This window comes from Camponotus floridanus, unplaced genomic scaffold, assembly GCF_003227725.1.
Source record: "Camponotus floridanus strain SB8 unplaced genomic scaffold, Cflo_v7.5 scaffold18, whole genome shotgun sequence".
NCBI lineage: Eukaryota > Metazoa > Arthropoda > Insecta > Hymenoptera > Formicidae > Camponotus > Camponotus floridanus.
Window position 1 is genome coordinate 1,640,552 of NW_020229303.1, and position 282,780 is coordinate 1,923,331.

The 282,780-nt window shown below is 30.6% G+C and overlaps 10 protein-coding genes and 1 long non-coding RNA gene across 19 annotated transcripts; 7 read left to right on the top strand and 4 right to left on the bottom strand.

Moving 5' to 3' along the window:
• The first annotated feature begins 30,113 nt into the window (after positions 1-30,113).
• On the top strand, positions 30,114-64,520 carry LOC105249053. Its single transcript, XM_011254210.3, has 8 exons — positions 30,114-31,166; positions 52,511-53,010; positions 53,589-56,397; positions 57,177-57,297; positions 57,405-59,462; positions 60,785-60,971; positions 61,184-61,432; positions 62,053-64,520. Exons 1-8 carry the CDS (start codon positions 31,157-31,159, stop codon positions 62,611-62,613), a joined length of 6,495 nt encoding a protein of 2,164 aa, XP_011252512.1. The 5' UTR covers positions 30,114-31,156; the 3' UTR covers positions 62,614-64,520.
• Positions 64,521-68,575: 4,055 nt separating this feature from the next.
• On the bottom strand, positions 68,576-71,089 carry LOC109609836 (DNA-directed RNA polymerases I, II, and III subunit RPABC4). Its single transcript, XM_020026805.2, has 3 exons — positions 70,782-71,089; positions 68,902-68,994; positions 68,576-68,780 (listed from the first exon to the last, which is right to left on the bottom strand). Exons 1-3 carry the CDS (start codon positions 70,837-70,839, stop codon positions 68,758-68,760), a joined length of 174 nt encoding a protein of 57 aa, XP_019882364.1. The 5' UTR covers positions 70,840-71,089; the 3' UTR covers positions 68,576-68,757.
• A 1,557-nt stretch (positions 71,090-72,646) lies between these two features.
• Positions 72,647-122,852, top strand: LOC105249041 (F-box only protein 5). The gene is made up of 2 exons (XM_011254191.3): positions 72,647-74,570; positions 122,398-122,852. Exons 1-2 carry the CDS (start codon positions 73,407-73,409, stop codon positions 122,650-122,652), a joined length of 1,419 nt encoding a protein of 472 aa, XP_011252493.1. The 5' UTR covers positions 72,647-73,406; the 3' UTR covers positions 122,653-122,852.
• A 2,035-nt stretch (positions 122,853-124,887) lies between these two features.
• LOC105249025 (threonylcarbamoyladenosine tRNA methylthiotransferase) lies at positions 124,888-128,054 on the bottom strand. 2 transcript variants are annotated; one of them, XM_011254177.3, is made up of 3 exons: positions 128,012-128,054; positions 127,342-127,791; positions 124,888-126,302 (listed from the first exon to the last, which is right to left on the bottom strand). In XM_011254177.3, exons 2-3 carry the CDS (start codon positions 127,740-127,742, stop codon positions 125,075-125,077), a joined length of 1,629 nt encoding a protein of 542 aa, XP_011252479.1. In that variant the 5' UTR covers positions 127,743-127,791; positions 128,012-128,054; the 3' UTR covers positions 124,888-125,074. The 2 variants fall into 2 exon arrangements, with proteins under 2 accessions (XP_011252479.1, XP_011252470.1); XM_011254168.2 differs by having other exon boundaries at positions 127,932-128,012.
• Positions 128,055-135,542: 7,488 nt separating this feature from the next.
• Positions 135,543-147,133, top strand: LOC105256816 (fatty acid synthase-like). The gene is made up of 20 exons (XM_025407540.1): positions 135,543-135,576; positions 136,004-136,201; positions 136,425-136,675; positions 136,783-137,014; positions 137,088-137,506; positions 137,868-138,161; positions 138,648-138,852; positions 138,940-139,100; positions 139,252-139,569; positions 139,695-140,194; positions 140,490-140,791; positions 140,887-141,288; positions 141,749-142,764; positions 143,133-143,374; positions 143,472-144,165; positions 144,277-145,108; positions 145,194-145,660; positions 145,773-146,027; positions 146,408-146,659; positions 146,749-147,133. Exons 2-20 carry the CDS (start codon positions 136,036-136,038, stop codon positions 146,860-146,862), a joined length of 7,122 nt encoding a protein of 2,373 aa, XP_025263325.1. The 5' UTR covers positions 135,543-135,576; positions 136,004-136,035; the 3' UTR covers positions 146,863-147,133.
• Positions 147,134-151,582: 4,449 nt separating this feature from the next.
• LOC112637553 (fatty acid synthase-like) lies at positions 151,583-161,025 on the top strand. Its single transcript, XM_025407570.1, is given in 18 exon segments — positions 151,583-151,774; positions 151,998-152,248; positions 152,356-152,587; positions 152,662-153,080; positions 153,433-153,726; positions 154,211-154,415; positions 154,503-154,663; positions 154,815-155,132; positions 155,262-155,761; positions 156,010-156,311; positions 156,407-156,811; positions 157,321-158,333; positions 158,700-158,941; positions 159,039-159,732; positions 159,844-160,480; positions 160,483-160,674; positions 160,757-160,861; positions 160,864-161,025. Coding segments are annotated over 18 exon segments (6,207 nt in total). The 5' UTR covers positions 151,583-151,608; the 3' UTR covers positions 160,935-161,025.
• Positions 161,026-163,631: 2,606 nt separating this feature from the next.
• Positions 163,632-173,119, top strand: LOC105253911 (glucose dehydrogenase [FAD, quinone]). 7 transcript variants are annotated; one of them, XM_025407571.1, is made up of 11 exons: positions 163,632-163,646; positions 167,607-167,817; positions 167,885-167,996; positions 168,158-168,292; positions 168,364-168,482; positions 168,555-168,722; positions 169,320-169,473; positions 170,267-170,427; positions 170,547-170,724; positions 171,997-172,201; positions 172,643-173,119. In XM_025407571.1, the coding sequence occupies exons 2-11, from the start codon at positions 167,608-167,610 to the stop codon at positions 172,884-172,886; spliced, it is 1,686 nt and encodes a 561-aa protein (XP_025263356.1). In that variant the 5' UTR covers positions 163,632-163,646; position 167,607; the 3' UTR covers positions 172,887-173,119. The 7 variants fall into 7 exon arrangements, with proteins under 7 accessions (XP_025263356.1, XP_011260567.1, XP_011260570.1 ...); XM_011262265.3 differs by lacking the exon at positions 163,632-163,646 and adding an exon at positions 167,112-167,298 and having other exon boundaries at positions 167,618-167,817; XM_011262268.3 differs by lacking the exon at positions 163,632-163,646 and adding an exon at positions 167,112-167,198 and having other exon boundaries at positions 167,618-167,817.
• Positions 173,120-173,330: 211 nt separating this feature from the next.
• Positions 173,331-174,735, bottom strand: LOC105253912 (RNA-binding protein 7). Its single transcript, XM_011262271.3, has 2 exons — positions 174,482-174,735; positions 173,331-174,011 (listed from the first exon to the last, which is right to left on the bottom strand). The coding sequence occupies exons 1-2, from the start codon at positions 174,563-174,565 to the stop codon at positions 173,397-173,399; spliced, it is 699 nt and encodes a 232-aa protein (XP_011260573.1). The 5' UTR covers positions 174,566-174,735; the 3' UTR covers positions 173,331-173,396.
• A 7,141-nt stretch (positions 174,736-181,876) lies between these two features.
• On the bottom strand, positions 181,877-192,445 carry LOC112637554. Of its 2 annotated transcripts, none has more exons than XR_003122606.1 (3): positions 192,280-192,445; positions 187,723-187,852; positions 181,877-182,009 (listed from the first exon to the last, which is right to left on the bottom strand). It is a non-coding gene; the product is annotated as an uncharacterized LOC112637554 (long non-coding RNA). The 2 variants fall into 2 exon arrangements; XR_003122605.1 differs by lacking the exon at positions 192,280-192,445 and adding an exon at positions 188,441-188,569.
• A 28,320-nt stretch (positions 192,446-220,765) lies between these two features.
• On the top strand, positions 220,766-234,543 carry LOC112637552 (fatty acid synthase-like). Its single transcript, XM_025407568.1, has 20 exons — positions 220,766-220,782; positions 221,192-221,389; positions 221,613-221,863; positions 221,967-222,198; positions 222,272-222,690; positions 223,061-223,354; positions 226,242-226,446; positions 226,534-226,694; positions 226,846-227,163; positions 227,293-227,792; positions 228,144-228,445; positions 228,541-228,945; positions 229,139-230,148; positions 230,507-230,748; positions 230,846-231,539; positions 231,651-232,482; positions 232,590-233,056; positions 233,171-233,425; positions 233,811-234,062; positions 234,153-234,543. The coding sequence occupies exons 2-20, from the start codon at positions 221,224-221,226 to the stop codon at positions 234,264-234,266; spliced, it is 7,119 nt and encodes a 2,372-aa protein (XP_025263353.1). The 5' UTR covers positions 220,766-220,782; positions 221,192-221,223; the 3' UTR covers positions 234,267-234,543.
• An 18,652-nt stretch (positions 234,544-253,195) lies between these two features.
• On the top strand, positions 253,196-265,217 carry LOC105256901 (fatty acyl-CoA reductase 1-like). Its single transcript, XM_025407581.1, has 9 exons — positions 253,196-253,510; positions 253,743-253,991; positions 254,286-254,431; positions 254,672-254,781; positions 257,168-257,360; positions 257,867-258,112; positions 263,573-263,749; positions 264,927-265,007; positions 265,117-265,217. Exons 1-9 carry the CDS (start codon positions 253,298-253,300, stop codon positions 265,190-265,192), a joined length of 1,491 nt encoding a protein of 496 aa, XP_025263366.1. The 5' UTR covers positions 253,196-253,297; the 3' UTR covers positions 265,193-265,217.
• Positions 265,218-282,780: the final 17,563 nt, after the last annotated feature.

A 282,780-nucleotide genomic window follows, 5' to 3' on the forward strand; every position in this document is an offset into this window, starting at 1 on the left:
AATATAGTAAATGTAATAGCAATCAATTTTAAAATTTTAATTTCACTGCAGGACATTTATATATAATATATACTGTGTATATGTATATAATATTGTAATTAATTGATCTGGATCTCTATTTTCATTTTTCCAAGGATGATATTCGTAAAATAAATTCGAAAAAATAATTTCGAAATATATATAGTATATATTGTATATTAAAGGCTAACCAATAATGTATCTGCTACTCGATAATACCGAGTCAAGAAACAATGGACATCATTTTTTTTCTCCAAGACAGATGGTCTTCCGTTAAAAATTGGCGGAAGGATTTTCTACGATGTATATACAAAGATGAGCCTACGAAAGGGAGACTCTTTTTCCCCATTTCATGTTATTTCCTTTTTATCCCTTAACCGACCTTGCAGTGCCGCTTCCGCTCATTTTCACTCTTCGAGTTACGAAAAAATTTCCATGGGAAAAAGCAAGCTTCGCTGGAAAAACCTCGATAACTTCGACCGAATTGACATCTTACATTTTTCTCAACGATTTATGGTTTCTTTGTTTCGAAACGTTATGCCAATTTCAAGAATGATATTGTAGATAATTACAAGACACTTTTCGAAAATTTCCATTTTCTTTCCGATCAAGTTTTTAAATTTTATTTTTCTGTAATAAATCACAATCTCAAAATTGAAAATTCTTTCTCTTGAGAGATTATTTAAAAAACTTATATTTATAATTATATCAAATTTCTCAATTTTATTTTTTATTTTTATTTTAATTAAAATTTAATTTGTCAAATCAAATCAAAATAATCAAAATAAAAAATAAAATTGAGAAATTTGATATAATTATAAACATAAATTTTTTAAATAATCTCTCAATAGAATTTTCAATTTTGAGATTGTGATTTATTACAGAAAAATAAAATTTAAAAACTTGATCGGAAAGAAAATAGAAATTTTCGAAAAATATCTTAATTTTCATGTTAAATAATTCTGAATTAGATCGACTCTTAAATTGCATCAATAGTTACTTTATTTAAATTTGCACAAAGATATCGATTCTCTAGATAGACTATAAAATTCCATATTACCTAAATTCATCGATAAAAAGTGAAAAAATGACGATAACAATATTTAATAAGCTCGAAACGTATTCACAATATATAAGCAATATTTCCGTTGGATTTTTTTTTTATGGAATCGTCAGCGGCGCTATTTCTGGTCAAATCGATACTTCGATCCGGTCGGGCTACTCGTCCGGCGAGTTTCGCGAGCGACGCGAATGAAGGGACACCGTTTGAATAGGAGCCCCTCCCTCCCTTCTTCCCTCCTGTCCCCGGATATCATGCTGCGCTCGCCGAGGGCGATTACTCGGGAAAATAAAGGCAACTATAAAGAAGTACGGCCACAAACTTGGGGAACTGAAGACGACGCCTCCGACCTGGCTTTTTATAGCGAGGCCACGGATAACGACGGCTTAACCACCACCGGGTCGTCCGTAAAATATTCAGGTAACATCCTAGCTATCGCACCTATTTTCGACCCGTTCTAGAGAGCGCGAGCGGGCGCCCCACTTCTCTTCCGGAGAGAAGAACCCGTTGAACTCGGTCGAGCGGCAGCCGCACCTCTTCGCCTCCAGCTTTCGCGCCACCCGGCAGCAGGATAATTGGACGACCGAGTGACAACCTGACAGGTGACAACCGCGACACGGTTGTAACCGGTCGTCAAGACGGGAGCATCCCGACAAGAGACAACGCGAGAGTGATTCGAGCGATTCGCACGCGCGCCAAGATCAATCTCTTAGCTCGGCCAGATGATCCTAATTCTCGCTGCATATTTTAGCGTACGGACTATTTTGAAAACAAATTCAAGAATAATAATTGAGGAATAATTGCATATGTGTTGAATGGAAAAATAAATAATTTTAACAAAAAAATAAATTATTTATTTAATAAATAATAAATTAATTAATAAATTTAATAAATTATTAAATTTAATAAATAAATTATTTTGAATGCAAAAAATTAAATAAATAATTTTGAATGCAAAAAATTAAATAAATAATTTTGAATGCGAAAAATTAAATAAATAATTTTGAATGCGAAAAATTAAATAAATAATTTTGAATGCAAAAAATTAAATAGATAATTTTGAATGCGAAAAATTAAATAAATAATTTTGAATGCAAAAAATTAAATAAATAATTTTGAATGCAAAAGAATAATTTATTTAATAATCATGCAATTTATTCCCTAAATATATAGGACCAACTATCTGTTGCATTCCAGTTCTGCTCGTCCATAATCTCGCTATGGTATTCGACTTAAAGTAGGAAACTGGGCAGCGATCGATCATTATATTGTCCCGGATAATTAATACGAGACGTGCACCGCGATCCATAACGGATAAAATGATTAGGGGTAAGGCTGTTTATTTCGTCAGCAGAGCTCAAGTAGCCAACTATTTTATTAATTTTGCCTCGATATGGGTAATTTAAGAAATATTCAAAGCTTCTTTGTAGAAAAGATTGGCAGATATTTTTTAAATATTTGGAAAAAACAAGCGTCCAAGTTGAAAATGTTAAGTATAAAAAAGTGATATATTTAAAACGTTCTATCCATAAATTGAAAATATTTTATGCATTTTCCAAACTTCTTCGTCCATATTATTGACGAAAATTTACGCCACTATTTTAAAAAATTGCTTGAAAAATTTATTAAAGTCGACAAGCAAAGTTTAAAATACTGTTATTAAAAAAGTAGATACTATCTCTTGATAAAGAGCGTGTATGGCGCTAATTATAAGACAATGTGAAACGCTGCGTTCCCATTTCGTGATCTTATTGCTGTTAAAAGTAGACGTAAATAAACGGTTACATCTCTAGACACGTTGCACAACGTGCCACCATCGCGCACGCAAGATGCTTTTTATTCGAACGAGTCATTAATGGCAAAGACTGTAATTACGATGGCAAAAGACCGTTCATCTGCCGTAAAATTATCAGCTTGTTCGGAGCATTCTCGTCTATTCGGTTACGGTTTACGTTACCGCGATATATAATTGTATTAATTACCAAGGATATCGACAATCATCGATATCCTTTTGTTTTCGCGGATCAATTTTATTTTCAATTTTCTCTCTTTCCAGTATGCAAAAATTTCAAAATTTAACGTATTTTATTTATAAAGTTTGCCCGAGAAGAGAGAAATAAATAATACATATTGCAAGATGTAAAATTCAATGTATTATGTGGATGGATAAGCTCAAAAAAATCTACATACGTTTAAATATTACATTCATTTAATCCGATATTTTAGAGTCTGTAAATATAAAACGATATAATATAAATTTTATGATACTCGAAGAATATAAAATTAAGAAGGACTAGATACGTTTTGTTCTTCCATTATTTAAAATTAATTTTTTTTTTAAATTTGAACTTAAATTAACAATTTATCATTGCTATCTCTCTGCTGATCAATATGCTTTGATTTCTGACACGAATAGTATTTTTCAACTGGGGCAATATTGTGAGATTATTCTCGCTGTAATCGAATAAAATACTCTTCAAAATCCAACATTGCATATTCATGTATGAGTTTATTATTTTTTAAATCGAAGATCGATGTAAATTAATTCCGATATAATTTGATGTAATGCAGTGCGAGAAATAGCACTACCAATAATCTCGACGATCGAAGAAAGTGCAGCGAATAATCGAATGACGTCAATTCTCTGTCTTATCGTGCTTTTAATTTTCAAGCACGTTCGCTACAAATCTTTTACTGATAAACAATTGATTTTTCGCTCGAGTTTTTTCATACCTTATCGTATGTAGGAATACGATTTGTAATTCGCGACACATATCTAAATAAATGCACGCGAAATACTTACATTGCAGAAAGAAAAGACATTCTTGTTTTTTGAAAATATATTTAATTTTAACATGGAAATCTTGAAATGAGATTATATCGCGTTAATTAAAGAAAAATATAATTGCTTGAATAATTGCTTACTTGAATGAAGTTATTTTATATAGTTCAATAAAAAAAATATATTCTTATGATTTAAGATTTAATTTAATTTTCTTGAATGGAAAAGAAACAATGTTAGATAGAAAATAACATTTTTAAATCAAAGATTATAATTTTCTTAAAGTGGAATTAAATAATTATATATTCTTGAGGTGACAATGACAATATCAAAATAAGACTATAATATTGTTAAAATTTACAATTATTAAATTCTTCTAAGAAGAAATTATAAATTGTTGCGTATATACAATGAACGAGTTAATTTAAGTATACATGTTTTGATTTGATACTTGTTTTTTTCTGTGCAAGAGGATAAAATCAATATAACTGATAATTTATTTTATTTTACTTTATTTTATTTTGACATTATTTTGACATAACGCATGCATATAAAAGACTGTCAAAAATATCAGATGATTATCCGAGAAAAATATATATTTTTTTAATCGCAACAATTTATAATTTTAAAAGAATTTAATAATTGTAAATTTTAAAAATAATATAGTCTTATTTTAATATTATCAAGAATATATAATTATTTAATTCTACTTTAAGAATATATAATTATTAACTTCAAGAATATATAATTATTTAATTCTACTTTAAAAAAATTATAATCCTTGATTTAAAAATGTCATTTTCTATCTAACATTGTTTCTTTTCCATTCAAGAAAATTAAATCTTAAATTATAGGAATATATTTTTCTTGATTCAACTATATAAAATTGCTTCATTCAAGTAAGCAATTATTCAAGCAACATTTTTCTTTAACTAACGCAATATAATCTCATTTCAAGATTTCTATGTTAAAAATATATTTTCTAACTAAATATATTTTCAAAACAAGAATGTCCTTTTCTTCTGTGTCTTTATAATTTTATAGATATGACGAAGGTCTGATAATTCGATATTACACAGAAAAAAAATAAATGTCAAATCAAAACTTATATATTATATTTAAACTAACGCGTTCATTGTTTCGTATATACACAATTTATAATCTTTTTAGAAGAATTTAATAATTTTAAATTTCAACAATATTATAGTCTTATTTCAATATTGTAATTATCACTTCAAGAATATATAATTACTTAATTCTTTAAAAAAATTATATTCTTTGATTTAAAAATGTCATTTTCTATCTAACATTGTTTCCTTCCCATTCAAGAAAATTAAATCTTAAATCATAAGAATATATTTTTCTTGATTCAACTATACAATAAAATTGCTTCATTCAAGTAAGCAATTATTCAAGCAATTATATTTTTCCTTAATTAACACAATATAATCTCATTTCAAAATATCCATATTAAACTAAATATATTTTCAAAACAAGAATGTCTTTCTTTTCTGTGTATAGAAACGTCTTTTTCAATTACACGCGTTTTTCACATACGAGAGATCGCGAGCGACATTTTGACAGAATCGGGATGCACAATGATACAAAAAAAATTATCGCAAATGCTCGGAATCTGCAATGTCATGTTGGGACATTCGTCCGAGAATCAGCTGTTTGTAACCTCGGCACGACACTTTATGCCGCATATGCGCAAACTCGTCGTATGTAATGTGCGCGAAAACATCGCGAGATGAATGTGCATACGCGAAAGCCCAAGGATCAGCACGGCAGGATCTGCACATCATTTTCGCACGCGTGTGCGTGCATATGAGACTGTGCAACAACGTTTGTCCACGCGTCTCCCACGCGTAAATTCCGAATACCGTGCGTATTTGTGGATGTGTGTGTGGTTTATGACTATCGGCAATGCGTTGTGTAATCGCATATTGTCTGTACACGAGGTGCAGGATGCTGCACGATGGTTATTGCGAAGTTTCTAATGATCGAGCCGAGGAGGAAGACTATTAATAGTTTTCGAATTACAAGCGACCGATAAATATTCTCACAAATTGTACGAGCAAATTATTCAAGTATCATTGTGTTTTCGTCGCCGCAAGGAATGCCTTCAATGTTCTTCTTGTTATTTTGAGAATTAATAAATTACCGAGTATTAATAAATCATCGAATTGAGATACGAAATATCTTGCAAGAGACATGCGCCCAATAAAATGATAAAATCGAAGAACTTTTCCCCAAGATATTAAACGACTAAATTATTTATTTATATCGGTGCTTCATAATTGGCGCGATAATTGATTCGAAAAATTAACGCAATGCGAACTAACGGGTATAGATAAACAATAATTGGCTTATGTCAAAAGGCGGTAATACCATACATTTAATTAGCGTCTGCACTTGACGTTTTATTACACAACTTAAAGTTTATCTCTTTTATTCTCCATTTCTAAATATAATTCTAAAATTAATTAATTAATAAAATTAATTAATAAGCAATAGAGGTAAAATTTTTCTTTCTAGAGTTAAGAAAAATTTTATCTCTATTGATTTTTAATTAATTTTATTTATTAATTAATTTTAGAAGAAAATATATATATATAATTGAAATAATTAAATTATAATTCAATAATTAAAATTAAATAATTAAATATATATATATATATATATATATATATATAATTGAAATTATTATTTTAAATTTTTCTGCCTACATAAAAAGCGTGATACGTGTTTTATAATTAAAATCAAGTTTTAAAAAGGCAGAAAAAAATATTAAATATTTACGAAGTATTAGACACAACAATTATAAGTGATCCGTATCCTCAATCTTCATCATCTGATCTGATACATGACTTTTCAAATATTCCGATAAAATCAAGATAGATAATCGCGCGCGGCGAATATTTTAGTATTTATTCATATCTTCGTAGTCTCCCTTTTCGCGACGCTTAACGTGACGAAACGATCGCGATAAATCACGATCGCCATATCGGAGACGAAGTTTAATATTCTTCGTTCCCCCGTCCTCCTAATCACAAAATTATATCTGACAGCTCGAATGAGTTAATCCGACCATCGAAAGATATACTCGCGTTTCTCAGAAAAACGGATGACAAAAAATGCCGCGAACTGTCTCGTTTGCGTCACTCGCGAACGATCGGGGGAGAGAGACAGGGAGAAATAATCAAAAAGAGGGAGAGAGAGAGAGAGATCGCGCGACCCTGAGTCGCGATATGTGCTCTCGGTACACGTCGAGTGACGAAATTCGAGCAAATGACACACGGTTGACGTAAAGCGTAATTACTTTTCCGTACACAGCTTATTGATTCATTAACGCGATGTCTTGCGTCATTGAGACAATTTTTTAAAAAAATTACTCGTCCAAAGAGCTTGCGTGTCATAAACGTGTCATAAACGGGACGAGAGCAAAATTAAAAAACCATAAATATCTGCACAGATAGCGTCCAAAAATAGCGACAAGTGGAAGATATCGAGGCGACAACGCATTTGTTTATTCCTTTTCACAAGTCTTTTCAGTCAAAAAATACCAGAGAATCGATACCTTTAAATTCCATTTAGATAACTTCCTTAATAAAGGAAAGATAATTTTGTATTCCAGATAACATACGCATGCGATACAATCTAAGACGTTATCGCGAATAAGATAAGTGAATTACTTTTTCACAAATAAAAATATTAAAGCAAAAAATAAAAATTACTCACCCGGTTGTTCCGGTTTTTGTCCCCTCGGTGTCTCTCCTCGGATCTCGTTCCCTTTCTCTCTCGCTTCGTCTTTGTCGCTCCTTGATGACACTCACACGACACTTGTGAAAGCGTTAATGTTGATTACGATCGCGCACACGCCAAATCACAAGAATACGACGATCATACGGCACTTTACATCACACTTACGACGTTAATCGCGTACTTTATTTTATATTGCGACGAGGAAACGCGGAAATCACGTGCTTCGAAAGATAATACGACACACTGGAAGTCTTATACCGCTACCTTCCCGTTCGAATCTCGCCGTATGAATGACACAGATCGCTTGTAAACAATACCACGTCACAAGGAATCCGCCAAATATACTAGGTAATAGCTGACTCGTATATCATGTTATTGTTTACAAACGAAAATCACTCAGTACGTAGTCATATCTTCCGAAATACGCTCGAACGAGAGCGAGAGAGACGGCTATCGGACACCTCTAACTCGGTATCGCGTCTCATAGTGCTTTTCTCTCTCGCTATTGTGCCGTGCGCGAAGGACGGAACATTGAATGGCCCCCTCACTACTCTACCCCCAATTTCTTTCTCGCTGCCCGGCTTGCGTGCATGTGCGCGCTTCGCTTGTGTGAGTGTGACGTCAGTGAGCGTCACCAAGCATAGCGGGACAGCATTCCTGCCGGTGCGTGTACGTCGTCGTGTATCTCCCGAAATACGTATGTAACTGTCTTATTCTCTCGTCGAAATATAAAATAAAATTCGCGATTAATTATATTAATATAATATATCGTTTAATATCGTAAGTAAGATTACACAGAAAAAAGATAAGTGTCGAATCAAAACTTATGTACTTAAACTAACGCGTTCATTGTTTCGTATATACGCAACAATTTATAATCTTCTTGGAAGAATTTAATAATTTTAAATTTCAACAATGTTTTATTTCAATATTGTAATTGTCGTCTCAAGAATGTATAGTTATTTAATTCTACTTTGAGAAAATTATAATCTTTGATTTAAAAATGTTATTTTCTATCGAACATTGTTTCTTTTCCATTCAAGAAAATTAAAACTTAAATCATAAGAATGTATTTTTCTTGATTGAACTATATAAAATCGCTTTATTCAAGTAAGCAATTATTCAAGCAATTATATTTTTCTTTAATTAACGCAGTATATAATCTCATTTCAAGATTTCCATGCTAAAATATTCAACTAAATATACTTTCAAAACAAGAATATCCTCTTTTTCTGTGTGGTCTTTACAATTTTATAGATGTGACGAAGGTCTGATAATTCGATATTACACAGAACAAAAATAAATGTCAAATCAAAATTTATATACTTAAATTAACGCGTTCATTGTTTCGTATATACGCAACAATTTATAATCTTAGAAGAATTTAATATATAATTTTAAATTTCAACAATAGTCAACAATGTTTTAGTTATTTCAATATTGTAATTGTCGTCTCAAGAATGTATAGTTATTTAATTCTACTTTGAGAAAATTATAATCTTTGATTTAAAAATATTATTTTCTATCGAACGTTGTTTATTTTCCATTCAAGAAAATTAAATCTTAAATCTAAATATATTTTCAAAACAAGAATGTCCTCTTTTTCTGTGTGGTCTTTATAATTTTATAGATGTGACGAAGGTCTGATAATTCGATATTACACAGAACAAAAATAAATGTCAAATCAAAACTTATATACTTAAATTAACGCGTTCATTGTTTCGTATATACGCAACAATTTATAATCTTCTTGGAAGAATTTAATAATTTTAAATTTCAACAATGTTTTAGTCTTATTTCAATATTGTAATTGTCCTCTCAAGAATATATAATTATTTAATTCTACTTTGAGAAAATTATAATCTTTGATTTAAAAATGTTATTTTCTATTGAATATTGTTTCTTTTCCATTCAAGAAAATTAAATCTTAAATCATAAGAATATATCTTCTTGAACGATATAAAATGGCTTCATTGAAGTAAGTAATTATTCAAACAATTATATTTTTCTTTAATTAACGCAATATAATCTCATTTCAAGATTTCCATGTTAAAACTAAAGATATTTTCAAAACAAGACTGTCCTTTTTTTCTGTGTAAAATGCCATATAATCGTCATATTATTATAATTCGTACGTGCACGATTGTAATTAACTACGTTTTCGCGAGTAAATGTTGTGTAAGTGTTTTAAAGAAACAATAAAAAATAAGCAAGAAAGGAAGAAAAAAACCTCGAAGAAACATCGAATAATGGCAAAGCAATCATGTGGTAAGTAATTAGTAATTTTGTTAGTTTGTTATCTCTTTTCTGTAAAAGCTAATTAAAAATTAAAGAATTTTTAGTTAAAACTGATTTGTTTATCTTCGGTAATAATGACTTAGTTTACATCATCGTGTATAGCATGTCTATTTTTTAGATTTTATTTTAAAATATTTCTCAAATATTTATAATAAAATATTTATATTTCTTTAAAATTATATATGTATATGTAATTTTTTAGATTACTTTTATATGAACATTAAATTCTACTTTTCATCATTTTGTATAAACTTATGTTTAAAAAGTTATGAATATCTTGATGTCGCTAGTCAAATAAAGGGATCAAAAAAGTGTAGTCGACCAAACTAGCCAGAAATTTTGTTTATTAGTACGACGTTTCGACCATATGGTTGTGGTCCCTATATACTGGAAAGATTATAAATGATTACTAAATTAGTTAACGGTTTGAATATATATAGTACGCTCAACGAATTAAAATATAACAATTTTAGTATACCGATGTAATAAAAATCAGGAGACCGGCATGGATGATAATCTTGTAAATTGCACAAGTCACATTAAACAAAAACGTTATTTTAACTAAATTTGAATTCGAGAGAAACTGATGCGTCTGTGAGAGACTTCGTCAAGAGACTAAACAATAACACTTTTTTGATCCCCTTATGTGTAAAATTATTTTGTAAAAATATATTTTTTAAAATAGATTTTAAAATATATTATGTTTAAAATATATTTTTTTATAATATATATTTTAAATATAAGTTATATGTATATATCTTTAAATATATTTTTCAGAAATTTTGTGATTTCTTTTATCATGTTTTATTTATTTAAAGATACAAAAATAATTTTACCTGCGCACAATAATTATTTTCAAAAATGTTGTTTACTTCATCTCGCTTCATATATGTATAGATAATGTGGATATATATTTGTTTTTTATAGCTCGCGTGTTATGTTCTATGACTCTACCGTTGCGCTTCATTCTGGTAAGTTATTTTAAATTATTTTAAATTATTTAAAGAAAATTATTTTTACGTATGTTTTAACCTGGAAATTTTTAGAATTATAGGATTTGCGAATATTATATCAATTCGTGAATATTTAAGTGTGCAATGCTACAGTAGTTAAATATATTTTTCTGCATTATTTATTTTTATATAAGTTGCTTGAAAAACACATATGTAAGTTCAAATTTCGCGAAAAAATACGATAGCAAAAAAATTCTTGGCAATTAAGTGATAAAAATAATTGAGATCATTTTATTTCACGTAATAATTTTTGAGAATTTATAAGAGTTTGTAAGGCTAGCTAATTACAGGCTACATTTAAATATTCATGAATCGTACAGTATTATTAGTACAGTAATATTTGCGCATCCCTCTAGATCTTCGTGACCTTCTTTTCTCTTCACAAGAAGTAAAATTTTGACCTGGCATAATTAAATATTAATTTGTTATTGTCCGAAATTTCGAATGTATTGCTCTCAATTAATAGAAAAAATTATTACTAAAGATAAAAGTAGCTTTATGTTAATGTTTTTTCACTAAAAAAAACATTTATAGCATTTATACTTTTAAATAAAATATAAATACTCTAGAATTAATTAAAGATAATGCAAATAAATTGCAAAAATTAAATTTTTACCTTTTGCAATAGTATTAAAACAATAAAATAGTTCAAAAAAGGAGGAAAATTAACAATATTACTTTGACATTAAATTGTTTTCAAAATCAATTGCTATCGAAATATTCTAGTTTTGAAATTGTTTTCGCAAAATAATTTCGAAAATATAATCGAAAAAATTTCATCACGCTCATATCGCTACAAGAATAAATTATTAATGTAATTACTTTCGATTTTAGTATTAAAATGTTTCGCGAATTATTTACTTTTGCGATAAACCAATATTAAATTTATTGCTTATCATTGAAATTAGATAAGAGATTAAATAAATTAATTTTAATTGTGCCTTATATAATTGTGCTAAATTTAATTTCTCGTAATTCCGAAACGAAAGGACAATCAATTCCACGTCGACAGCGCGAAATTACGAGCCGGTTAACTTTAGATAAGATTACGGGCGCATTGTTTATCCATCATCATTGTAACTACTCGACAGAGGTATGCATAAAGGATCGTGACATTGATTCGCCTGTTCATGTGATTATGAAGCGTAATTCAATACACTCTTATAGCATTCTAAAGATGCGTTCAGACTTTTATCTAATTAATAGTCGCGTGCCGAGATAAATTATCTTTTTATTCAATAGAATTATATCGACGTGAATGAATAAATGAATGAATGAAACTTGTAACTTATATATCCTTCAATTTTTTGATACACGAATCGATGTTTATTATCTAGGAACGCCTGTGTGAGATTTTTGCACGCGTAATTTTTGATAATATTTTATAATCGATTTTTTCTCAATTAATCTATCGAGCACGAAGTCTATCGATGAAGGTGAATTTAAATAACACGTGCAAATTCTTTTTCGAGCACTCGCGAGCGGCTCTTCTGGCGTCAATTTCCCTTCTCTCTCTCTTCGCCCCCGACTAATTAAACAGGCGCTAATCGCGGAGGCTGAGGAAGAGACATAGAATTGCGTCGCGCGAAACAAACCGCCATCGCACCATCGCGACTCTCCCACTCCCTCAGCCTCCTTACGTCTAGGTCTGGCGTTTCGCAACGTGATAAGGCATCTGCATGACCAACGCCTTTGTGAATTTCGCTGGTCGCAAGATGTGCCGCGCGCCGGACATCGCGGAGCCAGTGTAATAATAATAATCAGGCCGCATACGCATCGGTCAGCGATAAGTGATAAGTTCGATAACGGTGCAGCAGTTCCCTCGTTAGCCTCTCTCTTAAGGCGTCGATATTTTTTCTCAATAAAACTGTCTCAAATTCAATGTTTCTTCATGTAATTAATAGGCGAAAAATTCTACAAGTGTCTTACAATAGTACGAAATATTTCAGGAATGCAAGATATACAGGGTGGACCGAAAATCTGGATACAGTCGAATATCTCGTATAGAATGCATTTTAGAAGAAAATGCTTTAGACAAAAGTTGTAAGGATTAAAAAAATGTATTTAACTGTAATATCCATTTGACATTAAGTGGCGTCGCTAAGGTCAGGGCAAAGTCAACTCGAATTTTTTAAATGGAACCCCCTATTTTTCATTGCATATTCTTGTAGCTTATCTCGAGAGCTTTCCAAAATACTATAATAAAGTATCTTTTCATCGAGTACTTTTCGAATTATGAGGCTTGAAATAATTTTTTAATTTTTATATAAATCATAAAATAAAACATTCATTTTTCGATGATCGTACCTTAATACTTTTATATATAAAATAATAAAATAAATCAATTGGTGTAAAGAAAACACATAATTGTTTCGAATTTGCAATTAACATATTTTTTCTTCGAAACAACTATGTGTTTTCTTTAGACCAATTGATTTCTTTCATTATTTTGTATATAAAAGTATTAAGGTAAAATAATCGAAAAATGAATATTTTATGGTTTTATAGATATTTTATGGTTTATGTATAATTAAGAAATTACTTCAAGCTTCGTAATTCGAAAAGTATTCAATGAAGAAATACTTTATTATAGTGTTTTGAAAAGCTCTCGAGATAAGCTACAAGAATATGCAATTAAAAATAGGGGATTCCATTTAAAAAATTCAAGTTGACATCTCCCTGATCTTGGCAACGCTCGATGTCAAATGGATTTTACAGTTAAATATATCTTTTTAATCCTTACAACTTAATCTTTACAACTTTAATCTTTACACCTTTAATCTTTACAACTTTTGTCTAAAGCATTTTGTTCTAAAATGCATTCTATACGAGATATTCGACTGTATCCAGACTTTTGGTCCACCCTGTATAAATTTGCACTCGTATAAGAATGAATTTTATCGCAGAAAAAAATGCGCCAATGGAAATCCTCGGCACTTCACACTTCCATAATCAAATGATTGGAAAATAATTGGAATACACTTGATACTAAATTTTTGCACGAGATAAAAAAAAATAAAGCGTAAAAGTATTCCATTGGAATTCTATTAAATGACGTACGTAAATAATTCTAAGATAATAAACGTCGCGTAAAAGTAACATGTGTAATTCTGTGAATACGTATCTTTAAATCGACGTACAAATGTGTACGCGGCTTTATATTTACGCCGTTCATTCCGTTTGACGTTCATTGAGAGCCCTTCGCGTGTTGCAAGAGGAGAATGGAAACGTAACTTTTTCTACTTACTTATCTCGCTGCTCAAGTCGTACGCATTTAAGAAACTGTTGTTCGAGCACTCCATAGTACTTGATAAACGATCATGTATCTAGAAAACAAAGAAGACACTTATTAAACGATCGCAAAAATTAATATTGGATTACAAATCTGATAAAGATACGTATTAACATGCAATTATTTATGTATAATTATTGTATTCATTAAACAATGTATTAATATTTATTATGGAAACGTGATCTTAATTATAAGATATTTAATTGGCACTTTTTCAAGGGAAAAATACAAAAAAATTTTTAAATATTTAGAATAAACCCCTGAAAAATTTCGAAAAATATAAATTTTATAGAAAATTATTTCGAATAAAAATTGCGTTTAAAACGATTTTTTTATTGCATATTCTTGTAGCTTACCTTAAGAGCTTTCTAAAACATTCGAATTAAATTATTTTTCATTAAGTACTTTTCGAATTATAAGACTTGAAATAATTTCTTAATTTTATACAAACTATAAAATATCTTATAAAATAGTCATTGTTTGATGATGTTATCTTAATATTTTTAGATACAAAATAATGAGAGGAATCCATTGATATAACAAATACATAGTAATTTAAGAAAAAAATATATAATTTGCAATTAACAGTTACAAACAAGTCCGAAACAATTTCCCGTAAAACTTGTAATTATCGAAATCTTTCAGAACTTCCATATTTTTCCCTCATTCTGTATAATTAATATGTAACATAACTTTAACATAATAACATAACTTTCATATAACAGTTATATAATTTTTAATATAACAGTTATATACTGCTTATATTTTTTCGAAATATTTGAAAGAACGTTTCGTACTCTCTGAAAATTAAAAGCTCTACGAAAGGCTTTGGAAACGATATTTCGAAATTTTTCAGAACTTCCATATTTTTCCCTCATTCTGTATAATTAATATGTAACATAACTTTAACATAATAACATAACTTTCATAAACAGTTATATAATTTTTAATATAACAGTTATATACTGCTTATATTTTTTCGAAATATTTGAAAGAACGTTTCGTACTCTCTGAAAATTAAAAGCTCTACGAAAGGCTTTGGAAACGATATTCCACCCACGCGACCGAATTACAACGAATATATGCGAGATGCAGAGAGAAAGAGAGAGAGAAAGAGAGAGAGAAAGAAAAGAAGAGAAGAGGAAAGGAGCACGAACAATCGGAATGAGTATGCGAGATTCAACAAGTGCACCCGCGGCAGCGAGTGAGTCACCGAGAAAGAAATACGAGGAATAAAATATTGAACGCGCGCGCGCGCGCGCGCGCATCGCGTGGGCATCATCGCTGCCTGGCCGGATCGGGATGAGGAAAAAAAAATGTGGGAGTGCGTGATTCAGCGCCTACATAACTGAAGAATCAGGATCTCGCGGCGTAAACAACCGTAAGATAAATAAAGATATAGAGCCTCTGTCGATACCGATTCGTCGCGTCAAACCGTGTGGTCCGATATGGACTCTTTCTTTATCGTTGCATTCCGTAAAAAGACGCTTCGCAGCACTCGAATTAATCGATAGAGACGCACAGGTAATGATTAAATAAAGAGACATCGAGATATTGCCTGCGTCGAATTCAATCAGCTGATAAAGAGATGCGTCATTAATTAAAAGAAAATAAAGACTCCTTTTCTTTGCTATTATTTTAGCGCTGAAGAATGAACGTGAGCTCTAAATACACGGTGTTAAAAAAGTCTGGACACGGTCGAATATCTCGATAAGGAAGAGTTTTACTAGAAAGTGTTTCGGACAAAAGTTGTATGGTTTTAAAAGAGACATAAGATGGTGTCATTAATTTGAATCTTAAATAGTTACTTGAAGCGTTCACATGAAAGTCACCCTCAATTTTTTAAATGGAACCGCCTATTTTTTATTACATATTCTTGTAGCTTACCTCGAGAGCTTTCCAAAACACTATAATAAAGTAAGTTTTCATCGAGTACTTTTCGAGTTATGAGGCTTGAAATGATTTCTTAATTTTTATATAAATCATAAAATAAAATATTCATTTTTCGATTATCTTACCTTAATACTTTTATGTACAAAATAATGAGAGGAATCAATTGGTGTAAAGAAAACACATAGTTATTTAAAAAAAATATGTAATTAATTGCAAATTACATATTTTTTTCCAAACAACTATGTGTTTTCTTTACATCAATTGATTCCTCTCATTATTTTGTACATAAAAGTATTAAGGTGAGATAATTGAAAAATGAATATCTTACATGATATTTTACGGTTTACGTAAAATTAAGAAACGATTTCAAGTCTCATAACTCGGAAAGTATTTAATGAAAACTAACTTAATTATAGTGTTTTGGAAAGCTCTCGAGATAAGCTACAAGAATATGTAATGAGAAAGAGTGGGTTCCATTTAAGAAATTGCAGGTGACCTTCATATTACTCTTCAAAGTCAATCCAATGGTACCATGTTAAGTCGCCCTCGAAGCCATACAACTTTTTTCCGAAGCACTTTCCAGTAAAACTCTTCCTTATCGAGATATTCGACCGTGTCCCGACTTGTTTAACACCGCGTATATCCGTAATCATGTAAAAAAGATTGAGATAATATTAATTAAGATACATAGATTTTCTCGCGCGCAAGAAAAATCGCATGTTTATTTTTCATCACGAATTTTACGGGGATCGAAGTCGAGCGATTCGACATCGAGGCGCCAATCAGGGTTGCAAAGTTGCGTATCGCAGAGATTTCAGCGAAGCGTTATCAGCAAACAGATAAAATTGGATTTTCAGCTAATTGTAAAAATGCAACGCGCGAACGTTTGGAACGATTGCATTCTGGCGCATTCGAGCGACAGTCGTCTTGAACGCAACGTGACGTTGCGTTTCTGATTGCGATAGCGTCGCACGCGACGACGACGAGTAATATACAGGGTGTCCCGAAATTACCGCACTTTCACTCCCACCTCTACCCCAGAGATCGAGAGAAACGATTGCAGCGACGAAAAATGAGATTCTACCCTATAAACCTAGAATACCAAGTATAAATTAAGCCAAGGGTTTTGAGATTTTTACTTAAAAAAAAACAGTCTACATAAAATTGCATATAATAGATATAATATATATAATAAATATATATTTATTATATATATTATATACATTTATTATATATATAATATATATAATAAATATATATACCATAAATTTGGTGACTTTTATAAATTTGTTTACACTCGAAATAAAATAAAAAAATTTGCCGAATAAATTAGAGCGCGAGTTTTATTCGGCCGTGTGTATAATTAATTTTCTTTTAATTTTATGGATTTAATCCACTTGTACATAACGCCGTCCAATTAAAGCAGATATATTGCCATCCTTCGAGCCGCTTCGCGAGGCAGCGACTTTCTGTCGTTTCGCAGGAATTCCCTGAGGACGACCGACAGGTGCGCGCGATGTCTCGCACAAGAGGGAGAAGGAAGGAGAGACGGAGAGAGAGAAAAAAAGAAAATTCGTTCCACCTGCATGTATTCTCGCTTCAAGGTTCCCGCCGACCCGAACGTGCCGCGCTTAAACTACACACGATTTCACCTTAACGTTATGCGCCGACGTAAACGGTAGCAATATAACGCCCGTCGACACCGCTTACGTAAGAACGAAACGCTCGAGGAAGCTCGACTTATCTTGGCGCGCGTCAGGAGTCCAGACACGACGTCGGCCACGAACTCTTAATACGAACATTCCAAGGGCAACGGGAATTCCATGGATATTCTCGTTTCGCCGCAAAAACCCATATTGTACCATTTCACAGTCATCTTGCCAGATCCTCGTGGTCTTTTACGAATCTTGAATCTCTCTGTCCAATTATTTGACATACGTACGAAACTATCCAAGCAACGGAATCGTTCAATCATATCGAAATTTTGGGTTTTATAGAGAGGGAATGTTATTATAAAATAAATTATAATATAAAATATGTAAGAATTATTATAGAAATATTATAATAATATATAATAATATATAATAATATTATATAATAATATTTAATAATTATATTATTATAATATTATTATTATAATATTATTATAATTCTTATTCTTATATTATTATAATATTAATAATTATTATAATAATATTATAATAATATAAGAATTATAAGCATAATTATGGAGAATGTTATTATAAAATAAATTAGAATATAAATAAATTATATTATAAAATAAATTATTCATAATTATTCAGTAATTGGCTTGCTATTCGTAACTCGAACGAAATCGATATTTAAAACAAGCACATTAAAAAGAGATAAATATTAGGGAGTCAATTTAAGATTTAAAAAAATGACAGTGCCAAGAAACTTCCGATTTTTCAATCATTTCTGCAAGAAAAATCGCACTGAATTTTGTGTAATTAAAGTGCGATTTTAGTTTATTATTAAAAAATTCGATAAGTATATTCAAAATTGCTTAAATTAATTATTTAATATTCATGGAGGTAAATTGAATAGATATAATAGATGTCAAAGCGAGACATTTCCTGCTCAGAAAACCAATATTAACTACTTAATATTAAGAGCAAATAGAAGCAAAGATATCGACAATTTCGTACGGATTCGCCTAAAGTCTATTAATGCCAGCAATAATTATACATAACATATACATTTATTGATATAATCGAATTTTAAATTTTCGTAAAAGAATTTAAGTAAAATTCAAAAGCAGAATTCTTAAAATTGGAAAATCCAAGGAACTTTCCGTGGCCGACTTATGTATTAATCACCGTTTGAAAAATGATTCAAAAACTTCCGTATTTGTTTGTTTGAGTCAATTGCCTCGGTTTTTTTTTTACAAGGTTTTTCCTTCCCGATATCACGATCGCGCGGCTGACTTTCGAGAGAGAATCTCTGGAGAGATATGGGTATGAAGCAATCATGCGTGACCGAGATATAATCATCGGTCGTGTATCGTGTATTACGACAAACCATATAATTTTCGAAGCGAAGGGTCACGTGATAACCATTGGACGATTACACACGTGACAAGAGATACGAAATAATCATTTTACATATTTTTCGAAGAAATTTAAAATCTCATTTTCCTCTCGGGACACATCGTAGCTCTTTCCTCCGCCTCCCCCGCCCCTTCGTTTCCATCCCATCCTTCCCGAGATACGCCTCGTCGTGAAATAGCGCGAGATATATGCGTGTCATGCGATAATTGCAATAAAATTCTAAATTTAATATTTTATTTTCGACCGCACGCGAGACGCCCTCGTCTCGATATCGGAAATGTCGCGACGACGTTTCGATGAATCGGCACGACCGATAAATCCAAGCCGACAACGACGACTTTTCCACCAGCTCTGACCTCTTACACGCGCGTGTGCACGATCCCGCTCTTGCGATCGGATTTCTGCTACGCCTCGCTCGATTATTTCACAATATTATGCCGCTCGAGCTACATCGAGCTACATCGAGCTACATTTGACGAAATTAATCTATTTCGCAAACGAGATATTTCGCATGCTTCTTTAACTAAAAAAAATGTCGATCGATGAAAAACAAAAATATAAAACGTCGAAACTTCAAATAAATATCCGATATTTAATGTAGGAATGTTTTAATCGAATAAAAAAATATCTCGGGAGATGCTAGTGCATACTTGCCACATAACAGTTATATAATTGTTATATAACGTGTTATGTAGTTTTTTATTCTATTAAAACATTTGTATATTAAATATCGAATATTTATTTTATACAGTACTTTTCAATGAAATCTCTTTCTTTCTCTCTTTAACTTGAAAAGGATACATTATCTCACCGCATCCTTCATAATACGTTGCATTGCTTATCGAGGCATTTATATCGAACGTGTCCTTTATCGAGGATCCCCGACGAGGCTATTCGACCTGTTCTATTAAACCCTTATTACACCTCGAGAATACCATTTTTCCCCATCAAGCTACATTTGACGAAATTAATCTATTTCGCAAACGAGATATCTCGCATGCTTCTTTAACTAAAAAAAATGTCGATCGATGAAAAACAAAAATATAAAATGTCGAAACTTCAAATAAATATCCGATATTTAATGTGGGAATGTTTTAATCGAACAAAAAAATATCTCGGGAGATCCTAGTGCATACTTGCCAAATAACATTTATATAACTGTTATATAACGTGTTATATATTTTTTTATTCTATTAAAACATTTATACATTAAATATCGAATATTTATTTCATACAGTACTTTTCAATGAAATCTCTTTCTTTCTCTCTTTAACTTGAAAAGGATACATCATCTCACCGCATCCTTCATAATACGTTGCATTGCTTATCGAGGCATTTATATCGAACGTGTCCCTTATCGAGGATCCCCGACGAGGCTATTCGCCTGTTCTATTAAACCCTTATTACACCTCGAGAATACCATTTTTCCCCATCAAGCTACATTTGACGAAATTAATCTATTTCGCAAACGAGATATTTCGCATGCTTCTTTAACTAAAAAAAATGTCGATCGATGAAAAACAAAAATATAAAACGTCGAAACTTCAAATAAATATCCGATATTTAATGTAGGAATGTTTTAATCGAATAAAAAAATATCTCGGGAGATGCTAGTGCATACTTGCCACATAACAGTTATATAATTGTTATATAACGTGTTATGTAGTTTTTTATTCTATTAAAACATTTGTATATTAAATATCGAATATTTATTTTATACAGTACTTTTCAATGAAATCTCTTTCTTTCTCTCTTTAACTTGAAAAGGATATATCATCTCACCGCATAATCCTCCATAGTACGTTGCATTGCTTATCGAGGCATTTATATCGAACGTGTCCCTTATCGAGGATCCCCGACGAGGCTATTCGACCTGTTCTATTAAACCCTTATTACACCTCGAGAATACCATTTTTCCCCATCAAGCTACATTTGACGAAATTAATCTATTTCGCAAACGAGATATCTCGCATGCTTCTTTAACTAAAAAAAATGTCGATCGATGAAAAACAAAAATATAAAATGTCGAAACTTCAAATAAATATCCGATATTTAATGTGGGAATGTTTTAATCGAACAAAAAAATATCTCGGGAGATCCTAGTGCATACTTGCCAAATAACATTTATATAACTGTTATATAACGTGTTATATATTTTTTTATTCTATTAAAACATTTATATATTAAATATCGAATATTTATTTCATACAGTACTTTTCAATGAAATCTCTTTCTTTCTCTCTTTAACTTGAAAAGGATATATCATCTCACCGCATAATCCTCCATAGTACGTTGCATTGCTTATCGAGGCATTTATATCGAACGTGTCCCTTATCGAGGCTATTCGCCTGTTCTATTAAACCCTTATTACACCTCGAGAATACCATTTTTCCCCATCCGTGTGCGCGGCCGACCGTTCGTGATCGAGATGTTAATGAAATCCTCGCGGCACGATTAACACGGTGACCTTAAGTAATGTGTCCTCGCTCGCCTTTGACCCCCACCGCAAACAACATCAAGTGCTCGTTCCGTCAAAGAGGGAAGAAAGAAAGAGCGGACATCGATAATACAAAGAGTCTGTTTCCGTGGTATATTTGAAAAACTGCTTTGTGTTGCAAATTTCATACATATATATATATATAATTTTAAATTAATGATATATATTATATATTATATTATATTATATGTTTATTTGTTTATATTTATTTATTTATATTTATTTATTATATATTTATTTTCTATAAATAATCCTAAACTTCTTTTAAAAAAATATATTAATATGTATTAATAATATATTAGTATAATTTTAAGAGAAATTTAGAATAATTTATAGGAAAAATATGAATGGCTTTTATTGAACAGAAAACGAGATTACCTGGTAAACAAAATCATTCCCCCGTTCACTTTATGGTTCACTTACTTTCGATATTTTCCTCTTATTATACGCCTGCATTTTGCTTCTTGTTCTCGTTATATCCGAACATTTTTAACGATAAAAGTGAAGTTTGTACGAAATATGACCTGACGGGTCTTTTCGTCGAGACATTCCTCAACGCTTTCGTGTGCTAAAATGCCATGACGCACCGGTGACGTGTTTACGCGATGTAGACGAGTTTTATTCAGTACTGCGCGTTTCTTGCACGCAATCCGCAAGCATTGCAGAAATTCATCGCGAGGAAAGACGAGAGCGAAAATTTGACAGATACGTCAGTTTGACAGAAATTGTAAAATCAAGATCCAAGAGACACGAATGATGGCCCTAGAAGAAAACGAGGATTAAACAAAATTTTTCAGATATATTTAAACATACACAGAAAAAAAGGACATTCTTGTTTTGAAAATATATTTAGTTTTAACATGGAAATCTTGAAATGAGATTATATATTGCGTTAATTAAAGAAAAATATAATTGCTCCAATAATTGCTTACTTGAATGAAACCATTTTATATAATTGAATCAAAAAAAATATATTCATATGATTTAAGATTTAATTTTCTTGAAAGGAAAAGAAACAATGTTAGATGGAAAATAACATTTTCAAATCAAAGATTATAATTTTCTTAAAGTAGAATTAAATAATTATATATTCTTGAGGTGACAATTGCAATACTAAAATAAGACTATAATATTGTTGACATTTAAAATTATTAAATTCTTCCAAGAAGATTTTAAATTGTTACGTACATACGAAACAATGAACGCGTTAGTTTAAGTATATAAGTTTCGATTTGATTGACATTTATTTTTTTTCTGTAATATCGAATTATTAGACCTTCGTCACATCTATAAAATTATAAAGACCACACAGAAAAAAAGGACATTCTTGTTTTGAAAATATATTTAGTTTTAACATGGAAATTTTGAAACGAGATTATATATTGCGTTAATTACAGAAAAATATAATTGAATGATTAATATAATTGCTTGAATGAAGCATTTTATATAGTTCAATAAAAAAATATATTCTTATAATTTAAAATTTAATTTTCTTGAATGGAAAAGAAACAATGTAAGATGGAAAATAACATTTTCAAATCAAAGATTATAATTTTTTTAAAGTAGAATTAAATAATTATATTGCTCGTTTCTTAATTATCATGTTAAATAATTATATATTCTTGAGGTGACAATTGCAATATTAAAATAAGACTATAATATTGTTGAAATTTAAAATTATTAAATTCTTCCAAGAAGATATAAATTATTACATATATACGAAACAATGAACGCGTTAATTTAAGTATACAAATTTTGATTTGACACTTATTTTCTGTGTCTTAAATATATGTTTTATACAAAAATAATGACAAATATGTGTCTCATGAAGGCACTTGTCTTCTTCTTTTAAATCTCTCTTGCAGTCTTTCTGTTCTTTCCTCTCTCTCTACTTTCTCCGTTATTTTCTCTTGCAATACTAGAAAAGGGACAACCCCGACCGACCATTCTGCTGCGTGTGCGTGATCACCAAATGACGAAGAGGATTGTCCTGAAGCGAAGTATTTTACATCGAGCAGCCTGGGAGAAGAAGGAGCAGGACGGAACCATCTTAAGAGGAACGAGGAAGAGAAACGTGCGTATGTGTGCGTGCGCGTGTGTGAGATACGCATGGCAAAGGAGAGCAGGAGGGCGCAGACGAGGCGGTGGGGCAGGTTCGTGGAATGATCCCGTCGTCTCGGGCGAACAACAGTCCGGTTCCTACGGAACTCCGACAGCCAGAGAACAGGCCTGGACTTTCTGCCAGACTGGTTGTTGCTCGCCCGTTCATTCGCCGAACCGTCTGCCCGTTCGCCTGCTGCCTGAGACGGCTCTTCTTTGCTCGCCATTGTCGACTTTATGACGGCTGTGTAGGACGTTGGCGACCGATCGGCGCCTTTTTTCTTTCCTTCTACAATGTACGGCTTGCACCGTACAATAATAGCTCCGATTCGATGCGAGCTCGAATCCCAAATTCTCTGTCTTGTCAAAAGTCGTCCACGTGATTCTTTGAACAATAAATACAGTTATTAGCAGAGAATAAAGACCGAGATAGTTTGTGTGTCACGAGTGCTCGAGGAATGACTTTTTCGCGGAATAAATAATAAAAGGTCCCTCTGAAAATAATTTCGAGTGAGAATTCAATTTAAGAATATTTCGAGATGCAAATCGATGAGACGGAATGCAGAATGATGCGTGATTAACGAGCGAGAAGACGAACGCGGTTGATCAATTGCACCAGAAAACTAGGGAAGGAACGAGAAAATTTCATTTGCAAAAAAACATTTAAACTGTTATAGTACTACGTGTGCTAGAAAAATATGTCACAAATAGAGACAAAAGAATAAAAAAACGCTCGTACATATGTTAAAGTGTGAAAATGTACCTGGCATAGGTCGTGGAGATTAATTTTTTGACGCGTTCCCTTTTTTTTTCAAGTTGAATAAATGAAATAATAAAATAAAAAAAATCTCCGGAAAGAGAGCAACTACTTCTGCAATTTCGCGCAAAAAAAAAAAGATTATAAAAGTGTCAAAGTGCACTCACATATCTCAAAATTGTACATTTTGCAAGAGAATGAATATATTAGTTCTCCCATGCGTACAATTTCTCGTTCTATATACACTGAGGGAAAAATTTGTTTAAATCAAATAAATTTGTTTTCTTGAAACTTTTGCTTTAGATGCAAGGAATTGTTTATTTCATTTAAGCAAAAGTATTTAATTTTAATTAAATATGCATGTTATATTAAGTACATTATTTTCATTTATATATTTTTTATATTTAAATAATATTTTCGTAAAATATATACTATAATTTATTAAATTAAATATATAATTTTTTAAAATTAAAAGATTCAAAATTTTTGGGAATAAAAAATGCATTTTAATAAATATTTTGTAAAATTAAAATAAAAATATTTAATTAAAAATTATATTTCTTTAAACAGATGTAAATAAATACTTAACTTAAGCAAACAGACGTTTTGAATACAAGTAAATACGTGATTAGTACCCATCGAATAAATAACTTTCTTGAGTTAACTAAAATTTCTTTATTTCAAGATAATTTTTTTCCTCAGTGTACTATTTAAAAATATCGCGCTTTTTTGAATTTTTTTCACTTCCGTGTTTATTCATTTCTCTCTCTCTCTCTCTATTTCTAATAATTAACATTAATTAATTACATCGACAAGCAGCGTATCAAGCTCGATAAATGCTTCGACTGTTGCTCACGGATCCTGGGATCGGGCGATACCATGAATGAAGCTCGTTAAATGCCTTTCGCGAAAACGAGAAAGCGGCACCGGAATGTTTCGTCGAAGAGCCAATCCTCGCGTTTAATAGCGCTCGCAACCGCCGCAATTTGTATTCTTTCGCCTTAATTACCGAGCTGGCGATAACAACCTCCTCCACCCCCGCTCCGCCCCCTCCTCCTCCCCGTGAACGAGCACGCGTTGCGCTCTCCCCGTGCCAATTAGAGCGCCTTTGTTGTCGCTCAATAATAATCACGTCGATCGGCCGCGCTCGAAAGGGACGTTTGCATCGGTGCAATTCGTTGCACCCTAAAGACCGGCCGAGCCGATTGACGCCTCATAACGGCTCGATAAATTCATAGAGATTGCATTTGTATCGCGTATCCGGCATTTCGCATTTTATTCCGTCACACCCATCCCGCGAGAGATCGATCGGGACGAGCTTTGCAAAATGCAATCGGGTCAAGCCCACTTTCGGCGAAATTTCATTCGATCCGCTTTTCACCCTGCCTCGATATTCCCAAAATCTCGTTCATCCCTCGTACTTTCGATCGCGAGCCATGTGTGATATTAATTGAAAAAAAGTTAAATTGTACCCCGTACAGTATGGACGTAGCAGTAATATAACAGTAATACAGGGTGATTCATTTTTATCTTGCAACAACAGGCAAATATTTTGAAAAATATGCGAGAGACGAAAAAATGTTTCGGACAAAAGTTGTATGATTTTAAAGGAGAAATAAGATGGTGTTATTAATTTGAGGTTACCCTCAATTTTTTAAATGAAACCGCCTATTTTTTATTACATATTCTTGTAGCTTATCTCGAAACACTATAATAAAGTATTTCTTCATTGAGTACTTTTCGAGTTATGAGGCTTGAAATAATTTCTTAATTTTAAATAAACCATAAAATATCTAGTAAAATATTCATTTTTCGATTACCTCACCTTAATACTTTTATGTACAAAATAACGAGAGGAATCAATTGGTGTAAAGAAAACATAGTTATTTAAAAAAAAATATGTAATTAATTGCAAATTATTTTTTTCGAAACAGCTATGTATTTTCTTTACACCAATTAATTCCTCTCATTATTTAGTACATAAAAGTATTAAGGTAAGATAATCGAAAAATGAATATTTTACAAGATATTTTTAGACGGTTTATGTAAAATTAAGAAACGATTTCAAGCCTCATAACTCGAAAAGTACTTAATGAAAACTAACTTAATTATAGTGTTTTGGAAAACTCTCGAAATAAGCTACAAGAATATGTAATGAGAAAGAGTAGGTTCCATTTAAAAAATTGAGGGTGACCTTCACGCGATCTTCAAGTAACTATTTACGATCAAATTAATGACATCATCTTACGTCTCCTTTAAAACCATATAACTTTCGTCTGAAACATTTTTTCGTATCTCGCATATTTTTCAAAATATTTGCCTGTTAAGATTAAAATGAATCACCCTGTATAACAGTAATATTCCGCGCTGTACGGGACTTTTCTCACGCGCGTGTTTTTTTTCACGTGACAATTTGTTCGTCATTAATTCGTTATTAGGGGCATATACGCGTTACGTGAATATCCGAGAGCGTGAAAGCAGGTGGGTTTACTTTACATCGATACTCGCTGTTTTCTTGCCACGTCCAATTAATGAAAGTAACTTGTTGCATACTGCGAGATTACGTAGTTGATCGCCCACGATCGCAATTGTGCGTGTTGCGTTTCAGATACGATCGGCCAACGTTCGCGATGTGTGACGGGGGCTCTTTCGTGCTCCGTGCAATGAAATCGTTAATTATCCGCCCGATTGTCCTCGAATGATAAATCGCCTACCATATTAACCGTTAATTGCAAGAAAGATCGAGCGAAAATTCATTCGGATAATATACGTTGCCGAATAATTTTACGACACGAATACCGTTAGATGCTGACGGAATAGAATCAAGATAATCGCGTAGATACGTATGTATTTTAATTAATGTATTTTAATTTTTAATTAATTCATTTTAATTTAATTCTAAATTTAACAGTGTATTTTTTTTTTTTGACAAGATTAGATGTTATTAAAAGATACAGATTTGTGAATAAGTAAAGGTTTCCCTTCAAAACAAACAATCGCGTAAATACGTAATGTATTTTAATTAATTTAATTCTAAATTTAACAGTTTTTATTTTTTTTTTTTAATTATAAATTTAACAGTTTTTTTTTGACAAGATTAGATGTTATTAAAAGATACAGATTTGTGAATAAGTAAAAGTTCCCCTTCAAAACAATAAGTAAAGGTTTCCCTTCAAAACAAACAATCGTAGATACGTAATGTATTTGAATTAATTTAATTCTAAATTTAACAGTTTTTATTTTTTTTTAATTCTAAATTTAAGTTTTTTTTTTTTTTGATAAGATTATATGTTATTAAAAGATACAGATTTGTAAATAAATAAAGATTTCCCTTCAAAACAAACAATCGCGTAGATACATAATGTATTTTAATTAATTTAATTCTAAATTTAAGTGTATCTTTTTTTTTTTGGACAAGATTAGATGTTATTAAAAGATACAGATTTGTGAAGAAGTAAAGGTTTCCCTTCAAAACAAGCAACTTTGAAGGATCTTTTATATTTCTAAAATCGGTAAAATCGTTACAAGTTGATTGTCCAAAGGATTATTGTAAAAATCGAAATTTCCGAGATATAGAGAATTCTTGGAAGAAATTATTTTCAAAAATTACGCTAATCCTTTTTCGGTATATTTTTCCTCGAAAAGATTTTCAAAAGATACCCGAGGTCAATTCCCTGAAGGCCAGCCGTCCTTCCGGAACTGGCACACGTGTGAGAAGATCGCAAATATCTGGCAGATAACAGTGGGATCCCTTCTCGGTAGAGGAGTTTCGGGGATAATGAAACATGACTGAGATGATGGCAAAAAAGATGAACGGAAAAGATATCCCCGTCTATTCTGACCTGCTTCTGGCGATATGGAATAGATAAGATAGATAATCACCAAGATATATATCCCCGACATTTTTGTTGTATTTTTCTCAGAATGTGAGAGGAAGAGCCTCTTGTATTTACAATTTTATTTATATCCTTTTGTTTGGGTGGCGAACGGTTGAAAACGTCTCTCTAAAAAGCCCCCTCCTCCCTCCTCTTTCTTTCTAATCATCCATCGCGTACGTCGATCTATCCAAGCAATCCATTTCGATCAGCGATTCGCGTTACACGGCCTGTTATTCCTCGCTCGGACTCGATAAGCGACCAGGGGAGGGAAGAAAGAAACGTCGCGTAAACCTGACGTAAGCCAGGGTCTCGCGGGTCTCGCATAATTTCGCGGCAGATTTTCCATTTCGCGACGTCGCAGTCGGCGATAGCAAGGCCACGGTTAAAACCCTCATTATCGTCTCTCAATATGACGTGGTAGCGAGCCGATTCTCCTCCTCCCCCTCCTCACGCAAACGTAAGAGAGCGTATCCGCGTCCCTGAGGAGAGCCTCGTGTCTGATCACCCCGTCTCTCTCGCTCCCGAGGGATCCCCCTCTCTCTCTCACTCGTCGCTCGAGCTTTCTCGTGTCGCTCGCCCCGTCCTCCCCCCTCCCTCGCGCTCCCCTCCAGGATCGCGCGCCGATCTCCCCCCTCCCCGCCACCCCCTACCCACTCATCTCCATTCGTCGACGTCCCTCGGTGCGCGTTCGATACACGGAATCGCCTCGTGGTTCTCGGAAGGCAGCAGACTGTCGCCTGCTACGCCAGACGGCGCACCGCTCGCACCCGATCTCTCCCTCCCTCCCTCCCTCCATCTCTCTCTTTCTCTCTCTCGTTGCGTATTCGCCCACTGGCTCACCCACGGGGCTGCCTTCGCTCGCTCGCTCGCTCGCCCCCCCACCCCGCGCGCTCCGCTCCACTCCCCACCCTTACCCGCGCCACTACTCCATACGCTCTGTCTCGTGGCGCGGCCGGAGAGCCAGCCAGCTACACGGGACCCGCCAGTTACGCAACAATAACAACGCCGTGAGGAGGTTGTGTAGCGTCGTGCGGCGTGCGACACCGCAACGCGACACCGTGGATCGTATGGTGCGTCGAAGCGTTGGCGTTCGCGGGGAAATCACTTGTTGATAACGAAGCGGGAGGGAGGGATCGTGAGCGATAGATCGCGGATTCACCCCCCCCTCGAGTGAGCCCCCCGAGGTCGAGGAAGCCCCGATGAGTTTATCGAGCGCGATCCAGAGGAAACGAGGGAAAGGTAGACGCGCCAAGTGAGGAATCCCGATCGACGCGGGAAGGCTGTCTCGCCAGGAGAAAAACTCGAGGAGAGATCGAGGAAATCCGGAAATTCGACTCGAAACAGGACTCCTGGTTAACCGGAGCTTGCTGGTTACCCTGGGCACAGGTCGATTTCATCGCAACTGCTGGAGGTGTCGATCAGCGAGGAAGGTCAGGTCTGGATGATTGCTGGACACAGATCGATTTAATCAGTCAATACGTTCTGCTGGAGGTGTCAATCGAGGCTCGATGAAAGGAAGATCGTGTCGACGCGGTCCTCGATGAATGAGACGAGTGGCCACGAGGTAGACGTCAAGACGTGAACCGTCTCTCCTGTTCGGAGGAGCCGATCGGCAGGAACGAGGTCGGATAGATCGAACCGGGGGGGGGGGGAGGGGGGAGAGACGGGTGCCTCGCTGGCGGCGACTTGGCGTTTAGGCGCCAATGACGTCACCGGCCGAGTGAGGCGGGGGAATTCGCGGTCGGAGTTTCTCGCCGCGGTGCGTTCACGCGTCTCACCGACGATGATAGTGGCGCGCGATGACGGTAGTGGTGGCGACCACGCGGTAGTCGCGGTGTAGCTCGACTACGGTGGGGGGCGAAGGAGAGATCCCGCTGGAATCGCGCTGGCCGATTACGCTCTCGCATGTCGCTCGGGCAATGACTAATCGCGCGCGATCGAGTGCGTTAGCGAGGGATACTCACCGTGCGTTCTCGGAGCTGTCACTCGCCCTGGCCGTCGCCGTCGTCGTCGGCACCGGTTCCGATCGGCCGCGATTCGCATAGCAAACTCAAGTCATCTCAAGGAAGTGGATAACGAGGAGAGGAGAGAAGTCGGGTGCTCTCTCTCTCTCTTTCTCTCCTCGTGCGTGTGAATTGTGCGATCGTCGCCAGGAAGGAGGGAGAGGATACGACGAGGCAAGCGTGGAGTTCTTAAAATAGAAGAGTGACTCGGGCTTAAGTGCGCGGCGGGGGGACCGGTTGAGGAGGGGGGAGGGGGTGAATGCGTCGCCCGCTTCTTCCCCGTCTTCTCGCGCGTTGTTTCTGTGATACGTTTCAATTCTACGCTTCCTCGCGGGTGAACGGGAGGACCGAGAGTGTTTGTACGTATATAAATATATATACATCTCTCGCGGTGGTGTCTGTGCGTGTCTGTGCGTGATAATCTCTCTATGGTGCACGTGTGGTGGTGAGACGCGAGCGAGGCGGTATCGCGCAACTTGATTCTCTCTCTCTTTTTTCATCTCCTCCGCCCCGCGTCGTCATCGTCGTCGGAAAAGGAGAGAATTCGCCGGCGAGAGAATCCTCGAGAGAGAGCGAGAGGAGGCGTCGTCGTCCCCGCTCTCTCTCTCCTTCTCTCTCTCTCTCTGTCCCACGCGATGGATCGTGACTCGCGTTCGTATTCCTGCGGAGGCTGCGAGAGGACCGAGCTATGCCGATGGAGTAACAAGTGAGCGGCGAAGCGGCGTTGCCATGACGACAGGTGAACCATGAGTCTCCCCCCCGCCCGCCCTCCTCCTCCTCTTCCTCCTCGCCTTTCCCGCGGCCTCCCCTCCCCGCTACCACTCTCCGCTCGCGGTATGTTTGTCCCTCTTTCCCTGCGTGACCCCGTATACTCGCGAGATATGATGCGACAACAGTGCTTCTGTCTCTCCTTCTCTTTTTTTTGCATCTCTCTTTCCCTCTCTCTCTCTCTCTTTCTCTCTCTCTCGTATTGTAGGAGCGCTCTCCGATCTCGTCTCTCGGCTTCAAGTTCGCCACTTCGTTCCTCTCTCTCTCTCTCTCTCTCTCTCTCTCTCTCTCTCTCTCTCTCTCTCTCTCTCTCTCTCTCTCTCTCTCTCTATCTCTCTATCTATCTATCTATCTCTCTCTCCCTCTCTCTCTCTCTCTATCTATCTCTCTCTCTCTCTCTCTCTCTCTCTCTCTCTCTCTCTCTCTCTCTCTGGGCGCTTCGTTCTCCTTTTTCGGTCGCTCCCTTCCCTCCCCGCGACCTCGTCGCCCCGACACCGACGTATTTTCACGATACTCGGAAAGTTGAGCGAGATCGTGAGACGGAGAAGAGGAAGGGAGGGAGGGAGGGAGGGAGAGAGAGAGAGGAAGATTGGATTCTTCTCTGACCAGTTTTGTACATTGTGAAACGGCGTTGTAAAAATTTACGAGGGATGCCCGCGGTCGTTTATGTCGATGCCTTCGCGTCAGCATCGCTGGCGCCCCTGCTGGTCCCCCTCCTCCCCTCCCCCGTCTTCTTCCTCCTTTTTACAAACCGGACCGCGTGCGAGCGGATCGCGTACGCGATAGTAATTTCGGCCTTCGCGTGTAAAATGTATAAAACGATGCTTTTTTTCGCTTGAAAAGGGGTTTTTTTTTCTTTTTATCGCGCCGAGCTTGCTTTCCAATAAAAGGAGAAAAGGAGAATGGAGCGACAGTGCCAATCGTTTGACATTATCGTCGCTGAGACTAACGGGTTCCCATCCTTGAGTGTCTAATACAATTTTATTTATAAGCCTGCGGCCGTGCTTTATTTTTAACTCGCCAAAATGAACGTACGGGATGTATTTTCGCCCGATCTATAAAAACGAGTTTTGCTTAAAAAAAAAAAATCCTCTAATAATAGCAGGATGAACTTTAAATGTCTGAAAGCTCCTGTCGCTTCTCTTTTTCATTTCCTTCCTTTTTTATTCCTATTTCATTATTTTTATTTATTCCTCTACACTCATTATTATTATTGTTATTATTATTATTTTTTTTTCTAATGTAATGTGTCGTTCATAATTGATGTTATATTTTATAATTAACTCCGCGCATTTATGCAGTATGAAACATTGTTGTAATATTGTTGTAATGTTACAACAATGTTCCGTGTTGCATATATTGTAATTGCTCGTTTAAGGAGTGAAAATCCGAGGCGCGGAATAAATCAATACAAATGAATTAGGAGAGGCAGCGGAAATCATTATGCAGTTTTGCATTTGTTGCATTCTTGCAACCACATATTTTCTATTTGAAGTTGCTGAAGTTTCACTCGATGAATGAAAGTTTAATTGAAAAAGAGCAATTCCAAAAGGTTGCTTTCATCGCGAAAAATTAACGCGAGATCGAATACGTTAAGGCCATAAATTCGCAGGATATATATATATATATATATATATATATATATATATATATATATATAATTAATCGCAGATTCTCGCAATATCGTTTTGGATTATCTCTGGTCAAACAAGTACATGTGAACCTCGAAAGGTAGATACCAAAGTTGCAGAACGAGTAGAGATTGTCCAAGTCGCTTTGGAAAACAAAACCAAGATCGATGTAAAGGGAAAAGATTTTTGACGGAAATGTAATTTCTAAGATGCAATGACAGATGAAATATCTTTTTCCTCTCTCTATTCTTAATCTTGTGGAGATTCCCTCCTGATACTTTATTATTTTTCATCACTGATGTTGACTACTTTTTTTATTTATACAAATATAATGTAAATAAAATATTTTTATTTACAAATATAACTTTAGATATAAATTAAAAATAAAAATTAAAAATAAAAAGTTAAAAATATAAATTAAAAATAAAAAGTCAAAGAGTTAATAAACAGTTGCTCAAATACAAATATAAAATAAATAAATCCAGGTCGTTAAACAATTTATTTTTAAAGAGATACGTAACTATAGAATTTATTTATTTATATCTCGCAATTTTATTTATTAGAATGGGAAACTTTTTTTATCCAAACTCGACGTAAAAAATATCAATATCATATTTAAATAGGCGAATATATACAGGGTGTTTCTTAATAAATACGAAAAATTTTAGGAGATGATTCATTGTTGAAAATTAAGGGGGGATTTTCATATAAACATATATTCTTACATCCTTGCCTGTGTTGCACTCCTCCAAAAATAGAGGTGAAAATTAGATTTTTATTTTTTTATCAAATTTGGAACAACAAGTTAAAGACATGCAATTAGGTGGATATTTTCTAGAAAGAAAAAGAGTTAAAGGACACTTTTGTTTTGAAAATATCTTTAGTTTTAACATAGAAATCTTGAAATGAAATTATATATTACGTTAATTAAAGAAAAATATAATTGCTTAGTTGAATGAAGCCATTTTATATAGTTGAATCAAGAAAAATATATTCTTATGATTTAAGATTTAATTTTCTTGAATGTAAAAGAAACAATGTTGGATAGAAAATAACATTTTTAAATCAAAGATTATAATTTTCTTAAAGTACAATTAAATAATTATATATTTTTGAGACGACAATTACAATATTAAAATAAGATTATAATATTATTGAAATTTAAAATTGTTAAATTCTTCTAAGAAGATTATAAATTATTGCGTATATATGAAACAATGAACGCGTTAGTTTAAGTATAAAGTTTTGATTTGACACTTATTTTTTTCTGTGTAATATCGAATTATCAGACTATAATATAGTCTTATTTTAATATTATAATTGTCATCTCAAGAATATATAATTATTTAATTCCACTTTGAGAAAATTATAATCTTTGATTTAAAAATGTTATTTTTCATTCAACATTGTTTCTTTTCCATTCAAGAAAATTAAATCTTCTATCTTTATAATATTATTGAAATTTAAAATTATTAAATTCTTCTAAAAAGATTATAATTCGTTGCTTATATAGGAAACAATAAAAGTTAATTAAACGCGTTAGTTTAAGTATATAATTTTTGATTTGACACTTATTTTTTTCTGTGTAATATCGAATTATCAGACTATAATATAGTATTTTAATATTGTAATTGTCATCTCAAGAATATATAATTATTTAATTCCACTTTGAGAAAATTATAATCTTTGATTTAAAAATGTTATTTTCCATCCAACATTGTTTCTTTTCCATTCAAGAAAATTAAATCTATCTTTATCATATTATTGAAATTTAAACTTATTAAATTCTTCTAAAAAGATTATAATTCGTTGCTTATATACGAAACAATAAAAGTTAATTAAACGCGTTAGTTTAAGTATATAATTTTTGATTTGACACCTATTCTCTTTTCTATACAGGGCGAGATGTAGCATAATGTTAAGAAAAACCCTCTTAATTTTCGACAAAGGATCATCTCTGAAAATTTTTCACGCTTATTAAGAAACGCCCTGTGTACACATAATAATATTCCCTGGTAGCGAGGCATCGTTAGCCGCATTCGTTTGTGTAATCGCTCGCATACACGCGTCTGTTGCTCCAACTACGACGCCGTTTTAGCATGCTTAGCGCGTAGGCCACGCGATATTCCAAGTACGCTGGGCTATTTTCATGCTACGCCGAGTTAAGAAGACACGGAGAGCGAGCGGGAGAGTATAACGTCTATAGCGATGGTGACACGACGGCGAGAGAAGCGGCGACCGAGCCGTATAAAGCCGGAATCGACCAGGCTGCGAGTGGGATCGTCGGAATTTCTCTCGATTTGTCGTCTATTCGTGGCGGGGATTCTCGTCCGGAATTGTATACAAGCTCGATTCGAACTAGCGCGAATATATTCCCATACAAGAAGCGATAAAAATGCGCACATTTTTTTTTTTAATCTAGCTTTTCGAACAAATATTTACGATCGAGCGATAAATATCGCGGATCTTGGAAATATTGATTTACGTAGAATTATTTCTTTTTTTTTTTATATCCACGTGAATGATAAACAACAACTCCACATTTTTGTATCTGTAATTTCTTGAGAAAACGGAAAATGATGAGATGCGATTCGAGAATAAGTGGCCGCTATAATGCTTAATATTTCCTTGAAACAAGTATAAACACGCGATGAACTTGGCAGTTGTTTTGTGTGTAAACAATAGCACGCGAAGATGAGAGAAGTCCGCGGAGCAAGTTAAAGAAACGAGACGAATGAAGAGGATTCATATTCCGTAAACATCTCTGTTACGCTTTCGAACGTTCGGCCACGAATGAAAACCTATGTTATTTTCTAAAGCGACGTTATTACGTATTCTTGGAAAAATATGTCGATTGAGAAATGTTCAACTATTCAAGAATATGACTCTTTAATATTATATTATAATAAAAAATAATAAAAGTGCAATAAAATTTGCAATCGTGCCTGTCAAATTTGAAATTTTCTCATTTTTTTTACATAATTTTAATTTCAGATAATTCGATTAAATATATAATTTTAATTTTAGATAATTCCATTAAATATGTAATTTTAATTTTAGATAATTCCATTAAATATGTAATTTTAAAATTTTAGATAATTTCATTAACATGAAACATAATATAATCCTAATATAATAATTATATAACTTCTAAGTTAATAACTCTTATTTTAAAAAAATCTACGATAATAAATCTCGCGCGTAAATATTTATCGTTATAAGAATATCGATCCTACGTCAGTACAGATAATACAAACATGATATTAACATTCTCTTTATAAACATTTTGTATAAAAATATATGGAGATATTAAAGGATGGGAATCTCTCTCTTCACACATTGATTACTTTCGTAGAAATTTTTTCTCGCTACGATCTGTTAAAGAAATTTCTGTCAGGACATTTAATGTGCATCACAAAAAGAACGATTGATATCTTTTCATGAAATTATTTCTTCGTAATCGATTTGATCTGTTTGCCTATTTTTTTTTGCAATATAAATTACGCGAATTGCAAAAAATTGTAACACGATTAATCTGCTCTCCGTGCAAAATAAAAAGATATTATATAATATGACATTATAAATATTACATGAAGTGATACGCATAATGTTTAATCTGTTCGCGATAAATGTTGTTTTGAAATTAAAAAAATGTATTCATTTTCTAAAAATAACTTTATGCTTTGTACTATTTATATTTTTTATTTCTGACATATTATATACGAATTATTTAAATGAAAAAATATATAAAAAGTGATATCGATCTTTTTAGAAATAAAATTGCGAGATCACGCGAAAAATTCGGATTTCGCGGCGCAAACATTTGCGGATTGAAATATCTTGCCCAAAGGCAACGGGTCGCGCGAGATACAATGGAATTTACTTTATTCGCTATCTAAATTTACTTTAACTGCCCGTGCACCCCCATCGTAAATCCACCGAACTTCATTACATTCGCTTGACAATGCAGGTCGATGACTATAAAAACCTGTTATGGTCTTGTAATAAGCTTAAGAGGATTGTAGAACACTCGCCGTTCTTGCCAGACGCATCTTCGGATTCTTAATCGCAATGTGATTTCTCGAATTCTTTTATTGAGCCACACAAATAGTCTATGATAATTTTTCTTATCTACACAGAACAAAAATAAGTGTCGAATCAAAACATATATATTTAAATTAACGCGTTCATTGTTTCGTTTACAGGCAACAATTTATAATTTTCTTAGAAGAATTTAATAATTTTAAATTCAATAATTATAGTCTTATTTCAATATTGTAATTGTCATGTCATAAATATACAATTATTTAATTCTGCTTTAAGAAAGTTATAATCTTTGATTTAAAAATTTTATTTTCTACCCAACATTGTTTCTTTTCCATTCAAGAAAATTAAATTTTAAATCATAAGAATATATTTTTCTCGATTCAATTATATAAAATGACTTCACTCAAGCAAATAATTATTCAAGCAATTATATTTTTCTTTAATTAAAAATAATCTCGTTTCAAAATTTCCATGTTAGAACTAAATATATTTTCAAGAATGTTCTTTTCTTCTGAGTGATCTTTATAATATCATAAATGTAACAAAAGTCTGATAATTCGACCTTATACACAAAAAAATAAATATCAAATCAAAATTTATATTCTTAAACTAACGCGTTCATTGTTTCATATGTATGCAACAATTTATAATTTTCTTAGAAGAATTTAATAATTTTAAATTTCAACAATATTATAGTCTTATTTCAATATTGTAATTGTCGTCTCAAGAATATATAATCATTTAATTCTACTTTAAGAAAATTATAATTTATTAATAAATTATAATTTTTAAATCAAAGATTATAATTAAATTATAATTTATTAATTATAATTTAATTATAATCTTTGATTTAAAAATGTTATTTTCCAACATTGTTTCTTTTCCATTCAAGAAAATTAAATCTTAAATCATAAGAATATATTTTTCTCGATTCGACTATATAAAATGGCTTCACTCAAGCAAATAATTATTCAAACAATTATATTTTTCTTTAATTAACGCAATATAATCTCGTTTCAAGATTTCCATGTTAAACTAAATATATTTTCAAAACAAGAATCTTTTTTTCTGTGTGGTCTTGATAATTTCATAGATGTGACGAAAATCTGATAATTCGATATTAAAGAATGGAGCAAAGTAAATACGTATTTCCTAGATTAGTCAATCGGCTTGATAATTGAGTCATTCAAGTATTGCTGCGTCAGGCATGTAAACAATATGTGATTCCGTGTTTACTCTCCGATTTGTTTAATTAGATTCTACTGTTAACGAACGTGCTGCTTATCGCCAAAGCTGTTTTCATATCTATGACGCACTAATCTAATAGCGAATTCTTCACATTTATTCATCTCATTACAAATATTACGACACATCTCTATGAGTTTGCAAATTTATCAGATGTTGTCGATCAAGAATACCAACACACACGACGTGTGTCACACAAATTGAACCGAGTGTTTATCGAATAAATAACGCAATTCTTTTCCGGTTTTGAGTAACAGTACTTGGTGTGTATCTTTTTCCCGCGAAAACGAAACGTAAGAAACAGACACGTATGAAGTTTAAAAGAAATGCCAATCTTCGCAACAATTAATCATAGTTGCTTTAATCGCGCCATGTTCGACGTAAAAGGCACACAATGCGTTATACATATTATAACAGGATCTCCCCGACTTCAATTCCGTCATCGATTTAGCGCACGTCAAAATACTTGGTATTCGAATGCAATCACAAATACCGTTTATTAATTAATATCAATACATATATATATGTATGTATAATCGAAGAGGAAAATATATAAAAATCAAAAAAGAAAATAATGAAAAATTTAATAATTTTTATAATTTATATATAATTATATATAATAATTAAAAATAATTATATATAAATACAAATTTATATATAATAATTTAATAAATAATAGTTTAATAAATTTTTATGTTTAATAATTTATATGTAATGAAAAAAAAATATTTTTTGTTAGATATTTAATCACTCGTATTTTAGGATTGACATACTGTTATCCCATTGGATTAATTCCATGATAAATATTTGACAGTTTGTATTAAATCCAACTTTGTAGAAGTGCTGTTTTTCCGATAGTCATATTTTGAATCGTTTACGAGATAGCATATCTATGTAAAATATCGAATTATCCGACCTTCGTCACATCTATGAAATTATAAAGATAAGGATCACACAGAAAAAAAGGATATTCTTGTTTTGAAAATATAATTTAACATGGAAATCTTGAAACGAGATTAGATTGCGTTAATTAAAGAAAAAAATATAATTGCTTGAATAATTGCTTACTCGAATGAAGCCATTTTATATAGTTGAATAAAGAAAATATATTTTTTAATCCTATTTTAAGAAAATATTAATAATATATAATTATAAAATAATTACAATCTTTGATCTCAAAATGTTATTTTCTATCTAACATTGTTTCCTTTTCATTCAAGAAAATTAAATCTTAAATCATAAGAATATATTCTTATGATTTAAGATTTAATTTATCATAAGAATATATTCTTATGATTTAAGATTTAATTTTCTTGAATGGAAAGGAAACAATGTTAGATAGAAAATAACATTTTGAGATCAAATATTATAATTACTTTATAATTATATATTATTAATATTTTCTTAAAATAGGCTTAAATAATTATATATTCCTGAGATGTTACAATATTATATTTATATATTCCTATTATATATTCCTTCCAATTACAATATTAAAATAAATAATTAACTATAATATTGTTGTAAATTTTGAAATTAATAATTCTTCCAAGAAGATTATAAATTGGTTGCGTATATACGAAACAATGAACGCGTTAGTTCGAGTATATAAGTTTCGATTCGACGCCTATTTTTTTTCTGTGCAAAGAACAGAAACGCTAAATGACGTAACGACGGAGATCGAAGCGCGACTACTAAAAATCTCGCTAATTCACTTTCATTCGAGAAATGCACAGTATATACGCGAATGAAAGTTCAAACCAAGTTTCACGATATTTACATGTTACGCGAGACTTTCAACGCTTCGTCGTGAGGGAGATGAATTTCAAATAAAATTAGAAACGGAGAATGTGGAAATGAGAAACGACCGAAAGAGAGGAAGTACATCTATAGGGGGGAAAAGAGCAAAACCCTCCCAAAAAAAAGAAACAAGAAAAAAACATTCGGTTCAATTTCAGAGAGAAAGTCTCTCTTCCTCGAAAAGCAGGGAAAGGAGGAAAGGGGGGAGGGGGGGATTCCGGGGATACGCGGCCGTGAACGTCCTAGGACACGTAGACGGGGTGCGTGACCCAATCACCCGTTCACCGGGAGCGGCGTGGATTCGTGTCGAGAGTCGGAGTCGGAGTCGGAGTCTCTTTCGATGCGCGCGCGAGGGGCGAGGGAGGGAGGGTGGGACGGATCGCGGGGAGAGGGGGGACGGGCCGCGTCGAACGGAATCCCCGACCGCGCGCGCGCGCGCGAGAACGCACCCGAGAGCGCGTCGTGTGTGCGTCTCTGTAGTGGCCGCGCGAAGGCCGTCCGAAGAGTAGAGGCGACGGCGGAAAGCGGGAGGAGGGGGAAGGACGGGCGGTCGGGCGGGGTGGGGGAAGGCGCTCCGTCAGACGCGGGCGGCGCGGCAGGAGGGACGAGGAAGGGAATGCCGCGCGTCGCCGCGCTTCTTCGTCAGACGTTGCGCGGCAGCAACGCCGCGCGCGCGTGACTCATTTGCGCGTCGCGGGAATCTCCCGCTTCCTCGCCAGTGGCAGCACCGTACGATCTACGCACGCAGGAGGCTACGGTCTCTCTCTCTCTGTCGTGTACGACTCGGCTTCGGGGGTAGCGGGGTGGAGGGAGGAGGTGCGCGGAAGAAGGAAAGCGACGGGGTGACGAGGAGAGCGGAGGAGGAGGGGAACAGCCAATGCACGCGCGCGCGCGATCGGAGAGTTCATCCGGTGCAAGCGACGCGCTCTCGGCCGACGTAGACCCGCTACGCGATACACCAGTGCTTCCCAACCTCGCTTCCACGGCGAGGCGGTCTCTTCCCGATATCCATAAAGGATGTAATAATAGGAATGATCGTTAATTTGGCGAGCGCCTTCTCGAAATACTTTGCGGAGAAACGATTAATTAGGGGGGAGAGATTAATAATTGCTTTATTATTCTTCTGTCCGATGATACTAATAATAATGCTAATAATTATTTTAACTAATGTACTCTAATGAATATTGATTTGAATCATTTTAATTATTGTTGTAATTTCTTAATTAAATGATTAATGATTAATCTCTCAATAATTAACGTTTCAATATGAATTATTAATCTATTCTACGTAAATGAATTATTTTTTTTTAACTAAAGTTTTATTTTATTTTAAATGCACTTTCCAGGACGTTTATCTCGTCGACGACTTTTCTCATGAAAATGACGCATGGGCAGTTTGTACATATTTAATTATTCATTCAATTTAAAAGCAAATTAAAAATTTTTATAAATTTGCTTTTAAATCCAATTTTCATATAAAATATTAAATTTATTTTTTCTAAATTCACAAAATTAATTGTAACCGAGTATCGATTGTAACTCATTTAAATCCTTAACTACTCTACATTTTGATTTGAATTCCAATTAAATTATTTTTTTTTAATTATTACCTACTACTAATATAATTTTAATTTTTTAATTATTACCTACTACTAATATAATGTTTCAATAGTAATACATAAGATTATAAAATATAGCAGTGCGAATTTTCGTAAATTATCGAAAACAAAACATTTGAATCGTCGTATTGCAAATGAATATTTGATTACGTCATCGGATAAATATTTAATAAATTATATCGTGAGATTCTTTATATAAAATATTTCAACAAGAGGACAAATTTAGATACTTTACGAGAGAAGTACTGCGCGCTACATTGATTTGATTCATTGCAAAATATCGCGCTGAACTGACTATTAACTGGTTAATTGGACGATGCATTCGGGTATCTGGCACGGGCAATCTGATGGTGTATCAACAATAAATGACAATGAATATATGCGATTAAAATAAACATTAAACGTTAAAATTATTAATAAACAATTAAAATTATTCCGATGGAGAAATTTGCATCGAATCATTCAAGCACAACATTTAATCAATTAGAATCATTTATATGATTTGGAATGGATAATGATCTATTCTAAAAGACCCATCGATTTTTTCCCCATTATCAATTTCTGCAATAATTAAATTAAAATTCTCGTAGCGTCAGCAAAAGAGGATTGTGACGCTTAAATGGAATTGAAGAACGAACGGGGAATTGACCCGCCTCTGACTCAGAATCAACAAGATACCACATGGTTTCGGCGTGTTTTCCTTCGGTATCGTGAATGATTCGTGTCTATCGTTAAATATTCAAAAGTCCGCGGCATCGCTAAAATTATCTTTGCTTCTTCGACGCGAGGGAAATATTCGAAAGATCGGCGATCCTGTCGGCGAAAGTCGCAAAACTGCCAAGCCGGTTCCCGTATAATCACGTTCGTTAGTGCTCGATGTTGTTAATTTATATGTACGACGGAATGCCGAACATTCGTCGACTTTGTATACAGATATCCGCGACGTTGTATAACAATAACACGCGATCCAAAGTGGCCATTCTGGTTTCCCGCTTAAATCGAATCAAATATGAACGAACTGTATGGACTATCTTTAAAGCTGAGTGAAAATGAATGAAAAGAATTTTCTGATTTTTTTGCCGTTAAAATTTTTTTGAAACATACCTATAATAAACGCGAATGGAATTTCAATTCGGTGATTCGCTGGAAAAAAACAGAATATTTATATTTTAGAAATGATGTCTAGATTTTTGAATTTCGTTTCGGAAACTCGAATAATAAAATATAATAATTGTAATAAATAATCGGATAATAAAATTTTAATAAAGTATAGTCGGATAAAATTGTAATAAAATATATAAAATGCATTTATTATTAAAAAACTATTTGTATATAATTTAGTTTAAAAGATCAAATTGATATTTTTATTGAAATAAAAATTGGGTGAAAATTTCGCTGGAAAAAACAGAATATTTATGTTTTAAAAGTAATGTCTAGTATGATTTATGAATTCCGTGTCGGAAACTCGGATAATAAAATTTTAAAATATAAAAAAATACATTCATTATTAGAAAATTTACTTTAAAAGATCAACTTGACATCTTTATTGAAATAAAAATTGGGTGAAAATTTCTAATAAAATATAAAAAATGCATTTATTATTAGAAAACCATTTGTACATAATTTACTCTAAAAGATCAACTCGATATCTTTACTGAAATAAAAATTGAATGAAAATTTCGCTGAAAAAAAGAGAATATTTATATTTTAGAAGCAATGTCTAATATAATTTATGAATTCTGTGTCGGAAATTCGGATAATAAAATTCTAAAAAAATATAAAAAATGCATTTATTATTAGAAAACTATTAAATTTGTATATAATTTACTCTAAAAGATCAACTTGATATCTTTATTGAAATAAAAATTGGGTGAAAATTTCGCTGGAGAAAACAAAATATTTATATTTTAGAAGTAATGCCTAGTATGACTTAAATTTCGTATCGAAAACTCGGATAATAAAATTCTAAAAAAATATAAAAAATGCATTATTAGAAAACTATTAAATTTATATATAATTTATTCTAAAAGATCAACTTGATATCTTTATTAAAATAAAAATGATGTGAAAACTTTTAAATTTAATAAAGGAACTGAGATTCTTAAGCATTGTAATTAGAAATATCTCGTAATTCGCATAATTTATCAAAATTATTGCGAGGTATTGAAAGATGAAACTAAGCTGAAATCTTCAAGATCTTAAACAGTAAAACTGATCGAGACTCAGACGTAAATAAGTGTGAAAATTGATGCATGATGGGATTAAGCCGCGGTCAGTTGAACGAGCGTTTAACGCGTCTGACGCGTCCGGCATAAAACGATTAACGAATTGTCAGGTCTATATAACGTGTAGTGGCATGATGTGCGTTGTACGATGGCAAACTCTGAACGAACTATTCATAGGTTGCAATTGGTCGTTTGTACGAGTTTACTCTTCGTTTCTCTTTGGACTCTCCTCCCTCTTAAGCCCAAATCATACGAGATATCTGTAACTTACTACATCCCCTTGTTTAATACACAAATAAATATGACGGAGGAAAATTGAATTTCTCATATTTTCTTCAATTCTTTAAATCCAGAAGATGGAAATAATTTTGTATACCGCCTGTGTATTTTTCTCTTATCGAATAATATAATTTTGATAGAGATATTTATCATCTATCGAGATTTTTATCATTTGATTGAAAACATTATTATAAGAATTTAGTCCAATAATATCGACATCAATAGCACTTGTAGTTTATATCGTGCTTTAAACTATGACTTTTCGATGAAAAGACGTCGCACAAAGAGACATGATATTTTTATCTTTTTACAAAATAATGAATGAACGAGTCCATCGTGAGTCATATAAATTCGTTTTATACGTGCATCTCTCTTTTGGCGAAACATGTGTGTGATGAGTACATACAGTATAAATTATCTTCACGCGTGGTGATGCATCGACAAGGGAGGGGATCGAGGTCAGGGAGCGAGCTCCATCGAGATAGAGAGCAAACAATAATAACACCAATACATCAATAAAATACCCCAGGGGCTCGATCAGCTCGACCGGACTGGCTCTCCTCATTGGGGTTTTATTCGGAAACGACGTGGTCGAGATCGCTAAACTCGGCGACCGAGAGAGAGAGAGAGAGACCGAAAATAAAACTTTATGCCAAAAGTCCACAACTAACTTTACGTGCCCAATAATCTATCGAAATCTCACGTTTTGCGCGCGCTCCTTTCTCTCTCTCTCTCTCTCTCTCTCTCTCTCTCTCCCTCTCTCCCTCCCTCCCTCCCTCTCTCTCTCTCTCATTTTTATTTTACGCGGCCATCAATCTAAAATGACAAGGCGACTTTATTTTAGGTTTGCGTCTCATATTTCGAAGGATTTTATTTTCAGAAGTTTATCGACAATTTCTCGCGACATGTGTAACGTGTAACAAGATTAAAGTACGGATGATTTGTTGGTGAACAATATAATACACTAGACAAAAGCGATTCTCGTGTAAAACCACGTTGCAATTTGTCGCGAGTTATTTCACAGTAGCTGTAAATGGAACAGTTTTGAATAAAAAATATCAAGTATCGATGTACAAGAATAAAAGGTCATGCGATTTTATATCGACGTAAATTCAAATCGGCTAGTTTCTACTTTAAAATGATATATGATGATTATATTAATGATATATAAATATTTTATATTTGATATATAAAATATTTAAATTTATAATATATTTATATTCAATTATATAAATATGATATAAAAATTTTATTAATGATATATAAATATTTTTTTATAATTAAACATGAATATTTTTCGTAATTATTGTGTGAGACATAGAGTTTTATTTATGTATATATTTTTTTTCTCATATTTTTTTTATAATCAGGAACTTTATCGACATTTCTCTCTTTATATCCGCATAAAATTCACTGTCAAATTTTAACACTTATCAAATGTCACTTTCTAATTCTTAATAAAATTAAAATCCTAATAAAATTAAATTCAATGCATACAATTGTTATTAGAGTGCTTTATTCGTAGAGAAATAGCTTCAGCGTATTTTATGCTGCCCATCGAAATCTACATTTATTTGCTTAAAGCGCAAACAAAACCTATCATGACCCATTTTCGTCACTTTGCGGACTTTACTAGTCTATACGGGTTTATTATATATATTTATTGCGCGGTTATACGAAGTTTATGAAGTATATTTCACTGCAGAGAACAGCTCTCGCGAATATGCGCTCATAATGCACGAATAACTTTGATAACAAGCTATAATTTCAGACAAATATTTGAGAGGTTGTTAATTGAATAATCCACAACTCGAACGTTATGCTACCGACGATAATCCCTCCGCTGTTTATACGTTTTTTAATCCATTGGTATTATTAGTCTTAATAAATAAAACATGAAATGATGTAATTAAAATATAAAATAAATATATACTAACTCTTTGACATTTGTTTAATAAATATTTTAATAAATTATAAATACTTAGTAGGTGTGGCAGAAATATTATATGATACACACTGATCAAAATGAAATATTCCGAGATTTATAAATTAACATTAATTATAAAGATTTAATTAATCAAGTTTTAATATTTTAATAAAATATAATATCTGCTCGAAATTTTAAAAAATTGAAAACTACAAAGTAAGATTGTATTATTATGTGTGCTTAATCTGAAAAAAAAATCCTTCAATCTCTCATAACTTGCAAATTAATAATACAATTATTTACAAAATATAAACAAAAAATCTCATGTATTTAAATATTAATATATACATGCATATCGTCGTTGTCAATATTATTATTTTTTTAATTGAAATATTTAAATATTTACACACAGAAAAAAATGACATTCTTGTTTTGAAAATATATTTAGTTTTAACATGTAAATCTTGAAATGAGATTATATTGCGTTAATTAAGGATAAATAATTGCTTGTATAAATGCTTACTTGAAGGAAGCCATTTTACATAGTTGAAGAAAAATATATTCTTATGATTTAAGATTTAATTTTCTTGAATGGAAAAGAAACAATGTTAAATGGAAAATAACATTTTTAAATCAAAGATTATAATTTTCTTAAAGTGGAATTAAATAATTATTTATAAATAAGATTATATTATAGTCTTATTTTAATATTATAATTGTCACCTCAAGAATATATAATTATTTAATTCCACTTTAAGAAAATTATAATCTTTGATTTAAAAATGTTATTTTCCATCTAACATTGTTTCTTTTCCATTCAAGAAAATTAAATCTTCTATCTTTATAATATTGTTGAAATTTAAAATTATTAAATTCTTCTAAGAAGATTATAAATTATTCCGTATATATACGAAACAATGAACGCGTTAGTTGAAGTATATAAGTTTCGATTCGACACTTATTTTTTTTCTGTGCATTAAATCAATATCATGCTAGATTTAATATGCATTATTTAATTTATTATTTAAATATTTAATTAAAAGGATAATAATTTAGTTGGACGGTTCATTCAAGTTAACAACGTTTTTCCTCAGTGTATACATATATATATGGAAACTCCCATCGTACTTACTCCTTTATATATACCAAATAAGCGCGCGTGTGTGCTTGAAAACACACAGGCACTTTATGTAAATTTATGATTGCGCGAAAGAGTCACGGTTGATTGTCGATGATTCAGTTTCCTTGCATATGAACTTTTAGGTCGGTCTGTAACGCATAAAACATCCTGCGATAGTAGACCCGCGTAGATACCGGCTGCGATAGTGCGTTCGTAGAACGCATAGAACCGAGTATAAGAATGGACACGACGCGAATAGCACGCCATTGTCGTTTCATTCATCTCTGCTGGATTCACCGCCGAGGAGAGAGAGCCTGATGAAGTTTACGTATCTCTCATATGTGTCGACCACGTCATGTATATCCTCTTCCACTAACGTGTCGCTTAAAAATAAATGATTCGCGAATCGACGTGCTCGCGTAAACTTTACGGCGAATTAACAATTCAGCTTGACTGCTCGCGATGTAATCGGAAGTGCGATTTAGACTGGATAAAAAAGACTGTAAGTGACCTTCCGATCAATAATATAAAAATGCACACGATGCTGTAATAAATTACATTAATAATTTTCACTTGGAATCATTGATATTATTAAAAATACGAAATTTTAATGTATAAATAACAAATTATATTTCGATGACATTTCTTATTGCGATTAATAATAATTGATAAATTTTAATATTATTTTCATTTTTTAGAAGGGAACGTAATTATATTTGAAGAGAGAAAGAGAGAGAGATAAAATTCTTTATTATATATCGGGTGTTTCTTAATAAGTACGAACAATTTTAGGAGATGATTCTTTGTCGAAAATTAAGGAGGATTTTTCATATAAACATACTCCTATAGCTCTCTCTATAAAGTTATTCTCCTCCAAAAATGGGGGTGAAAATTAGGTTTTTATTTTTTTCTCAAATTTGGAACAAGTTAAAGAAATAAAATTAGGTGGGTATTTTCTACTAGTAAAAGGGTTATTTATTAATATTTTTTTCAGCCTTACGTATTATTATAAGGGGCTGAAACTGGCAATCCCTATTCAATTTTTTATTAGAACTTCTTAATGAACCGAAATATGATCATCTAAAAATATGCATTAAAAAGTTTGATTTACTTAGAAACTTTTTTATTTCTTTTATTTTTTTCATAAAATCAGTAGTTTCAAGAAAAAAAAAATAAAATATCGTGCACAGTACGATGCTAAATAAGTTTCGAATTACGAGAAGTTAAATTTTAAAATTAGAGTACATATTGGGAAAATTGGAACAAAAACAAAATTATATTAAAATCCAAAAAATCCTAAAAAATAAAAGCCTAATTTTTATCCCCATTTTTAGAGGAATGTAACTTCACAGGGAGAGATGTTTATATGAAAAACCCCCTTTAATTTTCAAAGAATCATCTCTTAAAATTTTCCGCACTTATTAAGAGACATCCTGACCATGTGCAATATGGTTCGCAATGTCGCATAAATTATAATGCATCGCGCGATACATTAGACATATTTACAAGACATGAAACTTTCATAATAGTTTCTCCTGCGACGAAGGAAACTTGCCAAATGGACCGTCGACGTAGGTCTCGTCGTTCAGACGGTGATTCTGCGCGAGGAGGAATACCTCTTTCGGCGAACCAGGTTGGCACACCAGCTCCTCTCGTTTCTTTTCTCGTCTTTTTCTACCTCTCATTCTCTTTCTCTCCATTTGCGCATATAAATAGCGCGGTCCAAAATTATCGGGGCACTTCAGCGAACGGTGCCGCGAAAGTGGCGTCCGAGAACAGACCAGCGATTTCTTGCTAGCTATAAAAATATACGCGAGAACGACATGGATGCCCGATTGACGACGTGCATTCTTCGACGAAAAGCAATTATACGAAGGCTGGAGAATGTAGAATCATTTATATCTTTTTTAATCTTTACAGTCTAAATTAGTTTCATTGAAAAGTGTGCAAAAATCAGCAACAGATTGAACAAAATGATATAAATGTTTTTTTTTTAATAATTAAAAATGAGCAAAGTTAAGAATGGATTGATAATAAATTTTTCTAAAATATTATAATAGAATTAAGCAAAGTTAAACTTTTTTCACGTGAAACTATTCATTAGTTACAACATTTAACTCGCTTCGAGTTGTTTTCTTTTTGTGGATATTAAATATTTATGGATTAAATATTTTATTTTTATTTTAACAGCATCAGTCAATATGTGAATTGTATTGATTTATTTATTAAAATTTGCTGCATTAAAAATACCGCAGTGTATTTCGGAGACATGATAGTTAAGTTTTTAAGATCATAAATTGTGAATTTTAAACGAAATTTTAATGCTCACACCTCGATGCTGAACTCAATCAAAAATTTAAAACACGCGCGATCAGCCTTGAATAATTTAGACGTGTTGTATGGCACGATATATCGTAAGAAATTTTTAAAAATAAAGAAAAGTGTATATAGATATTTTTTAAATTAAAAGGAGGATTTACTTAGTAAAAAAAAATATTAATTTTTATGAGAAAAATATTTAATTGCATCTAAAACGGATGTTTAACTAAAAAATGATTTTCATAATTTTGTTTTTCATTTCTATAATTACATAATTTGAATCTTTTGTGTAAAAGATATGATTTTAATCTCAAAGTATCTTTATACAACTGCGGTGCATAAAGTGAGGAAAAAATTATCTTGAAATAAAAAAATTTTAGTTAACTCAAGAAAGCTATTTATTCAAAACGTCTATTTGCTTAAGTTAACTATTTATTTACATATGTTTAAAAAATATATATATGTTTAAAAAAAATATAATTTTTAATTAAATATTTTTATTTTAATTTTACAAAATATTTATTAAAATACATTTTTTATTCCAAAAAATTTTAAATCTTTCAATTAAAAAAAATAATATATTTAATTTAATAAATTATAGTATATATTTTACGAAAATAGTATTTAAATATAAAAAATATATAAATGAAAATAATGTACTTAATATAATATGCATATTTAATTAAATACTTTTGCTTAAATGAAATAAACAATTCCTTGCATTTAAAGCAAAAGTTACAAGAAAACAAATTTATTTGATTTAAAAAAATTTTTTCCCTCAGTGTACTCTGATAACATTAGTTTGATGATCGCGTTAAATTTGAATAATTGTAATTCGAGTTGAATTGGCATCAGTTGCATCCGATGACGCGGTCGATAATTACGCGATTAATCGATATATATAAATCGACGGTATTAGAAGAGAGAGACAATAATGTCGAGAAATTACAATTTTAACAAATTTCATAATAAGCATAGATAGACAACGGTAAGCACGAAAGATCTTGATCGCTTATAAATGGAAATAATCTTATTCATATGTAAACGGATCTGAACTGTTGAACTCGCTCCTTCATTTCCGCTTTCCATAATGTGGCATTATTGTATAATTCCACGAGGATGATCTGTCTTGAATATTGAATATGCGGATAATTGCGTTTAATGCAATCCCCATTTCGACCTTCACCGGATGATTAAAATAATGTTTTAATTAGATATTAATATATTAATGTAAATAAGTTAATTCGAAAGTAAAAAGAAATATATATATATATATATATATATATATATATATATATTTAATATAAAAATATTTAGTGTATAGATTAATTAAAAATAAATTATATACATATGTATAATTTATTTTTAATTAATCTAATCACTAAATATTTTTTAACAAAACTAAAAAAGTATTTATATATAATTCAATAATTTACTAGTTTAAAAAAACCTGTTGTATATAATATAAATTACATTTTTGCTTAATAGATGTTGAACTTTTAACCTATGCTTCTTATATTATTATTAATCTTATTATTATTAATATTATTAATATTAATTTAATTATTATTAATGTTATTAATATTAATATTATTTAATCATATTATTATTATTATTATTGTTATTATTATTACTCTTATATTAATCTTATATTATCATTAATCATTATTAATACATTAAATTAATATCGCAGAGAATGTGCTAAAATGATGCACATTTGAAAGCGTTATGTCATTAAAACGGAATTTAGTAGAATCGACCCACCGCAAGATGCGTAATAGAGTTTCCTATATGAATTACATATATTCAGAATTATTATATTATGCGTTTCCTATGTATTTCATCCACGTTTTAGACACGGCTCTATTATTTCTTCGCTGCGGAGAAATATCTATTGACAGATTATTATTAGCGATTATTCACACTTTATGAGTATTTTCCTGATTGTGAAAGTATAGTGCGGAAAATATTAGCCAATTGCTTTTCTCTTTTGCAGAATTTGTGATCAATGAATTAAATATACGTATTTTCGTTATATTTTAATTTTTTTACCGATTGATGTGCGATTCAACTGAAAATTTTATATTTCAACTTTATGCAATAAATATGATACGGAAATAAGTGGATTGTTATATGATGGATGGAAATAAAATGAATGAGATATCGATATAAATATGTGATAGATATATTTGTGCATTTTACTTTCGCTTCGATAGTGTCGGATTTACAAGAAATAATTAAAAATTAAAAATTAATAGCGCGATTAAATATAATTTATCATGATTTAAATATAATGAATCATTTATCTTTCATTATTTTGTATATGTTCGCGATTGTGTAAATATGATATTTTGAAATACATATCTTTTATATGAAGTCTAAGAATCGGAAGAGAATTTGTAATGCAGTTATAAGATAATAATATTTGATGACTCGGCTAAGATTTTTTCTCCCAACATAATTACTCATAACAAATCGACGTATTTATACGCATGTAATCGATGGAAAATAATGCGATACGTAGTAAGAGGGAATCCGTATTTTCTTGTCCCACGCATGACATCAAGAGTGCATTAACGTTCATGTATTTATGAAAGCGTCATAGCAAAACTGCATCCTAGAATTTACCAGTATTATGATATTTTACTGATGCGACCTTCGAGCACTTGGGATAATCGTCGTAAACGGCAGATATTATCCGAACCAATGATCATCATCGTAAATTCGATGCGTCACTAATGCCTTACGTAATAAAAAAAAAATCTTCTGGCATAATAAAAATAATCAATTCAACGCTCGTTATTTCGGGATTTTTTTCTGCACTTCCCCGCATCAACCGCGGCGTCGTATCGCAGCATCCCGATACGGTGCAGATTAATCAATAATTAATATCGATTAATCAATGATGCGCGCGTTCGCGGAATAGTTTCGCCGATTCGCGCTGAGAATTCCTTGTGAATCACTTCCCCTCCTCGACATCGACGACGTCTGTTCTCTGAGTCACCTGAGAGTCCACCCGATGAGATCTCTCGCCTCTTCTCTTCCTTTTTTTCCCCCCAACTCCGACAGTCGGAGATGATTAAATGTGCTGCGCTCTTTGCAGAGACCCACACTGTGGCGATGACAGACCCACAGCTGACTAACAACAATAACAACAACAACAACAATAATAACAATAACAACGATGGCGAGCCAAAGTACCTGCACAAGAAGTTCAAGAAGATGGCGACGACCGAAATCGCGCCGAAGGTCGTCGAGTCCAGAAAGGAGACCGCGGCGGACAACATCGAGACGCCCAAAACGCGGAAAGACGTCGACAAGGACGGCAAGGAGTCACCGAAGGAATCCGGCCACAAGCTCGAGGTTTCTCCGGAACCCGAGGGGACCGAACCCGCCGCCGAATCACGGAAGAGCGGCCATACGTGTCCTTACTGCAAGTTGACGTGCGCCAAGCCAAGTGTTCTTCAGAAGCACATCAGGGCACACACGAATGAGCGGCCCTATCCGTGCAAACCGTGCGGATTCGCTTTCAAGACCAAATCGAATCTGTACAAGCACTGCAGGTCACGCTCTCACGCGCACAAAATGGAAAAAGGCGACAAGGTAGCCAGTGATTCATTATTAAAGATGAAAATCAAAGTTTTGATAAAAATAGCTATTATATTAATTGAATAATTAATACAATATAATTTTTTTCTCTTGACGTGACTACTTGGTTTAACTTAAATAATTTCGTCTGACATTTTTTTAAAATAAAATATTTATTTTATTTTAATAAAATATTTTAATAAAATATTATAATAAAATATTTCAATAAAATATTTTAATAAAATATTATAATAACATATTTTAATAAAATATTTTAATAAAATATTATAATATTATAATAAAATATTGTAATAAAATATTTTAATAAAATATTTAATAAAATATTATAATATTATAATAAAATATTATAATAAAATATAATAAAATATTATAATAGAATATTATAATAAAATATTTTAATAAAAATACTAATATTTTATTTTAAGAAAATATGAGTTATCGATAGAAATACCAAATTCAATTTCATTTTCAATATAGCACTTTTGCAATTTATAACATAATTGAAGATTCATTAAATAATTTAATATTATTATTTAACACTAAACATGTTCTAATTTATGAATTTTTTGTAGATGTCTGAGGATTCCGATATAAGCCTGTCGGACAGCGCCAGTAATGGAACTGGTACACCACCCCCGCCTCCCGTTTCGACGCCCACGACGACAACGACAACAGTATCTACGGCCGCGGTGAAGATTGTGAAAACCGGCAAGATATACAAGCCGAAGTTTCAAGCTCGAACGGCTCTACAGTGCGTCAATAGCGATACGGAAACGTCTTCCTTATCACCCAGTTCTTCCAGTAGTTCCTCCTCCTTCTCTTCCATGACTACTTCCGCTTCCAATTCCGTCAAACCGAACGCGGAACAGTTGCAGGAACACATCGACAAGATCATTACGGACAATCAGGCGATTGTCGATGCGGTGGATCCACGATTGCACAAGTTAATGCAACGCCAGCAGAGTCTGGTGGAGACGAAACAATCGTACGAGCAACAACCGTTGAACTTGTCTTCCACCGAAGAAACTTTGAATAGCAGAAAGCGTTGCTACAGCGACAGCTGCGCTCAGGAAGCGAAAGAAAGCGCGCATAACTCCGAGAGTTCGATCATTAAAGACCTCCTCTTGAAAACGCGTGATTTTGCCAATGGATCAATGCCGGAGATTACCTTGGAAAATTTCGTCTGCCCAACTTGCCATATTCCCTACACCAGCATAGACAACCTAGAGGCTCATCGTAAATATTACTGCAAAGGTAGTCTCCGAAGAGGAACGGATTATCAAGCGGAGTTGGAAAAACGGGACTCCGACTTTGATTCCAAGTCTTCCGATTATTATGGCATTTTGCAGCCTTTACCATCGCCAGGTCCTCTACTGGGTAATACTAGACTAGTCGACGCGTATGGACCACCTATCAAGAAGCAGAGAACGGAGTCTGTGCCAACAAGCTTGAGATCGCTGGAAGAACTCAGTAAGTATCCACGTCCCAACTCGCTACAAATGTTCGGCGGCGAAGTGAGGATCCTCGATAACACGGGCGAAGTAACAAAGACAATGCGGATCGAGCCGCGACAGACCAACTCGCCCGCAAACGACCACATAATCAATGCCAATTGCGTGACCTCGGAGACGGCGTCGGTAGTGGTGAGATCGGGGCTTCATTCCGGTGGTACCATGTTACATAAGTCGTCGAGTATACCGGTTAGTACGCCCAATTCCTCCCTGTCTGACACGTCCAAGATGGCGTCGTCCATCATACCGAACATATCAACTCCCAACATAGCACCTACCATGTCTTGCTACAACTATTTGGAGCCGCACCTCAACCCGCTGACGAGTATCACTGCCTACAACCCGTTAACTTTGCCGCAAACGGGCATCACGAGCATTCTCCACGGTGACAAGGTGATACGTTATGTACCCGGCATTCCTGGACCCCATACCCTGACCGGTACGCCGGCCATAGACATATCTCCGAGTATAACGGCCGGCGAAGCCGGTTACAAGGTGATACCGGGCTTACCGGGCCTGCACATGGTACATCAACCGCTAGACTTGGCCAATCCCGTGAGGATACAACCCGGTACGGTACAGTCCGGCATGTCTGATCCATTACCTGGCCACGCTTCTTCCATATTGGACCAGCCTCTGGACCTGGCCAGTCCGGCGAAGGAATCGACAAAGGTCAGTTTTAAAACTCCCAGCGTTGACGGTCTGAAGAGCGACTTGATCAGTCCTAAAGTTCCTAGCGTCAAAGTCGAGACCTCAACGGACAAGCATCGCATGAGAATAATGACGATGCCTATTAATAAAACGGAGCTGGATCGTCATATCAAGAATAATGTGACCGTAAAGTACAAGAGTATGGAGAATCCGCGAGAGAGGAAGGAATTCACGTATGATAAGAGTCCGAAGCTGGACAAGGCTTTCAGTTATCCGAACGGTATGGATCCCGCGACTTCGGGTTCTTACAGTAAGCTAAAATACACGACTAAGGTCATTTCGGAAAACAAGAAGAAGCTTTCCAATTGGGGCGTCGATGAGGTAGACGCCGGCAGAGATGTAGAGATGCATATTGCTAAACCTCGTGTCGCTAAATACGATCTACCATCTCAAGAGAATGGTCGGTTAAAGAGTAGCGTCCCCTCGGATGTACGTGGATGGTCCAAGGTCGTGGATAGCTACATGTTCAACGGGGCCAAATTAAAGGCGGACAACGCTTCGTCGGTGATTCTTGTGAACTTAGATTCTTCCAAAACAGAAGTGCCAACGAAAACTTCGTCAGAGTTAGTTGTTAAGGACAAGCAACCCGAGGCCAAATCGCCAAAGAGCAACGGCGAGATAGCTAAGGAAGCGACTAGCGCCAACAAGTTCTTGAGACCTACATCCCTGCCGCTAAAACCCGGCACTTTCACGCCGAAGAAGCATCACGGGATTACGCCTACCGCGAACACGCTTCCTCTCATCAGCCCGGAGACACCCCGACCGAAAAAGTCTTACGGGCAATTGTACTTGAACGGACACGCCTACACATATCTAGGACTGAAGTGTTCCACCAGAGTGTTCTATTGCACTCTGAATCGACCGCAGCCGATGTACGTTACTCAGCAGCACGGTTTGTCGATGTACTCCAACTGGAAAAGTAAGGAGGCACCGCTGGACGTGGACATGTCGCACTACGACTCCCGGCACAGGCCTCTCAATTACACCACTGCGTGGAAGAAGCAAGAGGATATTCTGACGCACTCCTCGCACAGACCGACTACTCCTACCAGTCCAGACAGTGGATTGGAGAATGATATGCAGGAGAAAGCGAAGAGGGTGAAGATATTTGACGGTGGCTTTGAGAGTAATGAGGATTATACTTATGTACGCGGAAGAGGTGAGCAATGTTTAAGTTATTTTCATGGAAAATAGAGCAAAATTTTACCCCCTTCTCTTTATTATATTAATTGTCATTAATACAATTTTTTATAATAAAATTTAGTTTAATAAAATAAAATTTTTTATAATGAAATTTAATTTAATAAAATAAAATTTAATTTAATAAAATAAAATTTAATTTAATAAAATAAAATTTTTAATCAAAAAAAGAAGGGTTAACGGTCTGTATAATAATAATACAAAGTTGAATGAGAAAAGGCTTAGGACCGTGACGTAGAGTAGTACGAAATGATAATTGCGAATTAATAACGCTAAAACGGATCAACTGATGTTAAAAAGTAACTTAATAATGAAAAATCTGTCAGAGCAAAAAATTATTCAAATACATTTAAACGACAAACGCACGATCTTCGATCTTCTTCAAGATCCTTTTCAATGTCATACAAAATAATAAATTATAAAAATAAACCCAAAGATTAAAACAAAAGAAAGTCATGAGGATCTTCTTTTAATCTTTGGGTTTATTTTTATAATTTATTATTTTGCATGACATTGAAAAGGATCTGTAGAAGATCGAAACGTGCGTTTGTCGTTTAAATGTGTTTGAATAATTTTTTGAGTCACGGTCCTAAGTCTTTTCTTATTCAAATTTTGTTTTTATAATAATTTGAGACAAAAAAAATTTAATTATTATCTTTATAATTATTTTAATTATTATCTTTATTTTAATTATATTTATATATTTATATATTTTAATTATTATCTTTATTATGTAAGGTCGAGGACGCTACGTTTGTGAAGAATGTGGTATTCGTTGTAAGAAACCGTCTATGCTAAAGAAACATATCAGAACACATACAGATGTTAGACCATACACCTGCAAGCACTGTACATTTAGGTAAGTTCTTCAGATTTAATGACGACAAAATATAATTTTTATCAGCTTCTCTACTGTTTATCACGTAGTTCGAACTACATATATATATATAAATTTTTTTGCAATAGTTTCAAAACGAAAGGCAACCTCACGAAACATATGAAGTCCAAGGCCCATTACAAGAAGTGCGTAGAGTTTGGCATAGTACCAGTCCCTACGACCGTTTGTGACGAGAATATTGACAAGGAAGCCATTGCGCGATTGGCAGCCGGTGGTGGCAACACGGAAGAATCCTCAGAAGAGGAGGACGATAGCGATGGCGAGGAAAGCGAGGAATCTGGTAGCGAAGAGCAGGAAGCGGCGCAAAGTCTATTGAGTCTTTCGCAGCATAATGCGGCAAACAGATTGCCAGGTTTACTGCCATCGGGCAGACCTATGACATATCCATACGCGCTAACTCTACCGACGACCTCCACGGTGAATATCGTATCCACCGCGACCAGTACGTCGATCGTGAGCAGCCAAAGTATCGCCGCGCAAGAGACGGCCCTGATACAAAACGAATTGTCGCACCGTTACTATTTTCCATCGAGTCGCGATGCTACGGAAGAAACGAGAATCAGCGTTATTCAGTCATCGAAGAAACATGATTCCGACGTGGAGATCGAGGAAATTACCGATGTTACAGAATTACGTCATCAACCCTCGCAACCCATGGATCTCACGACGAAGCAGACGGCTCAGCTGTTGCTGTCGCCAATCTCGCAAAGAGCCAGACCAGTGGACATACTGACTCCCGTTTCGGAACCGGTCCTGCTGCAGACGATAGTCCAAACGATGGAGCGGTTGCCTATACAAGGTAGAGAATGGAAACCGAACGCGGAAGGTCACATGCTGCAGGCGTATCTTACGGAGAGACACATGATGGATAGTAAAATGAAGCAGCAGTATCGCGTGGGAAGCACCAAGTTGGACAACAAACAGGAGAGGGATATTTATCCGCAGCACCAGGATCTCGGCAGATCTAGACACATGGATTCCAACGGTATTCCATCAGTGACGTATGCTGATCCTAACAAAATGCAGCACTCTGTCATGGATTCTAGAATTAAGCACATGACGAAGCATACTAGTGACGATATTAAAATGGAAATTAGGGAAAAGATTTATCTAAACAATATGGCAATGGAAAGACGAATGTACGATTACGGAATAATTCCTAATCACAAGGATAAAAAACAATCCGATTACCTGGTTTCTGATCGTGAAAATTTTGAGCTTCTAAATCCCACTGGTACAGGGGGAAATTTCGAATATGGCTTACCTATGAGTAAGACTGGTAGCTCAATGGAGAGATCGATTTCTACCGCATCTATCCGCAGCACACCCAGTATCGATCGCCATTCACCAAAATCTTTAAATATGGACAACCGGCCGCCATTGATGCAACACACGAACAACGAGATTGACAGAAGTCCCATGTTCAATGCGATGAAAATGATGAGCGAAGTAGAGAGGTCTAGGGAATGTCCTACCATCAGTCAGGAAATGAGACCTGCGAATCACGAGATGAGACACACGACCAGCGATAGTCGAATGCAAAGTCCACGGAATCTCGATCTAAGGCCGCCCAGTAGAGAAATTAGAACCCCTGGTCAAGAGTATAGAGCGCAGAATCACGAACTGAGGCTACCGAGTCAGCAGGACTACAAAATGCGCGGTCAAGAGATGAGATCGCCTAATCGCGAATACAAGCCATCGTTCGTTCACGATATGCAAGTTATTCAGGAGCTTATGCCGTCGACAACCATGGAGATACGCCAAACGAATTCAGATAATAGGCCACCGAGCAGCGAGATGAGAACACTTTTGGAATATAGAGCACAGTCCCAAGATATCCGTGTTAATTATGAGATGATGCAGTCGCCCATGCACGAGCCACCCAAGTCGCAAAACGTCGACGCGAGAAATACATCGCCGCAAGAAGCACGAATCATCTACTACGATGCGAAACAGACTACGGATACCGTTAAACAAAATACACAGGATAACATGAAGCGAGCAGTAGCCAGGAAGATAGTTGTCGGTGGCCCAGATTTTCGATCGCCGTCACCGAATACCGGAAATTCGAAACCGCAAGCGGAATTTTTACAACCATCGAGCGGGCCAGCGCCTAACTATGTTAGGTAAATGAAATGTTTCATGATTATTTTGTTGATGTTAACTCGATGCATGATATACAGGGCGTTTCGTACCACCCATTTAAAAACTAGAGAAGTGGTTATTTTGAAAAAGTAAAAACATTTTCTTTATAAATCGGGTACGCTCTATCGAATGGTGATATTTTCAACTTCTGGTTACGGCCGGAAATAGGCGATTCAGACCGGAAGTGCATTTTTTTTTAATGGAACCCCCTATTTTTCATTGCACATTCTTGTAGCTTACCTCGAGAGCTTTCCAAAACACTATAATAAATTATTTTTCCATGAAGTACTTTTCGAGTTATGAGGCTTGAAATAATTTTTCAATTTTACGTAAATCATAAAATATCGTGCAAAATATTCATTTTTCGATTATCTTACCTTAATATTTTTATGTATAAAATAATGAGAGGAATCAATTGGTGTAAAGAAAACATATAGTTGTTTCTAAGAAAAAATATGTAATTTGCAATTAACAATTCCATATTTTTTCTTAAAAAGACTGTATGTTCTTTACACCAATTGATTCCTCTCATTATTTTGTACATAAAACTATTAAGGTAAGATAATCGAAAAATGAATATTTTACAAGATATTTTATGATTTACGTAAAATTGAAAAATTATTTCAAGCCTCATAACTCGAAAAGTACTTCATGGAAAAATAATTTATTATAGTGTTTTGGAAAGCTCTCGAGATAAGCTACAAGAATATGTAATGAAAAATAGGAGATTTCATTTAAAAAAATGCACTAATAAATAAAATAATATCACCATTCGATAGAGCGCACTCGATTTATAAAGAAAATGTTTTTACTTTTTTTAAATAACCACTTCTCTTGTTTTTAAATGGATGGTATGAAACACCCTGTATATTAAATACATATAAAATTTATTTCATATTAAATTCATTAAAAAATAGATATTTCATATTAAATTTATTAAAAAATAGATTAAAAGAAAAATACAAGAATAGAAATTAATAAAATAAAATGTGACTCTTTTTGCTTTTGTTAAAAAACAAATCTTTGACGTGTATATAATACATATATGTACGTAATAATTTCTTATATAAATATCAATCCATATACATAAGTACAAATTCGAGATCATGTCTTGTAAAATTAAATCTTTCAATCAAAATCTCAAAATTAAAAGTATTTATATGCTTAATTGAAAATTGGCATCTAATTAAATTTTATAGCTTTCATAATTTTTGGATTTGCATGTTTATCTGATCTACATTCATCAAAACAATTTTGATTTAAAAAATTAAGAGTATATAAAATAAAATGTACCTTTTTATAGTTTGACAGAAGATGGTAGGAGTATATGTGGAATTTGTAACAAGGTGTTCAACAGGCCTAGTCAGTTACGGTTGCATATCAATATTCATTATTTTGAACGGCCATTCAGATGCGAAAGTTGTGCAGTTTCCTTTCGGACTAAAGGCCATTTAACGAAACATGAGAGATCCGTTTCTCATCATAATAAGGTAAGCGATGAAATTTCTTTCCACGAGCAATATCATATAATTTTTAGCTTTAGATTATATAATAAATAATATATAATAAATAATATATAATATTGTATAATAAATAATATATAATATTGTATAATAAATAATATATAATATTGTATAATAAATAATATATAATATTGTATAATAAATAATATATAATAAATAATGTATATAATATTTTACAGGTCAGTATGACTTCCACATTTGGTGCAGCGACTAGCAGCAATCCCAGGCCCTTCAAATGTACAGATTGTAAGATAGCATTCAGGATACACGGACATTTGGCCAAGCATCTTCGTAGCAAGATGCATATTATGAAGTTAGAATGTTTGGGCAAATTACCATTTGGAACATTTGCGGAAATGGAAAGATCTGGTGTCAATTTGAATGACATCGACACGACAGACTGTGATAATAGTCTTAATAGTCTGCAGGTTCGTAACAAAACAAATCTCAACTACACGCATTTCTTAAATTAAAAAAAAAAATAAATAGGAGAAATTGTGTAATAAGCTCTCAATTAATAAATAATAAAGATACAATATAAAATAAGCGTAGAGAGCTGGTAACTAAATTAAGATAAAGAGGAAGAAATTAAACCATAAAGAAAATTTTTATTAATTAACTTAGTAGTTGAACGGTGCTAAATAATTAAATAAATCTTAATGCGCTGAAGAAGACTAGAAAAGTCTAGCCGAAACATCCGAATATCCATGTAAAACATACTTAATATTATCCTTTTAAATGGAGGCAAATTTAGTTAATTAATAAAAAATTTAGTTAATTAATAAAAAATTTTTTTGATTTAATTTCTTCCTCTTTATTTTAATTATATATATTTTATATTATATTTATATTATATTATTTTATTTTATATTTATATTATATTATTTTATATTTATATTATATTTATTATTTAAAATTATTTAAAAATTATTATATTATCTTTATAATATATATCATATTTATTATTTAAAATTATTAAAAATTATTATATTATCTTTATTATTTAAAAAAAAATGTTAACGATAAGAAAACGCTTTTTCCTCGACAGATATTGGCTCAGAGATTATGCGGGAAGGATCCTGCCAAAATCGCGCCATGGGATTCGGAAACAATGCCCGGCCCGGTTGTGAGCGGTGGCGAGACTTCGTCAGACGAGGGTGAACCTATCGGGCAGCACGCACTTCACGCACAATATGTAAAAGCGACGACGGACGCGGATGTTTCCCGATCATATCACGTGCCAATCATTACCGAAGAACCGAAAGTCATTAACGATGTTCGTCTACGCAGTCCTCAGTTTAATCAGCAACGACGCGATTACGCTGTCAAAGAGCAACGAACAATCCCGGCTGTCGTTTCGATAGAAAACACGAGGGCGGAAGACAATTTACAATCATACAAGTGCCAAGTTTGCTCCGTATCTTTGCGTACCGTAAACGAGTTACAGGTACACCATTTTGTTGAACATAATATTGAACCAGATTCTAGTACAAATATCCATGGAGATAGGAGTGCGGGTAAAAGTAGGGAAAAAGAGAATACTCAGAAAAGAATTGCAGAAGAATCCGCGAAGGAAGATCACGGTAGGCAAAGACTAGAAGATACATAGTGCCAAAACGATATAGCGTACTAAGGAATTTGTTTGGATGGTGTCCGCAATGTTACACACTTTGAGAACTCGGTTTTGAGATAAGGTATCCTATAGAAAAACGCATCACAGATATTTTACAGGGAGAGAAAAAAAATATCTCGATAAGTGTAACAATACAATGTTTTATGTCTGGAGAGAAACGTTTCTCAAAAGTTAACGTATTAACGCATGTTGAACACTTGCAAAGATTTAAACGAGTCGCGAGTTGTTTGTAATTTTAAGAAAAATTACAGATTAATGTAAATTTGCAGTTTTACGTTGCCGGATTATTTTGCAAATTTCTGAAGATTTTACACAATTTTTCAGAGAAGTATAAAAGACGTGGATATCATGAAAATGATAATGCAATATAAATTTGCAGTTTTACGTTGCCGGAATATTTTGCAAATTTCTGAAGATTTTACACAATTTTTCAGAGAAGTATAAAAGACGTGGATATCATAAAAACAATATAAATGAAAAATTGTCTCGATCATATTTCTTCCACTACAGATGTTGGTTCACTATAATTGCTTCTATTGCAAACCTAACGCGACACGATCGCTTGTACAGTCCTCCTGTAAGACTTTACACTCTTCCTCACAAAACCGGTATAATATAACGCGTTAAGTAAAAAGAAAAAAAAAACATAGCTCGATTATCTGATAATAAGTATAATATTTATACACAATAGTATCTCTTGTAGCGAGCATGACGTGCAATGAACTAGCATGTGATTCTGTATTTAAAGTGCAAATGTTGCTTTCAACATGTTGAAGAGTATTCTAATATTACACTTTAAATTGATATGAAGCTTATATACATATATATATTATATATTATATATTTGTATGATATTAGTATGAACAATTATGAGAGTTATTGTTGATATAAGAGGAAATGTGTTTGTATATATTTATGTATAATATAACATGAGGAATCATGTTAGTCTCTATTATAGTTTTAAGAAAAATCAGAAGTCAGAGATTGTATCGGTTGCTCAGATTACTTATAAATTTACAAGCTTTTATTAAACGCTGCAAATTTAGTTTCCACGTTTCTTGGAAGATTTTCTTACAAGTAAATAGGCTGCGATAAGTGTCTATTTTAATTTTATCGGAAATATTGTTAGATGTATTTAATTATCTTTATATTTTACATCCAATATTAGTGTAAATCCTAATTGATCTTACTTGTTTTTTTATATGCTCTGAGGGACCGATTTGCTGATTCTGCTTAAGACATTTAAGAAGCCAGATACCTTCCATGAGCGACAGCTATCTTATAATTAACTGTCTCCATCTCTCTGTAATGCTATATGCAGTTTTGATATCTCACTCAAGCACGAAAATGTCTTTCCTACACTGCATAATCAGACACCGTTTATCACAATTTGTACCTAGATGTGCTTGAGCTAAGATAATAGGGGTACGGAATGACTGCACAATTGTATACAATGAGGTCCAGTCTGAGTGATTGTCACTAAACGATATCAATGTAGCATAGTCTAACATAGCATTTTGGATGTATATCTATTATCTATATAATTCTGTCGACTCCAACTGCAAAAACTACATACGAGCTTCCAAGATGTGTACATACATGTGTTCTATATGTACCCAAAAAATGCCAAGCCAACAATTTGCGTTTGAGGAGATCAGCCAAAAGGATGATACATCAAAGTTGACTCTGAGTGTAAAAATGACGACGCGATTTTTTCATGTGAAATGCGAAATATTTTGCAGACACCCCAGGTAGAGCATGAAACTCATAATGACATCATTATGACGTCACCTAAAAGTCATTTTAGAAAAATCATAATCATCTCATTTGATATACTTTTGGCAACATTTTGTGACTTATTAATATCATTTTTTATTTATATTATGCAATTACTTGTTTATTTAATTAGTCATGTATATTTAATATATTATTATATATTTTTATATTTAATTATTCATGTATATTTTAATATATTATTATATATATATATATATATATATTATATATATATTTTAATATATTATTTTATATATATATATATATTATATATATTATTATATTTTAATATATATTAATATATTTTAATATATATTGCAGAATATAATATTCATGTAATTTTTATTACATTTAAGCAACATAATCTTTTTAAAATTATATAATGCGATTATTGAACTTAAAAATTTATGATTTTTTTTGTCATCTTTAACTCATTTTTTAGTCATGTTTGTTTAGGTAACTTTTAAGTGATAAATAAAATCATGATGACGTCATAATGATGTCATTATGAGTTTCATGTTCTACCTGGGGTACGTGTAACACACGTGTATCTCTTGGCTATCTGCGTGTATACTTGTATGTGATTTCGAAGGGATGTACTTTTTGCCAAATTATAGATTGATATTCTCAACAATATATTTTCGAAACGTAGTCGTCCATAGAAATATCAGGTATTTTCAAACGTATACATATCATATCCACTGATATCTCGATATTAACCGAGACGATGGATGGCTATGCGTTTTATCATTTGATCAAATCGCACGGCACAAGTTAAATTTACTTAGTAACGGACTTACGGTTTCGAGTGTGTCCTTGTACGAGGCGAGATCCTCTCTTCAAAATCCTCCTTAAACACACGTGCACGAGCTTGATTTTTGCCAAAAAGTCACACTCGCGAATTTTAGTCGTAAAAAACGCGAAAAATGACGGAAAATTCGCTTCGATTCAAAAAACTTTGCCACCACTTTACACTCGCGAAAAAACACGGCCGCGATGCATATATTCGATCTGAACACTGGCAACTCAGAATTCAAATTCTACAACGTTAAACTGGACGTTTGGACAAATATAACAATATGAAGTGAAATAATATAACACTAATTTTTTAAAATTGTAAAGAGATTTTTATAAATTTCGAAATTTCTTACAATCATTTTTCTTTAAATTTATACATGTGCTACGTGATTTTAAGGTCAAAGGAAAATGCTCGACTTACGTTGTCCAGCCGCGAAATACGATATGCTATGATAAGGCACGTTCCACTTGACAAGTTTGCAACGGATGTTGTGATCGTTAAATGAAACGTACGTATTTCATTACAATATGGTAATTTTAAAATATATAAAAGAGATTAATAATTTTTATATTTCAATTAATCTGTCTTTATATATAAAAATCTTTTTATATTTCGAAAATTGTTCAAGCGAGAGAGCAGAAATATATTTCTATATAATTTCTTTTTTCTGATAGCCAGAATATCTCGCAAATAATTTGAGATTTTTTTTATTCAGCCATCCAATTAAAAAAGCTAGTGGAAGAATAATTTTATTTACGAATTTAGAAAGAGGTATAAAATTGTTTGTATTAGAAAGATATCGCAGAAATGATTACAAATCGTGATTAAATATCACAGATATGATTTTAAATTTTTTATTTTTAAATCTGTCTTTATATATAAAAATCTTTTTATATTTCGAAAATTGTTCAAGTGTGAAAGAGCAGAAATATATTTCTATATAATTTCTTTCTTTTGATAGCCAGAATATCTCGCAAATAATTTGAGATTTTTTTTATTCAGCCATCCAATTAAAAAAGCTAGTGGAAGAATAATTTTATTTACGAATTTAGAAAGAGGTATAAAATTGTTTGTATTAGAAAGATATCGCAGAAATGATTACAAATCGTGATTAAATATCACAGATATGATTTTAAATTTTTTATTTTTAAATCTGTCTTTATATATAAAAATTTTTTTATATTTCGAAAATTGTTCAAGTGAGAGAGCAGAAATATATTTTTATATAATTTCTTTCTTCTGATAGCCAGAATATCTCGCAAATAATTTGAGATTTTTTTTATTCAGCCATCCAATTAAAAAAGCTAGTGGAAGAATAATTTTATTTACGAATTTAGAAAGAGGTATAAAATTGTTTATATTAGAAAGATATCGCAGAAATGATTACAAATCGTGATTAAATATCACAGATATGATTTAAAATTTTTTATTTTTAAATCTGTCTTTATATATAAAATTTTTTTTATATTTCGAAAATTGTTCAAGTGAGAGAGCAGAAATATATTTTTATATAATTTCTTTCTTCTGATAGCCAGAATATCTCGCAAATAATTTGAGATTTTTTTTATTCAGCCATCCAATTAAAAAAGCTAGTGGAAGAATAATTTTATTTACGAATTTAGAAAGAGGTATAAAATTGTTTATATTAGAAAGATATCGCAGAAATGATTACAAATCGTGATTAAATATTACAGATATGATTTAAAATTTTTTATTTTTAAATCTGTCTTTATATATAAAAATCTTTTTATATTTCGAAAATTGTTCAAGTGAGAGAGCAGAAATATATTTCTATATAATTTCTTTGTTCTGATAGCCAGAATATCTCGCAAATAATTTGAGATTTTTTTTATTCAGCCATCCAATTATAAAAAAGCTAGTGGAAGAATAATTTTATTTACGAATTTAGAAAGAGGTGTAAAATTGTTTGTATTAGAAAGATATCGCAGAAATGATTACAAATCATGATTAAATATCACAGATATGATTTTAAATCTTTTATGTTGAAAAAAATATTTGCTAGTTTTTTGCATCGAACAATCAATACATTATTCTCATTGTTATTCTCTTTTTATTATTAAAAAAAAAAAAGATTCAGTCGTGTAATTCGAACATATGTTTTAATCGTATTCTGATGTCCTCTTTTGCAAACGTATACATTTCACATATATATTTATACCATTTGATATTATTAATTTCTTCAATAAGATGATTCAACATACGACTTTCACGATATTCGATTTCGACTAGAGTCTGTATGTGCGTAGTACTAAAAGAACCATGTTTATAAACTAAATATCTCCTATAAAGTATAAGTACAAGTATCTGATAAATATCTGATAAGAGGAACGAGGACATATTTATTATTGAGAGTGTTTACATACGCATCTATACGATTTATACGAAAAAAAAAAGTTGGCTTGGCTTCCTTCAGACTCAGTATTAGACTTGAAAATAACGAAGAAAAAAAGATGACGAAAAAAGCTTGTACGGCTTCTAGATGGTTTTATATATTTCTGTTTTTTATGCAGATGAATCGACGCTCGATTTCACGAGTTTCCGAAGAAACTCTTGCTCGCCTCCAGCCCCCCCCCCTCCTATTTCCATATTTTTTTGCGGCGATTTGAACGATTTAAATTTTATATAAATATATATATATATATATATATATATATATACGCGCATTGTGTAAACGATGACACAAATACCTGGCAATATAGTATTTTATATGTATTATAGATCTTTAAGATTTTATAAATGTTCTTCCGCGTGCGCAAGGGAGCGAAGGAGAAAGATAGAGAGATGTAAACAGAGTGTAATTTCATCCTTAGGCTCGCATAAATTACGTCGTGGGCTTCTGCGAGCTGCGGCTGCTTCAACGAATCCACCTCTGGCTTGAGCAACTTTATCACGAGAACCTTGAAATTGGATCCAATGGGCTCTTTTTGCCCATCGATATCAGACCATGGGACCGGAATGATAATTTTATAAGCGTATACTTGAGTAAGGTAGCAAACGGATTTTACGAATGCCAACGAGTTTTGTCAGTGTCATCGTTACTTTTCTTCCTAATTCTGTGAATTCTGTTAAACTATTGATGAGAATATATAATTTTTATTTATTGTAAATAAAAGAAAGAACATTGCTGAAAGAGCGTTTTATATATTATGCATTCTGAATCGATACATAACACACTTAGACTTTATCAAATAGTGATAAGACTATCTATTGGTCCAGAGATTGTAAGGCAAATTGTACAGAGAAAGGGTTCATAATATGAATACGACTTTGTACAGTGATTTTGCAAGGACGAAAGTACAACTTTAGGAACAGAGACAATGTGGGACAGGAATAAAAAGTTAATTTGCGATAATAACGTATTGTTTATTGAAAATTAAGTAACCCTTACGTACAATAGAAAACGTTTGAAATTAATACTCATAATACAAAAAGAAATATTAACATCCATTTAATACAAAAAGAAATATTAACATCCATTTAATACAAAAAGAAATATTAACATCCATTATATGTTTCTTGTCTGCTTAACGTGCATCGAAAACAACAACTAAAAATCACATTAAGGAAAATTTCTAGATATTTTGGTTTGAGATTATTATAATTAATTTGAGATTATTATAATTATTATAATTAACTTACAGTTAAATTAGAAAGTATGAAAAGGATACGTCTTTTAGTGCGCTTTTTATACATAATACGATATCCACATTCTCTGCATCGAATTGGATCCTTGGAACGTATCTCATTGTCATGGTGACATTCTAAAACAAATTTTAAATTTGATTATATAATATAAATAAATAGAAACTATTTTTTTTTAATATAATGTAACATCTATTCAATATAATTGTAGAGAGATACATATTGTTCTAGAAATTTCAAACATTTCTTGAAAGAAATGCGTAAATACATATCTTGTCAATTTCAACAAGAAATAATTGATATAATTTATAAAATTTTTAATAAACATAAGTATAAAAAAAATATATACAAATATATAGTAGTTGCTTTCCACCCAAGTGATTGCTTATCGCTCAAGTACTGGTGGTACTGAGTCACAGTTATAAGTATACTTAGATCAGTGACATCATTATTTAGTTTAGATTGTACATCAGTTTAGTATCAGTAAGAGTATATACAAAACTTTGGTCTACTGATATTCGCCAGTAATTTTATTACATATAATAGTTGCTTTTCAAATTCAGATTCTCACTTGTGATGTCATAACTCAGTTGGACACACATTCTCTTTGTTGCGAGTAAGATTCAACTGAGTTTTTATAATTTGAATATATTCGAGACTGCGTTTTAATTAATCTAAAGCTAATATTACATTTGTCGTACAACAAATTTTTTAAGTACATTGATTGACTGCGGGATAGTAATTTTTTGATTCTTCAGAAATTTTCTATTCCACAGCCAATTAATGTGCTTAAAAAATTTATTGTACAACAAATGTAATATTGGCCTAAGATTCAACTGAGTTTTTACTGTTAATTTAAATACATTTGAGACTGCGTTTTAATCAATCTAAGACTAATATTACATTTGTCGACAAATTTTACGACAAATTTTTTAAATAAATTGATTGACTACAGGATAATAATTTTTTAAATCTTTAGAAACTTTCTATCCTGCAGCCAATTAATGTGCTTAAAAAATTTATTGTACAACAAATGTAATATTGGCCTAAGATTTAACTGAGTTTTTACTGTTAATTTAAATACATTTGAGACTGCGTTTTAATCAATCTAAGACTAATATTACATTTGTCGACAAATTTTACGACAAATTTTTTAAATAAATTGATTGACTACAGGATAATAATTTTTTTAAATCTTTAGAAACTTTCTATCCCGCAGCCAATCAATGTGCTTAAAAAATTTATTGTACAACAAATGTAATATTGGCCTAAGGTTCAACTGAATTTTTACTGTTAATTTGAATACATTCGAGACTGCGTTTTAATCAATCTAAAGCTAATATTACATTTGTCGTTCAAATTTTTTAAGCACATTGATTGACTGCAGGATAGCAATTTTTTAAATCTTTAGAAACTTTCTATTTCGCAGCCAATTAATGTGCTTAAAAAATTTATTGTACAACAAATGTAATATTGGCCTAAGGTTCAACTGAGTTTTTACTGTTAATTTGAATACATTCGAGACTGCGTTTTAATCAATCTAAGACTAATATTACATTTGTTGTACGACAAATTTTTTAAGTAAATTGATTGGCTACAGGATAATAATTTTTAAATCTTGAGAAACTTTCTATCCTGCAGCCAATCAATGTGCTTAAACAATTTATTGTACAACAAACGTAATATTAGCCTAATGTATTTACTAATTTTTTTTTTAATAAAGTGATGTTTACTAACATGAAAAGTAAGGTTATGAATCTCACTCGCCGGTATTTGTTTCTTTCTACTCGGTGAAAAAAAAAAAAAAAACAAATACGAGAGAATGTGTGTTCAATTGAATTATGACGTCACAATGTTTTGCCTGCGAAGGAAAGATTAAGAAATAACTGAAGAAATGTGCCTTTACCTCCACAAATATATACCATAGTTGGTTTTTGCGCAGATTCAGACTTGCTGGATTCCATCTTACTCCGTAAGTTGCTTTATTCTTTTTTTCTTCCTTAAGCCTTGAAAAATCACGCTTAGCGCGTTGAAAAGATAAATGAATACGATCGCGTACAAGAATCCTCTTCCCCTCCTTCTTTTCTTCTTTAGATTGTCAGGAGTGACTGGTTTCTCGAGTGGTTTTTCGACTATCTCGATTTTCTCGGCTTCGTCGACTTCTTCGCCCATGATTACTTCAACATAGATTACAACAATCCTCTGCCCTGCGACTCGCCGGTGAGCTATATATACTGAAATAACTGGCGCATGCGCGAGCGCAGACAAAGGCTGAGTTGCGGGCCTATCTAATCAAAGAGGGGAAAAAAAATACAAATAGAAAGGAAGATAAGTAGCAACTAAAGCCATCTGCCCAGTAGAATTCAGACGTCTCCGACGTTATATTTGAAGATCCATCGTCGGGTAAAATAGAAAGGATGTCTTTATTCTAATTGGTTATTTTTTTTTCTTTTTTTTTATTGAGCAAAAGCAAGGCATTGGCTCTAGGCCAGTGTTACGAAATTCGTTATCTACAGTAGGTATCCTAAGTTTGTACTATATAGTTTTAAATTATATACATAAAGTAAATTAAATTTATTACTAAATGAAATATTAAATATTGCACTTATTGATAGAAACATTGAAAGAAAAATAAAAATGCTCAGAGAATAGCTTAATTCACTAGTATAACACTAAGTTAGAAATTAGAAATAACGACCTAAATAGGGTAGGTTTAAATTTAAAAATGCTTAAAAATTAAAATTTAATATTAAATAATAATAATTAATTAATTAATTAATTAAGCAGTTAAATTAAACATCAAATTCTGATTGGTTAATTAAACGCTGTTTGAAGAACGCCCTCTCATGTCGAACAAGCAGAAAATTTTGTTATCTTAATGCACGAGCTGTCAGTAGATGACGTTAGTGCGAATGTTATGCAATGGCAGGTGATGGTGAGATGATTGGACACTATTCATATGTTGTCCTCTCTCTCTCTCTCTCTCTCTCTCTTTTTATGTATATTTTGAAAAACAATCAATTTCAAACTAAAAATGTAAATATTGTCATATTATTGTGTTTCTTATATATTTTAAACACATGATTAAATAACGTTTCTCTAAAATATATTTTATAAGTCGTTCCAATACAGTCAATATTAATTAAAATTTCACTAATATCCCATTCTTTCCAATACTCGCGATATTAATATGAAATATATATTATAATGAACATTATTTTCATCATTCAAGTGACATCGCATGCGCGTAAAAATTCAAACAAATCGTTCAATTATCCAATTTGGCGATCATAATTATTTTCGTGAGGAGCAAAAATTTTTGCCGTAGAAATACTCGCGAAAATTTTTCACGTCTTCTAAAAAAAAAACCCAACAGCCACTTCGATTGCTGACCGAGAGACATCTGTAGCGCCGGATGTGGTGCACCCCAATGTACCGCGCTCACGCATGAGTAGCACGGAAATTGGAGAAGACGAACGGGAAAATCTCCCGACGACAGAAGCCTGCTCGCGCGCGCCTTTCCAGCATCCGGAACGGCCGGCCAATAGGGCCGCTTGGCAACGAACGGCGGGACGAGGTGACGCGCGCGATTTGCCGACTGGCGCGCGTGGGAGACGCGCGATTGGCCGGCTGGCGCGCGCGGGCAGGCGCGCGATTGGCCGGCTGGCGCGCGCGGGGAGGCGCGCGATTGGCTGGCTGGCGCGCGTGGGGGGCGCGCGTGTGCAGCGAGGGAATACACGAGACGTTTTGCTCTCAATGTGTCGGTGGAACGCCGCGGCGCCCGGACGCTTCTCCAAGGGAGAGCTGCGTGTTTTCCCGGGTTACGCACCCCTGGCCGTTCGCGGTGAAAGTCGGCCCAACAACTAAACCCAGGGTAAATTATCCTTGAGAATAATTATCGTCGAAAATCGGCGAAATATTCGCGAATATTACGCTCGTGAAAGTCGATCGCGGTGAAAGTCGGCCAGGCTTTTATTTACGAAACGCGCGAAGGGTGATCTCTCTCCATGAGCCTCCTGGTGGTGCTGTTGACGAGCGGCAGAAGGGGCGAGAAAAAGGAGAGGAGGGGGAAAGGCACGGCAGATGCGAAGTGCGTATTTCCCGCGCGACGCACACGTGAGTGAAGTGCGAAGCGATATGAGCGTCCGTGTCAACATTATCGAAACGTCAAGCGCCGCTCGCGCCCAACTTCGCGGTGTAGCTAACTTCACCGGGAAGCGATTAGTGCCGCGGTATGACACTTGTAATATGATTGACGCCGAGAAAAATCGTCTCGTTTGACAGTGCTTCGAGGACGAAATAATATTTACGTTTTCGGGACTTCCAGTGGAGATATATTGATATCCCGACGCGTTAGAAACTCAATTGTAATTGTATACGTATACAAGCACGAAGTGTGTTATCAGTGTTTTTCTCAGATGCCATAAAAAGGTCAACAGGGTAGGTAAGTCGCTTAAAAGATAGTTGAAGCTGATGAGCAGGTGTGAGACTTCGAAAAACCATTCGTTTCGAGGCAGATAAAAACGGCAGGATGGAGGAAGTCGAGAGCATGCCCATCTCCGTCGACGCCAGTTCCCACGACAGCGTCGACAGCGGCTACCTGTCAATTCTGACACCTCACACCAGCGGCTGCAGCTCGATGACCGGCTACAGGACACGATCGTCCTCCGGCGCGTTATTGTCGGCCAAGAAGTGCTGCAGATTCCGTACGGACCCGTTTCAATGCGAGAAGGCGCAGAGACGCCGCTCCAAGCTCAACCACACGTTGAACGCCTCGGAGTCCGACTACCTCGTCTCCGAGAGTTCCTCCGTCGAGCAGGAATCGTCGTGTACGAATGTCAACCAAAGCCTCAGCCTGGTGCACTCTACGCCGAGCTGCGCCGACAATAAGTACACGGAGATTCTCAGGATCAAGAACAGGAGGAACTGGAGGACCACGGTACTCATCACTCCCGCGTCCAACGATTTCCAGCTCCTGTCGCCGCCTCTGTCGCCGGCGGTGCCCTCCTCGTCCTTCGTGGCCTCGGAGCCCGTTGAGGAGGATGTGGAGATGAAGCTAGTCCATTCGGAGGGTAAATCGCAGGTTCAGGCAACACCCCCGAGACTCAGAGTCTCGATACCGCGGATTGTCATCTCACCGGCTCGCAGAAGGATCAGCCCCGCGATCACATCGGAGAATCAGAAACTGAGTAAACTGTGTATCGCGGACTTGTCCGAGATTAAACCGAAGAGGCTGGACTTCAGCCATCGTGGTCTAGCGCTGCGAAATAATATTCGTAGAGCTACCTTGGATTATACGGGGCGGGAGAAGGTGGATTTCCTGTCTCTCCTGGGAGAGGAGAGCAACCATTTGAACCTGGTGTCGAAGATTCTATCTTATCTTGGACCTCCGGATCTCTGCTCGGTCAGTATGGTGTCCGCGGCTTGGAGGAGGATCTGCGAGAACGATTCTGGTGCCAACGGAAGAAGGATGAGTTACATTCTGCGCAAGCAAAACATCAAGGAGAACCTGAAGGTGACGTTCAAGAAGGCGAAACGCGAGGAGGATATACAGACGAGTCCCAAGAGCAGGCACTACGTCAGGAAGGGCTTCTTGGTGGACGTACAGAACTTCTTATACGTTCCAGCGCAACCGAGACCCCCGAATAGTCCACCTGTCTCGCCGAGCAAAGTCAAGTTTCACTCCTATGTCAAGGTAAGTCGGTCAATTTATGTAAATCAATTTTTATAAATTGAATCATTTAATCAATTTATAGAAATTGATTTAATCAATTTATATCATCAATTCTTATCAATTTTATATGTTATTTGTACTAAAATATTTGATTAATTTTATTGATATAATATTTGAATTAATTCTATTGAAAGCTAGTAATTCATAATAATATTTAAATACTAAATTATCACTAATTATGATTAAAAATTGAAAATTCAATAAACATGCTTGGGAGAAATTCTATAATAATATGAAATAAATAAATAATTTCCAAAAGATTTATTACAATTTCTCGCTATTATTTATTAAATAAATATGTCGAATTTTTTAATCAAATATGTGATTAAAAATTATTTATTTATTTCATAAATAATAGCGAGAAATTGCATTAATAAATCTTATAGAAATTATTTATAGAATTTGTTCCAAGGATATTTATTGAATTTCTAATTTTTAATCACATGATTTTTACACGTGAAATATTGTAAAAATTCGCTACATATTTAAATATTACTAGCTTTTATCCACTTTATATCAATAGAAATTTTATTTCATTTTGGTTTCATATTTACGTGTCAGAATTTATCGAATATTTGCATAAATTTATAATGAATTACAATCGAAAAAATAATTTTTCTGAATGAATATTGTGAGAATAAAATTGAGAAAAATCACAGTAAAATCAATGACTTCTATTGAAAGCTAGTAACATTCAAATACTAAATTATCACTAATAATATGATTAAAAATTGAAAATTTAATAAACATGCTTGGAAGAAACTCTATAAATAATTTCCAAAAGATTTATTACAATTTCTCGCTATTATTTATTAAATAAATATGTCGAATTTTTAAATCAAATATGTGATGAAAAATTATTTATTTATTTCATAAATAATAGCGAGAAATTGCATTAATAAATCTTATAGAAATTATTTATAGAATTTGTTCCAAGGATATTTATTGAATTTTTAATTTTTAATCACATGATTTTTACACGTGAAATATTGTAAAAATTCGCTACATATTTAAATATTACTAGCTTTTATCTACTTTATATCAATAGAAATTTTATTTCATTTTGATTTCATATTTTCGTGTCAAAATTTATCGAATATTTGCATAAATTTACAACGAATTACAATCGAAAAAATAATTTTTCTGAATGAATATTGTGAGAATAAAATTGAGAAAAATCGCAGCAAAGTCAATGACTGAAATGCAAAATCTGTTCAAAGCTTCAAAGAACCACGTGCGCTAAATTTCCCAGGGTTCTCGGGTGTTCGACACTCGCGGGAATTATTAACGCATGTTTCACTTGTTTGAGAATCGTATTCGTTGAGTTTATCTCATAACAGCTAGATAATTCGCGCTGGTATCCGAGACGTATCTATTCTCTTTAATGTGATATATATCTCTTTAATTGAATAATGATAATATACAATGACTCGGGATATGCGATTAACAACTATTTCATCGAGAAAGTCACGATTATATTCTCGGCAGCATTAACACCTTAGAATTTATAATAATACTTAAGCAGTTATGTAATGATTCTAATTTGAATATGATTGTCTGGTCTTGATTTATTGAGAGTGATTGCATTCTCCTTTTGATGCTCTCGATAGTAAAAGGTTTTTTAATTTCTTTTTATCTTTTAAATAAAATACATTTTATCAATTTGCTATTAGAATATTTTTTATTTTTTATTTTTTATTGTTTTTACTAATATCTTGTGTATTACATATAATATTATGGAAATTAATATGCTAATTTTTCTCTTAAAATAATACATGCACAACGTACGTAAATTATTAGGCATATTGAAATACGAAAAAAATGTTGTATTTTTTATTAACTCAAATAATTAAAAAATTCATCTCAATTATTAATTTAATTTTTACAAAAAAAAATTATTAATTACTGCTTTTGCAAAAAATTATTTGTCTGCCGGATGATAAAATTCAAAATCAGATAATCATGCATAATGCGTATTTTAATTATGATGGCGAATACATCTTCAGTGTGCGTCGTTATGCATGTAATTAATTAATAGTCGAGCTGTGCTCATGATCGATTGCTCTAGACTGTAAATGAAATATAGCAGTGATATCGACTAGAATTGTTACAATTCGAAGCTTCAAAAAATATATTTTTACAAATTCATGGAAAGAATGTTGAAAATATTGTAAATAAAAGTGAATTAATTAATATATGATATTATATAAAAATTATTTAAAAATTAAATTATTAAAAATAATTAAAAAATTATTAAAAATTATTGAAAATCAAAATTTTTGGGCATATTTTTCAATTTATTTTTCAGCATTTTATTCAGATTTTGTCCTATAATTTTATAAATATGTATGTATCGAAGTCTTGGAGCTAAATCAGCAGCCCTAGTATCGACGATTCGAATGTTGCGTTACGCATTGCGTCAGACAGCTAAATCCGTAATTAAGAATGCCGGTTGGACTTTGTGTCTGTAGTTTTGGCACTCGTAATTCTCGCGAGAACAGAAACAGGACAGATAATTACCAGAGCCAGCTATAATCGATACCCTGGTCGGTAGTCTCGGGATTTCCTTTTCACTTTAAGTTAGCATCCGCTCATAGTTCGCGCGCGCGAAATCGAATCGCGGTCGGGTAATTGTTTTGATTGCGAGATCATTACTTTGACGTTGATTTATCGCCATATTGGCTTTGAGCCGCCGCGAGGGATAATTGCTTCGTGGGTCGTTAAGGCCGGGGATAAGCGAGGTCCGTCAACGGTGTGCAGAATTTGACGGATGTTCGTTTCTCGATGATGAGACTCCGTCTGTTTTGTATAATTTCATCGTGCACGATGATTGAAATTCATACCGCGATATTGCACCTCGGTGCGATAAGGAACGCTGCAAATTAACGCAAAATTTATTTTGTGAAAAAAAGAAATATTTTATGCAATCTTATAGTGATTGCAAAATCTGGGAGCAATGCAATAATAATAATAATAATATTAAATTCTCAGCCCATACAGCAATATTGCTGCAATGTAGCAACAATGGTCTGTGCTGTAGAAAGATTTAATATAATAAACAGATAATAAATTATAATAATATATAATAAATAAAAATAATAAATAAAATAAACAGATAATAAGATTTAAAATATTAAACAGAAATAAATCTTTTTTTTTTTTTTTTTAAAATCATGAATAAAAATATAAAATTGTATAAATTTGTATTGCGATGTTATACGTTATTAAAGAACGTTTAATTAGAGAGATCTTAAAAGTTGAAGGCGATTTTAATATTTTTTTATATCCTAGATCCAAGAATTGTCGAAGTACGAAAGAGCCTCGTATAATATCGCGAGGGAATCTGTTCTGTATAATTTCATCGTGCACGGTGATTGAAATTCATCCCGCGATATTGCACCTCGGTGCGATAAAGAACGCTGCAAATTAACGCAAAATTTATTTTGCGAAAAAAAGAAATATTTTATGCAATCTTATAGTGATTGCAAAATTTGGGAGCAATGCAATAATAATAAGAATATTAAATTCTCAGCCCATACAGCAATATTGTTGCAATGTTGCTGCAATGTAACAACAATGGTCTGTGCTGTAGGAAGATTTAATATAATAAACAGATAAATAACATTTATTATTATTATTTTTTTTTCAAAAAAATTATGAAGAAAAATATAAAATTGTATAAATTTATATTGCGATGTTATACGTTATTAAAGAACGTTTAATTAGAGAGATCTTAAAATTCGAAGGCGATTTTAATATTTTTTTATATCCTAGATCCAAGAATTGTCGAAGTACGAAAGAGCCTCGTATAATATCGCGAGGGAATCTGTTCTGTATAATTTCATCGTGCACGGTGATTGAAATTCATCCCGCGATATTGCACCTCGGTGCGATAAAGAACGCTGCAAATTAACGCAAAATTTATTTTGCGAAAAAAAGAAATATTTTATGCAATCTTATAGTGATTGCAAAATTTGGGAGCAATGCAATAATAATAAGAATATTAAATTCTCAGCCCATACAGCAATATTGTTGCAATGTTGCTGCAATGTAACAACAATGGTCTGTACTGTAGGAAGATTTAATATAATAAACAGATAAATAACATTTATTATTATTATTTTTTTTTTTCAAAAAAATCATGGAGAAAAATATAAAATTGTATAAATTTATATTGCGATGTTATACGTTATTAAAGAACGTTTAATTAGAGAGATCTTAAAATTCGAAGGCGATTTTAATATTTTTTTATATTCTAGATCCAAGAATTGTCGAAGTACAAAAGAGCCTCGTATAATATCGCGAGGGAATCTGTTCTGTATAATTTCATCGTGCACGGTGATTTAAATTCATTCCGCGATATTGCACCTCGGTGCGATAAGGAACGCTGCATTTAAATTTTAAAATTTATTTTGCGAAAAAAAGAAATGTTTTATGCAATCTTATAGTGATTGCAAAATTTGGGACCAATGCAATAATAATAATAATATTAAATTCTCAGCCCATACAGCAATATTGCGACAATGTAACAACAATGATCTGTGTGCTGTAGGAAGATTTAATATAATAAACAGATAAATAACATTTATTATTATTATTTTTTTTTTCAAAAAAATTATGAAGAAAAATATAAAATTGTATAAATTTATATTGCGATGTTATATTATTAAAGAACGTTTAATTAGAGAGATCTTAAAATTCGAAGGCGATTTTAATATCCTAGATCCAAGAATTGTCGAAGGACGAAAGAGCCTCGTATAATATCGCGAGGGTGATTACGACAGGCGTCAAACTTTACGTAATGTTTATGGACAGTCCATGGCATGTTGTGTCATTTCCGCGCAAATGTTCCCATTACATTCCCACGTACGGTTCCGCTGAATCTTCATAAAGTTGCGCGCGCACGCCAAAGCTCGCGTTAGAGGCAAAGCGGCGGGACAAACGCGATGATTTACTCGCGGAAATCAGTCAGACGAGCAGCGTGAAGAATCGGTGACAGTGATGTACGTGCCTTCTTGTTCCCGTCGTCGCCGAGGCTACCTACCTGCCGTTTCTCTCTCTCTCTCCCTCTCTCTCTCCCTCTCTCCCGCCACTTTCTCTCTTCCCCCCTCTTACCCCTTCCTCTCGTTAAACGAGGGATGCATTCCGCTATCGCATTAGATTGCGATAGCGGATGCAAGTGGCGTACCTAGGATTCTTTGTTACTCGCGTGGAACGAGAGAGTCTGACGTTTGCGCTAATGTCAAAGTCGGGACATCGATATTTTTTATCACCGACGATAATAGAATGCTCATTGTCGGCCATGCACGCGTATTGCATCCCAGTCAGATGGCTCGTCAAAGCTTGTTGTTATCGAACATTAAAATTTCGAAGGACAATATCTTTGGAGATACAACATAAACGATTAACGTATTACGGTCAATTTTCGTCGCGAAATTAATTCAACATATTTTACATTATTATTCTTCGACGTCTTGATTTACGTTTGAAACAAAATTACGAATTAAATTCATTATAATTCTCCAGATTTTTTAAATATTTAAAAACATTTTTGATATTAAAAAAATTTTCGTTTACGTTTGAAGAACTTTTTTTATATTAAAAAAAATTGTTTTTAAATATTGAGTTATAATTAATACTCAATATTGAGCTATATTATTGAGTATATAATTTTTTTAAAATATTGAGTTGGGTTCTTTTTTTAAATATCGAAGTGGCTAGAATTATAAGTTATTTTTTTTGCAAATTAAAAATTTCTTTCGGGGGTAAGTAATATTTTGTTGAAAGTGAGAAGAGGCGGTAATCGAGTTTTTAAAAAATGGCGAGACAGAAGTGCTCTCAGGGAAGGTATGATGTAAAAAATTGCGATACAAGAAGGCGGTCGGATCGTAAATAAATTCGAGTCGCGGCACGTTGCAAAGAAAAGTCGACGTTAACGTTCGCGAACGGATATGCAATGTGGTTTTAGTTGCTCTCCCTCACGAAAATTGAGTCTGGCGGGCGATATATCAGAGCGAGAGAGAGTCCGTCTCTCCTCCTGCACGTCCAGAGAGAGGAGAGCCAACGCTCGTTTCTTCTCCGGATCGCGAAGTCGCCCGAGGCGAAAACCGGCCACGAGAAACAATGCGAATATATTATAGTATCTGGTACTAAAACAAAGGGCGGGCAGAGAGCCCTTTAGTCTTTTACGACAGTGCGAGACAATTCAAACCACGAGCGTGTAATGCGTGTGCAAAACGAGAATTATTTTAAGCCGCAAAACATTGAAAATGAAAGTATTAATATTAAAAAGAACTATTGTAAGCTTGGATATATATAAATGTAATATGATTTTTTTTTATTTATATTCAATTTTATATTCTGCAAAATATCTCCTTCACTTTGTTTAAATATTATTTTTAAATCGCGAAAATAATTTTGATAACAATTGTATGTTATTGATGATTGATATTAAATTGTCGGGATTGAAGATAAGAAAATCTGACATTTTGTTTCATCATATATCTGTGTATATATCTAATTATCAGGCGCGTTTAGGTGAGCCGAATTAATTTTAATTAATTCAAATTTTAATTATTATTATGTATCCAAATTTTATTTATTATTATATTTATTATTATGTATCAATTTTATTTCTTACCTTTAAAAGGGAATAGATATTTTGTTTCTTATCTTAAGAAATATATACGTACACACATTTTGATATCCCTTGAAAATATCAAAATTTTAAACATTTTTTGGCAAAATAAAATCGCATTTCTGACTAGTAACATCTGTCTTTTTATCGTGATTCGGGAGAATTAATTTCACAACGAACCGGACGAAGATAGTTCCGCAAAGAGGAAGGACGATTTTCAACGAAAGGAAGGAAGGAATTGTTCCTTAATTAGCAACGGCCACGAAGGGTTCGTTGAATAGCTGTCTAACGTTGTTGATCGCGTCAGGTGCGGGTGTTTCCTGTGAAAAAAAAGACTCCTTGCAGTCCCTTTTTCCGGTGGGTATCTTGACAATTTTACCGAGAATCCCGTCAAGCGAGTCCTCTGCTTCGGGCTCGAAAGAGGAAAATTGACCAAGACAATCGACTGGTTCTCGTCGTGTAATTTCAATCGCAATATTGGCGCAATAAAAATGTTTCTAAAGAGATGGGATATCTTTTGGAATTCTTTAAAAATCCATTAAACCGACAAAGTCGAAAAATAATTTTGTATATTTAATAATAATTTTTTTCACACTTTTCAGAAGCAAGGAAAGTTTGAAGATATTTGAAAATGCACATAATTTACATGACATTGAAATACGGAGCATTATAAATTATATTAATGATAGTTTGATATTAAATTTTTTTACACATTTTGATAGAAAAAATTTTGATGTTTGATAATAAATTCAGAAACTTCTAATTAATTTCTTCGTTCACGTTGTTTGTCAAATGATTAATTCATTTAATTTTGGATCACTTGACAAACTCGTTCTTATGCGTGATACGTATTTAACGTACATGCGATTATTTTAACGCGAATGAGGAAGAATTTTCTGTCTATTTTTTAATTATTATTTTACGTTTTATTTTATTTTGCCGCTCAACGGTCCCGCGATGGTATCGTCATATGTTCATATTGACCCACTGTTATGTAGCACCTGGCCAGGTGCACCCGGCTCCGATCATTTCTCTCTCTTTTTCACTGTCAGTCTCTCTCTCTCTCTCTCTCTCTCTCTCTCTCTCTCTCTTTCTCTCTCTCTCTTTCTCGCTGCGTGCTTCGCGGAGCATAAAGCAGTCCGACAACGGACAGCAGAAAGACCGTTTTATACATGGAGTAAAATAGTGCGAGTAAGCCACGCGTACCGTCATCGTGTGAAATATGCGCGGCACGCGACGATTTCCTCCAAGTTATTTGCATTGTTAATTTTGGATTAATTTCGCTCCGTTACAATCGGAGAAAATTAATTTTTGGAGTCGACCGATTTGCACATGCTGCCAGATTTGCACATGCAAAGATTACTTACTGAATTTCTTCAATATAAAAAAAAGTTATTTTTATTTTCTTATTTTTATTTTTATTTTTATTTTCTATTATTTATTTATTTAGAAAATTAAAAAAAATTAGAATGAGGGGTTGAATATATTCTCTTGATATAATTCTATTTATAAAACTTCTATTCATAAAACATATATTGCTATAATTTATATTTCCTAGATTTTATTTTTAAAAGTATGTATAACGAGATTGAGCCTAAATAAAAAAAAATATTAAGTTAGAGAAATTTTAAATTAAAAAAATGATTAAGTAAATATACGTGACATTTTTTGAAATATTTTCCGTTCGCGTCAGATAAAATATAAATTAAAAATATAAAAAATATGAAAATACAAATTTTGTGGAATATTAAGTATTCTTCACAAAATGTATATTCTTTTAGCTTATTCTTAGAATCCGAAAAGTACTCTCCCGCAAATACGTTAAGCTTCGCCATTCATCTTTATGCTCGATATGAACTAAAAAAAAATATTAAGTTGAGCAATTTTAAATTAAAAAATGATGAAGTAAATATATGTGACATTTTTTGAAATATTTTCCGTTCGTGTCAGATGAAATATAAATTAAAAATATAAAAAATATGAAAATATAAATTTTGTGGAATATTGAGTATTCTTCGTAAAATGTATATTCTTTTATCTTATTCTTAGAATTCGAAAAGTCCCCCCCCCGCCCCGAGAATACATTAGGCTTCGCCATTCATCTTTATGCTTGATATGAATTCGAGGTCGTGCGATTGATAGTTATCAGTATTGCAGATTTCTCCTCTTTTCACCCTCTTAATCTTTTTTCTTTTTCTTTCTTTCTCTCTCTCTCTCTCTCTCTTTCTCATGCGCACCGTGTATAAGGTTTCCAAGATCGGCATGTAACAAGTCGCAGGTAGTGGAGAACAAACCTCCCGGTTCCATGGTCCGCTCGTCCTCTCGGTAAAAAGACCAGGAATGTCTCGATAGAGCCCGATAAATGCATTAAATCGAATGCCCGATACCTCGAGTCTTTACCTCTCCACAATGGCTCCTTTTAAAGATGCCGCTAGCTTCTGCGAATCGTGCCATGCATGTGCATTTCAACGTGCATTATAACAAGGGGATCATTATTTATCACCGCAAAAGGCCTGAAGAAATTTACTCGAATTAAATAGATTAATATAATTTTCCAAGAAAACACAGAAATAAAATTAACAAAATATCTAATATTTATAAATCTTTTATTCAGAAATATTTGCATCAAATATTTATGCAATGGTGCGCACAAAATATTCTTTGTAAGATATTTTAAAAAAAGAGAGAAAAAACTTTAAATAAAATCATATTTTAATTTCGCTTAATATTTATTTATATTAATTGAAATCATGATCTTGTATTTTGAGATTGAAAACTTGATGCGATGATTGAGTTTATCTTTTAATTTTTATTGAATTATTAATAATAAATTATAAATATAAATTCATTATTAATAATGAATTATTAATAATAAAATTTAGTCGATAGGAAAAAGTTACAATGAAAATGCAGTATAAACTATATTATTCTAGATTATCAAAGTTAAAATTGTAAAATTTATATACAGTCGGTTTTTACAACACAATTTACACAATTTGCAATTTAAAAATATTTTTACATATTTCGTCTGGTGATGGTTGATTAAGGTTGCATGTAAACTGCTTGGTGCAGATAGCTATTTTACGCGATTTAACAAGAAGAAAAAAAGAGGCGAAGGGTTATTATGTATCCGCCCAAAGATGAGAGCAAACTTATGATTACACGAATCCCTAGCCCCAATCTTCTCAAAGCCGTACATGTCTGGGCAAAAGTACCAGCTCGCGACTCGATGCATCGATAAATGCATTAAATTGCACGATGAATTGCACCGTCGTATATTCGCGCTATCCAATCAGATCTCTGCAACGAGTAATTTGCCACATCGGTAGTGTGCGCTCATCGATAATGTGTGCTAATTATGGGATATTAATTGCAGTAATACTATGCATATGATAGATGATAATGATTATTTTATAAAAAATTTCTCATAAAATAATTACTTATATATATTTATTCTAATGTGTGTGTGCATCTAATATTATTCGAATATACAACGTTTAATATATATTTTTTTAAGTCTGTATTATATTAATAATTGCATCTCGAAGTAAAAATACTAAAAATATATAATCACAACAATCTCATATTTTAATTTTTGATATTAAATATATACTGATTATCATTTTCAAACTCGGTGTAATTATGTAAAATAATTATTGTATTTTTTTAAATACAATAATAAAAATAAAATAATTATATTAAAAAAATAATTATAAGATAAAAAAATATATAAGGTATATAAGAAAGAAAGAAAGAGAGAGAAAGTAAAATTTATCAATCAATATTGATTAAACATACACGTATTATTATTATACGAAATTTATGCAATCGATCATATTTATTTCGAACGTAGAAAAGATATTGAATAGAGATTGCGTATTTTTTATCAATATGCCACGCGTTATACATGACCGATAACAGTTTCTGTAACGCTTTGTTAGCGAAAGCCACGCTTATTGATAATTCGGGTATTTTTTGACAAATAGAATCACTAAAAGTGCGAATGATGACACTTCTTTGTAATATAATCGATACAGAATTGACACGAAGGTGACAGATAGTGTGACCCTAGGTCTATAGACTCTTAAAGAGGACAAATATATCACCGATTGCACCTGCTACGTGATTAGATAAGATTTTCTCACATTTGTGAAGTCAGTAAACTAATTTTAAAACAGTCACTTTTTGGGCTTATCGATAATAAATTAAGCGTTAAAGGACGACCGTTCTGTAGATAACATTTAAGGCTAATCCGGAATGCAGGTTATGAAGTGAAAACAAATAGGGTCTTCCTTATAAGTTGCACACTTAATTTTCTCAAAGTAAAAAATGTGCAAAAATATGCAAAAATGTGCAAAAAAAAATTTTATTCCGAAGAATAATTAATGAAAATTCGTTTGACACAAAATCTGCTGCAGATATCAATAATATATATTATTGATTATGATATATTATTAATTAATATATATTCTTAATATATTAACATGAAAAATATAGCTCTAGATTATACAAATTTTTATTAATAGCTTTATTAATAGTATACATTTTTATAAATAGTTATATTGTTTCAACAATTATCCTTTCAATTAATATATTAATAAATAAATTAATAATTAATACTAACAATAAATTAAATATTCGCACATTGGCCCGGCATATGTTAACAATTGGTTACTTTCTTCCAAGGAAAGGGAACCACGGAACGATGAGCACCTATACCTTCTTATAAAAAATCGCATGTTTGAGACATTAATGTCACTACCTGCATATCCGTGTAGATTAACGGAGGAAGGAAAAGACGGCTGCGTTAACGACAGCTGCGTACGCATTATTCTAATATACAAACATTATCCGTCTTCATTTTAAATTAAAAGAATCTAGAATGTCTAGATATACTAACAATAAGTCTTCAGTATACATGCAATATTTTTAATAGCAATTATATTTCATCGCATTTTATTTTATCAATTTATTTTCTATCTAATTCAAAGATTGTTGGTCCATTTAATTTCTACATTAAATTTTTATACATTTGATAAATAAATTTGATAAATAAATTTGATAAATAAATTTGTACATTTGATAAATAAATGAAAGTTTAATAATTATATAAATATTTTGGAGAAGAAAATAAGCAATAATATTCTATGACTTAAAATGTAAAAATGAGACTTTATAATATATAAATATATTAATGAAAATTGTGCAATATTACATGAGACTTCCTTTATTATATAATGATAATTCGTGATTATTTTTTGAAAAAAATTACATATAAATAGACATTTAAAAAATTATACATAAAAAATGTTGAATACTGAATTAAATATGAAATAGTTTTAAATACATTTATAAATCTCTATAAAACTAATTCCACAATTTCTTTATTTTCTGTGGAAAAGAAAACCTATTTATGCAAAGAGTGCAAATTAAAAAGAAAATAAAATTACTAAATATCTGCAAAACGATGACAAAAAATATTCTACATATTTTATCATTTTTATTATTACTTTCTATGATATTGATACAAAAAAAAAAACGAGAAAATCGAAATACAATATTATGCATTTTGGGATATCAGTTGACAAAGGTACGGCCTATAACTTCGAAAAACTTGGATACGTATCCAGTTCGTAGCTAGCAAGGACGTGGCACGAGATGGATGTAACCCCTCGAAGGAGGAGCCATGTATCTCATCACTCGCACTGAGAGAAAAATTCGAACCCTCAAGAGTCGTCTGAGAGAAGACAACTATAAGAAACGAGCCCTTTTCATTTCTCTCTCTCTTTCTCTCTCTCTCTCTCTCTCTCTCTCTCTCTCTCTCTCTCTCTCTCTCTCTCTCTCTCTCTCTCTCTCTGTCGTTTCCTTCTTTGTTATATGCGTCTCGATCGTGCTCGGTCACGTTTCCGCGATGTAATTTACCGAACTCTTTGCACGATACATGCTAAGAGCATAAACTGCCACAAAAGAAACTTTATTTTTTTATAAAATGAAAAAAGGAAAAAGTACGATGGTTAAAAATCATTATCAATGTATAAAGGAAGTATGAAAGAATTATTTTGAAAGGGGAAAAAATGTATATAAAAGATATACGTAAATATCTTAAATAATATATTAAATTAATATATAATAAATATATATTAAATTAATTAATTTATTAATTATATTTAAAAAACAATAGATATATAATTGATATACATATCCATTGATATAAAAATGTAAGGTGATCAGAAATATTAATATGAATCCCGAGTAATAAAAATAATATTGTTGATATTTTAGCATATATTTAATAAATTTTTTCACATTTTTTTATACAAACTATTAATTTAATTAGTTGTTATAATCTTAAAATAATAATAAAATGCTTATAAATATTCAAACAGCGCATTATTTATATACTTTAATATGTTTAATTTTTATTTTTCAATATAGAAATTTAATTATTATATTTTTATCTGTTTATGACATCGGAAAAAATAAATACAGACTTTGTGGTTGGTCGGATAACTTTGCATTCGCACATAATTGGTCATGTTACCAGTGTAAGAAATGCATCGATACACGCGTGTTGGAATATATAGTAAGGCGAGTATTCGCATGAGTGAATACAAAGTGGACTGCGTGAATGCATCTCATTCTCTACGTGTCGAATTTGATTGTCACTCGCTCATTGTCTGTTATTCGACTGTCTCATACACTGCTCATTGCATGTCATGACTTTGTCAATTGCGCAGAATAATCGTCTTCTCGAGCTGCGGTATTTGTCGTCTGAAAATAATACTGAACTCGCGTGCTATTAAAATTGGTTATCAAATATGACAGATATGATCGTCGAAATCGAAAATCTTGTTATAAAAATATTTATTATAAATTTTTATATTTAAAATAATTGTAACAAAAGATATAATAATGATATGTAATATAATATAATAATATATAATAATATATAAAATAATATATAATAATAAATACACAATAATTGTGACAAAATTATTTCTCTCTTCCGATAAAGAAATAATCATGAAACTTCTATTTATCTTTATTTTACTTTCATACATTATTATTTCTTTCAATATTTATCATGTTCGTCAAATATAATTATAAAATTTTTTGAAAAAAAAATCTTCTAAAAAGATCTTAATAAAAAACTGTATAATATAAATTACATCTTTTGATATAATTTTTAATTTTTTAATGTAACATCAAGTAATGATCGACAGACAATTTTTAATGTCATATGTAGTGTCTTTTTTAATGAAATCAGAAATGAAATATTAAACACCGAATTGAATTAATTTTTTTAAATTAAATTAAATCTTTTCGATTTCTCCAAAGAAGAGTTCTTTAAAAATTCCTTAATGAAAAGTTCTTAACGAAACAATATGTTCTTCCTTCCGGTTTTATGTCTTCCACCATATTTTTTCGGAACAAATACACAGACGTTTTCTTGGAATGCGATATTGTTCGATGAATAGGTAATTATTTAAGGGGCTTCTTCTCGTACAATATTCCTTCTCGGTACCAAATTTATCTCGGGATCTCCGTATATATAAGCAACCGTTACATTTTTGTGTACTTTCACAAGTATATTCTTATGCATATATCTTATTTGCATCAAATGCAAGATGACGGAGAACTGTTCAGAGCATACAAAAAAAACCGCGAAGGTCGACGTGAATAAAGATCGGTTCCTAATAGGCGGATTTACATAATTGTCCCATAATTTATAATGCAGCTCTCTTGATAAATTGACATCGTAATCAGTCTAAGATGGAAATTTTCTATCGAAATTTCGTGCATTTTGCGCTTTTTTAATTTACATTTTCATACTTTGCAAATATATAAATTTTAGAATTACATTTAAAAATATATCTAATCTTAATATATAATTATGTTTTATTATAAATTATTATTATACTTACTATGTTTTGATATTTTTTAAATAAAATGTTAATAAATATATATGTGCAAAACAATGCACTTTACAAAATAATATACAACAAGCACAAAATAAAAATAATTCGTAGTGCTTTAAATCTTTCTTTTATTTGCATTTCTCATTTCGCAAGCTTTAGAGGCAAAAATTTAATGACTATAATTTTTATCAAAAAATCCAGTAGAAAAATATTAATAAGAAATTAATAATCCAGTAGAAAAATATTAATAATAAAAATTTAATGATTATAATTTTTATTAAAAAATCCAGGAGAAAAATATTAATAAAGATTCACGGAATTTCTCGAAATAGAAAAAAATCTTTTTACGTTATATACATTAATATAATTAATTAATTATATTAATTAATTATATTAATCTAAGTAATATACATCATAACTATTCTCTTTCTTACTTGGTGCTGTTTATAATGCACTTGTACAAGGAAACTTGTTTTGCAAGTTTACTGAAATCGCAGAGCACGTATCTCGCAGATTCTCTTTCTTCGTAACTGATCGAACAAAAAGAATTTAATTAAAGGTATGGATTCTTTTGCAGAACGTGCAGATCGAAGATCAGCACGTTTCGGATAGAATAGCAAAGAATACAAACATGTATCGACGGGAGATGCATTAGTAACTTTCAATTAAATTTTTTAAATTTTATATCGACATGTATTTAAAGTTCTTCCTTTAAAAATTTGTCAAAAAATATTTTATCCAACTTGACACATATATTTATTATTCTCATTCATAGATAAAATCCTCTCGTTAAAATAAAAATTTAATGACTATAATTTTTATTAAAAAATCCAGTAGAAAAATATTAATAAAAAATTAATAATCCAGAAAAATATTAGTAATAAAAATTTAATGACTATAATTTATTAAAAAATCCAATAGAAAAATATTAATAAAAAATTAATAATCCAATAGAAAAATATTAATAATAAAAATTTAATGACTATAATTTTTATTAAAAAATCCAATAGAAAAATATTAATAAAAAATTAATAATCCAATAGAAAAATATTAGTAATAAAAATTTAATGACTATAATTTTTATTAAAAAATCCAGTAGAAAAATATTAATAAAGATATTCACGGAATTTCTCCTTCATTTAATTTCTTCTTCATTTAATTTTCGGAAGCGCAGTTACGAAAGTAGTGATTTCTTAAATGTGTTAATTGATCTAAAAAAACACAGATATGTCGAAGATACGTTCGAAGATTAAGCAACCGGAAAACAGTTCGTGAACGAGAAAGTATGTTGCAGCGGTAGGGTTTTGGTGGTGCCGCTACTTCCGGCGGAGATATGAGAGAATTAAGAGAAATGAGAGCTCTCTCTAATCTCTCCAGAATTTTATCTTGCATAGTAACGACTGCATGCGCTTGTGTTGGTGCCGAAACTTTTTAACCCTTTCGTAAACAGATAGCGCGTCAGGATAACTAATGCTGTACAGGTTTATTGCACTCTCGTATAAATAACAATGCTTACCTGTTCGCACACCTGATTTTTGAAATTTATAATCTGACATTACAGCTAATTTGTTAGTACATTTCCAGAAAAATTTTATCTTTTTAATATTTATATAATAAACATGAAGATTTAATTATTAAATTAAATAACAAAGTATAAAATTAAATTAAATATAATAACAAACATAAATTAAATATAATAATTAAATATAATAAGATTAAATTAAATAACAAGGCATAAAAATATAGAATAAAAATGAGGAGAAATGTCGAATTATGTTTTTTCTTTTTTATCGAAAAGACAGAATAATTATTATAAATGCATTTATTATTTAATAATTTAAAAAAAAATATCCATATACTTTAAAATTTTCTTCGTGTATCTATCTGGTTAATACGTATATAAATGATAAAATAGTAACAAATTTGAAAAATTCATTTTTTCGATATTATAGAAACTTAAGAAAATTTGCAGCGATCTCTTAACATAAATAAAATAAATTTCATAATTTTCCTAAAACTTTCTTTCGTTCCAATTATTTTTAATGCGAAAAAGTCTCAAGTACAAGTGAGACAAAATCACCGAGTAAAGTATGTCTGTAGCAAATAAAAAGAAGAAAAAATATGTGGGTGAGAGGGAAAAAGAATTGTATATAAAAGTAGAGAAGAAGGAGCGGTAGCTCCTTGAATGAAGATGGAAACGAAGGAATGTATAGCAGCTGCCCCTATCCTATGGGCTTTTGCTTTCGAAAACCTGGCAAGAGATAGTAATCCAATACGTTACGAGAGGAAGCGAGACGAAAAGGGAAGAGAAAGAGAGCCTTCTAAAGGGAAAAGAAAGAGAACACACGATCAGAAACCTCCCCTAGAACGATGAACCTTGAGAACGACAGCTGTGCAGCACGAAGGATTTTTGTCAAGGCAAATCTCGCTCTTTCTTTCCTTCTTTTATTCCTTGCAATATCTCCGTCCCCTTCTCCCCTTTTTTCCATTCAACCAACGTTTATTATACTATAAATCTCGCATCTGTGACCTAGGGTAATTTCTCATGCGATTATCAGGATGAATTTTATGAATATAAGTAAGAAAGGACTTAATCTTTGATTGTCGAGAATTAATGGAGAGACTTTGGTCCAGGCAATCTATGATAACGTATATATGAAAGTAGAAACATTTAAAAGTCAACCACTTTTTATTTTTAAATAAATTAAAATTAAATAAATTATTAAAATTATTAATTATTCATTAAAAAATTATCAGGATGAATTTTACGAATACAAGTGAAAAAGGGTCTAATCCTTGATTGTCAAGAATTAATAGAGAGACTTTGGTCCAGGCAATCTATGATAACGTATATATGAAAGTATATATGAAAGAAACATTTAAAAGTCAACGATTTTTTTATTTTTAAATAAATTAAAATTAAATAAATTATTAAAATTATGAATTATTCATTAAAAAATTATCAGGATGAATTTTATGAATACAAGTGAAAAAGGGTCTAATCCTTGATTGTCAAGAATTAATAGAGAGACTTTGGTCCAGGCAATCTATGATAACGCATATATGAAAGTAGAAACATTTAAAAGTCAACGATTTTTTTATTTTTAAATAAATTAAAATTAAATAAATTATTAAAATTATGAATTATTCTTTAAAAAATTAATTATTTAAATTATTAATTATTATTTAAATGAAAATTATTAATTAAATGAATTATTATTAAATAATTTATTAACATTTTTAGACAGTATGATGGAATGTCGTTTAATCAATATCACGATCCATGTAATAGATTTGTCGTTACAAGGTTAACGCATGCCTCGAGAGATAAATGCGACATTGTTCGCTACATCGTAAAGCTACGCATGCTGATCAATAAACGTAACGTAGGTTTATTTAATGGGATGCATCTCTTCGCATCCCATGCGCATCATAGCGCTGTCATAATAGGGGATGCATGCAGTTTCTTCGCGCACATCCGCGCTTGTAAACATCATTGCGTACTAACCAGCGGAAATAGCCAGCGAATGACAAGTCACGGTTTCAAACGATGTAACCATCGTTACCATAGTAGCATTAACCGCACCGCATTCTAACGGCTGGACCACGATACACAGTATTCATTGTCAGCGTTATATCGCGTAGCTTATCTCTACGCGTATGATTATTTATTATACCATTTGAAGCGCGCGTTTGGCTTATACGGCTGCGAAAGTTAATTTTAAGCCGATCATTTGGACTTAACCTTTGTGATTTTTCGCCTTAATTTTTTTCAAAGTGAGATTAATGCCTTAATTTTTGACAATGATTTCCTCCTTTACACTATAAATACAGGAAAAAGTGAGAAAAAAGTATGGAAATCTTTAAATTTTTCGAAAATTATGCATTTTAGGAACAAATGTTTCAGACAAAAGTTGTAGGGTTTCAAGTAAACGCAAATAACGCATTATGTAGCAATATCAGTATGATCTTGAACAGCACTGTATGATCTTGAACAGCACTCAAGATCACATAAAAATCAATTCGAATTTTTTAAATGGAACCCCCCTATTTTTTATTACACATTCTTATAGCTTGTTTCAAGAGCTTTCCAAAATACTGTATTAAAGTGTTTTTTCATTGAGTACTTTTCGAGTTATGAGGCTTGAAATTATTTCTTAATTTTTCCTAAACCATGAAATATTTAATAAAATATTCATTTTTTTATTATCTCACTTTCACACTTTTATGCATAAGATAATGTGAAGAATCAATTGGTGTAAAGAAAAAACATAGTTTTGAAGAAAAAATATTTTATCGTTTATGGTTTATGTAAAATTAAGAAATTATTTCGAGCCTTATAACTTGAAAAGTACTCACTGAAAAAATACTTTACTATAGTGTTTTGGAAAGCTCTTGAAACAAGCTACAAGAATACATAATAAAAAGTAGGGGGTTCCATTTAAAAAATTCAAAGTGATTTTTATGTGACTTTGATGGTGCTATTCAAAGTTATACTGATATTGCTACGTAATGCATTACTTGAAACCTTACAACTTTTGTCTGAAACATTTGTTTCTAAAATGCATAGTTTTCGAAAAATTTAGGGGTTTCCATACTTTTTCCTCATCCTCTGAGATGATTCTTTGTCGAAAATTAAGGGAAGTTTTTCATATAAAAATATACTCCTACATTCCTTCCTGTGGAGTTACACCGCCAAAATTCTCCAAAATCCTCCAAAAATGGGAGTAAAAATTAAGTTTTTATTTTTCAGGTTTTTGGGTTTTTATTATAATTTTGTTTTTGTTCTAATTTTCCCAAGATTTACTCTAATTTTATTTTAATTTGAAAATTTAATTTCTTGTAATTCGAAACCTATGTTATTTAGCATCGTGCTGTGCACGATAACGTATTTTTTTTTTTTTTCTTGAAAACTACTGATTTTATGAAAAAAATAAAAGAAATAAAAAAGTTTCTAAATAAATCAAACTTTTTAATGCATATTTTTAGATGATCATATTTCGGCTCATTAAGAAGTTTTAATAGAAAATTGAATAGGAATTGCTAGTTTCATCCCCTTATAATAATACGGAAGGCTGAACAAAATATTAATAAATAATCTTTTTATTAGTAGAAAATATCCACCTAATTTTATTTCTTTAGCTTGTTCCAAATTTGAGAAAAAAAATAAAAACCTAATTTTACCCTTTTCGACTCGATTTTTAATCAGGAATAACGCTATTTGCTTAGTGGGAGCTTTTTAAGATACACCCTGCACATAACATATATTATAGAGAAAAAACGGTTTAAAAATTAAGATAAAATAGTTTAAAAATTAAGATAAAAAGGAAAAAAAGTTTTACATTAATTTTTTTCTCTAATTTTAAGATTTTGCACAACGAGATAGCGAAAAATGGGATTGGGATGAAAGGTATTTTGACGTGTAATGTACCGCAGTAGCAATTCAAGTCACGCAATTCATTTATAAAGTTATCTCGTAATTCGCCGTGAAAAAATATTAAAAGAAATTTTTCGTGTTTCTTAAAGACTCATTTCCATAAACTCTTGCCAAACCTAACGTTAATTTCGCTTTGGCTGTCAAGTTTCTTCAACCTCGACTTAGGCACGCATAGATATTCGCGGGTGGGTCGCGATAATTATTCATGGACGAAGTCAGAAGGTCTCCCTTTGGCGCCTTTTGTCAGCCGCACCGACTTGTAGATCTTACGTCTCCTTTTCTCGGAAACGGAGACGGAGATTGTCGATGAAACATGAAAATTTCTATCCGGTCAAGAGAAAGAGAAAGAGAGAGAGAGAGAGAGAGAAAGAGAGAGAAAGAGAGAGAGAGAAAAGCAGGTAAAGGAACTCACGCGCGAGTCGTTCCGCTGTTGCTAGTTGGCCAAATTTGCTATGTCATCATATGATTGGCCCAGCCACGTGACTCGCGACACCCTCCTGGAGCCTCCTCCGAATCAGTCACTTTTTGATATTGATATTATGACGTGAAGAATCAGTAAATGAATCGCGAGTCAACTTTCGCGCCATTTAATTGACAGTTTCATTTTTCTTTGAACTCAATATACTTTCCATGTTTCTCAATATATTTCTATTATGATTTTTGATATTATACAGGCCCCGAACGTTCCAGCCAGACTTTGAGATCTTATAGGAAATTTAATTCTGAACAAAAAATTTCCTATAAACATGGATCGAAAAATGCTTCCTTAAGAAATTATCGCTCGAAAACTTCTGATGAAGGAAGAGCAAAAGGTGAAAAGAAAATGAAATAAAAAGGAAATGAAACTAAATAAATTTCTTGAAAAAAACGATAAAAACAAAAAATAAAAATCTTTTTCTTTTATGAAAATAAAATAAAAGTTAGTTAAAAAAAAATTATTTTATTTTTATAAAAGAAAAAGATTTTTATTTTTATCGTTTTTTTTTCAAGAAATTTATTTAGTTTCATTTTCTTTTTATTTCATTTTCTCTTCACCTTTTGTTCTTCCTTCATCAGAGGTTTTTGAGCGATGACTTCTTAAGGAAGCATTTTTCGATCCATGTTTATAGGAAATTTTTTGTTCAGAATTAAGTTTTCTATAAGATCTCAAAATCTGGCTGGAACGTTCGGGGCCACTCTGTATATTGGATCAATTTATTTCGATAATTTTCGAATTTTTAAATCCTTAGTTTTCTTAAAATATATGATTTTCTTTATTTTTCATAAATTATATTTTATAATTTCTATTGCGACGAATCAATTTATGCTCTAATTTCTGAAATTAAATATCGATCGCTTTCTTATTTATCTCTTGTGAGATACATAAGAATACAATGATAAATGTAATCGAAAAATTTATACGTCACCTTAGAATTGAATTTTCATAATTATCGGCATCATCAAATGAATGCATAAATCAGTTAAATTGAGCACATTTAATTATGAAAGATATACAACACGGATTATTGCGATGAATATAGTTGATCGCAGAAACATTTATGTAAATTCTTATACCTGAGATTTTTTTTCGTTTAACGCTTTAATACGGTCGCCGGAAATTGGGACGCTAATAAAAAAATCTCAGATTATTCACATAGGGATAGAATTGAATGTGGTCTCGTTAGTTTCGCTTGACACAAATTTCCACCATCAACTGTGACGTGAGCAAAATGCGTGTCAAGATACGCGCGAGATCGGAAATCCTGCCATAGAATTGATATGTATGATATATATAAATTGTAATATTTTGTAAGTGCGTTTTTAAAAGATAATCTTTTCAAAAAATTTAATAGGTGAAATGATATTTGATATTTTTATTATAAAATTTGTTATATTATTATTATAATTATTATTAATACAATCGTTATATATAATTATAATTATTTATATATAATTATTATATATATAATTATTAAAATAATTATATAATTATTATTAATCTAATTATAATTATTTAGAAATTATCATTGGAAATTATCTTTATATGTATAATCATATATTTGCGTTTTTTAAAATTATATAAATATGTTATAAATTTTTTCAAGTACATTTTTATAATAATATTGACTCCGAGATTACAAATAAAATTACTTCTGAAAATAGACAACAACTCATCTGATTGTGAAAGATCAGATTATAATATAAATTACTATTATTATAGTATTAAAGTATATCGCATTTACTTTATTTGACAATGATAGAAGCTATTAAAATATATAAAAAAACATATATAGATATACAGGGTGGCTCCGAACGTTCCAGCCAGACTTTGAGATCTTAGGGAAATTTAATTCTGAACAAAAAATTTCTTATAAACATGGGTCGAAAAATGCTTCCTTAAGAAGTTATCGTTCAAAAACCTCTGAAGGAAGAGCAAAAGGTGAAAAGAAAATGAAATAAAAAGAAAATGAAACTAAATAAATTTCTTGAAAAAAACGGTAAAAATAAAAATCTTTTCCTTTTATGAAAATAAAATACTTTTTTTTTAAACTAACTTTTATTTTATTTTCATAAAAGAAAAAGATTTTTATTTTTTATCGTTTTTTTTCAAGAAATTTATTTAGTTTCATTTTCTTTTTATTTCATTTTCTCTTCACCTTTTGCTCTTCCTTCATCAGAGGTTTTTGAGCGATAACTTCTTAGGAAGGAAGCATTTTTCGACCCATGTTTATAGGAAATTTTTTCTTCAGAATTAAATTTCCTATAAGATCTCAAAGTCTGGCTGGAACGTTCGGGGCCGCGCTTTATATTTAATTTTCTCATTGAACTTTGGCCTCATGTTGGGATAATCTTTCTCTGAAGAGGCGAAATTCGATATGTTTACCAAGGGACGGTAGGTGTTTGGCGCCAAACGCGAACACGTTGACACATTCGCAACGCGCTCAGTTGGCGCCGAATCCCACAGGGGGTGATGACTACGATGCTCGCTGATCCACGTACATTCGATTTAGCAACGAGAGTGCGATCTTCATGGGAATCACGTGCTGAGCAATGAGAGAGAGAGGGACGCGACATAATCCCTCCACATCGCCATCAAACAGCTGTCAGCGACTGCGATGAGGCTCGGAATGAAGGTGGCTGGTCGGTGCGCGAAATAAGAGACTCAAAGAGTGAAAAGGGAAGCTGACGGGGAAGGGAGAGGGCAGGAAGACCCCGGAGACAGAGGCTATGGTCCACGCTCCGTTCCTTCTTAGCAGGGTTGGCATGTTTTAAACAATGTGTTTAAAACTGTTTGATTAAAACTTGTTTAAAACAGTGTCCACTGTTTTAAACATTTTTGCTTTAAACTGTTTAACTATTGTTTAAAACCGTTTAAAATATCGCGAATAAAATATATGATTATTTGGAAAAGAAATTGTAGAAAAAAATTAAAAACAAAGAAAAACTAATAGATGTGTATGTTGCAAAAAAGTTTTTGTTTTAGTGTTTTTAGTTTCTCGTCTATATTTATGTAACATATAGATATAAAAATATAAATAATAAAATAAAAATGATAAGATGGGTATTATTTTAGCAGAATATTTATTTTTGGATGTTAAATAACAATCAATGCAATAAAGATTACTTAGGAAATATTGACTGACTTTACATTTTACATTTTAGCATTTTAAATTAGTAGTACATAACTCATAGCAGGTCAGTAGTTCTAAAAAAAAAGTTCTTTTAAAAAGAAGAATATTAAGGTTTTTTCTTTTATTCAGAATTATTTTTCTTTTATTTAGAATTTATGTTGAGAGTTAAGCATGAGGCTACTTAATAAGAATAGGAAAGGAACCAAAGTATTATATATTAAATTTAATGAAATTATTTAATTATTATTAAATTTTATGAAATTTATATATTAAATTATTATATATTATATATTATTATATATTAAATATTATTAACTAGAACTTTTTTTTAGAACTACTGACCTGCTATGAGTTATGTACTATTAATTTAAAATGACAAATGTAAAATGTAAAGTCAGTCAATATCTTCCAAGTAATCTTTATTGTATTGATTGTTATTTAATATCCAAAAATAAATATTCTGCTAAAATAATACCCATCTTATCATTTTTACTTTATTATTTATATTTTTAACAGCGTTGTCAATTTTGGCATTTGGCATTTGTCATTTACAGTTTAACGCTAGCGAAAAATTTAAATATTTACACAGATCGCAGCTATTAAGTGTTTTTCGCTTATCTAAAACATGCTTTTTTTTACATTACTTAAAAATCACAAATAAAACGAAAAACATTGTTCTAAACGAAAAAACATTTTTTGTTTAAAATAAAAAAAAACAAATTTTTTGCCAACCCTGTTCCTTAGATCGTCTAGACAGAGGGAACTGCGTATCTCTGACGTCTCTCTCTCTTTCTCTCTCTCTCTTTCCGTCCCACTCAATATTTTCTATCGTTCTCCGTCTTCCGTGCTCGTTCCCAAACTTTTCTCTCACTTCCTTCGCTCTTCTCTCTTCCTTTCGCTACTCTTTCTCTCCTTCCCCCCGCGTCCTCGTCTCTCGCTTTCCGTCTCTTTCCGTCCTTCGTCGCATCTGTCGTCCCGTGTGTCTCTTGGTTTCTCTCCGGCACCCTCCGCGTCGCGTTGTGTACCTTCCTCCTTCTCCCTCGCTCTCGGAGCTCTCTCTCCTTCTGTCCTCGGCGTGCCTTCCGTCCTCGGGCCGGACGGACCGATCGTGCTCGCGGCTGAGCTGGCCTCCTCGTGGCCCACGGGATAGAGCGAGAGGTCGATCCTTGTTGCTATGCAGCGGCCGCTGCGGAGATCCGCGGGAGGAGAGAGAGAGAGAGAGAGAAACAGCCGCGCCGAAACACGAACGAGAGGAAAGCGACCGCTATGATTATTATTCGCGGGCCGAATAACCAGTGCGGCCCGCCAGCGAAGAGGCCGCGTGTTTCGCCGTTGCTGGCCGACCGCCTTTTTTTATTGCCCCCTTCCTCACTTCATTTTTCTCTCTCTCTCTCTCTCTTCCCACGTGCTTTCCCGCGTGCGTGCACGCAGATGTATACCCGGGGTCCGTAATAAAGTGTTGTTTTGTCGCGAGCGTGCCGATGCAAGTGACACGTACGCGATGTGTTCGGTACGATAGCCCTGGCACGAATATTATATTTGCGTGTGATCTTGCCGATGATTAAGAGAGAAGAAAAATTCCTTGATATTTTCATATTTCTCCCAATTTTTATTTTCATTTAATCAATCAAATAATCCTGGATTTATAGGTATATATCTCTATTCAGATTTTTAATTTTTTTAAACAAGATATTTTATAAAAGAAAAAATCGGTAAAGAAATATAGATTAGGAAAAAAATATAGATAGATAAAAGAAAAAATATAAATCAGTAAAATAATTAAAAATAAATCAGTAAAGAATATAGATTAGGAAAAAAATATAGATAGATAAAAGAAAAAATATAAATCAGTAAAATAATTTAAACCATCAGTAAAATAATTTATACATAAATACACATATGTATAAATAATTCGGATAAATCGTTTACTGCAATGTCTATCTCGTGAGGAAAATAATAGATAGTTGTTTTTACGGTACACGATAAAAAAAATATACATGTGGAGGGGAGATTGCGCGCCACCGGAGAAAATCGAGAGAGAAGAAATCTAGTAAATCGTAATAAAGTGTTGTTTTGTCGCGAGCGTGCCGATGCAAGTGACACGTACCCGATGTGTTCGGTTCGATAGCCCTGGCACGAATATTATATTTGCGTATGATTTTGCCGATGATTAAGAGAGAAAAAAGTTCCTTGATATTCTCATAATTCTCCCAATTTTTATTTTCATTTAATCAATCACAAATACAATAATCCTGAGATTTATAGGTATATATCTCTATTTAGATTTTTAATTTTTTTAAACAAGATATTTTATAAAAGAAAAAAATATAAATCAGTAAAATAATTGAAAATAAATGGGTAAAAAGACAAAATATAAATCAATAAAAAAATATAGATAGCTAAAAGAAAAAATATAAATCAGAGAAAAAATATAAATCAGTAAAACAATTAAAAACAAATCAGTAAAATAATTAAAAATAAATCAGTAAAAAGAAAAAGTATAAATCAGTAAAAAAAATATAGATTAAAAAAAGGAAAAAAATTTAGATAGATAAAAGAAAAAATATGAATCACAGAGAAAGAATATAAATCAGTAAAATACTTTAAACCATCAGTAAAACAATTTATACATAAATACACATATGTATAAATAATTCGGATAAATCGTTTACTGTCAATTGTCTGTCTCGTTAGGAAAATAATAGATAGTTGTTTGTACGGTACACGATAAAAAAAAAATATACATGTGGGGGGGAGATTGCGCGCCACCGGAGAAAATCTAGATAAAGCGACCACCCCGTATATATATGCGACCGGAATAAGATTTGGCGATCATCGGCACCGAGAGAGAAAGATACAAGAGGAAACAGGGACCGGCGTTTAGCTGGCACCAGGCAACAGATCTCTAGACACCAGGAGTCCCTCCCCCCCTTCCTCCCTCCCTAATGACGTAACTTACGTTGTTTACTTTTAAAGCTTCCCTTGGCAACAGGTCGCCTTCCAGCACTGGAGAATGGCAATCTGGAAAGAGAGGAGAAAGAGGGAGAAAACACATATCTAGATTTCTCGATTCAGTTGCAAGGACCCAAAGTTTCGCGCCAAATTTCTTTTCCTGGCTCGCTTGATTTCTTATATTCGCGACATTTCTTCTGGAAATTAAAGTTTCCGCAGTACACTCAAATAATTATTGCTTAAATTTCGCTTTAAATTTTTAAAAATTACTAAAATATTTTTGAAAAAAATTACAAAAACTTTAAAAATAAAAGAATTAGTCTCTTTAAAATAAAATCTTTTATTGCGGTGTCTTTTATAGATGATTCTTCGATTTTTTTAGAAATGTTTTTTTCTTTTTATTTTTAATTTTTTTTTATATACAAAGATAATGTGACAGACTATTTAAAAGTAAAAGTTTCTTATATAAACGTCACAAGAAAGAATTCTGAGTCAGGTAGAGAAACATTTTAAGATTTAAAACTAACTGTACAATACTTAAAACCTATTGTCTACGAAAGATGGAGATAATGTAAAATAAGACAAAAATACTATTGATTATCTTTTTACAATTATTTTAGCTTTTTTAGATCCTGGAATACACTATTTCCATGTGCATGTAATTTTTGCATCTCAATTATGGGAATCCTTTTTATTTTCTGCTCATTTTTTAAATATTACAATTATAATATTATGTACGTGAACCTCATGTACCTGTAGAGATGTGCAATTTTTTATATTCTTATCGCTGGAACGCGCAATGTAACCTATAATAAAGATCCCGTCTGGCCTTTCTTTCTTTTCCTTTAGATGTGAGAGCTTCTAAGGACTCCTCTCACCTTCCTTCGGATTCTTAACGCATCCTCATCTACACCCTCAATCTTACACGACCTAGACAACAACCAAAATATGTGCCTGTAGCGATGAGAGAATCTTTGTTTTTTAGTTGCTTTAATCTAAATGTAAATCGCCAAATTAGATTAATTTTCCCAAATAGATTTATTCATATAGTAATTGGATCGAGAATCTTTATCTTGTCGCAATAATTTTTTCTTTTAATCGAAAGACATTCGTTTTCGTTGCAATAAATTCATAAAATTGATAAAAATTTTAATTAAATTAATAAATTTTAATTAAATTTATTAATTAAATTAATTAATAAAAAGTATTCCTTATTTCCAAAAAGTATGATTCTGAATTAAGAATAATAAATAATAAAGATAATAAGAATAATAAAAAATAAAATAATAAAAAATAAATAATAAATAATAAATAATAATAAAGAATAAAGAATAATAAATAAAGATAATAAGAATAATAAAAAATAAAAAATAATAAGTTGTTTATACCACTGTTTTATACAGTGATATTTTATTGTATATAATTGAGGATGATTAATATTTATACGTCCAAATTGACATTTAAAATTTCTTTCATCTGTTTTACATCATGTTGCCTTAATAGTTTTATAGATTTGCCGAATGCGCAATTAATTGGACGTTGACGAGCAGCACGATATGTTGTATCAATCGGCACGATTTGTAAATTATTCGCTTCACGACACGATCGCTATAAAAGAATTAGAAACCTCTCTCGGCGTCCGGTAATTATGCCATCGCTGGATACAATTCACATATGATCACGTATGACACGCATATTCATGTTGCTTTTGTCGCTGCAAAAGAGACTGCTTGTATACTAATGAGGATTGAAATGCGTAGCATCTCTATCATGTTATTACAACGTATTTATTTATTAACGCAATAATTGTTAGGTTTTAATATTTTTAATTTTGCCTAATAATAGATCATGTTCTATTCAAATTTAAAATTCTATTCATATTCAAAAGAAATTATTTCCTCTGATATCTTAAGAAATTAATTATTTATTAATTAAAGTAGAAACAGAATACTTGTTTTTAGAAGAAAAAAATATTTAACATTTTAAATAAAAGTAAGATAATCGAAAAATGAATATTTTACAAGGTATTTTATGATTTATGTAAAATTAAGAAATGATTTCAAGCCTCATAACTCGAAAAGTACTTCATGAAAAATTAATTTATTATAGTGTTTTGGAAAGCTCTCGAGGTAAGCTACAAGAATATGCAAAAATATATAGGGTGTTCCATTTAAGAAATTCAAAATGACCTTCACATAATCTTCATGTGACTCTTCAAAGTCAAACTAATGGCACCACCTTATGTCCCCCTTGAAACCATACAACTTTTGTCTGAAACATCTTTTTCTAAAATTAAAAATAAGAAAGTTATTTGTGGTGGGACGTTAAAATGGGACATTCTGTATGTAGTAGAAAAATGCACCGAGAGATACAATATCAATATTTTTCCGTGTAAATGATAAACAATACATAACGCCGTCGTTGATGCACATATCTGTATTTTTTGCTTGCGAGTACAGGTAATAAATAATGCACGAACACGAGAGGCTTCGCTACAAATGAGAAACAAAATGTGCGTAGCCGTGTAAATCAGACACTTGCTGATCACCTGAACCAAAGGTGCTTGACGAGGTGGCCAAGATAATAGGCCTCGATATATTTCTATACAGACACAAGAGATAATGACGTTGACTGCTAGGTAAAATATTGCGGTAATGTAAGGCGGTATGATTGTCTTTTACGAGCTTATTCGACGTGTATATCGCGGATATATGCGAAGCGATAAAATCAGTGCGAGAGCGAAAAATATTCGCAATTAACGCGCGATCAGATTTTTTTTTATAATTATGGAATTTGTTCGCATGACGCGAATAATGATAGATAAATTTCTTCGTCTCATAAACGGTTCAATTCTTATACATAAATTTTATTCTGAATTAATATTATTAAAAATTAATTATTAATTATTATTAAATATAAATATATTGAATAATTTTATAATAATATAATATAAATATATTAAATATATAAATATAATCTTAATAATTATTAATTATTATTAAATTAAATCATTTATTTTGCAAATAAGTTTCTCTGCATAAGTTAAAATGCCTGCCTTCAAAATATTGAGTAAAAATTCAAAAACTAATTTTTTTTTGTTTAGAATTTATTGTAAATGTTTTATTTAATACCCTGATAAATCAGATGCTTTAAATTGTCGATTATATTTCCTTTTTTATCGCGTTTAGATTATATCATCATATGATACGGCGCATAATTTCTCAAGGACATGCATGACGGGCTTCCAATCTATAACAACCTTGTTTAAACGAGTAAACGTACTGTTACTTTTTAGTGTTTTTTGAATGACGATGTTATTATATTGAAAAATGTGCTAATGAATGCATTCGCATCTAATGTAAAACCGGATGCATGACAACTTTCGCTTTTTATTCTTTTCTCTTTGTCTCTGTCTCTCTCAGGAAGATTGTTTAACGAAGATTGATAACGTCATGCGATATATAGTTCATGTTGAAGCCAATAGAGAAGGAATTATGGCACGTTTAATAGAAGAACGCGATACTAACATGTTTTATCGAGCATCAAACGACCTTGTGTGGAATGTTGGCCGGAATAAATATACAAGTAATATTCACTTTCCCGTTATTTCTAATAGGAATCTTCACCGGATGCTATATTCATATTACATATCCTGTTATTAATCAAAGATATAATATAGTGCAGTATTGTATTTTCATAATTAAAGATATTCAAATGAGGCGATTTGGGAGACAAAGGAAAGAAAAAATAAAAAGAAATTGATTATATTTATAATCAAGGAAAAATAATACACAGGGTGAGGAAAAAGTATGGAAATCCCTAAATTTTTCGAAAACTATGCATTTTAGAAACAAATGTTTCAGACAAAAGTTGTAAGGTTTCAAGTAATGCATTACGTAGCAATATTAGTATAACCTTGAATAGCATCATCAAGGTCACATAAAAATTACTTTGAATTTTTTAAATGGAACCCCCTACTTTTTATTATGTATTCTTGTAGCTTGTTTCAAGAGCTTTCCAAAACACTATAGTAAAGTATTTTTTCAGTGAGTACTTTTCAAGTTATAAGGCTCGAAATAATTTCTTAATTTTGCATAAACCATAAACAATAAAATATTTTTTCTTCAAAACTATGTTTTTTCTTTACACCAATTGATTCTTCACATTATCTTTTGCATAAAAGTATGAAGGTGAGATAATAAAAAAATGAATATTTTATTAAATATTTCATGGTTTAGGAAAAATTAAGAAATAATTTCAAGCCTCATAACTCGAAAAGTACTCAATGAAAAAACACTTTAATACAGTATTTTGGAAAGCTCTTGAAACAAGCTATAAGAATGTGTAAAAAAAATAGGGGGTTCCATTTAAAAAATTCGAACTGATTTTTATGTGACCTTGACAGTGCTGTTCAAGATCATACTGATATTGCTACATAATGCGTTACTTGAAACCCTACAACTTTTGTCTGAAACATTTGTTTCTAAAATGCATAATTTTCGAAAAATTTAAAGGTTTCTGTACTTTTTCCTTATCCTGTATACTTTTTGTCTGAATAATACTGATCGTAAAACAAATAAAAATCCGAAAAATTGATCGATATTTTCCAACAAAAATATAATTTTCCAATAAAAATTCCAATAAAAATATAATTTTCCAATAAAAAGGTCAAGATTATTTGTTCACACGTTGTAAATAATATCGTCAACCGATGATTAAAATGACACATGCTTATAGATGACGAACATGAGTGCAAGTGAACTGGAGCGCCTGTTAAATAGTCCTAATTGGAAACTTACATGCGTAAACTTATTTATATATAAGCTATAAGTAATGTTACAGCTGGCGTTTATTCGCAAGATAAACATGGCCTTATAATCGCATACAATGCACTCAATAACCTTTACCTGAGTGACGTCCTTTGATGACGTCTGGTTGTTTCGTCCATTCATCAAACTATCTCTGGCACTAACTGAATGAGACGTCTTCCGGTTGGATTCAATAAGTCAGTCAACAGACTTCTATTAGATGTGATCACCATATGCAATTAATTGAATTCGCTTTAATATTATTAAGCTTTAATATTATTAAGCTTTAATATTATCAGAAATAATAGAGTAAATTAAGGGAAAATTATAAGCGTAATTTTTTAGGATTTATTTATTTTTTAGGTTTATTTATTTATTTAATATGTGTTGTGGATTTATTATGTAGAATAAATATAGTTTGAAAAATCGTTGCTTAGTATTTTAATGAATAATCTAATTTATATAAAATAATAAAATCACTATAATTTTAAATAACACAATTTATACATCACGTCTTTCTTTAATAATAATATAATGTACGCACAAATATAATTAATCTAAAAGATTAAATTTAATTCAAATAAAATCAACTAACATAATATTACGAAACGCAATTAAATACAAAAAATTAAACAAAAGAAAAATTTCGGACTCTTTAAAATTCTCTTACAAATACATGTTTCGCGCGGGAACACCCACCTTACGTTTATTCGCGCGTCTCATTATCGAGTCGTCGTTAGCGTTGAACTATGACCCCGATCGTACCTGTTCGTGTACGAGACCTACCTTCTCGCTACCTACCTACCCCGAAGAGCAGATACTCGTCTAAGGTACCGCTAATTGTGTCCACTAAGATCAATTCCAACAAACGTTCTTCAAGGTATCAATACATCCTCGCGTCAGGAATTTAAATATTATTAAATGATGATGACAATTTTATGATTATAATTTTTAATGTGTTTTAATTAATACACACACACATTATAAATGACATAAATGCTAATTGTTAGTTACAATGTATTGTAAAATTAGCATTCCGTACGACTATCATTAAATTTATCGATATTATTTGCACTTTTTAGTGTACATCTAAATATTTAAAAATTATAATTAAAATAATATAATAATAAATAATAAAATTATAAAATATAAATCATAATAATAAAATAAATAAAATATAAGATATAATAATAAATAAAATAAATATAATAATATAACAATATAATATAATATAATAAATATAATAATTTAATTTAATGAAAAATTCTCGAGCTTTATATCTAAAGAAGTTCGTATTCTTGCACAGAAATATTTAGATGAGTAATTTTTAATCGATTTAATTCGATTTTAGTTTAATTTTTAATCATTTGTATAAAATAAGACAATAATAAAATTAAATAAAAAATAAATAAAATTTAATAAAAATTAAATAATTAAAATTAAATAAAAATTAAATAAAATTATATATATATATATTAAATAAAAATTAAATAAAATTAAATAAAATGACATAAAGCCGCGTAAAATCATTCACTTCTCAGGTAAACAAATTTCAATCGATTTATTAACTTCGTTATTAGTCGACTCGAGCGTGGTAATGCGAATTAATAAAATGCGTGGGATGTTGCGGGAGTATCTCACGCGGAAGTGCGTAGGCGTCGCGTTGGACCAGCGCGAGAGGAGACAGATATGCGGCTGCATTGTTCCTTTGCAGCAGGGCACGGCGAGAGATCGATTTTCGGACGCGATCTCGCGTGGTAACGCCTTCCTCCTGTTGCAATCTCTTCAGCCTCGGCAATTTCGCCCGCGGCTCGGATGATTAACATTCAAATTGCCCTACACTCGTTTCGCGCATACGCTTGCTCGTCCATTTCTTTTATGGAAGCTCATGCATATGTGCTCCTAATATTTTCTGGCAGCGCGGACGCATGAATATTATATTCTAATAGAGACGGATATAGTGTTAAGATCTTCGCAGAATAATTCAGATTATTCATTCATTTCACTCTCCCTGTCCACGTGTTTCAGTTTGACAGCTATGACATCCCGTATGACTATTCATTCAATTTATTGATATTATTTGCACTTTTTAGTGTACCTCTAAATATTTAAAAATTATAATTAAAATAATACAATATTATAATAAATTATAAAATTATAAAATATAAAATATAATAAAATAACAAAATATAAAATATAATAATAAAAAAATATAATAAAATATATATAATAATAAATAAATAAAATAATAAAATATAAAATATAATAATAAATAAAATATATAATAATAAATAACATATAATAATAAATAAAATAAATAATTTAACAATATACTATAATAATATAATATAATAAATATAATAATTTAATTTAATGAAAAATTCTCGATCTTTATATCAAAGTCTACGCTAGTAATTTCGTTTCGTACTTTATCCGAGCTTGAATTCTCGAATTCCCGTCGTCGATCGCGATGTCCCGCGATGTCGCTATCGAAATGCGTCGAAAAAGGCGTGGGGAGAGGGGGGAAGGGGCGAAACCAAAGGCGACCGCCGACGTTGTTAACGAGAAAGCGACGACCGACAGTTTACGGAGAGGAGAGGAGAGAGAGAGACGGTCGCGGGGCCGCAGAGGACGACGTGCGGTGGCCAAAGATGCTGGTGGGGAGAGAACGGAACGGAGACAGGTCCTGTTGCCGGGTCCCTGTTGCTACCCGGTTACGGTGCATCGTGCGGAATTCGCAACGAGAGTTTTTGAGCGATTGCGTTGAATAATGCATGTTTACAGCAGAGGCACGCGGCCTCGTGGGGCCGCGAAATTTTCGAAGCCTCGGGTGGAAGGGGGGGGGTTTAATTAGCGGCGGGATGACACGGGAGGAGAGCGGAAAGCTGCTGCGTATTTTGCGCAGGACGAAGCGCGCGTCCTTGGATCGCGATACGTCATTGGCGAGATATCCTGAATCCCTGAGCTGCCACGAAATTCGGTATCAATGACGGGAGGGGAGAAGCAATTGGATCCTCGTGTGTTTCGACGAGGGAAAATAAAATGAAGAATTAATCGTAAAGAAAAAAAAAAATATCGGAAATAAAATCTTTCCACAAGAATTTTTTCTATTATAAATAACATCTTTTATTTTTTAAAATTGGAAAAAAATATGTTCCTTGTAACATTTTTATATTTCAAGAATTTTTTCTAAATAGAGAATTAAGATTTTTTTTAGAATAGAGAATAAAGAATTTTTTCTAAAGAAGATCTTTTATTTTTTAAAACTGGAAAATAATGTGTTCCCTGTAGCATTTTTATATTTCATAAATATTTGTATAAAAATTATGTTAGTTGTAGTTTTTTCTCTTGACAGAGACAAGTCCTTCTTTTAATGAAAGAAAGAATTTTTTATAAATGTGATATATTTGTACAAAGTTTTCTTACACAAAATAAAAGTTTGCAAACAATTATCGATCTGTAAGATCGATTGATAATTTTATGGCCAGTTCAGATGAAAAGAAGGATTTTCAAGTCGGTCCATTTTTTTACATTAATTTCATGCATTTGGAAAAGGTCTTAAATATGTCAAGGCCTTAAATATGTACAAAGGCATATTTGACAAACTTTAAAAGTTCACGTGCGAAACGTCATAATTGAAATATGCGCCATATCATACATTGCATTTCATCGATAATTAAAGGCTTTAAAACGTGTTTTCGATACTTGTAGTTTTAATATGTATATGTACAGACTCGTTTAACGGGGTTTCGCCATTTTTTTGAAGAATGACACGGGAATATCGACGATTATTCGAAAATAATATTGTCATTAAATCCTAGTCTACATCAGAGTCAATTCCAAGAAGCATGACGTTGCATCGAGAATTTTGGAGATTAGTCATAAATATAGCCATGATGCGACGTATAGATTGATTAATCTCTCGTGAGATATGCTAATTTGCACTTGAAAGAATAACTCAATTATTCGCTATTTCTTCCACTTCAAGAATATATTTTAAAATAACACATATTTACGAGAAATGTTTGCGCTTTTCTGATGTATGTAAAAATATAGTTTTCACAAAAATTATAAATATTTATCCAAATATAAATAGTAAATAATTATCACTAGATTGCACTTATAAAATATGATAAATGATTTTGCTGCGCAGCATCAAATAGGCTTCAAACTAACAAAAAGCGGAGAAAGTTATTTACTCGGATCTCGAATAAAAAAAGACTTCAATTTTAGTGCGATCCATATCCATTATAAAATATCTGTAACATGAAAACATCAATAAGGCAACTAGATATATAGATAAATAAATATCAGTATGAAAAATATCTAATATTAACATTAATATTAATTAAAATTTTATATAATTAATATTGATTAAAATTTTATATAATTAATATTGATTAAAATTTTATATAATTAATATTGATTACAATTTTATATAATTAATATTGATTAAAATGTTATATAATTAATATTGATTAAAATTTTATAAAATCTTCGAGAGATAAAGAATCGAATGGGAAAAAAAAATCTAACAGCGAGGTTATTAATCAGAGTATCAGTTCGGAGACAATAAGGCACAGAAAATGCGTGAAATGCAAATAATTAGATAGAGAGCGGAAGAAACAATGAAGGACTAAAATGAATGAAGGAGAGAGCCTCGTGGTCGACGGCCCCAGCAATGCTTCTCCCGCGCAATTGGATGCTGCGCGCGCAGCATCCCCCAAGGCCGGCCAATTCTTAATGAATGCCGAGAAAGCTCGCGACGATTGCATATGTCGTCTCCTCGTCCTTGCACCACGAAGAACGAGACATGCATAGGATTAGAATTTTGCGTCATGGCTCGATGTCGCAAAATTATTATAAATATAAAATTATGATTTAAAAGAGAATGCGTGAGCTTTGGTACATTTTTAATGTGGCTTTGATACATAATAAATGTACAAATTTTTATTAAACACTTAAATTTTATTAAATTTTTATTAAAACATTTTTTTATAAAAGACAAAATTTATTTAAGATTTAAGCATATTTTATAGATTAATTTGTCTTATATGCTTTGGGAAAAATTAGTTATTTAAAAAAATGGAGAATTTTGATTTTATTGCTTAATTTTTTTACTTTGGTGTGACATTTCATTAAATTTTATTTAAAAAATTTTTATAAAAGACAAAATTTATTTAAGATTGAAGCATATTTGATAGATTGATTTGTGTATCTTATATGCTTTGGCAAAAATTAGTTATTTAAAAAGTTATATAATTTTTTATTTTATTGCTTAATTTCTTTACTTTTGTGTGACATAAAGATTGATGATTTTTCCGTTTCGATGCTCGGAATAATTTCGGTCGGGTGCTGATTACAGCAAAAAATGCAAAAGCGTAGAAACATTAATTTCGATCGCGCGAAATCTCAAGCGTCGCAAAAAAATTTCCCTCGAATTGACGAGACATTCGTGCACGAAAACGGGATTTTTTGGCGTGCGAAAAATCGAATTTCGCTACAGGCAAGAGAAACAACGAACAGAATAAGAGAAGCGCGAAAATAAGTGCTTGGAAACAGAGGGGATAAAGAGAGAAGGGAGGGAAATGGAGGAGAGAGAGAGAGAGCTCGGAATCTCTGGGATGAAGCTTCCACGTCCACGTGCTGCCGTTGTTATTGTTGTTGTTGCCGTCTTCGTCTAGCGACTGGATATGGATTTCCTCTTCGAGTTTCTCTCTCCCTTCGTCTCTCTTCGTTTCCCTCTTCTGTATTATCTTTGTCTAACATCGTAGCACCTGTCTCTGTCCTTCAGCCTCTTCGTCATCTTAGGTCTGTCTTCAGTCATTCGCGAATTCATCTCTCTCTCTCTCTTTCTCTCTTTCTTTTTTTTTTGGCATCTTCCCCCTCCGGTTCGCCGATTTCCCTTCCTCCGATTTGCGGATTGGCGTCATGAAAGGCGTGCTCAGTTTCTCGATGGTAGGGATCCCGATTAACGGACTCTAATTGCATAGCAACAGAGTGAGGCCGAGATAATGATACATCTGACGCACGTTGCCGGCGGGCCTCTGGCCCACTTGAAAACCGAACGACCCCGCGCCATGCGTTTCACGTGTGTGAGACTGCGTGTATGTGCAACGCCAACGTGAAGTTTTGCGAAGAGCGATGCTGGGTACCCGCCTTACGCCATTCCGCATCAAACCCCTGCCGGAAAGTTTCACTTCGACCCTCCGTCGAAACTTCAAGTTAAATTTCCAATTCAAAATAATTTCATTACAATGGAAATAAATTCGTTAATATATTTATATTAATGTATGATAATATATATTAAATATATCTAATATATAATAAATATATATATATATAATATATAATAAAAAATAAATAATATATAATAAATATATATAATATATATAAATATATAATAAATAATATATAAATGTATAATAAATATATATAATAAATATATATAATAAATATATATATAATAAATAATAATAAATATATATATAATATATAATAAAAAATAAATAATTATAATAAATATATTATATATATATATTTTTATTTATATATTATATATTTATTATATATTATTTATTTTTTATTATATATTATATATTTTTATTATATATTACATATATTTAATAGCCAATAAATGATTGTATATTATTACACTGAAAAAAAGTAATGTTGAATTAACATCAGTGTAATTGGAATTTATTTTATTAATTCAATAACATTTTTAATCAAATACCAATATACCATGTATTGATTTGATTAATGATACTATTGAATTAATAAAATAAATTTCAATTACACTGATGTTGTTAATTCAACATTACTTTTTTTCAGTGTAATAATATAAAATCATTTATTGGCTATTAAATGTATCTAATATATAATAAAAATACTCGAAAAAAAATTCTTTTCGGCGCCGAAATCATGCGGAGATTGTGTACCGTATATCGGGTTACCAGACATCGCTACTTCGGTTTCTCCCTGATTCAATCGAATGTTAAGTTACATCCTTTCTTTTCCTTTCTTTTTGACGAGTAATCAAGTTGACAAAAATCACCTGTTCATTGATCGCACTAATATACTCTTTTTTAGTGGAAGAATTTTTATATACTGTGAACCGGAAACTCTCTCTCTAAATAATTCAAGCTGAATTAGTTTTTAATTAATATCCAGTTTTTGTCGATTTTTAGTTCGTAAATTCTTCTAATAAATATACGCACATGTTGTGGATGCATATTTTTATTTTGTAATTATTGTATTTATAACTGTACATTTTTATCGACAATTTTTTTATAATAATTCTTACTATAGCTCTTTAGATATATCGCATATTAGCTCTTATTTTCATAGCTTAATTCTTCCTTTGCTTTATATTTCAATGGTATTATCGCACACAATAAAATTGAATGAATCAAAACATTTTATTAGGAGTTTATTTTATTTATATATTTATTTAGGATATTTTATTAGGAGGATTTTTAGGAGGAACTTTGTTTGAATTTTATCAAAAATTTCGCGAAATAATTTAATTTTTAATTTAAAATTCGCCTTTTTATGCACGAAGTCTTTTTTCACATATCGAAATGTAATTCACTGGGAAAGAGGTCACAAGTGTGAATCACGAGCTACACGCATCGAATTTCTTAGCATCGTCCAATCTATTCTGAAAGAGGCCTTTCGAGGTCATCCCTAGTCTTGATTTATAATGCAAGAATAAATGGAATAATTGGAACACAAAGACGACGTGTCACAAGGTCGATATCCGTATACATTGCATTATTGGTAATTTTTTTTTTCGCAATGGCTCGTAACAAGCTTCCTTTGTCTAGTAATGATGGTCGTGGAAGAGATGTTTGAAGAGAATATGAGTTGAGCCTGGGAAGAGAATAAGCTACTGCGAGTAAAATGCACTCGCGGGCAGAAAAAACCTCGAAACCCCTTTATATACAGAGTGTTCCAAAAGTCCCGAACCGGTCGAATATTTCATAAACTATGCACTTTAGAAAAAAATGTTTCAGACAAAAGTTGTATGGCTTGAAGGGGGCCATCAGATAGTGGCAATGATTTGACATGGGAGAGTCATTTGAAAGTCACGTGAAGATCATCGTCAATTTCTTAAATGGAACCTCCTATTTTTTATTGCATATTCTTGTAGCTTACCTCCAGAGCTTTCCAAAACACTATAATAAAGTATTTCTTCATTGAGTACTTTTCGAGTTATGGAGGCTTGAAATCATTTCTTAATTTTACATAAACCGTAAAATATCTTGTGAAATATTCATTTTTCGATTATCTTACCTTAATAATTTTATGTACAAAATAATGAGAGGAATCAATTGGTGTAAAGAAAAAACGTAGTTGTTTTTAAGAAAAAAATATGTAATTTGCAATTAACAATTACAGATTTTTTTTGACTCTCCAAAGTCAAATCATTGCGACTATCTGATGGCCCCCTTCAAGGCATACAACTTTTGTCTGAAACATTTCTTTCTAAAGTGCATAGTTTATGAAATATTCGACCGGTCCGGGACTTTTGGGACACTCTGTATAATATATCCCCTTGTTTATACATAATAATTCTTCTGCAACATAATAGTAAGCCAATGGCTTGTTTCAATCATGCAATTTCATCTCACTTCGCAATAAGTCGAGCAATAAGTGCATGCATTGCTTTAAGTATTAATCGGATAAATCGTGGATGTGAAAAAAAAAATGCAAAAATATGAGGAAAAGTGATGCACGGATGTCTTATTTTATCACTTTGTATTGAATAATGAAAAATTTTTTCCTCTCCACTTGTATTTTCTTTTTAAAATTGCCTCGATAATTTAACTTAATTGATAAATTTCATAAATTATAGTGGTAAGCAAAGGAAGATGTAACATTTCTGCATTATTTATTTTTTATACACAATCTTTCATTTTTCAGTTTTTATTTAAGTCGGTTAAATTTTTTTTAGAATTTGTTTATACCTTTTGAAGAAAGAAAATTATTGTTCTTTACTCGATCCTAGACAAAAGGAACATTAATAGGATAGCAGTTACATTACAACAGTTTATTAGTAATAATTATAATGAATAAAAATATAAATATAATATTAAATATAAATATTCATAAAAAAACTTTGCAAATTATCGAATTATTTTTTTGCGTGATGCAAAGTGCCATTAAGGTCAGCTCTTTGATTAGTATTATTATGTTATGTAGCTTCGGTCGAACATACATCGCGTTTGTTATCGATTATTCAAGCCCACAATACTTTAGGAATTTCTCAATTATCGACATGTTCTTTCATCTCTATTCGTATATTCTTCGTGATCCATAACTCGCCGAGAATGTAAACAATCAACACAATCAACTTTGCATTGTTCTCAACGATGCAACGTTTATGATAAATCTATTCCAACAAATAATTGTTATTTATATATAATAATTATATTTTATTATTCTTTTCATTATTATTTTTTTATTATTTTATTATTCTTTTCTTTTATTATTATTCTTTCATTATTATATCTTAAATGCTTATATATTATCACTGATTTTTATACGTAATTGTATCTAAGAAATTTATCGATATTATTTGCACTTTTTAGTGTACATCTAAATATTTAAAAATTATAATTAAAATAATATAATAATAAATAATAAAATTATAAAATATAAAATATAATAATAAAATAAATAAAATATAAAATATAATAATAAATAAGATAAATCTATTCCAACAAATAATATTTATTTATATATAATAATTATATTTTATTATTCTTTTCATGATTATTTTTCTATTATTTTATTATTCTTTTCTTTTATTATTATTCTTTCATTATTATATTTTAAATGCTTATATATTAAATGCTTATATATTATCACTGATTTTTATACGTAATTGTATCTAAGAATTTTTTAATATTTATGTTGACGCAAATATTAAAAATTTATTTTTTGACATTTTGAAATGATACATTTTTATTTATATTATTACATAATTAATTATTCTATTCAACATTAGTGACAAGAATGTTTCCGACAATCTTTTGTTGCGAAAGACGTGTTACGTCAAAATCTATTAAATTTTTCGAAATCAAGGAGACCCGAGATTCAAATTCGATTGAAAGGATCTAATCGGGCGAATGGCAATTCGGCGGAATCAGAGTCCGAAATTCAATACTTAGTACGCTTAATAGAGATATCGAATTACGAGCACACCTTAATTCGATCCGATGGGCGAAAGAACGCAGATAAATGATTCGAATTTGTTAAGATGTCGTTCACGCAGCGAAGATTAGCGTGATTTTGCTCTCGATCAAAGATATTAAAAAAAATCCCTTTATTAAAATATTTGCTGCACGAAAAAATTTTGCGAAATTTTGACGGAATTTATTAATTTTAATTTATTTTTGAGTATAAACTTTTACAAAACGATGGCGATTTATATCTTCAACATTTATTTATTAATTTTCATTATTTTAAAATCAATTGCGTAATTTATATTAATATTGCAGATGACAGAGAGAAATCTTTGCTATTTTTTAAATGCGTTTTTAGGCTATCTATTTTTGTGTATGAATTAATTCTTTATAGAAATTTAAATTTAGTGTGTGTGTGCCTCTTGCATTCGATTTATAATCGACCAATTAATAATAATTTATCGAACGTGACATCTTGTTCTTGTTGAATAGAGATCATTAGCATCATAATCAACGATTTATAATATATTATTCGCAAACTCTAGACTTGGCATACTTATCATTTTTCGATTATTTTTCAGTCTATATGAATTTTATAAAAAAATCTGCATTTAAAAAGTGCTACCACGGTTATATGAGTATTATCAAGTCTTTTGATCGTTTTATCTCGTATCTTGATCAGGAATTATTTTAACGATGAATGTATGCCACTTTTATAGTGAATTGAGTGAAAAATTGCTGGTATATGGAAAACAGTCTAAGCATGATAAAAAATATCTTAGATCGTGCTTTTAAAGCAATTATAAATTGCTCTAATAAATTATATAGTTTCTAATGTGTTCTAGCTTGTGTTAAGTCTATTAATCTCTTTTAGCTTTTTGAAATTTCCGTTCAAAAAATAAATGAAAGAATGCGGTTATAATAATAATAATTTATCGCACTTTTTATATCCGTATAACTATCACAGTCGAAACATATCTTGCGGAATTTGTTTGCTAAAAATTAATATAATTAGCAAAAATATTTCTACATTATCTTTAAAAAAGTAATGTTAATGCAAAAACAAATATAATCAAATATATATATATGCTTATTTATTTATTAAGACCTAAAATTTCATAATTTTATTAAATAAGTTTAATTTGTTATTATATTATTTTTAATATAGCGCACAGTATGTACAGTTAAATGTCTTTTATAGAGTACAATAATATATTTTTCACCATGTAATAATAATATATTTTTCACCATGTAACAATAATAATTTTTTCGTTTTAAGTTAATAATTTTTTTTGTTTCATTTTTGTTTTTTCTGTTTATTCTTTTATTTTTCTTTTTCTGTTTATTTTTTATCTATTTTATAGATAAAAAACACACACAATAATTGTTGTTGGAATTTGAATTAAAAAAAGGGCGCAGATAATATTGTTTTTAAAACATTTTCCGCACATGTACAAATAATAGACAGATTGAACTGTTATCAACTTCTAAATTTTCGGAGGAACCTCTATATCCGGTTGTCGGGCAAGCAAAGGGAAAGGAAGGAATATCAAAGACTGCTTTGTTAGGACTAACGCGATACACGAGTGCCACTTTGTTGCACGACGCAGAAGTAGATGATATAAAATATTGTTACTTTCATTATTTTCTGTATATATGTATATTATATATATTTTTTATATTTTCTATATTTTCTTTTTAATATAATTTTAAAAATCTAGTTCTTAAAAATCCCTAAAAATTTTAGTTTTATGTCGGAACATATAACAACAAAAATGTTTGAAATTCTTTTATTAAAATTATAAAGATTAAAAATTACATGTGAGACATTTTTTTATAAACATACAAAACTAAAAAATTTATTATATAATATTATATACAAACATATAACGAAAATTTACAAGAATATAATGAAACACTATAATATAATAATACACTTTTGCATTTTTTAAAATGTTAATAAAAATTATACAATTATATAATAATTAATTTGTGTTAAATGTTTGTAAATACTTGAATTACTTTGATTCAATTTTTGAATTCGGAATAAAATTTTTATTTATATCCATTTAATTTAATTAAGAAATAATAATTTTATTGTGTACTATTAATATATACCGTGAAAATTCTACAATATTATTTTATATATATGAATATATTCTTTTATTTATATGAATATATTCTTTTCGATGTAATATTTATCGGAAAATTCAAATAGATTAAATATTATAAAATTCCGTATAAAATAATTTTTTTCGTACACTCGACGTAAAATTAAAATTTTCGTTCTAAGCGCATGATTTCTTCCATTCTTCTCTTCGTGCAACAATGTGCCGGCATAGTCCAGAGTAGTAGTCTGTGGTCGTTATGAGACGAGCGTTTTTCTCTGTGAAGATCGGTGAACCCGCATGTGGAAGATACAAAGTTGCTTGGGTCCCATTACATTATAGCGTTCCCTACAGACCACATCGAGAACCGTAATCGTGTCTACATTTCCCATTAGATTGCTAGAACCACAACTAAGTAGCTACAGAGAGATATTGGTCTACGCAGCTATTAATAAAGGCGGCGAAAAATAAGGGACAATATTTCACGATAGTATGACAGGATTGGTAGATATGTGCTATTAAAAAAACAACATTCTCGTCTCATGGTAGTTTCTTAAAATGATGACCTTTACAAAGTTGCATCAGATCATTATTCATTTAAATACAGTTTATTATAGATAAAATGAACGGAAAGAAAATACAAAATCGATCTTTGGGAGTAAAAAATTAAAGTAATTATTAAATTATAATTTATATGTTTTATATGAATAAAGTTGAAATTTTATCTAATTAACATACATATATTTCTTTTGTATTTTTTATATGAATTTAATTGCTTTACATCTAATGCTTTAAAATTAAGAAGTAGAAATTGTGAAAAGAAGTACATTTTTGTGTCGCCTAGTATATCACATTGTAGCATCAGCTGCTGGATGCCATTGCTTGTTAGCAGAGTACCCCACCAGAGATCTACGCATACGTCATCAGCTTGAATTGCTGGGGATATTATTGATATAGGCAAGAGCCACCAGTACAATGTTGTGCCTTAAGAATGAAAAAAAAAATACATTATTTTTGCACATATTTGTATTTTCCCAATTGTATATTTTTTATTTTTGTTAATTTATCGTTTAAATTTAATATTATTTTAAATTTATTATTTAAATTAATTATTTATTATTTATTAAATAGAAAAATAACATTAATGGTTTTATTTATGAGATATTATATTACGAGAGCTTGACATTAATTTTTCATTGAAATTAATTATTCGTATAAATTTATTATATAATGTGTAAAAAAAGAATTTTTCAGATATATATTTATATTGCCATTTTGTGCGTGAGCTACATTGTTTCATAAAATTGTAGAAAGATGCATTAAGACAATTAGTTTCCAATCGATCTATATTCTTAGTTCGATTCTCCCTTTGGAATTTAAGAAATTGGTAGACTATATTTATATTAAAACAATGCCACATACTATAGTTTTTTTCGAAGGCAATGGTGTTATGTGGTAATAGTTCTCGGAAAAGCTAAGATGGCGTGGGGAATGCCTCAAGCCAGTTTCTACATTGTGTGTTTAGGGTCCCATCTGAATCCCAAGCATCACGAATCCGACGAGGGAGAAAAACGATAGGAAATATTCCTTTTCCCATTTCTAATTTAACTGCGTCTTTTTGAAAAAAATTCGCCCAAAAATTTTCTTTATTTCTTTCAAACTAAAATTGCAAAAAATGATTATTAAAATCAACGAGTAGAACAATTATCATGCGTAAAAAATATATGCAGTATTGTGTCGAAATAAATTTCAACTTTTTCACATTATAAAAGAGACAGACATGACCTTATTGTTGACGTCAATATATCGATGATAACAGCATTATTATAAATTTCAATTACTTTTTTAATAAAATGTTTACATTTTTAATAAAAGAAATATTTATTTTTTATAACAGTAAAAAAATTGAAATTTGTCTTCAATGTTGCATAAATTTTTTTACGTATGACAATTACACAGAGAAAAATATCATTCTACTATCAAGAAAAGCGATTACTCAATTTATTTTTCTTTTTTTAAGTAATAGTTTTCTTCAAGAAAGAATATTCTTGATAATAATTTTAAATTATACTCATCACAAGTATGTAAATTTTTAATAAAAGAAATATTTATTTTTTATAACAGTAAAAAAATTGAAATTTGTCTTCAATGTTGCATAAATTTTTTTACGTATGACAATTACACAGAGAAAAATATCATTCTACTGCCAAGAAAAGCGATTACTCAATTTATTTTTCTTTTTTTAAGTAATAGTTTTCTTCAAGAAAGAATTCTTGATAATAATCTTAAATTATACTCATCACAAGTGTTAGAAAATCTCATTATCATGTACTCAAAAGAGGAAATTATTTTCTCTTCAAGAATATTGTAAAGTTGTATCAAAGAAAAATCAAACTTACTTTACGTCAACTCTTGTAGTAAGCAAACCAAATTTTTGTTTTAATTTAATATTCTTGACTAAAATACTGCACTTACTAAAATTCAAAACATATTCAATTAAATTTAATGCTGTGGTGAACTTATAATATATTTGCAGATATACAAACTTATGATATATTTAAAATAAATAATATTTACTTGAATACAGTATACATTTTTCTCTGTGTATGTTTGCTTATTAGCGAAATGCAATGACACGGTAGCAAAACTAAATAAATAACATGACAATCACATAAGAACACAATAATTGACAATATTCTTAACTTTATTGCTCTAATAATTAAAAAATTTAAATTTAAATTTTATACATATATAAAATTATTATTATTATTATTAAATTTGAGTGCTATTTAAATATTGTGAACATTTGTGATTTTAATATAATTTAATTTATTAATATAATTTCTTATTTTTTTGAATATCGTGAATATTTGTAATTTTAATATAATTTAATATAATTTAATTTTTTAATAAAATTTCTGATTTCTAGATGTTATCTTTTTGTTATGTTTCTTAATATTTGTTATTTCTGCAATCGCGTTTTTTCTTATTAAAATTACAAGTTGAAATCCACTAATATCAGTGAGTTCACAGGAGAAGAAATGCACGCGCTTGCGTTTCTCTCGTATCATTCACCTTCATGCAAATCTTCAGCCTGTAAGTTACGTGATAGACCTGCTTATCAAAGTTCTAAGAAAGGCTTCAAAAGTATCGGCTGCCGCTGAATCGTTGCCAGTTCGTCAACTTCATAATCGTACTTTGTATAAAATGCCATTTATACGTATATATTTATTTATATGCGATAACACTAGCAATTTAAAAAATTTATAATTTATAAAAAATCTATTCATATATGTATTCAATATCTGCATAATTTTTAATAAATAGAAATATGAAAGATAAGATAGATTTGTAAAATTAAATCTTTAGAATTAACTTTAAAATAATTTTATAAAAAAGACAATATTTTTTTCTTATCACAATTTTATGGAAATGAATCTTTTTTAATCTACTAGGGTGTTACACTCATATATGTGTGATTTATCCACATCGTGAAAAAAATCGAAAAAATTTATAAGCGTATATTCCTAAGATTAAGAAAAATATATTCCAAAAAATGGAGACCTTTTATATCAAGTTATTAATTATATTAAGTTTTATATACTCTGCTTATTCTTCTTTTATTACTTTTTATACAATTATATAATTTGTAATTTTAATATGTTTTTATAATTAACATAATTTGTAATTAATATGTTTTTACAATATTTTTTTCTTATCACAATTTTATGGAAATGAATCTTTTTTAATCTACTAGAGTGTTACACTCATATATGTGTGATTTATACACATCGTGAAAAAAATCGAAAAAATTTATAAGCGTATATTCCTAAAATTAAGAAAAATATATTCCAAAAAATGGAGACCTTTTATATCAAGTTATTAATTATATTAAGTTTTATTTACTCTGCTTATTCTGCTTTTATTACTTTTTATATAATTTGTAATTTTAATGTTTTTATATTTTATTTAATTTTATATTAATTTAATTTAATTTTATATTAATATTATAATTAATATAATTTGTAATTAATATGTTTTTATATAATTATTATGTAATTATATATTACTTCAACTTTTTACTTTATTTTTCTTTTAACAAGAGATTTCTTTCTCGTTTTAGGCTAGTCGTACCCTCGCAAGTGGCGAGTATCTTCTACCATGTCCGAAATGCAGGTTTCCCTGCCACGTGGACAGCGAGAAGAACGTGGGAACCTGCTCGAGGCAGGGCTGTTCCATTGAATTCTGCATCTCCTGTTCGTCGAAGCCGCATACGGGCCCGTGCAAGACGCCATTATTGGCCACCCCGACGAAACGCAACAATAAACGTCTCATTGTCGGTTCGAGGCAGAGCAAGCGGAATCTGCGGCGATTGTAAAACAACATCCTCGGATCGCGTTCGAGGGAGAGAAAAACTAGTCCAATTCCAGAGTCGTCTCGGCTCTGAATCGAGAAAGAAATGCGTAATATTGTAACACTGAGAAAAAAAATTGTAAACTTGATTGAAATATTTTCAACTAATTTTTATTCTTGTGATTGAAATATTTAGGCATTTAAATTAAATACGATTAAATCTAACATGACATCTATTTAACTTTAATACTTAAAGATTTCCATTAAAATAATAATAATCAGTTGAGAATATTCAGTCAAGTTTACAATTTTTTCCCTCAGTTTAGATATCAAGAATCAAAAGTTATTCAATACACTATTTTTTTCCATCAATATACATATATTCGATACACTATTGTTTTCCATCACATGTACAATGCTCATAGTGGCAAATGAAATAACTAACATAAGAAAGCAGATATCTTTCTTAAAACTAATATCCCAACAAGGAAAGATCATCAGAAAAGATGGAGCGTTCAATAATGACAATCATATCAGCAAGAGAATTATCATTCCGCAAATATGGTTGAAACATTCCAATATTCTCGTTTTAGATTATTGGATAGATTAATTGAAGGTTTTATGTAGAAACGAGAAATTTAAAATATTTATATAAAAGAGAAAAACGCTCCTTTCTTTGTTCCGTATTTTCTGACATCAAAAAGCCGGTACAAAGAATTATACCATGATTGCATTTGTGCCATGATAAGTTTTCCTTCTCTCCTGCGCCATAAGAATTGCCATATTTTAAAAACTGATATAATTATAAGAAAGATCGAGCACTTTTCGTCCTCGAATAACGCCCTTAATAGGATGCCATATTCTGTTTGTGTATTTTGTTTGTACATTTTTCTCTTTTTAATTTAGTCTCTCTATATTTTTTCCTATCTTTTAAATGAGCGCTAGTTTATTTCGTTTCCATTGTTATTTTTCTACCGGTGCATGTGCGAAAAAGACTGTATGTAAATAATTAAGCGTAATAGTAATATATTTCGTGTCAGTACCGAGCAAAGTCTCGTGATCGATATTTTATTTACGCTACATTCTTTTTAAAACGATATAAAAGTACGTTTGTTACATAATTAAAATGATATTTCATTTCACGGATGTGCTTTGAATAAACAGGATTAATGTAGGATAAATATATTAGGCTAATATTGTTTCAGTAAAATTATCTTTATGATGTAGCAAAACAAGGAACGAACTTTTTATCACTCTCTTGCTTCATTATCTGTCATGTCAAATATATGTATAAATCTGTTTTATTAATGCTCTCTTCATGCTCTCTAAAGAAATAGATGTAGAAGCATTTTACGTGTCTTCGTTGATAAAAATATTGATCACGAAATAATCCGAGCGAAAAAATTATTATTAATATCATATCATGATTACGCATGATTCACGCGCATACTAAGATACTCATTAAAATCTTTTAAATTATTTATTTCGAATGTTTTATATTATTATTTCTTTAAATCAAACTTGCTGTTTGATCTTTTAATTCGAAGACTCGACTATTATTGTCGCGTTTTATATTTTTCACACACACACATTTCATATTTATATATATATGTTTCATATTTTAACCAATATAAACATACTAATTTATCGATTTCCAAGCTCGCCTGCGTTATAATGTTATAACAGGGAAGATACAATTTTAATATTAATAAGTGATTATAATTTGCAATGATTAATGCAATAAAAAATGATTTTTCATTTCGGCGAAACAATTAATGTAAAAAATATCTCGCATGTGGTGGTATCTTGAAACATTTTATTTTTAATACTCAAAAAATATCTTGGCAATAATCCAATGCATTTATTATACTAAGTTATATTTAAAAAAAAAAAAAAAAAAAAAAAGAATTTTGTTTAGCAAGGAGAAAGTGATACCAAATAAAATATGTCAGCGATAAGAAAAATCTCGATATTTTTATAAGAGTAAACATATTTTAATACTTATTGTTAGCATATAAGTTTTATAATACATTTACTCGAAGCTACGTTATGAAAAATGCAAAAATGCTCAATCGTTTCTGTATATTATTATTATTATATATCTTAAATTTGAAGAATTTAGAATCTTTGCGTGTTAGAAAAGATATTGAGACAGGTCCCTAAGAATTATTATAGTGAGTCTACATTAAATTAATTGAATGTTGTAAGCCCCTTTCAGGGTAGGTTCCTGTACCGTTAATTAAATATAGTATTTTCTGTATAATCTCATGTCTCTTTCTTTATCCAAAGATAACTAAAACATTTACATCTCTAATTAAATACTTTAGAAAATATTCATTCTACTGTGAACATAAAATTCCACATATATCCACATTGTGTGCAACGTCATATAATTTATTTACATATAATCTATTTATATATGCGCTCTTAGAATAAATTATGTATATCTAAGTTAGAAATTTCCATAGTATTCTAATTATCACAGCAAAAAAGATTGCCGTAATTGTCGCTATTCTATATCTCGATGCCTTCGTCTCGTCTTCTAATACTCGATGAAGAGCGATTTCTCGCGATAGAGGAGATTTAAGTACCGGAGATACACCTTCGCCAATCGGTTCCCCTTTCATGGAGAACTTCGTCGCTTCTGTAATCTTCACGTCGATCATTTTCCCCAAGTACCTTTCCTCCATAGGAATCAACACCTGTTCGTAGAATTTGTTGTGACCCACGTAATGCTGCTTATCGTGCGACATCTCCGTTATTAGCACCTTTTGCAACAATCCCACTTTATGCTGGTACGGTTCGTACGACTGGAAGAATTCCGATAATCTTTTAGTCCTCGTCTTCACTTCTTGCGTAGGCACTTTCGGCATTCTAGCAGCGGGTGTACCGGGCCGGGAGAAGAACTGATTGATGAAAAGACTCGGGAACTTGTATTTTTGACAGAGCGCCATCGTCTCCTCGAAATCCACCTCCGTTTCCGTGGGGAAGCCGCAAATGATATCCGTGGCGATGGTCAGACCCGGCACACGCTCGCTCAAGAAATTAACCGTGTGCTCGAAATCGGCGCGTGTATACTCTCGCCTCATGTCGGCCAGCACTTGATCGCTGCCAGATTGCACCGGAATGTGGAGGAAGCTGTAGACTTTGGGATGCCGCAAGATCTTGGCCATCTCGTCCAGATGCTCGAGGATGTATGGTGGATTGGTCATCCCGACACGCATCATACAACCATCCGGGATAACGTCTACCAGTTTCCATAACAATTCCGGCAAACTGGTGCCAATGTCTCTGCCGTAGGCCCCAGTATCTTCTGACGTGAGCCATAATTCGCACACACCCTCCTCGAAGGCCTGTTTAGCTCGCTCAACTATCTCTTCCGGTTGATAACTGCCCAATTCTCCTCGCGCGTGTTTCGTTTTACAGTAGGTACACTGATTCAGGCAACCTGTGTTGATGGCTATGATCTCAATGAGTGGATTTCGCCGCACTTTTGGAAGACTTAGAGAAGCGCCACCCATCTTCTTACCAGAATTCTTTTTCTGATGTAAAAATCTTACTGTATTTCCTTTTAAGGTTTCCTCTACAACTTCTACTACTCGGTCAATCTGTTGCACTCCGATTATACTTAATCCTTGAAGGAAAGATGATTTTGGAGCACCTTGTGGCACACATCTGTAAAAGATAATTGAAATTATTTAATTAGAATATAATGCAAATTAAAATTTTAATTAATTTCCATCAGCAATCTAATGTTGAATCTCCTGATATTATACAGGGGGTTTCTAAAACTATGTCGGAGATTTTAAGGGCGTATTCTAAGGATTAAAATAAGAAAAAAAGCTCATATAAACATGAGTCAAAAAATGCTTTTCCTCCGAGTTATAGCCCCCTAAAGTTGAGGGAAAAAAATCGAAAAATGTATTGTAACTCTCGGAAACTTTTTCATAGAACGTTAAAATTTTGCACAGCGTAATAATTAATAATGAGCTTCATTTTTATGTGGTTTTGACAATTTTTTCCCTCAACTTAGAGGGCTATAACTCGGAAGAAAAGCATTTTTGGACCCATGTTTATATAAACTTTTTCTTTTTTTAACCCCTAGAATACATCCTTAAAATCTCCGACATCGTTTTAGAAACACCCTGTATCAGCTATATTATTGAAGTGATTGATACTTTGATGTATATTCATATTTTGTAAAATTCTTAAAAATCAAGAAATAAATTGTCTAAAATTTTATATATTAATTACATATTAATATTAATATATCAATTATATATAAATATATTTATATATTAATTTTCAATTAAGAATAAAAATATCAAATAATTTACAAATGAAATAATTTATATATTTTAATATATTTATATAATTTAATATTTTATTAAATTAAATTATATATTATTAAATATTTAAAAACAAATTTCCAAAATTCTAAATTTCTCAGTTTAAAGGCCGCAGCACACACTTTTGCATAAACGCATAACCATAAGCATAAGAAAATTGATTGGTTCATTTTCTTATGCATATACTTGGGGACCAATCAATTTCCTTATGCTTATGGTTATGCGCTTATGCAAAAGTGTGCGCTGCGGCCTTAACTCTTTTAAGTAAAATATCCCTGTATGATTGTCTATTCTTCTATAAATATATTTTGTCTAAAGTTCTTCAATAATTCAATTCTTGCTCATCATATCTTAATGTAACATACCCGGCAATTACAATATGTTTGCCGATTTTCTTCCCATGCTCGATTTCATTCCTAAACTGATCCTCCGCAGGATTTTTGACGGTGCACGAATTCAGAAGCCACAAGTCTGCCTTTAGCTTATCGTCAGACAAGTTGTAACCATACATCGCCAGCTGTCCAGCCATGTATTCGGTGTCTGAATTATTGTGCGTACATCCCCACGTTTTCACGTAGATCGTCTGCGTGCCAGGTATTATACTCGACAGGATAGGCGGCTGCGGAACTTCCTCCTGCTCCTGTTTCCTTCGTTTCGGCCGTACCGTGATATGCTTCCTCGAGTTATACCTCTCTTTAGGCGTTATGTCCTGTGACGCGATTAAATCTTCGATGTCCTCGATGATATCTTCGCACGGAATAGGCATGTTCGACAGACACAAAGACGCTCACCAAAAGATCCTTTACCCCGCTCTCCTGAAACGTGTCATGAAATACTTCGAGGTTAACTGCACGTGTGCGATAATGTTATAAACTATCAAATCATTCATGTAAAAAAAAAAATAAATTCGTCAGATAATTATGATAAATATTATCTTATATTTTTATTATTGTACTGTTCGTTTTCCTTTATCGTTATTTTAAATCTGAACGATTGATTGGATTTGATAAAGGTTAGGATTAATTATAGATATACCATAAACGCAAAGATATCAGATGGCAAATGCTTTTGATAGCACTTTTACAGTGATGAATTACGTTGACACTAGAAGGATGTTCTCAAAATTATAGGGAGTATCTAATTTGACCACAGCCAATTATATCGACCTGTGCCTAGGTAACTAGCAATGATTGACCAATCAGAGAGTTCTATTTCGAATTGGCCAATTGGAGACGGGTATCTTACAAAATTATATTTGAAACTTCCCATTTTCTAATTGGCTGTGAAGAGAGGATCCCTAGAATTCCGACATGAAGTTTGTTCTTTTTAGCTGAATTTAATCAGAGAGGACTGAGAGATGTTATGACCCGCTTTTAGGTGATCCCTGGAAGCGATACTCCCTCTATGAACATTAAAAACGTGGACATGAACTAAAAAACCAATGTTCTCAGAAGATAACATATATGTCCCACTGATAATATAAATAATATAAATAAAAATATAAGTAATTTAATTAATAATAATTTAATTAATAATAATTTAATTAATAATAATTTAATTAATAATAATTTAATTAATAATAATTTATTATATAAAAATATTAGTATGTTCTCTCTTTTCACGCTATTATTTATTTATTTATTTATATGTCTTCTTTTTCTTTTTCTCAACATCATTTATTTACCTATTTATTTAGTTCACTCTAAGTCAGTCTTTTAAAATACAAAACTAAATATTATAAAATTTGACTTTGGAAAAGCGCGGTAAAACAATCGAATAAATTCAAATTATTAGCATAACAAAAGGTTACGTGATATATTAATCGTTTAATAATTAATTTAAAATAAAATATACCTCTATAATTTAAAATTCCGCGTGTATAGTACGTAAAATATTTCGGCAGAGAATTATCAATAATATCATGTTTCAATAATTTCATGGCCTTGGTGAAGTATAGCAAACGCGCTATACATGTCACGGCTTTGTCATCATTCACACGGTGACTCTCGAGCAATAAAGTAGTGATGAAAAACGCTTCGTATATTATAATTTTTGTATTAAACACGATTACGATTAGTATCGAAACCTAATTTGCTCCAAATATTAATAAGTATTAATTAATTAAAAATTAATTAACGACATGAAACTGTATCGCAACGATAAATTTTTATCGAATCGCATTTATTCACTACTGCGAATAAAAATTGAAACAGGGGATACATAAAAGAGCATAAGAGAATTAATTATGTCATGATCTTTCAAACATATTGATGCTTATTATAATGATATTTCTTTAACGATATTAGAATTAAATATATTTCGACCAGTGCTTTAAATATTCTCAATCCTTATTAATTAAATACAATAAACAATTTAATGGAGAATCGATAAAATGATAGGAATACAAGATATTAAATAATCACTTCGATCATTGTGATCTTTACGGACAATAATTATTATTTTAATACTTAGAGTCAAATATATTTTACCTATATTTCTTTATCGTACTACTTGACAATTTAAATGTAATTTACATTATGAGAGAACACGAAGTAAAACAATCGAATTACAGATACAAATAATTAGCATAACGAAAGACTTCATGAGTAATAAATAGTTTAATAAATAATCAATTAATATCTTAATCAATAAATTAAAATACTTTTATAATTTAATATTCCTCGCGCAAATATTTTATATTACAGAAAATATTTCGGCAACAAGAGAATTATCAATAACATCGTGTTCAACCTTGATAAACAGTATCGCGCTGTTGTTAATATGTTACACGGCTTTATTATCATTCGCACAATAACCTTGAGTAGTGACGAGAGAAACGTTTCACATATTGTCAAATTCTTTCTTACATAGTCAACTTTGACGATATAAACAGTACCGTGATAATGTTTCTGACTTACGATCATTCGGTCAATGACCCTCGAGAAGTGAGGTAGTGATGTGAGACGTTTTATATTTATATTATCAAATTCTTTCTCTAACCACAATTGCAAATGAAACAAGGAACTTTTCGTGAATGAGTGTAAGTGTAACGTGGAATTCAAATGAGTGAAACCAGAATTGGAGAGCCACGAAGACAAAGTGAAACAAAAGAAAAAAAAGAAGGTCTTGGAAATGGATCAATAAGATGTAAGTCATTAATATTTTTATAAGTTATAAAATTTATATAATATATTACAAAATTAATTATATATTATATTATATATAAAATTATATATAATATAATATAACCCTCCCATGGGGTACACCTTGTCGCGGTGGGAGGGCTTAGTACTTGGATGGTGCCTTGAGATTTATCTTAAATATTTCTATTTGTGATAAATCTTAAGGTGCCTGAATGGGAAGCTAAGTACCCTTTCGCGTCGTCGATGCGGTCAACGTGCCGCGGACAACAAGCACTTCGTTACCGCGTTTTCGCGTTGTAATATTCTCACATCGTCGCGTTTTCCTAAACCGGGCATGTCGTACAAAGTATATATATATATATTAAATATATCGCGCGACCAAATTTTTAATCGTACCGAATTAGTACGCGAGTGCCGTTTAGTATCGCGCGTAAAATAGCGGAAATAGCGATATAAAAATATCGCTCGTGAGTGCGGGAGTGTCGTTAAAGTATCGCGCGCCAACAACATGAGAGGAGGAGGAGGCCTGGAAGAGGCATCTTGCATCGGCGGAGCAACCTGATGGTGAATATTTATTATTTGTATATCAATTTGTACAAATTGTACGGATAATAATTCGATCTTATTATTGAAATGAATTAAAGAGAATAGAGAAAAAGATTTTTATAGAAGTCATATAAATTTTTCTATTTAAAAAACCGTCTCAAAAATTTATAAAATTTTTCCACACGTCTTTATCTCTGCTTACATTATTTTACATATCGGATATAAAATTTCGAACGATAAAAATTTTTTGAAATATTGATTGCATTTTGTAAATATTATTATAAATGAATTTTATATTTGTTGTTACAGACAACTAGCTTCGATAACAACAACTCCGCTGTTGTGCATCATTGCTGGTGAGTGAGAAAAACTTTTACTTAACTTTAAGATAACGGATCGTAGACATTGTAAATGTAGATGCAGATGTAGATTGTAGATTGTAGATTGTAGTAAATCCGTTCCGTCCTTAAAATGGATGAGCTAGGATAGATAAAATTAAATAATTATTAATAAATTCTTTCGAAATACTTTGCATCTATTGCGAAAATCTATTGAAGTATTAATTAAAAAAAAGATCAAGAAAAGAACATTTTTTTGTAAAGATTTTGTCTAATTTATTAAATAAAGAGCATGCATTAATAATTTTATCAATTTTATCCATTTTTCATGCTACTTTATTTTTATAACGCGCACTTATTTTATTCTAATTTCATATAGCTCATCCATCGTAAAATTTGTTTGTAGATATTGTTTTGAAACTTTAACTTAATATAAAGCCAAATGGTTAATTAATTAAATAATTTGTAATATGATAAAAGTTATACAGACACATAAATTTTATATTTTATTAGAAAATATAATATACAGAAATTTGTAGTTATTTGGCTTTATTTGAGTTGAAATAAAATTATTTACAAATATTTAATGAACGATCGTAAAATCGAGTGAGCTTGAAATATTTACGCTTATTTGCTGGTAATGAATCGGCAAAAGAAGGAGTGTTTCTCTTTTTTCGATCTTCTCTGATTAGAAATCGAGCGAGAAAGTGGCCAGGATTAACGAAAGGTAAATTCAACTAGCCTGAAGAAAAGATTTACGTACAATAGCACGTAATGTCGGACATTTATTCACGCGGTTAGGGCACGCGCTTAGAGAATGTAATTAGGGCAAGTAATTTAAAATATATGTGATATATTAGAGATAGGCTCGAATAATTTCACTTAATCGAGAAATAGGATTGTTAGGGCTATCAGGTGATTCTTAAGATTTTTAAATTCTCCTTTCAAGAAGTAGAGGATTGTTAGGACTATTATGTGATTAATTTAGATAATTAATATGTTATATATCTTTTAAAGAATCAGGAAATGTAGGTTTAAATAATATTAGGGAAAACAGATTATAATAAATATTTCAATAATTATAATTAATAAAAAAAATATAAGACTCGAAATATAAAATTAAACAGATCAGTTTTAATGGCAATACTAGTCAAGTGTCGATCTTATAACACAATTATTTATTATACAATCAAATAAATATGGATCAAATTATAAAGAAAAGTTAGCGAACGTTTCGACCCTATTTTTGAGCCATCTTCAGCGCAAATGTGATGATGTGATAAAAAACAATAACAAAAGATTTTATATCTGAGTCAATTACAAAGGGTGTCGTCTAAAGTAATAATAAATGCTTCGGTATCTCATTATTTTGACGATGCCTGTAATAAAATCAGTCAAATTTGTCAAGGAAAAAATTATTTAAAAAACAAAAAGTGAAAAAAATTAAATAAATAATGTAAACTAAAAATAAATAAAAAAATAGAATGATGTAAAAAAATGAATTGTTAGAGCTATTAGGTGATCATCAAAAATGACTGTTCATATATATTCCTTCAGGAAATTTCGATTTGAATGTACTCTTATTTTGTACGAACTACAAAACTTTTATATTCAGCTAATATTGTTATGAGTTGATGTCAGAGGCCGATAAGAAAACTATAATTTTATATATTTTTTTTATTTTGAACATAAAATGGTTCACTCTCATATTTGTTGCTATGTGTAATTTAATTGTGGAAAAGTATTTATTATTCTGTGCAGCTAATAAAAAGTTTTCGATATACAAAATTTTATCGGTAAAAAAAAAAAAGATCCGGCATCCTCTTAAATGATGTTCATAGACTTAAAGATTCATGAGACGTTGTCAACTGTTTTGATTATACTAGAGATAATTGCACTAATTATTTTAAACATGAAAATATTTTAGCTCATCCAACTTATATTTTATTATCGGAAATAAGTCTTTTATGTAGTTATGTAATTATTTTCAAATATACATTTTATTATACCAAATCATTGTTTTATCGACGATAATATATGTTTGTATAAAGATTAAACAATTGCACCAATAACGAAGTCAAAGTTTTTTATCTCCAACTTCATATAATTATAATTATAAAATCAGAAACGAAAAACCTTGACTTTATGCAACTTTAATCTTTGCCCAGTTACGGAAACAGTTACTCAAACTGTCTGATCTTTAGCAGAATATAAAGTCGCAATACTTTATATCGTGCAAACTTATTATTTTAAATTATTATAGGCTTATTATTTTAAATTATTATTCTAAATTATTAAAACATTTATTTTTATGCATCTCAAAAATAGTAATTTTAAAAATATATTAATCTTTGTACGCATATTTTTAAATCGTAATTAAAACTTTTAACCAATTCCAACTTTATATTCATAAAATGCCAACGTTAGACACATTTGCATAACTAAATAAAGATTAAGCAGTTGCATGCAATATATTAAAAAGATACGGAAATGAATACTAACAATAGACGCATTGTTTTAATTTACTTCATCATTTCCTGTCCTCTTTTATATTGTTTATAGCAAACCTTTTTTTTCCATCAGTTAATAGTATTTTTTTTATTAATTAATTAATCTTTTTTAATATAATATAATCGAAAAAAATATTTAAATTTTAATTTATCAATGCGACATCTCAGTCCAAAAAAAAGCGGTACACTTAAAATTGCGTAAAAAATCACCAAATTTCAAATGACGATAGCTTTATAATAATAAATATAGAAAGGTCTGTAAAAAATAGAAAAGAAGCTTTAAATCTCTACTTTAAGAATCGATTTATTTCAATTTGTTGCGAGATAAATTTATTTAAAATGGCGGATGACAAAGTAAGAGTATGCGAAATTGAAAAATAATGATTCGAGTTTGCCATGACACATGGCGTGAGTCAAATGTCGTAACTGAGTGGGATAAAAAGCATATGATATGACAGAGTCTCTTCTTTAGAATGCTTTCTTCTTCGTCTCGATACAATAATTTTTTGGAGAGTTATTTACATTTAAAATAAAAAACTGCCTTCTTATTCAAATGCCAATGTCTCGGTGAAAAATCATCTCTCCCATGAAAATCATCTAGCGTTCTCTCTCTAATTCACAAAGAACAATCTTGCCCCTCTGCCACATACTGAGCTCTGGGTTATCGGACTTTCTCGTTACCATACCGTTATCGTGGCGCGGAAAAACCGCGTCTGGCGCTCAATTTCGCTTTCCTTTGGGAAGATTTGTAAGATACCGTATGCTACCGTATTTTTCGGATATCGCTTTAAGAACCTCTAAATCCAATTATCGTATCGGCCAAAGCTTGCACGCTACCTCCTCGGGATCGGCGATCTCACCGTAACATAATGGCGGTGCGTGGCGAAGCGATGATTGGGGAAAGGAAGAGCCTTCGTCACGCGCCTATACACTCATCGCTCCTCCCTTCCTTAATCACTGCTTCGCCTTCACCACCATGCACTTCTAACCACGCGCATTGGCCGGTCTTCTTTAATTAATTTTTCGTTAATTATTGCGAATATCGCAAAACAGTAGAAGACTTTCCTTCTTATTTTGAGCCAATTTACCTTCACACTTGGGTACTGCTAAATATTTCCTGACACCCTGTATTATATGTTTATATTATAAGCGTTTAATCAATATATTATACAAGAAAGGTTAAATAGTCGCAAAAGTACACCCGAATGTCTCCCCCTCCAATGATATTTTTTAAATCTTTTTCACATACATTTTTTTATGTATAAAAATAATTCTTTTATTGTTAGCTATAAATCTACACATGTATGTACGTATATACATTTTATATTTTTTTAATTCTCTTTGCTATAAATTTACATATGTATGTACGTATATATATTTTCCTTATCTTTTTTTCAAAAAAAAAATTAACAAAAGAATGAAAAGCTTAATACAAAAGTGAATAAATAAACATAAACGTTATACGTTTAATTAATATATACAATTTTTAATGTATACATTAATTACAATTAATTTTATTAATATCTACGATTAATTTTATCTATTTGAATTAATTTTTTATAATAAAATTGCATTAAAAAGAAGATACTCATACTTTTATATTGAAGAATCGTATCAAATTTATTATTTGATTAAAATTTTTTAATAAAACAATAAATAATTTAATATTATAAATAGAAAATCAGTAAGCAAATTTCATAATTCTAGTAATTTTAATATCAAAAAATATTAAAAATACTATTTATTTTATTATTATTTATTTTAAACAGTATATTTCTCATATCTCAAAAAATATTTATATCCTGTGTTGATCACAATTATTACAAATTATCTCGTATTATATGAATGTTATATTGAATGACATATGCATAAGTTCAACTAAAAATACCTCGAGTTACAAAATTATAAAGCAAATTAAAAATGCAAGATGTGATACATTATTAATTATACAGTCGCAAGAATCAACATAATTAGTAAGAAAAATCTACTTATATAGGTAACAGTTTAACGCTCTATTATTTCATTACTTCTCATCTGTAGAGTAAACTATAACGCATTATATTGTAAATATCAAATTTTTTCTTGACAACATTTTATATATTGTTACGTTCCTGATGTTCGTGATCGTCAAGTCGGCATTACAAACGATGAACAACTGGTTGTTAAAAAGGAAAGAACAGCTGAGTCGAAAGATAGTTATCAAGCTATCCGATTTTCATATACGAGCCATTGTTACGTTATTAATCCATTATGTTATTAATCTGTTGTTCGTGTATGTTCTGTGTATGTTTCGCAGAAAATTAAAGTTCCTGTGTGTTCTCTAAAAGTGTTCTTTTAACACGATCCGCAACAGTCGTTCTCTTTAGTGCGCGTATTCGATATATCTTGAAGTCCTCGTCTCGAACGTAATAATATATATATATATATATATATATATATATATATATATGTATGTATGTATGTGTATATATACTCCATTTATTATTCCAGATTAACATAGATGAAAATAATTGTTTATTGTGATGGAAGAAACATACAGACCATGCATTAATATTGATTCTGGCGATGAAATCGTTATTTCAGGTATCGCTGGTAGATTTCCAGATTCAAATAATATGAATCTTTTACAAGAAAATCTATTCAATAAAGTTGATCTTCTTAGAACAGATCATGGCCGATGGAAAATGGGTAATTAAAATTTATAATCCTACTCGTGATTGGTTAACATGAAATATGTCTTCTCATTTTCAATAATTACAAAATATTATAAGAATATGTTTTTAATTAAAATTTTGAAAAATATAACATTAAATATATAGCATTAAAAATATACTATAAAATATAGAAATATAGAAATTGTATTATATAAATGTATTATAACACATATCTTTATGAAGTCATAATTCGTTAGAGCATCCAGATTTACCACAACGGATGGGAACAATTAATAATATAGAAAAATTTGATGCTGATTTTTTTAACGTATGCTTCAAGCAAGCACACACGCTCGATCCTATGACGAGAATATTATTGGAACATACTTATGAAGCAATTGTCGATGCTGGGATCAATCCAAAACAATTGCGAGGAAAAAATACAGCCGTGATCATAGGAACAAGTTTTCTGGAATCGCAAGAGAGATTTGTGTATGAGAATCTTCAGGTAAAGAAAGTTGACTATTAAATATAGAGGAAAAAAATTGATATAAAGAGTTATCGAATTCATTATTCACATGTAAAAATTTGTCGTTGCTTACTTCCTATGATTAGGTAGACGGTCTAGGCATTGTGGGATGTAACAAATCTATAGTAGCAAATATGCTTTCATATATTTTGGATTTGAAAGGGCCATCTTATATAGTCGATACGGCATGCAGCTCCTCTGTTTATGCCATAGCTCTTGGTTATCGTGATATCATGTCAGGTCGATGCGAAGATGCCATAATTGGAACCTCACAATTATGCATACATCCCACCGTAAATCTGCAATTCTTTCATCTTGGTATTTTTGCTAAAATTAATCAATATCTCGTCAGATTTTGTATGTGTATGGGAAAATACATATTTTATTTTAGGTGCTTTGTCACCCGATGGTTGCTGCAAACCTTTTGATATTGCTGCTAGCGGATATTCGCGTAGTGAAACCTTGTCTGTGCTATATCTTCAGAAGGCAAAAAATGCTAAAAGAATTTATGCTACATGTAAACATATTAAAATTAATAGCGATGGTTACAAGGAAGAAGGAATAACGTTCCCATCGACATATATGCAAAGCATTTTATTGACAGAGGTGTACAAGGAATGCGATATATTACCATCTTGTCTAGATTACATAGAAGCACATGGTACCGGTACTAGAGCTGGCGATCGTGAAGAAGTCAATGCTATCTATACTGTTTTATGTAAGAATAGAAAAACTCCGTTGATGATCGGCTCTGTAAAATCCAATCTTGGTCACGCTGAACCTGCCAGTGGTTTCACTCAGATCGCTAAGGTAGACTGAAAATAATTTATCCAACGATATTTTCATGTTTCTAAAAGAAAATAATATACAGTAAATTCCGCGTACATGATAAATGGTTTTATCTCCTATATAATAAAAAGATCCTTTTACTATTCCTGCATTGCGAGCAAAAGAATCTCGAAATTTAATGTTTATCTATCTGTGACGATTGATTTTTATACACATAATTTAAAATTTTCACTTATACACATTAAAATGTTTTAAAAATATTAATCCTTTCACAAATTAAGGTGAGAGGTTTGCAATTAAAATGACATTATTCGGATAATTTAAATAAAAACACATAACAAAATACGTATTTTTATCTAATTAATTTCAATAATTTTTTAAGATAATAATAGCATTCGAAACCGGTTTTATTCCACCAAACATCAATTATACATCACCACGAGATGATATAGATGCTCTTGTAAATGGAGCCATACAAGTGGTTACAGAAGCAATACCACTTAAGAATGGATACATCGGCATTAATTCTTTTGGATTTGGGGGATCCAATGCTCATATGTTATTAGAATGGAATACCAAACAGAAAGTTAACAACGCAACACCGGACAATGGTTTGTCAAGACTTGTGATATTGTCTGGACGCACCGAAGAATCAGTAAATTCGTTTCTAAATGATGTTAGTAGATATTTCAAAAGCAACATTATTTACAATAATTAGAAAATGTACTATTCAACAAAATTAAAAGATGATTTAAAATCATAAAAAGGGGGCAAATTTCAACGTATCTTTGACAAAAATAGTCATAGAACAATATAAGAACAATAAAAGAGAGCATTTTAAAGCTGAAAACTTTAACTTTTCACTGATTCAACACACGTTTCACAACAAAGATTTTACTACAGGCAACATTTCTTTACAGTAAACTTGCAAAATTGAAAAATAAATTTAAACCATAATGACGTGTGAGGAAAATATTTTTCTTCATAACAATTTTAAATGCATCATAAAATTTTAATATCGCTCTACGAATATTTTTTCATAAAGATATGTGAATTTGTATGTGATCTTTTCTTCATGCGTTGATTTTAAATAATCTTTTAATTTTGTTGAGAGCAGTGTATGTCTAGTATATAAGATTTTAAAAAATTGTTTGTCTTGTAGGTTGCTAACCATTCGACAGATGTCGAATATATTCGTTTATTACACGATATATATGCATATAATATAGAGGATCATCCATGGAGAGGATATATTATATTGAACAATTTGCAACAAAATTCAATAAAGGAAATCCAAAATAATGGGAATTTAAAAAGACCTATTTGGTTTATATTCTCTGCCTTGGGCGCGCAGTGGCCAAAAATGGGTATATATATAAAATATTCTATATTTAATATATAATAGCACGCTTAAATCATGAAATGATATAACATCTAAATTATAACTTTATCAGGTCAAGATTTATTAAAATTTGACTCCTTTGCAAATGCTATAAAAATATGTGACGCTACTTTAAAATCATATGATATAAATATTATGGACATTTTGTTAAAGCAAGACGGAAAAGAATGCCAAAGCAGTTTACACACATTTATCGGCATCGTTGCCATTCAGGTAAAATATTATAAATGTATAAATTTATATGAAAATTGTATACATGAAGTGAGTCATTAGAAACTGCCTTCAAAGATATTTTAATATTATATTTTATATTTTCTATTATTATATTTATATTATATTTCAATATTATTTTATAACTTTGTAGATTGGATTGGTAGATCTTCTAACATCTTTAGAAATTAATGCAGATTACATGATTAGTCATTCGGCTGGTGAACTTGGTTGTGCATATGCGGATAAATGTCTAACTATTGAACAAACTATTTTATCGGCATATTTTATTGGTTTAGCCTGTATCGAAGAAAATGTGATTCACAGCTCCATGGCAGTTGTGAATCTTAATTATGAATCCCTCAAAAATATATGTCCAGCAAATATTGAAATAGTGTGTCACAATAGCGAAAACAGTAATATTGTAACTGGACCCATAAGATCCATAAAAGAATTTATTAAAAAATTACAGGTATTATTTATCAATTCAATTTTTAATTAGATTGATTTTTGACTTGTCTTCTTATAAAAACAACTTTAAGAGTTTATTTTAATTTGCTTTATATTTGCTTACATTAATTAATTTCATTTTGCCAGATTAATAATATTAACGTGAAAGAAATCTCTTGCGATGTACCATATCACAGTCATTACCTCACACCCGTGGAAACTCAACTTTTATTTAATTTGAACAAAGTAATACCACAACCGAAAAAGCGAAGTCCAAGATGGATCAGTACTTCTGTACCTTGCATCGAGTGGTCCAATACGGCAACAAAATTATCTTCAGCAAACTATCATACGCATAGTATATTAAATACTGTTCTCTTTAAACAAGCAACGAAGTTAATCCCAATTAACGCCGTGACTATCGAAATTGCACCGGATAGTATCCTACAACATATTTTGAAAGAATCCTTACATCCAGAAGTGACGAATATCGTATTGACTCAGCGCACTGAAAATGTCACCAATGTAACTATGCGAGGAATTGGAAAACTTTACAATTGTGGCTTACAGCCGCAGATCGTTAACTTATATCCACCAGTGAAATTTCCAGTTAGTCGAGGAACTCCTATGATCGCTCCATCTATCAGGTACATACATACAATGTCAAGAAAGATTCTTCTCTTTTTCTTCCCAAGCCTCTCTCCCTCCCTTGTTCGATTGCTCCCTCGATCCTCCCTTGTTCGATCGCTCCCTCGATTCTGCCTTCTTTCGCTATCTCCCTTCCTTATTCTTTCGCTCTCTTGCTCCTTTCCTCCCTCCTTTTCTCCTTTCCTCCCTCCCTTTCTCCTTTCTTGGGCACCCTGTAACAAATAAGATTTTGATGCCAAATTATATGCATTAAAATACATTAAAATCAAATATTGAAAACATTATTCTTTATAGGTGGGATCATTCTGAAGATTGGTTTGTGGCAACTCATCAATCGCAGAGGTCTATACAATCCAATGAAAGACACATCGAAATCAATCTCAGTAATGAGGACTACAATTATATGAGTGGTCATGTAATCGATGGAAGAAATTTACTACCAGCGACAGGATATCTTGCGCTTGTTTGGGAAACTATCGGCATGATGGAAGGAAAAATATATACAACTATGCCGATAATATTTCGAGATATAAGCTTTATTCGTGCTACTCATTTATCAAATAACATTGTAAAATTGACAATTACAATACAAAAAGGTATTTACATCATTCTTACATTATTCTTGAATAGTAACGTTAAAATTATACGATTTCATAATTATGTGTAATATCAAAAATATAAAATATTACAGAAGGCGGAAAATTTGAAATTATTGAAGGAGATAGCGTTGTAGTAACAGGTATAGTACATACTATATCGAATCCAGAACAAGAAATGATTCCAAACAACCTATTGCCGAAGAATGATAATGAGGAAGAACATATAACTGCTCGAGACATTTACAAAGAATTAAAATTACGTGGTTATCAGTATAGTGGCTGGTTCCGTGGATTAAAAAGCGCATCTCTTTCATGCAACAAAGGACATATTGCTTGGACAAATAATTGGGTGACGTTTATGGATACTATGCTACAACTGCATATTCTTGGATATGATACTAAGAACTTATATGTTCCTACAAGTATTCAAAAATTAGTGATCGATCCTGCGCTTCACTCATTAAAGCTGCGGGATATAACAGAAGATAATAAACGTATGTTCATAGTCAATTAGAAAAAAAATTAAAATCAAATATTGAAAACATTAATAATATAAATTATCTTAATATAGCTAGTCAATTATCCGAAAGATCGTTCGAGGTAATAATCGACCAAAACTAGCCAGAAATTTTATGTTTATTGTTTACAACGTTTCGACCATGTGGTTGTGATCCTTATCAAGTAAATACTGGAAATATAATAATTAGATCTAATTATTTAATATATTTCCAGTATTTACTTGATAAGGATCACAACCACATGGTCGAAACGTTGTAAACAATAAACATAAAATTTCTGGCTAGTTTTGGTCGATTATTACCTCCAATGATCCATTGAAAACATGATTCTTTTTTATCTACCATATTGTTATTACTACATTATATCTACTACATTATTACTAATATAATGGAATCTTTGTGTAATAAAATAGTTGATTGAATTGTCTCATTATAGAATTATCAATACGAATATACAAAGAAATAGACACGATTATATCTGGCGGAATAGAGATTCGAGGTGTTAAAGCTACTATGAGTTCTCGCCGGAAATTAATCCAGGATCCCGTTATTGAAGAACACATATTTGTAGCTCATCATGATCGTGCGAAGATTTCTTTAGGCGAAACGATCCAAATATCGGTGCAGCTTGCGTTGGAAGATCATCAGAACATTAAAATAAAAGCCATTGAATTAGTTGAAGATATCGATAATGTAACATTGGAAGAATTATCATCTCCGCTGTTAATTAAAGCTTTTAATGATATGCCACTACACATACAGGCAAATGTCACTTTATTAACATCATCGAGTCGTTTCAGTTCAGAAGAATTGCCACAAAATGTTACAATCGCAGATTTAAATGCATCTTTAGATGATAAAGTGTTAATAGCTGTTGGATTCAATCTTTTGACGAAACAAATCTCGTTAGAAAAACTTTTACCACTCATAAGAGAAGGTGGATATCTGTTGACACGCGAAAAGTACAACATAATTAACTATGAAAAATATTTGCAACAATACGAATTAAATATTATTCTTGAAAAGCGCACTGATACGGAAGTAATTATACTTTTGAAGAAAAAAGTTGAGATAAAAAGGACGACTGTTGTCTATATAGATAATAACAATTTTAATTGGCTCCAAAAACTAAAATTACTTTTGAATGATGAGAATCAACTTGTTAAAGACAGTAGAATCATAATTGTTGGAGAAAAAGACTTTGAGTGCGGTTTGCTAGGCTTCGTTAACTGTTTGAGGAAAGAGTTAGGCGGCGAATTTGTTAGAGGTGTACTTATTCAAGATCAGAACGCTCCTAAATTCTCTTTACAAAATCCCTTTTATATGCAACAATTACAAAAAGACATGACTATTAATGTTTTGCGCTCTAATAAAATCTGGGGATCTTACAGGCATTTACAATTACCGCGTCCAGAAGCCCAACTTGTATCTTCCGCTTATGTTTGTCAAATGGTATATACATATTTTTGCGAAGATTTGCAAAGTTTTTTTAATAGTATATAAGTACTTTCTATATGTATACATGCGCAATAATAGGTAAATCTGCATAAAAGGGGACCATGCTCGGATTACTTTGATCTTGACATATGTTGTCAAGGTCATCCTCCTGAGTAACAGTCAAAAGGTTTTAGTCGTCGGTCGTTGTTTATTAAAAAAGTTATTAACGAAGAAAGTCAAGATACGAGCGGGATCTCCTTTTACGCAAGTTTATCTAATAATAATTATATTTTTGTTTTCTGTAATGTAGAAATTTGATATTTAAAATTTTACTTTACATATAGTATGTCACATATACTAAAATATTTTCTTATATTTTATAGGTTCGTGGTGATCTAAGTACATTTTGTTGGATGGAAAATGAAATATCTGATTCTCGGGTCGAAGATTTGATACGTATAGTTTATTCGTCTATCAATTTCAGAGATGTAATGTTAGCTACTGCGAAATTAAATTCATTGCCGACCGCAATGTCGCAAGAACGATTTCAAAGTATATCTCTTGGATTGGAATATGTAGGATTCGATACCAATGGACGTCGCGTAATGGGACTTCGTGATAACAAGTAAATATTATTATTATTCAAGCAATTATTATATAAAATATCATTGATCAATTGATCAATTATATCATCAATTAATTAATATTTTCGCTCTTTCTAGATGTATAGCAAACATCGTTGTGAAAGACAAAGATTTATGTTGGAACATACCTGATACATGGACATTTGAAGATGCTGCTACAATCCCATGCGTTTATAGCACGTGTTACTTCGCTTTATATATTTATGGGAAGATGAAGAAAGGCGATAAAATACTTATACATTCCGGTACTGGAGGCATTGGACAAGCAGCTATTCACCTAGCTCTTAACGAGGGATGCGAGGTGTTTACTACCGTAGGTACAACTGAAAAGCGAGAATTTATTAAGAGAACGTTTCCGACTATTACGGATAAGTATATTGGAAATTCTCGAGACACCAGTTTCGAACAAATGATAATGTTGCAAACAAACGGTTATGGCGTGGATATCGTGTTAAATTCGTTGTCAGAAGAAAAACTAATTGCATCCGTTCGTTGTCTAGCACGAAATGGTCGTTTCCTGGAGATCGGCAAATTCGATCTTGTTTCTAACAATCCTTTAGATATGATCATGTTTCAAAAAGGTATTAGTTTTCATGGAATTCTATTAGAAAATATATTTCTGGGTTATCACAAGCATAAGTCTCTAGTATCCAAAATGATGGCTAACGGTTTGAAAAATTTGATCATTAAACCACTTCAGGTGAAAGTTTTTCCAAAATCAGAAATTGAAGCGGCTTTCAGATACATGTCAAGTGGGAAACATATAGGAAAGGTATGTTAATAATATAACTATTTTACAATATTTATAAACGGTATTACAACAATTTGAAATATTATAATATTACTCTCGACGTCTCTGTAATATATAAATATATATTTTTAGATAATTTTAAAGATTCAGGAGGAAGATCAATCTTTGAACGAACTGGTTGTTGCACATCGTTGTTACTATTGTCTCAGTAATAGAAGCTATATTATATTAGGAGGTCTAGGTGGATTCGGTTTGGAGTTAACCGATTGGCTAATACTACGAGGCGCTAAAAACGTCGTGCTGATTTCGCGAACTGGGATAAAAAATGGTTATCAGCGCATGAAACTTCAATTATGGAGATCTTACGGTGTAAATGTGATTATTATGAAAAATATCGATACGGCCAACCGTGATGATTGCGAAAACCTTTTGCGAACTGCGGAAAAGATAGCACCGGTGGATGCGATATTCAACCTGGCCGTAGTGCTGAAGGACAACATTTTGGAAAATCAAACCATCAATACCTTTACGGAATCCTTCAAATCGAAGGCCTGGGCAACGCAAATGTTGGACAAGCTGTCTAGAAAAATCTGTCCTAAACTACGGCAGTTTGTAGTGTTCTCTTCCGTTTCTTGCGGTAGAGGAAACACTGGACAAACTAATTATGGCATGGCTAATTCCGTCATGGAGAGAGTGTGTGAGAAAAGGGCGAAGGATGGATTACCTGGACTGGCGATTCAGTGGGGAGCTATAGGTGACGTAGGTCTTGTCGCTGATATGCAAGAAGAGAATAAGGAACTCGTTATCGGCGGTACTTTGCAACAAAAGATATCTAGCTGCCTTAACGAACTCGATACATTTTTACTTCAAAACCGACCAGTCGTAAGTAGCATGATTGTAGCCGAGAGAAAAATAAAATCTTCCAGATTTTACAATATGATTGAAACTGTTGCTAATCTTTTAAGTAAGTATTCGCTTGCATACTATTTCATATGTATTAAACTATTTCTCGCATAAGATATAGTAAATCTAATATTTTATATTTACAGATGTAAAGGACATGAAAAAGATAAGCCAAAATACATCTTTATCTGAGCTTGGAATGGATTCTATGATGGTTGTGGAAATTAAGCAAATCTTGGAACGAGAATGTGATATCTTTTTTACTATGCAAGAAATACGGAATCTTACTTTCGCAAAACTTAATGAGATTTCCAATGCAAACACTGATTATAAGAATACGCAAATTGAAAATTCAATCGATAGAAAACAAAATATTGCGAACTTATTCGGCATTGTGGAAGACAAAGATTTTATGACGAAAGTTTGTTTAGATATCTTTAAAAAAGAAGAAGATACGATCCAAGTATTTCTTATACCGGGAATCGATGGCTGTGTAACTGTATTTCATCACTTGGCATCAAACGTTAAATTTTCGATGACATCCTTGCAATGTAACACAAACAATATTAACACTATGAACACACTATCGGAGACGGTTGACTATCTTCTCGAGGTATCGCAATTGTAATTTTTGTGTTTCTTTGATTGAAAAATTGTTTTTTATTAAAATTTAATATTGTAAGATAGACAAAATTTGCCGAATTATTTTAAAAATATTTTTATAGCACATATCCTCAAGATTGAAAGATAGAAGAAATTTTGTAATGGTAGGATATTCTTTCGGATCTATCATCGCAATTGAATTAACAAGAAAATTGGAAACTATGAATTTTAAAGGACGACTTGTACTTATCGATGGCGCTCCGGATCAAGTGCAAATGATGTACAAACATTATGTATCAAATTCCAGCGACATAGAACTTCAAAATGATGTTTTAATTACTATTATGGAAATGTATAAAGCAGGATCCAGTGAAAAGGTAAAATCTGCTTTTTTATATACACAAAAATAATTTCTAGTTACAAATATTATTCCTATATCAATCTTATATTTTAAACATCTTATGATTCTTACATTTTTTTCATTTAATCAATAATCATTTGAAAACAATCAAAATTAAAAATCTAATTTTTTGCGACTCGAATTATTTCTAATATTTCCTTTCAGCAAGTTCACGTACAATTCATCTATTTTCTCTTATTGTAAATAGTCATAAATAATTATGTCAAATTAAACTCGATATAGTACTAGCCAAAACAAAAAATAACGTTAAGTTAGATTTGACATTAAACCAAAAAAGGTTAAAAACCTAGAAAAGGTTTGAAAAATCATTTATAACAGAATATATAAATCCGACAGGTTCTACAGGAATTGAAGAAATATAAAACTTGGGAGGAGCGCTTTAATATTTTTGCCAAACATTTTTTAGCAATAAATACATTACTTTCACCCATAAATCTGAACACGTTCTGTACAACGGTGTATAAACATTTAATCATTGCTCGACAATATAATCCTTCTACATTACCGCGTATTAAATCACCCATAATGTTGCTAAAAGCTACATTGTCATATGTACATATGAATGAAGAGGATTATGGTCTGCACAAGGTATTTCGGAGAAAGTTTTGTTCAAATGTATATTTAATAAATTAAATTTAACAAACTTTTCGTTTAACGAAATATATATAATATTTAAGATTACTCAAAACAAAGTGGAGGTACATGACATCGAGGGTAATCATTTGACGATCTTGAGAAACGAGAAAGTGGCAGCTATGATTAATGAGAAACACTATGATTATATTAAATAATTCACTGATATTAAAATAAGAGATTTTTAGACAATCGTCTACGGGCAATTAAGGACATATTCGGATGAAATATTTGGTGACATTTTGTCAATAAAAATATCATTTTATTGATAATATATTGGTCGAACATACACAAAAAGTTTACAATAAACAATATGTATTAAATATGTATTAAAAATCAATCGATTGATTGTAATCAACTATGAGGTATTTTAATATATTGTTCTGTGTCGATTTTTATGTATGTTCGAACAACTTATTACCAATAAAATGCCATAAAATATTTAACTTTATAATTATATAATTTTATTAAGAATTTAAGTGATAAAATTATTTAAAAGTCTAAAATTATTTAAATTTTCCAACCTTGCTTCCTTATAAAGAAAATTTTGTTTTTGTAGAAAAAATTTTTTTCTAATTTTCGATGCCAGTGTTCAGAATGTTTTAAAATGTTGAAAAAAATACATTTAAAAAAAACGTCTAAAATATATGACTGTATGTATGTAATATTACTCAACCGTTTATAAATTAAAAATTGTTTGAATACTGCATTTCGGCATACAGTAAAACAATACAATTTTGGTAAAATATTACCATTTTTATTTTTCATTTATTTACTATTATTTTTTTAAATTTAAATTTAAATTTAATAATATGTTTATACATATATATATTTTAGATTTTTAGACAGTTTCTATTCTTCAAAAAATGTTTGTTTATACTCTAACTTCAGCAAATTTTGTAATATCATACTAATTTTTTTTTAATTTTAAGTCAATAGAATATTATTAAAAAACGATTGGTATTAAATTTGGTGAGAATCAATTAAAAGGTTTATTTTTCATGAAATTTTAAATTTTTAAAAATGTTCGTGCACGCTTTAATTAGAGTATATTTTGAGATATCGTGTTAAATTTTTTATACGAATAGAATATCATTAAAGAATATAATTAATTATAGAATATAATTAATAAGAGGTGAGAAATATCATTAAAAATATAATTAATTATAGAATATAATTAATAAGAGGTGGGATTAAGTTATCGTAGAATTAGTTGTCGGTGAGATAATCAAATCGAGATAATATCAAATAATATTACACATTACAGCGCGGAAGCCGTTAATGAAGAAAGATGCGGACATTGAACAACTTGTGCAATCGATTGTTGCTTTATTATACAGGTTATCCTATTTTAATATGGACAGTAAAATACTCTCAAAAACTAAGCCCAGCAAACAAAAATGTTTCAGACAAAAGTTGTATGGTTTCAAGGGGGACATAAGATGGTATCATTGTTTTGACCTTAAAGAGTTATTTGAAGATCACATGAAGACCACCTTCAATTTCTTAAATGGAACCTACATTTTCTCATTACATATTCTTGTAACTTATTTCGAGAATTTTCCAAAACACTATAATAAAATATTTTTTTATTGAGTACTTTTCGAATTATGAGGGTTGAAATCTTGAAATTTCTTAATTTTACATAAACCATAAAATATCTAGTAAAATTTTGTATTTATTTTGCGATTATCTTACCTTAATGTTTTTATGTACAAAATAATGAGAGGAATCAATTGGTGTAAAGAAAACATACAGTTGTTTTTAAGAAAAAATATGTAATTGTTCAGCTTTTAATTTGCTTTAATTTTACACATTACATTCGAGCCTTTGAAACGGTCGAAATAATTGACATTTGTGTACCGATCAATTTATTATGCAGTCGATAATCTCGCATGATGAAAAGATTGACACACGAAAGAAATCTCATCCTGTATATATATCAGAGAGAAGACAGAGATGTCATGGCCATCTTTTAGGTGATCTCTGAAAGCGATACTCCCTCTATGGACATTGAAAACGTGGACATGAATTACAAAGGCAAAGTCCATATATGTTCTCAAAGGGTAATATATATGTGCACAATTTCCGGTTTTGTTCCGTGCTATATGCACGAAATGTCGGTAGCATCAGTACTGTACAACAAGATATTTTTATGTATGTAAACTGATAATAAATAAATTATTCAATCGCGAAAGATACTGTAATATTCAAAGATGAAATAAATATTTTTCTATATTTATTGTCATATTTATATCTTTTTATTTACAAAATACAAAATGCCTGTGGGATAAAAACTAATTTTCCTTTCAAGAAGTAGAGGATTGTTAGGACTATTATGTGATTAATTTAGGTAATTAATATATTATGTATCTTTTAAAGAATCAGGAAATGTAGGTTCAAATAATATTAGAGAAAACAGATTATAATAAATATTTCAATAATTATAATTAATAAAAAAAATATAAGACTCGAAATATAAAATTAAACAAATCAGTTTTAATGGCAATACTAGTCAAGAGTCGATCTTATAAGACAATTATTTATTATACAATCAAATAAATATGGATCAAATTATAAAGAAAAGTTAGCGAACGTTTCGACCCTATTTTTGGGCCATCTTCAGCGCAAATGTGATGATGTGATAAAAAACAATAATAAAAGCTTTTATATCGGAGTCAATTACAAAGTGTGCCGTCTAAAGTAATAATAAATGTTTTATTATTTTGACGATGCCTGTAATAAAATCGGTCAAATTTGTCACAAGAAAATTATTTAACATTAAAAAACAAAAAGTGAAATAAATTAAATAAATAATGTAAACTAAAAATAAATAAAAAAATAGAATAATGTAAAAAAAAGAATTATTAGAGCTATTAGGTGATCATCAAAAATGACTGTTCATTTATATTCCTTCAGGAAATTCCGAGTTGAATGTACTCTTATTTTGTACGAACTACAAAACTTTTATATTCATTGCAGCTAATATTGTTATGAGTTGATGTCAGAAGCCGATAAGAAAATTATAATTTTATATATTTTTTTTATTTTGAACATAAAATGGTTTACTCTCATATTTGTTGCTATGTGTAATTTAATTGTGGAAAAGTATTTATTATTCTGTGCAGCTAATAAAAAATTTTCGATATACAAAATTTTATCGGTAAAAAAGGAAGATCCGGCATCCTCTTAAATGATGTTGATAGACTTAAAGATTCATGAGACGTTGTCAACTGTTTTGATTATACGGGAGATAATTGCACTAATTATTTTAAACATGAAAATATTTTAGCTGATCCAACTTATATTTTATTATCGGAAATAAGTCTTTTATGTAGTTATGTAATTATTTTGAAATATACATTTTATTATACCAAATCATTGTTTTATCGACGATAATATATGTTTGTATAAAGATTAAACAATTGCATCAATAACGAAGTCAAAGTTTTTTATCTACAACTTCATTTGATTTTATAATTATAATTATAAAATTAAATACGAAAAACCTTGACTTTATGTAACTTTAATCTTTGCCCAGTTACGCAAACAGTTACGCAAACTGTCTGATCTTTAGCAGAATATAAAGTCGCAATACTTTATATCGTGCAAACTTATTATTTTAAATTATTATAGGCTTATTATTTTAAATTATTGTTCTAAATTATTAAAACATTTATTTTTATGCATCTCAAAAATAGTAATTTTAAAAACATATTAACCTTTGTACGCATATTTTTAAATCGTAATTAAAACTTTTATCCAATTTCAACTTTATATTCATTAAATGCCAACGTTAGACACATTTGCATAACAAGACATAGATTAAGCAGTTGCAACATATTAAAATTATACGCAAATGAATACTAACAATCGACGCAATGTTTTAATTAACTTTCTGTCCTCTTTTATATTATTTCCTGTCCTCTTTTATATTGTTTATAGCAAACCTTTCTTTTCCATCAGTTAATAGTAATTTTTTTATTAATTAATTAATCTTTTTTAATATAATATAATCGAAAAAAATATTTAAATTTTAATTTATCAATGCGACATCTCAGTCTAAAAAAAAGCGGTACACTTAAAATTGCGGAAAAAATCACCTAATTTCAAATGACGATAGCTTTGTAATAATAAGGATAGATAGGTCTGTATATTTCTCATATCTTAACAAATATTTATATCCTGTGTTGATCACAATTATTACAAATTATCTCGTATTATATGAATTTTATATTGAATGATATATGCATAAGTTCAACTAAAAATACCTCGAGTTACAAAATTATAAAGAAGATTAAAAATGCATGATGTGATACATTATTAATTATACAGTCGCAAGAATCAACATAATTAATAGGAAAAATCTAGTTATATAGGTAACAGTTTATCGCTCTATTATTTCATTACTTCTCATCTGTAGAGTAAACTATAACACATTAATATTGTAAGTATCAAATTTTATCTTGACAACATTTTATATATTGTTACGTTCCTGATGTTCGTAATCGTCAAGTCGGCATTACAAACGATGAGCATCTGGTTGTTAAAAAGGAAAGAACAGCTGAGTCGAAAGATAGTTGTCAAGCTATCCGGTTTTCATATACGAGCCATTATTATGTTATTAATCCATTATGTTATTAATCTGTTGTTCGTGTATGTTCTGTGTATGTTTCGCAGAAAATTAAAGTTTCTGTGTGTTCTCTAAAAGTGCTCTTTTAACGCGATCCGCAACAGTCGTTCTCTTTAGTGCGCGTCTTTGATATATCTCGAAGTTCTCGTCTCGAACGTAATAATATATATATATATATATATATATATATATATATGTATATGTATGTATGTGTATATATACTCCATTTATTATTTCAGATTAACATATATGAAAATAATTGTTTATTGTGATGGAAGAAACATACAGATCGTGCATTAATATTGATTCTGGCGATGAAATCGTTATTTCAGGTATCGCTGGTAGATTTCCAGATTCAAATAATATGAATCTTTTACAAGAAAATCTATTCAATAAAGTTGATCTTCTTAGAACAGATCATGGCCGATGGAAAATGGATAATTAAAATTTATAATCTTACTCGTGATTGGTTAACATGAAATATGTCTTCTCTTTTTCAATAATTACAAAATATTATAAGAATATGTTTTTAATTAAAATTTTAAAAAATATAACATTAAATATATAGCATTAAAAATATACTATAAAACATAGAAATATAGAAATTGTATTATATAAATGTATTATAACACATATCTTTATGAAGTCATAACTCGTTAGAGCATCCAGATTTACCACAACGGATGGGAACAATTAATAATATAGAAAAATTTGATGCTGATTTTTTTAACGTATGCTTCAAGCAAGCACACACGCTCGATCCTATGACGAGAATATTATTGGAACTTACTTATGAAGCAATTATCGATGCTGGGATCAATCCAAAACAGTTGCGAGGAAAAAATACAGCCGTGATCATAGGAACAAGTTTTCTGGAATCGCAAGAGAGATTTGTGTATGAGAATCTTCAGGTAAAGAAAGTTGACTATTAAATATAGAGGAAAATAATTGATATAAAGAGTTATCGAATTCATTATTCACATGTAAAAATTTGTCGTTGCTTACTTCCTATGATTAGGTAGACGGTCTAGGCATTGTGGGATGTAACAAATCTATAGTAGCAAATATGCTTTCATATTTCTTGGATTTGAAAGGGCCATCTTATACATTCGATTCGGCATGCAGCTCCTCTTTTTATGCCATAGCTCTTGGTTATCGTGATATCATGTCAGGTCGATGCGAAGATGCCATAATTGGAACCTCACAATTATGCTTACATCCCATCTTAAATCTGCAATTCTCTCGTCTTGGTATTTTTGCTAAAATTTATCAATATCTCGTCAAATTTTGTATGTGTATGTGAAAATACATATTTTATTTTTAGGTGTTTTGTCATCCGATGGTTGTTGCAAACCTTTTGATTCTGCTGCTAGCGGATATTCGCGTAGTGAAACCTTGTCTGTGCTATATCTTCAAAAGGCAAAAAATGCTAAAAGAATTTATGCTACATGTAAACATATTAAAATAAATAACGATGGATATAAGCAGGAGGGAATAACGTTTCCATCGACACATATGCAAAGCATTTTATTGACAGAGTTTTACAAGGAATGCGATATATTACCATCTTGTCTAGATTACATAGAAGCACATGGTACCGGTACTAGAGCTGGCGATCCTGAAGAAGTCAATGCTATCTATACTGCTTTATGTAAGAATAGAAAAGCTCCGTTGATGATCGGCTCTGTAAAATCCAATCTTGGTCACGCTGAACCTGCCAGTGGTTTCACTCAGATCGCTAAGGTAGCCTGAAAATAATTTGTCGAATGATATTTTCATGTTTTTATAAAAGAAAATAATATACAGTAATGATAAATGATTGTATCTCTTATATAATAAAAAGGTCTATTTACTATTCCTGCATTGCGAGCAAAAGAATTTCGAAATTTAATGTTTATCTATTTGTGACGATTGACTTTTATACACATAAATTAAAATTTTCAATTATACACATAAATTAAAATGTTTTTAAAATATTAATCCTTTCACAAATTAATGAAAGGTTTGCAATTAAAATCACATTATTCGGATAATTAAAAAAAGACACATAACAAAATACGTATTTTTATCTAATTAATTTCAATAATTTTTTAAGGTATTAATAGCATTCGAAACCGGTTTTATTCCACCAAACATCAATTATACATCACCACGAGATGATATAGATGCTCTTGTAAATGGAGCCATACATGTGGTTACAGAAGCAATACCACTTAAGAATGGTTACATCGGCATTAATTCTTTTGGACTTGGGGGATCCAATGCTCATATGTTATTAGAATGGAATACCAAACAGAAAGTTAACAACGCAACATCGGACAATGGTTTGTCAAGACTTGTGATATTGTCTGGACGCACCGAAGAATCAGTAAATTCGTTTCTAAATGATGTTAGTAGATATTTCAAAAGGAACATTATTTACAATAATTAGAAAATATACTATTCAACAAAATTAAAAGATGATTTAAAATCATAAAAAGGGAGTGCAAATTTAAACTCACGTATCTTTGACAAAAATAGTCATAGAACAATATTTAAGAGAGCATTTTAAGGCTGAAAACTTTAATTTTTCAATGATTCAACACACGTTTCTCAACAAAGATTTCACTACAGGCGACATTTCTTTGAAGTAAACTTGCAAAATTAAAAAATAAATTTTAACCATAATGACGTGTGTGGAAAATATTTTTCTCCAAAACAAATTTAAATGCATCATAAAATTTTAATATCGCTCTACGAATAATTTTTCATAAAGATATGTGTGAATTTGAATGTGATCTTTTCTTCATGCGTTGATTTTAATAATCTTTTAACTTTGTTGAGAGTAGTGTATGTCTAGTATATAAGATTTTAAAAAATTGTTTGTCTTGTAGGTTGCTAATCATTCGACAGATGTCGAATATATTCGTTTATTACACGATATATATGCATATAATATAGAAGATCATCCATGGAGAGGATATATTATATTGAACAATTTGCAACAAAATTCAATAAAGAAAATCCAAAATAATGGGAATGTAAAAAGACCCATTTGGTTTATATTCTCTGCCTTGGGCGCGCAGTGGCCAAAAATGGGTACATATATAAAATATTCTATATTTAATATATAATAGCACACTTAAATCATGAAATAATATAACATCTAAATTATAACTTTATCAGGTCAAGATTTATTAAAATTTGACGCCTTTGCAAATGCTATAAAAATATGTGACGCTACTTTAAAATCATATGATATAAATATTATGGACATTTTGTTAAAACAAGACGGAAAAAAATGCCAAAGCAGTTTACACACATTTATCGGCATCGTTGCCATTCAGGTAAAATATTATAAATGTATAAATTTATATGAAAATTGTATACATGAAGTGAGTCATTAGAAACTGCCTTCAAAGATATTTTAATATTATACTTTATATTTTATATTATTATATTTATATTATATTTTAATATTATTTTATAACTTTGTAGATTGGATTGGTAGATCTTCTAACATCTTTAGAAATTAATGCAGATTACATGATTAGTCATTCGGCTGGTGAACTTGGTTGTGCATATGCCGATAAATGTCTAACTATTGATCAAACTATTTTATCGGCATATTTTATTGGTTTGGCCTGTATCGAAGAAAATGTGATTCACAGCTCTATGGCAGTTGTGAATCTTAATTATGAATCCCTCAAAAATATATGTCCAGCAAATATTGAAATAGTGTGTTACAATAGCGAAAACAGTAATATTGTAACTGGACCCATAAGATCCATAAAAGAATTTATTAAAAAATTACAGGTATTATTTATCAATTCAATTTTTAATTAGGTTGATTTTTGACTTGTCTTCTTATAAAAATATTCAACTTTAAGAGTTTATTTTAATTTGCTTTATATTTGCTTACATTAATTAATTTCAATTTGCCAGATTAATAATATTAACGTGAAAGAAATCTCTTGCGATGTACCATATCACAGTCATTACCTCACACCCGTGGAAACACAACTTTTATTTAATTTGAACAAAGTAATACCACAACCGAAAAAGCGAAGTCCAAGATGGATCAGTACTTCTGTACCTTGCATCGAGTGGTCCAATACGGCAACAAAATTATCTTCAGCAAACTATCATACGCGTAGTATATTAAATACTGTTCTCTTTAAACAAGCAACGAAGTTAATCCCAATTAACGCCGTGACTATCGAAATTGCACCAGATAGTATCCTACAACATATTTTGAAAGAATCCTTACATCCAGAAGTGACGAATATCGTATTGACTCAGCGCACTGAAAATGTCACCAATGTAACTATGCGAGGAATTGGAAAACTTTACAATTGTGGCTTACAGCCGCAGATCGTTAACTTATATCCACCAGTGAAATTTCCAGTTAGTCGAGGAACTCCTATGATCGCTCCATCTATCAGGTACATACATGCAATGTCAAGAAAGATTTTTCCCTTTTTCTTCCCAAGCCTCTCTCCCTCCCTTGTTCCATCACTCCCTCGATTCTGCCTTCTTTCTCTATATCCCTTCCTTATTCTTTCGCTCTCTTGCTCCTTTCCTCCCTACCTTTCTCCTTTCTTGGACACCCTGTAACAAATAAGATTTTGATGCCAAATTATATACATTAAAATACATTAAAATCAAATATTGAAAACATTATTCTTTATAGGTGGGATCATTCTGAAGATTGGTTTGTGGCAACTTATCAATCGCAAAGGTCTATACAATCCAATGAAAGACACATCGAAATCAATCTCAGTAATGAGGACTACAATTATATGAGTGGTCATGTAATCGATGGAAGAAATTTACTACCAGCGACAGGATATCTTGCGCTTGTTTGGGAAACTATCGGCATGATGGAAGGAAAAACATATACAACTATGCCGATAATATTTCGAGATATAAGCTTTATTCGTGTTACTCATTTATTGAATAACATTGTAAAATTGACAATTGCGATACAAAAAGGTATTTACATTATTCTTACATTATTCTTGAATAGTAACGTTAAAATCATATGATTTCATAATTATGTGTAATATCAAAAGTGTAAAATATTATAGATAGCGGAAAATTTGAAATTATTGAAGGAGATAGCGTTGTAGTAATGGGTACAGTACATACTATATCGAATCCAGAACAAGAAATAATTCCAAACAACCTATTGTCGGAGAATGATAATGAGGAAGAACATATGACTGCTCGAGACATTTACAAAGAATTAAAATTACGTGGTTATCAGTATAGTGGCTGGTTCCGTGGATTAAAAAGCGCATCTCTTTCACGCAACAAAGGACATATTGCTTGGACAAATAATTGGGTGACGTTTATGGATACTATGCTACAACTGCATATTCTTGGATATGATACTAGGAACTTATATGTTCCTACAAGTATTGAAAAATTAGTGATCGATCCTGCGCTTCACTCATTAAAGCTGCGGGACATAATAACAGAAGATGATAAACGTATGTTCATAGTCAATTAGAAAAAAATTAATAATTTAAAATCAAATATATAAATACATTAAAAACATTAAAATCAGATATTGAAAACATTAATAATATAAATTATCTTAATATCGCTAGTCAATTATTCAAAGGATCGTTGGAGATAATAATGGACCAAAACTAGCCAGAAATTTTTTATGTTTATTGTTTACAACGTTTCGACGTTTGTGGTTGTGGTCCTTATCAAGTAAATACTGGAAATATAATAATTAGATCTAATTATTTAATATATTTCCAGTATTTACTTGATAAGGATCACAACCATATGGTCGAAACGTTGTAAACAATAAACATAAAAACATAAATTTCTGGCTAGTTTTGTTCGATTATTACCTCCAACGATCCATTGAAAACATGATAATTTTTTATCTACCACATTGTTATTACTACATTATATCTACTACATTATTACTAATATAATGGAATCTTTGTGTAATAAAATAATTGATTGAATTGTCTCATTATAGAATTATCAATACGAATATACAAAGAAATAGACACGATTATATCTGGCGGAATAGAGATACGAGGCATTAAAACTACCATGATTTCTCGCCGGAAATTAATCCAGGATCCCGTTATTGAAGAACACATATTTGTAGCTCATCATGATCGTGCGAAGATTTCTTTAGGCGAAACGATCCAAATATCGGTGCAGCTTGCGTTGGAAGATCATCAGAATATTAAAATAAAAGCCATTGAATTAGTTGAAGATATCGATAATGTAACATTGGAAGAATTATCATCTCCGCTGTTAATTAAAGCTTTTAATGATATGCCACTAATACAGGCAAATGTCACTTTATTAACATCATCGAGTCGTTTCAGTTCAGCAGAATTGCCACAAAATGTTACAATCGCAGATATAAATGCATCTTTAGATGATAAAGTGTTAATAGCTGTTGGATTCAATCTTTTGACGAAACAAATCTCGTTAGAAAAACTTTTACCACTCATAAGAGAAGGTGGATATCTGTTGACACGCGAAAAGTACAACATAATTAACTATGAAAAATATTTGCAGCAATACGAATTAAATATTATTCTTGAAAAGCGCACTGATACGGAAGTAATTATACTTTTGAAGAAAAAAGTTGAGATAAAAAAGACGACTGTTGTCTATATAGATAATAACAATTTTAATTGGCTCCAAAAACTAAAATTACTTTTGAATGATGAGAATCAACTTGTTAAAGACAGTAGAATCATAATTGTTGGAGAAAAAGACTTTGAGTGCGGTTTGCTAGGCTTCCTTAACTGTTTGAGGAAAGAGATAGGCGGCGAATTTGTTAGAGGTGTACTTATTCAAGATCAGAACGCTCCTAAATTCTCTTTACAAAATCCCTTTTATATGCAACAATTACAAAAAGACATGACTATTAATGTTTTGCGGTCTAATAAAATCTGGGGATCTTACAGGCATTTACAATTACCGCGTCCAGAAGCCCAACTTGTACCTTCCGCTTATGTTTGTCAAATGGTATATACATATTTTTGCGAAGATTTGCAAAGTTTTTTTAATAGTATATAAATAATTTCTATATGTATACATGCGCAATAATAGGTAAATCTGCATAAAAGGGGACCATGCTCGGATTACTTTGACCTTGACATATGTTGTCAAAGTCATCCTCCTGAGTAACAGTCAAAAGGTTTTAGTCGTCGGTCGTTGTTTATTAAAAAAGTTATTAACGAAGAAAGCCAAGATACGAGCGGGATCTCCTTTTACGCAAGTTTATCTAATAATAATTATATTTTTGTTTTCTGTAATGTAGAAATTTGCTATTTAAAATTTTACTTTACATATAGTATGTTACATACTAATAAATTTTCTTATATTTTATAGGTTCGTGGTGATCTGAGTACATTTTGTTGGATGGAAAACGAAATATCTGATTCTCGGGTCGAAGATTTGATACGTATAGTTTATTCGTCTATCAATTTCAGAGATATAATGTTAGCTACTGCGAAATTAAATTCATTGCCGACCGCAATGTCGCAAGAACGATTTCAAAGTATACCTCTTGGATTGGAATATGTAGGATTCGATACCAATGGACGTCGCGTAATGGGACTTCGTGATAACAAGTAAATATTATTATTATTCAAGCAATTATTATATAAAATATCATTGATCAATTGATCAATTATATCATCAATTAATTAATATTCTCGCTCTTTCTAGATGTATAGCAAACATCGTTGTGAAAGACAAAGATTTATGTTGGAACATACCTGATACATGGACATTTGAAGATGCTGCTACAATCCCATGCGTTTATAGCACGTGTTACTTAGCTTTATATATTTATGGGAAGATGAAGAAAGGCGATAAAATACTTATACATTCCGGTACTGGAGGCATTGGACAAGCAGCTATTCACCTAGCTCTTAACGAGGGATGCGAGGTGTTTACTACCGTAGGTACAACTGAAAAGCGAGAATTTATTAAGAGAACGTTTCCGACTATTACGGATAAGTATATTGGAAATTCTCGAGACACCAGTTTCGAACAAATGATAATGTTGCAAACAAACGGTTACGGCGTAGATATCGTGTTAAATTCGTTGTCAGAAGAAAAACTAATTGCGTCCGTTCGTTGTCTAGCACGAAATGGTCGTTTCCTGGAGATCGGCAAATTCGATCTTGTTTCTAACAATCCTTTAGATATGATCATGTTTCAAAAAGGTATTAGTTTTCATGGAATTCTATTAGAAAATATATTTCTGGGTTATCACAAGCATAAGTCTCTATTATCCAAAATGATGGCTAACGGTTTGAAAAATTTGATCATTAAACCACTTCAGGTGAAAGTTTTTCCAAAATCAGAAATTGAAGCGGCTTTTAGATACATGTCAAGTGGGAAACATATAGGAAAGGTATGTTATTAATATAACCATTTTACAATATTTATAAATGGTATTACAACAATTTGAAATATTATAATACTACTCTCGACGTCTCTCTAATATATAAATATATATTTTTAGATAATTTTAAAGATTCATGAGGAAGATCAATCTTTGAACGAACTTGTTGTTGCACATCGTTGTTACTATTGTCTCAGTAATAGAATCTATATTATATTAGGAGGTCTAGGTGGATTCGGTTTGGAGTTAACCGATTGGCTAATACTACGAGGCGCTAAAAACGTCGTGCTGATTTCGCGAACTGGGATAAAAAATGGTTATCAGCGCATGAAACTTCAATTGTGGAGATCTTACGGTGTAAATGTGATTATTATGAAAAATATCGATACTGCCAATCGTGATGATTGCGAAAACCTTTTGCGAACTGCGGAAAAGATAGCACCGGTAGATGCGATATTCAACCTGGCCGTAGTGCTGAAGGACAACATTTTGGAAAATCAAACCATCAATACCTTTACGGAATCCTTCAAATCGAAGGCCTGGACGACGCAAATGTTGGACAAGCTGTCTAGAAAAATCTGTCCTAAACTACGGCAGTTTGTAGTGTTCTCTTCCGTTGCTTGCGGTAGAGGAAACACTGGACAAACTAATTATGGCATGGCTAATTCCGTCATGGAGAGAGTGTGTGAGAAAAGGGCGAAGGATGGATTACCTGGACTGGCGATTCAGTGGGGAGCTATAGGTGACGTAGGTCTTGTCCTGATATGCAAGAAGAGAATAAGAAACTCGCTTTCGGCGGTATTTTGCAACAAAAGATATCTAGCTGCCTTAACGAACTCGATACATTTTTACTTCAAAACCGGCCAGTCGTAAGTAGCATGATTGTAGCCGAGAAGAAAGTAAAATCTTCCAGATTTTACAATATGATGGAAACTGTTGGTAATATTTTAAGTAAGTATTCGCATGCAGACTACTTCATATGTATTAAACTATTTCTCGCATAAGATATAAATCTAATATTTTATATTTACAGATGTAAAGGACATAAAAAAGATAAGCCAAAATACATCTTTACCTGAGCTTGGAATGGATTCTATGATAGTTGTGGAAATTAAGCAAATCTTGGAACGAGAATTTGATATCTTTTTACTGTGCAAGAAATACGGAATCTTACTTTCGCAAAACTTAATGAGATTTCCAAAGGTTATTAATACATTGTATTAGTAAACAAAATTTCTGGCTAGTTTGGTCGACTACACTTTTTTTCAACAATCCTTAGATTATTGACTAGCGACATTAAATTATTATTTATTTTTTAATTTTTCTATTTATGATAAATCTTAAGGTGCCTGAATGGGAAGCTAAGTATCCTTTCACTACTACAAATAAAAACTGAAATAGGGGATACATAAAAAGGCATAAGAGAATTAATTATGTTATGACTTTTTAATCATATTGATGCTTATTATAATAATATTTTTTTAACAATATTAGAATTAAATATATTTCAACCAATGCTTTAAACATTTCAATCCTTATTACTTAAACAATAAACAATTTAATCGAGAATCGATAAAATGATATAAGATATTAAATAATCACTTCGATCATTGTATCTCTTACGGACTATAATTATTATTTTAATACTTAGAGTCAAATATTTCACCCATATTATACTTTGTACTACTTGACAATCTAAATGTAATTTGCATTATGAAAGAACACAAAGAAAAACAATCGAATTACAGATGCAAATAATTAACATAACAAAATGCTCCGTGATAAATGATTTAATTAATAATCAATAAATTAAAGTATTTCTGTCATTTAATATTTCGCGTTAGTGTATATTTTATAATATATAAAATATTTCAACGAATTGGCGATAACACAGTGTTCGGCTTTAGCAATATAAAATATAAACAGTAGCACACTATACGTTATGGCTTTGTCATCATTCGCACAATGATTCTCGAGTAATAAAGTTGTGGTGAGAAACGCTTCGTATATTGTAATTTTTGTATTAAACACGATTACAATTAATATTAAACATAATTTGCTATAAATATTAATAATTAAAAATTAATTAACTTTTGATAAATGAAACTGTCGTAACGATAAATATTTATCGAATCGTAATGATTCATTACTGCGAATAAAAATTGAAACAAGGGAAACGTAAAAGGGGACAAGAGAATTAAATATATTATGATTTTTTGATCATATTGATGCTTATTATAAACAATATTAAACAATATATAATTTAATCAAGAATGATAAAATGACAGGAATCCAACATATTAAATAATCACATCGATGTTTGCAATCTTTACGAACAATAATTATTATTTTAATATTTATAGTCACAAGTATATTCCATCCGTTTACTTTATTATTCCACTTGATCTAAATATCAATCTAAATATAATTGGGGGACATATAATACAATTGTGAGGGAACACGAAATAAAACACTCGAATTATAGATGCAAATAATTAGCATAACGAAGACTTCAAGATGAATGGTTTAATAAATAATCAATTAATCTTAATCAATGAATTAAAATACTTCTATAATTTAATATTCCGCGCACAAATATTTTATATTACAGAAAATATTTCAGCAACGAGAGACTTATCAATAACACTGTTTTTGACCTTGATAAACAGAATCGCGCTATTGTTAATATGTGACACGGCTTTATTATCATTCGCACAGAAACCTTGAGTAGTGACGAAAGAATGTTTCACATATTATCAAATTCCTTCTTCACATAACTTTGACGATATAAACAGTACCATGATAATGTTTCTGACGTACGATCATTCGGTCAATGGCTCTCGAGCAGTGAGGTAGTGACGTGAGACCTTCCATATATTATCAAATTCTTTCTTTAACTACAATTGCAAGTATAACGAGGAACTTTTCGTGAATGAGTGTAAGTGCAACGTGGAATTCAAATGACTGCAACCAGAATTGGAGTGCCATGAGAACAAAGTAAAACAAAAGAAAAAAAGAAGGTCTTGGAAATGGACGGATCAATAAGATGTAAAAAATTAATATTTTTATAAGTTATAAAATTTATATAGTATAATACAAAATTAATTATATATTATATTATATATAAAATTATATATAATATAATATAACCCTCCATGGGGTACACCTTGTCGCGGTGGGAGGGCTTAGTACTTGGATGGTGCCTTGAGGTTTATTTTAAATTTTTCATTTATGATAAATCTTAAGGTGCCTGAATAGGAAGCTAAATACCCTTTCGCGTCGTCGGTGCCATCAACGTGCCGCGGATGGCAAACGCTTTGTCAACGCGTTAGGTATATACATATTAGGAAGTGCCGTTAAAGGTATATATATATTAAGTATATACATCGCGCGATCAAATATAAAATTTTTAATCGCATCGAAACAGTGCGGGAGTGCCGTTCAGTATCGTGCGTAAAATAACGACAATAGCGATATAAAAATATCGCTCGCGAGTGCGGGAGTGTCGTTAAAAGTATCGCGCGCCAACAACATGAGAGGAGGAGGCCTCGGAGAGGCATCTTGCATCGGCGGAGCAATCTGATGGTGAATATTTATTATTTGTATATCAATTGTTATAAATTGTACGCATAATAATTCGATCTTATTATTTTAATGAATTAAAGAGAAAATTAGAGAAAAAGATTTTTATAAAAGTCATATAAAACTTTCTATTTAAAAAACAGTTTCAAAAATTTATAAAATATTTCCACACGTTTATCTCTGCTTATTATTTTGCACATTGGATGTAAAATTCCGAACGATAAAAATTTTTTGAAATATTGATTGTATTTTGTGAACATTGTTATAAATAAATTTTATATTTGTATGTTACAGACAACTAGCTTCGATAACAACAACTCCGCTTTTGCGCATCAGTGCTAGTGAGTGAGAAAAACTTTTATTTAACTTTAAGGTAACGAATTCGTAGAGATTGTAGACGTAGATGTACATTGTAGATTGTAGTAATTCGTTGCCTTAAAATGGATGAGCTAGGATTATTTAAATTAAATAACTTTTAATAAATTCTTTCGAAATGCTTTGCATCTATTGTGAAAATATATTGAAGTATTATAATTAAAAAAAGAGAATCAAGAAAAGAAAATATTTTGTAAAAATCTTGTCTAATTTATTAAATAAAGAGTACGCATTAATAATTTTATCAATTTTATCAATTTTTTATGCTACTTTATTTTTATAACTCACACTTATTTTATTCTAATTTCTTGTAGCTCATCCATCGTAGAATTTGTTTATAGATATTGTTTTTAACTTTACTTTAACTTAATATAAAGCCAAATGATTAATTAATTAAATAATTTGTAATATGATAAAGGTTATACACACACACACACATGAGTTTTATATTTTATTAGAAAATATCATATACAGAAATTTGTAGTAATTTGGCTTTAAGTTAAAATAAAATTATATTTAAATATTTAACGAACGATCAAAATCGAGCGATCGTTACGATGAGCGTGAAATATTTACGCTCATTTGCCGTTAATTAATCGGCAAAAGAAGAAGTGTGTGCGTATCTCCTTTTTCGATCTCTGATTAAATCGAGTAAGAAAGTGACCAGGATCAACGAAAAGTAAGTTCAACTGACCTGAAGAAACGCTTTACGTACAATAGTACGTAATGTCGGACATTTATTCACGCGATTAAAGCATGCGGTTAGAGAATGTAATTAGGACATATAATTTAAAATATATGTGATTAGAGATTAAAATATACGTGATTAGAAATAGGCTTTCCTCGAATAATTTTATTTAATCGAGAAATAGAATTATTACGACTATTAGGTGTTGATGAAGATTTTTTAATTTTCCTTTCAAGAAGTAGAGGATTGTTAGGGCTATTATGTGATTAATTTAGGTGATTAATATATTATGCATCTTTTAAAGAATCAGGAAATATAGGTTTAAATAATATTAGGGATAGATTAAAAAATATTTCAATAATTATATTATTAATATTAACAAGAGGTTTTTAAGGGGATGTTTAAGGGGTCAATATTTTTTGAGTGTTTTTTTATAGGTATTTTATTTATATAAGGATGAAAATTAAATTGCTAACACTCAATAATTTTTATAGTAATACAAATTTTTTGCGAAATTTTATATATGCGAGAGCTGAATTCTACCCCGGCGGGACCGTTAAAATAGATAAGGAGCATTTTCCCACGTAAAAAAAGGATTGTTAAGGCTGTTAGGTGATCATTAAAATTTTTTTAATATTCCTTTAATGCTAAAGAAAATATATTAAAATTCCAATAATCTTAGGGATTAATCATCGCTAATCTTGTCTGGACTATGTAAAAATTTTTAGTAAATTTTATATTATAAAATATCTATACCTGAGAACAAATGTCCATAGAAAGTATTCCGATGGACTCCATAGGAAGGAATAAGCATGACAAGTGATGGTAATTTTTATGATGTTAACACGAAGGAATACAATAAACCATAATAATCCAAGAACTCGAAGAAGAGAATATATTGGATAGAAATGCATAGTGATTGAAAATGATTAGAAAGTAAAATACAATATGCATACAACCTATTTATTAATAGTAATACTATTTTGTAATTATGTTAAATTTTATAATTTAGTACATTGTATTATATAAAGTATTAAGCACAAAAGTATTATGCTGGTATGAAAATTATAATAAAAATATAAATAGTGTTAGCATATGAATTCTTTATATTTTATATAAAGGAAGAGACTTAAAATATTTTGCAACATCTATATTTTTCGAGTCTTAAAAAAACTTCAGAGGAATCAGTGATTAATTTGACAAATTCTATACATATATTAATAATTAGATTGTTAAATAATTAAAAAAATGATTGATAGATATCAAAGATCAGTTTACTGATATTTAACAAGATTTATAGAAATACGATTAAAAATGTTTTTATCCCACAGCAGGCATTTTGTGTTTTGTAAATAAAAAGATATAAATATGACAATGAATATAGAAAAATATTTATTTCATCTTTGAATATTACAGTATCTTTCGCGATTGAATAATTTATTTACTATCAATTTACATACATAAAAATATCTTGTTATACAGCACTAATGCTATCGACATTTCGTGCTCATAGCACGGAACAAAACCAGAAATTGTGCACATTATATATTACCCTCTGAGAACATTTATGGATTTTGGCTTTGTAGTTCATGTCCACGTTTTCAATGTCCATAGAGGGAGTATCGCTTTCAGAGATCACCTAAAAGCAGGCCATGACATCTCTCAGTCTTCCCTCTGTCTCAAGTTTCTTTCTGATTTTGATTGGTCAATTACAACTCATAGGCCGGTATTCATAGGCCGGTATTCATAGTCCGATCTTATATTTGAGATCGTCTTAAGTTCGAGCTTGAAATGCTACGCAGCTATTTGATTGGTTGAATGAGGTCTTAAGTCAACCTCCAAGCAGACTTAAGACGATCTTAAATATAAGATCGGACTATGAATACCGGCCATAGTCCGATCTTATATTTAAGATCGTCTTAAGTCTGGTCCGAGGTTGACTTAAGACCTCCTTCAACCAATCAAATAGCTGCGTAGCATTTCAAGCTCGAACTTAAGACGATCTCAAATATAAGATCGGACTATGAATACCGGCCAATAGTCCGATCTAGAGAACCTCTAGGAGAGAGAATGGACAACTGATCATGTGACATGTGATCAAGCTTTTTCATGATTGGCTGGCAGAAAATGTATCAATTTTAGCTATTGCGACGCCAATGCAAAATATGATGACACACAAATAGGTTAATATATGTGTGTCATGTGTGTCCTATTTGTGTCATCATATTTTGCATTGGCGTCGCAATAGCTAAAATTGATACATTTTCTGCCAGCCAATCATGAAAAAGCTTGATCAGTTGTCCATTCTCTCTCCTAGAGGTTCTCTAGTCCGATCTTATATTTAAGATCGTCTTAAGTCTGCTTGGAGGTTGACTTAAGACCTCATTCAACCAATCAAATAGCTGCGTAGCATTTCAAGCTCGAACTTAAGACGATCTCAAATATAAGATCAGACTATGGCCGGTATTCATAGTCCGATCTTATATTTAAGATCGTCTTAAGTCTGCTTGGAGGTTGACTTAAGACCTCATTCAACCAATCAAATAGCTGCATAGCATTTCAAGCTCGAACTTAAGACGATCTCAAATATAAGATCGGACTATGAATACCGGCCTATGAATACCGGCCATAGTCTGTTCTTTTCAGCTGTACTGCTGCACTAATGCAATAAGTTAGAAAGAGACAAACATACATTCTTTCACTCTAACTAATTGCACTAGTGCAGCAGTGCAGCTGAAAAGAACAGACCCATAATGTGATTACGGTTTTAATCAAAATGTTTATTTTTACAAAATCACTATTGTCTGTCCTTATCGGCACATTTACGACGGTATTTTTTTTCTATATTCATTTTGCATATGTGTTGGATATATCTTTGCAATGGTTTTACAATAATGTTCAAGATATGCAAAAATATGATTATATTGTTGGTAGGTTATACAGTCTAGAATAAAAATTGAAATAGAGAAATAATAAAATATATAAATGCAAAAGCATTTTATCTAATAAGAACTTATAATTATTTATATAAGATATATCAAAACAATCATATCGATGAATATATTTTTAATTTAAAAATAATTCAATAATTTGTAAAATAATCAATTTTATTTCTTTATATTTATTTTTATTCGTATATCTAAAATCTGTATTTTCAAAACTAATTTGACTATTTTACTTATCTATTTATACTATTTTAAAAATGTAGTTTATATTGTTTATTTGTATATTTAATCAGAATGATTATAGTTGGTGCTGGTAGCGCTGGTACAATTCTAGCGACACAGCTAGCGGAGGATAAGCAAAAAATATTATTGCTAGAAGCAGGTGGTACAGCACCTTTTTTTCTTGATATACCACTCTTGGCCCCAATGATTCAAAAAACTGCCTATGATTGGCAATATATTACTGTACCTCAAAAACATGCATGTAAAGGTTTAATTAACAATGTAAATATATATGTTGAAATATGTATTGAAAAATGATGCACATATATTGTCACAAAGATTTTTACAGCAAAGCAGATGGCCTAGAGGTAAAATTGTTGGAGGAACAAGTCGCTTAAATTATATGGCTTATGTATTGGGACATCGATTGGATTATGAAATATGGTTTCCAGATTTTATGGGTACAAAGAAACTTTCATATTAATTTATATAGCATGTGTATGTGTGTGTACATATATATATACACATTCATATATATATTTATAGATCAGATATAGAGATATATTTAAATTATGCTTAAATTTATTTACACTTTATAAATTTTATGTATAATTATTTTTAGAGTCAATTGCAAAGATTAATAAATTAGTGAGCATTAATGAATTAAGATGGAGCTCTGATTTTGCTGATATATTTTTGGAAGCAATAAAAGAATTATATCACGATATAGGCGACATGAATTTGCGATTAGATACAGGTATCTATTTCTTATATAAAGTATCTCAGTTGCATGTTATATTTCTATTTACAATAATGTTTATTATTTAGGTTTTATGAAAGCTCAGTTGATGATGGAAAATGGTAGAAGATGGAGTTCAGACAAAGTTTTACGTCAGAAATCTAGTTATCCCAACTTGACCATACTTACTCATGCACGTGCCAACAAAGTAAATTCGAAGAACATTTTTCACATTGCTTTTTCATATACATATCAAAGCATAATTAATTAATTATTAAAGATACTAGTGAATTTGGATAAAGCTGAAGGAATTGAATTTCTTAGATTTGGTAATAAATATACAGCAATAGCAAAAAAAGGAATTATTCTAAGTGCTGGTGTAATTGAGAGTCCGAAGTTATTAATGTTATCTGGAATTGGACCAAAGAAACACTTAGAGGATTTGAATGTAAGTAATTTTTATTAACTAATTTAAAACATATATATTTGTTTTACAATTTATAATTTATTGTAAGTCTTATTTTGTCATAATAAAAATTTTAAAATAACACATATACAAGCATATATTGCATAACTTATATTAATAATATAATAAAATTTTCTCATTTCTCAAAAAGATCAGTATACACTTATTATAGAGATATATTATAAGATAATAAATCTTATATGAAATAATTAAAATGAAATAATTATTTAATTACTATTTTAATTACTATTTTTCATTACATTTTTTATTGTTTTCTGTAATAACTATCGTTATTTAGGATCAATTGAAAAATTGTAGTCGAACGCATCAGCTTCTTTCAAATTTGAATTTAGTTAAATAACGTTTTTTGTATTACGTTGTTTTATATGTTCACCATTAATGTTTGCCTTCTGATTATTATTACATCGTGTATACTTGATAAGGACCACAACCACATGGTCGAAACGTCGTATTAATAAACTTAATTTTTTGGCTAGTTTTGGTCGACTACAATTTTTCAATTGATCCTTTGATTACTCGACTAGCGATATTAAACTATTTACAATTATCATTATTTAGATTAGTGTGATTAATGATTTGCCAGTTGGTCAGACTTTAATGGATCATATATTAACTGGTCTCGATTTGATCATGCTTAATACAAGTCTTGGACTGAATTTTTCTGACATTTCTAATCCTATGTCGGCTCTTAATTATTTCCTTTTTGGAAGAGGTAAGAATATGCTAATACAAATATATCAAAACTATATATATATATATATACAGGGTGTCCCACCTAGAAGTGGCCACCCCCTTCTATCTTTTAAACTAAAAGAGATAGACCATAACAAATATATATGAAATTAAATGGCTTTAACTGAACTTTATTGTGAGTATCATGATTAAATGACAACATGACATATGTCAACCTCTAATGCAAGAGTCAGAAGTTGGCTATATCGCAGGGCCGAAAATGAAATGGTGGACGTCGCCCGCGATATTTCAAGTCGGAAAATCTCGTATAATATGTAAAATATTTACATTAAATCATACATCGTTATATTGGTTTCAAACAGCGCTACAACTTTTATTATATCAAAATATCTACATTATTATAAAAAAATTATATACCTCTCCGTTCTTTAATACAGATAAATTTTGTAATCAACCACTATACTCACAATAAAGTTCAGTTAAAGCCATTTAATTTCATATATATTTGTTATGGTCTATCTCTTTTAGTTTAAAAGATAAAAGGGGGTGGCCACTTCTAGGTGGGACACACCCTGTGTATATATATATATATATATATATATATATATATATATATATATATATATGCGCATAGTAATGTTTCTTTCATAAGTTAACTTGTTTTTATTTCTCATTAGATAGCTAAGTGATTAATAGCTATAGTAATTGATGAATAAAAAAATAATATGACTATAAGTAATTTTCATAAATACATATGTATTGCAGTTGTTACATTTTGACACATTGTAAAGATAATTTATCTATTTATTTAGGACCATGGACATCAGCAGGAGTTGAAGTATTAGGAACTTTTCATAGTGCATTACATACAAATAAATCCACAATACCAGATTTGCAATTAATGGTATTACCTCTTGGAGCAGCAAAAGACTATGGCTTCATTCTCAAAAGAGCAATGGGAATTTCGGATGAAGTATATAAAATAAAAAAATACAAATAATAAAGAATAGAAAATAGAGGGAACTGAAAGGAAAAGAAAATATTCAAATATTTCTTATGAGATCTTATTTCTCTATATATTTCTTTTTCCAGGTTTATAATAAATATTTTGATTCTCTTTCAAACGAAAATACAATTACAATCGCTCCTGTTTTACTACATCCTAAAAGTAGTGGAGAATTACTATTGCAGAGCAGCAATCCCTTTGATGAACCACTAATTGATCCGAAATATTTATCGAATAAGGAAGATATTGATACTCTTATAGAAGGTAATTAAATGCATACATAGTATATTAAAAAATAAAAATGCATATATATATATATATATAATATATATATATATATATATATATATATACAGGGTGTCAGGAAATTTTTGACCTTTACGAAGTAAGGAGATATAGAATGGCTCAAATTAAGAAGGAAAGACCTCTATTGTTTTGTGATTGTCGCAATAATTAACGAAAAATTAAATAAAGAAGATCGGCTAATGCGTGTGGCTAGAAGCACACGACGACGAAGGCGGTCTGACTGTAACATAATGGCGGGGCGGGGCGAAGCGGTGATTGAGGAGGGAAAGAGCGATGAGTGTGTAAGCGCGTGGCGAAGGCTCCTCCCCTCCCCAATCACCGCTTTGCCGCGCGTTTGAGCCAATCTACCTCCTTACTTCGTTAAGGTCAAAAATTCCCTGCCACCCTGTATAAAGAGTGTCCCAAAAGTCCCGGACCGGTCGAATATTTCATAAACCATGCACTTTAGAAAGAAATGTTTCAGACAAAAGTTGTATGACTTGAAGGGGGCCATCAGATAGTGGCAATGATTTGACATGGGAGAGTCATTTGAAAGTCACGTGAAGATCACCGTCAATTTCTTAAATGGAACCCCCTATTTTTTATTACATATTCGTATAGCTTATCTCGAAAGCTTTCCAAAGCACTATAATAAAGTATTTCTTCATTGAGTACTTTTCGAGTTATGAGGCTTGAAATCATTTCTTAATTTTGCATAAATCATAAAATATCTAGTAAAATATTCATTTTTCGATTATCTTACCTTAATAGTAATTAATTAGTATTATAGTATTATAGTAATTAGTATTATAGTAATAAATAGTATTAATTTTATGTATAAAATAATGAGTGGAATCAATTGATGTAAAGAAAACACATAGTATTATAGTAATTAGTATTATAGTAATAAATAGTATTAATTTTATGTACAAAATAATGAGAGGAATCAATTGATGTAAAGAAAACACATAGTTGTTTTAAAAAAAATATGTATTTGCAACTAACAATTCCATATTTTTTCTGAGGTGATCTTCACGTGACTTTCAAATGACTTTCCCATGTCAAATCATTGCCACTATCTAATGGCACCCTTCAAGGCATACAACTTTTGTTTGAAACATTTCTTTCGAAAGTGCATAGTTTATGAAATATTCGACCGGTCCGGGACTTTTGGGACACTCTGTATGTATGTATGTATGTATGTTTATGCAAATATATAGATATTTTTTAATCAATATTATATATGCTTAGGATTGTATTTTATAAAGAAACTTTTGAAGACGAATGCTTTGAAAAGTTATGGTGCATCTCTCAACAAGAAATGTTTTCCTGGCTGTGAAAATCATACATTTGACACTAGAGAGTATTGGAAGTGTTATGTGCAACATTTAACATTGACATCCTATCATCCAGTTGGTACATGCCGTATGAATGATGTCGTTGATAAATCATTCAGGTATTATTTATTTGATGAAATTAAAATTAGAACAAATGGAAACAAAGGAATAAAACAATTAAAACGAAAGATTAACATAAATCAAATGTAAGATGGAGATGTAATAACAATGCATGCTTTGTTTAGTGCTGGAAGACTGATAAATCAATCAAAAAAGAAATAGTGATTTTTACATTACATTTATCAATCTAATGAGAGAAAAATGATTTTAAATTAGAATTCATAAATTATATATAACAGGATTAGAATCTTTAATAAAAATTCAAATCTGTTGCTTTTATTTATTAATTTTAAATTGACTAGAGCATATATTTTTATTATTGCATATATTTTATTACTTGCATCTTGCACTTGACTCATTTGTATATGTTAAGTGCTTCAAATCTTTTATTACGACAAAATTTTTATCATGTATATACAAATATTATATTTGTATTGTAGAGTTTATAATACGAAAAATTTGTATGTCGTGGACGCATCGGTTCTTCCGTCTCTCCCAAGTGGAAATATCAATGCAGCTGTGCTTATGTTAGCACAAAGAGCTGCTCAGATTATTAAAGGTAAAAAGATAAAAGAGAAAAAAAATATGCAGAAGCAGTACAAATCATACAACATTTGTTATATATTTAATGTTTGTGTCAATATGTGTGATGTAGATACAAAAATAAAGCCTATAAGTAACTAAAATAGCATATTGAGTGTATTTATATAATAACGCACATGAAAAGTTGATTGTCATCAATATGATACATGTTTATTGTTATAATAATAAACAAAAAACACAAGATTTCCTTTAACTTCTATTAATGATATAGTAATGGTATTCTTCTCCCTTATGATATATAAATTTTTCTCAATAGAATTTTAAGTATGGCAAAAACACATTTGTTTTAGCAATTTATATGGAATTTACTTGTATTACACACACACACACACACACATACATATATATATATATATGTATGTATATATCAGTATGTTATATATTATATATTAAAAAGTAGAATTGTAAATAGAATTATAAATATTTACAAAATTATAGTTATATACTGAAAATTATATACCACTTATAATAAAATTATAATATATTCATTTCAAAGCAAAATAGAAGAAAAATGAAATCTATGCTTATTTTCTATTAAATTTAGAAATTGAGAAATCAATTAGTAAATAACAGATAAAAAAATCCTTATTACTAATGAGCCCATCTTTTCCTATTGTCATTATATCGGGAATAGCCATTGGAACGATGGGTGTTCCAATTATCTCTATTATGGTGTGATCTCTCATCTCTATAATGATCATTTTGTTCTCTGCTTCTTGCTCTATCTTTTTCTCTCTCTCTTTCTCGATTTCTGTCTCTGTTTCTTTCCTGATTTCTATCTCTCTCTTGTTTTCTATCTCTATTCCTTTGATAAGGATGATTTCTTCTATTCCTATCATCATTGCCAGTATTGTTTCCAATTGTATTTGTATCCAATTGTCTTGGATATGTCGGAATATTTTGTGAAATATGTGCAACAAACATTCCACCGCCACTCTGCAGTGCAGGATAATTTCCTAAGATCATTTGTTGCCCTAATTCTAACATGTGATTTATGTTGCGAACAGGATTCAAAGATTGTTCCACTTGTAGTGACTCAGCATTATTCCTTAGTTGCATATTAAGGGTACGATTATATAGTTCTGTACCATCAAATAAACGTAAAGCATATTCCACAGAATGTATATGTTTATATGTGATAAATGCAAATGGTCTTTGTTTGCCATCACGATCTTTAGGAATGCTTATCTTTTGTATAGGACCTCCCTAATATAACAAAAATATTTGTATTAACTTCATCTATATAATTTATATTTAATAACATGCTATTTTTAAAAACAATACTTTCTTAAAAGTATCTAATATATATATGTTTCATATTTATATTGTATTAAATACAAAATATAGTGTATACAAATCGAATTGCAATTAAAGATTAGCAAATAAATTGTATAAAATATTTGTAATGTTTATTTGAATAATTGAATTACAGTTATTATGATGTTATTTTATTAGAAGTATTATTTTAAAAAAAATAATAATTATAATAAAATTAATTATATAAAATTTAATAATTATATAATAATTAATAAAATTATTTGAATATACTTGAATATACTTGAAAAAAAGTTAGACAACTACTTTTGTCTTGATTTAACTTGTGAAAAAGATATTAATAGGATATTCATATAAATGTGCAATAATTTCATCTCTAATATACGAAGATATATACTAACTTGTAGGAACAATTCATAGAGAATATCTTCAGTTATTTTATCGCTCAGATTTCCACAATAAAGTGTGCGTGCATTGTCGTCCATTTTAAAATATACGCAAAATATTTTTTTTGCACTTTCTTTACCAACGGATCGATCAGGACTATCAAGAATAACTATCAGGAACCTCCTTTTATTTTCACTTTTTGATCTGCATTTATTTGTATATTTGCATTAAAAAAATTACCGTATTTTAAACAATTGTATACCATTAGGTTAGAATCTTAAAAATTATTCTCCCTCTCTCTCTCTCTCTCTCTCTCTCTCTCGCTCTTTCTTTCTCTCTCTCTTTGAATCATGGGGTCTGTTCTTTTCAGCTGCACTGCTGCACTAGTGCAATTAGTCAGAGTGAAAGAAAGTATGTTTGTCTCTTTCTAACTTATTGCACTAGTGCAGCAGTGCAGCTGAAAAGAACAGACCCATTATATATGAATATATATGGGTGGCATCCGATTGACCACTTCGCCAATTAGCTAATTCAAAATAGAACTCTCTGGCCGGTATTCATAGTCCGATCTTATATTTGAGATCGTCTTAAGTTCGAGCTTGAAATGCTATGCAGCTATTTGATTGGTTGAATGAGGTCTTAAGTCAACCTCCAAGCAGACTTAAGACGATCTTAAATATAAGATCGGACTATGAATACCGGCCTCTGATTGGTCAATCATTGCTGGTTACCCTAGGCCACGGTCTTAAGCCAGATCTACATTGGTCGCATCGTAACGTCACAAGTCGTAAGTTGTAGGCAATTGACCAATCATGGTTGATTATTTTTGAAATAATCGACTATGGTTGGTCAATTTGCCTACGACTTAAGCCGAATCTACATTGGTCGTATCTTTGACTATATACCTATTCTAATGGGCAGCCATTTTGCGATCCAAGATCTCTGCGCCTCTAGGTACTAAATGGCCAAAAGAAGAACTAATAATCATAAACGCAATTGATAAACGAATATAACTTTTTATTATAATTTCCAATTATTGCTCTTTAAATAATATTGTTTTTATAAAATTTTTTCTAACATAATTTAAATGTGATTTTCTAGTAAATTCTTTCCCGAAATAAAATTTTATTTTTAAATACAATTCTATAATTGTTTTTATTAATTCATACTTGTGATTGTCCATCAAGTCATTATTCATTAAATGTATATTAAAATTGTTAAAAACTTTGTTAAGATTTATATTTCTTATTACATTTACACTTATTTTTTGAAACGCTTTATATTTTGAGCTCCCAGACAGCACAGGACATCCTATGGACATTCATTTTATGTCCATTTTACGTCCGTACGTCCATGGACATGAAATGACTGTTCATCGTACATCCGATTCGGGACATCCGTTAACGGCCAATATTTGGACGTCCACAAAATGTCCGATCTTGGACATCAAAGTTTCGCGCGAGCACGCAAGGATGTGTTAGTTCGTTCGTTTACCGCTATGCGACGTGCGATGCGCTATCTTTCTCGTATTTAAGTTTTAGTTATAAGAATTATATAAAGTTTGCAAAGAGTAACAAATAAGATTAAAAATATACTGTTCAATTTAATTTGTGATCTCAATACAAGAGTTTCAGATATTAAATTGATTTTATAAGTCGTACAAGTAAATGTCCGGCAAATAAACGAAAATAATCCGGTACTTATTTAAACTTGCTTGTTGCACTTTACATTTTAAATTACCTATTTAAAATGTAGAGTGCAATAAGCAAGTATAAATATAAATAAAATTTTTACATGAATTTTATGTAAAGTTTTATATGAAATAGATAAATTATACTATTTTATTATATTATTTAATTTTGTTGGGCCAAAGAATTTTTTATGTTTTAAATGTTATGAAGGATACATAATGCTATTTATTTATGTATAATAAAGAACAATTTTTTATATATGATTAAATTAGGTCAAAATCCATACATAATTATATCTACACAATTATACATAATTAAATATAAATTTTTTTCTGAGTTTATGAATTTTTGATATTTATTCCAATAATAATTTGAAAGAGTAAGACACTGAAAATGATGTCCATTTTAAGTCCTTTTTTGGATTGTTTTTTGGACATCCGAAGTAGTGAATAACCGACGTCTTATGGATGTCCAATGGATATCCGTCGGACTTAATTCAGACATCTTATGGACGTCCACATGTCCAAACTCGAATGTCCATTGGACGTCCATAGGAGTTCCATGTGCTATCTGGGCTATTACATCATTTTACGTAACAATAGCGAACCATTTTTTATTTTTTTAAAAGCTTATAATACTTTTTTCACTTTTTTTCACTCACTTCTTCTCTTAATTCACAGTCAGAATCACAGAACTGGTCAGAACTCAGACCATGGCCGGTATTCATAGTCCGATCTTATATTTAAGATCGTCTTATGGTGCGGTCCCATGATACGGAACGTATGCGCAATGCGGAATTGGCGGAACGAAGTTCGTCCAATCACAGACATTCCGTCAATTGCGTTCCGTTGAAATATATTTTCTTATGTCCCATGCGGAGATGGAAAACGGAAACGCAATTGGTGTTGGCCAATCACAAGATTCTTTCCCATAGATTTTTTTGTTGTCTATATCGGAACAGCGTACATTATTGGCTCGCGCAAATTACGCTTCCGTATTTTCCGCTGCATGGGACATAGGAAATACAAATTTATGCGGATCGGATTCACACATATATGTCAAAAAATTCATGAATTTCATATATAACTTTCAAAACTGACAACAACTTAATATTGAATATGGATTCTGAAAAATTGTTTATTATTATTTGTGGATTGTTAAGTAAATTAAAACAAAGTTGGTGTATATTTAAAAAGAATGAATTACGCCGTAAGATTATAAAATTATATTCATTGTATATAATTGTAAAAAAAAATGAAAATATTAAAAAATGACGAAAATATTGGATGCGACCTATATTCAGCTTAGAAAGAAGATTCCAACAAGGAGCAAGTGAGAATCTTGTAAAGGAAATGCTGATCGAAGACACAGAAAAATATATGGATTATTTTAGAATGGCACCTCAATTATTTGATGCATTATTAGCATTAGTTGGACCATTCCTTGTTACACTCTTATTTAAAATATTTTTTAATAATATTTTTACGGATATCTGCTGTTTCGACATTTTTCATCATACACACAATTTCGAAGTTCCGCACAAAATGTGTATAAAATAGAAACTTGCGGATAGAAATCGGCGGAACAGCATAAAACAGGTTAAACCAATCACGAGCGTTCCGCCAATTCCGCATTGCGCATACGTTCCGTATCATGGGACCGCACCATTAAGTCTGCTTGGAGGTTGACTTAAGATCTCATTCAATCAATCAAATAGCTGCGTAGCATTTCAAGCTCGAACTTAAGACGATCTCAAATATAAGATCGGACTATGAATACCAGCCCATATGATTCTTAATTATTAGTTCTTGTTTTGGCCATTTGGTACCTGGAGGCGCTGAGATCTTGGATCGCATTGCTTCAATGGGAAATGTGAGGCATTAGCAGTCCATAGGTATATAGTCAAAGGGTCATATCGTAACGTCGCAAGTCGTAAGTCGTAGGCAAATTGACCAATCATGATTGATTATTTTTGAAATAATTGACTATGGTTGGTCAATTTGCCTACGACTTACGACTTGCGACGTTAAAATATGACCAATGTAGATCCGGCTTTACGACTTGCGACGTTACGATACGACCAATGCAGATCCTGCTTAAAGGCCATTCTACAATGGCCGTAGCATAAGGTTGTAAGGGTACGGCCACATGGACTAATATTTTCCGCGTAATGCGTACCGCGTAACCAATTAGAGGCGTAATTCTGTTGTGTTCCTGTTATGCTATAACAGAAAACACATAGTTGTTTCTAAGAAAAAATATGTAATTTGCAATTAACAATTCCATATTTTTTCTTAAAAACAACTGTATGTTTTCTTTACACCAATTGATTCCTCTCATTATTTTGTACATAAAAGTATGAAGGTAAGATAATCGAAAAATGAATGGTTTACTAGATATTTTATGGTTTATGTAAAATTAAGAAATTATTTCAAGCCTTATAACTCAAAAAGTACTTAATAAAAAGGTACTTAATTATAGTGTTTTGGAAAGCTCTCGAGATAAGCTACAAGAATATGCAATGAAAAATAGGGGGTTCCATTTAAGAAAAAATTGAAGGTAATCTTTATGTGACCTTCAAACGACTATCCAAGGTCAAACCAATGATACCATCTTATGTCCCCCTCGAAGTCACAAAACTTTTGTCTGAAACATTTTTCTTTAAAATGTCGCGTTTACGAAAAAATCGGATGAGACGGGTGGTCTGGGACACCCTGTATATACAGGGTGAGGCATCTAAAACAGGCCACCTGAATAACTCCGTTGGTAAGCCGAATACAGAAAAATTGTTCAGACAAAAGTTGTATGGTTTCAAAGGAGACTATGATGGTGTCATTAGTTTAATCTTGAAGAGCCACTCGAAGGTCACGTGAAGGTCAGCTCCAACTTTTTAAATGGGACACCTTATATGCTTTTGCATATTCTTGTAGCTCATCTCAAGAGCTTCCCAAAACACTACAATTATATTAGTTTTCATTAAATATTTTCCAAGTTATGAGGCTTGAAATCATGTTTTAATTTTACATAAACCGTAAAATATCTTGTAAAATATTCATTTTTCGATTATTTTACCTTAATACTTTTATGTACAAAATAATGAGAAGAATCAATTGGTGTAAAGAAAACACATAATTGCTTCGAACAAAAAAATGTAATTTGCAATTAACAATTACATTTTTTTGTTCGAAGCAATTATGTGTTTTCTTTACACCAATTGATTCTTCTCATTATTTTGTACATAAAAGTATTAAGGTAAAATAATCGAAAAATGAATATTTTACAAGATATTTTACGGTTTATGTAAAATTAAAAAATGATTTCAAGCCTCATAACTTGGAAAGTATTTAATGAAAACTAACATAATTGTAGTGTTTTGGAAAGCTCTTGAGATGAGCTACAAGAATATGCAAAAGCATATAAGGTGTCCCATTTAAAAAGTTGGAGCTGACCTTCACGTGACCTTCGGGTGGCTCTTCAAGATTAAACTAATGACACCATCATATGTCCCCCTTGAAACTATACAACTTTTGTCTGAACAATTTTTTTGTATTCGGCTTACCAACGGAGTTATTCAGGTGGCCTGTTTTAAATGCCTCACCCTGTATATATATATATATATATATATATATATATATATATATATATATATAATATTTTGAATATTTATATGAATAAAATATTTGAAAATTAAGACTCACGATTAAAATATAAACAAATATTAATTAATGCTTTTAAACCCATCAAAAACAACTGTATCTATTGTCAAATGTATCTATTTATGTGATTAATTATTATATATTTGGATATAAAATTATATATTTGTTATATATATATATATATATATATATATATATATATATATACGATCTATAATATTATAGATTATTTTATATTCTTTAATCCGTCAGATAAAGAAATGAGAATTTGTTTCTATCGATTAACACACAAATTAACGAGATAGACGTGAATAATAAACTTCTGTTTTCTTAATAGTAATACCTAACTTCGACATTTCAAAAAATATGTAAATATTATTGAACATATAGAATAAAATTATTTTTCGTTATTACATAAATTCTACGTTACAACAGAAATAATAAAATTTTTATATTACAAACAATTGGTAAACGAATTATTGGTAAACGAATTATTCTCTGCGGGTAATCGATAATTAATTTTGCAATATTAAATTCGGTGACAGATATTTTTTGAAAAGAAACACATATATTAATAATTTGTCAAAATTTTAAATTCATATATTTTTTAAGTAGATTCTTACAATTTATTACAAAAGATATAATCATCAATAAACATATAAGTAACGATATAAATGTAATACATAAATAAATGTAAATTATCTGACACAAGAAATTAAAAAAATAAAATTTTATTTATTAAATGTAAAAAGTCTTGCTAAAAATCGAAAAATGTGCAATAATTAATATTCATAATGTATACTAATTAATACAAAATGCGGAACATTTACAATATGACATTTACATACGTTTGTACGAATCATATATTTTTAAATATATTGTCAAAGTTACTAAATATAGTGTTCGATAAAAACGTTTTAATTACGTTAATATAATATTTGATATTATATAATATTATTAATAAAATATTAAGAAATAAATTATATTAATAGAAATATTATATTGTAATACTGTGTTATATGTAATACTGTGAAAAATTTTTACAGAGAGAGAATTTTTTTTACAGAAATTATTTAATAATAACTAATTATTGTTAAACAACCCTTTAAATGTTATACCTGTAAATTTATGTAATAAGTAGTTAAATATATTGTGTATAATAAATTAATTAAGTTAATTTTATATATACATACATTTATATATATATATATATATATATATATATATATATGTATATATAGAATTTTATTAATTATTGTATATATAGAATTATATTAATTTAGTTATACATATATATTTTTTATAATTAATTTATTATTATTTATATATATTTATATATATTTTTTATAATTAATTTATAATTTATATTAATAATTAATTAATTATTTATACAATTTTTATAATTTCCAAAATTGATGTTAAATTTAAATTTAAAAAAGTAATGATGTTCTTTGTCAAATAAAAATTAAGAATTATTTGATTATTATTATTTACATTTCGAGAAAAATAAAATTGTGCTTTAATAATATTACAAAAATAAATGTGTATAATAAATCAGAAAAAATAAATTACTACTTTGTTTGAGTAATTTGCTTTTATTCTATTGATTTATTAAAATTATTTGAAATATTTTTGTTTATTAAAATTACACAATTATGCAGATCTCAAAATTTACAAAGGTAAAAAGAACGATCTAAACAAAATTATATACTTACATTATTACACAATTATTATACATATTTATCTTACTTTATCTTATTTATTAAAATATAAAAATCATGCATAAGAATATATGCGTTATCTAAATAATTTGAAGTTGAGAATGGGATTTTATAACGCACTTAAGAAATTTTATCAATATATACAGATATGTCACTCTTTGCAATAATGCGCAGAACATCAATGTTAACTTTTCGAATTAAAGTTCAACTTCACGTAGCAACTGTAAAATTAGGAATATATATTACTAATATTGTTAAAATGATAAAATGTGTATAATAAAAACGTGTACACATATATATATGTACACGTTATTTTATTATTTTAACAATATTAGTAATATAGGGGTTGTCGGGCCGTCGTGGCGTGTGGACGTGTGTCGAGCCGCTCCGCCTTTGAATGCATATTGTGGAGTGTAAAGTGAATTCTTTACGTCTAAAACTGGGCGTTGACTGTGTGAATAGTTACTGCGAATACTGTGACATATAAATTGGATGTGTTAAACTCCGTTGAAACGAGAATTATTGAAAATATATTATACGTGCCCTAGAGCGTCGAAACATGACGTGGCCTTTTGCAATTTACTTATAGCTATTCAAGTGAGAGCCGTTCGATAGCGAAAGACAATGGAATAAATTCAAATAAAGACCGTGACGCGATATGCAAATTAACATTCGCGAAAGAAGTGACGTTTGACGTTGGACGAACTCGCGAGCGATGAAAACGTCGCCTTAACATTGACTCTCGGAAAGAGAGAACGTGTCAATAACAATAATATCGTGTCAATAATCGAAGCCGCTGCTTCAAAAATAAACAGTTCATTGGCGTTCACGCAATTTTATAAGAGATTCGAAAAGTTCAGGGAGAAGTTACGTGATCCACTCTTGTAAGAAGAAACGTTAAAGTAATGCAATCCCCAGGACCACAGCAGTCCAGTGAATGCTGAGTAAGAGGACCAGCAGTTGCGGAGTCACAGAAGGGAGAGAGAAAGTGATGAATGCAAAAACGGTTACATTGAGAAGATAGAAAAAGGATCCCTCCTTGGATACGTGGACTTTTTATTTTTATTTTATTTTATTTTTATTTCTATATAAGCGAGGAGAGACAGAGAGTCATTAATGAACAAAACAGGAGAAGGCCCGGAAAGGCAAAAGGAGTCAAAACGAAAAGGGAGGTCGACCCACGCAGAGCATCTTGGAAGACAAAGAGCAACAGTTTCGAATCGATAGTCGATTCGTTTAAGAGGAAGAGGGAAGAAAAGGAAGATAGGATAAAAACAGAGAAGGAACTCCTTGAAAAGTTCCAAAAAACAAGAGCAGTGAGCAGGTCACCCTTAACTAAAAGAATAGAAAAAGCAGCAGAAAGGACGCAAGAGGAGAAGAGTACAGAAAACGAAGAAGGGCTAGACATGGACAAAATAGATAAACTAACAGAAATTATACTAACAATTAAAAATGACACAGAGGAGATAAAAAAAGAAAATAAAATAATAAAACAAGAAATACAAGACTTAAGAGAAGAATGGAAAAAGAAACAAGAGGAATGGGAGAAAGAAAAGGGGATAATAGAAAACAGATTGAAGGAGACCAAAGAAGAACAATTGGAGAAGAAAATGACAAGAATGATACAACTGGAAGAGGAGGCAAGAAAGAGAAAAGAAAGAAGGAACAATATCACTTTGAAAGGAGAGGATTTATCAAAAGAAGGTTCACCCAAGAGAACGATAGAACAGATGAGACACGAACGGCAAGTAGAAGCGGACGTGAAGGACGCATACTGGATAAGAAGAGAGCAGCGAGGAGGAATGCTTATAGCGAAACTAAAAAGCTGGCAGCAGAAAAAAGAAATACTGGCAAAGAAAAGTAAGTTGAAAGGTAAGAAACTGTACATTGACAATGACTTAACAAAAAAGGAAAGAGATGTGCAAAAAGAGATAGCAGAAATTGTGAAATTGAAGAGAGAACGAGGAGACCGAAAGATAGGCTACAAGAAAATAATGGTCAATAAAAGGACTTTTATATGGAAGAAAGGGGAAGGACTGAGAGAGTTTTTTCAGAATAGGCAAAGTCCTGCAAACCCAGTAAAACGGCCCAGTATAATATAAATAAATGCAAAGTCGGCAAGGAATTACAAAAAGAGATTAAGGCAATGTTCTGGAACACGGCAGAAATCGCAAAAAAAGACGAAGAGTTTTGGGACTATGTACGACATAATTAACTTCACGGAGACGTGGATAGAAGAGAAAGGATGGAAAAAAATGGAAGTCCTGATGCCAAAAGAATACAACTGAGTAATACAGTACGCAGCAAGAGACAAGAAGAGGGGCAAAGGAGTAGGAGGTATGATAACAGGAGTGAAGAAAAACATCAGGATGGAAGTACAAAAAGAAACACAGGGAATAATTAGTTACAGTATAGAAATCAACGGAGAAAAATGGAAAATTATCTCAATTTACAATAGAAAAGGAAAGAAGAAGACACTAGAGGAACTGGAAGAGATAATCGAAGGTGATGGATGGAAGAAAATGATAGTGGGAGGAGATTTTAACGCTAGAACAACAGAGAAAGGAGAACTAGTATGGGATAGAGAAGGAAGTAGGAGGTATTCGAAGGATAAAATAATGAATAAACAAGAAATTGACCTATTGGAAAAAATAGAGAAGCTGGGACTAGGTTTACTAAATGGAAATAAGGAAGGCGACGACCAGGGAGAATGGACATTCACAGGAGCAAAAGGAAGTTCAGTAATAGACTACGCAATTTGTATCGCGGAAACAAAGGGGAAGAAATAAAAAGTTTCAAGATAGGAGAAAGGACTGAATCAGACCACCAATCGTTAGAGATAAAACTGAAGGCGACAACAGAGGAGACAAGAAATAGAGAAGAAGTAAAAGAGATAGAGATAGAAGATTGGACAGAAGAGGGAATAAAAATATATCAAGAAAATCTCAAGAAAAGGAAAGCAGAAAAAGAAGAAATCCAAGAAGAATGGGATGAACTAGCAGAAGAAATCAGAAAAGCAATAAACAAAAAGAAGGTCAAGAACAAAACGCAAAATGTAGGAAAGAAACCTTGGTGGGACAAGGACTGCAGAAACAGCAAAACGAAACTGAACCGATCCTTCAGACAAATGAGAAAAGGAAACATAGAGAGAACAGAATTTATAGAAGAAAAACAAAGACACAACAAGCTCTGTGAAACAAAGAAGAAAGAAGAGAGAGAAAGAGAGCAGACCAAAATCGCAGAGATACAAAATGAAACAGAAATATGGAGATATATAAAGAAGGAGAGAGGTCGACGAGAAAAGTCAGATGACAACATTGAGGAACAACAATGGAAAAGACACTTCATGGAACTATTGGAGAGAAGTGACGAGAGGAAATAACGACACACGAAACAAGCAAGAAGCAGGAGGTAACCAAGGAGTGCCACGAGAAGAAGAAACAAAGGAGAAGCGAGAGGGAATTACAGAGGAAGAGATGAGAAACGCGATAAGAAGACTCAAGAAAAAGAAAGCAACAGGTGAAGATAGACTCAAAAACGAAGTGTGGATAAACGCAGACAGGGAAACAAAAGAAAAATTGAGGAAAATAATGGGAAAAATATGGAACGGAGAGAAACTGCCAAGAGGATGGAAAGTAGGCATAATATACCCAATACATAAAAAAGGAGACAGGAAAGAAGTGAAAAACTACAGAGAGGTAACATTACTAGACACGGCATACGATGATTCTGGAAGAAAAACTGAGGAAGGAAGTTGAGAGACTGAAGCTGCTCCCAGAAACGCAAGCAGGTTTCAGAAAAAGGGAAAGTTGCATAGACAACATATTTGCACTGAAAATAACAGCGGAAAAAAACGACAACGAAAAAGAAGGGAAAACTCTACGTCTTCTTTGCAGACCTGAAGGCAGCGTTCGATAAGGTAAACAGAAAGAAGCTATGGAAGGTTCTGGAAGAACGCGGTATAAATAGGAAATTAATCAACAGAATAAAAGATATTTATGAAGAAACAATCAACAGGATAATCGTAGGAGACAAATGTACAGAGGAGTTCTGGACAGAGGGAAGTCTGAGGCAAGGATGCCCATTGAGCCCACTCCTGTTCATAACATTTATTGCGGATTGGAGGACTTTATAAAGAAAAGACAGAACAGAGGTGCAAGACTGGAAAGAAGGAGAATATACACTTTGGCGTACGCGGACGACCTAGCGATGATGGCGGAGACGGAAAGAGAAATGAAGAAAATGCTGAAAAGCCTAGAAAGATATTTAGAAGAAAAGGAACTGACTCTAAATGCAGATAAATCCAAAATGTTGGTTTTTTGTAAGAAAGAGAGAATTAAGCAGGAAAGGAACTGGAAATGGAAGGACAGCAAGATAGAAGAAGTCAGGGTGTTCAAATATCTGGGATTTACATTTAAGAAATGCAACACCGAAGAAGCACATGTAAAAGACATAGTAAGAAAAGCAGCAGCAGCCATGGCACAGATTTAGGGGATAGGCGAAAGGAAATTTGGAGGAGACTTCGACAGGAGAATGATGATGTTTAATGTCATGGTCAAAAGCATACTCTTATACGGAGTCGAAATATGGGGATGGAAAGAATGGAAGGAGATTGAAGCACTTCAAGAGAGATACATAAGATGGATATTAGACTTAGACAGATGCACGCCAGGCTACATAATTAGAGAAGAAACAAAGATAGAACAAATCAGTATAGAAGCCGGAGGAAGAGCGCTAAAATACCAAGAAAAAATAAAAGAAATGACTGATAACGAAATACTGAGAGAATGCAGAAGGGAAATTAGCGATATGGGAGGGTACACAATGGGCAGAAGGATGCAGATGTTTTACAAGGAGGGCGGATTAAACCAGTGGATGAAAAAAGCAAGAGAGGAACAAGAAGAAAACACGATAGAAGAATGGACAACCAACTACAAAAAGAAAAAATTGGAAGAGAGAGAAAGGAAGATGGAGAGATCGAAATCAACGAAAGAATACAACAGATGGAAAACAAGTGAAAGAGCGAAATATTTAGAGTGGAAAGGAAAAGGCACAAAGTTGAAAACAAACGCAAGATTCAGATTCGGAAACAAATGGAAAGGTAATAGATACTGGGAGAAGGAAGGCAAAAAAATGTGCAGGCTGTGTGAGAGAGGAGAGGAAGCATGGCACCATATATTAAGAGATTGCCCGGAATCAAGATCAGCCAATCCGAGCGAAGAATTTATAATGGCAGAAGACGGAAAAGGAATAGAATGGATGCTGAAGTTGTGCAATAAAAGGAAAGAGAGAGAAAAACTGAGTCAAGAAATAAGTGTATAAATTAATATAGAAAAGGTGTAGATGTAAAACACGATGTAAGCAAAACACAGAACATGTATCCCTAAAAGGGAATTATCCTAAATAAAAAAAAAATTAGTAATATATATTTCTAATTTTATATATATATATATATATATATATATATATATAAAATTAATAATGATAAAAAACGAGACAAATTTAGAAACATATTCTGTTTATCATATGGATGAAAATAAAAGGAAATCACATTAACATAGATTTAAAAACGCTGTCTTTCCAAACTATAACAATTTGTATATAAAATAAATTACTAAAAATAATATTTTTCCGCTTATCCATTTACATCTATCGATTTAAAGCCTTTAAATTTTTATTTATAAGGCTCAATCTCAAAGTTTTTGCTAATGTTCTTATTGCTATTTGGATAGCTTTAGTATTATTACTTTGTGTCACAAAATTCGAAATAAATACTTTAGGAATTTTTAAATATCTTCGGTGGAATTGTAAAATGTTGATAGTATATGAATGAATGTTTGCCGAAGAAAATTTTCAGCATCATTTTTAACGAAATATTTATTAATGTTATTAACACCAAATTCTATCACAAAACATTTTAAGAAAGAAAATGTTTCTAGATTTACGTTTCATAATTATATAAATTTAAATTTGTGTACGCCATGTTAGAATATACTTTTATATTTCAATCATTTATTTCTAAAACATTATACGTTCTTAATGATATTCATATTTGTTTGGTTACATTATTCTTATTTTTATGTCTTAAAAAATAGTGTATAGATTTAAGATTATCTTTTCTTTATAGTATAGATTTAAGATTACTTTTCCGTTTATAATTTACTTATCATTGGTCTACTTTACTTACGTATTATACTGAAGTCTCTCGTCCAATCCAAGTAAAACTATTGTCTCGATAATGGGCAGCTTCATTTTGATTGCGGCGAAACAACCAGTTATTCAAGTTATTTAGGTAGTAATATAGTGTAGTTTTCCTCCTACATTTGTAATCAAAATTCAATATTATACAGTTAAAAAAATGTTTTTAATAAAATGAAAATTTATAATAAATTAATCAATACTTGTAACGTATCAATTAATAATTATTGCAATAAAATTGTTGTAATCATATACTGACTGACTACTGACTACTGACTACTGATTGTTGTAATCATATACTGACTGACAATAAAATAATTATAAAATTAGTGATATTTATCGGAATCTTATTCATAACTTTTATAATAAAATAGCACAGCATTTTTCGAAAAACTTAAATATTGATTTTAATATTATACTTATATTGATAATATCATACTTATAATGATTTTAATATCTATATAATTATTAAATGACAATTGTATCTTATATTTGTATCAATGTTATGAATTTAAATCAAAATTTTCTTTTCTTATACTGCATTAATATATACATATGTATGTAACACTCATCCATGTTTCTTTCCCTTCCTACACACACATATATTACACAATCATCCATACATGTGTATACACAGAGAAGCATACACCTAATAATACATTTATTACAATTCCATTAATTTAATTAAGTATAAAAATAAAATTTACCAGCAGAAATATCCTAAAAGTAAGGAGCATATGACACAATTTGTATACATCCATACTTTTAAAAACACAACCAAAAAATTAATTAGTACTTCTTCTTCCACATCATCCTCATTATGAGTCGATATGTTATTTGTTTCATTGAAATTAGTATATTTATTATTATAAGTTAGGTTATGTATACTGACTAAAAAATAAATCATATTATTAATTTAATTTATAAATTGAGATGACTCTTGTTATTAATTTATCAACATTGTTTTTTCCATTTCACGAAGGAATACAAATTTAATAATATTATTAATAAAACAAAATTCATAATTGGTACATTAATTTTCTTACAAAAAATAACATAAAGTTATTATATATAATCATTATTAATTTAGCTTATTAACGTATGTATATAACGTATGTATATATATATATATATATATATATATATATATATAGTATATACATTATTAGTAAAAGTGTATCCATGTGTGCAATAAGCTTGTATTATGCATGCTCGTGCACGTTACTTTTACTCTATATAGATTTAGAATATTATATTTTTCTAGAGCTATTCTTTAATAAATTGTTTTATATTCTTTATACATATATTTATATTCTTTATACTTTTGGATAAATATTGAAAGAAAAAGAGAAAGAAAATGTAAAAATCTCACAATCATTAAGTTCTATCATTTAACTAAGTGCTTTCGATTATAAGTATGACCTGAATAAAATCTAATATTATACAAATTATTATAGAAGTTATTATACAAATGATTATCTTACTTGGTATGCATGAGATAAAGATAATAATAATTATTAGTGAGAATATTGAGCTTAAAAATTTCCTTATGATTTCATTTATTCTAGCAACAGGCATGACGGATACGCGTTTAGTGCTTTTCTTCTTAAATTTTAATAATAATTGAGATTGCAATCTTATCGGACCTTTCTTACTCGGTTTTCCGATTCCGTTAGTAATATTACGATGCTATATCAATTCTAGAAAATAAAATTATTTAATATATATATTTTGCTTGTCGGAAAACACAGATTTGAAACAAAACAGAAAATAAATTTTTTAAAAGAGACATTAAAAGATATATTATATATTAATTTTTTTCCATTTTATCGTAAAGGAGACTTTTACGATAAAATGGAAAAAAAATTAATATATAATATATTTTGAATATATAAAAATATAATATATTTATATTTATATAATATATTTATATGATATATTTATATGATATATAATATATTTATATTTATATAATACATTTATTAATATATAAAAATAATAAAAAATAGTTGTGATTACAAATATTTAAAAAAATGCAATTTAGTTTTAATTACTTAAAATATGTTTATTAATATTTCTATCATAAATATTTTGGACTCAAAATATAAATAAGTTTAAAATATTTATAATCAGATAGTGTAATAATAGTGTTAAAATATATAAAAAACGAGTCTGTATTGCCTGTATCTCTTGAGAATTTTCATTAAATTGAGGTTACATAATGGTTCGATCAAATTTGATACAGTGAAATTTGTAATAGTTTGAATGAATTGAACGGTACAACAAATTATAACGATCACATGGTAATTTTATTCTAATAATACTTTACAATAAAAATAGTGTAAAAAATGGTATATATATTTCTTAATATTTCTTGAATCATATAAATTCCGTTTACTTTAAAAAAATTATATAAATCATTAACAATAAAAAAATTAAATTTAAATTGTGTTATAACTTCTTAATGTATCTTAATAATAATTGAATAAATTTCAAAAATTAATGATTGTATCAATTGTAAATTATTTCTTTTTTATAAGAAGTACAATTGAATCAAACGGATTCTATAATCATAATCGTCAGCGTGCGAGAAACATTATCATGACAAATAAACTGCTGTTTCTAAGGTTGATCATATCATTTTGTTAGTATAAGCCAGAATTTAGGTCTCTCGGCAACTGCTCTCCCGTTCTAGTAGTTATTGATTTTAGTTTTGAAAAGAAATTACGTGCGCAAAAGTTCGAGAATTACATTCTCTTTATGTAATCCTTATGTTGATCTTAATAATTAAAAGAAAAAAATAAAATATAAAATTGTATTGTTCAAATAACGAATTCTGCAAATCAAGTTATAAAAATATATATGAGCCATCCACGGGCTAAAAATTAACTCCATTTGTTGATTTTTTTTAAATTTTAGTGCCGAAGCACTTAATTGATCATGCAATGCCAGATTAACATGATGATTCTCATAGTATGTAAAGCAAGTAATAGAGATATAAGAACTTGTTTGCTTCAATCAAAATGTTTCAAATCGCAGAAGGGCAAAATTCTATAACTGAAGGACATATACTAATGTAAAAATAAAATTAGATTACAGTTTTGCACACGTACACAACTATAAATTCATAATATTCAACCATCGATTCTGTAATTTCCACTGATTGCATAACCGAGACATTCTCAGTTTCATGAATTTTCTGATGATTAATTATATCTAATATATATATATATATATATATATATATATATATATATATATATATATATATATATATATCATCTCACATGTATCCAGAGAATCTTTAAGTTTATATTATATTCTGTTGATTAGAATATAATCTATAATAATAGGATTTATATAGATTACAACGGCGTACATCAGCACATATTAAATTTTAAATTACAATGGAAATTGTTAGAGAATTTGATCAAATCTTATTGGATTTTTAATCTATTCATTTGCTTATTGAATGCACTTGATGCGTATTTTACATACATACTTTACATTTATTTTCGCGCGAACATTTTTCATAAATTTCAGAATCACGAAAATAATTTAGCAATCTTAATTATCAACTGAATTCATATTAAGAAATATTTCTCAAATGAAAGAATTCGAAATATCGACTCGAGAATGAATAACTAGAGGTACATGATCACGTTCGTGTATTAAACTACATATTGAACTATAATATCTCTTTGATCTCTCTCGGAGAACTACACGATGAGAAAATTCTCGGCGCACAATTTCATGTCAGAAAAGACATGCCTCCTTCGAGGATGCGTATCAAATATCTGATATCTCCTCCTTAAGGGGTTATACCTAATCATGAAATCGAGAAAAACGTATTTTTGGGGAATTTAAAAAAAACTTTTAGGTATTTTTATTTCATCAATTCTTTATCATAATATATATATATCTATCAAAGAAGTTTTCATAATTTTTTCAGTTAAAAATATCGAAAAATGTAGGCACAGTAGCTATTTTCCAGAGACATCTTTTTTCGGAAGCGCTTGGCGGTGAGCAAGATTACTCGGAGCTAGATCATCTGAAATAAAAAATTCAAAAGGATTTAGCTTTCGTATGAATTGATCTAGTTCGTGAACGAAGGGATTTTAATTTTGATAAAACCTTTTTTTTATTAATAAAAGAACGAAAAGTTTTAACACAAAAAATTCGTTGCATAAACGTCTGTCACATTATCAAAAATCAATTTTTTGTAAAATTTTCGTTCACGAACTAGATCAATTCATACGAAAGTTAAATTCTTTTGAATTTTTTATTTCAGATGATCCAGCTCGAGTAATCTTGCTCACCGCCAAGCGCCTCCGAAAAAAGATGTCTCTGGAAAATAACTACTGTGTCTACATTTCTCGATAATTTTAATTGAAAAAATTATGAAAACTTCTTTGATAGATATACATTATGATAAAGAATTGCTGAAATAAAAATACCTAACAGTTTTTTTTTAATTTCCCAAAAATACGTTTTTTTCGATTTGCTAACTAGGTATAACCTGTTAACGATTATTTATGAATAATACCTTAACGTAGAGCTCCCTCGTAGTTATCACGATCGGTCTAAGCAGCTGCAGTTAATGCTGGGATAGAAAAAGTCACTGTACAAGACGACGCAGCAAAGTGACGATGACGATGAAAACAAAGTGTCTATGGCTTTGGTCACATGCGTTTAAAAGTTGAAAGCGTTATGAATAATGTGTCGACTTCGTCGAGTTGTACACATTATCATACCTGGTCATCAAAGTCACGACATGTTTGTTTTGCTTTCCTCTTTCTCTCCTTCTCTCGAATCCTCTTCCGACTCGCTTCGTTTCTCGGGGATCCGCGGGAGAATTAAAAATGTTTTCATGTTATATGCAAATTATTACGAGAACTTTAATGATTTTTTATACATAATAAAAGATCATTTTTATTACTTTTAACATAAGAAGTATGAGAAATAATGGAATAAGAACTATTATCAATGGCTTTATTTTCACTTTAGCAACAAATAATTATGTCACATCGAGTCAAGGTGTATGTAATTGTGTAAATATATATTCTGTCCATCTTATTTTTCAAAAGAAAACATTCTTCTTTCCTGTTTTTATATTTTTTCTTCAGATATCAATATGTTTGTAATGCATAAAACCAATAACAGTCCAACGAAATAACAAATATTGTTAGGATTATTTGTAAAATATTGTTTGAACTATTCGTAAAATGGTTACAAAATACACAATCACATGTACATATATTTAAAATTAAAATATAGTAATATATCTTTTCGGTTTCTTTCGGTCGCCTTTGTATATCTGTGTTTCTTATTCTTATATTCTTTCGACACCAGATTTGATTTTACATAGTAATTCTTTCTCTCTTTTTCTCTCATATCAAAATAAACAATCTATACCAACGTAATATTATATCTTTCCATTCTTTTTTCTATTTCTCGCACGCATACATTTCCTTTTTATACATTAATTACATCTCCAACAAGTTTTCAACTTTAAAATATTTATAAAATTTATAAGGATTCGCAATATACAAAATAATAAAGTTCCGGTATATATAAATCTAAGATTTTGTATTCCATCGTAATTATCGTTATCATATATTTGTTAAATTATTTTCTTGGAATCATTGGAAATTATTCCATACTCGGAGAAAATGCAATATTTTTTAAAACTTCGTAATTTTATATTTTGTTGTAAAGAGACAAATATATTTTTTTGTATATCACAAAAAATAGTGGTTCGGAAGGAGAATAGCATCTTTATAAATTTATTTATATTTATCCTCTAACTTAAAAATGTAATCAACAATAAATTTAAACAAATTAGAAAATTTATTATAGAAATTTTAAGATGGAACTAAAAATGGAAATAAAATAATAAATATAATACATATCATTTGTAAATATAGTACAACAGATAAAATTATGGTTTCTTCAAAGTTCACTTTAATATTGAAATTCATAATGAAATGTCCGAAACAAAATCTTTATAGGAATTTTATACTGGTAGTTTTCTTTTTTAGTTTTCAATATATAACGTTGCACAGTAATAATAATAAAAAATCGATCTTTCTCATCAAGACCGATTCACATTTATCTATACAACGGAATTGACTTTAAACGCGAGCGCTATTTGTGATGATGACATGTCGCAAAATCTACGAATTAGAAAAGAAATACATATAAAATGTAATATATATATATATATATATATATATATATATATATATATATATGATGAACTTTTATATGAATAAGGATTGAGCTAAGCCAGTTTCCATTATCCGCAGGAATAACAATTTGAATAACAATTTTAACTAATGACTGGTGTAGAAGGATAAATCTTTATCACGATTAAACTTGTTTTGTTGTATTATACCTTTTTGGCCAAATGAAGCACTTCGAGTACTTTGATGTCTTCCAATTGCATGGATTAAATGAAAATTGTACAGGATAAAAATTGTACAGGATAAAAATACTTTAAATCCTTTAACAGCTGAATATAAAAAATGCAAATTTATTATATGATGCGAAAAATATTTTTGCTATTCTAAGCTTTTATAATTTATTCATATTTTAGAGAGTGATAAATACACACCGTATATATTATACAAAATTCTCCTTAAGAAAAAATATGTAATTGTTAATTGATTTTTCTTTTTCTTCAAAACTTTAATCGATTTAATTTTTCTTCAAAAGAACTGTTTTCTTTACACCAATTGATTTCTCTTATTATTTTATACATAAAAATATTAAGGTAAGATAATCGAAAAATGAATATTTTACAAGATATTTTACGGTTTATGTAAAATTAAAAAATGATTTTAAGCCTCCTAACGCGGAAAGTATTTAATGAAAACTAACTTAATTATAGTGTTTTGAAAAGCTCTCGAGATAAGCCACAAGAATATGCAAAAGCATATACGGTGTCCCATTTAAAAAATTGAAGGTGAATTTCACGTGACCTTCAGGTGATTCTTTAAGGTCAAACTAATGGCACCATCTTATGTCTCCCTGGAAACCATACAACTTTTATCTGAAACATTTTTGCTAAAAATGCTTCGTTGAAAAATTATCGACGTGCATTTTTTAAAATGGACCATCTTATGTACTATATGTATATGCTATTACTAAATATGCATTAACAATTTAAGATAGATATAAGGATAAAATTTAGTATTTTTGCGACTTAGTATACTATTTCAATTTTTAATTTTAGAGTGAGAGTGAGAGATAAATAAATAATCATGCCTTTTTATTTGAATGAAGTTGTTATTAATATATATAGGCTAGTACAATATAATGAAATTACTTATTAATACAATATAATAAATGTGTTAGCAGTACTTATAAGTCCCAACATTATTTATAACAAAGATTAATTAAATGTTCGTATCGAATCAGTATTTATCGAAAATATAGTGATATTAATTTGGCATTAATGAATTCAAAGTTCGGTTTGTTCTTTATAAACATTGATAATTAGCGGAGGTCGAGAAAGAAAATGTTTTTTGTTTTTAATTTTAAAACTCTTCTTCTTCAGTCAAAATCGACCAACTCAAAACACATACGATGAATGTTTCTGAAAAATCTCTGATATAAAGAAATTATTAGAATAGTGAAGAAGCTTAACGCTTTTTTCTTATATTTTTTTCTTTGTCATGAAGAAACATTGCCTAATAACAAATACAACATCAAAATAAACGCAGATTATTCCGTTTATTGCTCGTAATATTAGAACAATGTGATATAAAATAGAAATAATTATTTCCTTGAACATTAGAAGCAATTAATTTTTATTTCACTCATCAAAACAAAAACGCTCATTATATTATTTTTATATTGCGTTTATCATTGTAATCACCATAATAAAAAAATAAAAATTCAGACTTTGTAATCAGTTGAATATTCCGGAATTAGAAATGATATTGGATATCACCGCAGTATATTAAAGCTAGAGAAGTGTCGTTCTAGGAATGATCTATCTATATACAGAGTAACTATAAGATTAAACCTATACCAGTAAGATTAAAATTCCGTTCATTACTAATTTTTCGAGCATGTGGAAAATGTTAATATGACATCCTCGTATTCTGATGTTACTTATGAATCCTGATTCTGGATTCTACAATATACATGCAGAATCAGATATGTTGAAAAGCTCGGAAATTTTACTTATTTCTGTATGTTTCATTATCTAACATTACGTCGATCTAAAAGAGATTGCATACAAGAAAAAAACAGGTAATCACTTCAATAGCCTTTTTTAAGCATTGGAATGAAATTTAATAATAATTGTTATTTGATTAATAAATGTAGCGACACTATGGAATTTTTGATATTTTTATTTTAAAATCTTGTATTAATTTTTGTTTACTCTCTAATAAATCTTCGAACTTTGAAATATAATTAGGATCAATAATGTTAATTCCCTGCACTCTACTATAAAAATTTTTTCTAACTAAATGCTTATTAATCTACTGAAATAAACTTTGTATTAAAAAATTCGATAAATTGAGTAAACACATTCTCAAAAAAGGAAGTATTTTATATTTTTGCAATCATTTTATATATTATTATTTTGTTTTCATGAGCTAGAAGGAAATAATGAACAATTGAAAATTACCGACAATTTTGCTGACATGTTATTGTTGCCGCGATTACGTGAAAAATCCAAGTATGTACATTGCAACACTGTTGGGATGAATTCGAAAACCTATTTGAAGAAGAGTAGCGCTCAATTGTTCAAGTTAGAATAAAGGAAGCAAATATTTCTCTGTTCTGGATCAATGAAACGTTATTCTATTCGTCGAAAAGATATTTAAAACAATCTTGAAAAATCGTCTGCGAAAATGATCGAAGTGATCGAAGTGAAATGACCGAAGTATGATCGATGAGAATATGTAATTCAAATTTGAAAGAAGTAAATTTTTTCAAAACATATGTATTTAAAAGAAAGGCTATAAATCGATTAATTATAATATTTCATTCAATGTTAGGTTTATATAACTGGCGTATTTCTTTAATAACTGTATATTATCATGATGATGAATGGCATCCTCAATCTCTCTATTGTAATCAATTAATTTAGAATTAACTCTATGTGAAAGAAAAATCTTCAGCCATACAATGAAACGATCGAAACCGATATATTGACTTGCGTAAAAATTAATCGCACAAACGTAAAATATTTTAAATGATACAATACAGGCACCTGTCTCTTATTTATTTTATACTAAATTCTGGAAAAGAGATAATTCTTTATAAAAAAGATGTTTTTCATAACTTTATGTAACACATAAAAAATAAAAAAAATAAAATATATATATATATATATATATAATACATATATATATATATATATATATATATATATATATATATAGAAAGAGAGAGGCGGGAGGAGAGAGAAAGAGACAGAAAGAAAGAAAGGGGAAATACAACTCCTTATTTGATATTTTTCGCAAATGCTTCTCTAGATAAATTATTTTTATAAATAAAAGTACTATTTCATGAAAACGAAATACAAGGACTAAACAAGTACGTATATTGACTTCTATCGATGAGTAACAAACTCCTAATGTTATGTATAAACAAGGTGATATTTACATGACATTCGTACCTTGCTATTAGGTAAATATTTACTATTAGGTAAATATAAGATGCCGACAACGCCGTCAGTCTATGGTAGTTTGTTGAAGTGGTAAGATCGCGATTGAATGTTCAGGATTTTGGTATTAAACCTGTGGCTATTTCAATTCATAGAGTAAGTCATTATAATAAATATTCAAAAAACAAATATTTAATATAATATTCCTCTATCTCTTTTTCTTTAAATGTGCAAAAATGTGTGTAATAACAGACAACGCTTTTATTTTATTTTATAAACAAAATTTTTCTTTACTTTTCAAATTGACTAACTTCTTTTATTATACTGTTTGTACTTCTATATTACTGTTTCTATCTTTTGCACATATTATAGTTAATGGAAATGAAAACATTTACGCAATATTATGTGATTATTGATTTAATTTATGTGTAGCATATTTTGATTATTTTGACATATAGAAAACGTAAAACTTAAGCCAATACTTTTTTTAATATTAGCGTTTTATTTTTTAGAAATTTTTTTAAAATGAATACCTAGAATCCATAAGATATGTTAAATTGGATATGTAATGAATGAATGAAGAATAAACGATGAAAAAATTAATTCGAAATTTTTATGATTAATTTTATTCGAAAAAACGTACTTTAAGAAATACTAATATAATTCTTTTTAGGGTTTTGTCCGAATGTTTGATTTAATTTGCAATATTTGACATTTAATTTCCGTTATATGTTTATTGTTCGTAAGTTTTTGATACATTTCTTACTTAAGATTAAAAGGGACAAATTGATTTTCAAAACAAAATGTTAATAAACATACAATCCATATTACTTATAAAATCCAGTTATTGAGAATATTTCTTATTTCTCATATATTTTAATGCTTATATATATATCTAAATTCAACAAACACACACACAGATATATATATATATTCATTTTTTGCTTATATATATATATATATATATATATATATATTCATTTTTTGTTTATATATATATATATATATATATATATATATATATATATATAAAAGAAAGAGATTCAAAAATTTTTAAAACCCATTATGTATGTAGAATGCCATAATATGCAAGATAGAAATATATAATTACATTAGAAGAAATCTTAAAGATAACTAAGCATGATAAATCTTAAAAATAAACAGGAATTCCATTTTCCTTGTATTTGTTTTTTTTCGAAATATTTAAATACATGTTTCATGTCTTCTAAAAAAAAAAATACATTCTTCATATTCAAATTTAAGGAAAATATTTAATATGTCGTTTCAATAAATATTATATTTTTTAATAATTGCTTTATTCATTAATACACTATATTGTTTTAATTTTTCTTTAAATAATTGAATTTTCTTAAAATTGAAATTGTAAGTTGTTTTCTTGGTGTCAATTAATTCACTTGCATATTTTTTCACATAAAAATCAATCGATTTGCTCACCTTTCTAAATCACTTATTTTTAATAAAGAAACGTTTTTACAGATATTCAACAGAAATTTAACATGATAATCTTGAATCTATTATTAAGAAGTTTAATATACATCGTTGCAATCGCAAAAGCGAATTTTATCGATGAAGAAAATCAAAGAGAAAACACGAGGCGCAATGTATCAAATTACATTTTATCGGAAAATATGCCAATACATTATAACGTACAATTTCAATTTGTTTCTTTTCCTATGTTTCTTTTTGGCGAATGTGAAATCACTATTTATGTTAATGACAAAACAGACTATATCGGTTTTCATGTGCCGTCTTGGATGAGTATAAACAAATGGGAATTAAAGCAAATTAACAATAGAGTCATCTATGAAGCGAAACAAGATCATTATTTTCATCATTCAATAGATGATAACAACATTATTTTGCTTCACGTTAATGATGTTTTATTATGTGGAGTATATATTCTGTATATATTCTGTATATATATGTATAGTTTAGTATACCTATTGAATTCGTAACAGACACTTTCGCAACTCTGTACATAGATAGATATGGACTAGTACAGAGAAGATCAGAAGAGTAAGTAAAAATATTGAATTATCAATAATAAATAATGGTACATTTGTGCTTTTTGTACATTCTTCTGCCCACAATTGTCTAAATGTAGTCATTATGTAGCATGTCGTTAATATATGGCAGGTGGTTAATCATAACAGGCATCCAGACAAAGGAACAGCAAATATTACCATTTTGGAACAAACCAGAATTAAGAATTACTTTTGATATTTCCATAAAGCATCATACAAGAAGTTACAAGGCTTTGTCAAATATGCCGATACGAGAATCTAAATTGATGGAAGATGATATGATGTTAACATATTTTTACAAGTCTTTTTTCACTATAAATAATGTAATATTAATGGAATCCAGTTTTCATAGACTCACCAACTTGAATAATGCAACTAGCATGTGGTGCAGATCAAAATTGATACCGCATGTAAAATTTGCACTACATGTTGCTGAAAATGTTACTATGTACTTAGAAAAGTATTGGAATAATTCGAAAAGTCCTTGAAAAGGCCCTTCTTTTTACCGAGAGAAAAGTGGATCATGTTGCAATCCCTGATTTAAAAGATGAAGTTAAGCAGACTTTAGGATTCGTTTTTTACAGGTAATATACATAATTATAAAAATAGATTATAATTAATTTATATTATAATCAATTTATGTAAAAAATTATATTACTATTCAAAATTTTTGATACATTTACAATGCGAAATTGTTTTTAGAGAAACAGATATAATTTATGATGAAGAACTAGATCCTGTTGCTCGCAAAATGAGAATTGCACGCTTAATAGCACGTAGGATGACACAAAAATATATTGGCAATCTGTTAAATCCACCTTATTGGTTTCATCAATGGTTAAACGAAGGCTTTATAGTGTATCTTCAAGAATATATCCTTGAGAAGGTTGTCTTATCTTACGAATTCTATAAATACACAAGCAAAACAACAATTAACAGCCCAGATAGTAAAATCGGATAGAGTACGTTTTGCAATTTATGTGCTGCATACTATGTCAGCAGAATGCTGTCAATATTCTAGCAAAATATGCCGTTTCAGTTAATGTTGTCAGAAACACAGCAAAAGTTGAGCATAACGTGCGTTACGTTGTAATAATAGAAATGCAGCAGAAATAAAGCAGAGTTTTATCAGCATAAGTAGAACAAGTCAATGCTGGAATAATGTGTCGGCAGAATGCATACTGAGAGTACGCATAATCTGTTGTCACAGTGTAATAGCAAAATCTCATCAGAAATATCAAACTTGTGCAAGCACGCTATGACCGCAGAAACACAGCAGCAATGCAGCATGCTCTGCCGTCATATGATGACATTTAATTTTTTAAATACAAGATCTGTGCGACGCAATTTGACAACAGATTGTCGGCAGAAATTGAGCAGGATCTGCGTACAATCTTTGATAGCAGATTGATGGCAGAAATGGAACAGAGTTTGCATGATTCGATAGTTCCTTCACTTACCGCTACGTGAGCTGTTCTTTCTTGTAATTGAATTTTTGTCAGAAATATACAGGGTGACCCATTTTAACTTAGGCAGCCAAATAACTCGAAAAATAAGCACACTACGAAAAAATGGTTAGAATCAAAATTTCGTCATTTCGAGAGGGACGTACAATGACGTTAAAATCAGCCCCCCCATCCCTCCCCCTGGGCGGTGAGGGGGGGCAAGTTTGAAATCTTAAATGGGAACCCCTATTTTTCATTGCATATTCTTGTAGCTTATCTCGAGAGCTTTCCAAAACACTATAATTAAGTACCTTTTTATTAAGTACTTTTTGAGTTATAAGGCTTGAAATAATTTCTTAATTTTACATAAACCATAAAATATCTAGTAAACCATTCATTTTTCGATTATCTTACCTTCATACTTTTATGTACAAAATAATGAGAGGAATCAATTGGTGTAAAGAAAACACATAGTTGTTTCTAAGAAAAAATATGTAATTTGCAATTAACAATTCCATATTTTTTCTTAAAAACAACTGTATGTTTTCTTTACACCAATTGATTCCTCTCATTATTTTGTACATAAAAGTATGAAGGTAAGATAATCGAAAAATGAATGGTTTACTAGATATTTTATGGTTTATGTAAAATTAAGAAATTATTTCAAGCCTTATAACTCAAAAAGTACTTAATAAAAAGGTACTTAATTATAGTGTTTTGGAAAGCTCTCGAGATAAGCTACAAGAATATGCAATGAAAAATAGGGGTTCTCATTTAAGATTTCAAACTTGCCCCCCCTCACCCCCCAGGGGGAGGGGTGGGGGGGTTGATTTTAACGTCATTGTACGTCCCCCTCGAAATGACGAAATTTTGATTGTAACCATTTTTTCGTAGTGTGCTTATTTTTCAAGTTATTTGGCTGCCTAAGTTAAAATGGGTCACCCTGTATATAAAGTCACGAATATGAATAAAAGACTAAAAGTATAGTAATTATCATTTTAATTTCTATCTTACTTTAATTTCTGATATCTGATACAAGCAAATGAGAGTCAGACTATTAAACTGATTGGAATCAATATGATAAATTGAAAATTATTCATACTGCCTATTTGAGGCATAAAGCAAGAATTTAATTCTAAATAAATTACATCTCAAATTTTACAAGTTACATTTACTTTTATCATTTACTTTATTATTAATTTAATTAAATTGAATTACTCCTTCGCTATATGAGATATAACTACGGTATAACATATTACATATATGTCATTTTCTAAGAAAATTCTAATTAACTTGCCGATAATATATTGTTATTTAGCACCTGTAATCCGTTTTGTTGCATTTATATAACATTAATAAAAGTAAGCGCAAATCTTGTGAAGTTTCTGCTGTCAATTTGTCATCAGGTTGCACGCGCAGATCCTGCTGAATTTCTGCTGTCATATCATGACGAAACACTGTGCTTCATTTCTGCTGCATTTCTGCCATCACATCATATTTGGCACATCGTGTTGGGAAAAAAGAAACTTAATGAGGATACAGCTGAGCGATATCTGCTGCAAATTCATGATTGAATCTGCTGTTATACTGCTGGCATACTGCTATCAGCAGCATTTTGCTATCTGGGAGTTTAGCCATCTAGACAATTGATAAATATTTGTGCAAAACTTTTTATTTATTAAATATAAAAAATGACAATTGTGTCTTTTAAATTTCTATAAATTTGATTAAATGAATTTAATAAGAAATAAATGTTTGCTTATATATTAAAATTATTATGGAAAAATTTGCATACAAATTACATACAATTTACATACAAACAATTTACATGCAAACTGTATTTTTAACATTAGTACATAATAACTATTTTATATATGTACCAAAAGCTTTTTCTTTTTCATTAATTATAATCTTGATTGTATTGAATTGCTTTTAGGCTCTGCCAAATTCCCATGTAATGGATTTGTTTATAATTCAAGTTCGACATGAACTACTCGATCTAAACTCATATATGGTTATAGATTCTACTGTAAAATATAATATTTATCCTGAAAAATATTACTTTTCTCTTTCCCATGTCAAAGGTATGTATATACGAGTAACATTAAAATAAATAATTGAAAAAATTATCATAAATTTCTAAATGTTAATTTCATAAAAAGTAAGATTATAAGCAAATTGATTTGTAAAATATTTAATTTATTATGGTACATATTTACATATGATCAGTCTCCACAAAATCTTTTAAATGTTACTCAGAAAGATGATATGTATAACATATGACAAGGTCATTAATATTTTTGCAGGAGTTGATCATATGTAAACATTATCCTAAATTTTTTGTATAATATTATAATATATAATTTTTTAAAACTATATATGTATATATATATAGTTTTAAAAAATTATATATTATAATATTATACAAAAAATTTAGGATAATGTTTACATATGATCAACTCCTGCAAAAATATTATTGACCTTGTCATATGTTATACAGATCATCTTTCTGAGTAACATTTAAAAGATTTTGTGGATATATAGTATTAAAAAATACATACATATATATATATATATATATATACTATAAAAAATACATATATTTATATGTGCGTGTGTGTTTATCTACGACTTCACAAAAATTATGAAACATAATACAGTAAAACATAAGACTTTTCAATTTTTTGACTTTTCAATTTAATCATTCACTATTTATCTTTTATTAATCCGTTATAGATCTGTTATAAATTTTTTTTTCGTTGAAATGTATTCAACAATCTTTTATAACTTTAGTTACTTCAATTTAATTACACAAACTTTCTATTTAATTACAGATTCATTCCATTACGTATTGCATTTTAAATATACTAAATTATTTTTTTTTCCAACATTATAGGATCCATTATATGGCGTATGTTAGAACGATCATTGCCACCTAATATATTCTTTATAGGCATCAATAAATATTTGAACAACCAGTAAGTATGATATATTGTGATGTAATAATATACAACATAGAAAAAGGAAATCAAAGTATATGTGATAAGTTCGACATCATATTTCTTATTTAATGTTTAAGAAAGACGTAGTTACTTAAAATGTCTCAAATTTACGTAGTTCTTTCATAATTATGAATTTTTGTCGATCGAATTTCAACACGAATTTTTCTTAATAAATATGATAAAAATTTTTAAATTCTAATTTATAAACAATTCAAATTGAATAATATTTTGAGAATCTAATTTTATCCAAACATACAAATATAAATGGTTCTTCGTAATACAAAAATTACAATTATAATTTATTCAATTTTGCGACAGATTCTCAATCATTAATAAATATATATTTATATTTTTTATTATACGTTATAAATAAGCAGCGTGGTTTAAAAATCTGGAAACAGCCAATTATTTCTGAAAATAGTGAAGCTATGAGAAAATGTTTCAGATCAATGTTGTAGGATTCAAAATGATCTATTTACTGATTTTATCAATTTGCCCTTGCATGAATTTTTATTGATTGTGCTGTATTGTGCTACGTTTGTGCTAGTGTATGCACAAACCGCAACTCAATAACTTGAACCATATTCGAAAAAAAAAAATTACTTTTAACTTTACGATTTTTTTTAGCTAAATGGAATAAGATAACAAAGTTTACTTAACGGCACAATACGGCACAAACTTATGTTAATTTATTTAAAAAAATTGAACTCGATTGGGACAAAGTGTGGGACTAGTAATTTTTTTTTCTCGAATGGCTCAAGTTATTGAGTTGCAATTTGCGGCACACATTAGCACAATACAGCACAATCAATAAAAATTCAAAAAATGCTGGGCTATCGCAAATTTCGTTTTTTTTAAATTTCTAAAGAATGGTTGGAATTATTAAGCTACGGTTTGCGGCACAAATCAGCGTAAACGTAGCACAATGCAGCACAATTAACAAAAATATAAAATTCAAAAAGTGCGGGGCTAACTTTACACAGGTGGCCACCTCGCTGTAGAGGGAATTGCGCAGCCTATGCACGGAGGGCGGATTTTCGCTGAGAAAATGGGCTGCTAACGACTCCTATATTCTGGCTGAAGTACTACAAGAACACCAACACATTTGATCACCCTCCTTGTGGTCATAGATTTGTATTATTCTAACAATAGGCATCGCGGATAATTATTTAACGCGCTTTTTCTTAAACTTCAATAATATTTAAGATTGCAATTTTATCGAACGTTCCTTATTCAGTTTTTGTTACCAGTATCACGATGCTATATAGATTCATAAAAAAAAATATTTATTTAATATATGTTTTTTTGCGTGCTTATCCAATAACACAGATCTTAAACAAAACAAAAAAAGTAAATTTCTTAACCAAAAGAAATTCAAATTGAAAGAGACATTTATGGTGAACATTTATGGAGAATGAAAAGAACAATAAAAATTAATATATAATATATTTTTTATATTAATATATAAAATTAATAAAAAATATTTGTAGTTAAAAAAGAGATGCAATTCGATTTTAATTATTTAAAAAATGTTTAATAACATTTCTGTCAAATTTCGAGTCAAGATATAAATAAGTTTTAAGTATTTATAAACAGATTTAAATAGAAATATTGGATAATAATCAAAAGAAATTCCGGGTCAATGAACCAAAATCGCGTATCTTATGACGACAAACTCAAGTAACAGCATCTATATGTTATTTTGGCGAAGATGCAAAACACTATAAAAATAACATATGGATCAAGTGCAAATTTTATTAGCAAACGTTTCTACCCACTTCGGGTTCTCTTCAGTGAAAAAAATTTACATTAATAAACAAAAGTAAACGATAGAGTCGAGTAGAACAAAAGATTAATTACATAAAAAATAATATAAAGAAGTCATAAGAGTAAAAATGGTAATACGTATAAAAAATTATAATAAGTTTGTGTACGTGTGCAGACATGACGCTCGAAAAATATTCTAACAAAATGTAAATTGCGTATAAAGGATTATAATAAGTCTGTGTACGTGTGCAGACATGACGCTCGAAAATTATTACAACAAAATGTAGATTATCATTAGGAAGTCGCTGGTATATAAAGTATCAAAATGCCGCGAAGATTGTAACGGATCTGTGTACATGTGCAGACATGACGCTCACCTTAGTCGTTGGAATGTTTATAAGAAAAGATCGTTCCTCGAAATGAAAACATGGCAAAAACTCAGAGGAGTTTCAGTCTTCAGATGTAATGAGTCATTAATATGTGCAAGATCCTGAGAATTTTCATAGGAAATCTGCAATAATTATAAACAGAAAGGAGCAACAAGTCTTGAACATATACCACAGATGTGGCAAAAAATATTATATATAATGTACATAGGCGGTAATCTAAAAGATAATAATAATAACGAAGACGAGCCGTTACAATTTTGAAATCAGAAGCGATGATTAAAGACAATTACATATAGTAAAAAGAGCAAAGAAAAATTAATGTGAAAAGATTCATAAATTAATAAACCCGAGAATAAAAGTGCGAAAAGACAGTAAAAATGAGACTAAAAAAATGTGAAAAAACGCTCACTAAAACTGCTGTTAAGAATAATAAGAAAGAGCAAACAGAAATAGGCATATCGCAAGAGCTCGAAGCGTCAAATTATATGTGTCGATGGATCGCAAGTTCGAACGGTAATGAGATGCGTATGCCGAAATATCGAAGCTGGCTGTTGAAGAGGGAGGGAATGGATGGATAGCGTGAACGCGGGTGGAAGTGGGTCGAGAGTCAGAGAAAAGGGGGAAGGGAGGAAGGAACGAAGGGAGGGAGGAGAGAAACAGCGCGGAGGAGAAATAAATGAAATATTAAATTAATTATGAGTAGGAATTGAACTAATTTTTTTCAAAATGGGAAAGTAAGAGTTATTTAACATATCAATATCATCTTTAACATTAATACTATTAGCTCGATTTTTGATATGTAACATTTCAGATATCAATCTCTTGGTGTAATGCGGTTCATTATCTAATCTAGAGACATTATTCCAATCAAATTCGTGACCTGCTAATCTGTGTTCTGACACAACTGTTAAATTAGCAGAGGGATTATCTATGTTAGATTGATGTTCTTTGATACGAGTTTTGAGTTGTCTCTTGGTTTGTCCAACATAAGAGGCATCACAATCAAGACAATTAATCCTGTAAACTACATTAGGTTTATGCTCATTAGGTAGAGGGTCCTTATGTACTTTTATAAAATGATTTAACTTATTAAGGATGAGAAAGGCTAAATTTTTATTGAGTTGGCGTAACAGAGGTATAAATTTAGACGAGATATTTTTGATAAACGGGATCACAAAATAGGATGGAGGGAGGGAAGGATCAGATGTAGAAGGATAAGGAGAAGCAGAAGAAGGGGGGGGGGGTTGACTGGATTGAAGAGTAGAAAAAATTAGATTGCGGATTCTATTACCAATAACATTGAAAATTAAACTAAGAGGATAACTGTTTTCAATTAGAATTTTAATGATGATGTGAAAATTTTGTTCATGGAAAAGCGGGTGAAAGACATGGAACACTTTGTCAGTTAAGCTTACAATAATGCCCTTCTTATGAGCCATGGGATGGTGTGAGTTAAAATTTAAGAAACGTCCTGAAAAGGTAGGTTTTCTATACAAGTCAGTTACAATTTTATTGTCTTGAACAATGAGTAAGACGTCAAGAAAGCTCAATGATCGATTTTGTTCAATCTCCACTGTAAATTGGATTCTCTGATGGAAAGAATTGAAGATCTTTTGGATATCAGAAATGAGTGTGAGAGGGGCAGCAGAAATAATATTATCAACGTATCTAAAATAGAACGGAACACTACATGGCAATAATTTGAGAGCTTTCTCCTCCAAATCGCACATCACTATGTCTGCTAATATCGGAGACAGTAGAGATCCCATTGGTGTGCCGAATGTTTGTTTGTAAGTGACATTATCAAAGGTAAAAAAAGTGGAGTTCATTACTAATTTTACGCCTCTGATAAATTCCTGGAACGGAAGAGAGCAGCCTTTCTTGATATGATGCCATCTTTTAGCCAACCCCCCTGCTGCTAAATCAAGAGGAATGTTAGTGAACAGAGAAATCACATCCAATGAAAAAAAGCTTAAATTCTCGTCAAAAGATAGATTCTGTAATTGTTTAACAAGGTTAGAGTTATTAGTGACATGACTGGAAGAATTGAGGATATTTTTATAAATGAGATTGTGTAAAAATAAAGCAAAGGAGTGCAGGGGACTTCCTATGGAAGAGACTATAATTCTAAGAGGAATGCCCGATTTATGTATCTTAGGTAGACCGTATGCTCGTGATAGAGTCTCAGTGTTAGTTCTGAGGGACTTCGCTTTAATCTTGGTTATACAGGGTGTCAATTAAGTCCCGGGACGGCTGAATATTTTCTCATGTAAGGTATTTTTGAAAAAGGTCAAGGTCATTTCTGAAGTAATTTTCAATGAGGAATTCAACGGTGACCTTCAATTTGACCTTGAGCTGGACCTTCAAGGTTATTTGAAGGTCAAAGTGTTTTTTTTAAATAGGAACCCCTATTTTTGATTGTATATTCTTATAGCTGACCTCGAGAGCTTTCCAAAACACTATAATAAAATATTTTTCCCTCAAGCATTTATCGAGTTATGATGCTTCAAATAATTTCTTAATTTTACATAAACCGTAAAATATCTTGTAAAATATTCACTTTTCGATTATTTTACCTTAATACTTTTATGTACAAAATAATGAGAGGAATCAATTGGCGTAAAGAAAACATATAGTTGTTTTTAAGAAAAAATATGTAATTTGCAATTAACAATTCCATATTTTTTCTTAAAAACAACTATATGTTTTCTTTACGCCAATTGATTCCTCTCATTATTTTGTACATAAAAGTATTAAGGTAAAATAATCGAAAAGTGAATATTTTACAAGATATTTTACGGTTTATGTAAAATTAAGAAATGATTTGAAGCATCATAACTCGATAAATGCTTGAGGGAAAAATATTTTATTATAGTGTTTTGGAAAGCTCTCGAGGTCAGCTATAAGAATATACAATCAAAAATAGGGGTTCCTATTTAAAAAAAACACTTTGACCTTCAAATAACCTTGAAGGTCCAGCTCAAGGTCAAATTGAAGGTCACCGTTGAATTCCTCATTGAAAATTACTTCAGAAATGACCTTGACCTTTTTCAAAAATACCTTACATGAGAAAATATTCAGCCGTCCCGGGACTTAATTGACACCCTGTATAATCTTTATCGCTCCAATCTTTCAACAAAATTTTTAAATTGTTGTTTAGACTGTTCAGAGGATTTTTATTAATAATCTGGTATGTGTTAGAATTATGTAACAACTCAACCATCTTGTTCTTATAATGAGATTGATCAAGACATACAGTGACGTTACCTTTATCTGCTTTCGTGAAAAGTAAGTTGGGATGGTCGGCGAGAAATTTTTTTGTTTTAACAATCCTACTTAGAATCATTTTATCCAATTTAGAAGGAGCTGATCTTGAGGTGAGAAAGCTTTCAAGAATATGTATCGTATGATTACGAACATCCGTGGCTACATCAGGATGTACATTGCAAAAATTTTTTTCCATGTTTTTAATGTATTCATGGACAACTTTGTTTTTCTGAGAAGCCGTGACGGGCAAACTAAATTTTTCACCGAGTTGAAGCAAAGATATGATATCATCCGGAATCACAGTAGAGGATAAATTTTTAAATCAATCAGGTTTTAAAGTAAAAAAATTTTTTTCAAGATTAAAGCAAGAAGTGAGAGAGGAATAATTTGAGGGATTGAGAGACACACAATACGAATCAAAGGTTGAGGGTGATGGGATGAGTTGACAGGAGTATTTGGGGAGGAAGAAGTGAGACGAAGATTTAACAGCCGAACGGAGCTTCGAGCAGTAATACAAACGTTTATCGCTTGGAGGAATTGAAACATAATATATAACAAATCGTACTAAAATCGTGTAGAATTCTCTCATCATATTTCTTAAGTAGCCAGTTTTAAATTTGCTTTCCATGATACGATTTTGTTTATGTTGAAAAAATATGAAATAGCGTGATTGATTAATAAAAAAATTAGACAATAATTTTTGTGGAAAAAAGGGTAATTATGCAGTATAGGGGAGCCACCTTCGATTTCAATGATTTTTATTATTATCAATATCGTTTTTTTTTTTCTGTTTTTTTAAAATTATTAAAAAAATTATTAAAAAATTATTATATATAAATTCGATTTCAATGATTTTTATATATGTCATCAAGGTCATCGCCCTGAGTAATGTTCTGAAGGTTTTAGTCGGCGGTCGCTGTTTTTTAAAAAGTTATTAACGAAAAAATTATTAACGAAAATTATTAAATATTATTCAATAATCACGGGGAGTGGGGGTAAGGGCAACGTGCTGCTGCGCGGCGCATTTTGTTCATAAAAATAAAAGTATTATATTTCCATGAAAGCACTGTAAAAAATATAATACTACCGCAAGCCACGGATTATTATTCATTTGTTCCATTGGATAACTCATTTTCTTCAGAAAATGTTAAAATTATTCGACCGTCTGCTATATAGTTATATGATGAACTGAGTATTTGATCGCTAATATACTTGATGTATTTGATCAAAGAAACCATAACAAAACAATCTTCTATTCTAAATGTGCAAGGTGTCCGAAAGCGATAATTCGTTCGTTCACATATATGTACGATATTTTATAATTGATATATATATATATATATATATATATATATATATATTAATATAGCAGAAACTGTGCTACAATTTATGCAAAATATGTAATATAGTAATTCTAGAAGGATTTTGTTGGTTAAAAAGTTATTAATGGAAAAGTTTAAAAAATGAAATGAATGATTATTTATTATTAAACAAGCAAAGTACAAATTTTAAATATATAATAATTGACACAAAGTACGGGGGAGAAAGTTTAGTTTTTAGCAGGGAGTACTATTAATAAAATTCTTTTCCTCTACATTTTCATATATAGGATATTTATTTGCCATTATTTCGAAAAAAGCATCTAATCGTTCGTGAATATCGAATGTTTTTTTGAAGACAAATTCTGCCAAATAATAGTTATAATGCTCTTCTCTACGACCATAACGAGGAATACTTCCACGAATATCTTTCCATAATCGTTCAATATTTTGTGTGTGAACGCCTGTCTCAGGATCAATAAAATTTTGCGAATGATTCACAACATTATGTTGATACATACTTTCATCAATTTGTTGATACGCTTTCCAACAATCACTATAAATTATTGAACCAGGAGCAATATGATCTTTAATAAGTGGTTGTAATACTTCTGCTTTACGGGATGGAACTGGTATAATGAACATCTTCTTTGTGTTGCGTTCTACACCACCAAAAATCCATTGTCCTGTGATCAGTCGTCCACGATTGTATTTCCTACGTCCAAACTTTGCTTCATCGATTTCTGCAACTATTCCTTTTCCGCCAATTTGAGTTTTGTTTTGGATCCACCAATCATACATAAGCTAAACAGTTAACAAAATAAGTTTAATTTAATAAATGAAATATAATTTTTTTTGACACTATACGATTTTGAGATCTTATGTAAATTAATTACCTCTCGACAAAAGTTTATCCAGTCAACTGCCGTATGTGCTGAAATGTTAAGTTCTTTTTGCAGAAATACTTGTCGAGGACTATTCATCATCATGATATAGATTAATCGACAAACTACATCAATGTTCAATAGTCCGTGCGAAAACCAAGTTCCACTTAAAGCACTTATCTTAAAATTACATGTTATTCGTTTACGTTTATGTTTTTGTGTTTGTTTATAATAATGATATTTACAATGGATAAGAAATGATTGTTGATCCTTTAATTCCGTTATATTTTCACAACGTGGACATTTGATTTTTTCACGAATTACATTTTTTGCACACAAATAGCTTAGTAACTGATCATGTTTCGTTGTTAAACTGAGAAATTCGTAGAATTTCATTTTCTATTTTATACTGTACATTAACTATGTATGTTAACTCTACAACAATCTGTCTTGTACTGGAGAGGTAGAACTAAATCGTATTATTTCGATACGTCATTTCAGTATAAAAAGCGTAAACAAACTTAGTTTACTTCGCGTTTCGTGAGTTGTAGGCCGTGAGGATAAATCTCGCTACGTGCGTGCAAATTCTCTATTTTAAAAACGTAAATACTCTGTATTAAATATAAAATCACATATAGATATATAGAGACATATCTACACATACATATGTATATACAGGGTGAGGCAAAAGTATGGAAACCCCTAAATTTTTCGAAAACTATGCATTTTAGAAACAAATGTTTCAGACAAAGGTTGTAAGGTTTCAAGTAATGCATTACGTAGCAATATCAGTGTAACCTTGAATAGCACCGTCAAGGTCACATAAAAATCACTTTGAATTTTTTAAATGGAATCCCCTACTTTTTATTATATATTCTTGTAGCTTGTTTCAAGAGCTTTCCAAAACACTATAATAAAGTATTTTTTCAGTGAGTAACTTTTCAAGTTATAAGGCTCGAAATAATTTCTTAATTTTACATAAACCATAAAATATCTAGTAAACCATTCATTTTTCGATTATCTTACCTTCATACTTTTATGTACAAAATAATGAGAGGAATCAATTGGTGTAAAGAAAACACATAGTTGTTTCTAAGAAAAAATATGTAATTTGCAATTAACAATTCCATATTTTTTCTTAAAAACAACTGTATGTTTTCTTTACACCAATTGATTCCTTTCATTATTTTGTATATAACAGTATGAAGGTAAGACAATCGAAAAATGAATGGTTTACTAGATATTTTATGGTTTATGTAAAATTAAGAAATTATTTCGAGCCTTATAACTTGAAAAGTTACTCACTGAAAAAATACTTTATTATAGTGTTTTGGAAAGCTCTTGAAACAAGCTACAAGAATATATAATAAAAAGTAGGGGATTCCATTTAAAAAATTCAAAGTGATTTTTATGTGACCTTGACGGTGCTATTCAAGGTTACACTGATATTGCTACGTAATGCATTACTTGAAACCTTACAACCTTTGTCTGAAACATTTGTTTCTAAAATGCATAGTTTTCGAAAAATTTAGGGGTTTTCATACTTTTGCCTCACCCTATATATATATATATATATATATATATATATATATATATATATGTATATATATATATATATATATATATATATATATATATATGTATGTGTGTGTGTGTGTGTGTGTATGTATATATACATCCATACAGGAAGCGTCCAACAATTAAAATTTACAATTTTTTAAATTAAACTTTTTTCGTTAATAACTTTTTAAAAAACAGCGACCGCCGACTAAAACCTTCAGAACATTAATCAGGGCGATGACCTTGATGACATATATAAAAATCATTGAAATCGGAGGTGGCTCCCCTATACTGCATAATTACCTTTGACAGAAATGTTATTAAACATTTTTTAAATAATTAAAATCGAATTCCATCTCTTTTTTAACTATAATATTTAACTACAATATTAGCTTTATTTAAAGACTTGGCTAACACGCGGCTGACTGCTTTGACTACTTTTTCTTTTCGACCACACGACGAGGCCATTTAGACTCCCCAAAAGGAACGATTGGGCCACTCTGACTCCCAAAAGGATATGAGCTATAGATACAATACAGTGAAAAGAAACAGATCTCATAAAATACATAATGAAAGAAAACAGACCTCGGAGCTTATATTAGCTGGACCTTAAGTCAATGTTAACTTTCCGAATTAGATTTACTCTCACCTGACAACTGCAAAATTAGGGGGATATTATTAATATTATTAAAATAATAAAATAACTTGCACATATATGTTCATATATAATTAATAATGATAAAAAAACGAGACAAAGGCTTAAAACATATTCTGCTTATTATATGGATGAAAATAAAAGTAAGTCACATAAACATAGATTTAGAAACACTGTCTTTCCAAACGTCCATAAGTATTTGTATACATACAAAATAAATTTGTGGGGTATGTCACAACTAAGACTCTACGTTGCAATAAATAATAATTCTGTATTTGTTTCTTTTATAATACAATTGTTAAATGAGTATATCTGATGTGAGCGTGATGTGTCTGTACGCGAGCGAGTCAGTAGTATCGTGTTCAATCGGGTGATGTGAACTCTGTGCAAGCCGGGAAGTTACTGCACTCCGGAAATCTGGATTCCGCATGCATGAACCGAGAAAGGTTTTTTATAATAGGAGAAATTTTACAAGGGATGAATTGCATAAGGAAAAACCATGTGTTTGCCAAATGTTACATGGCAATCTATAGACTCGGAGGACGGCTGCGAAACATGCAAGGGTTGTAAATTCTATTGAGGTGAAAGCGGATGCATGCATGCGGGAATTAGAAAGTTGGTAGGATTTCGGACATGTGTGGAAAATGTGCGTGTGTATGTAACACGGGCGGAGTAGGAGACAATTGTCCCTACAAATTACTAGAAATAATATATAAAATAAATTACTAGAAATAATATACAAAATAAATTACTAGAGATATTCTTCCGCTTATCTATTTACATCTATCGATTTAAAATCTTTAGATTTTTATTTGTAAGGCTATTTTAAGGTTTTTGCTATTGTTATTTGGAAAGATCTTGTATTATTGCTTTGTGTCACAAAATTCGAGATACTCTAGAAATTCTTAAATATCTTTTATGTAATTGCGAAATGTTGATAGTATGTAAACGAACGTTTGCCGAAGGAAACTTTGAGCATCTTTTTTAACGAAATATTTATTAATATTATTAACGCCAAATTTAACCATAAACAAAACATGTTAAAAAAGAAATCGTTTCTAGACTTACGTTTCATAATTATATACATTTTCTTAAATCTGTATATGCCAAATTAAATATACTTCTATATTTCAGTCATTTATTTCTGAAACATTATATTTTTATAATGGTACTCATATTTGTTTGATTACATTATTCTTATTTTTATGTCTCAAAAAATAGTGTATCAATTTAAGATCACTTTTCCGTTTATAATTTACTTATTGTTAGTATATTTTACTTACGTTTTCTAATGGATAAATATTCCCTTGTGTACGCCAATAAATTATATTATCTCGATAATGGACAGCTGGCTCATTATTTTGATTGCGGCGAAACAACCAGTTGTATAAGTTATTTCGGCAACATAGTATATATCTCCAATCAAAACTGTGATCAAAATTTGTAATCAATTAAATGAAATGTATTTAATAATAAGAATACTTATAACAAATTAATCAATATTTGCAACGTAACAATTAGTAATTATTGAAATAGAATTGTTGCAATTATATACTTATTGTTAGTGTAATAAAATAATTATAATTATAAATAATTATAAATATAATTATAATTATAATTATAAATAATTATAAATTCATGATATTATATTTATCTAAATTTTATTCATAACTTTTATAATAAAATAGCATAATGTTCAAAAAATTAAAATATTGATTTTAAAATACGATATTTATATTGTAACGTGCGGTTTTTCGTATACGTCTCTATTTCCCCGATGAATGTAGGGTTTACGGAAGGCGTCGCGACGCTAACAAGGATCGGAGACGGCTCAAGTTCCATCTCGTGATAGACGCGACGTCTGATATTGGTTTGGACGCCGGATGTTGATTTGGAAGGGATTTCCAAGGCGCCGCTAGAGATCGGTAGAAGCAGCGTTCGCACTACCTTCTGGCCTTTTATTGTCGCAAGGATTTTTCTCAATATTCGCTTTGCTTGCCTTCTGACTAGCTCTGCGTCTCAAGAAGGATTGGAAGGATCTGTCTGTCTGTACTACCGAGAGCTCGTTTTATACTAAGTTAATTACCCGCGCTGATGTATTCGGTAATTACTCCCACCGAAAGGCGGTAAAAATATCGGAGCGGTTTGGGTCTGCCCGGAGGAATTCGGGGTGCCGAGCGCGGGTATTATAGATATTTTTAAAAAATCGGATCGGTAAAGCAGTCTATAATATTGAAAAAAAATTGTAAAAATCTAAAATATTTTTTTTTACTATAATTATTATTCAACATTTATCTCAATTTTTTCAGGAATGTGACTTAATAGTATCTAAAACATATTTCTTTTTTTTTTATAATGATCCATCGAATCATTTATGAGAAAAAAAATATTAAAGAATTACTTAATCTATTTAACTATCGTCTACCCCTTTGATCGATTTATAGAAAATATATGTTGTAGATTAATGCTCAAAAATATTACAAAAGAAAAATAGTAGGTGTACCAAGCGCCTATGATATTGAAAAAAAATTTTAAAAGTTAAAATATTTTTTTTTCAATGTTGTTATTCTCAAATTTGGACCCCAATTTTTTTTTAATGCCGCGCAATTGTTCCCAAATTACATATTTTTTTTCAAAACGATTCATTGAACCGTTTAGGAGAAAAAAATTAATTTCGAAAAAAGAAAAATTACTTTTTACTCTTAAGCACGTGCAGTTTCGGGGCTAATATTTTAGGGAATTGTAAGTTCCGTCGATAGTAACTTACAAAAAAAATTTCAGCTTGCGGGGGCAGATTGGCCGTGTTTACCCGGTTACGACCTTTCTTTATCAATTTTTTATAATCCCCATATTTTTTGCAATGCAATTATATTTGTATCGAATTTTCTATTTCAGTATTTTCTATTTCAATTTTTATTTGTTGAAAATCTAGAGCGCTGCATTACTCAGCATGACGCGATATTCGCTCAGGTCAAAGTTTCCCAAGCATTGCTCGTTTTGTTTAGGTGTTTTCTCGAATGGCTTGTCGCCAGAGTATTGCTTCATGTTGTGCAACAGTTTCATGATATTACTCAGCCAGCATTTTGGTGAACAACGATCTTTATTGTCATCGTCGTTGATGCAGTGAATGTACCTGATGCATATGAAAACAGTGTAGACCGGTAAACCAATAGCAGTGTCCTCGCAATAGTATATAACATATCGCAAGGTTCCAGGGTTCTAAATAGAAAGTAAAACGTTCATAAATTTATAACATTCTAATGATATCTTATAATAGATGTATAATAGAAAACTTCTTTAAATATTCCTACACTTTTTTCTTCCTTGCGATTGGCAGATATGTTACTTTTATCCTGAGTACTGGAAACAATGACAAAGATGTTTGCGTAATATATCACATCTGGCACTAAAATAAATTAAAATTCTTATACTGGATGCAATTTACAGACTTTTCAAAATTTTTTAAACTATGTTGAATTATGTCGTGTGCTATCATAATATATAGAAGCGATGGAGTGTTATGGTTTATATGATGTATTATCAAACTATTTGAAAAATCTATTCTTTTTTTCGGTATGTTTTAATTTGTATTTTCTAAATATATTTAATATATTTAAACATGAAATTTTTATTCTTTGACTAATGTAACTGTACATACATTTATGTTAATTATTATGATAAAATTTTTTTTAATCCGATAAGATGATGATGCATGACATCTGTCAAAACCACATACATCTTTAGAAGCATTAAAATAAAATAATTTAAAATATGTACATATATACATGTGTGTATATACTCCGTGTGATTGAAAAAAAATGTGTGTGTGTGTGTGTGTGTGTGTGTGTGTGTGTGGATATACTTATATATACATATATATGTATATACATATGTGTGTATGTGTGAATATACTTTAATGATTGAAAAATTTTTCAATATCTCTTTTCAAATGAATTTTTTACTTTCCATAGATATAATTATCATACTTACAGCCTGCATCTTACAGTCGCTTTACCAGAATTCTATATTGTTTCTTATAACGTCTGTATTCCTCTGCCATTTTATCATATTTTTCTTGAAGAGAATCTTTTAGCACACATGTCGAAAATACATATATATATATATACATATATATATATATATATATATATATGTATTATATGGACATATATATGTATACATATATATATATATATGTATACATATATATGTCCATATAATACATATATATATATGTATTTTCGACATGTGTGCCAAAAGATTCTCTTCAAGAAAAATATGATAAAATGGCAGAGGAATACAGACGTTATAAGAAACAATATAGAATTCTGGTAAAGCGACTGTAAGATGCAGGGTGTAAGTATGATAATTATATATATATATATATATATATATATATATATATATCCTCTTAACAAGAACTTTAAGATATATATATATATATATATATCTTATATATATATATCTTAATATATATATATATATATATATATATATATCCTCTTTAACAAGAACTTTAAGATATATGTATATTATATGGATATATATATATATATATATATATATATCCATATAATATACATATATCTTAAAGTTCTTGTTAAAGAGGTAATTAATATATAAAAAAGAAATGTATGTGCGCGAGAAAAAAGAGAGGAAAGATATAATATTATGTTGGTATAGAGTATAGATTATATATTTTGATTTGTAGTGTAGTTAGTATTTTAAAGTTATATGTGATTGTCGATTATAAATTACACACAAATATTAATTATTTCTCTTACATTTCAAAAAGGTTATATACCCAGTCAGCAAAGTCTGTTCAAACAGATTTTGTCAATTTCTGCTACAAATTTTTGTTGACAGTAAGATTGTAGATTGTATAAAAAATTTGTTATATCAAATAATGGTAACAGAATGTCAGCAGAAATGTTACAAAACCTGCTGACATAATTTGATAGCAGAAACTGAACAGGATTTATTTAAAATTATCATAGCAGATTGATGGCAGAAATCGAGCACGATCTGCGCAACACAGTTTGATATCAAATTGATTGCAGAAATCGAGCAAAATCTGAATAATGCAGTTTGATGTCAGATTGTTGGCAGAAATTTAATAGAAGTTGTATAAAATTATTATAAAAGATTGGCGACAGAAACAAAGCAGGACCTGAGCAAAACAGTTTGATGTCAGATTGATTGCAGAAACCGAGCAGGATCTGCGCAATAAAATTTGATATCAAATTCTTGATAGATATCGAGTAGAGCCTGCTGATATAACTGACACCAGATTGATGGCAGAAATCGAGCAGGATCTGCGCACACAATCTCTGATAGCAGATTGACGGCAGAAACGAAACAGGGTTTGCATGATTCGATAGTTCCTTCACTTACCGCTACGTGAGCTGTACTTTTTCGTAATTGAATTTCTGTCAGAAATATATATAAAGTTGCGAATATGCGTAAAAGACTAAAAATATAGTAATTATCATTTTAATTTCTATCACTTTAATTTCTGATATCTGATATAAGCATCAGATGAGATTCAGAATATTAAACTGATTGGAATCAATATGATAAATAGAAAATTATTCATGTACTGCCTGACTATTTGAGGCATAAAGGAAGAATTTAATTCTAAATAAATTACATCTCAAGTTTTACAAGTTACCTTTACTTTTATCATTTACTTTGTTATTAATTTAATTATATTTAATTTATAAATTGAATTAGTCCTTCGCTATATGAGATATAACTACGATATAACATATATTACATTAACATATATTACGATATAACATATGAATATATGTCATTTTAGAAAAAAATTGTAATTAATTTGCCGACAATATTGTTATTTAGCATCTGTAATAATCCATTTTGTTGCATTTATATAACATTAATAAAAGTAAGCGCAGTTTCTGCTCGGTTTCTCAAATTGCACGTGCAGATTCTGCTTGATTTCTGCTGTCAATCTGGTGTCGGTTTATGCTAACAGATTCTGCTAGCAGAACTCAAGCTTAATGCAGACGCAGTTGATGCCAATCTGCCGCAATATTCTGTTTGAATCTGCTCGCATGCTGCTGGCAGACTGCTAACATTTTGCTTACTGGGAATTTTTTACCTCTAACTTCATATAATTATAATTATAAAATCAAAAACCTTGACTTTATGCAACTGTTTAATCTTTGCCCAGTTATGCAAACATGTCTGATCTTTAGCAGAATATAAGGTCGCAATAATTTATATCATGCAACTTGTTATTTTAAATTATTATAAGCTTATTATTCTAAATTATTATTATAAATTATTAAAACATTTATTCTCGTGCATCTCAAAAATAGTAATTTTAAAAACATATTAATCTTTGTATGCATATTTTTAAATCGTAATTAAAACTTTTATCTAATTTCAACTTTATATTCATTAAATGCCAACGTTAGACACATTTGCCATAACTAGAACAAGGTTAAGCAGTTGCATGCATCATATTAAAAAGATACGTAAATGAATACTAACAATTGACGCAATTCAATGTTTTAATTTACTTCATCATTTCCTGTTCTCTTTTATATTGTTTACAGCAAACCTTTCTTTTTCATCAATTAATAGTAATTTTTTTTATTAATTAATTAATTTTTTTAATATAATATAATCGAAAAAAATATATAAATTTTAATTTATCAATGCGACATCTCAGTCCAAAAAAAGCGGTACACTTAAAATTGGGGAAAAAATCACCAAATTTCAAATAACTTTGTAAGCAATAAAGATAGAAAGGTCTGTAGAAAATGAAAATAAAGCTTTGAATCTCTACTTTAAGAATCGATTTATTTCAATGTTTGCGAGATAACTTTATTTAAAATGGCGGATGACAAAGTAAGAGCATGCGAAATTAAAAAACAATGATCCGAGCTTGACACGGAAGACTAAAAATACAACATGATATGATACATTATTAGTGATTATACAGTCACAAGAATTAACATAATGAAAAGGAAAAATCTACTTATATAGGTAACAGTTTAACGTTCTATTATTTAATTACTTGTCGACTACTGTAGAGTAAACTATAACGCATTAATATTGTAAATATCAAATTTTATCTTGACAACATTTTATATATTATTACGTTCCTGATGTTCGTGATCGTCAAGTCGGTATTACAAACGATGAACATCTGGTTGTTAAAAAGGAAAGAACAGCTGAGTCGAAAGATAGTTGTCAAACTATCCGGTTTTCATATACGAGCCATTATTATGTTATTAATCCATTATGTTATTAATCTGTTGTTCGTGTATGTTCTGTGTTTCGCAGAAAATTAAAGTTCCTGTGTGTTCCCTAAAAGTGTTCTTTTAACGCGATCCGCAACAGTCGTTCTCTTTAGTGCGCGTATTCGATATATCTCGAAGTCCTCGTCTCGAACGTAATAATATATATATATATATATATATATATATATATGTATGTGTATATATACTCCATTTATTATTCCAGATTAACATATATGAAAATAATTGTTTATTGTGATGGAAGAAACATACAGATCGTGCATTAATATTGATTCTGGCGATGAAATCGTTATTTCAGGTATCGCTGGTAGATTTCCAGATTCAAATAATATGAATCATTTACAAGAAAATCTATTCAATAAAGTTGATCTTCTTAGAACAGATCATGGCCGATGGAAAATGGGTAATTAAAATTTATAATCTTACTTATGATTGGTTAACATGAAATATGTCTTCTCTTTTTCAATAATTACAAAATATTATAAGAATATGTTTTTAATTAAAATTTTAAAAAATATAACATTAAATATATAGCATTAAAAATATACTATAAAACATAGAAATATAGAAATTGTATTATATAAATGTATTATAACACATATCTTTATAAAGTCATAACTCGTTAGAGCATCCAGATTTACCACAACGGATGGGAACAATTAATAATATAGAAAAATTTGATGCTGATTTTTTTAACGTATGCTTCAAGCAAGCACACACGCTCGATCCTATGACGAGAATATTATTAGAACATACTTATGAAGCAATTGTCGATGCTGGGATCAATCCAAAACAATTGCGAGGAAAAAATACAGCCGTGATTATAGGAACAAGTTTTCTGGAATCGCAAGAGAGATTTATGTATGAGAATCTTCAGGTAAAGAAAGTTGACTATTAAATATAGAAGAAAATAATTGATATAAAGAGTTATCGAATTCATTATTCACATGTAAAAATTTATCGTTACTTCCTATGATTAGGTAGACGGTTTAGGCATTGTGGGATGTAGCAAATCTATAGTAGCAAATATGCTTTCATATATTTTGGATTTGAAAGGGCCATCTTATACAGTCGATACAGCATGCAGCTCCACTTTTTATGCCATGGCTCTTGGTTATCGTGATATCATGTCAGGTCGATGCGAAGATGCCATAATTGGAACCTCACAATTATGCTTACATCCCATCATAAATCTGCAATTCTCTCGTCTTGGTAGTTTTGCTAAAATTAATTAATATCTCGTCAGATTTTGTATGTGTATGTAAAAATACATATTTTATTTTAGGTGTTTTGTCATCCGATGGTTGCTGCAAACCTTTTGATGCTGCTGCTAACGGATATTCGCGTAGTGAAACCTTGTCTGTGCTATATCTTCAAAAGGCAAAAAATGCTAAAAGAATTTATGCTACATGTAAACATATTAAAATAAATAGCGATGGATACAAGCAGGAGGGAATAACGTTCCCATCGACATATATACAAAGCATTTTATTGACAGAGTTTTACAAGGAATGCGATATATTACCATCTTGTCTAGATTACATAGAAGCACATGGTACCGCTACTAGGGCTGGCGATCCTGAAGAAGTCAATGCTATCTATACTGTTTTATGTAAGGATAGAAAAGCTCCGTTGATGATCGGCTCTGTAAAATCCAATCTTGGTCACGCTGAACCTGCCAGTGGTTTCACTCAGATCGCTAAGGTAGACTGGAAATAATTTATCCAATGATATTTTCATGTTTTTATAAAAGAAAATAATATACAGTAAATTCCGCGTACATGATAAATGATTTTATCTCTTATATAATAAAAAGATCTTTTTATTATTCCTGCATTACGAGCGAGCAAAAGAATTTCGAAATTTAATGTTTATTTATTTGTGACGATTGATTTTTATACACATAAATTAAAATTTTCACTTATACACATAAATTAAAATGTTTTTAAAATATTAATCCTTTCACAAATTAATGAGAGGTTTGCAATTAAAATGATATTATTCGGATAATTTAAAAAAAAAACATATAACAAAATACGTATTTTTATCTAATTAATTTTAATAATTTTTTAAGGTAATAATAGCATTCGAAACCGGTTTTATTCCACCACATCTCAATTATACATCACCACGAGATGATATAGATGCTCTTGTAAATGGAGCCATACAAGTGGTTACAGAAGCAATACCACTTAAGAATGGTTACATCGGCATTAATTCTTTTGGATTTGGGGGATCCAATGCTCATATGTTATTAGAATGGAATACCAAACAGAAAGTTAACAACGCAACACCGGACAATGGTTTGTCAAGACTTGTGATATTATCTGGACGCACTGAAGAATCAGTAAATTCGTTTCTAAATGATGTTAGTTTTTATTTCAAAAGCAACATTATTTACAATAATTAGAAAATATACTATTCAACAAAATTAAAAGATGATTTAAAATCATAAAAAGGGAGTGCAAATTTAAACTTACGTATCTTTGACAAAAATAGAACAATATTTAAGAGAGCATTTTAAGGCTGAAAACTTCAACTTTTCAATGATTCAACACACGTTTCTCAACAAAGATTTCACTACGGGCAACATTTCTTTAAAGTAAACTTGCAAAATTGAAAATTTTAACCATAATGACGTATGAGGAAAATATTATTCTCCAAAACAATTTTAATTGCATCATAAAATTTAACATTTTCTCTTTAAAAATGCATTTTTAATCATAATACTATGATTTTTTTATTAAATTATAACGAAGTGAATATTCAAGTGCATATTCAAGTTCTGTTTTTAAAAATCAGTATTCTAGTATTGATAATATTCAAGGCATATATCATGGAAAGATTACATGATCGGAATTATACCTCATATGTACGTCTTAAAATCGTATATTATCAGTTTTATGACGAACGACTTTTGAACAACATTTCCTCATATTAATAAATATTTAAATTAACGGTAAATCTTTACTTTACCTTTAACTTACTCACCACCATATACAGAATGTCCCAAAAGTCCCGAACCGGTCGAATATTTCATAAATTATGCATTTTAGAGAGAAATGTTTCAGACGAAAGTTGTATGGCTTGAAGGGGGCCATCAGATAGTGGCAATGATTTGACCTTGCAGAGTCATTTGAAGGTGACGTAAAGGTCATCTTCAATTTCTTAAATGGAACTCCCTATTTTTTATTACATATTCGTGTAGCTTATCTCAAGAGCTTTTCAAAACACTATAATTAAGTTAATTTTTTAAGACCTTCATATGACCTTCAAATAACTTTTCAAGGTCAAATTAATGGTACCTTATGTCCCCCTCGAAACTATACAACTTTTGTCGGAAACATTTTTGTTTGCTGGGCTTAGTGTTTTTGAGATATTTTACTGTCCAAGTTAAAATGGGACACTCTGTATATCCCTGAAGTGGGTCGCATACGTTATATGTGGGACCCACTTCAGGGATGGATAGGGGGCACACTAACATTGAAAAAAGTTCATATTAACGTATGTCCTATTTGACCTTGTTACAAAGTTACAGAACGAATATTTAAATAACCGGCAAATCAGGATATTTCGTAATATGTAATATCTTTCAGATGTAAGCAAACTTGTTGTATAGCTTCACCTTAGGGATTTTTATCTATGGGGCCACTTGAAGGCAATTGTATTCTGCACCTATTGCCAGTGTTGAAGTTCTACGTGCACGTATACAAGAAGCTTGCCAACAGATCAGATATACATCTGGAATATTCGAAAGAGTGCGACAGTCTTTGATACAGCGAATGCTTGCATTTAGAGCAGAGATAGCCATTTAGAGCACCTTATATGAATGTAATCGGTTGCCGATTATTTAAATATTAAACGTCCTGTAACTTTGTAACAAGGTCAAATAGCATACATGTTAATATGAACTTTTTTCATTGTTGGTGCCCCCTATTCATCCCTGAAGTGAGTTCCACATGTTAGGATACACCTTATCCTATATATACAAGGTGTCTGATAACTTTTTGCAGTCCCAAAATGTGAAGGTAGATTGGCTCAAATTAAGAATGAAAGTCTTCTACTGTTTTGCGAATGATGATTGCGGCCCGGACTTATTACTCTTTCCCCACTCACTTCGCTGCACACCTAATATATGGTTACAGTGGGACAACTCTCATCGCCATGCGCTTCTACTCACGCAGATTGGCCGATCTTCTTAATTAATGAAAAACAGTAGAGGACAATGATGCCAATTTCGAGATGCTGCCCCCTACCACTACATGTACAGGAAATAGCGCATACAAAGAAAGAACCGTCTCCTTACACGACGGCCAGCGCTCGGCTAGCTTCGGTAATAGAAGAGAGCAGATACGGACACGGCTCTTTCTTTGTGTGCGCTATTTCCTGTACATGTAGTGGTGGTGGCAGCGTCTTGAAACTGGTATCACTGGTAGAGGACCTTCCTTAATTTGAGCCAATCTACCTTCACACTTCGGGACTGTAAAAAGTTATTAGACACCCTGTATAAATCAAACAAGTAAGAAAAAGGCTATAAGGACCATAAAAAAACCACTTTAAATAGAGCGAAATTCTCAAATGTATAATATCATTTAATATAAATACGCATAATTAAATTGTACATCCAAACGTTTCGGTCTATTTTAGATCCTTTTCAGAACAATATATTAAAGACAATATTGTCTGTGATCTATCGTATGTATAAATAAAAACTTTGAAATGATTGTCTGTTAAGGATAAAATAATAATAAAATTACAAAATCAAATCGAAATAGATTTTGTGACATGCCTGCATCTTGAGTAATGCCATTAACAGCTGCAATACAGATTTTTAAATAAGAAACATGCATTATTCAATTCAAATAATCATTTAATGAAAAAAAATCATAGCGTTATGATTAAAAACGCATTTTAAAGAGAAAATGTTACATTTTACGATGCAATTAAAATTGTTTGGAATAAAAATTTTTTTCTCCTCGTACACGCCATCATAGCATTTTTCAATTTTGTAAAGTTGTTTTAAAAAAGGCATTGCTTCTAGTGAAATTTTTAGTGAAAATAATTATTGCGCGCGTTGAATTATTAAGAAATTGAGGCTATCAGCTTTTTTAATATCGCTCTACGAATATTTTTTCATAAAGATATGTGAATTTAAATGTGTTCTTTTCTTCATGCGTTGATTTTAAATAATCTTTTAATTTTGTTGAGAGTGTATGTCTAGTATATAAGATTTTAAAAAATTGTTTGTCTTGTAGGTTGCTAACCATTCGACAGATGTCGAATATATTCGTTTATTACACGATATATATGCATATAATATAGAGGATCATCCATGGAGAGGATATATTATATTGGACAATTTGCAACAAAATTCAATAAAGGAAATCCAAAATAATGGGAATGTAAAAAGACCTATTTGGTTTATATTCTCTGCCTTGGGCGCGCAGTGGCCAAAAATGGGTACATATATAAAATATTCTATATTTAATATATAATAGCACACTTAAATCATGAAATGATATAACATTTAAATTATAACTTTATCAGGTCAAGATTTATTAAAATTTGATGCCTTTGCAAATGCTATAAAAATATGTGACGCTACTTTAAAATCATATGATATAAATATTATGGACATTTTGTTAAAGCAAGACGGAAAAGAATGCCAAAGCAGTTTACACATATTTATAAGCATCGTTGCTATTCAGGTAAAATATTATAAATGTATAAATTTATATGAAAATTGTATACATAAAGTGAATCATTAGAAACTGCCTTCAAAGATATTTTAATATTATATTTTATATTTTATATTATTATATTTATATTATATTTTAATATTATTTTATAACTTTGTAGATTGGATTGGTAGATCTTCTAACATCTTTAGAAATTAATGCAGATTATATGATTAGTCATTCGGCTGGTGAACTTGGTTGTGCATATGCAGATAAATGTTTAACTATTGAACAAACTATTTTATCGGCATATTTTATTGGTTTGGCCTGTATCGAAGAAAATGTGATTCACAGCTCTATGGCAGTTGTGAATCTTAATTATGAATCCCTCAAAAATATATGTCCAGCAAATATTGAAATAGTGTGTTACAATAGCCGAAACAGTAATATTGTAACTGGACCCATAAGATCCATAAAAGAATTTATTAAACAATTACAGGTATTATTTATGAATTCAATTTTTAATTAGATTAATTTTTTATTTGTCTTTTTATAAAAATATACAAATTTAAGAGTTTATTTTAATTTGTTTTATATTTGTTTATATTAATTAATTTCATTTTGTCAGATTAATAATATTAACGTCAAAGAAATCTCTTGCGATATACCATATCATAGTCATTATCTCGCATCCGTGGAAACTCAACTTTTATTTAATTTGAACAAAGTAATACCACAACCGAAAAAGCGAAGTTCAAGATGGATCAGTACTTCTGTACCTTGCATCGAATGGTCCAATACGACAACGAAATTATCTTCAGCAAACTATCATACGCGTAGTATATTAAATACTGTTCTGTTTAAACAAGCAACGAAGTTAATCCCAATTAACGCCGTGACTATTGAAATTGCACCAGATGGTATTCTGCAACATATTTTGAAAGAATCTTTACATCCAGAAGTGACGAATATCGTATTGACTCAGCGCACTGAAAATGTCACCAATGTAACTATGCGAGGAATTGGAAAACTTTACAATTGTGGCTTACAGCCGCAGATCGTTAATTTATATCCACCAGTGAAATTTCCAGTTAGTCGAGGAACTCCTATGATCTCTCCATCTATCAGGTATATACATACAATGTTAAGAAAGATTTCTCTCTCTCTCTCTCTCTTCCCAAGCCTCCCCTCCTTCCCTTGTCCGATCGCTCTCTCGATCATCTCTTGTTTGATCACTCCCTCGATTCTCCCTTCTCTCGCTCCCTGCCTCCCTCCTTCTTTCGCTCTCTTGCTCCCTTCCTCCCTCTCTCTCTCCTTTTTTGGACACTCTGTAACAAATAAGATTTTGATGTTATAAAAAATTATATACATATTATATACATTATATACAAATTATATACATTAAAATACATTAAAAACATACCCATAAATACATTAAAAAACATTAAAATCAAATATTGAAAACATTATTCTTTATAGGTGGGATCATTCTGAAGATTGGTTTGTGGCAACTTATCAATCGCATAGGTATATACAATCCAATGAAAGACACATCGAAATCAATCTCAGTAATGAGAGCTACGATTATATGATTGGTCATGTAATCGATGGAAGAAATTTACTACCAGCGACAGGATATCTTGCGCTTGTTTGGGAAACTATCAGCATGATAGAAGGAAAAACATACACAACTATGCCGATAATATTTCGAGATATAAGCTTTATTCGTGCTACTCATTTATCAAATAACATTGTAAAATTGACAATTACAATACAAAAAAGTATTTACATCATTCTTACATTATTCTTGAATAGTAACGTTAAAATCATATGATTTCATAATTATGTGTAATATCAAAAATATAAAATATTACAGAAAGCGGAAAATTTGAAATTATTGAAGGAGATAGCGTTGTAGTAACAGGTATAGTACATACTATATCGAATCCAGAACAAGAAATGATTCCAAACAACCTATTGCCGGAGAATGATAATGAGGAAGAACATATGACTGCTCGAGACATTTACAAAGAATTAAAATTACGTGGTTATCAGTATAGTGGCTGGTTCCGTGGATTAAAAAGCGCATCTCTTTCATGCAACAAAGGACATATTGCTTGGACAAATAATTGGGTAACATTTATGGATACTATGCTACAACTGCATATTCTTGGATACGATACTAGGAACTTATATGTTCCTACAAGTATTCAAAAATTAGTGATCGATCCTGCGCTTCACTCATTAAAGCTGCGGGACATAGTAACAGAAGATGATAAACGTATGTTCATGGTCAATTAGAAAAAAATTAATAATTTAAAATTAAATATATAAATACATTAAAAACATTAAAATCAAATATTGAAAACATTATTCTTTTTTTATCTACCACATTGTTACTACTACATTATAATGACACTAATATAATGGAATCTTTGTGTAATAAAATAATTGATTGAATTGTCTCATTGTAGAATTATCGATACAAATATACAAAGAAATAGACACGATTATATCTGGCGGAATAGAGATTCGAGGCGTTAAAGCTACCGTGATTTCTCGCCGGAAATTAATCCAGGATCCTGTTATTGAAGAACACATATTTGTAGCTCATCATGATCATGCGAAGATTTCTTTAGGCGAAACGATCCAAATATCGGTGCAGCTTGCGTTGGAAGATCATCAGAACATTAAAATAAAAGCCATTGAATTAGTTGAAGATATCGATAATGTAACATTGGAAGAATTATCATCTCCGCTGTTAATTAAAGCTTTTAATGATATGCCACTAATACAGGCAAATGTTACTTTATTAACATCATCGAGTCGTTTCAGTTCAGCAGAATTGCCACAAAATGTTACAATCGCAGATTTAAATGCATCTTTAGATAAAGTGTTAATAGCTGTTGGATTCAATCTTTTGACGAAACAAATTTCGTTAGAAAAACTTTTACCACTCATAAGAGAAGGTGGATATCTGTTGACACGCGAAAAGTACAACATAATTAACTATGAAAAATATTTGCAGCAATACGAATTAAATATTATTCTTGAAAAGCGCACTGATACGGAAGTAATTATACTTTTGAAGAAAAAAGTTGAGATAAAAAAGATGACTGTTGTCTATATAGATAATAACAATTTTAATTGGCTCCAAAAATTAAAATTACTTTTGAATGATGAGAATCAACTTGTTAAAGACAGTAGAATTATAATTGTTGGAGAAAAAGACTTTGAGTGCGGTTTGCTAGGCTTCATTAACTGTTTGAGGAAAGAGTTAGGCGGCGAATTTGTTAGAGGTGTACTTATTCAAGATCAGAACGCTCCTAAATTCTCTTTACAAAATCCCTTTTATATGCAACAATTACAAAAAGACATGACTATTAATGTTTTGCGCTCTAATAAAATCTGGGGATCTTACAGGCATTTACAATTACCGCGTCCAGAAGCCCAACTTGTACCTTCCGCTTATGTTTGTCAAATGGTATACACATATTTTTGCGAAGTTATTTTAATAGTATATAAGTACTTTCTATATGTATACATGCGCAATAATAGGTAAATCTGCATAAAAGGGGACCATGCTCGTATTACTTTGACCTTGACATATGTTGTCAAAGTCATCCTCCTGAGTAACAGTCAAAAGGTTTTAGTCGTCGGTCGTTGTTTATTAAAAAAGTTATTAACGAAGAAAGCCAAGATACGAGCGGAATCTCCTTTTACGCAAGTTTATCTAATAATAATTATATTTTTGTTTTCTGTAATGTAGAAATTTGCTATTTAAAATTTTACTTTACATATAGTATGTCACATATATTAATAAATTTTCTTATATTTTATAGATTCGTGGTGATCTAAGTACATTTTGTTGGATGGAAAACGAAATATCTGATTCTCGGCTCGAAGATTTGATACGTATAGTTTATTCATCTATCAATTTCAAAGATGTAATGTTAGCTACTGCGAAATTAAATTCATTGCCGACCGCAATGTCGCAAGAACGATTTCAAAGTATACCTCTTGGATTGGAATATGTAGGATTCGATACCAATGGACGTCGCGTAATGGGACTTCGTGATAACAAGTAAATATTATTATTATTCAAGCAATTATTATATAAAATATCATTGATCAATTGACCAATTATATCATCAATTAATTAATATTCTCGCTCTTTCTAGATGTATAGCAAACATCGTTGTGAAAGACAAAGATTTATGTTGGAACATACCTGATACATGGACATTTGAAGATGCTGCTACAATCCCATGCGTTTATAGCACGTGTTACTTGGCTTTATATATTTATGGGAAGATGAAGAAAGGCGATAAAATACTTATACATTCCGGTACTGGAGGCATTGGACAAGCAGCTATTCACCTAGCTCTTAATGAAGGATGCGAGGTGTTTACTACCATAGGTACAACTGAAAAACGAGAATTTATTAAAAGAACGTTTCCGACTATTACGGATAAGTATATTGGAAATTCTCGAGACACCAGTTTCGAACAAATGATAATGTTGCAAACAAATGGTTACGGCGTGGATATCGTGTTAAATTCGTTGTCAGAAGAAAAACTAATTGCGTCCATTCGTTGTCTAGCGCGAAATGGTCGTTTCCTGGAGATCGGCAAATTCGATCTTGTTTCTAACAATCCTCTAGATATGATCATGTTTCAAAAAGGTATTAGTTTTCATGGAATTCTATTAGAAAATATATTTCTGGGTTATCACAAGCATAAGTCTCTATTATCCAAAATGATGGCTAACGGTTTGAAAAATTTGATCATTAAACCACTTCAGGTGAAAGTTTTTCCAAAATCAGAAATTGAAGCGGCTTTTAGATACATGTCAAGTGGGAAACATATAGGAAAGGTATATTAATAATATAACTATTTTATAATATTTATAAACGGTATTACAACAATTTGAAATATTATAATACTACTCTCGACATCTCTCTAATATATAAATATATATTTTTAGATAATTTTAAAGATTCAGGAGGAAGATCAATCTTTGAACGAACTTGTTATTGCACATCGTTGTTATTATTGTCTCAGTAATAGAAGCTATATTATATTAGGAGGTCTAGGTGGATTCGGTTTGGAGTTAACCGATTGGCTAATACTACGAGGCGCTAAAAACGTCGTGCTGATTTCGCGAACTGGGATAAAAAATGGTTATCAGCGCATGAAAGTTCAATTGTGGAGATCTTACGGTGTAAATGTGATTATTATAAAAAATATCGATACTGCCAACCGTGATGATTGCGAAAACCTTTTGCGAACTGCGGAAAAGATAGCACCGGTAGATGCGATATTCAATCTGGCCGTAGTGCTGAAGGACAACATTTTGGAAAATCAAACCATCAATACCTTTGCGGAATCCTTCAAATCGAAGGCCTGGGCGACGCAAATGTTGGACGAACTGTCTAGAAAAATCTGTCCTAAACTACGGCAGTTTGTAGTATTCTCTTCCGTTTCTTGCGGTAGAGGAAACACTGGACAAACTAATTATGGCATGGCTAATTCCGTCATGGAGAGAGTGTGTGAGAAAAGAGCGAAGGATGGATTACCTGGATTGGCAATTCAGTGGGGAGCTATAGGTGACGTAGGTCTTGTTGCTGATATGCAAGAAGAGAATAAGGAACTCGTTATCGGCGGTACTTTGCAACAAAAGATGTCTAGCTGCCTTAACGAACTCGATACATTTTTACTTCAAAATCGGCCAGTCGTAAGTAGCATGATTGTAGCCGAAAAGAAAGCAGAATCTTCCAGATTTGACAATATGATAAAAACTGTTGCTAATATTTTAAGTAAGTATTCGCATGCAGACTATTTCATGTGTGTTAAACTATTTCTCATAACTATCTCTAAACTCTCTCATAAGATATAGTAAATCTAATATATTTTATATTTATAGATGTAAAGGACATGAAAAAGATAAGCCAAAATACATCTTTATCTGAGCTTGGAATGGATTCTATGATGGTTGTGGAAATTAAGCAAATCCTGGAACGAGAATTTGATATCTTTTTTACTGTGCAAGAAATACGGAATCTTACTTTCGCAAAACTTAATGAGATTTCCAATGCAAACACTGGTGATAATAATACGCAAATTGAAAATTCAATCGATAGGAAATCAAATATTGCGAAATTATTCGGTATTGTACAAGACAAAGATTTTATGACGAAAGTTTGTTTAGATATCTTTAAAAAAGAAGAAAATACGATCCAAGTATTTCTTATACCGGGAATCGATGGCTGTGTAACTGTATTTAATCACTTGGCATCAAGCGTTAAATTTTCGATGACATCGTTGCAATGTAACACAAACAATATTAACGCTATGAACACACTATCGGAGACGGTTGATTATCTTCTTGAGGTATCCTAATTGTAATTTTTGTGTTTCTTTGATTGAAAAATTGTTTTTTATTAAAATTTAAAATTGTAAGATAGACATAAAATTTGCTGAATTATTTTAATAATATTTTTATAGCACATAATCTCAAGATTAAAAGATAGAAGAAATTTTGTAATGGTAGGATATTCTTTCGGATCTATTATCGCAATTGAATTAACAAGAAAACTGGAAACTATGAATTTTAAAGGACGACTTGTACTTATCGATGGCGCTCCGGATCAAGTGCAAATAATGTACGAACATTATATATCAAATTCCAGCGACATAGAACTTCAAAATGACGTTTTAATTACTATGATGGAAATTTATAAAGCAGGATCCAGTGGAAAGGTAAAATCTCCTTTTTTATATACACAAAAATAATTTCTAGTTACAAATATTATTCCTATATCAGTCTTATATTTTAAACATCTTATGATTCTTACATTTTTTTCATTTAATCAATAATCATTTGAAAATAATCAAAATTAAAAATCTAACTTTTCACAGCTCGGACTATTTCTATTATAATATTTCCTTTCAGCAAGTTCACATACAATTCATTTATTTTCTCTTATTGTAAATAGTCATAAATTATTATGTCAAATTAAACTCAATATAGTACTAGCTAGAACAAAAAATAATATTAAGTTAGATTTGACATAAAACCAAAAAAGATTAAAAACCTAGAAAAGGTTTGAAAAATCATTTAAAACAGAATATATAAATTCGACAGGTTCTACAGGAATTGAAGAAATATAAAACTTGGAAGGAGCGCTTTAATATTTTTGCCAAACATTTTTTAGCAATAAATACATTACTTTCACCCATAAATCTGAACACATTGTGTACAACGGTGTATAAACATTTAATCATTGCTCAACAATATAATCCTTCTACATTACCGCGTATTAAATCACCCATAATGTTGCTAAAAGCTACATTGTCACATGTACATATGATTGAAGAGGATTATGGTCTGCACAAGGTATTTCGGAGAAAGTTTTGTTCAAATGTATATTTAATAAATTAAATTTAACAAAACTTTTCGTTTAACGAAATATATATAATATTTAAGGTAACTCAAAACAAAGTGGAGGTACATTACATCGAGGGTAATCACTTGACGATCTTGAGAAACGAGAAAGTGGCAGCTATGATTAATGAGAGATACTATGATCATATTAAATGATTCACTGATATTAAAATTAGAGAATTTAAATGATTTTTAGGAAATCGTCTACTGGCAATTAAGGACATATTTGTATGAAATATTTTGTGACTTTTGTCAATAAAGATAACATTTTATTGATAATATATTGGTGAACATACACAAGAAGTCTACAACAAACAATATGTATTAAAGTGCAATCAATCGATTGATTGTGATCAACTATGAGGTACTTTAACATATTGTTCTGTGTCGATTTTTATGTATGTTCGAACATATTACCAATAAAATGCCATAAAATATACAACTTTATAATTATATAATTTTATTAAGAATTTAAGTGATAAAATCGTTTAAAAGTCTACTTTGCTTCATTATAAAGGAAATTTTGTTTTCGTAGAAAAAATTTTTTTCTAATTTTCGATGCCAATGTTCAAAATGTTTTAAAATGTCGAAAAAAATACATTTTTAAAAAAATGTTCAAAATATATGACTGTATGTATGTAATATTATTCAATGTCTATAACTTAAAAATTGTTTACTTCATTTTGGCATACAGTAAAACAGTACAATTTTGGTAAAATAATACCATATTTTTAGTTTTCATTTATTTATTTCATTATTTATTTACTATCATTTTTTAAAATTTAAATAATATGTCTATACATATGTAATTTTAGATTTTCAGACAGTTTCTATTTTTCAAAAAATGTTCGTTTATACTCTAACTTCAGCAATTTTTGTGATATTTATGTGATCATACTAATTTTTTTTTAAATTTTAAGTCAATAGAATATTATTAAAGGACGATTGATTAAATTTGGTGATAATCAATTAAAAGATTTATTTTTCATGAAATTTTAAATTTTTGAAAATGTTCGTGCACGCTTTAATTAGCGTATATTTTGAGATATCGTGTTAAATTTTTTATACGAATAAAATATCATTAAAGTATAATTAATAATAAAGCGTTGGGATTAAGTCATCGTAGAATTAGTTGTCGGTGAGATAATCAAATAATATTACGCATTACAGCGCGGAAGCCGCTAATGAAGAAAGATGTGGAAATTGAACAACTTGTACAATCGATTGTTGCTTCATTATAGATTTAAGATTTAACAATTGAGGTTGTAATGAATGAATAAAGAGTTATTAAATTGACATCCGATAATTTTTCTTTTTTATACATGAAATTGCCAATATTATTTTATTTATTTAATTTTGAAAATTGTATTGATTATATGTATTACTAGTTAAGTGAAAATGTGCATCTCTTATTAATGAGAAACTTAAACAATTTGTAATTGTTTTGCAACGCAATAATATTACTAATGTGTATGATGCAATTAAGGCGATACGTGAGAGTACGTGCGTTCAATAACGCATCAATTGTAGATTGCGAATTATTAACATATACTGTAAATGATGTTCTTCATAATACATACAATAAATAAATTATTTTTTATCAATTCGATTTATGATTTTAAGTATTTCTTCCTTTTCTTTATGTATGAATTAAAATGTAATAATCAGCAAATTTTGGTCTTTTCTCAACACACTCTGCTAAAGAGAAATGCTGAGATAGATGAAATATGATATTCTAGTTAGAAAGAGATGTGATATTAATGTAATAAATTATGTGATCTTAAAATACATAATGGGATATATACAAAAGATACAAAAGATCGCCTCTATCGGATACAATGCGCAACCGCGATTCACTCATAATCAAAAGAAGTTTGCAACATTGACTGCGTTCAGCAAAAAATACTGCTTTGCAACAGTTGTAAAATTCTTAAATCTGATTGGCGTATGCTCTTAGATTCGGCCAAAATTAAGAGCATACGCCAATCAGATTCACGAATTTTACAACTGTTGCAAAGTAGCATTTTTTACTGAACGCAGCCATCATCTAATATCGTTCTTATGACTTATGCACTATGACTTCCGCATTATGACTTCAGAAGATTATTTTTCGTTATTCTTATCGAAGATGATAATTTGATGGAAATTAACAATAACTTGGACGAATCATCCGATGAAAATCGTGAATTTTTTACGAATAATCTGATTGCGCGATTGTAGTGAAAACTTTACAGAAATAACTCAACAAATTTTAAAATGAACTGAAATTAATGTCATAGATATTGTGAAGAGAATGTGTTTTATATATTTTTTTTATATATTTTTTATATTTTTATATATTTTTATTATACAATTTTTCAAAGACAATAACATTTTATTTTGGATATATTATTTTTTACGAATATCAGACTTATTTTCTATTGTGATATGCAAAAACATGAAATTTTATCTAACCTTGACCTATTCTAAGAATAAACATTGCTTTCTCTTGCAAAATGCATGCGTGGACACACTCCTCTACGAAGAGGGCTCCACTTCGAGAAGATATAACCCATACAGCACTAAAAAATTGCAAAAATATTGCATAAACCTAACATTGAAACATTGTAATATTGCATAGAAGTTGCAAAGTATTTTTGCATCACTACTAAAAGCTTGCATCAACGTTAAATTATTACAATGTAAGATTATAGTAATGTTACGGTGCAACGTATTTCTAATATTAAAATATGTTTTGCTACAAATGCAGAACGCTTTAAATTTAATAAATAAGCTTTAAAAATATAAGAAGATATTTAAGGAAGATAGGAAAAATGCTTTTAAAAAATGTCTATTAGTGTTTCTTATTAAATATTTATCTCAATTATCTACATACAATTATTTTACATACACTCGACACGAAATATTTTAATACATGCAATAATGGCTATTTCCCATGTTAATATGAAGATGAGGCCGCGATGCAGGGACAATATACAGGGAGTGGAATGAGATTAAATATGCCGAGATTCCGTAAGCGTTGCTTTATTAGTAAACGGTACGATGTGAGCGTGTCCACGGTACAAGACAAAACTGAAGTGGTAGGGAAACGTGTGTGACAAAAGGGACATGTGTAACGAAAAGACATGTGTGCCAGAGGGGTATGCGTAAGGTCTTTTGTTCCAAGTCTTTCGGATGTCGCCACGGGAATCGCCTCATAAGACGATACTTCGAACATTTCCCCTCGATAAGCGTGCGATATCCTATCAAAAAACAAAATCAAATACGTTTAAGACCTAAAAGATCGAGACACTTCTCGTGCTTCAGTCTAGCGAGACCCTTGGTGAGAACATCAGCCGCCATCAGTTCCGTAGGGGTGTAATCTATTTCCAGAGCTACACTTTGCAATACTAGACGAACATCGATATGTTTTGTTCTGGCGTGAAATACCGGGTTTTCGGCCAATTTCCGAGCTCCATTATTGTCATTGAAGATCTTTAACTTTGTCGGCAGTTCAAAACCAAGATCGTCAATGAACCTTCGAAGATATACTGCTTCCTTCACGGTGTCTGAAATGGCCATGTACTCGGCCTCAGTCGACGAAAGAGCTGTGGTCCTCTGCTTCCTGGATTCCCAAGATACGGGACATCCGTTCAATAAGAACGCGTAACCTGTGTAGGAACGTCGATCGTCTAAATTGTTGGCCCAATCAGCGTCCGTGTAACCTGAGAGATGCTCCTTGGTTCTTCTGAAGGATAGACCAACATTCGAGGTTCCTCTCAAATAACGCAATACGCGTTTCGCTGCTTTCCAATGCGTTTCGTCGAAACAGTTGTTGAACTGGCTGAGATGAACTTACTGCAAAAGCGATATCGGGTCTAGTACAGGTAGCTAAGTAAACATACCGATTAGTTCTCGAAATGGTAGGTGCGTCGCAGGGCAGTTCTCGCTTTCCTTCAGTTTGATACTGTTGTTTAGCGGGGTAGCTACGGGCTTGGAGTCCTCCATTCCGAATCGATTTAGAATATCTTTAATGTATCCTCTCTGGATCATCGTAACGTTGTCTTTGTTTCGAGAAAACTCGATGCCTAGACAGTATTTTAATTCTCCGAGATCCTTGACCTGAAATTTGCTAGAAAGATATTTAGTAAATTTGGCAACTTTGGATGGATCTCGAGAAGCCACCAGGATGTCGTCGACATACGCGGCGACGATAATTATGTCTTCGCTCTTTCCAGCGAAAAATACGCAAGGGTCGGCTGAAGATTGCTTTAATCCAAAATTTTTAATCTCCTGAGACAATTTTACATGCCAGCAACGACTGGTTTGTCGGAGTCCATAGAGAGCCTTTCTTAATAAGTAAACCTTATCTCCATTCTTTAACTTGCGTAGCATGTTTTCAGCCTTTTCGACGATTCTTTTGTCTTTCTCGGAGGCAATTATTCTCTCTAGAGTCTGAACAGAAAATTTTGGAACTTCCATGTAAACCTTTTCTTCAAGTTCCCCATGTAGGTATGTCGTGATGTCCAGCTGGCGTATCTTCAAGTTGTGTTGAGCCGCCAGAGCAGATATGATGCGAATCGAACTGATACGTGCGACCGGTGCAAAAGTCTCATTGAAGTCTATGCCAGGGCGTTGTGAAAAACCACGAGCAACTATACGAGCCTTTCTTCGTTCTAGAGATCCGTCTTGATTCATCTTATTACGCAATACGATGCGGCTGCCGATAATCTCGCGCTCTTTGGGGCGATCCACTAGCGTCCAGGTATCATTTCTGATGATAGCTTTCATTTCTACAGCCATCGCGTCGATCCACTCAGCCGCTTCAGGCCCTTTCAAGCATTCGCTGATTACTTGATACTTCAGCGAGATACGAGAACTGGAAATCCTCTGTTTCGTTGGTCGCTGCAAATTCTGTCTCGTCAGCATCGTCTGCTTCATCGGTCATAGTGAGTTCTGTTTCTTCAGCGTAGTTGCCTGGAACTTGATACTGTTTCTTGGGTCTTCCCCTGAATCCGGTCATCACTCTTCGAGGTCTTCCACGTCCTCTTCTTGCTTCAATCCGTAAGTCGGGAGCTTGAACCTCCTGGTCTTCAACTGAATGGTCGTCCTCGATCGTGTCATCGCCCCGTCGTCTTCCCGGTCTTCATTTCTTTCACTTACTATTGGAAACTCGACTTCTGTTCGATCGTTGGTAAGTTCTTCGTCAAGATAGCGTTCGTTGCCTTTTTGGCTCGATGATTTCAGCACTTCCATGAATTCTACGTCTCTCGTAATGTCTATTCGGTGTTCGTCCGGAATCCATATCCTATATGCCTTAGAGTTCTCAGCGTATCCGACGAAGATCCCCTTTTTGGATCGTGACTGGAATTTTCCCTTGTTCGGATTTCTATCCAGGAAATACACTGAGCAGCCAAAATCTTGAAAGTATCCGACGCTCGGCGTGTCGCCTGTCCATTTTTCGTGCGGGGTTTTTCCGCCGAGACTACTAGTCGGGCATCTGTTGCGTATGTAATTTGCCGTATTAATGGCCTCTCCCCAGAATGATGGTGAGAGATTCGATTGAATCAGCAGACATCGGGCCATTTCAATGAGGGTCCTATTCTTCCTCTCTGCAACTCCATTCTGTTCCGGAGTGTGTGTCACCGTCAGTCTGCGTCTGATTCCTTCTCTCTTTAGAAAATCGTCGAACTCCCGATTGACGTATTCCTTGCCATTGTCCGATTGCAAGCACTTGATCCTGCGTCCGGTCTGATTTTCGACTAATGCCTTGAATTCTTTGAAGGCGTTAAATACTTCGCTTTTGCTTTTGAGCATTCGAACCACACACCATCGCGAATGATCATCAATAAAAGTCACAAAATATCTTGACTTCCCGATCGATTCAGCCTTCATGGGGCCGCATACATCTGAATGTATTAATTCCAAGAGTTCAGTCTTTCTGTTTGATTTCCTTGGGAATGTAGTCTTCGTCATCTTACCACGAATACATATTTCACAATTGAAATCGCGTTCGGCGTCTACGATTTTCATACCACGTATGATTCCTTCGTGGTTGCACGTTAAAAGATCTCCTATATTAAGATGACCCATCTTGCGGTGCCACATTTCCGTTGAAGATTCAGTGAAGGTTCGATCGAATTTATTTACACCCGCAGCCCGGCAATCATGTCTACCTTCCTGTAGATAATACAGTCCGTCGATACGATTAGCCGCGAGTCTTGTGACTCCGTCACGGTCGATAATCCTTGCCGATTTCTTTTCAAAGATAACTTTGAACCCTCCGTCGGTAATCAAGCTTACCGACAATAGATTCGTGCGCAGATCGGGCACGTGTAGGGTATTTTTCAAATTAACATGTTTAGAATTACCGTCGACTTCCGCTTCGAGACGTACAGTTCCTTTTCCGATTATCATCGTTGACGAATTATTTGCAAGATTTAACTTGTTATCCTTGATCCTTGCGAGATGCGTAAACATATCCGAATCGCTACATAAATGAGAGGTACATCCGCTATCTAAACACCATGGTTTGTTTTGAGTAGCTTCCTTCGCCTGGAATACTTCCGCTTCATCCGGGATCTTCATTGGTGCACATGCGAAGACACACACGTCGTCAGCGTCAGCCATCTTTCCTTTTTTGGAGCTCCCTTTATCTGGAGACGCTTTATCTCCCTCTATTTTCGAATAACAATCGAATGCCTTGTGTCCGATTTTTCCACATCGATGACATTTAAATTTGAAAGGTTTCTTCTGTGACGTATTTTCCTTTTTGCTTTTCATACTCCTATTTTTATCAAAGCGTCTGGCGATCATGGCGCCCTGGGACGAAACACGTGCGTCGTTCTTCCTGGCGTCGTATTCTTCTATGATCTTGATGCGAAGCGTTTCCGGCGCGGGCAATTCGTCGCGCGATTCGATAGCACATCTAAAGTTTTCGAAATTCTGTGGAAGACTATACAGTAACATCACTGTTAACAAATCGGGATTGATGTTCACTTCCATGTCACTGAGCTTGTCCATTGTATCGAAAAACTTGCACAAATATTCGCGAACGTCTTCGTCGTCTCCCATTCGCTGTACCGTTAACTGCTTTAACAGTGTGGCTTTTCTGGTAGGATCTTTGGATTGATAAATTGACGATAGCTTATTCCACACTTCTCTTGATGTACCGCAGCCTTTCACCTGTTTTAACTCAGTCGGGCTTATTGAAAGAATTATGTCGGACTTGGCCTTCTGATCTGTCGTTTCCCATTTTCTCACTTCTATAGCAGACTCCTGGCTCCCGGCGATAAGTTCCGGTTTGACTGTGTTTCCGTTCACATAATTCCACGCATCGTTTTTGATGAGAAGCGCTTCCATTTGGATTTTCCACGTGTCGAAATTTTCTTTGTTAAGCAACTCGATCCTTGCGGACGATGACGCCATGTTTCCTCTTTGTCTGGCGTCTACTGCCTGTTAATTAATTTGTCCCTTGATTGCGATAAAGCCTGGGCCCATAACCTGTTAATATGAAGATGAGGCCGCGATGCAGGGACAATATATAGGGAATGGAATGAGATTAAATATGCCGAGATTCCGTAAGCGTTGCTTTATTAGTAAACGGCATGATGTGAGCGTGTCCACGGTACAAGACAAAACTGAAGTGGTAGGGAAACGTGTGTGACAAAAGGGACATGTGTAACGAAAAGACATGTGTGCCAGAGGGGTATGCGTAAGGTCTTTTGTTCCAAGTCTTTCGGATGTCGCCACGGGAATCGCCTCATAAGACGATACTTTGAACATCCCATTTACCCATTCAATTGAGAAAAATCTATTTAACATTTTTGGTAGTCACAATTTCTACTTTTTGCCTAATGTGTTGCTTACACACTGCTTATTACTAGCGTAATTGGTTTTCTGCTTTTCTGTTTTGTTGCCAAGGTGTGAATGCATCCTAAGGGTCATTCTAAATGTTTCGTTGCCAGTTGCTAAATCATTGCGATCGAATTAATGTCAAGCTAGTTTGACGCTAATTCAATCGCAATGGTTTGTTGACTGGCAATAGGATATTTGTATTCTGGAATGATCCTAATAGATAAATCTGACAACAACAGAAAGAGAAAGAAAGAGAGAGGAAATAAAGAAAGAAGAGAAAGAGAAAAAGAGACAGAAAGAGAGAGAGAGAGAGAGAGAGAAAGAGAGACAGAGAGACAGATAGGCTGCATTCAGCAGACTCAACCGCTAAATATCAATCGAACGTGATTGGTTTCTACTTTCAGATCCAGCCAATTAGCATCGAATTACATTGGAAAATCTAGAAATGTTGCTCAATTGTTGAGTCCGCTGAATGCGGGCTTTAAAAATTCATGTGCAAAATAATTAACAATTGTTATCAATTGATAGTGTTTACTTTTAAACTTTTTTATTTTATTTTATATAATTTTTGTTTTACTAATTTACTCCAAATCATCAGAGTGTTGTAGATTTTGTAATTACATTTACATGTAAATTGTTTACATATTGTTTTTATGATGTTTATACGAATTATTTTCATGTGAACTATGTAAACTATTTTAAACTAAATGTTAAGAAAAAATAATTAAATAGTTAATATAATATAATTATATATATATGTGTGTGTGTGTGTGTGTGTGTATGTGTGTGTGTGTGTGTGTGCGTGTGCGTGTGCGTGTGTGTGTGTGTGTGTGTGTGTGTGTATACCGGCATTTTTTATTGCCAGAATGAGGAAATTATTTGGTGCATGTCCAATATATAAGTTTTTCGACATGTACTTCTTTACTACTTCAATTTAAATAAAACTTATGTTCATAAACCATACGGACCACAAAATGTTTATTAAAATATCTTCGCGTGTCATCATTTGTGTGATAATTATTATGCCACGCGCGTGTCATCATTTCTGTGATAATTATTATGCCACGTGCGTGTCGATTTATGATTTCGATTATCATATTATAATGATTATGCATATCTGGCAATCTGAATATTCCAAGTATTATCGATTTATTTATTTGTCGTGTTTTCTTGCGAATTTTAAATCACAATTTATTTTGTAATCTAATTGTTAATTTACGTCAAAGTTTGTTTTATTTTTTTATATTTTGAATATTTCCTTTGATAATAATAAAAATTCTAGGGTCAATAGTACGAGCTAACTAAGATCTAAATAAAATAAAATCATTAATATTAATAAGTTCGTTTAATTCAATAATCACAAACGTTTCGACTTTACTTAGTCTTCCTCAGTATGAAAAATAACAAAATCAATATATTAAAATCATGGACAGAACATTGAAGTCTCAACAGATAGACATTAAAGGTGATAAAACTGCTGACCTGTAGAAGGTAGACACATAGGTGAATGAAAAAAAAATGGAAGAAGAGTTAATATTATATACAAATGCGCAAAGTCTGTTAGCGCATAAAGATGAGATACAGTATCAGATACAGCATCAGATTATGAAGAGATTGAATCCTGCAATTATAGTATTATCTGAAACGAGATTGACTGCCGAAATTGAAGATAGTGAGATGAATGTTCCAGGTTATAATATATTATTATAGTATATAATTAGATGCGATGCAAAAAATAGAAATACAGGAGGAGCAATTTTATATGTAAGATATTATATGTAAGATACGATGTTAAGTATGAAATATTATTGACGAAAAAAATGATTTCGAATTACTGATGCGTTGCGATAGAAATAAAAGAAAAAATGTACAAAAGTACAATAATGTTAGTGTATCATTCACCGAGTGCATCACACGCTGATTTTGTTAGATTTTTAGAGGATATAGTAGAGAAATTAACAACAAACAGAGATTGTATGGTATTAGAAGATAATATAGACTTTATGATAGACTCGTTCTATACAAAGAAATTGCAAAACCTAATGTTGTCTAGGTATGAAACAGTATGTTAATAAACCGACGAGAGTCACGAAGGATAATCAAACAGTTATTGATCTACTTTTTGCTAATAATAAAGTGCAATTACAGGTAATTCATGAACCTAAAATAACAGATCATGCATGGCTAAAAATCGTTTTATATTTAAATAAAATTAAAAGTAACTATAGAAAATTTAATGCCAGAGACTATAGTAAATTTAGTATAGATGAATTTATTAATCTAGTGGAAAACAGAATGGGGAAAGGTTAAGATTTAGAAATAAATAGGAGAAAAAATTTGTTGATAGCATAGTGGAGGCACATTGTAGCACCTAAGAAAGTTTAGAATTCCAAAAGTTTGGGAAAGGAAACAATGGTTTTGATGATATAAGAGATGATATAAGAGAAGCAGCAAATAAAAGAGATGAAGCATATAATAAGGCAGTATACGACAATATGGAACAAAATTGGTTGCAGTTTAAAACTGAAAGAAATGCAGTAATTAAATTAATCAGGAAAAAGAAGAAGAAATACTATGAAGATATAATAGATAGTAATAAAGGAAACTCTACGAAAATGTGGAAAACTTTAGAAGAATTAATTAGAGGTGAATCAAGGGATACAAAAGACAGATAATATAGATTTTGAGATAGTCGACGACATTAACGGATGTAACATAGCTGATAAATTCAACATATATTACAAAGTATTAGTAACATAGTGAAATTTATAAATATTGATAAGTCCAGAGATATGGGTAGAAGAACATTCTTCCTTCCTGTTTTTCTATTTTTTCTCCAGATATCAATATGTTTGTAATGCATAAAACCAATAACAGTCCGGATGAAATAACAAATATTGTTAGGAACTATTCGTAAAATGGTACAAAATACACAACCGCATGTACATATATTTAAAATTAAAATATAGTAATATATCTTTTCGGTTTCTTTCGGTCGCCTTTGTATATTTGTTTTTCTCATTCTTATATTCTTTCGACACCAGATTCGATTTTATATAGTAATTCTTTCTCTCTTTTTCTCTCATATCAAAATAAACAATCTATACCAACGTAATATTATATCTTTTCATTCTATTTTCTATTTCTCGCACGCATACATTTTCTTTTTGTACATGAATTACATCTCCAACATGTTTTCAACTTTAAGATATTTATAAAATTTATAAGGATTCGCAATATACAAAATAAATAAAGTTCCGATATATATAAATCTAAGATTTTGTATTCCATCGTAATTATCGTTGCCATATATTTGTTAAATTATTTTCTTGGAATCATTGGAAATTATTCCATACTCAGAGAAAATGCAATATTTTTTAAAACTTCGTAATTTTAAATTTTGTTGTAAAAAGACAATTATATTTTTTTATTTATCACAAAAAATAGTGGCTCGAAAGAAGAATAGCATCTTTATAAATTTATTTATATTTATCCTTTAAACTTAAAAACGTAATCAATAATAAATTTAAACAAATTAGAAAATTTATTATAGAAATTCTAAGATGGAACAAATAAAATAATAAATATAATACATATCATTTGTAAATATAGTACAACTGATAAAATTATTGTTTTTCCAAAGTTCACTTTAAAATTGAAATTTATAATAAAATGTCCGAAACAAAATCTTTATAGGAATTTTATACTCGTACTTTTCTTTTTTACACTTCGATATATAACGCTGCACAGTAATAATAACAAAATATATCGATCTTTCTCGTCAAGATCACATTTATCTATACAACGGAATTGACTTTAAACGCGAGTGCTATTTGGGACGATGACATATCACAAAATCTATGAATTAGAAAAAAATGCATATAAAATGTGATATATATATATATACAGGGTGGACCAATAACTCTGTCCATCTGGAATATCTCCGTTATTTTTAAAGATACAAAAATTTTGTACTTATAAAAGTTGTACGATACCAAGATGGCCGTAATATGCTATTAATATTTTTTTGTAGGTGGAGGTGCTTCAGAGATTTCAAGGTCATCCCCATTTTTTTAAATGAAATCCCCCGAGAGCTTTTTAAAACACTATAATTAAGTTAGTTTTCATTAAGTACTTTCCGAGTTATGAGGAGAATTTGAAATTTCTTAATTTTACATAAACCGTAAAATATCTAGTAGAATATTCATTTTTCGATCCTACCTTAATACTTTTATGTGCAAAATAATGAGAGGAATCAAGTGGTGTAAAAAAACACATAATTGTTTCGAAGAAAAAATATGGAATTGTTAATTGCAAATTACATATTTTTTTTTAAACAACTGCATGCTTTCTTTGAAATTAAAATAATAAAATAACTTATACATATATAATTAAAAATAATAAAAAAACGAAACAAGTTTTGAAACATATTCTGCTTATCATACAGATGAAAATAAAAAAACTTCATATATAAACATAGATTTGAAACGCTGTCTTTCCAAACTATAACTATTTGTATATAAAATAAATTGCTAGAAATAATATACTGCCTCATCCATTTACATCTATCAATTTAAAACTTCTAGACTTCTTCTAGATTTTTATTTGTAAGGCTAAAGTTTTTGCTAATGTTTTTATTGATATTCGGAAAGCTTCCGTATTATTACTTTGTGTCACAAAATTCGACATATTCTAGGAATTTTTAAATATCTTTGACGTATTTGTGAAATGTTGATAGTATATAAACAAATGTTTGCGAAGAATATTTTCAACATCTTTTTTAACGAAATATTTATTAACATTATTAATGTCAAATATATATATATTAAATTAAACATAATTCTAATATCATTGCTCCAGTTTAGCTATGTATCTTATATATATATATATATATATATATATATATATATATTGTGACGTTCTGGTAACGTCGATCAGTTGGTTCCGTGAGGCAGGCTTTTCAGGCTTCAACAGTTTTTCGAGTTCGACAGAACGTCTTAGTTGTGGGTTCTTTTTCTTGCGGTTAAGGGGGTAAAACCCCAGGATAATTAACTGCTTTGAATTGGGTTTTCTTTACTGACGATGATTAAAGAAATATACTTTTGTTTAAAATTTAAACTCTTTATTCTGACTTGAATTGCTCTAGCAGTTTACAGTACGAATAAGAATCTGAGTGGTTTTAAGTCCAGAGTGAATCTGAACTGACTGACTGACTGATCTAAAACTGAGCAAGAATGAGGTTGAACTGAGCTCTTCTTCCGTTGTTGGAAGAGTTTTTATACTCTTTTAAAATTGAAGTAGGAATTGAAGTAGGGGTAATTTATGATGGAGTTTTAAGAACAAATTCTTTAGCTATGAAACGGATTTTTGCGAACTTCTTGGGTGGTCCTTAAGAGAAAGTTTTTCTAAGAATACATATTAGTTGATTCTCTGAATGCATTGCTTGCAAAGGTCGTGTCTTACATACATTATAATAAATTACGATAAATGACCCTTTTCAAAGAATTACAACAACTATTTGATTATTTAAAATATTGGTCATTTATCATGATTTTTACATAAATAGATTCTCTCTAATCTTTTGGACATGTTTTACAATATATTTATATAAAAGAAGCTTATATTTAAAAGGACTTCCTTATATCGGTCTTTGTCTTTCCTAAGTATTACACATAAGTCTATCTCGCTCGTATAGATGATTCATATATATATATCTCAGATTAGTATTTTATTGTAGGTAACGTATAAGTGTGTCTCTCTTAGTTTCATATTAGTTTGTGCTTGTAGCTTATTGGATGAAGGATAGTGAGAAAGGAAAAAATTTCTCCTAGATCTAAGGATCTAGGGATCTATGGATCCCCGGACGTGACAATATATATATATATATATATATATATATATATATATATATATATATATAACAGAAATATGTTGTGGAAATATTTATAAATATTATGTACTTGTAAATTTTACGAATATGATATTACATCAAACAATTTGCATAAAACATTTTATATTATTAGCTTTTGATTATATCAATTTAACAAATGTGCATAAATTGTAATTTGTAGAAAATTATATGCAAATATCCTTTTTATTGTATATACAGAGTGTCGCAGAGTGCTGAACATATATAAGCGCTTGTGGAGAAGCGCAGTAAATTTAAGAAAAAAGTCCCATAGCATTTAACGATTTTCGCAATAATAGAAATTATAGAAAAAATAAATTATATAATATTAAATAAAATCGATTAAATGTGTAACGGTCGGCCGTTCAAGCTATTGCATGATCCAGCGTGTAAGGCATGTCGTCGGCACGTGGTAAGGAGAAGAACAGCAAGACATGCCGTTGTCATTCCGAATGACTCATTCGTTCCAATGTCATCGTCGCGCCGCGGTGTCTCTCCTCTTGCCGCGCGCCGACAAAAGACCTAACACGCTGAATCATGCCATAGCTCGAACGGCCAAACGCTTCTCTCCCTCTCTCTCCCTCCCCTCTCTCTATACTCAATACATGATGTATTAATTTGATTAAAAATGTTATTGAATTAATAAAATAAATTTCAATTACACTGATGTTGTTGGTTCAACATTATTTTTTTCTTAGTGTATAATATACAAATATGTGCAACATACTCTCGCACGTCTAGTGGCACAGTGCACTCGAGTTTTTATTAACGCGGATCGTCTGGGGCGTTTTGCTGCGTTTCTTCCCTGTGTTTATGTCTCGTCCGTCAGCTGTTTGAGCTTTAAACTCGGTTATTTAAATGCTGCCGCTAATATTTTCCCCTGATTGCGGGCATCGGAAGGCGTCGCGACGCTAGCAAGCGTCGGAGACGGCTCACCCCCATAAACAAAAAAGTTTATCAACAATAAAATAAAGATTTATTTACTGTAACGCTAGTTACAATAATGCATGCTAGCTAATTTTTTTTTAAGTTACGCTAACTTCTACAAGACTCGCTGTTTTTAATAGTATCGTAGTTTTATCGCGGTAAGTCTGCTAACGGTTAAACATATTTGCATATAGATTAAACAATCGCATTTATAATGAAGTCAAGATTTTTCACCTCCAACTTTATTATCATAATTATGCAGTCGAAAGCGAAAAACCTTGACTTCATGCAACTGTTTCTTTGCCTAGTTACGCAAACGTTTTATATTTAGCAGAATAAAGTTGCAATAATTTATATTGCGGAAACTTATTATTCTAAATTATTATAAACCATAAAACATTTATTATCGTGCATCTTAAAAATAGTTATTTTAAAAATATATTAGTCTATGTACGCAAATTTTTAAATCGTAATTAAATCTTTTATCTGATTTCAACTTTATATTCATTAAATGCTAACGTTAGATACAGTAGGCGCCAATAATGCCTTAACATATGAAATTAGTCACATTCCGGGCTAGTAATAACTAAACGCATTTCATCAAGCTATTCATGCATCATGACTGTTAGTTAGAAAAAGCACTGACAATATTTGTTTTGAAATTATGCCTACAATCTATTATAAATTGCATTTAAAACTGTTAAACAGATGTGAGTGGATACAATTCCAAAAATGTGTCCAGTAATGTTGTCAGTTCTTTTTTAAAATTAACAGTCATGATTTATGCACATACTGTACATTTGCATAACTAGATAAAGGTTAAACAGTTGCATCCAATAACTACATATTAAAAAGATACACAATAACTGACGCAATTCAAAGTTTCATTTCCGTTAAACAGTTGCATCTAACATATTAAAGAGATACACAATAACTGACGCAATTCAATGTTTTCATTTCTTTGTTATTTCCTGTCCTTTTTACTCTTTGTAGCAAATTTCATTCAATTCTTTTTCATTAATTAATAATAATTCTTCTTTTTAATTAATTAAACTTTTTTAATAATGTAATCGAAAAAATATATTAATTTTAATTTATCAATGTGACATATATAATATAAACAAAAGAAAATAAGGGGATAAGATAAATCTTTTATAATCTGTTTATATTATATTTCATATTAATTCTTTATATCATATTTCATAAGTGTAATCTTTATATTATATTTCATTTTTATTTTATCTTTATTCTATCAATAAAAGATATCAAAAAAATAAAAAATTGAAAATATTATTGGAATATCTTTTTGCATATTTTTGTTTATATTATTTAATTAATTATTTTACTGCTATATATAATTTATGGTTGAGAGTGAAATGAAATTTGTGAAATTAATATCAAATTTGATATATAACGAAAAGAAAAAAGAGTCAAGTTTACATTTCTCAAAAAACTGAATAAATAAACAAATCAATAATGAATTGCCAGAAAAATGGCACGATCATTGGTTTAATGGATCATTAGTTCTGAACAACGGATATCCTCTCTCTCTTATTTTTCACACAATTGTCGATCGGCTTAATATTCTATTTCATAGATTTAATAACAAACATGACAACGTTTTGAATGATGTTGAGAGTGTGATTGACGACGAGAGAGGTGGTAACAAGATCACATATTTTAATATTCCATATGTGAAGAACATATCAGAACGTTTCCGATACTGCGTCAGAAATCTTGATGTTAGGCTTCCTTACACCGGAATAAACAATTTGTGCAGATTTATTAAAGTCGGCAAGGACTCTTTACAGAAGGATTCGCGTAGTAATATTGTATATAAAATCAATTGCACAGATTGCGACGCCTCTTACGTAGGACAAACAGGTCGCTTGTTAAGGACGAGGATCAAAGAACATAAAAGGAATCTTACGTCCGTCATTGCCGAACCTAGAGCGCTTAATCACATCTTTGATTTCGATGATGTCGAGATTTTGGATGAGGAAACGTTTTTAGGAAAAAGACTTATTTCCGAAATGATTTATATTAAGCGCCAAAAGAATGCGTTGAATCTCCAAAGCGATACTTTAAAATTAAATACTTCGTGCCTGTCGATAATTGAAAACATGCCTAAGATTTAACGGGTTGTTTTCTGTTTGAGTGGCTTTGTCCTCTTTACATATAGTTTGTTATTGCCGACCACAATATGACATTATTACCGTTGCCATTCGAATTATCGGCCTATTCGATTGTGTGCTTGACGATTGTTTCGTTTCGTTTCTGCTGGTCTGTCTCTTGTCCGAGTGAGTTAGTGGCCTTTAATTAGCGTCAATGAATTTCTCTTTTTTAAGACGTGTGATTAATTTTGGTTTTATTTATTTTGTTAGTGCATCGCTCTTCGCGCTTTGTACCGCTGAGAGGGCTTTTTGCATCGTGCTTTCTCGGATGGACTAGCCTTGACGAAGTCGCGTCGCTCCTATAGATCATGCATACATGTGACTATGCTTTTTCCTCTCTCTCTTGCATTTATTGATATTGCGTTTTTATTTATTTTTTTTTCTCATTTGATTTATTTATCTTTTCTTTGTGTTTATTAGAATCACTGAAGAAGGCTCGAATTGAGTCCGAAACGTTTGGAATAAAGCGAAAGGATCGTTAAAATTGAATTGCTGTCTTGGAAATTATTTTATCCACGCTCTACAACTGCGTTGACTCTTTACTGCCTTTTACTATTCATTATTGATTTGTTAATTTAGAGGAGCCTTTAACTTTGTTTATTTTATTTGAATAAATAAAACTGTTATATTTTTCTTATTAAAGAGATATCATATAAAGAGATACATCATATAAAAAGTATATATTATTTCATGTATATTTTGTTGCTTAAAAATTTTATCTAAAAAATCGATATCATTAAATTGTGTCAATTACAGATAAAATTTATACAATATATAAATTTATTAGTAGCATTATTTTAATGATGGTTAAAATCCCAATATATTTAGAAGATAATAAAAATAATAAAGAATAAAATGTAAATTAAAATTAATTTTTAAATTAAAATTAAATGATAAGTTTGTATGGTATGCCGTTTTACTTTTTAATTGCAAACATTTTAAGTACAAAATTAAAAATAAATTTTTTATTTTAAATTAATAAAGAAACTATTTGGAAACATTATTATTATGTAAACACATAAAAAATTATTTAAAATGATGTCAAACGTAAATTTTTACCTTAACATAGGTAAAGATAGCAATTTTATGGCATTATTATTATGTGCTGACAGAAATATAATTTAATTTTATTACATAGAAACAAAATATTTTTATTTTGTAAATAAATAATTAAAAGTTAGAACAAATTTTTTTATACACACATTTAAACTATACATGATCAAAATATTGCAAGTAAATCTTTTATATTTTGTAATTTATATTGTACTGCATTTAAAATGTGCACATTTTTATTAACATTTAAAAGTAATATATAAATTATTTTTTGAGATCATCTAAAATTGTGTGTATTTTAAATTATTATGTGAAATTATTTTTATACTGAAAAAGATAATTTAATACATTATTATAAATTTCAATTTTATTTTATATTTTCAAGATTTTCAAGATTTATGAAAGATTGTAGAAAATTAATTTATGAAAATAAGATTATGTCGGAGCATAATAAATATTCACAATTATATTTATGTCCAGACATAATTTTAATTCATTGAATTTTTATTATGTTGCGACATAATTTTAATTCAAGCTGGTGATTCTTTAGTCTACAATATTAGCAGCACTGAGCAGAGACGACATATTCTTGGTGTAATTTTTTAATATTATTTTTATAGAATATAATATATGTAATTATATTGAAATAATTTGTTGCCGCATGAACTTGGCGCTTTTTTTACATTTGTAGAAAGGCAAATTTTTAGAATATTAAATTCGTTAACCAGTATATTTTCATATATACTTACATATTTTAAATATCTCGCGCGTTTCTATGTTATACAATATTTAATTAAACGATTCAGTTGTATGTAAGATATCTCATTTTCTTTTGATTTAAAATTTTTGCCAAAAAAAATCTTATTTTTACTTAAAAATCATTTTTAAATTTAATATAAAAAACTATTGTATATATTCGTTATGTGAGTGTGATTTATAACATTGAAAAATATAAACAAATTATACATTAAATAGAACAAATTATATATCATGATTTTATGATATTGTTGACTTTGATGAAGACATAATTTGCCTGCGTTGTATGTATTTATTCTTTTATTCTTAGCTCGTATTTATTCTTAGCTTTGACCTCGAGTATTTCCGATTTATGGATACATACATATAAATTTCAGTCACGTGTTCAGCTTTATTATATATATATAATCGAAGTCTTAGATTACTGTTCAGTAACGATATCGATTTAGAAAGAACAAAAGCTTTTTTAGATATATGTTCATATATTTTTTGCTCTTATTAATACTATCTTTGTTTCTTTCATTTTAATAACAATGGATAAAAATACAATTGATCCAGCCAAGTCGATTCCGTCATTCTACGCTGGACAAAGTATATTTTTGACAGGCGCAACAGGACTTATAGGCAAAGTGTACATCGAGAAGATATTAAGATCTTGCCCGGATGTTCGAGAAATATTTATATTAATGCGCCCGAAAAAAGGCATAAACATTAACGAAAGACTTGAGAAAATGTTAAGTGTACCAGTAAGTTAGAAATAAATTTCTTTTACAAAACACACTTACAATATTTTTAGAAATATTATTATAACATACTAATAAAAATTATATAAAATAAAACATGGAGGAACATTAAAAATAATAAATTGTAGGAGAAGCCATCAAATTATTTTACAATTTTTGCGTTTAAAAATACTTAAAAATTTATGACAAATTTTTTATAAAAAATATTTTATGTAATATAATTTTTTCATTTTAGTTGTTTGATAAATTACGAGAGAAGCAGTCTTTAAATTTTAAGAAATTAATTCCAGTTTTTGGTGACATCAGTCAAGAAAATTTCAATTTATCTGTTGTCGATAGACAAATGCTGATTGAACGAGTAACTATAATAATTCATAATGCAGCAAGTGTGAAATTTAATGACAGCTTAAAATATGCTATCCTTAGTAATACCAGATCAACGAGAGATATATGTATTTTAGCCGAAAATATAAAGAATTTAATAGTAAGTAAATTAATTCTGTAAATTAATTCTGTGTATTCGTATATTTATGTGTGTAAATTATCTTCCATAGATGTTTTATGCAATTTATTAACTTATCATTATATATCTTTATTTTTATAAAAATACTTTTTATTTTTCAAAATTATGTTTATTCCAAGTATCTTAAAGAAATGTTCTCATATGACAGATTTCTTAATTAATTGTAAACATGCCTCAATATTTTATTATAAACTTTTTAATTATAATATTATGGAAAAAGCATAATTTTAATATTAATTGTTTTTCATATTAAAGGCTCTAGTATATGTTGGCACAGCATATACACATTTGGATAATCCGTTTATAGAAGAAAAGGTGTATCCACCTATAGCTAATTGGCGGAAAATGATCAAAGTGGCCGAATTATTGGATGAACATAACTTGAATATCTTTACAGCTAAGTAAATATGTCAAATATAAATTGAACATATATATACATATATATATATATATATATATATATATAAATTTTATAAATATATAAAATATTCATATATAATATATGAAATATAATTAAAGACAAAACAATTTTTTTACATTAATCATACTGTTTCAATTACTCTTAATCTTTTAATTTGCCATATACATTTGAAATTATATACAGATATTTAATTTGCCATAACGTTTGAAATTATGTACAGATGTTTGGATTATATTCCTAATACTTATCTATTCTCGAAAAACTTAGCGGAAAGTGTAATACATGAATATTCTTCATCATTGCCGTGTGCGATTGTGAGACCATCCATAGGTAAGTTTTTTCCTATATTAAAAAGACATAGAGAAAAAGATATGAGCTTTTCTTTTTTTCTCCAATACTTTTTAAACGAGCTAGTTAATTTGTCCTTCTCTTTATTTTATATAAAAACTTTTAACGTTTAATATTTGTATTAGTATATTACAATAAAATACAAAATTATGTATATGCCATGAACGTGATATACAAATAGAAATAGGAAAAAATACATATGCATTAAAAATTTTTAAATCGTACAAATATTTAATGCCAAATTTACATTAATGCGTTGTTGCATTCCTATCATTGTTATATAAATATTGTTTAAATGTCTTATTACTTACAATAATTAATTTAATTATTTTATAAAATAAATCTAAATATTTAATTAAACGGTAAACCTTCGGAAAACCCACCTATATAAAATAATGAGTAAGAATACCGAATTTCTATTTATTAGTATTTCCTATTTATTAGTATTTTCTATTTCCTATTTATTAGTATTTTTATCTCCTGAACACGAATATGAAACTTAAAAATGGCGGTCGGACTCGCAAGTCAAAAAGAAAACTCAAAAAATCAATAAACCTGGAAAACGTATATGAAATGGGTAAGAATATCTAATTCTTACGTATTTTTACTATATATATATATATATATATATATATATATATATATATATATATATATGTATATATATAGATAAAAAAAATATTTATTTTTCGATTATCTTACCTTAATACTTTTATGTACAAAATAATAAGAGGAATCAATTGGTGTAATGAAAACACATAATTGTTTCGAAAAAAAAATGTAATTGTTAATTGCCAATTGATATATTACAAGATATTTTATGGTTTATGTAAAATTAAGAAATAATTTCAAGCCTCATAACGCGGAAGATACTTAATAAAATCTAACTTAATAATAGTGTTCTAGAAAGCTCTCGAGATTAGTTATGAATAAGAGATATGTAGCCGTTCCAGAACTTTTGCCCTACCCTGTATATTGTGATCGATAGAGCTCAAGTCGATGAAACACTCCGATAGATAACAAAAAAGGGCAAAATTATGTGTTGTTAGGATTTCATTGGATTTTCTGAACAAATTTTCGGAAATCCAAAAAATTTGGGAGATCGGAGCAAACATCGTCAAAAAAAAGAAACAAATTAATACACAGACTTGCTAGAGTTCAATTACAAAAAACAGAGTAGGCGAATTTGATAAATTTTTTAAAGCTGGAAACGAATCTGGCTGCAGAATTTCCCCAACACATTAAGTTTTTGAGTAATTTATGATGAAATAGTTTAAAAATGCCTATTATTATTAACCGGAGAAACGTAATTTTTTGAAATATTTTCTCTAATGGCATCGTATAGTATTATTTTTTATCTTTCAAATCCATTTTTGACTGCCGTCGGACAATTTTTTTAGAGAGATATACAAGTATTAAGTTAAAAGAAAATTTACATAGGCATCAATATGGCAAAGCCATCTTGAAATTTGAAAAGTCTTACATTTATCAGATTCAATTGTCGAAAAATGTCTTGTAGAAGTATATCTATTACAATTGTTACATATTTTAATGAATTTTTCTAAATTTATCTCATGGCAACGAAAATCTTGATGTGTACCTCGATTCTTGTCTTTTCGTTGCCATGCTCGTCTCTGATATGCCCAGCGCGTACATCTTATAATCTAGTCATGCGAAATGCACCGTTGATTGAATGCACCGCAATTCTTTTTAATTAAAATTTTAATAAAAATTAAATAATTATGTAATATGATAATTACAAAATGGTAAAGATTTTCTGTTCAGTTTACTTCACTTTGCCTGCTCATAAAAGTTGATATAATTATTGTGAAATATTCTGTATATATGTGTATGTCTTATTCTTGTTTTCGAATTGTAATCATGTTGTATTCCAATGTTTGTATTCCAATAATAGAGCTGCTTACTCTTATTAAGAAATGTTTATCTTCAATCTGAATACAAATATATCATATAATACTACACTTTTTTAAAAATATGAGGTTTGTCGGATTCATCGGATTGGCAGTCTTCTCATATACGACAAAGTATTTCAATACAGGAGGATTGTGAATAAACAATTATTTTCAAGTCGCATCACAAATAAAAACCTAATGATTTTAGTCTAGAGAATGTACAGGCTAGCCAGTAAATCCTGCATGATCTATTCTTTTTGTTAAGCAATCCTTAATATAAGAAATACAAACATGACTATAACTCGGAAACAAAATCTGATAGGATATATGTAAATATAAATTTTTATCATTGTTTTTATGTCTTCTGTTTACTGAAGTGGGACCCGTTTATCATGGAATACTTTGTATAATAATCTAATAATAATGATTTGAAAAATATATTCTGTTTGTTATAGTAACAAGTTCGTTGAAAGATCCAATCCCAGGATGGGTGGATAATTTTAATGGACCAATGGGACTATGTGCATTTGGTGCAAAAGGATTATTACGAGTACTATATGCTAGTAAATGTACTTCACAAAATGACATACCAATAGACACTGTCATCAACACTATAATTCTTGTAACTTGGAAACTTGGATTAACAACGTATGTAATATCAATTTATTTATTAATACATCTCTAACTGAATTAAGCTACGAAGGGAAATTAATTAATTTTCATTCTTAACCTAATTTCAAAGCAAAATTTTTATTATGCTATCATTATGCAAACATTAAATTATTTCATTTGCTTTTTTGCATTAGGGAATTAAAAACTCACATATTTATTTTCGATTGAATTTGTATACAATTTTCTTTTGGATAAGATTAAACAGAGATGTTTAAAATAATTCAACAAAATTTTTTATATATTTATATATTTAATATTTAATTATTAATTATACTTAATATATTTAATATACTTAATACTTAATGTACTGAATTTAAAATATATTGAAATAAAATTTTTGAAATTCTTTAATAATATTGTGATATTCTAGCAATCTCATATATATTATCTTTTAACAATAAGATATTTCTGAATCTTAAAGTAGTCTTTTCAAATCTTATATATAAAGCATATTAATTAATTTGTATTATTATTATCATTAGTTTCATACCAAAGTCTACATTGGTCATAAACTGCACTTTTCCTGATGAAAAAAGTATGTTATTTCAAGAAGTAATAAATATTATGCTAAAATTATTAAAAAAGATACCTCTTGAAGGAATTGTCTGGATCCCTAGTGCTGTATTGACTAAGAGTTTAATTATATATTATGTGTTGACAATATTGTGGCATATTTTACCAGCTATAATAATAGATTCAGTTTTAAAATTTTCGGGACATCAACCTATGTAAGTACTAAATGTGTTATTCTTATGTGTTAGCTATGTTTGTTTTCTATACATCAATTGACTCCTTCCATTATTTTGTGTATAAAAATATTGAAGTATAAGTAATATAATCGAAAAATGAATATTTTATGAGATTTTATAGTTTATGTGTAAAATTAAGAAATTCAAGTTTCGTAACGTACGCGCACCGGCAGGAATGATGTCCGGTATGTACTCGTATGTGTTGACGGTCGATATGCGCACACACAACGCGCACGTACGTGAGCCAAAAATTTATTCTTCATTAAATTTTATCTTTTTATATAGTTTAATTATTATTTAATTTAATAGAATGAATGCCAACCTTTAGTGCATGCGGTTTCTTAAACAAAGAAAAGAAAAGTGTATGTATGTGTATACAGGGTGATTCAAAATAACCCCTGTGTCCGTGAAATGACACATTGTTGAGTCAATTCTAAGACGATTTTTCATTTTGCAAAATTTCGTCCGAAGCTTAGTTTTCGAATTATTAAAGAAAGAAGTTAACGCATGACGGGTCGGATACAAGAGGCAGGCAAGGGTGACGCGAGACCCGTCAGACGCGGGCGCTTACGCGGGGCGCCTGCTGCGATCAGCTGGTCGCTATACACACAGACACACATACATTCTCTCTCTGTCTGCTGTCTGTCTGTCTGTCTGTCTCTCTCTCTTTCTCTCTCTCTCTCTCTCTTTCATTCGCTCACTCTCTCTCACGTGTATTTTTTTTTTTTTTTTTTTTTTTTTTTTACGAGAGGGGAAAATGCATTTTATGCATACCCACCGGTCGATCCAGTGAGTTATGTGGGACTCGAGTACCAAGTCGAATTACCAACTCGGTACTCCCTACCCACTAAAAACCCCTCTCTTTTCGCGAATTTTCTTTGACACACTGTCCCTCTGTCCTTCCCGAAATCCGTTTTCACATAACGTTAAAAAATAGTTATTATTACCTTGATCGATGACTTCTGATGTATTGCTGTAATTGCTTGAAGGAGAAATGAATTTTCCGATAGATCGTACGTTCTCAAATTTAACGTAGATATCACGTTGCACAAAACAGAAATCCACACTAAATTATTAACTGAAAGTTTTTCTTCTTTTATGAACTGCATTCTTTTATAAACTTTAACGTAATCACATTTATTTATTCACTCGATGAGACGAGAAATTTACTGATGACTCTATCACTAATCACTGTCGAATAATAACTGTTGGCGATTAAAAATCACTCGATGAAAGAAACACGCGCGGACACGTTACTACACGACGCGACAATGCGACGATAATTACTCGGCGACTGCAAGTACCGGTGCTTCCTTGTCATGGTAGGTTGCGATAGGTTAAGGTACTACTGGCGCTATCGAACGCGATCATGTGTTCGATTGAAGAATGCGTGGTAGACGTAAAGAATAAACATTTAACATATTAATATTATTATCATGAATGTGTGTGATGTCCATACATCGTATGATATCTATTTAAAAATTAATTAGATTAAATAAGTGTTTTTAAAATATTTATTACTTTTATACACCCATATTAAATATTTATTTAATTATTTTATTTATATTATTTACTATTTTATTTAATTATTTTATTTAACTATTTTATCTTTAACTATTCTATTTATTCATTTTATTTATTTATCTATTTCATCTATTTATTTTTAACTATTTATTATTAATGACCGATTTTCGATTTAACCTATCGCAACCTACCATGACAAGGAAGCAGCGGTACTTGCAGTCGCCGAGTAATTATCGTCGCATTGTCGCGTCGTGTAGTAACGTGTCCGCGCGTGTTTCTTTCATCGAGTGATTTTTAATCGCCAACAGTTATTATTCGACAGTGATTAGTGATAGAGTCATCAGTAAATTTCTCGTCTCATCGAGTGAATAAATAAATGTGATTACGTTAAAGTTTATAAAAGAATGCAGTTCATAAAAGAAGAAAAACTTTCAGTTAATAATTTAGTGTGGATTTCTGTCTTGTGCAACGTGATATCTACGTGATATCTACGTGATATGATTAAATTTGAGAACGTACGATCTATCGGAAAATTCATTTCTCCTTCAAGCAATTACAGCAATACATCAGAAGTCATCGAACAAGGTAATAATAACTATTTTTTAACGTTATGTGAAAACGGATCTCGGGAAGGACAGAGGGACAGTGTGTCAAAGAAAATTCGCGAAAAGAGAGGGGTTTTTAGTGGGTAGGGAGTACCGAGTTGGTAATTCGACTTAGTACTCGAGTCCCACATAACTCACTGGATCGACCGGTGGGTATGCATAAAATGCATTTTCCCCTCTCGTAAAAAAAAAAAAAAAAAAAAAAAAAAAAAATACACGTGAGAGAGAGTGAGCGAATGAAAGAGAGAGAGAGAGAGAGAAAGAGAGAGAGACAGACAGACAGACAGACAGCAGACAGAGAGAGAATGTGTGTGTCGCATGTGTGTCTGTGTGTATAGCGACCAGCTGATCGCAGCAGGCGCCCCGCGTAAGCGCCCGCGTCTGACGGGTCTCGCGTCACCCTTGCCTGCCTCTTGTATCCGACCCGTCATGCGTTAACTTCTTTCTTTAATAATTCGAAAACTAAGCTTCGGACGAAATTTTGCAAAATGAAAAATCGTCTTAGAATTGACTCAACAATGTGTCATTTCACGGACACAGGGGTTATTTTGAATCACCCTGTATACAGCGGTGTGAACGCCGCTTGAGAGAAGCTTTGCGTGTGTACGTGCGAGCATATGTACGTGAGTCTGAATTTGAAGGAAAAGGAAGAGAAAAACGAAAAGTGTTATAATTCTGATATTCAATCGTCATTTCTCAGGATTGACTACACCGATTTTATTTAAACAGATCGCAATCGAAAGTTTGTATTCATATTATATGATAAAAATGTCGTTAGATTTTTTATTACGACTTTAGTTTATTAAATATCTTAATCGAAAGTTTACTTGACGTGAAATTCCGGATTAGGCATTTGATACTATCAAGTTAGTAGCACCGTGTCGAGAACAGTAGCCTTCAGCTCGGACCTGTTTTTTTATGTACTTAGCGTCGCTTGATATGATCCATGGACAACATAAAATGAACACAAAATGAATCTCTATAGGATATCGTGTGCTGTCTGGGCTTTTAAACCATCCTCTTTTTGTAGAAAGTCGGCGAGCATAAAGAAGTAAATAATTTTGCACTACCATTGTACAAAATTAAATAAATACCCATAAAATACTAAGTAAATATATATATAATGTTCGTAATTTTCAATTGAAAATGTAACTCGTTACGATAGACTTTTCTCGCGTTGCTTTATTCTTACGCATAAACACGGCAACAACAACGAGTACTGTCGCGCAATGAATATATTACAGCATGATTTCGCGGTATCATAAAAAGTATAAATTTTATATTTCGCATTTTTTCGATTTAAAAATAATAAATAAATAAATAAATAGCAATAAATTAATGAGATTTAAAATGACATCAAACATATAATATAAATCGAATCTCTTAATCAAATTAATTATTAAATTTTAATCATATATTTAATTAAAAATGATCCGATTTACGTTATTTTTAATCACTCTAAAAAATACATTTTAATTATTATATTTTATTATTTATCTCATTAATTTTAATAATGATTTATTTAATTTTGAATGAATCTCTCTCTAATTCGTTATAATTACATCCCAATAATACAATTAATATGTATTTTTTACATTTGCAGTAAGAAAAATTTTTAGAACAATTGATCATAATTTGCAGCTATTTACGAATCAAGAATAAAGTTGAATATATATAGAATCAATTTACAAAAAATAAAATTTGATGGATTTTATTAATTTATTATTAAACATATATAAGTGTATATAAGTTTATTTCAATTATTTATTTCATATAATACAATAATAATAGTCACATGATTTTTATAGCTGATAAGTATGTATTTATAATTTATAAGAACTAATCTATATATGCCAAAAAAACAAAATTTTCTTAATGTGAAACTTGTAAATTTAATTATTATATTATATGTCGAGGTAATTCATAGTAGTAATTTTACTAATATATACAGAGTGTATCTGAAATGATGCACTAAACTTTAGGAGCGTCGATTCTAGAAGTTACAATACGACTTTTTTTAGAGGCCCCTAAAGTTTGGGGAAAAAATTGAAAATTGGCTGTATTGGCTGTATTTCAGGAAAATTATTATTTGACTTTGGTTTTGACGTTACTTATCATCCTTTCTTGAGAGATAAATAAATTTGCATTGCGGGTGTTTGGTCAATTTCACATTGTCGAATTTTAGCTCAGAGAGGGGTTCATTTGCGGACCCATATTCACAAGAAAAAAAGTCTTATTTTGACCTTTATAGAATATGCTCCTAAAGTTTAGTGCATCATTTCAGATACACCCTATATATATATGTAATAAGGTTATTTTGAATTATTATATATATATATATATATATATATATATATGTATACAAGGTGATTCAAAATAACCCTATTGTCTGTGAAATTACACATTCTTGAGTCAATTCTAAGAGGATTTTTTCTTTGGCAAAATTTCCGACGCTTAGTTTTTGAATTACTTTTGAAAAGAAGTAATTAACTTATGACGGGTCGAATACAAGAGGCAGACAAGGGTGGCGCGATTCACCGTCAGACGCGGGTGCTTACGCGGAGCGGCCGCTGCGATCAGCTGGTCGCTACATACATACACATGCGAATACATTGTAACGATGCATCCCGGCATCATTCCGTTTTCTTGGCAATGCCATTCGCCGAAAGCTGCTGCAGAACACCCGGCAGAACATCCGCAAATAAAAAAAAGATATATATATATATATATATATTTCTTTTTTTCTTTTTTTTTTTATCAAAATGTTATTTTGCACGTACTCTATTTATATAAAATATTTTTTAAAAAATAACTGTAATACGTAAAATTGCATATTTTTTCAAATAATTATTTTTAAATTTGTGATAATTCTCAATTATTTCCAATTTTAATAATAATTGAAAAGTTATATAGTTATTAAAAGTAAATCGCGCGTTATATGTAGGGTGTCATTTTAAGTAATGCAGCTGAATATCTCGAAACCATGATTTCGGTGAAAATGTTTTAAACAAAAGTTGTATGGTTTTAAGGGGGCTATAAAATGGTGTCATTGATTTTACCCTAAAAAGTCGTTTGAAGATCACGTGAAGGTCACCTTCAATTTTTTAAATAAAATCCCCTATTTTTTATTACTTATTCTTGCAGTTTATCTCGAGAGCTTTTTAAAACATTATAATAAAGTATTTCTTCATTAAGTACATTTCAAGTTAGGCTTGAAATAATTCTTTAATTTTACAGAAACCATAAAATATCTAGTAAAATATTCATTTTTCGATTATCTTATCTTATATACTTATAATATGTTACATAGGATATTAAGACTACAAAGGAAAGCATACGTGGCTAATCTTGCTTTGCAACATTTTATGTGTAACGAATGGAAATTTGATAACACAAATAGTCGAAATTTGATGTCTCTAATACCATCTGATAATCGAGAAATATTTTCGATAGATCTTTCTGATATTGATATGACTAAGTATATTAGGTAAATATAAAAATATTTTTTATCTTAAATAGAAAGAAGTTAAAATGTGCTGATCCAGCACATGTTTTTGTGCTTTTATTTTTATTAGAAATTATATATAAAAATTCAAAAATATTTACTAAATATTGCTCTCTATTAATTGTATATCATAATTTAATACTACCTTATATTTTTGAGCAAGTTGCTCTTTCATAAAAATTAAAATTTGAAAAATAATTTTGGTAAAACTAAACAATTGCGGCCTATACGCTGATGACCTTGATATATGTTGTCAAGGATACCTTCCCGAGTAATTTCATGTATATATATAATAGGCGGACTCGAATAGTTTAATCCCTATCTCCATCTCAAAGTTTCAAAAGATTATTTAGTAATTTTATACAATTCGGGCTTCTGCCCCGATGACTTTGATTTTCATGTGTTGTCAAGGACATCATTCTAAATAACTTTTGCTTATAAAATAATTGAAGGTCGCTGCTTATTAAAAAGTTGTTAACAAATGAAGTTAATGATATAAGTGATGTAAAACGAGATATATATTTGCAAAATTTCACATGGGTTTGCGACTTTCCATATGAAGCAAGGTCCACCTTGCCTACTGGCTGGAAGGGGGCACGCGCGCGCGCGTGTATGTGTGTATGTGGAAAGTCGCAAACCCACGTGAAATTTTTCAAATATACCTCGTTTTACATCATTTATATCATTAACTTCTTTTATTTATAACTTTTAAATAAACAATGAACGCCGACTAAAACCTTTTGAATGTTACTCAGGGTCCATCACTTTGACAATATGTGTTAAAGTCAAGGTTATCCGAGGTGACTCTCCTAAGCTAAATAATTATCTTTATATAAGTCAACTAAATTCAATGTCAATATATTCAATATATTCAATATATATATTCAATATTCAATATAGTCAATATATTCAATGAGTAACGAATGCACGATAAATTAATTAAGCACATATTGGATTTATATCAATTATGATAATAAATGAAATAAAAATAAAACGTGAAATAAAAATATAGTTTTTAATTGCTGAAAAATAGATTGATTTACAATATTATCCAATTTTGATGTAATAATATTTAATGTAATAATATTTACATTAATGTAATAATATTTACATTATTTACATTAAAAATAATTTTAAATATTTATTTTATTATTTGAAGGAATTCAATGATAGGTTTCAAAAAATATCTTCTTCATGAAGATATGAATCGGTTAAAAGCAGCTAAAGCACATTATAAAAGGTAAAAATAAAAGAAACATTATTGTTATTTATATGTTGGATACATTAATTGCTTATTTGATTGCGTAAGATGTATTAATTTTTAAATATAATAGAAGTGTTTATTTTAGAGTGGATCTATTTGTAAGAACATTTAAAACTGTTATTATTATTGGAATATTATGGATGATATATAAATGTATGTGATTTTAAATATTTTTTTAAAGAGAGAGAAGAGATCACACAAACAATGATAATATAAATATTGCATATTGTATAATTTGTTGTATAAAATTGTATAACTTGTATAACTTGTATAACTGGTTACTGTATAAAATTGTATAACTTGTATAATTGAATACTATATAAAATTGTATAACTGTAATTTATAACAATTTAAAATAAACAATTAATGAAAATGTAATTTAAACAGGACGGATATTTAAATAACTCAAATTTCTCGAAAACAAAGCCTCAAATGAAAAAATTGTATTCTATTTTTTTCTTATTTTTTTATAAGGAATTACCTTGTACTCGCTTACATATGTTATTCGGCCGGATCCTGTATATACAGGATGTTTCCGGACAAATTTAAAGGGGTGACAGATCTTGATAAATAAAACAATTTTTGTTAAGCAATCCGTGTCCGGCGATGGCTCCTTAAGGCGCCAGGCTCAATGAACATTTACGTTTACGTATTTCTTGCCCCCGTTACAACCTCTGTTAATATCCGAAATGAGCTTATTGACAGGATTACGAACCCATGCGATACAATTCGCAATAATTCTGAAATTTTTCGAAGGGTACGTCAGCAAATGCACCGTGAATGCGCAATGTTTGTATTGAGGTTGTAGATCGCCATTTTGAACATTTATTGTAATAAAATAAAGAAAATATAATTTAAAAAACGTATGATTCTTTTTATTTCAATCTAACCATATAGAAATCAAACAACATTTATCGCAGCCTGGCACCTTAAAGAGGCATCGCCAGACAAGAGAACACAATTGTTTTAAAGAAAAACTTGTGTAACCAAAGCTGCTGGATCTCCGCCGCAAGCAACATGCAACATGGCGTGGAAAGAATAATGAGCAGTGTTTGCTGTAGATAATTTCAAAATTATCTAGATAAAGATAAGGATAAAAATCTTTAAATTTATCTTAGATGAGATAAAAATGATTTTGCTTTTATTTAATCTAGATGAAAGATGAGGTAATTATTGCGATAATCTAAATAATTATCTAGATATTTTTGTTTATTTTAGAAGACAAAATATTTGTAAAAAATGTGACGTAGATTATAAATGGAATATTAAAATCATAAACACATATTCTTTCTCTTTTCCTAAAGAATATTTAATATTATAAAGAAATAATAACAAAAAAGTATATAAATGATATGATAAATATTTATTTATTAATTTATATTTATAATATATTTATAATATATTAATAATAATAATATAAAAAATATATTTTAGATATTTTAGATAGATTTTTAGAAGCTTGCCTGGAAAACTTTTTTGCATAATAAAAACGTCATCTTAGACAACTTTTAGATAAGATGACATATTTTTCATCTAAGATAAAGATAAAGATAATTTGTATTTCTTCATCTAATTAAAGATAAAGATGATCCATTTCTTTTATCTAGATGATTATCTAGATAATTTTATCTAGATACCAGCAAACCACTAATGAGAATGTAAGCTCAGCGCTTTGACTAGCTTCGGATAGTACAAGAGGACAGAATACAGTTTTCTGTCTCTTTCCTACCAAGCTGAACGAAATAATAGTATAAAAAAACGAGACAAGTTTGAAAACATATTCTGCTTATTATATGGATGAAAATAAGAGAAAGTCACATAAACATAGATTTAGAAACGATATTTTTCCAAACCTTAACCATTTATGTACAAAATAAATAATAGAAATAATATTTATTTATTATAATAATTTTATAATAATATTAATTACTAGAAATAATATTCTTCCGCTTATCTATTTATATCTATCGATTTAAAAATAAACGTTCTTATTGATATTCGGAAAGATCTTATATTATTGCTTTGTGTCACAAAATTCGAGATATTCTAAGAATTTTTAAATATCTTTGGATTTTTTAAATATCTTTTGTAATTTTTTTGCAAAATGTTGATAGCATATAAACGAACGTTTGCGGAAGAAAATTTTCAGCATCATTTTTAATGAAATATTTATTAATATTATTAATGTCAAATGTATGCCATAAACGTGTTAAAAAAGAAAACATTTCTAGATTTATGTAATATATAAATTATAATAAATATATATACAATCATAACTATACAAATTTTTTAAATCTGTGTATGCCAAGTTAGAATACATGTACTTCTATATTTCAATCATTTATTTCTACTACATTATATGTTAATAATGATCATGACTCATTTTTGTTGGTTACATTTTTGTTGGTTACATTATTCTTATTTTTATGTTTTAAAAAATAGTGTATCAATTTAAGATCAGTTTTCTATTTAATTTATTTATTGTTAGTATATTTTACTTACGTTTTGTGGAGGCACAATTGCTTGTCTATTCCAATGAAATCTATCTTGAAAATGGACAGCTGGTTTATTATTTTGATTTCGGCGAAACAACCTGTTGTATAAGTTGTTTAAGTAATATAGTATAGATTTCCTACTACATATGTAATCAAAATATTCGTAAATAATTAAAAGAAATGTTTTTAATATTAAAAATACTTATAATAAATTAATCAATACTTGCAACAATTAGTAATTATTGCAATAAAATTGTTGCAATTATATACTTACTGCAATAAAATAATGATAAAATTCGTGGTATATTTATCCGAATTTTATTTATAACTTTTATAATAAAATAGCATAGCATTTTTCGAAAAATTAAAATATTTATTTTAAAATATGATACTTATGTTAAATATTGATTTTAAAATAGCATACTTGTACTGATTAATATTTATATTGATTTTAATATCTATATAATTTTTACATGACAATTGCATCTTAAATTCTTATTAATATTACGAATTTAAATCAAAATATTTTTTCTCTTATACTCATTAATGTATATATATATATATATATGTATGTAACACATCCACTCACAGAAGAGCGAAGCGTGACACAGTAGGCAACGCACTAGCCTAGAAAGCCAAAGATTCCGAGTTCGATTTCTGATAGAATCGAAAAATTGTATACACTCGCTCCTCTCTCGGAAGGCAAAGGCAAATCACCGAGAAATCTTACCAAGAGAATCTCTAATCTAATCTGGCCGTTCGGAATTGGCATTAAACTGTACACTGAAAAAATTGTATTCTCAACTTAAGAATATGCCACTTATTTTTAGAATATATACTAAAATAGACGCCAAGAGGATCTCCTTTTAACATAATTTAGTTCCTTTAGTTTAGTAACAATTTATTTGCGATTAAACATTTGAAGAAATTTGTAATTACAATAATCTTCATAAAAGGAAACCTATGTGTATATTTTGTTTTGAAGACAATGGAAGGATGAGTTGCAAGGAAAAGAAAGAAATTGGCGATCACAACATGAATCGCAAAACGAAATAGACAGACCGCAGGAAGAGATAAAGAAACAAAAATTACTTTCCATTATTTTAAGTAAATCGTTGCAGACCCAAGCGCTGCTTTACAGGCAGTATGAAGTTGTCAGATTAACGTCTAAAAATCCAATAAGTAAAATAAAATTCTCTACCGTAACGATATAAGTTAATTTCAATTATATTGCATCGTTTTCAGTTTTAATTACAATTTTAACTTTATATACAATGTATTTGAATAAAATAAACAAAGTTAAAGGCTCCTCTAAATTAACAAATCAAAAAGAATAGTAAGAGGCAGTAAAGAGCCAACGCAGTTATAGGGCGTGGATAAAATAATTTCTAAGACGGTGATTCAATTTTAACGATCCTTTCGCTTTATTCCAAACGTTTCGGACTCAATTCGAGCCTTCTTCAGTGATTATGTATGCATGATCTATAGGAACGACGCGACTTCGTCAAGGTCCATCCGAGAAAACACGATGCAAAAAGCCTTCTCAGCGGTACAAAGCGCGAAGAGCGATGCATCACTCGGACAAGAGACAGACCAGCAGAAACGAAACGAAACAATCGACAAGCCCACAATCGAATAGTTGTTATTGTTATATGTTGCATACTATTGTTTATGCAACACAATACATAAATTTTCATGTATCGGATTCGATAAATATAACAAAATCGAAATTAATTAATAAAAATGACAATAGAATAAATTGTACAATAATATCAACAAATTATAATAAAGACAATATTGTTGTGCTGTATTTAAAAAATGTCCTATTGCCTGGAATGTATAATCTATCTATAACTTATAAAATTAAAATTAATATGATAAGAGAGTCTTTTGGAACTTCGTACATAAACGAAAATGGAGATAAAGAGTAAGTAGAAGAATAAATTGAAATATCAAAAACTCTCTGTATTTGTGCATTTTACGCTTACAATTGCCCAAAATTAGTCATTATTTAAAGCATATTGTTAAACTGTGGCAGGTGGTTGATCACAATAGGTATCCAAACAAGAAAACAGCAAATATTTCCGTTTTTGAACGAGTCAAAATTAAAAATTATTTTTGATATTACCACAATGCATCTTTCAAAATACAAAGTTTTGTCGAATATGCCAATACAAGAAACTGAATTTAAACCAATCAGTGATATATGGCTACATTTATACAAGAATGTTTTGATTTCTATAGATAATATAATATTTGTAATGTCTGATTTTTATCGGCTCAATTTAACTGAAACCATTAGCATGTGATGTAGACCGCATTAATATCGCTTGCAAAATTTGCGCTAAATGTTATTAAAAATGTTACTATATACTTGGAAAATTATTCGATTAATTCGAAAAGATTCATTGAGTAGACCCTTCATCTGAGAACAAAGTGAATCATGTCGCAATCCCAAATTTACAAGATGAAGTCAAACAACAGACTTTGGGATTCGTCTTTCACAGGTAATACATATAATTAAAGATAGATATATATTCTATAATAAGTTAGTATTTAATTCAAAAATTATATTAATATTTTTCAAACATTTATACAACATACATATTTATACAACATACATATTAATATAATGATTTTTAGAGAAGCAGATATCATTTACAATGAAGAATTAGATCATATCGGACGCAAAAAGATAATAGCACACTTAGTTGCACGTAATATAATACAAAAATATATTGGCAATCTGTTGAATTCATTTTATTGGTTTGAACTATAGTTAAATGAAGGCTTTATTATATTTCTCCAAACATATATCATCGATGAGGTAATTTTATCTCTAATTCTATTTAAATATGTAGTCAAATTAATTAATAGTATAACAACGTGTACAGAAAATTTTTAAATATTTGTGAATTCTTTTTTGATATTTTTTTAATCAAAAACCTTGCTAACTAGAGTCTTATAATTACTTCAGTTATTTAAATTCTTATCTATTTTTCAAATCCATTTAGAGAAATTTAATAAGAATATGACGTGTACTTTAAATTTAAAATTATTGACATAAATTTAAATTTCACAACAAAAGGGCCACGAATGATAGTGCGTCACATGCCTGGACAAAACATGACGTTAATAGTTATTAGTAATTGACAGAACCTTTTAATCTTTAATTAATAAAATTATTAAGGAAAAACTTGCGTTAATAATTTAATTAACTTACAATTATTTCACAAAATCTTATAAATATATTTTTTATGTAATTATAACAACATTAAATTTTTTAAACCATGACACCTATTAAATATAGAAACACATTTGCTTAGTTTCAAACTTTATAATGTACAAAATATTACAAATTATGTTTAGAAGAATTAGATTATAATTATTTATATATATGTATGTCAACAGCTTTCTTTTTCTCGATTAATTTTATACTCGAATTCTATTTTTAGATTGTGCCAGATTTCCGGATGATGAATTTGTTTATAGTTCAAATTCAACATGAATTACTTGATCTTAACACTTATGTCGATATAAGTTCTGTTATAGAATATGATAATTATCCTGAAAAATATATGTGCACTTTTCTTTCCCATATCAAAAGTATGTATCAATTGTAATATATAACATTTTGTAAATAAATTAATAAGCTATAATTCTCCCAAATATCAATATTATAGAGGAATAAAAAAAATTATAAATATAAACAAATTTATTTGTATTTCGCAGCTCATTTGTTTATTATTATTTTGTTATAATATTTTATAACAAATTAATTCTTGCTGTGTAAGAAAAAGATATCAAAAACATACGACTAATATATATTGTTTCCGTATATTGTTTCTAATTATAACTGCACATGTTTAATTATAACTACAAAAAATATGAAAAGACATGAATGTGATTTTTTATAAGGATCTAATTTATTAAATTTAAATATATTTAAAAAAATATATATTTTTATTCTAGGTTCCATCATATGGCGTATGTTAGAACGAACATTGTCGCTTAGTATATTTTTAAAAGATATCAACGTATATTTTAACATTCAGTAAGTATAATATATTATAATATTATAATGATATATATACATACATATATATATATATATATATATATATACATACATATATATATATATATATATATATATATATATATATTATAATATCTCTACTCTTCAAATATGTATATCCTTTAAATAGTAAAAAAAAGGAAACGTACTATCATATACTTTGGTTTTCTCTTTTGTTACGATGTATATATATATATATATATATATATATATATATATATATATTTATATACAGGGTGCTTCCGCAACATACAGATCCGTAAGTCGGGTTGCCTATCTGACGATCGATCTTCTTTTACCGACCTCGCATAATTGAAAAATAATAAAATCAGAGGATCGATGTAATTTTTTTTCGTGAAAAGTGAAAAAATTCCTTGATACCTGAATGCAAATTCGTAGGGAATGAGGAAAGTGAAATCAGCTTTTAACATTGATATAGTGTAATTGTAATATTTAATAACATAAATAACTTAAATAACATTAATAACATGACAAATGACACTGTTACGTCCAGACCCTTGAAAGGTCGGGCCATCTGGAAGAACGTAACCTACTTACCCGGTGACACACTTTCGAGCGTGTGTATGGATCGGGTCGAGCGCACTGTGCTGAGGCCTAACACAGGTCAGTGACCAGAATGGTCCCTTTAACACTGTGAGTGTCTTAGGCCGATGCGCTCGTTAGTCCCTTTTCGGTAAGAGAATCTAATCTCTTTTACACGGGACGGGACCTTGTGCGATATTGGAAATAAAGGGGATGAGTGTGGGAAGATAGAAATAAATTTATCCCTTTATTATAAATTAAATTTATTCAAGATTATCATTAACGAGTTTACAAGAACATTTTTAATGCGCGAGTAGTGTGTGTGTGTATGTGTGTATGTGTTAATATGTAAATTCGCGGGTGTTACATTGATACGGAGGACTTCAGCCAGGAATAAATAAAAGGAGTTGAGGAGGCTATATCCTGGCTGGATTTTACAATTTTCCTATTTAAACAAAAATCTAAAGGAGTATTTCAGGGAAGGGACAGAGGTTAAAGGTCATCGAACTGGATGGTGGACGGCGGAAATTTTCTTAATAGAGCTTGGATGGGGACGGCTAGTGGTAAAGGTGAACCGGGGAGGTACCAGGGTATTATTGAGTCGGGAAGGGCAGTAGTTAGGTAATATAGGAACTCTTCGTGGTCCACGTCACCTGGACCCACGCAATAAGATCCTTCAGGGATAGGGATATCGAGGAGGGGGAACTGGCTTATAAAATAGTCTAATTGATCGGGATGGGGAGGTTCAGGGGTAGGATTCGGGAGAGGAGATTCTGACGGAGACTCTGGGGGGAAGTCGAAGGGATGGGAGCTCTCGTCAAAGTCAGGAGGATATCCTGCGAAATCCTCCGGATCTTCAAGGAACTCTGAGGCCTCCGACGAAGAATCGGAATCAAGAGTAATTATAGGTATGGGAGAGGGGGATCGGGGTGCTAATAAAGGTTGGGGAGAAGAGGGAGGGGAAGGCTCGGGAGAGATCGGGGTGGAAGATCTGGGAGGTGATGCAAAAAGGGGAACAGGTGTACTGGGGGAGGAAATAGGGGAGTAACTAGATGGAGGGATCGAGGGGGATTTGTTGAGTGAATGGGTACTGTTGTCTTTTGGCGTGTTAACACTTAAACTAGACGAATTATTGCGTGAACTCCCAGAAATTGATTCGGTTATCGATTCAGCCAGCCCTTTCTTTAACCACCGGTTCCGCCGATTCCGCCAACGCTTAATATTAGAGCGGGATTTGGGAGTCGACACTAATAAATTACAAGTACGCTGTTTAGTTACGATAGGAAGCGGATGATTGATCAGAGATTTTAAAACGATCTTTATAGAGAAACGATCTTTATGGTTTGCTAATAGATTGTTCCTTATATTTTGTGAAATATCCTGATATGATTTTTCTAAAGGAAAATATATATATATATATATATATATATATATATATATATATATAGAGTAGGTTGTGGTTAGCAATCAAGTGGGAATGGGAGAATATACGTGAATGATCTTAGGAGATTTATTCGCGAATTCCAATGCTGAAATCCGGAGCAAATAAATTAAGGAAATACTCGTGAATTCCAATACTGAAATCCCGGATGAGCGGATAAAGATCTTGGGAGTTTTATTCGCGAATTCCAATGCTGAAATCCGGAGCGAATAAATTAAGGAAACACTCGTGAATTCCAATACTGAAATCCCGAACGAGCGGATAAAGATCTTGGGAGTTTATTCGCGAATTCCAATGCTGAAATCCGGAGCGAATAAATTAAGGGTTACGGAGAAGAGAGTCGAATAGTTGGAAATTGGTTATCGCTAGTAAATTCTTGCAAAATTCTAAAAGAACTAAAATAGTGTCATTCGGTCCTTTTCAAATACTTAAAGATCGTTTCAAAGTCGTCAATTGAAGGAAAAAAGGGAAGTGGAGATTTCGAAATAGTTAAAATTTACTAATTGTTGAGTGGGTTGAAAAAATTTGACTTAGGCCGGACTGTGAAGCTGGACCCCAGAATTGGTTGTTTGAGTTAGCAGGAGCGTCCAGAGGACCTCAGGGATCACACTCACTTCGATTTTTGTTACTTGGATTTTTTGATATATATATATATATATATATATATATATATTTGTATATGGCGCACCGATGCGGATAAGAGCAAGCCGAAAAATTCTTGAGATTAACTGCATGTCCGCGCTTTCGGCTCGTAATTTTAAAGTCTTTGCTCCTCCTCCCTTCTGAATGGTGGGAATTTCTTTTAATCAATCAAAAAATTTTTACTATTCCCTTCTTAAGGATCAAGGAGTTAGATTTTTAGGAAGAGAGGGTGTCTTAGACCTCTAATTGGTTAAGCCCTTTTTCTTAAGGTTTGGCTTCACCATCCAATAGAGAGTGGGAGCAACCTGATTTCCTTATCTCCTACGATTTGATTGAGAATGGCCTATTGATCCAGCGCACGTGCGATATTAATTTTATGGCTCTGCTCGTATTTACCTTTTGGTCAATTTCCCGATCACCAAGGCTCTTATTTCAAAGTCTCTGAGACGATCCATTGATACGCATGGATTGAATTTCTTATATTTCCGAGGCTCGTAAATTAAAATTTTTATTTAAATTTTCTTAGCGCTATCTCGACTGGCCACTTTGCTTGTTTATCCGAGTTGGGTTTTCCTTATTTTAAATTCAACCCAATCGTTGATTACTTCTAAGAAACGTTTCGATGAAAGAACAGAATCGTGAAGTCCACCGGACGTAACAACACAATTGAAATAAAATAACATAGATAAAATATAATAAATTTAAACAAAAAACTATTTTTTAATAGTTACAATATATGCTTAATATAACCACCATTCTCTTCTAAACATAAAGCAATCCTCCGCATAAAATTTTTCCTTACTCTCCGAATCATCGGAGGAGTGATTTCCAAAAAAAATTATATCGATCTGATTTTATTATTTTTCAATTATGCGAGGTCGGTAAAAGAAGATCGATCGTCAGATAGGCAACCCGACTTATGGATCTGTATGTTGCGGAAGCACCCTGTACATATATATATATATATATATATATATATATATGTATATATATATATATGTACATATATATATATACATATATATATATATGTATATATATATATACATATATGTATATTTACGTTCCCTATATTCACTCGATGATCTCTTTTTGGTAAAGAAATTTAATTCTTATTACTCGGGACAGAACTTACAGTTAGTGCGATTCAGGAGTAGGGATGGTGAAAAGAGTTAATAAAATAAAATGGAAAAATTCATTAAAATTACCGAGTGAATTCATTATTAATCAGAAAAGATTAGTCAACGTAATTTATAACAAAATCATTTAATAGATAATAATTATAATAAATTAATACATGATTCTGTAATAATAATTATATATGAGCGTGTATTTGTGTGTGTGTGTTTTTGTGTATGGGTATGGATGTCTAATTAGATAAGAGATTATACATCTCTCATAGGATATATCAGAAGAAATGAAGTCTAAAGAAAAAGAAAATTGATAATAATGTAACTTACTGCTTAATTGTTTTCAGAAAGGTGATTAATTTAGAAGTCCGATATAAGGTCTACAATGGCTGTGATGGCTGTCGTGCGTATTGGCGGCGATGAATTATAGTTTTTATTGCAGATTAAGTTTTATTCAGTTTTGAATTGTTTCATGAAATCTAATTACCTATTTGCTTTTTCTTTCTTTCTTTATTTATTTTAATTGTTAATTATTTATACATTAACATGGAAGGGCAGACATAAATTGATACACGTACATGTAATTCCCGAAATACATAAATAACGAATGTGCCCGATCGAGTTACAATAAATCATCGCAAATTTATATAAAACAATGCAAAATTATCGCAGATCTTTTAATTGTTAGAGAAGTTTGAACGTTGTCTCTATTGCGAACGAAGTGATAGAACAGCTTGCTGAAAAAAGAGACGATTAAAATAAAAATTTTATTGCCGCTACTGCTCTAACAACGATCGCGTCAAAATAATATGTTAAAATTCAATAAGGTGGTTAAGAAAAGACTACCTTTACAGAATTATGTATTATAACGACTATTGGAAATGTATCATTACTTGATTGTCCAAATTACAAACAATGTAATGTAATTAAACTTAATTGATTGATTTGACGCTGCATGATTCAACTTTACTCGCGTACACAATTTTGAATTCTATGTGATTTATATGTTAATCACGTGATTTACGAATATTATACAAATGATATAAAAGTCGATTGATCAACATTTTCGGCTGTGCAGATTATCTGTCGTAAAAATACAACTTCCTCGTTTATTATGTTTATATATTTCGCCGTTAATACCATTTTTTCGACGTATTACGGAAGCAACAAAATAAAAAATTTACGTAGTGATCACACGAAGTGACTTGTAATATCCTTTAATGAATGTAAATATTTCAAACGCCTCATCTTATACATCAAGTAATCAACATGGGAGAAATTATTCAATAGTTACACTATCCTGTTTATTACTCGTGTTAACAAAAAAAAACTTCGTGCAAATTGAGATCATAAATTGATTTAAATAAATCAGTCATACAGATGATAGTTCTTTGTCGGCGTGCTCTCTTCCTAATTTATTTTTGTGATGTCGCTTCTTTTATTTTCACTCAATTGCAACGATAGTCGAGAAATTTTATCGACTTCGTATTGGTTTTGCCTTTTACGATCATCTGATTAGATATCTTTCACCACTTCTTGCGCGCATTACTTTTACTCATAAGAAACAGAAACGTGCTGCAAAATGCATATTTTGTTTACGGATTGGCAATTTTCTACTTACGTTCATATTACATTACGCTCATATCTAATTACGTTCATATATTACGCGAAGAGAGAATGAGAAGATAAAACAAATTAAAACATATATCATGTAAGATAACGAAAACAAGGGAGATAAATCGCTTGAGAAGACCTGTGACGATATGTATATTATTATATATTTTATTATCTCACGGATAAGTCTATTTAATGTATAAAATTTATAAGTTTATAAGTTAAAGTTTATAAGTTTTATAAGTTTAGATAAATTTATAAAGAATTCTTACAGAAGAATCCTTAAATCATCTTAACCCTTCGGCGGCATGTTCTACTATTTGTGCCCATCTAGGCAAGAAAAAAAAGCCTAAAAATTTTTTTAAAACTTGGTATACAGAAGCTTTTGGGATACTATTTTGAGAAAATGAAAAATTCAATATGGCGGAAAATCAGCAGTAGAGAAATTTTCGGAAACGCTGATTTTGAGAATTTATAGTTCTAAGATTTATAACGTCTAATAAAAGTCTAATAAAAGTAAAGTAGATACCTTGTAAAATCAGTTTGATTGTCAATATTTTGTTGCGAACTTTACTTTGGTCGCTATTATTAGATGCGGTCACTATTATTTCGAATTTCAACATTCCGTCGTAAAGCTTGTAATCAGCATTCCTTAAAACCCTTCTATACCGAATTTTTAAAAAATCTAAAACAGCTGTTGATTTTTTGGACATATGATTCGCTATATTGGATCCGCCATTTTGAATTCTACATACTGACGTCAAAATCGTAATCAGCGACCCCCCGAAAACTTCTTCTATAAACAAAGTATAAAGAAATTTGCATTATTTATTCGCAAAATAAATGGTTGATGCCATATGGCGTCTATACTTACCTGGGAATGACTTTTCTTGACTCCATATGGTATTGATATGAGCGAAGGGATTAAAGAATTATACAGTAAAAAATAAAATGTTAATTATAACATTTTTCACATGTCCTAGAAAGTTCACTCTAAATTTTAAGTTAAAATAACTCATTCGTCGTATGTTACTTATTGACAAATTAAAAATGTTAAATAATTGACATGAGGATAATTAGTAGATGTATAATTCTATTTGCTTTGCGTATATGTGTATGCATATATCTATGTACATATATATATATATATATATATATATATATATATATATATGACCTTCTATAGATTCATGATCGGTTTCTCTCTTTTTTTTCAATGTTGATTCTTTTTCCGATTTAATTTTCGTACTGATCCACAAAATGTAGTCGGACTGCTTCTTTTGACCATAAAAAGTACGATAAATGTCACATACAATTATAAGCTATATAAATATTTAATTTGATTGCAATTTGATATCTTTTCGAGAAACCGTTAATCTTTCCTTTTACACATTCTCGATTGTATATTATAGCTTATTTAGAAATCGTAATCCAAAGCTCTTGATAACTGCACACATTTCTAACGAAAGGATTATATTTACAGAAACAAAATGAAATTTGTCATAATACCTGTGTGGTTCAATTTATTATACCATCAATTTATTAAATTATTAACAATTTAAGTAAAACAATTTTGATTAAAATGTCGTTTTGCACGTATAATGCTAATACATTGTCCGAAATTTCGAAAACTTTAATTACTTTATGATGATAGAAGAGACAGAGTAAGAGAAGGAAGAATTATTCAAAACATATTCGAATTTGTAAAATATTTAAATAAATATCGAGACTTAAAAATCGAAAAAACTTAAATCGGATTAAATAGATTTTATTTTTAAATTATTTTATATTAATCAATATTTATATTAATTATTATTTCATAATAATTAATATACAGGGTGGCCCATTTTAATTTCCCCAGCCAATATTTCGAAAAATAATAAAAAATCAAAAAAATGTTTCAGACAAAAGTTGTATGGCTTGAAGGGGGCCATCAGATAGTGGCAATGATTTGACCTTGGAGAGTTATTTGAAGGTCACATGAAGGTCACCTTCAATTTCTTAAATGGAACCTAATAAATTGTTAATTGCAAATTACATATTTTTTCTTAAAAATAACTATGTGTTTTCTTTACACCAATTGATTCCTCTCATTATTTTGTACATAAAAGTATTAAAGCAAGATAATCGAAAAATGAATATTTTACTAGATATATTATGGTTTATGTTAAATTAAGAAATGATTTCAAGCCTCATAACTCGAAAAGTACTCAATAAAAAAATATTTTATTATAGTGTTTTGGGAAGCTCTCGAGATAAGCTACAAGAATATGTAATGAGAAAATGTAGGTTTAAGAAATTGAAGGTGACCTTCAAAATGTGACTTTCAATGTGACTTTCAAATAACTCTTCAAGGTTAAACCAATGGTACCATCTTATGTCCCCCTAGAAACCATACAACTTTTGTCTGAAATATTTTTTCGATTTTTCATTATTTTCCGAAATATTTGGCTGCGGAAATTAAAATGGGCCACCCTGTATATATATGTATATACAGGGTGTCCGTAAATTTTCGACCTTAATGAAATAAATAAGTAGATTGGCTCGAATTAACAAGAAATGACCGGTATTGCTTTGGGATTGTCGCAATAATTAACGAAATATTAAATAAAAAAAATCGGCCAATCTGCGTGAGTAAAAGCGCGCGGCGACGAGAGTCGTCCCACCGTAATCCGATACTACGAACGCGGCGAAGCGGTGGGCGGGTCGCTCTCCGAGACATGATGGTGGTTTGCGATATATCGCAATACCGCGCCGAAAAATGACCCGTCCCCCCTTTTCGTGGCGAGAAAATGATGCGCTATCATTTCCACACCACCTTGCGGTAGATAGCATGGTGCGCTTTTTTTATAGTGGTTTCCCCCATAGGCCTATTCCACTCTCAATTTAAAAATTATTCAAAATGCCATTTACTATACGCTGAATATATCGTAAATGTAAAAAATTAATGGACAGTACCTTTACAAAAATTCGTGGTTGAAAATTCCTCGATAAAATGTATTGCACACGTTGATAATGTGATACGATGATAAAATTCTTCAAGAATCCTTTCTTCATCTCGTACACGAAGACGCACTGCTGGACCGGTTATCCCGATATTATGCACGACACTCAGTTTCACATAATTATTGCACAACACGTAAAATTGTACGGCCACTTGGTTTTCGTGCACGCCCGAGAAATGATTCCATGTAAATTGCGGCCGCACGATAAGTATTTTCTCCCGCTAGTCCGTATGCCACAATCATATCCGTATATTCCTGCAGAGTACACTTCATTTTCACTGTTAATTTACTACGCAAACACAAGATTTTTATTAAAACGTCTTAGCTCTCGCACGCTGTTACCAGACTGCGTACGCCAGCAGCACGCAACTACAGCTGACAGCTGAGCGGACATGTGAGTGTAAGCGTACGTGTGAGTTCGACGCCTGCGCACTATGATTACACTCGCATGTCCGCTCAGCTGTAGTTGCGTGCTGCTGGCGTACGCAGTCTGGCAACAACGTGCGAGAGCTAAGACGCTTAGTAAAAATCTTATGTTCGCGCAGTTAATTACCAGTGAAAATGAAGTGTACTCTGCAGGAATATACGGATATGATTGTGGCATACGGACTAGCGGGAGAAAATACTTATCGTGCGGCCGCAATTTACATGGAATCATTTCTCGGGCGTGCACGAAAACCAAGTGGCCGTACAATTTTACGTGTTGTGCAATAATTATGTGAAACTGAGTGTCGTGCATAATATCGGGATAACCGGTCCAGCAGTGCGTCTTCGTGTACGAGATGAAGAAAGGATTCTTGAAGAATTTTATCATCGTATCACATTATCAACGTGTGCAATACATTTTATCGAGGAATTTTCAACCACGAATTTTTGTAAAGGTACTGTCCATTAATTTTTTACATTTACGATATATTCAGCGTATAGTAAATGGCATTTTGAATAATTTTTAAATTGAGAGTGGAATAGGCCTATGGGGGAAACCACTATAAAAAAAGCGCACCATGCTATCTACCGCAAGGTGGTGTGGAAATGATAGCGCATCATTTTCTCGCCACGAAAAGGGGGGACGGGTCATTTTTCGGCGCGGTATTGCGATATATCGCAAACCACCATCATGTCTCGGAGAGCGACCCGCCCACCGCTTCGCCGCGTTCGTAGTATCGGATTACGGTGGGACGACTCTCGTCGCCGCGCGCTTTTACTCACGCAGATTGGCCGATCTTTTTTATTTAATATTTCGTTAATTATTGCGACAATCCCAAAGCAATACCGGTCATTTCTTGTTAATTCGAGCCAATCTACTTATTTATTTCATTAAGGTCGAAAATTTACGGACACCCTGTATATATATATATATATATATATATATATATATATATATTTTTTTATATTAATATATAAAAATAAAATATATTATATATTTTATATATTAATATATAAAAAAATAGTTGTGATTACAAATGTTAAAGAAAAAATGCAATTTTAATTACTTAAAATATGTTTACTAATATGTCTATCATAAATATTTTGACTCAAAATATAAATAAGTTTAAAATATTTGTAATTAGTTAGTGTAATAATAGTGCTAAAATATATAAAAAACGAGTCTGTATCTCTCGAGAATTTTGATTGAATTGACGTTACATAATGGTTCAAATATATTTGTAATAGTTTGAATGAATTAAACAGTACAACAAATTATAACGATTACATGGTAATTTTATTCTAATAATACTTAACAACAAAAATAGTGTAAAAAAATAGTATGTATATTTCTTGATATTTCTTGAATCTTATAAATTTCGTTTAATTTAAAACAATTATATGAATAATTAACAATAAAAAAAATTAAATTTAAATTGTGTTATATCTTCATAACGTATCTTAATAATAACTGAATAAATTTCAAAAATTAACGATTGTATTAATTGTAAATTATTTCTTTTTTTATAAGAAGTACAACTGAATCAAATGGATTGTATAATCATAATCGTCAGCGTCCGAGAAACATTATCATGACAAATAAACTGCTGTTTCTATGGATGGTCGTATCACTTAGTATAAGCCAGAATTTGTCTCTTGTCAATTGCTTTTCTCCTCTGGTAGTTATTAATTTTAGTTTTGAAAAGAAATCACGCGCGCGAAAGCTCGAGAATTATCTTTATGTAATCCTTATGTCAATCTTAATAATTAAAAGAAAAAATAAAATATAAAATCTTATTGATCAAATAACGGGTTCTGCAACACGAGTTTATAAAAATATATATGAATCGTCCACAGGCTAAAGATAGACTCCATTTGTTGATTTTTTTTAAATTTTAGTGCCGAAGCACTTAATTGATCATGCAATGCTAGATTAATATAATGATTCTCATAGCATGTAAAGCAAGTAATAGAGATATAAAAACTTGTTTGTTTCAATCAAAATGTTTGAAATCGCAGAAGGGCAAAATTCTATAACTGAAGGGCAAAACAAATGTAAAAATAAAGTTAGATTAGTTTCGCACACATGTACACAACTAAAATAAATCACAATAAAATCATAATATTCAACATCGTTCCTGTAATTTCCCCTGATTGTATAACCAAGATATTCTCATTGTCAGTTTCATGAATTAACTGATGATTAATTAAATCTAATATATCATCTCACATGTATCCAGAGAATCTTTAAGTTTATATTATACTCTGTTGATTAGAATATAATCTATAATAGGATTTATATAAATTCCAACGGTGTATATTAGCATATATCATTAATATTAAATTTTAAGTAGCGATGGAAATTGTTAGAGAGT

Coding starts and splice junctions, on each gene's coding strand:
- LOC105249053 (XM_011254210.3), top strand. Junction 53,011..53,588: donor AAATGGAAAAAGGCGACAAG/GTAGCCAGTGAT, acceptor AATTTTTTGTAG/ATGTCTGAGGATTCCGATAT. Junction 60,972..61,183: donor CCGTTTCTCATCATAATAAG/GTAAGCGATGAA, acceptor AATATTTTACAG/GTCAGTATGACTTCCACATT.
- LOC109609836 (XM_020026805.2), bottom strand. CDS start 70,839: ATGGAATCCAGCAAGTCTGAATCTGCGCAAAAACCAACTATGGTATAT. Junction 68,995..70,781: donor TATGGTATATATTTGTGGAG/GTAAAGGCACAT, acceptor AATTTGTTTTAG/AATGTCACCATGACAATGAG. Junction 68,781..68,901: donor TAAAAAGCGCACTAAAAGAC/GTATCCTTTTCA, acceptor TGTGATTTTTAG/TTGTTGTTTTCGATGCACGT.
- LOC105249041 (XM_011254191.3), top strand. CDS start 73,407: ATGGAGGAAGTCGAGAGCATGCCCATCTCCGTCGACGCCAGTTCCCAC. Junction 74,571..122,397: donor AGTTTCACTCCTATGTCAAG/GTAAGTCGGTCA, acceptor TTCTCGTTTTAG/GCTAGTCGTACCCTCGCAAG.
- LOC105249025 (XM_011254177.3), bottom strand. CDS start 127,742: ATGCCTATTCCGTGCGAAGATATCATCGAGGACATCGAAGATTTAATC. Junction 126,303..127,341: donor AAACATATTGTAATTGCCGG/GTATGTTACATT, acceptor TATCTTTTACAG/ATGTGTGCCACAAGGTGCTC.
- LOC105256816 (XM_025407540.1), top strand. CDS start 136,036: ATGGAAGAAACATACAGACCATGCATTAATATTGATTCTGGCGATGAA. Junction 139,570..139,694: donor AATTTATTAAAAAATTACAG/GTATTATTTATC, acceptor TCATTTTGCCAG/ATTAATAATATTAACGTGAA. Junction 146,660..146,748: donor AGGATTATGGTCTGCACAAG/GTATTTCGGAGA, acceptor ATAATATTTAAG/ATTACTCAAAACAAAGTGGA.
- LOC105253911 (XM_011262265.3), top strand. CDS start 167,145: ATGTTTATTTTTACAAAATCACTATTGTCTGTCCTTATCGGCACATTT. Junction 168,483..168,554: donor CTCATGCACGTGCCAACAAA/GTAAATTCGAAG, acceptor TAATTATTAAAG/ATACTAGTGAATTTGGATAA. Junction 172,202..172,642: donor GTCGTTGATAAATCATTCAG/GTATTATTTATT, acceptor TTTGTATTGTAG/AGTTTATAATACGAAAAATT.
- LOC105253912 (XM_011262271.3), bottom strand. CDS start 174,565: ATGGACGACAATGCACGCACACTTTATTGTGGAAATCTGAGCGATAAA. Junction 174,012..174,481: donor TCTATGAATTGTTCCTACAA/GTTAGTATATAT, acceptor TTGTTATATTAG/GGAGGTCCTATACAAAAGAT.
- LOC112637552 (XM_025407568.1), top strand. CDS start 221,224: ATGGAAGAAACATACAGATCGTGCATTAATATTGATTCTGGCGATGAA. Junction 221,864..221,966: donor TTATGTATGAGAATCTTCAG/GTAAAGAAAGTT, acceptor TCCTATGATTAG/GTAGACGGTTTAGGCATTGT. Junction 226,695..226,845: donor TAAGCATCGTTGCTATTCAG/GTAAAATATTAT, acceptor ATAACTTTGTAG/ATTGGATTGGTAGATCTTCT.
- LOC105256901 (XM_025407581.1), top strand. CDS start 253,298: ATGGATAAAAATACAATTGATCCAGCCAAGTCGATTCCGTCATTCTAC. Junction 258,113..263,572: donor TTTTCGGGACATCAACCTAT/GTAAGTACTAAA, acceptor TATGTTACATAG/GATATTAAGACTACAAAGGA. Junction 265,008..265,116: donor GCTAAAGCACATTATAAAAG/GTAAAAATAAAA, acceptor TGTTTATTTTAG/AGTGGATCTATTTGTAAGAA.